At 44.4% G+C, this 282,625-nt stretch overlaps 4 protein-coding genes, 1 long non-coding RNA gene and 1 pseudogene across 15 annotated transcripts in view; 3 read left to right on the top strand and 3 right to left on the bottom strand.

Annotated features, from left to right (window-relative positions):
• TRA2A (transformer 2 alpha homolog) overlaps positions 1-15,437 on the bottom strand; it is a 17,459-nt gene extending 2,022 nt beyond the window's left edge. For all 5 annotated transcript variants that reach the window (XM_040965137.1, XM_040965138.1, XM_040965139.1 and 2 more), the window contains exons 1-4: positions 15,239-15,437; positions 5,087-5,220; positions 3,832-3,997; positions 2,795-2,983 (exon numbers count right to left, since the gene is read on the bottom strand). In XM_040965137.1, coding sequence (XP_040821071.1) covers positions 2,795-2,983; positions 3,832-3,997; positions 5,087-5,220; positions 15,239-15,274 — 525 coding nt within the window. In that variant the 5' untranslated portion in view covers positions 15,275-15,437. The remainder of the gene's footprint in view (positions 1-2,794; positions 2,984-3,831; positions 3,998-5,086; positions 5,221-15,238) is intronic.
• Positions 15,438-43,218: 27,781 nt separating this feature from the next.
• Positions 43,219-67,349, top strand: CCDC126 (coiled-coil domain containing 126). The gene is made up of 3 exons (XM_040964547.1): positions 43,219-43,253; positions 49,967-50,324; positions 65,568-67,349. The coding sequence occupies exons 2-3, from the start codon at positions 50,087-50,089 to the stop codon at positions 65,750-65,752; spliced, it is 423 nt and encodes a 140-aa protein (XP_040820481.1). The 5' UTR covers positions 43,219-43,253; positions 49,967-50,086; the 3' UTR covers positions 65,753-67,349.
• LOC121145621 lies at positions 61,346-62,534 on the bottom strand (annotated as a pseudogene).
• Positions 62,811-74,464, bottom strand: LOC121145623. The gene is made up of 3 exons (XR_005882058.1): positions 74,429-74,464; positions 73,828-73,855; positions 62,811-62,846 (listed from the first exon to the last, which is right to left on the bottom strand). It is a non-coding gene; the product is annotated as an uncharacterized LOC121145623 (long non-coding RNA).
• Positions 74,465-84,365: 9,901 nt separating this feature from the next.
• On the top strand, positions 84,366-102,148 carry FAM221A (family with sequence similarity 221 member A). Of its 6 annotated transcripts, none has more exons than XM_040964924.1 (7): positions 84,366-84,500; positions 86,374-86,547; positions 88,221-88,411; positions 90,437-90,643; positions 95,329-95,436; positions 100,089-100,171; positions 101,631-102,148. In XM_040964924.1, the coding sequence occupies exons 1-7, from the start codon at positions 84,436-84,438 to the stop codon at positions 101,697-101,699; spliced, it is 897 nt and encodes a 298-aa protein (XP_040820858.1). In that variant the 5' UTR covers positions 84,366-84,435; the 3' UTR covers positions 101,700-102,148. The 6 variants fall into 6 exon arrangements, with proteins under 6 accessions (XP_040820858.1, XP_040820860.1, XP_040820862.1 ...); XM_040964926.1 differs by lacking the exon at positions 101,631-102,148 and adding an exon at positions 96,662-96,668 and having other exon boundaries at positions 95,329-95,433; XM_040964927.1 differs by lacking the exon at positions 84,366-84,500 and adding an exon at positions 84,656-85,205.
• A 1,765-nt stretch (positions 102,149-103,913) lies between these two features.
• On the top strand, positions 103,914-162,501 carry STK31 (serine/threonine kinase 31). 2 transcript variants are annotated; one of them, XM_040965001.1, is made up of 24 exons: positions 103,914-103,963; positions 106,254-106,300; positions 106,390-106,442; positions 110,630-110,728; positions 116,072-116,146; positions 118,163-118,321; positions 120,522-120,880; positions 121,964-122,138; positions 123,191-123,306; positions 124,564-124,723; positions 126,221-126,343; positions 131,334-131,513; positions 131,889-132,005; positions 133,740-133,859; positions 136,324-136,455; positions 137,669-137,770; positions 139,960-140,040; positions 145,190-145,315; positions 145,900-146,025; positions 146,195-146,281; positions 151,656-151,805; positions 152,990-153,112; positions 154,447-154,515; positions 161,894-162,501. In XM_040965001.1, the coding sequence occupies exons 1-24, from the start codon at positions 103,914-103,916 to the stop codon at positions 162,119-162,121; spliced, it is 3,057 nt and encodes a 1,018-aa protein (XP_040820935.1). In that variant the 3' UTR covers positions 162,122-162,501. The 2 variants fall into 2 exon arrangements, with proteins under 2 accessions (XP_040820935.1, XP_040820936.1); XM_040965002.1 differs by lacking the exon at positions 154,447-154,515.
• Positions 162,502-282,625: the final 120,124 nt, after the last annotated feature.

Genomic DNA, 282,625 nt, shown 5'->3' with positions numbered 1-282,625 from the left:
ACAGTAATATTGTTTATATAGATGACAACAGACATTTCTAGGCCAAAAATTGGAACATTTTAATTACTTGATTCAAATAACAATTTAAAATCCAGCCCAAATAAAAGATACTGTGTCATTGGGGCAGGTGTAATGATGTCTGCATCCCATTTCAGAGTACCTGTTCTGACACAGGTATGGCTGCTGACTCCAAGTTCCTGAGCAGACAGACCTGGGAGGTGGCTATGCTGGCTCAAGTAATCTGCTTTCTGCTACGCATGTGGGAGACCTGAATAGAAGGCATCTATCTATCTGGGGAGCTAGCAATCTGATTTCTCAGACTCTCAAAAGAAAGGAAGAAAAAAAGCTGTTTTAAATAGATGGGACTGGGCCTGGCACAGTAGCCTAGTGGCTGAAGTCCTTGCCTTGAACACGCCAGGATTCCAAATGGGCACTGATTCTAATCCTGACAGCCCCACTTCCCGTCCAGCTCCCTGCTGCTTGTGGCCTAGTTTGAAAGCAGTAGAGGACAGCCCAAAGCCTTGGGACCCTGCACCCACCCATATAGGAAACCCGGAAGAAGCTCCTGGCTCCTGGCTTTGGATTGGCGCAGCACCAAATGTTGTGGCAGCTTGGGGAGTGAACCATTGGATGGAAGATCCATTTCTCTTTCTCTGCCTTTCCAATAAAAATAAAATCTTTAAAAATAAACGAATAAACCAAAACAAGCAAAAAAACAAAACAATGTACAGATGGGGCCAGAGTTGTAGAACAGCCAGTAAAGGCACCCACACCCTGTCCCAGTTCCACTTCCCATCCAGCTCCCTGGGGAAGCAGTGGAGGCGGCCCACATTTTGGGACCTTGCACCCATATGAAAAACTCAGATTAAGCTTCTGACTTTCGGCTTTGGCCTGGCCCGGCCCAGGTGGGGCAATTTGTGGTGGTGGGGCGGGGGGGGGGGGGGGGGGGGGCCCAATCCTGACATTCAAATATACAAGACCTGTCTACAACTGCATGGGGAATGAAGCAGTGGATGTAATAAATCAAGTTTTGTACTGCAAATAAAATGTCTCCAAGTGCTTCTCAAAAGAGTAAGGAGTTCAAACATCAATCTTCAACACATCTGTCAAGAGCAGTGTTAAGATGCAGACTTTTCAGAAAGCTTGTGTGAAAACCAATGTGCAGCCTCAGACAAGGAAGCACACACCTTAGGCAAAGTCTCTGCCAGTAACTGCCTTCAGCTTGGGCCATTCAAACAGAAACTCCAATTTAGCTGACACTCTAAACCGCTGTCCTGCATTCCTTAAAGAACATATCGCCACCTAGTGAGTTCAAATATAAAGGAACTTTTAACCTGCAAAGCACTCAACTCCAAGGGCACAGGCGTATGTCCTGGTTGTTCCAACAGTCTGTCACTCACATTGGAAACTTGGATGAAGTCCCTGGCTCCAGACTTTGGCCAGCACTGGCTACTGCAGCCTCTGGGCAATGAACTAAACAATGAAGATACATTTCTGTCTCTTCACCTTTTTCTCTTTCAAGTAATAAGCAAATATTAAAAAGAAAATTATTGCAAGTATAATTTTCTTTTAAGTCTTACCAAAAAGATTGCTTTAACAAGTATAATTTTCGAAATATAAATTTATTTTCATTGGAAAAGGAAATTTGGAGATTTTTCATTTGCTGGTTCACTTCCCCCACCCCCAAAATGACAACCAGTGGCTTGAGCTGAACTGATCTGAAGAAACTGCCTTTTCAGGTTCTCCCACATGCGTACAGGGTCCCAAAGCTTTGAAGCCACCCTCCGCTGTCCTCTAGGCCACAAGCAGGGTGACACAATGGATCCTGGCACGTGGAGGTATTAAATTAGCCAGTTGAGCTAATGTACACTCCCAAAAGTGACAATTTTTTTTTTTTTTTAATTTACAGGTTGTAGTAACTATTAGAAACTAAAAAAGGAATTAAAATAGCAAATAATTTTCATTTTTACAAAAGGAATCAAACATTTAAACAAATCAAACCTAACCATTTTGTTCACTATTAGCGTAACTATCAGCCCCACAAAATCTTTTTTAAGAATCAACAAGGAGACAAGTATCCCCATGGAACTGCTAGGGTTTGAGTCCTGGATCTGTTTCTAATCCAGCTCCCTCTTAAAGAGGGAAACCTAGACTGATTTGCGGCCTGACTGGTTTGGCCTGGCTAGCCACAGTTGTTGCAGTCATTCTGGGAATTAACCAATGTTAAGATTTCTGTCTGGTCTCTACTTTAAAAAAAACACACACAAATTTTAAGAAGAGTCGACATGGGCCAGCATAGTGATGGAATAGGTTAGTCCTCCACACTGTGGTGCTGGCATTCTATCTGGTCACTGGCTCATGTCCCAGATGCTCCACTTCCCTTGTAGCTGTCTGCTTATAGCCTGGGAAAGCAGGCTCAAGTCCTTGGGCTGCTGCACCCACATAATAGTCCCAGAAGAAGCTCCTGACTTTTGCTTGGCCCTGCCCCAGCCAATTCTGTCCATTTGTGAATTTAATTATAGGAAGCAAGAGCTCTCCATTTCCCCATTCTCTGTAAAAATCTGCCTTTCAAAAGAAAATTAAAAATTACTTTAGCCATCCCATTAAGTCAGAAACAATTCAATCATACTGCTTTACTAAAAAGTTAAATACAGAAATTATAACATTAAGAATTGAGTTTGAATCAGATAAGAATTAGAACCATGTTAACGAAAATGATCAATCAACTTATTTTATAGCAACTCAATACTATAAGCATTCACATTTTCAAAGTGGAAAAAAATAGCAGATTTACCTCTTTTGAGTCATCTATCCTCTCAAAATAAACAAAGGCAAATCCTCGTGATCTCCCAGTTCGCTGATCATAAACCACATTGACACCACTCAACGGTCCGTACCGAGAAAATACTTCACGAAGATCTCTCTCTGTTGTGTACAAACTGAGGCCAAAAACGCCAAGACAAGTGTTGGGATCTGGATTGGCCTATTGAATGAAGACGTTATTAAATATTAGTTTTGACCAAAAATCAAAAATTAAAAAAAGTATCTTGCTTAGGAAAGAACACCTCTAGATTTCTAGTCCTCTGGAATCAAAATTGAGAGCTAATGCAGATGAACCCTATTTACCTGCACATTCTTCAGAACACACCATGCTTGTAGACTGACAAAGAGCATGTCTGCCCTCCAGCACAGTGACTTTCAAAACAAATCCTACAAAGCCATTCTTAATTTTATTCAAATGTTTTATCGTTCTCACAAATTTGTGCTTAGTCTGTCACTGATAGAACAAGGACACAACCTCGGTCAGTTCAGTGCCGCATGTGGGCAACCTTCTGTACCAATTAAGGGCTAGGTTTCTCTACTTCCAATCTAGCTTTATGCCAATGTGGCTGGCAGAGCACCCACATGTGGGACCTGCGAGGAGCTCCTGGCTTCAACATGGCCCAGAACAGCAAATGAAGCCATTTGGAGAATGGACCAGGATAGAAGATGTCTAATATTTACTTCTATTGGGAGATTTATAGATAGAAAGCTCTTCCATCTGCTGGTACACCCCCTAAATGACAACAGCCACAGCTCAAGTTCCCAAGGCTTTGGGCCATCATCTACTGCTTTACCACAAGCAGGGAGCTGGATTGCAAGTGGAACAGCCAGGACATAAATTGGCACCCATATGGGATTTCCGGCACTTGACAAGGTGAGAACATAGCCAAATTGAGCCATCGCACTGGGCACAACACTCCGCAACAACAGTCTAGCTTATAATAAGCAGAGTATGCCAGGGCCAAACACTCAGAACATACCAAAGTTTAACTTGTATCAGCCACATACCCTGCTTCCTGTATGTCTTCTGCGGTTAGACATTGGAGAATGACTTCGGCTCCTTCGCCGCCGGTACTCTGGCGTATATGATCGACTTCGAGATCGTCTCCTGTGAGAGTGAGAGTGGGATCTGGATCGAGTGTAGCGTCTATGAGAATGCCTCCTGGATCTCGACCTTGGGGGAGGAACACATTTAGGTAAAGATGCTGCAACAAAATATTAATTCATGCATCATCTAAATGCCCAAGTCAACTAAATACAAGCAGGGAGAGAGAACATCATTACTCCATTCCTCAAAGTGCTGTGATGGCAGGAGCTGAGCAGGTCTGAAGCCAGGAGCTTCCTCTAGGTCATCTACACATATGTACAGGGGCCCAATACCTGGCCCACCCTCTGTTGCTTTTCCAGCAACATTAGCAGGAGCTGAATGGAAGTGGGGTGAAACTGACACCCCTCTGGGAAGTGGCCCTACCTGCTCTGCCTCACTGCAGGCAGCCTTGCTGGGGGTGTGCCAGTCACTGCCTGTGGGGTTCCAGATCACCTGGGGATCCCCAGCCCAGCCACACCTAACCAAAGTGCCAAGCTTGACATCAAGTCAAAATCCTCAGGAACAGGATACAGATGAAATCCTAACACTCTTAAAGCTTCTCAAATTATTCAGAATAATAACCAGTACCACAAATACACATCAGCTTTGCCTGCACTAAATTACATTTAAGTCTTCCATGGAGAAAAGGGCCTTACTGTTGTACAATACTGTTGGCATAAAACTAAGCACTAAATCAAAAGTCAGGAATATAGAAATCTGGGCCTGGCACAGTAGCCTAGTGGCTAACCAACATCCTCGCCTTGCAAGTGCCAGGATCCCATATGGGTGCTGGTTCTTATCCCAACTGCTCCACTTCCCTTCCAGCTCCCTGCCTGTGGCCTGGGAGAGCAGATGAGGGCAGCCCCAAGCCTGGGTACCCAGCACCCCTGTGGGAGACCTGCAAGAAGCTGGTCAGGTCAGCTCTGGCTACTGAGGCCACCTGAATTTGTGAACCAGTGGATGTAAGACCTTCCTTTGTAAATCTTTCAAAAAAAAAAAAAATTCAAGTGACAAGAACTTAGTTTGTGATAGTCTAGCATACATCAACTGCATCTAAATTCCAGTATAAGGAAAACTAGTTTATTATTCTGAGTCTAATGAAATGTTAAATGCAGCCAAAAGGATTTGTGCAAAACTCAAGGAGGATATGTTAAGTAGTATTAGCAACACACTTACCTGGATTTTGATCTTGACTGAGAATGGGATTCAGAGTGTTTGGAAACCCGTGACGGACTACGAGATGCAGACCTGCTCTCCGATTTTACACGAGCAGGAGTTCCCGTTGGAGATTTTGACTGAGAGCGAGACTCCTAACAAAGAAGACAGTATTACAAATGGCACTCGTCCCGCAAGTGCCTAACACCTAACATTCAAAGTACCGTAATTATTTATATTGATTGCTCCTGAAAAACAAATGGTTAGGCAATACCCTCCAGAAAAATTTCCGCTCCTTAATAACCCCTTGTTAATACTGCTAACTGTCCTCGACAATTCCCTACTTGAACCAGATCACCAAATCTCTATTAACTAAGTAATCATGCAAATTCATCTACAACTTGATCATACAGACACTGGAACATAAACCATACATTTACTTAACCTAGGACCCATTCATTCTTCCAGATTCTTTTAATTCTACTTCACTCTTGCTTTCTACTTCTCTTCATTCTTCATTGAGTTTTTCATTTTTCATACTTCGTGTATTCTTCCCCAAACAATTCAAAATAGCCTTAAAAAATATTCAAGTGCTTCTATCTGACCAATCTTCTGTTCAATTTTTTCCCCCATTCAATTTTAATTTTCTGATCTTTAATACTTTTCATTAGCCTTCTTTTATCTTGATTTATCTTCCACATTCTTGGAAAATACTCTTCAATTTCTTCACGAACATTAACCTTAATGGAAAAAGAACATTTAGTATATTTAAGCACGTGGGGAATTATAAAACTCTGCTGGAGTTCAGAATGTTATCTACCAAATGGAAAAGCCAGCAGGTAAAGTGCAAATGACTAATTTATTAAAAAACAAAAACAAAAACAATTTTATAGTCTTTAAAATTGTTCAAAAGCCTAGCTTCTAACAAATAATTTACTGAATTTCTCTAATTTTTTAAAACAATATTTTCACCCTCCTCCCCTCTCATGTTTCATTCTACTTCCTAAAATGCAAACAAGTTTAATAGAAATACTTAATTCAAACATAAATCTAACATTAACTGTAACCCCCTCCTCCCACCTAAGTGGTAAGTATCCACTATTTTATAACCTGGATTCTTAGTGATCTTAAGCTATCACCAAGTCATGTTAAACCAAAATGTAGTAAAAGCAAAGGACCCCAGGCTGAAGGATTCGCACATCTACCTGAACTCACGTTACAGCACCCATGCAAGGTTCATCGTAAATCACCAACACCACCTCCCAATTTTGGTTGGCCAATACTTTTGCTCTTTCTGACTTAAGAAAAATAAGCTCTACAGACTAACCACCATACCAAAAGACAAAGGAGAAGAAGATACATACAAGAGATCAGAATAGATCAACTACTATCCCCGACAGGAATTATACTAGACACAGCAAATGCACCAATGGCCAGCCAGATGATAGTGCCTCTCAATGGGCACGGTCGCAGCCTGCTGCTGGGGGAGTGTGCAGGGATTCTTGACAGGATCAGAAGCTCAGCCTGAGGCTGTTGTCAAGCACTGTGGCACAGCACAGCCAGCTCCCACAACAGAGAGGCCTCAAAGCTGTCAGCAAGGTCCTTGTTGATGTCCACCCAGCACTGTGTGCCACCCTGGGCAGGCTGTACCCACAGCCTGTTAAGGACATTTGTGGCATCAAAGCCAGCATATCTTTTTTATTACTTATAAAACTCTGTATTATCAAATGAAATACAATGAGCATGTTACATAAATTGCACTATGATCTTTATGTTCGGTTCTGGCAGATTTTTTTTGGTATCATCTACACTTTTATTCCCTTCAAAGACTATATCTTCTAATATCCTCCATCATCAAACAGTTTCTGAAAAGTTGGATGGAATCAAAGCTCCAAATAAAATAATCTAATGAATACTTTTGCCTTCACATATACTACTTATGACCAAAATAAAGACAGTTTGGTTTCTCTGTCCATTTAAGCTATTATTTAATAATCACACCATCTCAGCAATACCACAAATTTTTATTTACCTTCTAAGACTACGCAAGTTTTTAATAAAAGCTCTTAAAAATTTCTTCAATACCAAAATATTTATCAAGAAATGTATTAAAGTCATTATCTCATTTTTTTCAGATGGAATAAAAATGAGTATACAGCTTTTTTCCCATCAGTACTTTTTCCATTTTGGCTATCTACAATAAGCCTGCCATGCCTCAAATACTTTCTAAATTCCTGGAGAGATGCCCGAAACAAGCAGGCAATTTAGTTCTTTTCATTCACTGAAACTGTAAAAGTAGTCTACCCATTACCTAAAGAAAAAGTAAAAGAAAAGAGGCATCACTTTTGACTTATACCTCACAGGCCTTCAGGAACTAACAGATGGGCCCCTGGTATATTTTACTTCTCGGACAGACTTCATCATGAGAACTCGGATTTGTTAGCCATATGTCTCTGGTCTTTTATTATTAAATATTTTCAACATTTTTTTTTTAATTGGAAAGGCGTATATACAGAGAGGAGAGACAGAGAGGAAGATCTTCCATCCGATGACTCACTCCCCAAGTGACCACAACGGCCGATCCGAAGCCAGGAGCCTCTTCTGGGTCTCCCACGCAGGTGCAGGGTCCCAAAGCTTTGGGCCGTCCTCGACTGCTTTCCCAGGCCACAGGCAGGGAGCTGGATGGGAAGCGGGGCTTCCGGGATAGAACCGGCACCCATATGGGATCCCGGGTGTGCAAGGCGAGGACCTTAACCACTGCGCCACTGCGCCGGGCCCCATTTTCAACATTTTTACCAAAAGAATTCGTGAAATTATCTGGGATTTCAAAATGAACCGAAATTGCCAACAGAAAACAAAAAAAAATCCACTCTGGGAAGGAGTGGTATCTTGAGGTATTAGTTTCTAGTGCTTTCACTAGACTTACACCTAACTTGTTCTTAAAGTTGTCTAGACAAGGATTCTACAAATTCCTCAGGAACTAACTACTATACTCAATAAGCATTAAGGCATGCTGCCTTGGCCAAATGGGCAGACTTTACCACAGATTTTAACAGAAATCTAAAGTAAGCCTCTAGTCTGTACAGAGGCAGACAAAGTTCTCAACAAACCTGCTGAAGCATGATTTTATTCTGTTGTCTCTGACATGCACACACAGTTGTAGAATACAACAGCTCTTACAGCAAGTAAACAGAAGTCTCCTAATTCATAAAGTAACAATACAAATGCTACATTTTGACTCATTCCCATGTTAAGGCCGAGCAATGGTGCCAAACTGACACATATGCCAATTTCAGTTTCTTTTTTTTAAAAAGATTTATTTTTATTAGAGTCAGATATACAGAGAGGACAGACAGAGAGGAAGATCTTCCATCTGATGACTCACAGCCAGGAACCTGGAACCTCTTCGGGGTGTCCCACAAGGGTGCAGGATCCCAAAGCTTTGAGCTGTCCTTGACTGCTTTCCCAGGCCACAAGCAGGGAGCTGGATGGGAAGTGGAGCTGCCGGGATTAGAACCTGCGCCCACATGGTACCTCAGTGTGTTCAAGGCGAGGACTTTAGCCGCTAGGCCACGCTGCTGGGCCCCAATTTAAGTTTCTAAAACAAGATATATTTTCTTACTAGCTTATGAAACAGGAAATGTATTTCCATAGAAACACACAGGTGCATTTTGGTGGTTACACTTCCTAAAAGGGGGGGATAGGCGATTTTTATCTACAGAAGGCTAACTTTTTTTAAAAAGATTTATTTATTTTTATTACAAAGTCAGATATACAAAGAGGAGGAGACAGAGAGGAAGATCTTCCATCCGATGACTCACTCCCCAAGTGACCACAACGGCCGATACTGAGCCAATCCAAAGCCAGAAACCAGGAACCTCTTCTGGGTCTCCCATGTGGGTGCAGGCTCCCAAGGCTTTGGGCTGTCCTCGACTGCTTTCCCAGGCTGGAGAGGAAGTGGGGCTGCCAGGACTAGAACCAGCGCCCATATTGGATCCCAGTGTGTTCAAGGTAAGAACTTTAGCCGTTAGGACACGCCGCCAGGCCCCAGAAGGCTAACTTTTAAGTTGATAATAGTGGCTGCCCATCCTGCTGAGTTATGATAGGATACACGTACACATCTTTAGGCTGATGAAAACTAATACTGCCACGCTCTTCTTAAGTTAGAAACATCAGGATCAATCCCCTAAAAGGAAAAAGCACTGTTGCCCATATTTACAACTTTCAAGGACTAAATTTAAAGCAGCCTTTCTGCTGCATTCAGAGTACCATGGTCTTCCCCTCCCCCTTTGAATCGGAGGGAAACTGTATGAGAGAGAACTATGATTTGCTGCTTCAGTGCCCACATGACCAAGATGGCTTGGGCTGGTGCTTAAGTGATCAGAAACTTAACCAGTTCTCCATATTGGTGGCAGGAACCCAACTGAACCACCTCTTCCAGGATCTGTATTATGCAGCACAAAATGGCTGCCCATAACACGGCCTTTATTACAAAGGTTCACACACGCTGTGTTCATAAAGTCTTTACCTTGGGGAATGCCAAGTCTGAGCCAGGTCCAAAGTTCCACCCTCATCTCCCACTTGGGTATCCATGAACTTCCAGGTACACTAGCAGGAAGTTGGATCAGAAACATGGAATAACAGGACTTAAACAAGCACTTCAACAGGGCTGCCAGGGCTGCAGATGGCTAACTTAACCCTCTGTGCCAGAATGTTGGTGCCATATAATCAATTTTCAGCTCATGCTTTAATTGGGAAATTGGTCATAAAATTTACCTTCTTTTCCACAAATTTTAAATTTCACAATCAAATGCAAAGCTCAAAAAGCTAGTAGTACATAAGCAGCAATTTCAAAGGTACAGAAAAAGTAACACATCAAGAACTAAAAATGGGGCCGGCACGATAGCATAGTGGTTAAAGTCCTCGCCTTGCACGTGCCAGGATCTCATATGGGTGTCGGCAGCCCCGCTTCCTATCCAGCTCCCTGCTTGTGGTCTGCGATAGTAGTCAAAAACAGCCCAAAGCATTAGGACGCTGCACCCCTATGGGAGACCTGGAGGAGGAGCTCCTGGCTCCTGGCTTCAGATTGGCTTAGCTCCAGTCCTTGTGGCCGCTTGCAGAGTGAACCAGGGGAGGGAGGATCTTCCTGTCTCTCCTCCTCTCTTTCCAATAAGAAAGAGAGAAAGGAAAAAAAAAAAAAAAAAAAAAGAAAGAAAAGAAAAAAGGTTTAGTCATACCTAAAAAGCCTGTAAACAACGATGCACCAATGAAAACAAATCATCAAGAACGTGTCACAAGTGACTTAATGTTCTTCTGATGTCATAGAGTATTTATGAATGTTATGCAAGACAAGGATCCAGTTTCAAGGGAAACCCATAATGTACTCCATCCCAAACCAGATCTATTCACCTGCATCTGTTATAGAAAACTGGGCAGATAAATCAGATTATAAATAACTACGTACAGGTGCAGTATGGTAAGGGTTCACATTTCATTATTCTCTCAACTTTCCTAGTGTCTACCCAAGTTTTCCTCATCTGATCCCTACCACTTCGGTCCCGCGAGGCTGGTTAAGCCATATGGACATACCATCAGCATTCTTTCAGTACTTGAGTGGATACTTTTTACAAGGATCTCAGGGATGAGTTGATGCCCAAGCATACTGTCACATGCTTTTGCACAGCCAGTTCTTTGTTATAAAGTACAAGCATTTATGGCAGACCAGTAAAATTAGTTATGTACTATATTGAGATCATTACTTCGTATCTCTCCTTTCCAAAATTTTTATCCACAATGAACAAACTAGGACATTTCAGTGCAAGACTCTCCAACATAAAAATTTAAGTATCAACAAATTTCATTAAGCTTACTCCCTGCTTGTGCTCTGGGAAAGCAGTCAAGGACGGTCCAAAAAAGCCTTAGGACCCTATATCCATGTGGGAGACCTGGAAAAAATCTCCTGGCTTCAGATCAGCTCAGCTTGTGGCCAACAGGGGAGTGAACCAGTGGATAAAAGATCCTTCTCCTCTTCTCTGTACATCTGCCTTTCCAATAAAAATAAATCTCAATTTCCAATTAGTACACAGAAATTAATGCTCCACTGTCCACTTTCACCAATCATCTCATATGAACAAGGGTAATTCTAGCAATCTCAAAAAGAACAAGTCCCAAAAAGGAGGCAGAAATAAGCATTACCTTTGTTCAACTGTACAATATCTGAATTTTAAACAACTGGAATGTTAAGATGGATCTCTACAGCGCCCGGCGCAGAGGACCCAGTTAAGGTCCTCGCCTTGCACGCCTGGGATCCCATATAGGCGCCAGTTCTGGTCCCGGCGTCCCCGCTTCCCATCCAGCTCCCTGCCTGTAGCCCGGGAAAGCAGTAGAGGACGGCCCAAAGCTTTGGGACCCTGCACCTGCGTGGGAGACCCAGAAGAGGCTCCTGGCTTCGGATCAGCATAGTATCGGCCGTTGCACTCACTTGGGGAGTGAGTCATCGGACGGAAGATCTTCCTCTCTGTATATCCGCTTTTCCAATAAAAACATAATAAAAATAAATCTTAAAAAAAAAAAAAGATGGGGCCCGGCGCGGTGGCGCAAGTGGTTAAGGTCCTCGCCTTGCACGCCCGGGATCCCATATGGGCGCCGGTTCTAGTCCCGGCAGCCCCGCTTCCCTTCCGGCTCCCTGCCTGTGGCCTGGGAAAAGCAGTCGAGGACAGCCCAAAGCTTTGGGAACCTGCACCCACGTGGGAGACCCAGAAGAGGCTCCTGGCTTCGGATCGGCATAGTATTGGCCCGTTGCGCTCACTTGGGGAGTGAATCATCGGACGGAAGATCTTCCTCTCTGTCTCTCCTCTCTGTATATCTGCCTTTCCAATGAAAAAATAATAAAAATAAATCTTTAAAAAAAAAAAAAAAAAAGATGGATCTCTACATAATCATTTACCTCTATTATAAACACTGGACCACTGTACCAGAGTGATACAGTCTTCTATGTTTTTTTGCAAGTTAAAAAAAAAAATCTGAGTTGGGGCCTGGTGCAGTACCTAGTGGTTAACTCCTTGCTCTGCATGTGCTTGGCACTGGTTCATGTCCTGGCTACTGCACTTCCCATCCAGCTCCCTGCTTATGCCTGGGAAAGCAACACGGGACAGTTGTAAATCCTGGGCCCCTGCACCCATAAAGGAGACCCATAAGGTGGTCCTGGCTCCTGGCTTCAGATTAGGTTATTTTTTGGGTATTGCAGCCACTCAGGTGGAAAATTTGTCTCTCCTCTATAAATCTAACCTTCCAATAAAAATAAAACTTAGAAAAGTATGGATTAAAGGGGAATAAGGTAAATGAAGACAAATTTAACTTCCGTTTCCCCAAATTCCATAAGTTACTCTTTTGAGATCAAATCTTTATTTTAGCTGAAGGTGTATGAAGCTTATAACTCTTTATGGAAGGACAAAGCCATAGCACAAGTGCTAACCCCTTTCCAATTCCAAAACACATTAACATGATGTACACGTCCCAAGCAATTTGCTTTAAGGCACCTACTTTAAGGCACGATTACTCTCCTACTCCCCTGAATCCTTTTTAAATTGTTTCTCATTGTTTGTATCTACCAGAGTCCCATTGAGTCCAGATTTTCCTTCCTTAAGTATTTTAAGGGTTTCCTTCTATGGCAGTATTTTTGGTCTTTGTCAATATTCTTCATTATTGCCCACCCAGAATTAAGAACTCAGATGAAGCTAAAATTCCTAAATACATAATCTAAAACCCTGCTTTACTGATCGCCTATTTTACGAATCTACCCAGGATTCCAGACAACCTTCACACTGTCACACCCACACAACCAACATTCCTTTCCCCAATCATAAAATGTAGGTACAGCTTTCTATTCCTATAGTTCACAAAATGGATTAGCTCCATTTTCTGACTGTTATATTACTCTCACCACTTAACCATGCTCTTTTGTCCAGATTTGAAAAGTCCTTCTGCCACCTCAAATTAGGCCACAGGTTCTTAATTTCTAAGGTGCATTGAAAATTTGAGGCAGTACGTTCTAAGGCAATACTAGTATCAGTTTTGTTTCTTAAACCCTGGTAGCTTCTAACAACTGATCTTCTGATTCAAAATACCCTTTTACTGAAATGGGGCCATTATATGCTATTTATACTGTAGTTAACGCTTAATAAACCCATTGCTAGGATATAGCCTGAACCTGACCGTCAATATTGTAGCATTTCAACACGTACCATCTCAAGTCTTGTCAACTATGCTTGTTGCATTTAGAGATCTTTTAGAATGAGAACACATTAGCTGTTTATAAGAAACACCCGCTGGCTTATGGTTAGCAAGTGAAGTCACTTTAGTTTAAAAATCAAAAGCACTACCCTGTACTAATTTGCTTTATGAAACAAATTTTGCAGAGCTTCCCAGGAATTTTTATATTTCTTTAACTACAAATAAAGACAATTACCTTAACTTTGAAAGATTAAAAAAAAAAGACAGGTGAGTCTGGAAGGATTTGGCAAATTTACACTAAAACACCTGTGAAAAGTATTTCCTGGAGTAGAAACAGACTTGGGGGTAGTGAAGATTTTTTTTTTCTACTAAATGGTTAAACAACATCCCAGTGCCTTTCCTCACTTTCCCACAAACCAACACAAACAACCCCCACCCCAGGCAGTAATGAAAGAATAAGGAAGGATGGACGGAAGTTCTTCCTGTAGCACTGCCCCCATTTCCCAAAACAAGCAGCAGCTTATACTGCACAAAGACTTGTTTTGTCAATACTGTCCATGTTACCCCCCAATCAATCAATAGGTTCAACAAGCCTAGCATCCACGCTCAGAATCTAATTCTAAAAATCCAATCTTACGGAATTAAAAATAGCATGGCCTCTAACCTACTGCTCTGTATCTGAGGCTGAAAAGCCCGACCTGACCTTCCAGGGGATTCCACGTGTAACCTGTGAAGTCGGGGAAGACTTCCAGAAAGGACACACCTCCCTCTCCAGGGTGGTCTCCTGGAAGCCCATCTCCACCCCACAGCCGTGGCCCGCGCTTTTGTTTCCAGATTTTCTCACTAAATCACTTCCATTATTTTTCACTACTGGGTAAAGTCTGGACATTTCAAACACTGGTAAAGGTTCTAGGACACTGAAGCGGGGATGATGTATTCTTTACCAGGCTTACTTTCGGCCGCCCCCGCCCTCAACCAAAAGCTTTCTCGGAGGGCACTCTGCTGGGGCAGAGAAATAAGACCGAACTCATCATTTTATCAGGGGATCCTTTCTAAGAACAGCTATAAACGGGTGAAAAACAGCTATAAACGGACTGACCATTTCTTTTTAAATACCGAGCCATGAAATATGTTCAGTTACGTAACATTCACTTAAAACGGGAGATGAATTAAAAAAAAAATCGTAAAAACCTGCAAAGGAGTGGTCAACTTAAAAAATAAAGGTCACACGAGGGAAGGCATTAGAAGTTGATAGAAAGCAAAAGGGGGGGGGCGGGGAGAAAAAAAAACCCAACCTCAAGGAAACCGACATATCACGTATTACATATAACATTTATATAGCATTTCCACGTTCGCTGCGTAGTGCGGAGAGGGACAAGGATCCCTCGCACAGCTCTCCCCCCGCCCCCGTCCTAAGGACGCTTTATGGGGTCGGTCGTGGACTAGCTCCTTTAGGTGCGCCCCACCTTTTTTCCGCCTTTCTAGAGGCGTCACGCCGCCGGTTCCGATAGAGACGCGGCCGCTCACCACAGTGGAGAACCCCCAAACACCTAGCGCCTCCCGCGCCCCCGTCGGGCAGACCCCCGGCCGCCCGGCTGCCACCTCACCTCACCAACCACGCTCGGGCCGGGGCACGGAAACCTTCCCGCCCCCCCCACCCCCAAAGCGACTGCGGGAACCCAACTCCTTGTTACGGACAGAGGGGAGAGAGCAGAGGGAGAGCGGGGGAGGCAGCGCCATCCGCCGTGCCCGAGAAGCTGTGGAGCCCCAGAAGCCATCTTGGGAATGACGAGGATCAGGGGAGGGAAAGCGACTGGCGATGGCTCCGGAGGTCGTTCCCACCTCCCCTCCCGCCCGCCCGCCCGCCCGCGCTCGTCCCCGTGAGAAACCCCGAAGCGTCGGGGCCGCCGCCGAAGACGGCTCCCGCGGCTTTGTACTCACTCTGCCCTCGAAGTTGTTCTCCTCAACATCACTCATGTCGACCAGGCGTTCTCCTCAGAACTAAAGAGAGAAAGTCTCGGCTCGAGGGCCGACGGCCAAATGAACCCCGCTGACTGGGACCGCGGGGAGGAGGAGGAGAAAAGAGTCGGCAACAACGGCCGCTCCGCTCCGCTCCCGCTCGGTCACAGGCTTCGGCAAAATGGCGCCCGCACCGCCCGGAACCTCCTGGTTTTCCCCCCGCCAGGGAGCGACGTCAGGGGCGGGGCGGGACGGGCGGCTCTGTGACGTCGCGAAGTCCCGCCCCCCGGCGCGGCTTTGTGTCCGCGCGGCTTGGGCGCGCGTGCGCGTGCGCGGAGCGCGCTTCCCGGGCCGGGCGCCTTGAGGCTCGGGCTGAGGGACCTGCCCTCGCCGCTTCTCCAGGCGCGCGTCGGTCGCCGCGTCCTCCGCGAGTTACTGCCGGCGTTGCTTGGCCTTAATCTGTTTAAATAGTGTCCTACGGGCTTCTGACGTGAGGCAACAGAAACGACTGGAAGTGTTTCCAACATTTGTGTCTGGAGATGTGTGGTGCGACGAATCCACACAACGCACAGGTGGGATAACAATGAAAAGCCACGGCTCTCCTCGCGCCCTCCCCGCAAAGCCAGCTGTGTCCGTATTATTATTATTTCAAAATACTTGGTTCCCCATTCGTCTTTTTGTAAATATTTGGAAGAGGGAAAAGAAATCTAACATCCGTGTGTTCACTCATGAAATGGCGCCCCCAGTGCTGTGTCCAGCGTGCATGCAGGCCCCCCGAGCACCCCACTTGCTCCTTGTTTCTCAGGCACATTAATTGGGAGCTGGTGGAAAGTGGCACAAGCTTATCTCCAACCTTTCTACGCCTTCAAGGCAGCCTTCCCTGCACTTCTACTGTTGACAGAAATAGCTTTTTGAATTGCATTCTTAAGCAGTTTTTAAAAGAAGCTTTCCCTCTCTCTCTTTGCCTGCAGCATGCATTGTGATGTAAAAGCCTACATGAATTTCAACTGCCTAGTCTCTGGAAACTCAGTTCCTTGCGGCTGCAAAGATTGCCACCCCAGGGGCCAGAGTCGAGCTATTGGCAGGGATCGTTACAGAGCGAGCCGCACACAGCTGACAGGCCCCTTGTTGATGAGCCGGCCCAGGTGCTAGCAGTGTGGCCTCGGATCAAATCCCTGGGAACTACCTCAGGATTGCGATCCTATGGCGGGAATCTCGGAGATTCACGGACACCCCCCTCCCTCAGGGATTCCTGATCCTCCAGTTGCTCTGAAATCCAATGCAGGCCTTAGATCTAACCCAAGGTATGCCAGAAATAGAGAATTCCAGAAAAAACACGAGTTTCCATGGAACAAAGAGCCTAATTTCAGCCGCAAGATTCAGTTTGAAATGACAACAGGCATGGACTGGAGCGTCAGGGGCTACGAGCCTCTAAAAGTACGAGGTCAAATATGTACTTCATGGTTTCAATTCAAAAGGCAAACTTTTTTGAGACGAATGAGAAGAATGTGAATAAGGCCTGGGAATACGGTAATGTTCAGAAATCGCTACTTTCATCAGTTATGATAATGGAACATTGGACATGCTGAATTTTCTGTACTGTAAAATGACAAACATGAGGTTGGCTTTAATGTAATCCAAGGGGGAAAATACATGGGAAATTATAACTCTTAAAATTAGAAAATGAATGGGGCCCAGCATGGTGGCCCAGCGGCTAAAATCCTCAACTTGAATGTGCCAGGATCCCATGTGGGCGCCGGTTCTAATCCCGGCATGCTGGGGTCCGTGTGATGGGTGGGGAAGACAGGAAGGTGTGAAGAGTATTGTTCCCATTGCAGGCAGGGCCGCAAGGAACTTCCCACTGTGTGGCAGTGCCCGGCGATTGTCCCTACGACCACCTGAATGCAGCTCCGCCTCCCTTTGCATGGACACCGGACAACCCCGCTGAGAATTCTATAATCTATTTAGGCATTGTCTGCCTCTGTGGAGTTAATGTTTACTACCGCTGTGAGCTTGGAAGTTGATGTTGCTGATACTGTTTTAGCCAATGGGCCTTTTATTATTGCTGTCCCCAGGCGTAGTGGGAACCTGGGCTTAGGGCTTTCCCTCCCCCATTGACTGTATATTACTCAAGGGTGTTCTGTCTCCAGGTATAGTGGGAATCTATTCTTTCCCTCTTTCTTTGTTCTTTAGGTCCCTCCTTCTGTGAAGTCCTCCCCTCCTTGATTAACTCAAGACTAAGCTGTAGAATGAGGATTGTGGTAAGAGTGTGTTACTGACTGATATGCACCATCTATTGAGAACTTTTTCCTAACCACGGAGCCAGGATGAATAACATCCTGGTCTAAGGTGAAACAAATGGCAGTTATCTTTAGAAACACCCACTTGACCATGACTTAAAGAGTCTGAGCCAGAGTTTGACTGATTTTGTATAAATAAAGCGGACAGCTTTCCTGCATGATCCATTATGATCATGAAATCCTATTGGTCTGTCTTTCTTTCCTCTTTGCGCTTCATCCACGCACCGTTTGCAAGTTCTGAACTCAGCTGGAGCTGGACTCCAGCACCAGCAGCTCCACTTCCCATCCAGCTCCCTGCTTGCAGCCTGGGAAGGCAGTCGAGGATGGCCCAAAGCCTTGGGACCCTGCACCTGCATGGGGGACCCAGAGGAGGTTCTGGCTCCTGGCTTCAGATGGCTCAGCTCTGGCCGTTGTGGTCACTTGGGGAGTGAATCATCGGACAGAAGATCTTTCTGTCTCCCCTCCTCTCTGTAGATCTGACTTTCCAATAAATATAAATAAATCTTTTTTAAAAAAAATTAGATAATGGATGAGGGAGTCTGTTTTATTCTGCTTTGTGTTTGAAATGTTTCATAATGAAATTTGCTTTTCTTTAGATTTATTTTTATTGCAATGGCAGATCTGATTTACAGAGAGGAGAGACAGAAAGGTCTTCCTCTACTGGTTCACTCCCCAGTGGCCACAACAGCTGAAGCTGTGCTGATTGGAAACCAGGAGCCAGGAGCTAATTCTGGGTCTTCCCCACAGGTGCAGGGTCCCAAGACCTTAGGTCATCCTATTCTACTTTTCCAGGCCACCAACAGGGAGCTGAGAGAAGTGGAGCAGCCAAGATAAGCTCTGTTGTTTTTTGTTTCTTGTGTTTTTTAAGATTTATTTTATTTTTATTGGAAAGTCAGATATAGAGAGGAAGATCTTCCATCTGCTGATTCACTCCCCAAGTAGCCACAAGGCTGGAGCTAAGCCCATCCCATCAGGAGTCTGGAGCCCCTTCTGGATCTTCCATGCAGGTGCAGGGTCCCGAGACTTTGAGCTATCCTCTGCTGCTTTCTAAGGCCACAAGCAGGGAGCTAGATGGGAAGTAGAGCTGCTGGGATTAGAACAGGTACCCATCTGGGAGCTCGGCGGCATGCAAGGCGACGACTTTAGCCACTAGGCCACCGTGCATTGGCCCCGTTTTTAATTTCTTAACTTATTTAAAGGTTTATTTATTTTTATTGGAAAGGCAGATTTACAGAAAGAAGGAGAGATAGAAAGCTCTTCCATCCTCTGGTTCACTTCCCAGGTGGCCACAATGGTAGAGCTAATGCTGATCCAAAGCCAGGAGCCAGGAGCCTCTTCTGGGTCTCCCATGTGGGCGCAGCATCCCAAGACTTTGGACCATCCTCTACTGCTTTCCAAGGCCACAAGCAGGGAGCTGAATGGGAAGTGGAGCAGCGGGGACACAAACTAGCACCTATATGGGAGCCTGGTAGATTCAAGTCAAGGACTTTAGCCACCAGGCTGCTGTACTAGGTGCTTGTTTTATTTAAAAAAAAAAAACAAACAAACAAACCAGACTGAAGTCAGGAGTCAGGAACTCCCTTGGGTCTTACAACGGTGGCAGTGGCCAAGTGCTGATTTCTCAGGCATATTCACAGATTGAAGATAGAGTAGGTGGGATTCAACCTAGTGCTGTGAATGGGCTGCCAATGTCTCAAGCAGTGGTTCCACTTGCCAAACCACAACACCAGCTCCTAAAATGTGTGTGCATTTTAAATTTTATCTCAGGCCAGTGTTGTAGTATAGGGAGTAAAGCTGCCGCCTGCGATGCTGACATCCCTTATGGTTGCCAATTAGAGTCCAGGTTGCTGTACTTTCAATCCAGCTTCCTGCTGATGCACCTGGGAACACTGGAAGATGGCCCAAGTCCTTGGGCTCCTGCACCCACGAGACTGAGTATTAAAAGGCAATAATGAATCTGGTGCACCTCGCCTGGCATCCATTGGGATCCCATATGGGCACTTGTTTGTGTTCCAGCTGTTCCACTTCCCTTCCAGCTTCTTGCTTGTGTCCTGGGAAAGCAGTCAAGGAAGGCCCAAAGCCTTGGGACCCTGCACCGCATGGGAGACCCAGAAGAATCTCCTGGCTCTTGGCTTTGGATCAGTGCAGCTCCAGGTATTGCAACCACTTGGGTAGTGAACCAGTGGATGGAAGATCTTTCTCTCTCTCTTTGCTTCTCTCTGTAAATCTCCCTCTCCAATAAGAATAAATACATCTTTCAAAAAAAAAAAAGCAATAGTTACTAGAATGGACAAGTTGTATTTTTGTGTTTGTTGTAAAGTTGTTTCAAGCTTATTCCCTGAGTGTTAGTGTGCTCATTCAACACAGTGCACTGACCTCGCTCCCCCACCCACATCTGAGGTTCCGTTCATGTAGTTTCATTTTCTTACAGTCAACTTTGCTCTGAAAATATTCTATGGAAAATTCTAGAAGTAAACATATTTCATCATTCTGAATGGCTCATGATTCTGAGTAGCACAGTGAAATCTCATGACCTCCTCACTCTCCAGCCTTCCCAGGACATGAGTCATCTGCTTTGCCTGGAGTGTCCACTCTGGTAGTCATGCAGGGGACATCCCAGATGGCAGGTCCACTGTGTGGGAATTGCAGTGGGTTTCAAGTGGCCATTATTTTAATTTGTAAGTGCCACAAAGGGTAAACAGAGGCTGTGTGATATGCCTTCTTTACGTTGGAAGGAAGAAGTTCTCTGTAAGAAAGGGAAAAAAACCCCAAAAACCAGCATGCCAAGGTTTCTAAGATGTACTGTAAATACGTGGTCTTCAGTCTTCACAGGTAAGTGTATATAGGGTTTGGCATTACCTGTTTCTTCAGGTATCCACTACAGAGCTTGGAAAGTGTATTTTTATTTTCTTACCAATTTATTTATTTTTCTTGGAAAGGCAGATGTACAGACAAGACATGAGACAGAGAGGAAGATCTTCTGTCCACTGGTTAACTCCCAAAGTAGCTATAACAGCAGAAGCCGAGCTGATCTGAAACCAGGAGCTTCCTCTGCGTCTCTCACGCGGGGCAGGGTCCCAAGGTTTTGGGCCATCCTCAACTGCTTTCCCAGGCCACAAAGAGGAGTTTCACAAAGAGAAGTAGAGTAGCTGGGATACAAACTGGTACCCATATGGGATCCTGGTGCTTGCAAGGTGAGGGCTTTAACCACTAGGCTACCACCGTGGTCCCAGAAAGTGTCTTTCAAGGATAGAAGAGAAGTACAGCCAGCTCTGTGGAACTGTGTTTCTGTATTGGAAACTAGAGAAAAATCAACAGCAATCAAAGAATAGATAGACAAACTAGACCCCCATCAAAATTTCAAAATTGTGTTCATGAAAACATACCATCAACAGACTGAAAAAAAAAATCACCCATGGATTTTTTTTTCTCCCAGAAAATTTGCAAATTTTATCTTATAAGGATCTAGAATCTAGAATATATGAATAACTCTTAGAATACCAAATACAAACACCAATTTGAAAAATCCACAATGAAGTTAGGTAAGCATTGCTCCAAAGAGGAGAACTAGATGACCAATGGACGCATAAACAGGTGTTAGCACTGCGTGTCACACACAGTGCAACCCTGAGATGCCATTCCATGCCCACCAGCATGCCTTAGGGGAATGCCAGGCAGAAGTTGCCTAGAAGGTAAAGAGATCAGGACCCCCCATGTGTTGTGATTACAAATTGATGCAGTTGCTAACAGTCTGGCAGTTCCTCAGAAAGTTAAATCCAGAATTGCCTTTTGATGCAGCATTCCTGGTACATACCAAAAAGAATAAAAACACTGTCGTTTCTTTGGCTGTCCTTTCTCTGCTAACTTTGCCTTTCAAAGAAATAATTTTTTTGAAAGACTCGTTTACTTTTTATTAGAAAGGCACATAAACAGAGAGAAGGAGAGACAGAGAGAAATATCTCCCATCTGCTGGTTCACTCCCCAAATGACCACAACAGCCAGAGCTGAGCTAATTTGAAGCCAGGAGCTTCCCATGTGGGCACAGAGTCCCAAGGCTTTGGGCCGTCCTCTACTGCTTTTCCAGGCCACAAGCAAGGAGCTGAATGGGAAGTGGAGCAGTTAGAGCCAGAACTGATGCCCATATGGAATCCTGGTACATACGAAGCAGGGACTTTGCCACTAGGCTATTGTTCCAGGCCTGAAATAAATTTTTTCAAAAGAAAGAAAACATGCTGATAAAGCTTATAAACAAATATGCATAGCAGCATTCTTTATTATAGCAAAAAAAAAAAAAAAAAGGCAGGGGGCAGAAGAACTAATGATTTTAAAATCATCCTCATGGGGCTAGTGTCATGGCAGAGCAGGTAAAGTCCCCCAACTGCTGGTTCATATTCTTGCTCCTCCATTTCCAATCCAGTTCCCTGCCTGAGAAAAGCAGCAAAGGATGGCTTAGGTGTTTCAGCCTCTGCCATGCACGTCAGAGACCTAGCTGTAGTTCCTGAGCCCTGCTCTGGCTATTGAAGTTATTTGTCTCTCTGTGTAACTGCTTTTCAGATATATAGATAAGTCTTTACAAAGTGGATTATTTTTAGCCATAAAAAGGCACAAAGTAGGGTAATCTGGTACAACATTATGCTAACTGAAAGAAGCCAGATACAAGAAGGCATGGATCATGTGATTCTATTCTTTTCTCTTTTTAAAGATTTGTTTATATTTATTGGAAAGTCAGATATACAGAGAGGAGAACAGATAGAGAGGAAAATCTTCTGTCCGATGATTCACTCTCCAAGTGGCTGCAATGGCCAGAGCTGAGCCAATCCGAAGCCAGGAGCCTGGAGCTTCTTCCAGGTCTCCCATGCAGGTGCAGGGTCCCAAGACTTTGGGCCCATCTGCTGCTGCTTTCCAAGGCCACGAACAGGAAGCTGGATGGGAAGTGGAACTGCTGGGATAGAACCAGCACCAAATGGGATCCCAGTGCATTCAAGGCGAGGAGTTTAGCCGCTGGGCCACCATGCCAGGCCCAATTCTCTTCTATAAATTGTCAGGAACATGGTGCTTCAAGTTAAGTTTTCACCTGCAGTGCTGGTATCCCATGTGGACACCCATTCCTGAGTCCTGGCTGCTATACTTCTAATCTAGTTCCCTACGAATGGTCCTGGGAAAGCATAGGAAGATGACCTAACCCAGGACCTTAGACCCCTGCATCTACATGGGAGACCTGGAAGAAGCTCCTGGCTCCTGGCTTTAGAACAGCCCAGCTGTGGCCATTGCAGCCATTTGGGGCATGAACCAGCAGGTGAAAGATCTCCGTCTCTCCTTTTATCTCTGATAATCTGGAGTTTAAATGGAAATAAATAAATCTTTCAAAAAAAATTGTTAGGAATGGGCAAGTCTACAGAGGAAGAAAGCAGACCTGGGGCCATTGTGGCGGTGCTATGAGTTAAGCTGCCATCTGCAGTAATACATGATGGTACCGTGGAGTCCTGCAGCCAGTTGGAGTGCTGGCTGATCCACTTCTGATCAACTCCTTGTTAACGCTCCTGGGAAGGCAGCAGAACATGGCAGGATTGCCTGGGCCGCTGCACTCGTGTCGGGGAGAGAAGGTTCTAGACTTTCGGTTCCTTGTAGCCATTTGGGGAAAGGCTTATAATTACAAGATGTCTTTTGCCTAAGCCTTTTAAATCCTCGCCCCCCAAACAGAGTGTGACTGGCTTTTCTTTTAAATCTTTTCAGAGATACTCTGTGTTAATAAGCTGATACGGAGAGTTGTCTTCCCCTTTTTTTAAACATTTATTTTTATTGGAAAGGCACACTTACAGAGAGGAGAGACACAAAGATCTTCCATCTGCCGTTTCACTCCCCCAAATGCCCATAAACAGCCAGATCTGAGCAGATCCAAAGTCAGACGCTTCTTCTAGAGCTCACACGCGGGTACAGGGTCCCAAGGCGTTGGGCCATCTTCTGCTGCTTTCCCAGGTTATCGTCAGAAAGCTGGATCGGAAGTGGAGCAGCCAAGACACAAACTGGTTCCCATATAGGATGCCGGCACTTGCAGGTGGAGGATTAGTGTACTATGCTATCACACTGGCTGCTGGGTAGTTTTCTGTAAATGGCGTATTTTAAAATAAAATCATACCACCACTAATGCAACTATAAATCATGTTTTGTATCATAGTTTATAAAAATTTTTAAAGACTTGTTTTTATTGGAAAGCTTTCCAGAGAGGAGAGAAAGAAAGATCTTTTGCCCGCTGATTCACTAACCAAGTGGCCATAATGACTGGAGCTAAGTCGTTCAAAGCTAGGAGCCAGGAGTTTCTTCTGCGTCTCCCACATGGGTGGATGGTCTCAAGGCTTTGGGCCTTCCTCTGTTGCTTTCTGCGGGTGCAGGGTCCCAAGGCTTTGGCCTACCCTTGTCTGCTTTCCTAGGCCAGAAGCATGGAGCTGGATTGGAAGTGGAGCAGCCCAGACACTAATCAGCGCCTATATTTGGATCCCAAAACACTTAAAGGTGGTAAATTAGTCTGTTAAACCACTGTGCTGTCCCCCAGATGTTTATTTTATTTATGTGAAAGGCAGAGAGAAAGAAAGAGAGAGAGAGGAGGAGGAGGAGAAATTTCCCAACAGCTGGTTCACTCTCCAATGCCTGCAACAACTGGGGCTGGTTCAGTGTGAACTTGGCAGCCAAGACCTCAGTCTGGACCTGAGCCCTTGAGCAGTGCACATTGTGAGGAAGCTGCAGTTAGAAGTGGAGCCAGGACTCCTGCACTCCGAATTCAGAGATGGATGTCCTTAGTGGTGCCTTCATTGTGCCAGACACCCAGTAGGAACTCAGGCAGGGATTGCAGCATTGTGCACCACCTGCTTGCTGCCTCTCACAGGTGACACACTGCCGGGAGCCTGGGACAGAAGCAGAGGAGAACACACACTCCAGTGTGGGATGTAGTGCAAGCAATGCCAGGAGATAGTGCCACAACCGAAGGCGGTGCTGCTGGCCTCCCGTGGGGGAGAGATGGGGATGCTGACACACAGCCCCTCCGCCAAGAGGGATCCACTCCCAAGGGTCGGTATCCCTGACTGCTCCCCCCTACCCCCCGCCTGATCCTCTGATAATGGTTGTTGGGGGGAGGAGGCAGAGAGAGCAGCTTTCCTTCTCACTGCCTAAAACCCTGAAGCGAGGCAGTCTCGGTGTGAATTTCTCATCAGATGTCGTCACTTGCCTCTTCTGACTGCTGCGCTCCGCGGGTTTTTAGCTCCTGCTTCACTGTCAGTCGCTCCGCTGTCTTAAATCGTGGTGATTTTGTCAGCCGCACAGATGAGCTTCCCAACACCTGGACCCTCCTGGGAGCTGTAGGCCTCTGCCACCTGTCTGTCACTCCCTTGCCATCGCCACCTGCTTTCTCATTACTCACAACCTCCTGGGGTTTTAGCCCATCCTCACCCCAGCACTGTGAGTTCCTGAAAGCTTTGATCCGATTGGCTTAATCAGTCCAAGATCTTCACAGCTGTCCCCCATTCCTGATAAAATTCAGCTATTCATCCACTCAGAGCTGCACCATGCGATTGAACGCAGCTGAGGAAAACCATCCGATCATGCTGGAAATCGAGCTTTTAAAGGCCATGACTGCTAACGTCAAGGGGGCCCTTAATGCGCCCAGTCATATATTTCCCTCATGTATTTGCTTTCTTTTCCTAGATAACTATTTTATTTCTTCTCTTTAAATCTTAGATCTTGCCTTTCCTTAAGCTCATTCCCAACTGCTGGCCTTGTTTCCTGTTTTACTAGGAAGATAGGAGCCAGTGTCATAGCCTCTCACGATGCATCCAGGACATGAACCGGTGCCCTTATGGGTCCTGGCTGTGCATGCAAGGAAAACATTTAACCATTAGGCTTTCGGACTGGGCCCAAAAGCATTTCCCATAAACTCCTACCTCATGTACTCAAGTTGGTCATTCTACTCAGCTTAGAGTCTGTTCCTTGGAATGGATGAGGGATCCCTGCTCCCAGCCGGGGCTGACTGCTCCCACTGCTGGGCCCACCCACACAGCCTCACAGATGACTGTTCAGTTTCAGGAATGTGGTGAGCTGCTTCTTAAACTGTTGGTAGCCTGAAATTAGCTAGGATAGGAATATTCATATCTTGAAAGCTTGCAAATTGGCATCTTGCTCTCTTGTGGTGAGCCGGTTGCTAAGTGTTTGCTTCTTGCCTATTATGTGGCATACTTTCAGCAATACGTACAATGTTGTTTTATGCATTCAAAAATTCCTGTATAATTGGGTGAATATAGCCAGCTTTCTGATACAACTTTCCCTCCATAACACTGCAATTATGAGATGCGTTCTGGTTGATATGTGTAACTTTGTTACATTCCTGTTTTTAAGATAACAGAGCTTTCCATAAAACAATTTATTAATTTAAAGGCAAAAAGAGGGAGGGCCCGGCACAGTAGCCTAGTGGCTGAGGTCCTTGTCTTGCATATCCAGGATTCCATATGGGCGCTGGTTCTAATCCCAGCATCCCCACTTCCCATCCAGCTCCCTGCTTGTGGCCTGGGAAAGCAGTCGAGGACAGCCCAAAGCTTTGGGAACCTGCACCCACGTGGGAGACCAGGAAGAGGCTCCTGGCTCCTGGCTTCAGATCAGCTCAGCTCTGGCCGTTGAGGCCGCTTGGGGAGTGAATCATAGGACAGAAGATTTCCTCTCTTCTTTCCTGCTCTCTGTATATCTGCCTTTGCAATAAAAATAAAATAAATCTTAAAAAAAAGGAGGGGGTGGAGGGAGATCGAGTTTTCATCCTCTGGGTCACTCCCCAAATGCTCGCCACAGCCCGGGCTCAGCCAGGACTCCAGCCAGGCACGGGTGGCAGGAACACTGGTGCTTGGATGTGTCATTAGCTGCCTCTCTGGGTGTGAGAGTGGGAGGCTGGGATTGACACCAGACACTCGATGCTGGCATCCCACCGTGCAGCTTAACTCCCTGCCACAACACCTGTTCCCTGCTGCAGGAACAAGCTCCACGAAGGCCCGGATGGTTAACGTGTTATGTTTTGTTTTGCTGCTCTCCTATGTTGGTCCTGGTACATGTTTATCTGGTGAACTGTCTGAGGTGTGCCTGAAATTCCACATCTATCACTTCTCTGAGTTAGCTTGTCTGGTTGTTCTAGAGCTGGGTAGACCTCAATACACAGAAGCACTTGGGGCTTCAAACCGGAGAGCTCATTGTCCATATCCTTGCCAACCACAAGAGGGCAGGCTTGCAGCGAAGAGGCTTCAGGTGGGGGGAGACGGAGGTGTTGAAGGACTCTGCCTGGCTTGGAGCCCCACCGCCACCAGGTGGCAGCGTGCTCACGCTGGAAGACCAAAGTTACTCCAGACCTTGGGGCTACTTGAGACTATGCAGGTTGGTGACCCAAACACATGCATTTATTTTCCTTTTGGCCAACTTAACATTATTCTCATATATTTGTTTTTCTTAAATAGATATTTATTTTATTTGAACGGTAGAGTTACTGAGAGAGCTAGAGGGACAGAGATGGTCCATCGCTGTTTGACTCCTCAAATGTTCACAATGGCCATGACTGGGTCAGGATGGAGCGTGGATCTCCATCAGGGTCTTCGGCATGAATATCAGGAGCTCAACACTTGGGCTGTCACCTGCTGCCTTTCAAGCAGAGGGAAACTGGACCTGGCACGGTAGCCTAGCAGCTAAAGTTCTCACAGTGCATGTGCCAGAGTCCCATATGGGTACCAGTTCTAATCCTGGCAGCCCCACTCCCCTTCCAGTTGCTTGTGGCCTGGGAAGGCAGTTAAGGAAGGCCCACAGCCTTGGGACCCTGTGGAAGAGCCGGAAGAAGCTCCTGGATCCTGACTTTGGATCGCTCAGCTCTGGACATTGTGGCCATTTTGAATGGAAGATCTTCCTCTCTGTTTATCTGACTTTCCAATAAAAAAATCTTTAAAAAAAAAAAAAGGGGAAAGGGAAACTAATATGAAAACATTTTGATTCGTGTGTAGCAGTTGTACATTTATGGGCTACCATTCAATATTTCAACGCATGCACACAGTACAAACTCATCAAGCAGTTAACATTCTCTCTTCTTTATGTTAATAGCCTACCAGCCTTTCTGTTCCAACTCTTACTGCAATGGAATAATTGTGGCCTGAAGTCATCCCACAGTGCTGTGGGACACCAGAAACTGTGACTTCCTCCTGTCTCTTGGTATCCAGTATCTAATTGTCCCTAATTGTCCTCCCACTTCCCAGTCTCTGCCAATCTTTTTTTTTTTTTTAAGATCGATTTATTTTTATTTGAAAGGCAGATTTACAGAGAAAGACTTCCACACAACTGGAACCCATATGTGATCATGGTGCTTGCAGGCAGAGGATTAGCCAATAAGCCCATCATGCCTATGAATTACTATTCTAAGTTCAAGCTGACTTTCTAAAACTTCCATATATAGGAGAGAACATGTGGGATTGGGCCTTCTGTATTTGCCTGTTTCCCTTAACAGACGTCATATATTTCACTTAATATCAATCCAGGACCCAGTGTAGTTGCCTAATGGCTAACAGTCCTCACCTTGCACGCACCAGAATGCCATATTGGTGCTGGTTCTTGTCCCAGCTGCTCCGCTTCCCTTCCAGCTCCCTGCCTGTGGCCTGGGAAAGCAGTGGAGGACAGCCCAAAGCCTTAGGACCCTGCATCCATGTGGGAGACCCAGAAGCTCCTGGCTCTTGGTTTTGGATTGGCTCAGCTCTGGCCACTGCAGTCACTTGAGGAGTGAATAAGCAGATGGGAGATCTTTCTCTCTGTCTCGTCTTTCTATAAATCTACCTTTGCAATAAAAATAAATAAATCTTTAAAACAATCTCTGGTTTACATTGAGGGGCCAGTGCTGTTTGCAGAGGGTTAAGCCACTGATTGCAGTGCCGGTATTCCATATGGACGCCGATTCAAATCCTCGCTACTCCACTTCTTCCTCGGGTGCCTACTAATATGCCCGGAAAGTAGTGGAAGTCGCCCTAAATCCCGGGGCCACTGCTACCCATGTGGGAGCTGGCTCCTGTCTTCATCCTGGAGCTGGCTCCTGTCTTCATCCTGGCCCAGTCCCTATTGTTATGGTCATATGGGCAGTGAATGGAAGATCTCTATCTTTCTTTCTCTTTCCTCTCTATATAACTCTGCCTTTCAAAAAAAAAAAAAACCTTAAAATTTATATATTTAGAAGCTAGCAGGGATATAATGTACCAAGAAGTTTCATTCTAAACCGTTGACGTATCTATGCCGCTCTATCATGGAACATCAATGTATGTTGTGACAGAATTACAGTGAAATGCACAGAGAAAAAGTTTAAAATATTTGTATTCAGGGGCAGCTATTTGGAAAGAAGGTTAAGTTGCTGTTTAGGATTCCTCATCATCTATCAGAGTACCTGGCTTGAGACCCAGCTTCTCCACCTAAGCCAGCTTTCTGGAAGCGGCAGATGATGGCTGAAGTGCTTGGCCCCCGCCACCCACGGGAGCGAACTGGCTTGAGTTCCAGACTCCTGGCTCCGGCGTGGCCCAGCCCTGGTATCGCAGGCATTCGGGGATCAACAGGTCAAAGGGCGCTCTCGCTCTCTCTTTCTGCAATTAAGATGAAAATAAATACATGTATATGTTTTTTAAAGTCTGTATTTAGTCAGGTATTGGATTATGGTTGGATTTCTGAGGACTTCTGCTTTCATTAACTCAAACTCTTCCCCCAAATATTGAATTGACCTCTTCAACAGATGCTGAACGCCTAGTCCTGGGTAGGACCTGGGAGACTGCAAGGAAGAAACCGGAAGTGGCCCGTCTCCTGTGGTGGACATCCTGCATTTCATGCCCACCCACAGGAAGAGGGAGGAAAGTGCCCTCTTAGAAAATCCATCCTGTTTCACAAGGCCCAGGAAATGCAGTGAACGTTAGTGCAAGAGGAAAGTATAAGTCAAGATGGGAAGACTGTTCCCAATCCGGCGCTGTCAGCAAGCTGTCTTTTAGGGCGAGTCTTATGTACTATTCTGAGCTATACTTTCCTCGACAAAATAAATAAAAACCCAGAGACAACGGTTTTTCTCCTATGTATTTCTTGGGGCATTATAATAATTAAGTGAGTCAATGTAAAAAAAATACTGCGGAAATTATACACACATCAGCTATTATGTTGTTTCTTTAGATTATGTAGACTATTTTGACTATGCGTTCTTGTATTAGTTTTGTTTTGCTATAACAAAATTCAAGTGTCTGAGGCAAATGACTTTATGAAGAAAAGAGTTTTTTTTCTTTTTCTTAGAGGATTTTATTTATTTGCATTGGAAAGACAGTTTTACAGAGGGAAGAAACAGAGAGAAAGATCTTCCACCTGCTGGTTCATTCCTCAAATGACCACAATGGCCAGGAGCTTCCTTCTAGGTCTCCCACATGGATGCAGGGTCCCAAGGCTTTGGGCCATCCTCGACTGCTTTCCCAGGCCACAGGCAGGGAGCTGGAAGGGAAGTGGAGCTGCCAGACAAAATTAGTACTTGTATGGGATGCCGGTGCTTGCAGGCGGAGGATTAGCCAGGAGAGCCATCACACCAGCCCCTATGTTCTTCTTTTATGAAGTCATTGGATTAGTCATCAGTACTCCACCCACCACCCTCGATATCTTGTTCAAACTTAGTCACCTTCCAAAGACCTCACCTGTAAACACTGGAGTTGGGTGAAGTTTTTCCTCATTAGCATGTCACTATGGCAATGGAACTCATGCCTGAGTTTAGGGAGGTGGGAAACCCCTAGCACTTCTCAAGCATCTGATCAACTCAAGAGCAAGCTTCCAAAGTTAACAGTGCCCTTTTGTGATTGAACTCTATCTGCCTGACATCCAACTTGCTGAAGCATGCTATGACTGTTGAATGACCTTGCATTTCTCTGATGCTGTGCTTGCCCTGGCATTTTCACTCAGTAGGACCTTGACCTGTTCTTTGGTTGCTTTCCTTGTTAGACTTTTTTTTTAGCTTCCTTGTAAAATGCCAGGTGTGGGCCGTTTTTCCCAGGCACCAGGCATAAACCTGGGGCAGACGGAGCTCCATGCATCCTGGCTGATGGAGGGAGTGGATGGAGGAGATTATTTGTGCATCCTCTGTCTTACCGTCAGCTGCATGGAGAGATGGTGGAATTCATACCTGCATGATTCTCCTTCTTTGTCTCCTTGTCACTTTCCGTGGAATCTGAGGGAGATGTTGACAGAATGTGGGTGGCAATAGATGGATCTGACAAGGGCTGGGGGGGGGTTCAAGGGCACAAGCTACCGGCTCTGTGGAAGGAATGTTCTGGTACAGGAGTGAACCGAGTCCTGTAGAGCGGGGAGAGTATTGTGATGTGTGTTTTATAAAATGCGCTTAGGAGGACAAGTGACTGACAAAGCTCTCCAGAGTGTAGTAAACATGCTACAATTAGCTAAGGCTCAGACCAAAGTGTTAACACAACTTTGTACTGTGAACCATCTTTTCTCTAAATTCTCAGTGTCATAAGTCTTCAGTGATTAGAATTTGTAACCCATTTGAGAAAGATTAAAGAAGGTACTGATCAATTTTATAGTGCATAGGACGTGGGGCAGGGGACAGAAATGACCAGGCAATTACAATCACCAGTGTGTGCGCAGGCTGATGCGGGTGACAGACTAAGCCGGACCATGTACTGGCTGGTACATGCAAGAGTCTGATCTGGGTTTCCTCCAAGTGAAATATATTGAGGGATCCCCCCTCACCCCCCAACTGGACCACTGGACTCAAAATTCTGGCCACAGGGAGAATCACAGGGTTTGTGGTCCAACCTTGGGATTGGGCCTCCTTGCTCGCTGATGCCCAGGTCATCTGGGTAGTAAACCGGTGGATGAAATATCTCTCTCCCTTTCTATACATAACTCTGACTTTCAAATAATTTTTTTTTTTTTTTAAAAAAAGAGAGAGATTGGGCCCGGCGCGGTGGCGCAAGTGGTTAAAGGTCCTTGCCTTGCACGCCCGGGATCCCATATGGGCGCCGGTTCTAATCCCAGCAGCCCCGCTTCCCTTCCAGCTCCCTGCCTGTGGCCTGGGAAAGCAGTTGAGGACGGCCCAAAGCTTTGGGACCCTGCACCCGCGTGGGAGACCCGGAAGAGGCTCCTGGCTTCGGATCGGCATAGTATCGGCCCGTTGCGCTCACTTGGGGAGTGAATCATCGGACGGAAGATCTTCCTCTCTGTATCTCCTCTCTGTATATCTGCCTTTCCAATGAAAAAATAATAAAAATAAAAATCTAAAAAAAAAAAAGTGCTGGGCTGTGATGAGCTTTTAAAAAAATTGTTTAATAAAAAAAAATAAAAAAAATAAAAAAGAGAGAGATTTGTGGAGTTACAGACTGAGATATTTTATTTGCTGGTTAATTCCCCAGCTGGCTGTAACAGCCAGGGATGACCAGGTCAAAGCCAGGAGTCTGGAACTCTGTGGGTGCCTGGAGCCCACGCACTTAGGTCATTTTCTACTGCCTCCCAGGCACATTAGCAGGGACTTGGATTGGAAGTGGAGCAGCTGGCACCAGAACTGGGGCTTCACAGAGCGAGGCTTAAACCCTTTGCACCACAGTGCTGTCCATATGGGATGCTGCCTCCACAGGGGAAAATTAGCCCACTATGCCACCACACCAGCCCCTCTTCCATTGTTTTAAAGAAATGATTTTTTAAAAAATTATTTATTTGAAAAGCATGTAGAGACAGACAGATCTTGCCATATTGCCTACTGCGAATTTAATTATGCTGTTCCATGTGGGAGGGTAGGGTGTATTCTCAAGTGCTTGAGCATGACCTGCTGCCTCCCAGGCTGCTCACTAGTATGACACTAACATTGGGACAGGAGTCAGGCCTCAGGCCCCACACACTGACATGGGCTTCAGTCATCCAGAGTAGGCTCATCACCGCTGAGCCAAAAGCCCACCCAGGGTTACCTTGCCTTTGAATGATATTCTGCCTTGCCTTTTTTTTTTAAAGGTTTGTTTATTTATTTTTTTATTTGAAGGGCAGATATGTGGAGAGGAGAGGCACACACAGAAGGAGATCTTCACTCCCCAGTGATCACAGCAGCAGGAGCTGAGCTGATCCGAAGCTGGAAGCCAGGAGTCTCCTCCAAGGATCCCAAGGCTTTGAGCCATCCTCGACTGCTTTCCCAGGCCACAAGCAGGGAGCTGGATGGGAAATGGCACAGCTGGGACGAGTCAGTATCCACTTGAGTTGCTAACATTACAGGTTGAGGATTAGCCTATTATGCCACAGCATCATTCCCCTAGCCTTATTTATTTATTTACAACTGAAAGGCAGATATACAGAGAGGCGGTGAGACAGAGATAAAGATCTTCTGTCCACTGATTCACTCCGCAAGTGTTCGCACAGACTGGAGTTGAGCCACTAGGTTACAGGGCCTGGCCCCCCTAGCCTTGCCTTTTAAAAGTAGATTTCTGGGCCCAGAGCGGTGGCCTAGAGGCTAATGTCCTTGCCTTGAAAGCACCAGGATCCCATATGGGCACAGGTTCTAATCCCAGCAGCTCCATTTCCCATCCAGCTCTCTGCTTGTGGCCTTAGAAAGCAGTGGAGGACAACCCAAAGCCTTGGGGCCCTGCATCCATGTGGGAGACCCAGAAGCTCCTGGCTCCTGGTTTTGGATTGGCTCAGCTCTGGCCATTGCAGTCACTTGGGGAGTGAATCATTGGACAAAAGATCTTCCTCTCTGTCTTTCCTCCTCTCTGTATATCTGACTTCGCAATAAAAATAAATAAATCTTTAAAAAAAAAGTAGATTATTTTCTCTTCTTTTTCTTTTAAGGATTATTTTGTTAAATTAAATTGTTAAATTGAAACATAAAATGAAAGAGAGAAAATGAGAGAGACAGGGAGAAAATGGGAGAGAGCTTATATCCACTGGTTTATACGCTAAGTGTCCATACAGCCTGGCTCCAGCTGCATTGAATCCTGGAGCCAAGAACCCCATCTTGGTCTCCCAGCTGGGTGGCAATGACTCAGTGCTTGGTGCGTCATGCACTGCCTCCCAGGTACTTAGTAGGAAGCTAGATTGAAAGTAAAGCAGCCAGGACTCATACCAGGTTCTCATGTATGGGATATGGGAACTCCAAGAGTGCCCACCCAAGGGCTCCCTTTCCACGTTGCTCAGAAAGATGCCACTCTGCTGTGTGGCTCTGACAGTGCAGGGCTATAGCTTTCCTTGTGGATCCCAGGAAGGAACAGTGTCCACTCTGATTGAAATACGCCTGAGTAGCCGATGGCATTCGCGGATTCTGGCTCTCCCTCTGCTGCACGAGTGGGAGGTGTTGGCAATCCATCTTCTAAGTAAATGGTTTCCAAGTCGAAAGTGCTTTAAAGATCATCCCCATCATTATTATGGTTTTAATCTCTTGAGAACCTTCAAATGAATGGACTGGTTGTCGGCCGAGACATGGGATGGCCTGGAGTGATGTGGAGTGGTCATCAAGGCACAGCGCTAGGGAATGTGTGACGACAGGGCTGTTAGCAAGCCAGCTGTGCTGTGGCTGAGTGACGCCCATCACACGGGTGGGTTGGTTTGTTTTTTATAAGATATATCTATTTGTATTGGAAAGGCAGATTTACAGAGAGAAGGAGAGAGATCTTCCATCTGCTCATTCACTCGCCAAATGGAAGATCGCTCTTCCCTTGCCTTCCCTCTCTGCAAGTAAAAGTAATTTTAAAATGTTTTATATGTATATACATATCCACTGCTATTTTCATTTAAAAATATTTATTTGTTTGATAGGCAGTGTGGCAAAGAGCCAGAGAGAGAGAGAGAGAGAGCCAGAGAGAGAAAGAGCGAGCTTGATCTTCCATCAGCTGTTTCACTCCCCAGATCACCATATCGGCAGGAGCTGGTCCAAAGGTAAAGTCAGGAGCCTGGAACTCTGCGCAGGTCTCCCACGTGAGCAGCAGGGATCCAAGGCCTTGTGCTAGCTTCCTCTGCCTTTAAAGGTACACTAACAGGAAGCTGGAGCAGAGGCAGAGCAGCCAAGACTCAACCATGCACTTCAGCATGGGGTATCTGTTGCAAGCAGAAGCTACAATGCTGCCCCTCCCCGCCATTCTCTTTTTATTTCAGTTTTTAAAGATTTATTTTTTCTTATTTATGTTGGAAAGGCAGGTCAGATGTATGGAGAGCTCACTCCCCAAGTGGCTGCAACGGCTGGAGCTGAGCCAATCCGAAGCCAGGCGCTAGGAGCTTCTTCCAGCTTTCCCAAACCACAAGCAGGGAACTGGATGGGATGGGGAGCGGGGCCACTGGGATTAGAACCAGCGTCCATATGAGATCCTGGCGCGTTCAAGGTGAGGACTTCAAGGTAGCCACCCGGCTACTGCACCGGGTCCTCATTTTTAAGATTGGGAAGCATAGCCGATAATTGTGGGGAAAATATAGAAATAACATATCGTAATGAATACTAGAATTTATCACATCACGTTCAGGGGCAAACATGGACATTCTTGTCTGCAGCACATTAAATCACGACCCAGGAAGGCGGCCTCAAACCTGCAAGCTTCGGGAGGGCTGGCTGGCTTCCCAAGTCCGAGACGGAGAGAACGACATGCACGCCGTCCTCTCGGCAGAGCCGGCCGCGGGATGAGCCTACCCGCACGCTGGTCGAGCACCGGGAAAGAAGCCCGCCGCCGCCGCCGTCGGGCTGGTTGCCAGGCAACGGCGTCGCGCCGACCCCAAGGAGACCTGGTCGCGGGACTACAACCCCCACAATGCCGCGCGCCGCGGGCGGGCGTGCCGGCGGACAGCCGGGCCCCGGGGTGAGGGAAGGGCCGGGCCGGGGAGGCGGAGCGGAAGCGGAGTGCGAGGGACGTGAGGAGTACACATCCCCGCACGCTGGGAACCCACCGCGTCCCCGGCTCGCAGTGCCCGGCCTGGAGGCTGCCTGGCGGGTGCGGGACGTGCAGCTTGCGCCGCCTCGGCTGCAGGAGCTCCGCAGCGGCAGCAGCAGCAGCAGCAGCAGCAGCAGCAGCGGCTACCGCGACCGGGCTAGGTAAGGCGGAGGGGACGCGCGAGGGAGTCGGGGAGAGGGAGGCCGCCGCTTCGCCCCGGGTGGTCGCGCTCCCCCGGCCCCGCCGGCGCCACGCGAGCCTCGGTCGGGAGAGGCGCTGGATCCCCTCCTGCGGGCCTCGCCCCTGCCCCTCCGGGCTCTGACAGCCGCGGCCCGGTCCGCCCCCGGGGGCTCGCGCTGCGGGGTCGGCCGCGCTCGCTGCCCTGGCTGCGGTTGACAGCTCCGTGCTGTCCGCTCCACCCGAAGGCAAAGTCCGCGTCCTCCCATCCACCCGCTGCTGGGGCGCCCTTCGCGGCTCCTCTCTCCGGCCGTGGGGCTGGCGTGAACTTGAACCCCGGCTCAGAGGCCGGAGTTAGGGTTAGGGTGAGCGAAAGCTCGCAGCCGTGGAGATCAGGACGCACACCCCCAAAAGTTGCGCCCGCAACGCCCCTGGATTCCCCCGATTGGAGGAAAGGGTCCCGTTTGCCCGTGTCCTCCTCGGGTTTTGCCCGTCACCCGCGTGGCTCCGGTCTTGCTCAGTGCTTTTCTGTTTTAATCGGCCGCGTCCTCGCTAGTGTGTCCCTTCCCTCGGTTCCCCCGGGGCCCGACGCGAGGAGTCCTGCAGCCTGTGCCCTCGCCGGGCGCGCGGGGTTTAAGATGGCTGAGAAGGTTCTTAGGAGATTGATGACTCTGCGCTTCTCTGGATGAGCCTCGGGGGTTCTCGGCAAGGACGGCCTCACCTCCCGGCCGAGCCCGGGGATCCCTGGAGGAACCCAGGTGACCCATCCGAGGAGCCCCTGGGCCTCCGCATCCTCACCCCCCAGCCACTTCCTTAGCTGCCTCCCGTCTCTGCCAGCTTCTCACCGGGTCATCCTTTTCTCCCTCCTTGGGGTTTGGTCCCAAGTTGTAGTTTTTGTTCCCCCTGACACTTGGGCCGGACTCCATAAACCAGCTGAGGAGTGACTTGGAAAAAACGAAAATCTCTGGTTGGCTCCCGTCCCTGTCTTGGTTGTCAGTGTGTTCCCCTTGATTTTGCTTGTGTGGATGATGCGTTTTTCTTCCAGGAGATCCTTGTGGTCCCTCAGCAGAGATGTGGTTTTTTTTTCACGGAAAACGTCTGCATCGGCCTTCCTTGGGGTGGGATACCTGGTGGTGCAGGGGTGAAGTCGCCTGTCCTTATCAGTGCAGTGGTGGAATTCACAGTGTGGTGTAGCGGGGAGAGCCGCCTCCCGGGAAGAATCGCTTACACCATCCGGCGGGATGGGTGATTTTTTTTTTTTTTTAATACCTGTGAGGCCAAAGGGAGGAATCCGAGAAGGTGTTTTGTAAGGATAACACTTGAACTGGGAGGGAGAGAAAGCACAGGAATGCACTTGAAAGCACGTGGCCGAGACGGTATGTACCTGTTGGTGTTAGGCAGTGAGGTGCACCCCAGTGCGGAAGTGGGAGACCTCTCCTGGCCTCGCCCTGCCCCCTAGTTGCCTGCTCTGACCCAGTGTGTTGGTGTGATTTTCACAACTCTTTCCACCTGACACTTTGAATAACAAGGGTTTTTTTTTTTCTCCAGATTCTTTCTAATGTGGAAAAATAATTGATGTGAACCCCCGGAGTTGGTTTTTTTTTGTGTCTAGACAGTTTTCCTGCTCTGGATCCTGTGGTTCTCTCACACAACCCTGAGGGCCAGGGAGCCCAGCAGAGAGGCACATATCCCCGGGGGAACAGCGGTGCTTTCTCCCTGTTTTAGACATACCTGGTTCTTTCTCCCTACGTCGAGTGGCCTTTCTTTGGCGTAGCCTCTGTTACCTGCGATGGTTCCTTCCTCCTAACTTCCATCATGCGTGACCACTCTTCACTGTTGCTCTTTGTAAATTCTGCTCCAGCTGCTTTTGCCACCCTGCCTGTTTTTGTCTTCCTTTCTAGGAGGTCCCTGGCAAGGGTGCCCAGCGCTAGCCTAGTTGGCCAGGGAAGGGGAGGTGGGGTCATGTGGCACCAAGTGTGATTGGCTGGGGCTGGGGACAGACCAGGCTCTGATTAAAATATCTAGGAATGTGTAGTATGTTTTAGATTAAACACACTGTTTATTTATTACACTTATAGATTATTTGAGAAAGACAAAGAGAGTGCTCCCATCTGCTGGTTCACTCTGCACATGTCTACAACAGCTGGGAGCCAGGATGCAGCCCAGGTCTGTGGCTGGCAGTGCCCTCAGCTGGGAGCTGGAAGTGCTGCTCCCCAGGCCTTCACCGAGTGGAAGCTGGGCCAGGAGCCAAAGCATGGAGCGGAACTCAGGCAGCTTCCCTTTTCCCTCCCTATCCCCACCTGTTCTGGTTCAGATTGATTTGTTTTTATTTGAAAGGCAGAGAGACAGAGACCTTCCATGTACTAGTTCATTCCCAAAGGGCCACCACCACAGCCAGAGCCCAGCTGACATGAAGCCCGGAGGGTCCCAAGGCTTTGGCCCATCCTCTGCTGTTGGCCCAGGCTGTAGGCAGGGACCTGGATGCAAAGTGGAGAGCTGGGGCATGAACCAGCCCCCATAGGGGATGCCAACATTTATTTATTTTGGTAATTTCTATTGCTCATTGTCTTTTCAAATTGCCATGTAAAAATGATCCGGTCTCTTGAGATTCTTATTTCTGTGTCTTATATAGCTGGGGTTTTGATGTGGCTTCCCCCAAAGCAGTCCATTTTAAGTCCCCCGCTTGGTGATGGAGAGGGTAGGGTGGCTGTGTCCAGTGTTAATTTCTCCTCCTAGATATTAGCCTCAGGCAACAGGAGGTACAAAGTCCCCTGAAGTTTCATTCAGGGGCCAGGTCTGCAGAGGGTTCATCTCCAAGTCATTCTTTGGGGAGGAGAATCAGAGCCCCTGGCTCCGGTGAACAGGCTGTTCTCTGGCTTCAGTTCCTTTGGGGCCTGACCCACGGGCAGTAATTCTCGCAGCACTGTCGGCTGCATGGGAGGGTCTCTGTTGGCCAGTTGCTGCCACTGCTGGTACTTTTAGCTGTAAATTGTAACAGCACAGAAAGCAGAGCACTGGCTAAATGTAAAAGTGGGATTTGATGAAAGGATTAACCAGTTATTAATGTTTTCAATGTTTCTCTGTATATGTGAATAAAATTATAAGTACTTGTGATAGGCAGTTGAACTACAATGTTTTTTTCAACTTATTAAATGCAAGAGATTTATATGAAGTTACCACATCTATGTATGTATGTCCGTGCATGTAAAAATAAGTAAATAAACAAAGAAAATTCGAACAAAAGATTTGTAGTGTATATATTTGTTAGTATCTGTTTTATTCTTTTTTATTTTTTAATGTTTATTTTTGTTTATGTGAAAGGCAGAGCTGGGTGAGTGAAGCCAGGAGCCTGGAACTCTGTCCAGGCCTCCCCTGTGGGTGGCGGGGGTCCAAGTTCTTAGGGCATCTGCTGCTTCCCTGATGTGTTAGCAGGGGGCTGGAGCACAGGTGCAGGAGCACAACTTAGAGTCTGACGTGGGATGCGCGCTTGCCAAGTCTGCGTAACCTGCTGTGCCAGGAAGCCTGCCCCGTGTCTTGTTTTCTTCAAAAGTGCTCACTACAAAGTGCTGGATGCAGTTTTGTTTGTTGTTTTGGAGAAACACTGGTGTCCTGGGCCGGAGATGGGATTCCCTGTTTCCCTTATTTGACACTGGAATACATTCACTTTGTTGCACTTTGTGCAATAACCAACCTATTGGAGTTTAAATGTTTGCTGATTCGTTGTCTTTTCTCTGGGGATAGTATTGGGCTCCTCTGTTTGCCTTTTAGGTTTATGGCTAGGAGGCAACCACTGAAACCTTGCTTAAATATCTGGCTGTTTGTATGATAAATTTGGCAAATGGTGTAGCCAAGCTGTGAACAGCACTTATTTTTATTTTCAGCTGCACTTCTGTCCAAAGATCTTGTGCATTGGAGCGGAGACTATAAATGCAGTGAGTAAAAAGGTATAGCAAAGTTTACCCATGTTTTCTTATTTTTTGGGGGGGGGGTTCTTAACAAGAAATGTTTTGAAACCTGGAAAATTGTGTTTAAAATGGTTATTAACAGTTTTAAAAACTTTGACTCACTGGCAGATTGCTACCTAAGCTGTTCTGTTCTGTAATTCCTCCCTTTGCCCATGCCCTTTGTATATTACAAAATGCCAGTAAGAATATGTGTTTCCATGAGAAGACCACTGTGTCCCAGCTTAGTGTTGCTGTATGTTGCCAAGCAGTGCTTCCTAAGATAGGGGTACACAGAGCTTTCTCTGCTTCTGGGCAGCTTGTGCAGACCACGCCTTTCCGTGCTGGAAGTCGTGGAGCCCTTCTTCTTGTTTGTGCTTTGGAGAATAGGGATACGGCATTTCCTGGCTGCTACCAGGGGTCTGGTCAGGAGAGAATTCTGAACTGTTTTAGGTTGGAAGCAAATTGGAACCAGACCTTGCACTTCCTCTTCTTTGTCAACTCAAATACCTCTTCCCCCAAGGACCTTCCTGACTGCACGTGGCCCCCTGCTGCTTTCTTCCGGGCAGTTTATCAGAACCTGAATTTGTCTTGGCTTGCTTGTTTGTTCTCCTGATCATGCTACAGCACAGTTTCTGGAAGAACAAGAATCTGTCTTGCTTCAACTTTCACATGTCTATTTCCTGCACATAGTAGGTGCTTTCATAAATACCATAGATGAGTGAAAGGACGAGCCTAGCGTCCTTGTGACTAGAATCCCAACTGTGCGGTCGTGTTTGAGCCTTTGCTTCCAGAAGTGCTGATCAGCCTGTGCTGGAAGCCTCTCTTGGCAGGGGACCTTGGATGTATCTTTGTTTGGCTTCATTTCTTTTTCTGTTCTAGTTTTTAGCCTGTGTAACAAGATATGACACTTCTGTTGCAACTGTGTAATATTTTGCTTTATGTGATAAAGCATATCTGAAACATTAATAGACCACCTGCATATTTTGGTAAATAACCAACTTTTTAGGATCACTTCCCTAGGCTACCATGGCTGTTTTCTGTTTTATGTATATTTAAAAATTTCATTCTTTAAAACAACGTTTTCATTTTATTTGAAACACAGAAATAAAGAAAGGTGCAGAGAGGCAACATGGAAAAACCTTCCATGTGCTGGTTCACTTCCCAAATGTCTGTGGTGACTGGGGCTGTTGTTCCAGGGGCTTCTTCTGGGTCTCCCCTGTGGGTGCAGGGTCCCAAGGCTTTGGGCCGTCCTCCACTGCTTTCCCAGGCCACAAGCAGGGAGCTGGATGGAAAGTGGACAATTGGGACTGGAACCAGCACCTATAGGGTGTGAGCGTCCCATGGCTTTATCAGTTGTTCCACAGCACTGACCCTCTTTCCCCACTCCCCCTTTTTTTTTAAAGGTTTATTTTGTTTTTGTTGCAAAGTCAGATTATAGAGAGGAGGCAAGAGAGAGAAGATCTTCCATCCACTGATTCACTCCCCAGGTGATTGCAATGGCTGGTGCTGAGCTGATCCAAAACCAGGAGACTGGAACTTCTTCCAAGTCTCCCATGTGGGTGCAGGGTCCCAAGGCTTTGGGTCTATCCTTGACTGCTTTCCCAGGCCACAGGCAGGGAGCTGGATGGGAAGTGGGGCTGCTGGGATAAGAACCAGCACCCATATGGGATCCTGGTGTGTGCAAAGTGAGGATTTCAGCTGCTAGGCTACTGTGCCGGGAGAAAAGAACCAAATGTTGTAGTTCATACTGTATTTACTAATACAGTCTAGTGGAGATAAGGGAACTAGTGTTTTATTTAGAAGAAAATTCATCAGGGCTTGTGTCATGGAGCTATGCAGTTGTTGCTACTAATTGGTTGTCCTCTTTAAGCCATACCTATCTCTCAGCTTTAGTTTCTTCCTCTAAAATGTGAGGGAATTGGATTGAATTTCTTCCTGGGTCGTTGTAGTCCAGGAATAGATAATTGAAGATACTTTAATTTTACCACCATATTTGCATACTCCAACTTCTGTTGGCACAAAATATTATAAGGAGATCCCTTGTCCCTTGAGAGAAGGTGGGATTAGGCTCACTTTAAAGTAGAGACATTTCATGGTGACTGCTGAGTGTCCCAGGCTCCGGGGCATCGTGTGTTTGCTCTGAAGCCACCCGGGATAAGGCTCAGCCACGTGGTTGTCTGAAGTCATCTGGTATGAAGTGTGGTGCTGCGGGAGTTGAAAGGGATCAGAGAGGCTTACAGGAGGAAGTGGGGGTTTGCAGTCCTTCCAGCTGAGCTGACAAGTGAGCGCATTTTCACCTAGTCCCCTTTGAGGCCATTTGGACAGTGAACTGCGTGAACAGTGTGTTAATGTGTTTTCTTTCAGGGCTGGGTAACTCCTCAGTGACTTAATACCCAGGGAATATTTCATGCTTTCTACAAATTCAGAGTAGATATTTGTTCAATTTAGTGTGCTCTTGGAGAGCCGTTAACTGACGGAATGAGACGCATTCAGGAAGCGTGCTGGGTAAATGAAAATACAGAAATGCGAAGTTTGATTGCTACCATAGTGCGAGGCACAAAGAGACTGGATTGATTAGGGGAGGTGTTTTTGGTAACTAATGGAAATGGATTTGGTCTTTGGGGACTGGATTACGGAGGCCCTTTGAGATCTGATCAAAAGAGTTTCGTGTAATTGCGGTGGGGAGGGGGTGGAATCCCAGACCTGATGGAATTGCACCATAAAATTCAAAATTAAAAAAGTTTCTTGTGAGTCTATTAAAACATCTTATATTGGGAAAAAACTCACATTAGAGCTAATGTTATGGCATAGTGGGGTGAGCTGCCACCTGCAGTGCCCACATAAACCTTTAAAATAACAAAACAAAATCTCACATTAACTAGTTACTTGGATTATCAGAAATTAGTATTGTTGCCTAAGTGCCTGACATTTGTATTAAATATTAATATTAAGTAGCATGAGATGTCATTTAATCTTCACTGGTATTAGGCAGGTATGATGGTCTGCATGAAGTGCTTGTGGGGGCATCAGGGCTTAGGGCGATAGGATCACTTGCTCAGGGTTTTAAAGCTAGCATATGTGATTTCATTGGGAATGGTAGATTTTACCTCGAGGCTGCTGGAGTGATCAAAGTGGCACTGCTGCTCTTTGAAGATTGACATTTGGGCAAAATACGCAAGGATGAGAAGGAGGAAGGCTCCGGAAGAGCCATGTATCTAGGGCAGTAGAAGTTGATTTGTAGCCGTAAGTTCAGAAAAAATTCATGTTTTGCCTAGAATGACAGTGAAAAGAGCAAGGGAGAAGAGGTGTGAGATTAGGACATAGGGTAGAAGATGTGGGGCCTTGTGAAAAACAGTTTGAATGCTATTTTAAAGCAATGGATGATTGTTGAGGGGCTTCAAAGCAGAGGAATGAAGAGTATGTGTGTGAGTCTGTTTGTGTGTGTAATAAAAACATAAAATTTAACCATTAACTTGTCATTTTTTTCAAGATTGATTTATGTATCTGAAAGGCGGAATTGCAGAGTGAGAAAGAGGAAGAGACGGAGAGCAGTCTTCCATCCACCGGGTCACTCCACAGATGGCTGCAATTGTGCATGGTGGGCCTAGGTGAAGCCAGGAGCCTGGAGCCCAAGAACCTGGGCCACCTTCTGCTGCCTTCCCAGGTATGTTGGTAAGGAGCTGGAGCAGCCTGACTATCAGTTAGGGCCGCAGGGAATGCTGGAGTGGCAGGTGGAGGCTTAACCTCTTGTACCACAGCACCAGCTCCTGAGCCATCTTCTTGTTCTTGTTTTTATTTTTCACTTGGAAGGCAGAATTAGAGAGGCAGGGAGAGGGAAAGAGAGATCTTCCATTTGCTGGTTCACTCCCCAATAGGCCACAATGACCAGACCTGGGCTGAACTGGAGACAGGAGTTTCTTCTGGGTCTCTCATGTGGGTGTGGAGTCCAAAGCCTTGAGCTATCCTCTGCTGCTTTTCTAGTCCCCAGGCAGGAAGCTGGATCAGAAGTGAAGTAGCTGGGAGTTGACCGGTGCCTATATGGGATGCCAGTGCTGGCAACAGGATTTGCATGCTACGTTGCCTGACTGTCCTGGGCAAGCCCAGAGCAGTCCGAGATCCATCCCTTGCATGGTCGCTATGGATAGAGCAAATTCTTGGACCTCAGGTTTGGACTAGCCCAGGACCCTCCCTGCTCCTAGCAGCTGTAAATGGGTCCCCAGTAGGAAGCCTGGGCCGGCATGGGTACCCCCAGCTGTAGCCATGTGTCTGGGGAATCCAGACACCCATGCTCTGCTCAGACTTACCTAGAATCCACCTACTATCATTACTTTACAACTGTAAAGCTAGTAGCAGCCCTTCCTGTAGTTGGGGTGGCTGCTTCATGAGGCAGCTTGAGATCTGGGCAGTGCTTTTCCAGCTCTGCTGTACCCTGGAGCACCCTGTGCTCTTTATGAAATGTGAGTGCTGCCTCTCCTCTCCTGGGGTTCTGTTGTAGTTGTCATAAGGCCTAGTACTGGATTTTTTTTTTTTTACCCTCTAGGTTTTTGTTTGTTTGTTTTTAAGATTCATTTGTTTTTATTGGAAAGTCAGATTTACAGAGAGAAGGAGAGACCAAGAGAAAGAACTTACATCTGCTGATTCACTCCCCAAGTGGTTACAATGGTTGGAGCTGAGCTGATCTGAAGCCAAGAGCTTCTTCCCTGTCTCCCACGTGGGTGCAGGGTCCTAAGGTCTTCAGCCATCCTTGACTGCTTTCCCAGGCCACAGGCAGGGAGCTGGATAGGCAGTGGAGCAGCCAGGATTAGAACCGGCACCCACATGGGATCCCGGTGCATGCGAGGTGAGGACTTTAGCCTCTACGTTATTGTGTTGTGCGGTTTTAATATAAAACCTTATGTTTCCTGAGAAGAGACTGGAGACAGAGCTGTATCCAAGGCTTGGAATTGATTGTGGAAATGAGCGGTTAGCACACTTTTCAGGCTTCCTTCGGTTATGCCAGGGAATTCTCATGGGCTTTGGGATTGTGTAGCCCTATGTTGGGCGTTGGCTCACTTTGGACCACTGTTTAACTTGGAAAGTGCCAGCCTGTACAGTGTCCCATCCCCATTCTATCTACCCTTGGTTTCCTTTTGGGATTCCCTGCTGTTTAGTGGGATTAAGTCTCACTTCTTTGCTGTTGTTAAAGACAAACCTTTCTCATATGAATGGTTTTACTTCCTGTCACTGCAGGAACACATCTAGCAAACCCCAACAATGCAGAAGGCATTTTCACTGCTTACTGGAGTGTTGCCCGTGGAAGTACCCTACTTCTTGGTGAGATGGGCACTTGCTCTGCATCTACTTGTGGAACACTGCAGTTTTGCTCAGATATAGTGCACGGAGCAAAGGCTGGGCAGGTCTTTCACTCAAGAAGTGAGTGATTCTGTCGAATCTGGTGGTACAAGCAGATCTTAACCATCTGTATGGAGCAATGAGGGGCTCTTTTAAAAAGACTGTGGCTTAGGTCTTTGGACGAATCATGCTGAGAAACGCTAGTTTTCAACCAGCTGTCCCCATTTCCTGGAATGGATGAGAAAGAAGAAAAAGATCTTGGTTCACTCCCCAAGTGGTGATCCGAAGCCAGGAGCCAGGAGCTTCTTCTAGGTCTCCCACGTAGGTGCAGGGTCCCAAGGCTTTGGGCTGTCCTCAACTGCCCTCCCAGGCTACGAGCAGGGAGCTGGATGGAAAGTGAAGCACAAACCGATGCCCATAGTGGATCCTGACACTTACAAGATGAGGATTTAGCCACTGAGCCATCATGCCAGGCCTTCAGCCTGCCGTTTTTAAGCTTGTCCCTGATTGGAAGGACAGTGTAGGTGAAGCTGCCTGTGTTTGCCCCTCCCATTCGCTGCCCCACTAGACCCACCATTGGTGAATAACCATTTCTTTGCCGAATGCCCTTAGTCTTTTGCTGCTTTTGAGAAGTTTTGCTCTCCTAGGACTGAGCTTAAGGAATTCTTGTGAAGGGAAGCACTGGCGCTTTGTGGAAATACAGATTCTGAACTTCGATCTTAAATTTAGTTCTTGCCAAAGGATAGGCCTCGTAAAGTCAGCTGCCTGGGTAACAGTCTCAATCAAGATAAACTGTCTTATTTTGATTATATCTAAAGAGAAGAATATTAATGGCAGTAATGTATCTTTTTTGTGAGGTTATTGCAAATTTTTTTTTTAAAGATTTATTTTTATTATTTTTTCATTGGAAAGGCAGATATACAGAGAGGAGAGACAGAGAGGAAGATCTTCCGTCCGATGATTCACTCCCCAAGTGAGCGCAACGGCCGATACTATGCCGATCCGAAGCCAGGAGCCTCTTCCGGGTCTCCCACACGGGTGCAGGGTCCCAAGGCTTTGGGCTGTCCTCGACTGCCTTCCCAGGCCACAAGCAGGGAGCTGGAAGGGAAGTGGGGCTGCCGGGATTAGAACCGGCGCCCATATGGGATCCCGGGCATGCAAGGCGAGGACCTTAACCACTTGCGCCACCGCGTCGGGCCCGGTTATTGCAAATTTTAAGTGAAATAATCTTGTGAAGCACTTGTCTTAGGTAAGTTAGCCACCTCGTAAGAACTCAGTAATACAGTGCTGGGAGGGAGAAAGAGCTTGGGTTCTGTTGGGTGGAAGTGACAGGTTGTGGTGTTCCACAGTACACAGATGACTTAGAGTTCACAAGAAGGTGTTAACTGCTGTGCAGGTCCTGGGGAGCGGGGCTGGCGGCCCCACACACAGAAGAGGTCATGAATGAGACAGGTTTGCCAGGGTTCACTGGTTTATGCTTCGTGTGTGTGCTGCAGGGGTGTCCCTCGCCCTGCAAAGAAGAAGAGACTCAGTTATTCTCTGCTGCAGTTTCCTTCACTGCCTTTGCTGTGGGCCAGGGGCAGTGGTTTTATTTCTTCCACTATCCAGTTGTGTAATGCTGGGTCAGTTTGTACATTTCCCTTTGTCTCAATTTTCTCACCTTTTAAGAGACAGCATATTATTAGTACTGATTGTCAGGGGAGAATGAGCCCATGTCCGCAGGGCGCTCACCACAGTACCTGCTGTGTAGGAAATGGCTGAGGTGAGAGCTGTTGGCTGCACTATTGCTAAAGTGCCTTCTTTACGTCCAGTTTCAAAACCTCAGAAATACACAAACATGCACAATGTTAAAAATATAAATATATACGGTATTAGAACTTTTTAGGTTGTCATTTAAGCTTCATCTGCCAGAATACTTTGGATTCTGTGATCTCCATACTCCAGTGATGTCATATTGCTGGCTTTGTTGTCATGCCAACCTTACAACCTACCCCTCTGTGACTGCTTCAGCTTAGTCACAGCTGATCTCCCTCTGGGTGCTGGGAGAGGTGGTGTCACACCTACGTCATGCTTGAGGAGGAGAGGTGGGGCCAATAATAAGGAAGAGTAATTTGAATATATGTTTTTTAAAACTTTGCAGGTTTGTGCTTGGAGATCTAGAATTTATACTCTCTGAACTCAAGCCGAGTATACTTCTCATAGTACAGATGTTATGGACTGGGCGTTCAGCGCAGCAGTTAGGATGCCAGCGTGCCGCAGCAGAGCACCTCTGGGGCTGTTCCCTGCTCTCACTCCTCGCTCTGGCTTCCTGCTGATACCAAGGCCAGAGGCAGCTGGTGTTCGGGTCGTTGGGTCCCTGCCTTCCGCATGGGAAACCTGGGCTATCTTCCTGTGGTTTCTGCCCTGGACCAGAGTGGCTGTTAGAGAGACTCTGGGAGGGAGGCTACAGAACCAGCACATAGGAGCTTGCTTTCAATCTCAGTCTCTAAAAGAAATAACTAAAATTGAAAAGAAAAAAGAAAATATATTAGGATATGCTTATCTGATTTTGCTAATAAAGCAAAATGTAGTAATCTAGTATTAATATTATGGATTTTTTTTCCTTAAAGAACTAAAAGGGTTTATTTTGTATATGGTAACTAAGGACAAACAAATTGGAAGGAAATTTGCTAATTAAAAAAATTCTTTTTTTGAAAATCTGATATACAGAGAGGAGGAGAGACAGAGAGGAAGATCTTCCATCCGCTAATTCATTTCCCAAGTGGCTGCAACTGAAGTTGATCCAAAGCTGGGAGCCAGGAGCAGGGTCCCAGGGTCTTAGGCCATCCTCTACTGCCTTTCCAGATCACAAGCAGTGAGCTGAATGGGAAGTGGGGCTGTCGGGACACGAATCAGCATCTGTGGGATCCTGGCACATGCAGGACAAGGATTTTTAGCCACTAGGCTACTGTGCCGGGCCCCAATTGCTAATTTTTAATGCAGTTATTTTTGTTTTAGTAAATAATATGCCCAACTAGTGGTTTGGGCATGCTTACAGCAAAGCTTGGGAGAACGGGTACATTTCAACAGGAGTGCTGGGTATTGTTCAAATCTCAGAGCCCTGTGTTGAGCGGAGGTCCTGGGAAGTAGTTGGGCAGCCAAGTGGGAGTTCTCTGGGAGGTAGAGTGCCCTCCTTCCGCATCTCTCAATGCACTAGCGAGTGGAGAAGACTTGACACGTGTTTTTATATGCTGATATTGTACATAAGACTTAGAATGCCTTCTTATTGTCTTGTTTTCAAAAAAGGTTTAAAGCCACCTGTACCGGAAAGCGAATTTCTGGTATAGAACTGTGGTGCAGCTAAGTGCCCAGCATAGATGTTGGTGTAGTGTGTGCTGAGTAAAAGTAATTAAGCATTTTGCAAAGTTTGTTACCTTTATGCTATGCTATTTTCATTTTCAGTCATATCCTTTGCCTCTCAAAGATTTCGTTTTGTTTGATGTAATCAAAGAACTTTATTAGGCGCTTTGGTGGCTCACATACATGTTCTTTCTCAGGCCTTTCTGGATTCCCTGTCACACCTTTCTCTTTTTAAAATAATTGAAGTATCATTTTTTTTAAAAGATTTATTTATTTTTATTACAAAGTCAGATATATGGAGAGCAGGAGAGACAGAAAGGAAGATCTTCCATCCGATGGTTCACTCCCGAAGTGAGCACAACGGCCAATGCTATGCCGATCCGAAGCCAGGAGCCAGGAACTTCTTCCGGGTCTCCCACACGGGTGCAGGGTCCCAAGGCTTTGGGCCGTCCTCGACTGCTTTCCCGGGCCACAGGCAGGGAGCTGGATGGGAAGCAGGACTGCCGGGATAGAACCAGCGCCCATATGGGATCCCGGGCATGCAAGGCGAGGACCTTAACCACTTGCGCCACCGTGCGGGGCCCGAAGTATCATTTTTTAATCTTCCCCTGAATTATACAGATATATACCTTTGTCACTTAAAGCCTGGAACTTTAAATTTTGGAATATAGAAAAATATTCTGAGCTATTTAATTCTTTGTCATGAAATGATGACTATTCATAAGTATGTGGCGTATTTTTTATAAAATAAAAACTTTGAAGTTATCTTGGATTGGATTTTCCCTAGCGTTACATCATCCCCAGGAGTGATATCTTCTTGTGACATTTTCACATGTTGACATTCTGTATTATTATAGGAGTTCTCTTTTGTTTGTTTGTTTTTTAAAATTTGTTGTGTCTGTTTGACAGAGAGGAGGAACAGGAGAGAGCATCTTTCATCTACTGCTTCTTTCTCCAAAACACCTGGGACAGCTGAGGCTGGTCCAGATCAGAGGAGTCACATGGGTGTCAGGGATCTAAGTGCGTGGGCCGGCCTGCACTGTCTCCCCAGGCTTCCCAGACGCAGCAGCAGGGAGCTGGGTGGGGAGCGGAGCAGCAGAGGCGCTCAGCACTGGCCTTACATGGGATGCTGTTGCCATCAGTGCTGGTTTAATCTGCTACAGCAAATACTGGCCCCTAGAGTAACTATCCCTAAGTAGTCAGGCATTTTAATTTTAAATCTGTTTCATCTTTCCTTGAAGTTTAACTTTTGTTTTGGTACCCAGCATTTATTTTAAAATTTTTTTAATTTTTAAAGATTATTTAAAACCGAGAAAGACTAGCTGCTGGTGATACAAGTTGGTGTTGTGTGTTTGAACAGATCAGATGTACTGTGTCTTACAGATATGCCCATGAGAAGACATCATTTAAAGTTTTGACCATGGTGGAATTTGACTCAGATATTTTTCTTAATGATTCAGATATTTTTTAATGGACATTTATTTCTAGTTTAAATTTTGAAAATATAGATAAATGAAATTATGATAAAAGATCAGAAACTGATAAATAACTAAGTAAATCAGTCAAAGTCTTTCTAGTGGTGGAGAAATTGTCAGTGAAGATGATATAGTTCCAAATAAAAAATACAGAATTTTTTCTTTATTTATTTTCTCTTCTGTCTCTGAAATAGGTTGAGAGTTAATTACCTGTTTCTTCTCACTTTTGCAGAGTTAATAGAGGGGAGACAACCTTGCTGAAGATGAAGAATATACAATATTAGAGGAGAATTTTTTCTTTCTTTGTCTTGTCTTCCGTTCCCACCTTTCAATCGAGTTGGCTTCATCAGAAATGTTTTTTACAGTCTCAAGGAAAAACATGTCCCAGAAATTAAGTTTCCTCTTACTTGTATTTGGACTCATTTGGGGATTGATGTTACTGCACTATACTTTTCAACAGCCAAGACATCAAAGCAGTGTGAAGTTACGTGAACAAATACTAGACTTAAGCAGAAAATATGTGAAAGCTTTGGCAGAGGAAAATAAGAACATGGTGGATGTCGGGAATGGCGCTTCCATGGCGGGATATGGTAAGACGACTGTAGTGTGTTTCTAGTCCCCCCCTCTTGGCCTGTCCCATCGAAACCTGCTCTCGGGTATTAAATTCAGTCCTCTCTGCATACTAGCTTGACAAAGTAGTATTTTTGATTTCTTATTGTGAGACTTTGAAAATAACCTCAAAGGTAAAATAACATAATTAAACACTTCCACATTCGTCACCCTGACTTTATATTTATTGTAGAATTTGTTTTATGTGATCAAAGAATATTTAAGGTAAATTGTGGAAATTGTGACATTTTCTACTATAGAGCCCTTACACGTATTAAAAGCAAATCTTTTTGTATGCATGAGCTTTTTCTGGATAGCACAGTGGTCTGATTGTTGTACCTAGTTTCTGTTTGAATTCTCCTGAGTGGCCCAGAATGATCATCTTCGTGGGCATCTGGTCCTGAGAGGCAGGGTGTGCCTGCATCTCCAGTGCTCCCTTCCAAGTTCCCTCTGCTGCTCTGTTCTCCCTCTGAGGCTCCAAAGGAAAGCAAAAGAACGGATACATTTGGTTCTGTCTGGAACTGTGAGTGTACATGAATTACATGTACATTTTAAAGATGTTACTGTTTGTTCAATTAAAGGTTATACATGCAAGAGTTTAAAGAATCGAGATGTGTTGATTCTTGTCATAAAAAAGGGAAATTTTTCCACTCCCAGTAGTCTTCAGATTTCCTGCTTCTCACAGCTACCCGTTTTAGATTCTTTCATCTCATTTGCTTGATGACTGCATATCTAAATGGCATGCTCCCTGAGCTACTTCTTGATTTTACATTTGGAGACATCTGCTGATTCCCCACTGTGCAGTGAGGTTGGCTTCCTCTCCTGCCCAAAGATGCATTCTTCTCATCCCCAAGCTGCCTTGTCACACACAGGTTCTTGTCCTGCCGATTTTCCTTTCATAACTTGGACGCATTCAGCATTCCATGACTTCCTCTGGTGTGGACTATTTGCTTTTTAGGTTCAGCAGTGAATTGTTGTAGATCACCTTGTACTACATCTTGGAAATTCATTGTGCTTTCTTGTGTTAAGTCTTTAGTTTCCTCGAATTCTGGAGCTTCCTCTTTATTGGTTACCTCCTGAAGTTAGGGGAATGGATCTTCTGGTAGGCTCTTGAGAAAGATGCAGGTGAGACAAAAGCTTTAAGTCCCTGTGAATCTGAAAAGGTCTTTATGATTATTAAAAATTTACTCATTTACTTGAGAGTGAGAGAGAGAGATCTATCCACTGTTTCGTTCCCCAGATGGCCACAAACTGTGAGGGCTGGGCTAGGCCAAAGGCCAAAGCTTGGGATTCCATTTGGGTCTCATACACATTGGTCCGGTGAGGATGTTTCTGTGGATGTGTGCTTCATGTTTACCGTGACTTCTGATATCAACTACTGGGAGTTAGGCGAGACTAGACAAGTTAAGTGCACAGTCTGCTATAAGCCTGGCTTCATTCAGTTCAGGCAGCTGCCTCTATTTGGATATTCCACGCCACCTTCACTTCCAGCTAGCTGGCTACACATTTGGAGGTTCTGAATATCCCTCATGTTTAATAATTTCTTACAACAGATCACAGAATTCACTCAAAATATTGTATTTACCTTGTAGCATCAAGTTGCAAGTCAGAACCGGCCACAGGGAGAGCTTGTGGGGCTCCAAGGACACTCTCCAGTGTCTTCTCATGCAGTCAGAACTCCTAGCCTCCTGGCACGTTGAGGCAGAGGACTGTCGCCCAGAGAAGTACCCTAAAGTTTCAGTGGACAGAGTTTATTGCATTTCATATGTAAGCACGATTGATGGGATCATTGACCACGCTGCCTCTAGTCCCTCCCTTCTCTGGAGGTTAGCTGAAAATCGCCAAGCCTTTGATCACATTGGTGTTTCTGGAATGGCCAACCCCCATCTTTTTTTTTAATTTTAATTTTATTTTTAATATTGCTTACATAGTTGGATACACATCCATGTGGGCCTCCAATTAGGATGGAGAGGGTCGAGGTATGGAGGAAGGTAGGTAGGACAGTTATTTCAGGACTTTTTTTTTCTTTCCTTTTTTAAACTTATTATTATCACTGTCATTTTATGATACATTTCCATAGGTGCTCAGATTTTCCTTAGCTCCTCCCCAAGTTCTCTCCCACTCCCCCACTGAGTTCCCATATATATGTGTGTGTGTGTGTGTGTGTGTATGTGTGTATATATATATATGTATAGTTTTAAAGCAAGATATATTAGAAAAGCTGAGAAAAGGAGGTCCCGTCCTAGTGATGGGAAGGGGTTTTGAAATAGAAAGGACCCCTGCCTCCTGCATAGTAGCAGGAGGAGGAAAGAGGAAATACCCTAGACCCCTGCCATCTGGCAGGAGGAAAGGTGGAAAACAAAGACCCTCCCCCTATATTATTACTATAATATCATTCTTCATAAGCAGTCATATGTCCATCATTGCGGCCATGGACAATGGTAGAAAGTCCAGCATCCTATTGTCAAGATATAGTTAACGGTTCCGTTGGGAGTCCATCTTTGATCTGGAAGTAGAGATACATGCAGCGTTGCATCCTCACATCTGGATATGATAGTCTCCATTACACAGTTACTAAACATTCCCTTAAATGAAAAGCCACAAAACAAAACCAACAACAGGAAAAGAAGAAATTAAAAATGCCATGAAGTTAAATAACATGCTACTGAATGACTAATGTGTCGCTGAAGAAATGAAAAGGGAAATCAAGAACCTTCTTGAAGAAAATGATGTTGCTGTATGATCTATGAGTCAGTGAAGAATTTAATGAGAAAGAGTTTTGAAGAGATGAAACTAAATTAAAAAAGTCAAAATCCATGAGATACAGTTTCCACTGTTCTTTGTTGGTGAGATATGTCTTCTATAGGCAACAAATAGGTGGGTTTTGTTTTTTGAATTCAGTATACTAACCTAAAAAAGTTGATTGATGAGTTTAAGCCACTTACATTCAGGGTTAATATAAATGGGTGATAATTTGGTCGTATCATTTTAGCAATAGGTTGTTCATTGATTTGGTCTTCTTCTATTATTGTACTGGGATGTGCTTCACATTTGCCTTTGGTTTTAGTGGGTGCTATTCCTCTGTCAAGAGAACATGTGTAAGTATCATTTTTAGGGTAGGTTTGGAAGAGGCAAAGTCTTTTAACTTTTCTTTACTGTGGAAGAATTTTATTTCATTTTCAAAGACAAAGGAATGCATTGCTGGGTGTGTTATCCTGGGCTGATGATATTTTGCTTTTAGAATCTGGAATGTGTTACTCCATTCTCTTCTGGTCTGTAGAGTTTCCTGTGAGAGGTCTCCTGTGAATTTAATTGACATTCATTTATATGTCAATTGATTTTTTTTTTCATATGCACATTTAAGGATCTTTTCCTTATGTTCTATTGAAGAGAGCTTGATGATCATTTGTCATGGCGAAGATTGCTTTTGGTCAGGCCTGTTGGGAGTTCTGTGCCCCTCCTGGATGTTGTTTCCCAATTCTTTCTCTAGATTAGGGAAATTTTCCTTTAATATTTCATCGAATACATTTTTAAATGCAACTTCTCTTTCTGGACCTTCTGGGACTCCCATAACTCTTATATTTGGGCTTTTAATAGTGCCTTTCAATTCTTGAATGCCTTTTTTTAGCTTGATCCAGCTCTGCTTCCAGCTTTTTGTTTGTTTCCTGCTGGTGACAAGAAATATCTTCCAATTCTGAAATTCTTTATTCTGCTTCATTCATTTTATTTTGAAGACTCTCCATTGTACTTTAATTGGCTCCACTGTATTCTTCCTTTCTGATATATCAGCTTTCATTTGATTCATTTCCTGTGTGACATGTTCCTTAATTTTTCTTTTTTGTTTGTTTTCACACTAATATTTTTTTTTCCCCTGTATCTGGGGTCAGGGGAGAAAGAAAGGGAAAAGACCCACCCAGCCTCCTGCCCATCCCAGGTCCCTGATGTGAGGCATGCTCCGAGGGTCCTGCTCAAGCAGTTTTGATAGGTTCAGCAGGTCTGAATTGCTACCAGTCTTGCCGTTCCAATCGGGATGAAACCTGTTCAGAATCCACTGGCTGACATAGTTTCTTCATGGTTGGGGTTCTGAGATCAGCAGTTCAGTTGGAGGGATCTCGAAAGAAACTTCATCTGAGATGATCCCAAACCTGATTCTTGTGTGAATTTGCAATACAGGGTCTGGCACAGTCTGTCGCCCCAATCAGCTTATGCACATGCTGGTCATTGCAATTGCTGGGTCAGTTCTGTTTCCAGTGCTGTCATCCACTTGAACCAATGGGTGTTGGAGTCCAGCTTGATCTTACCCATTTCATGCTCGGTCCTCACGCAAACCAGTGGGAGCTGCAGCCTAGTTGGGGTGATTTCCTATAACCCTCACCAGGCCTGCTCCCTACTCTGGTTCCCATGCATGCCAGTACTGCAGACTTGTTCAGTCTGCCCCACATCCCATTTAGCCCTGGTACTTGTCAATAGGCATTGAAGCCTAGTTCAACCCAACCAACCTACTATCCAGCCCACACACATACTGGCAGGTGGCTTTCTGTCTAGCCACCCCTACCCCTGTCCTGGTTTTCGTGCTCTCCAGTGGGAGTGGTTACCCATGAGGGAGGTGCCCACTATCTCCCTTCTAGGCCACTCCAGCTTCTGGATTGTACAATCTCCAAGTGGTTCTGGCATTTAACTTAACAGAATTGCCCCCCATTGCCAGCCTCTGCCATTGCTTGGCCAGGAGAGGTATCCAGCCTGTTCTGCTTTCTGTCCTCTAACAAGGCACTCTGTCCTTTGCTGGCTGAGATTAGCTGGATGTCATGTCTGCTGTGTTCTTCTGGGCATGCTGTCTACTGCATAGGCATCAGCAACAGAAGGCCAGTCTTGATATATTCGCCCCAAGATTGGAGCATGCGTATCGTGATTTTCCCTGTGGCTGGAGTTTGATTCCAGTGATTCAGTTGAGGAGTTCCATAGGAAACCTGACTTAGGGTGATCTCAGACTTTACTCTTATATTAGCCAGCCAGTGCAGGGTCAGGTCCAGTCCGGCCATCTTCACCAGCCAATGCACACGCCAGTGGATGCAGCTGCCTGGTTAGTTTGCCTTCAGCCCCATTTCTCATGTGAACTGATAGGTGCTGTGGCCTAGCCCAACCGATCCTGCTGCAGGCCTGGTCTTTACCTACACTAGCAGGTGCTATGGCCTGGTCAGGGCAGCCCCCAGGAACCCCTCCAGGCCAGCTCCTAGCCCCGGTTTTTGCATATGCTGGCATATGCTGTGACCTCTATCCCATCTAGCTCTTGTGCACACCCATGGGAATTGCAGCTTAGCTCAGTCTGGCCAAACCACTCTGAGATCTGGCCCACATGTATGCCAATGTGTGCTGCCACTTTGACCAGCATGGACCACCCCCAGCCCGGGCTGTTGTGTTCCCTGGTGGGAGCTGCAGCTTAATAGAGAACTGCCCACAGTTCGCCCATCAGGCTCACTCCTAGCCCAAGATCTCTTGCTTGCCAGGGGGCATTGTGGTCCAGCCTGACATGACACACACAGTCCCTGCACTTACCAGTCTGTGCTGCAACCCAGCTTGGCCAGCCTGCACCCATTCTGGCTTTCCTGCACCAGTGGGCATGGCAGCTTAGCTCAGCCTGGTGTACCCCCAGACCCAACATGTGCTGGCTGACAGGTACAGCAGCCTTGTCTGGACTGGCCTGCCCCCAGACCCAGCACACATATATGCCAACAGGTGCTGCAGCGCAGACTGGCTTGGCTTGTTCTCACCCCTAGCTCTTGTGCTTACATAGAAACTGCAGTCTTGCAGGGGAGTTCCCCAAGTTCCCCTACTGGATGTGCTCCCAGCCCCAGATTTTGCTTGTTGCAGTGGTTGCTGCTACCCAGCCAGACATGGCCCACCCCAAGACTTGGCTCTCATGTGACCTGCTAGCTGCTACAGCACTTATTTTGGCCCACTCCCAACCCCAAATCTCATATGCACTGGTAGGTGCTGCCATCCAGCTTGCCCAGTCAGCTCTTTGTCCTGGCACTCACCAGCAGATACTGTGTTCTAGCCTGACTAGCCCACACTTATTCCAGCTCTCACTATGGGTCCTACAGCTTAACCCAGCCAGGTCCACTCCCAGACCCAGCTCTGATGTGACCTAGCAGGTGCCATGGCCTAATCCCACTTGTCTTCACCCATTTTGGCTCTGGCTAGTGCCAGTAGGTGCTAAAGTCTAGCCCCTTCTGGCCTGCCCTAAGACCCTACCCAAATGCATGCTGACAAGTGCTGCAGCCTTGTCCAGCCTGGTTTGCCCATAGTCCTGGTTCTCACACTCACCTGTGAAATCTGTAGCCTGGCAGGGGAGCCCCTAAGTTCCCCTACCAGTCCTGTTCCCAGCCCCAGATCTTATGCCTGGTGGTGGGTGCTGCTTCAACTCAGCTTGGCATGGCCCTTGTACAGTCTCAGCTCTAGCTGGTAGGTGTTGCAGCTTAGCTCAGCTAAGGGAGCAGCACATATCCTGTCCTGGCTCTCATGTTACCATCAGATGCTCTAGCCTAGCCCAATCCAGCCTGCCTCCTGATCCAGCCATAGAAATGCTGATGTGCTTCAGCCTTGCCTGTCCTGCTCCACCCCACCTTCCCCCCCAGTCCTGGCTCTTGTACTCCTCATCAGGAGCTGCAGGCTAGCAGAGGAGTTCCCCAAGTTGCCCTACCAGGCCTGCTCCCAGCCCCAGATCTCACATGTACTGGTAGGTGTTGTGGCCCTTTTTGGCATGGCCTGCCCTCAGCTTCGGCTTTTGCTTGTGCTGGTGAGTGCTGCAGGCTGACCCTGCCTGCTTCCTCCCAGCTCTGGCTCCTGAGAGTGTCATTTGAGTTTTGTGTACCAGCCTGGTTCAGCCCCTCACCATTCTGGCTCTCATGCAAACCAGTAGGTTCTATAGTCCCGCAGAGGTGAACCCAAGGTCCCCTACAGAATCTGTCCCAAGATCCAGTTCTCTTGTGTTCTAGTGGGTACTATGGCCTAGCCTGACATGGTCACCCCCTGCTCTGACACTCATGAGTGGGTACTGTGGCTTAGCTTAGCCAGGCATACTCCCTAGAGCCAGCATTTGCTTGTGCTGGCAGACAGTGGGCAGTGCCACTTAGCCCAGCCCAGGTGTCTGAGTGCCTCCAATTCCCATCTTAAATCGTCTCAGGAGCACAAAATATCTAGGGACCCACTCTGAGCCACTTCATTTATATTAACTAACAGATGTGGTCTTAGGGCTTGCCGGTTTACCACTCTGGAAATACCAAGCACTTAGTGGCCACCTCCCAGGGGCCAGAGACAAAGACTAAGTAAATGGTTATTTCATAATCCAGCATTTTTCCTTTACCCATATTTTACTTTGAGTTACTAGTGGTCAACTGCAAGCTGATTAAATGGAAGATTTCAAAAATAGACAACCCTATGAGGAGAGATATTGGCCATTGGGGACCAAAGAGAGGGTTGCCCACAAGGGGAGAGCCTAAAAAAAAGGCCAAAAGGGCTACCCCTAGTTCAGTGCCACCCAACCCATTAAAGAATAGGGTGTGAAGCCTTAAACATACAAATGAGTAGAGCTTAGTACCCTTGGGGTCTTTCAGGAGTGTGATGGTGTCTCTGTGTGGGACTCAGGTTACATGTGCTCATTATGGCACTTTCTCCTCCCTGGTCCAAGGACAGGAGGCTCCAGTGTATCGCTGGAAGGTGGTGTACTGGATTAGCATGTAAGGGGGTGGAGTGAGGGCGCAGCGCTGGAGACAGAAATTGTGGAGAAATCTTTCCCCTAAGTGCCCCCTGCCTTTTTTCTTCCTCGTATCATGTCCATGCTGTATATGCCATAGTTGCTAGTAGCTGTCTGTGTTGGGAAAGCTACAGTCGACTAGACCTGCTTGTGTTCAGGTCGCATTTACCTTTCTCAGAAGTGCATATATGTAGGACAAAACAGTATCTCTGATGAGATATGTCTAATATCCAGATACTTAGATCTTTCCTTGTGAGCTTGCCAGAGAAGCACTGAAGCACTGTCCATCCTCTGCTGGAAAGCATGCCGTGCCTCCAGGTGTCCTGGGACTGGGCAGGAGGGAGGAAGGGCCACGCCAGGACCATTTTCAGTGTGTGCAGGCCCTCGGGTTCTCCGCAGTGGAGATTTTGGAGTGGCATCTAATTTCATAATAAAATTGGTTAATAGCCTTTTACCCGGTCTTCCAAATATTTTGATGTAATTCATCTTTACTTCCATTTTCAGTAAGTACGTGGTACAATGTTCTAGAGTTTTCTGTGGGGTGTAGTTCTAGGGAGAAAATTAGGTTGCTTTTTGCTTTTTCTTCTTGTGTGAGATTTAGGCCTTTCAAAAATGTGTGATGGAAGTCAGTTGCCATTCATCCATCTGTTTTTCAGCTTCTGAAGTTTTGGTGTAATTATCTCCTTGTTTATTGCCTTTGGACTCACAGATTTGAAAGAGAGAAACAAATTCATTGTTGGGTGGGGTACCAGAGTCATCATGTCCATGCTTAGCTCATCTTTGGGATATAATCTTCACTTATTTATTTTGCTTCTCCATCTTAGAATTTTCATGACGTGACGGGGACTGGGGGACTGAGCTGAAGGATCAGATTTAGATGATGAGATGAAAGAGTGAGTATAAAATGAGATGAAGGCACAGTAAAGATACCAACACAGGAATTCTGTCATTTTGCGTATTGTCTGGTAGATTCTTGGAAGAGAGGTGTTTGAAAGCCCTTCCATTCGAGCGTAGCAGTGGTGGCGTTTAAAAGGCAGCCATCAGTGTTGTGCTGTCCAGTTGTGTAGATGGCCACCTATCCTACAGATGTCTTTATGGATAGATATAAATTACCAAAAAGTGAACCGATAGGAGCTAAGAAAAATCATTTTCCCAGACCGCGGCTCAAATCCCTTCTGTTGACTATAGATGCATCTGGAACTCTTTATTGTGAATTATGCCCATAGGAATGCCAGCTCTTTGAGAAACAGTTTAAATATGCTGTTTGCTCCGTGGCTTGCGGAAACAGGAAACTACACAGTATACATTTGTTAGTATTCTCGCAGGAGTTTGTTTATTTTAGCCGTAACAAAAATAGCTTCATTTAAGGATTTTTTTTTAAAAAAAGATGTTTATTTTATTTATCTGAAAGATAGAGTGTTACTGATAAAGAATCAGAGACCTTCCATCTGCTTGTTTGTTCTCCAGATGGTCTCAGTGACCGAGGTGGGGCTAGGTCAAAGCCAGGAGCCAGGAACTCCATCCTGGTCTCCCCCACGGCTCATCTGCCACTGCTTCCGCAGGTGCATTAGCAGGGAGCTGAACTGGACATGGAGCAGCTCTGACGTAGAATGCTCATGTTGCAGCCACATGCTGACCTCATGTTTTCTGCTGAAAATTCCTTGACAAGTCAAAAGTAAAGAAACAAACAAACAAACAAAAAAACTGCTATAGTCTCATCACATGGACATAATCCTGGTAAAACTGTTTACTGTTGTTTTTTTGCCTTGCACACATGTGTAAATAACCTTAGCCATAGGCTTCTCTGGCCTAAAGTTTTTTTTTTTTTTTAAGATTGATTTTATTTTTATTTTATATTTATAAAATCAGATATACAGAGAGGAAATGAGACAGAGAGGAAGATCTTCCATCTGATGACTCACTCCCCAAATGACCACAACGGCTGGAGCTGCGCCGATCTGAAGCTAGGAGCCAGGAACTTCTTCTGGGTCTCCCACACAGGTGCAGAGCTCCAAAGCTTTGGGCCATCCTCAGCTGCTTTCCCAGGTCATAAGCAGGGAGCTGGATAGGAAGCGGGGCAGCGGGATTAGAACCAGTGTCCATATGGGATCCTGGTGTGTTCAAGGCGAGGACTTTAGTTGGTAGGCCACCGCACTGGGCCCTAGGCTGCTACTTTATATATATTATATACATATAACATCTTGCACCTGCTGGTTCCCCCAGGTGGCCACAGCAGCTGGAACTGAGCTGATCTGAAGCCAGGAGCTTCTTCTGGGTCTCCTATGCAGGTGCAGGGTCTCAAGGCTTTGGCCCATCCTCTACTGCTTTCCCAGGCCACAAGCAGGGAGCTGGACAGGAAGAGAAGCAGCTGGGACACGACCTGGTGCACATATGGATCCCCATGCTCGCACAGGGAGGATTTAGCGATTGAACCATCATGCCAGGCCTGGGTGTTGTTATTTAAGTTATAGTTAAAGGAGCTGACTGTAGGAGTGGAGATCCAATGTATATACTTCAGTCTTACTGTTGAGGATTGAAAAAAAAAAAAAAACATTATCTCTTGTTTACCAAGCACTTTTGCAAGTCTTGAGTGAAAGATGTCTTCTTTTTTTTTGTGGAAATTGAGAAAAATTTTATTTAATTTGGGTTCCCAGACTAAAGTCAAATAACCCCTCTCATGCTGTAGCTATGGAAATACCCATGAACACTTCAATTTGATACTGCTACCATTCTTAAATCTAAGCGAGCAGGAACTATCTAATTCTTACCCATATGTGGACTGACCCACAGAGATGGCAGTCTTAGCCTTCCCTTTAGAAGATTCCAGTGCTTTAGACTTCTTGATATTAGAGTTCCTAGATGCTTACATGCTTGGACAACAAACTCAGCTAGATTGCTTCTCTCTAATGCCTGTGGAATGAGTCAAATGCAAGCATCTTTTTTATTCTCTGGTAATTTTTTCTTAGGATATTTTAACCTTTAAATGTGCAAATTAAAGATGAACATGATTAGAAAATTTATAAAAACTGGATATTAATTTTAGGTGACATTTATTCCTGTATACAGAAGAATTAGGCCTTAAAATTGTTATTACGATGGCGTCTAGAATTTGGTAGTTGGATGTCCAGATAAAATCCCCGCCATAGTTTTAGGTTATACTTAGTAGAGTGTGAGCTACCACTTAATTTACAAATTCTAAGAACAGGTTCTGACTCTTCTATGTATTTAAGAAAAAAATTCATACTGTTTATTTGATCCCAAGTAATTTTTAAAAGGGCCTATCACGCTACTTCCCTAGTCCTGCTGCTGTTTTTTGAGGGGTTGCTATACCAGCCCACTCTTTGAAATGCCATTTATAATCTAGCAAGACCCGTGTCATGAGACTTCTGATGGAAGTCAGGCTTGCAGAGTATTTATCACACAATCTTGTCTCCATCCTTCCAACCTGAGAGGTGGAGCTATTGAGAGTGCAGTGGGAGAAACATGCATTGCGTGGGATGCTGGGCCCGGGAAGAGTTCTATTACTCTCCCATTCTGTGGGAAGAAGGTGTGGGGAGGACGCAGACTTCTGCAGGCAGTTGCTAACCAAGCTAAGGGCTCTGTGCCCCTCCAGTGTGCCGCCTGATGTAAGAGTCTGGCATCCCTGGAGCACTGGGGACCCGGTCTTGCTCAAGGTAGCCACACAAGTCCCTGAAGCTCAGCTGGTCATCACTGGGTGAGGATGCTTCAGGGTCGCTGTAGATCTGAGTCAGGGCTCAGCTCAGGATTTCCTTCTTCTCTTTGTAAAAGCGTAGTTCTTGTTCGGCTTTTCTGGCTTCTTCCAGCTGCCTCAGGGCTATTCATAGCTCCTGGGAAAGAATTCTTGGTGACTTCTGCTCCTTCATGATCCAGTCCAGGACCATGTGGTTGCACATTTTTTCATCCAGGGAATACTGGGAATAGTAGGAGATGACTTCCTGAAACTCCAGCATGGTCTTCCCCGTGTTGGACTCCAACCTGTAGTGGTAGGCCCCGATACTTGTGCTGGGATCGTCTGCGTCATCTAAAGTGCCGCTGGTGGAGGCCACGGATTCCTGAACCCTTTCCACGATGAACTCCTTGGTGATCTTGTGAGAGGGTAGCTCGTTAAAGAGGAAGTTGATCAGGGCCAGTCTGCCTGCACCTCATCTGGCCTCTGCTCTACTTGGGCAACACTGAAAACTGCAAAAGCAACTTCCCCCTGGGAGAGTCACATAACTCACAAAGGGAGGCCCAGAATATGGCAGCGACTCATAGACCACCAAGCCTTCACTTGGGAACACAGCCCCCTCCTGCTGCTTGCTTTCCCCAAATTCCTGTAGCATTGACACAGTATTCAAGTCTTTGAAGACCAGAGCTGGGTTTCTGTGGGCAAGGCCGGGGTAATGATGTGTCTCAGAGATTCCAAGGTTCATTCCATCTCGGGTCTGCCTGTGCGAGACTTTGTGCAAGGCGTCCTCGCAGTCCTGGACTGAATTTTCAGATGTCTTCTTTTATTGTGAAACATCCAACTAGACTCACAATTTGGTAACATTTTAGAGGAAACTGCTTTAAAATCTTTTGAGTGTTAAAAGTTCATCTGAGGTCCCAACTTGGTAGCCTAGTAGCTGAAATCCTCACTTTGTAAGTGCCAGGCTCCCATATGAATACTGGTTTGTGTCCTGGCTTCTCCACTTTCCCATCCAGCTCCCTGCTTTGTGGCCTGGAAAAGCAATCTAGGACGGCCCAAAGCCTTGGTACTCTGCACCCATGTGGGAGACCCAGAAGAGGCTCTTGGCTTTGAATTATCTCAGCTCCGGCTGTTGTGGCCACTTGGGGAGTGAACCAGCAGATGGAAGATGTTTCTCTCTGTAAATCTGACTTTCAAATAAAAATAAATCATCTTTAAAAACAAGCAAAAAGCTCATCTGAGCGAGAGCAATCCCAACTACTGGTTTATTTCCCCAAATGTCTGCAGTGGCTGTGAGTGGACCAGGCTGTAGCCCAGAGCCAAGAACCGAATCCAGGCCTCCATGTGGGTGTCAGGGTTACTTGAGCCAGTTGCTTGAGCCATCACAGCTGCCCTGCAGGGTCTGTGTTATGGCAAACACATACTCCGGGGGAAGGCTTGCTCCTGCTAACACCTTTTTTTTTCCCCCCATAGCAGGTCACTATCCCTTTTCCAGAATACTCAGGAACAGAAAGATTTTGAATTTTGAAATATTTTTAGAGCTGGTGCTATGGTACAGCAGGTTGAGCTATTGTCTGCAGCACTGACATGCTATATGGGCACTAGTTCGAATCCCATCTGCTCCGCTTCCAAGCCAGCTCCATGCTAATAGCCTGGGAAAGAAGCAGAGGGTGGTCCAAGTCCTTGGGCCTCTCCCACCCACTCAGGAGACACAGATGAAATTCTTGGCTTTGGCCTGGCCTAGCCTTGACTGGCCATTTGGGGAGTGAGCCAGCAGATGGAAGCTCTCTGTCTCTCATCTCTCTCTCTCTTTCTCTGTAACTTTGCCTTTTGATTAAAGTAAGTAAATCTTTTTAAAAAATTTCCCTATATGTTGGTGAAATATCTTGGGGGTATAGGACTTACATGAAATTCATTTATGGTTCATATATACTTTTATTTTTAAAAATTATTTCATTTATTTATTTATTTATGATTTATTTTATTTTTATCACTGCTTTCCTTGGCCACAAGCAGGGAGCTTGATGGGAAGTGAAGCGTCTGCGATTAGAACCGGCACCCATATGGGATCCCGGCACGTTCAAGGCGAGGACTTTAGCCACTAGGCTGTTTTATATTTTATTTGATTTGATATTATATACACTTGATATACACACAATCTGACATGCCATTTTTGTACATTCTTAGTGCAGTAGCATTTTGACTGCAACATGGCACATGAAGCAGTGTGTGAAATTCTCCACCTGTGGGTCATGTTAACACTCAGTTTGAGATGTTGGGTTTTGGATTAAGGTGGCTTCGCTTTGCATAATATCTTCAAGCTGCATCCATACCATAGCCTGGATTGGAACATCATTGCTCTTTCTGGCTGACTACTCCTCTGTTGTTGTGTGTGCAGCACATTTTGTTTATCTGCTCATCTTTGTTGATGGGCTCTGTTTTTTTCTACCTTTTGGCAAGTTTGCATAAAGCTGCAGTGAACGCTGGTGTCCAAGTGTCTCTTTGAGTTTTGCTTTCAGTGTCTGGATGTTTGCTTAGGAGTGGAATTCCTGGGTCGTAGAGTCATCCTGCAGTTAACATTTGGAAGAATTGCTCAGCTGTTTTCTGCAACAGTTACTCCACCTTATGTTCCCAACAGCGATATGTGGAATTTTCAATTTCTCCACATCCTTATTATTTTTCCATTTGATTATGAGGTCTTATAATGAGTGGTCTCTCATTTTCCAGCATATTGGGCACCTTCTATCATATTGTTATTTGCATTTGTTCTTTGGAGAAGTATCTCTTGAAGTCCTTTGTCCACTTTAAACTTTGAGATATCCTTATTTAAAAAGATCTTTTTGTTTTGAATTGTAAGAGGTCTCCATATCCTGGATAGTAGATCTTTTGTCTTTATTTTCTTGACATTGTCCATTGATAATCAGAAGCTTAATTTTGATGAAGTCTGATTTACCTTTTCACTCTTTGGTTGTCCATGCCTTGCTGATACATTGGTAACAGGAATGTCATCAAGTTTGTCTGTTAGCTGAATTCTCCTCAGGTGATCCCAGGTTAGGCCCAAGATTGAAAAAAACCAAAACAAAAGCAAAACAAACAAAAAAACCCTGCCTTACAACATTATTCTTATCAAATACCTATTCTGTGTGATCGTGCTTTAGGGAAATGGGAGAAGAGATTGTGTGGAAGAAGAAAATAATTTTGTTCTTGCTAAGCACGTTGTACCAAAATCCCTTAACTTCACAAAGGGGTTTGGAGAGACCGTCCTTTTGATCATTTCCCATACCAGCTGAGTTCCTGGCACGTGCCCTGCGCTGTGTGTTGCCCTGCCCGGCATCCCCCCCACCCCCATTTGATGCTGTGAAGGTGCTGGGCTTCCTGTTTGTTGAGGCATTTCATGAAATCTCTTCTTAGCTCACATTTTGCCTTAACAGCGTAGTGCGCAGTATTCTGCATAAATTGCTTAAGCAACTCAAGCTAAACAGATGGATTATCTCGAGGGATTGATATTTTGGACCAGGGTTTAAATTTATCCTGTTTCACTTTGGAAGGTCAGAATATGTCTCGTGTTTTTACAATTCTGAAGTTTCCTTTTGGAAACCGATTGTGATGCTGTTGATGGTAATAATTAGCCCATTTGTGCTTGTGGTGTGAGTGCATCCTCTCTGGTGTAGTTCCTCTCGGCTGCCCCACTCATTGTTCAGTACCCCTACCATAAAAACACCGAGGTCAAGTGTGCCCTGTCAACATGTGATACGGTTTCTTCTGCCTTCCCCGCTCCCACAGCGGACCTGAGAAGGACGATCGCCGTCCTGCTGGAGGACATCCTGCAGCGCCTGATGAAGCTGGAGAGCAAGGTGGACTACATTGTCGTGAACGGCTCCGCCACCAACACTACGAATGGTGCTGCGGGGCATTTGGTGCCAGTGACCACAAACAAGAGGATCAACGCGTCGGGCAGCGTTAGATAGCACCTGGAGCGCCCTCCTCCCGCCCGGCTCCATCCACTGTAGATTCTGTCCTGCCACAGAAAACCTTTGTAATCACTGGTTAGTACAGAATAAACACTTGACAATTAAAAGCTCTAGGCATTTCTAAGGAATGTGCTGGATTCATGGAACTCTAATTCTGTAATATACAATTTTAAATGCGGTTAGTTTGCTCTCAGACAAGCGTCTTTGCTGCTGTATTATATCCTTAACAGGAATTTGGCAACATGGCTGATGTAGTACACAGATAAGTGATCTTTGTATAAATCTTTTGTGTTTGAGATCAAGCTGAAACAAAACCACCGAAAGTCATAGATGCATTTCTGTAAAATATTTATTTAACATATAACATGTTCTTCAGATGAGTTGAGAATATGGTTATTGGATCATTCTGTCATTTGTCTTCAGTAGCTATAACTTCAGACTGAGGCTTTTAAAAATGAGCTTACTTCTAGTACTATCTCTTTGTTATTTAGATAATGAGTGGAAAAAAGGAAGTATAACGTTGAAAACATTTTGAAATCATGACCCAAAGAATGTCTTCGTTTGCACTGTCCTTCAAAATACTGAAAGTTATTTAATGTATATGTAAAAATATTGCATTTTTACGAGTATTATCTTGAAATGGGTAGCACCTACTGTCCATAACCTGTTCTAAGAGTTGAGGCCATTTAATAAAATTGATACAGCAGTCTCTGCTCTCATACTTATGATTTTCTTACTTACATTCTGAAGAATAAAAGATATTTTTATGATGAGATTATAAATAACTGAAATATTCATGATGTTTCTCATCCATGGATGTCAGCTGGAGAATTTAACCCTTGGGTGTCTGTTTATTAGGAAAGCACTTTTCCGTGGCTGGATAAATTTGGCTTTCATTATATTTGGGGGGGGGACCAAGATTTTAGGTAGATTGGGACTCTTGAGGGCTTTGTCCAGATGTATATAATGAAGTATTTGTACTGCATTAAGTTGCTTGGGAAATGTTAATGTATATAAGAGTGCCCTGCTTTATGAAACTTTGGATTTGTATAACAGATGTGTTGATAACTCATTTTATATAATGACCATTTAAAAGAATTAAGAACATTTAAAGTATAAATTATGAAGATTGACTATCTTTTCAGGAAAACAGCTACTGTACATAGCACAAAAAATTCTAATCTTGGGTAATTCTAGTATAGAACATTTAATTTAAAACTTCCTTGTAGAAAACTAATTGCCATACGGTGACCTATATTTCATACTATTTATTCTCTATAAAAACTGCATCAGTGCAGCTAGCTTATAGATTTTAGACTATGTTGAATTTAGTTTTGGATATTGTATTATTCATTATTATATGCTACCACATGTAGTAGCAATAATTACAATAGTTTATGAAAATAACTGAGAAAATACTATTTCATGAAAGATAGTTTTCTGCAATGGTCTGTGTACCCTACCTTTATGTGAAGAAATTAATTATGTACCATTACCAGATAAAGTTTGGAATAATGTTGAGTCTCTCTTACTAGACATGTATATTTTTGTTTTTGTTTTCAGGGATCAAATAAAAATATATTATTTCTATTTATGAATTGTTGTGTTTTTCACAATAGTTGTACGTTTAATAAGTGGTAAATGATGAGAAGTGATCATTAAGATAACCTGGGGTATGTTTTGTCAGCTCCAAGTTGCAACAGACTTTTGCAGCAGTGGTGTTGAAGGTGCTATGCCGGTTTAGATGTGTGTTGTATGCTCAATTTCTTGTTGAAAGCTGGTTGGGCTTTTAAGAATAGATTAGTAACTGGGTTAATTCTCGTGGGGCTGAATTAATCACTGTGAGAGGTTGAGTGCAGATGAAGTCGAGGCTTCCCTGGGTGCTCTCCATGTCTTGGGACGCACACACAGCCCATGCTGGACGTGGCCTCTCATCTTGGACCGTCCAGCCTTCACCGTGAGCCAAATAGTTGTCCTGTCTTTGCAGACTGCCCAGGTCAGTGTGTGGAGCAGTAGCAGCACTGTGGCTTGCCTTCCCTCATTTCCCCCTCTTTTTCTCTGCTTCATGAATAAAATATGCTTAAAAAAGGAAATAAAGACATGGGAAGTCCAAAATGGAATATTTAGCTTTAGATTTTGTTTAAAATCATGAACTGCGAGCTAGAGCATTTTTCTCAGTAGGAAGAACACTGCTAATAAAGTGTACTGTGGCAATGGAAGAATAGGGGAAAAAAAAAAAACTAAAACAGGAAAGAAAAAAATATGCTGTGGCTTATAATCCATGACTGGGTTATAGATTCGGAAGGTTCAGGTCAGACTTATTCTGACCAGTTGGCTTTAAGTCAGGAGTTCCCATAATCCTTTGTTTAGGTTCTTGTGATGGACCTGCTTAGTTGGCTAGAGCACCTCACAGCACGCAGGTAAACACATTTCTTACATTGACCTGTTTATTACATACAGAGGGTGTTCTAAAAGCTACATGGGAACAGCCCAGTGATGGATTCACAGTGAAAGGTTGGCAGGGGAGGGGAGCGTCTGTGACCCATCACGGGGAACCACCTGCAGGCACTCCCAGGGGTTCTGCAGCCTGGAGGTGCTCCAAATACCGTCCTTTTGGATATTACAGAGAGGCTTTATTAAGCAGGCATGATTGATCACATCCCTGGGAATAACCCCACCTTTAGCCCCTCTTCCCTCTCTGAAGGTGGAGCCTGAAGGTAAAGTCTCAAGCCAGTAATCACAGGGTTGGTTCCCTAGGTAACCAGCACCCCATTCTGCATAATTCAGGCTCCGCAGACATCCTTCATCTCATTGTAGAGACACTTAGCGCATGGGAGATTCCAGGGCTTTCCTAGCTGTGTGCTAGGACACAAGAAACTGATTTTTTTTTTAATTTATATTTTTTAATGGAAAGATTTACAGAGAGAAGAAGAGACAGAAAGGTGTTCAGTCTGTAAGTGGCCACAACAGCCGAAGCTGAGCCAATCCAAAGTCAGGAGCCAGAAGATTCTTTTGGGTCTCTCATGGGTGCAGGTGTTCTAAGGCTACGGCCTATCCTCCATGTTTTCCCAGTTCACAGGTAAGGGACAGGAGGGAAGTGCCAGGAACCGGTACCATATGTGATCCTGGCACATGTAAGGTAAGGACTTTAACCACAGGCTTCTGTTCCAGGCCCAGAAACTAATTTTAAATAGGTTTTTAATGACACTAACTGATTTTTAAAACTATTTTTAATAGAAAGGTAGATATACAGAGAGGAAGATCTGCCTGCTGGTTCACTCCTTTAGTGGCTACAATGAAAGGAACTGAGCCAATTCAAAGCCAGGAGCTTCTTATGGGTCTCCCATGTGGGTACAGGGTCCCAAGGTCTTGAGCTGTCCTCGACTGCTTTCCCAGGCCACAGGCAGGGAACTGGGTGGTAAGTGGAGCTGGCAGGATTAGAACCGGTGCCCATATGGGATCCCAGCGCATGCAAGGGGAGGACTTTTAGCCACTAGACTACCGCACCAAGCCCAACATTATCTGATTTTAAATGACACTATCAGAATCCTTTTCTATGTGTTCATTTGTTAGAACCGGTGCCCTGCAGAGGGGCTGTGTCCCTTTGTGTTTGTGACAGCTGATGCATCCTGTCAGCTCTTGATGTGTGTGGTCCCTTTGAGAAAGTTGCTGTTCAAGTCGCCACGACGCTCACTGAGCTGAAGCCCCAGCCTTTCCTCTTTTCCTTCCTGGCTTTGCTGGGCTTCGCCTTCCTGTGCTAGAGCTGGGAGTGCCTGTGCCACCCCTGGGTACTGGGCGGGGGGGGGGGGGAGGCCCTTTATGTCCTTCCTTTCAGCTACCAATATTGTATGCACCTGGCTGGCCATTTTCTGAAAACTGTTCTAAATATTTCAGCATTTTCCTGCTTAATTTTGAGAACTGAACTTATTAGTTTCCTATGATCGCTGTAACAAATCAATCCACATAGAATAGGTTAATACATTAAAAAAAAACCCTTATACATATATAAGATTTATATAAGATATAAATATAGTAAACAGTTCCCTTATTTCACAGTAGAGATTTAGGAGTATGGTGACACTGACCCACCCACCTCCTCTCTTAGTTTTTTGTTTTTAATTTTTATAATGATAGTTTCATTTCACTGAACACTCCATTGGGTAAAGATTTCAACAGTGGGAAAAAACCGCGACTATACATCAAGAGTGTAAACACAGGCTTTCAACAATAATCATACCTCATAATATCAATCGCCCTTGTATAAATCCCATTTTTGGGGTACTCTGTGTAACCACAGATCAGGGGAAACGTGTATCTTTGGGAGGACAAGTTCTTGCTCACAGAGCTTGGTGGGCAGAAATCTGAGTTTCACTGGCTAAACTCAGGTGCTCGCAGTGCCCATGAGGGTTGGGTAAAAATGGGTTTCCTTGCTCATTTCAGCATCCAGAGCTGCATTCTTTACATTCCTGGCTATTGGGTTGCTTTTTTTTTTGTCCATTTCCAAAAACCAGTATGAAGCATCTTGCTTCAGTGACCCACAAATGCCTCCCTGCTCTGTTCCCTAGGATGCTGTGAGTTACCAACTGCTGGATAATCAGGGGGTTGTCTCACCACTTCAAGATCCTTACTTTAAGAGTAGCTGTTGGGTCCCAAACAGAAAGAAAAGAGAAGGAACTGCCGATTGCCTAATTGGATCAGTTAATGATGCAGCCATGTATCGCAATATTGCACTGTATCCCATGAAAAATGTTAAAAATTTAAAAAAAAATAGAAAAAAGGATTCTTGAATTTGAAAAGCCTCTTTTCCCACATGACAGGGATTTGGATTTGCTTAATTTGGGGGAGGGAATGAGGGAATTCAGCCTACTGTTGAGGGACCTTTATCCCAAGTTATCGCGGTGTGAGTGATGAATTCAAAGCAGAGGCACAGATAAGGTGTGAATGAGAGAGCAGGGGTATTTAACGAGGTATCACACATTCAGAAGTGAATGAGAGAGGAATGATTACCCCTACGCAAATGCAGCTCCCTTTTATTGGGTAGGAGATGGTGTCCTAACAGAAGGGCACTGGGCAGAGTCTGGGTGGGATTCAATGTGTGTGGTGATTTCCGGGACGCGTTCATGGCATCTCCGCTTGGAGCTCGGTATACGCGAGGCCATCGTGATGTCTTGTGCGCCTGAGGAACTGGGTTCAGCTGCACGTTGGGGAAGTGGGTGTGCCGGGCCTGCAGCCTTGTGGGATTGGTCTACAAGGGGGTGGGATTTTAGGGTTGCGGGGCTGCAGCCAGCAGATGGCGAAGCCCTCTCAGTTCCTTTGTTCACCGGTGGGCTCCCCGTCTAGGCAGGATCACTCCCACAGGGCTAAATCCAGCCTGTTTGTTCATGAGGGCTGGGAGTGACAGTTCAATTTTCAACTATGACTGACTTAAAAAAAAAAAATGGAAAGACAGAATGTGTGTGTGCGTGAGCAAGCAAGCTAGATGGAGTCCTTTCAGGGAATGTTCTCGTTTTAGTCCTCCTGTTTGCGGTTCTTATCATTGGTTTGTGATTTCAGATTATGATCTCACATTCAGCATGACTTTTGTAGTGGGAATCCTGCCAGCCCGAGAAACTGAAGTTGTGGCTGAAAATGATTTTGTGTTTGCCTTCCACCTGGTAGCCTGGAGGTGCTGTCAGTCCAGGGCTGAGTTTTATCTCTCTACCTGGGGCAGTTACTGATGGCTGCCTCGGGTGCAGATTGGGGACTGAGCTTATTTCAGACCCAAGAAGTCACTGCGGCCTCAGCCTGGAACCCGAAAGGACTGCAGGAGCCAGACACGGTACCTGACTAGCAGGACTCCAGTCTGCTGAGTCGAGGCCAACATTCCTTACCTTTTATGGCTCAAGCAGAGCCTGTTCCAGCACCCAGGTCAAAAAGGGGGATAAAACCCTCACCCGCACCATTCTGCCGGCCTTCTCGCCTCGCTCCCCTTGATCGGGTGCGAGGAGGGGGGCCAAGAGCGAATCTTAATAAAAGTCTCTATACATCTTTTTTTTGGTATGTGTTTGATGTTTTCTATTCACGGATAGTCTGACAGACAAGACCAGGCAACTCTCAGGGATTCAGATCCCAAACTCTAGAGAGGGCAGGCTCATGGTTATTAATAGTAGGGTAGATTAAGGAAAAGAAAGCCCGACCTTGCATCTGGACAGAGGCTAACCTTACTGCGTCTACTGCTGATGAACGCATTTCCCCCTCATCTTTTTTATTTTCATTTTTTAAAGATTTATTCATTGAAAGTCAGATATACAGAAAGGAGGAGAGACAGAAAAAAACGATCCTCTGTCCACTGATTGACCCCCCCCCCAAGTGGCTGCAAAAGCAGGGAGCAAGCGGATCCAAAGCCAGGAACACCCCCACTCAGGTCCCCAAGCGGTGCAGGGCCCCAAGGCCTTGAGCCATCCTTTACTGCTTTCCCAGACTACTAGCAGGGAGCTGGATGGAAAGCGTGGCTGCTGAGATTAGAACCATTGCCCATATAGGATCCTGGGGGGTGCAAGGTGAGGACTTTAGCCACTAGGCTGCCACATGGGGCCCTTTCCCTCATCTTTCTTTGCTCTAGCCATGGGTATGGTCCCAGTCTTCTGTCCCCTCATGGACTTGTGACTGACACTCCCTGCTCGCTAAGATTGCAGCATAGTGTCACCGCGTTCTGTGGTAGCCCAGCTTCTATCCCTTTTTCTGGCCCTGATTTTTAGTTCCTTCCCTTTTCAGCCTGTAGTTCCTCCTACTGGCTTATGTCCTGTCTTTTTCTCATACAACCCATGTCATAACTTGCTGATGCAAGTGCTCACATGTTGCTGCTACGTCACGACCACACTTTATGAACATTTTCACCTGCAGTGGCTGTATGTTGCTTTGGGGGTGCATGGTCACCCGGAAGCCTTGTCACCAAAAGTCATGTCTTCGGTAATGTTTCAAGCGTCACAACTGCCACTTCCTGCCTCCACAGCACTTTCGTTCTGGGCCCCTGACTTTGCCAGAAAAGTCATGGCTGGCGTCATCTTTCTATCGGGCCTGTCAGGTCCTGTGTGATGGATGTCTTGCCCCTTTCTGCCCTTAGTCTTTTCTCGCTTGGGCAACATTCCAACTATGCTTATCTCTTTCTGAACACAAAGGTTTCTACTTCCGGATGCTCATGCTGACTCATCTGCTCGAGGTTCTCTTTTTCTGTGGCTGCGGCTTACCCTTGCTTCCTCCAGGCTGCTGCTCAAGTTCCCGACTGTGAGGAGTGACCGGATTATGGACCCCCACGATTGGCAAGACCCCGCCATTATAGAACCCGGTGCCCTTTTGAATACCTGCTTCCCCTAGGTCTCAGCATTGGTGTCTACAAACTTCGCGTCTCTTAGGTTCAGATTTGGTTGTCCGCCAATCCGCTGTGACCTCATAACGATGTTCTCACCAATCTGCTGTAACCTAGTAACGCAGTTCGCACCAATCCGCTGTAACCTCATGGTGCCGTAGGTGGCCCCTCCCCCAGCCTATCGCAGCACTTTCCAATGTCCTGCCACTGAGAGTCCCATTCATTAATCCCTCGCGTGCAACTCACGGCCCTATAGGCCAATCCCTCACGCCCCAAGTTTCCAGTACTCCCAATTCCCGTCAATCTGCCTTCTTTCTCTTGCCAGCACTTGTATCACTGGAAAAACACATATATTTGTTAAAAGGCAGCGTGGCACAGAGAGGGAGAGGCAAAAGAGCTTCCTGTGCCATGTGCTGCTTTATTACCAAATGCCTGCAGCAGCTGGGGTTCGGCCAGGCCAAAGGCAGGAGGCAGGACCCCATCTGGGTCTCCAACATAGATGGAGCTACTATGGTGGCCCGAGTACTTTGGCTCCCAGCCGTGTCACCAGGAAGCTGGATCACAAGCCTGGAGTAGGTAGGGGACAGTCCTGTGGTATAGCAGGCTAATCCTCTCATTACTGGCTGGTATCCCACACATGTGGACACTGGTTCAAGTCCTAGCTCTTATATTTCTGATCTAGCTCCCAGTGTGGTTGCCCAGGAAAGCTGAGAAGGATGATCCAAACCTTGGGACCCTGAACCCACGTGGGAGACCTGGAAGAAGCTCCTGGTTCCTGGCCTTATATCAGCCTAGCTCTGGCCATCAAGACCATTTGTGGATGGAAGATCTCTCTCTCTCTCTCTCTTTGTCTTTCCCTCCCTCCCTGTAACTCTTTCAAGCAAAATCTAAAAAAAGAAGAGATGTGTGAAGTACTGGGGACTTGAGCTAGCACTCCATGGGATGCAGATATCCCAAAAGTGGCAGCTTAACCTACAGCTACAATGCCTGCCGAGGTGAATTCATTCCAGTTTCTCTAAGATGAGGGCAGCACCTTCAGTGACCTGGGAATCATCTCCACTCAGCTCGCCAAGGTTCCAGTACCTGTATACACCACACTAAGCCCAGGCTTTAATTATAACTACATACAATTTTTTACAAAGGAAAATACATGTTTTGGCGACCAGCATCATGGCATAGCAAACAAAGCCCTTACCTATGGTGCCAGCATCCCATATGGCTGCCAGTTCAAGTCCTGGCCACTACACTTCTGATCCAGGTTCCTAATGGCTCGGGAAGGCGACAGAGAATGGCCCAAAGCCTTGGGATTTTGTACCCACATGGGAGACCCAGAAGAAGATACTGGCTCCTATCTTCGGAGTGGCACAATTCCAGCTACTGTGGTCATTTGGGAAGTGACCAGCGAGTGAAAAGTCTCTCTGTTTCTCCTTATCTCTCTATAACTCTACCTTTCAAGCAAAATTTAAAAATGAATCTTAAAAAAAATTTATGATGTTTACATAGTTAAGAAGGTTGCATACCCATATGGACCACAGGTTAGAGTTTTGTAAATTTTATAGAAAAGTTATTTTATAAATCTGTTTCATTTTTATTGGAAAGTCAGACATACAGAGAGGAGGAGAAACAGAGAGAAGGATCTTTGCCTGCTGATTCACTTCCCAAGTGGTCGCAAAGGCCGGAGCTGTGCCGATTCGAAGCCAGGAGTCCAGAACTTTTTCTGGGTCTCCATGTGGGTGCAGGATTCTAAGGCTTTGAGTCATCCTCCACTGCTTTCCCAGACCACAGGCAAGGAGCTAGATGGGAAGCAGGGCTGCCGGAATTAGAACTGTGGCCCATATGGGATCCTGGCACATGTAAGATGAGGGTTTTAACTGTGAGGCTACCGTGCCACGCACAGGATAGTTATTTTAAAAAATGATATATTTGGACCTGATGTAGTAGCCTAGTGACTAAAGATCCTTGTACATGCCAGGATCTCATATGGGCACCAGTTGGTATCCCAGATGCTCTACGTCCCAGATGCGGATGGGGGATCTTTCTGTCTCTCCTTCTCTCCCTAAATCTGCTTTTCCAATTTAACATAAATATATTTTAAAAATTATATCTTCTATTTATTGGAAAAGAAGAGTTGCAGAGAGAGAGGGTGAGACATGAAGAGAGAGTTCCCCCAGATTCACTCCCAAGTGGCTGTAAAAGTCAGGGCTGAACCAGGTTGAAGGTAGGAGCCTGCGACTCTGTCTGGGGCTGCCACTTGAGAACAGCAGCCCAAGCACTCAGGCTGTCTTCTGCTGCTTTCCTAGGCGCCTTGGCAGGGAGCTGGAGTGGAGCAGCTAGGGTTCAAATCTGATGGCAGTCACGAGATGCCAGCATCAGTGAAGGTAGCGAAACCTGTGCTACCACTGCAGTAGTGGTCCCTAGAATAGCCATTGCACTCCTTTCAAATTAGTTACTGAAAATAACCCCATAGAATCAACTGTTAGGTATTTGTGTATTTAATAATACAGTTTTAGAGACACTTATTGTATGAATGTAGATAAAACATAAATCAGGACTTAGGAGTCAGAAATGCCATTTATGTAATGAAGTCACATTTTCCCAGGGAATTTTCCAGAGTCTTTTGTTGTTCTAACAGTTTTGTTGTATTAATAGTAATCCAGGGCCCGGTGGCGTGGCTCAGTGGCTAAAGTTCTCGCCTTGAACGCGCCGGGATCCCATATGGGCACCAGTTCTAATCCCGGCAGCCCCAATTCCTTCCAGCTCCCTACTTGTGGCCTGGGAAAGCAGTAGAGCACGGCCCAATGCTTTGGGACCCTGCACCCGTGTGGGATACCCGGAAGAGGTTCCTGGATCCTGGCTTTGGATCGGCATAGCATTAGCCGTTGCGCTCACTTGGGGAGTGAATCATCGGATGGAAGACCTTCTTCTCTGTCTTTCCTCCTCTCTGTATATCTGACTTTCCAATAAATAAATAAATCTTTTTAAAAAAATAATAGTAATCCAGATCATTGGGCCATGATATAGGGCCTAGATATATTTTGAACATACTAAAATAATTTCCTGTATTTGTGATATTAATAGGAGCTCTTATTTAAAAAGTGATTTTTGAACATAGTTATTATTTATTTAAAGTCAAAATTATGAGGCAGGGAACAGAACTAAAAAAGGAAAAATGAAAAAAGACTATTTTTAACTGATCATATTCGTTTTTAAATGTAGGATAACTAAATGTACTCATGAAATAATCTAAAAGCAAAGGGATCTTTTTCTCAGTTGAACATGTTTATGGTTGAAATTTTAATTTCAAACAGCCTCTCGAACACAGCAGTCCTTTCTACTGTAACTGGAAAACTGACACCAGCCTAGTATATGACAATTTGGGCTGTGAAATTTCAATAGACAAAAATAGACACATCAGAGTTATACTCTATTAAATCCCTTCCAGGTTTTACATATATCTTCAATGGCTTTTTTAGATATTATATGGAACCATTTAACAAACATTTTCCAAGTATGTCTTGTAAGTCAACACTATGGCAACCGTGCAAAATCACAAATTATCCTTTTGCAGTGGAGCTTTCCTGAGAGCTAATGAAATAGGCAGCGTGGGCCTCATAGGCTGGAGCCCAGCCAATCCTCTTGAAGATGTCATTTTTATTATCTTTGGCCTAAAGGAGCTTTCCCAGAGTCCACCTCCTAGTCAAAAACACAATACCATGCTAATTGCTGCAAGACACAGCAAGTCCCCAGGAAGAACTGGCTTTTGAAGGTGGTGCTGGAGGAAGGGCTTGCAAAGGACAGCCATTGTATTTGATTTGCAGGATTGAAGAGAAAAGCAGAGATTTGTGGCCAGCGTTGCCACCTGCGGTGTTGACATCCCATATGTATGCTGGTTCAAGCTCTGGTTGCTTTACTTTCCCTTTAGCTCCCTGCTGATGACCTTGGAAAACAGTAGAGGATGACCCAAGTACTTGGGCCCCTGCATCTACGTTGGAGACCCGGAAGAAGTCCCTGGCTCCTGGCTTCAGCTTGACCCAAGTCAGTGGATAGAAGATGTCTCTCTCTGCCTACACCTCTCTGTAACTCTGCATTTCAAAGAACAATAAATCTTAAAAAAAAAAAAAAAGTTGAGACTATTGCCAGCCCATGCAGGCACTGAGATCTGAAATGGAAACTTTCCCATAAGAAGAGAAGGAGATAGAAAGATCTCCTGCTGGTTCACTCCCCAAATGACCTCAATGGCCAGAGCTGAGGTGATCCAAAGCCAGGAGCCAGGAGCGTCTTCCATGTCTCCACATGGGTGCAGGGTCCCAAGGCTTTGGGTCATCCTCTATTGCTTTCCTAGCCACAAGCAGGGAGTTGGATGGGAAGTGGAGCAGCAAGGACACAAACCAGCATCCATATGGGATCTTGGGCATGCAAGGTGAGAATTTTAGGCACTGGGCCATTGCACCAGGTTCTCTTTTTATGTATCCAGCATTTACCATACACTCTACAGCTGTGTATTTAAGCCAAAGTGTGGCTTGGACTTGGAGGAATCATTTGCCTGTTGTATCAGGGGACTGGATTGCTGGCTGGGATTGTTAGGATCAGTGTGTTGACTAGAATGTCACGGTCTAGGCTTCAGCTTGAAATCTGAGGTCTTTCTGGCAGATTTCCCGCTGACCAGCAAAATGGTTAAAAGAACAGATCCTGTGCCAGACACTGGAGTTTTTTTTTTTTTTTTTTTTTTTATTGGAAAGGCAGATATATAGAGAGGAGAGACAAGAGAGGAAGATCTTCCGTCTGATGATTCACTCCCCAGGCGGCCGCAACGGCTGGAGCTGAGCCAATCTGAAGCCAGGAGCCTCTTCCGGGTCTCCCACGCGGGTGCAGGGTACCAAAGCTTTGGGCCGTCCTCGACTGCTTTCCCGGGCCACAAGCAGGGAGCTGGATGGGAAGTGGGGCTGCTGGGATTAGAACTGGTGCCCATATGGGATCCAGGGCGTGCAAGGCGAGGACCTTAAGCACTGCGCCACCGCGCCAGGCCCTTCAACAACAATTTACGACACCGTGAAGTTAATTGACATGGTATTGAGTGACCAGTATGTTAGAAAATGCAAGTTCTTAACCACATCCTGTAACTACTTCATTGACATCTCAATTATAGGTTATACACAACCGACTGCTACACACCTTAAAATAGTTATAGGATACTATTCAGCTGTCTCCTGTCTGTTTTCATTTATATATTTAGGAGCTTAAAGTATTCAAGAGTGATTTCTACTGAACTACTTGAAGTTTAGGATATTCCAAACAGGCTTATGCCTCAAACAAGCCATGTGTTAACAATTGAGGAACAAAATAGTTACAGGAGGGTAGTTACTCTTGATATTTGAGACTGATGTTTAAAAAGAAATGCTCCTTTGCTCATTTAGAATGAACATCCTTTAAACAGACAAATAAAATTGGAACCCAGAGCAGTAGCCTACTGGTTAAAGTCCTTACCTTGAACATGCTGGGATCCCATATGGGCACTTGCTGTAATCCTGGCAGCCCCACTTCCCATCCAGCTTCCTGCTTGTGGCCTGGGAAAGCAGTCAAGGACGGCCCAAAGCCTTGGGAACCTGGACCCACGCAGGAGATCTGGAAGAAGCTCCTGGCTTTGGATCGGCTCAGCTCTGGCCGTTACAGCCACTTGGGGAGTGAGTCATCAGACAGAAGATCTTCCTCTCTGCCTCTCCTCTTTTCTGTATATCTAAGTTTCTAATAAAAATACATGAATCTTAAAAAAAAAAAAAGAGGCCAGAGTCTCTTAGTCTGCTACATTTCAGCTTTAAGATGCCTGAGAAAATACATTTTGAATCAGAATGTCAGTAAGAGATAATAGAAGGTATTTTCCTGGCTACTAGCGGAGGCCAGGGAGCTAGGAGGACACTACAGCCAAGAACTCCCTGTTGCTGAGGTTGCTGCAGTCTTCCAGAATCACTGCTTTAGTCCTGTGCTTCTGCTTGTGCGGCCACGTGCACTGTGTGTGTTCAGGGTGAGGGAATAGATGCTGGGGAGGATCCTGGATGTGCTGGATCTTTTGGATAATAGATCCAGGGTAATGTCTTTGGAGAACTGCTCTCTGGGCTAGTGTGGCAGCACATTGGATTAAGTCCCCATTAGCAATACCTGTATCCCATGTCCAAATGCTCAAAATGGGTTTAAGCCCCCAGCTGCATCACTTCCAATTCAGCTCCCTGCTACTGCACCTGGAAAAGCAGTGGAAGATGACCCACTTGCTTGTGGGGGACGGTCCCTGCTGCCCATGTGGGAGACCTAGCTAAAGCTTCCAGCACCCAGCTTTGGCCTGGCCCATCCCCCACCCTCTCTTGCTACCATCCTGCTTTTCAGGTAGACAATAATAGAAATAAAGCAGTAACAAAGTACTTAAAGGCAACCAGCTCTTCTGAGTAACATATTCTATACCATCTATGAAGTATTCCTGCCAAAGAATGGAACCCCAGGCCCATCAAGGTTCTAGTCTCCCAGGATCTACAGCGGGCACTGCAGCTCATGGATCTACAGCAGTCAAACTGCAGGAACAGGATCATTGAAACCCAGACTGTGGGACAAGAAAAGATGGCACAGTGAGCTCAACAAGGAACGTGCTGTGGGACAGGAAGACAAACTGCAGATACAGGTAGACTTAGGGTTCTCTTGTCGATGTGAACATTTTATACAGGAGTGTGAAGCCAAGGATTAAGGAAAGAAAGCAGAATAAAGGGGCACAGTGGAGCAAGCCTTCTCGGGATGCCTGCATCCCGTACTGTGTGGGTTTGAGTCCCGGCTCTTCCACTTTTGACTTGCCTTCCTGCCCTTCGCTGGATGGAGTTCCTGCCTGAGCATCTGCTGCTATGGCCGCGTGGGAGCAAAGCAGTAGGTGGAAGATTTCTCTCTCTCCACTCTTCCTGTCCCCCTACTATCAAAGTACCTTTCAAATAAGGAAGTAGGTAAATAAATAAATCTTTAACAAAAAAAATAGCCAAAAGCCAGAAGGAAGATAAGTTGATATGAGATCAGAAAAGCTGCTCAGCCCCTGGAAGCTCTCGAGGAGCCGAGCCGTGTTAGATGTGTCTCCCAGTGGACGGAGAATATTCCCTTCTCTCTTTGCTGCGGTCATTTACTCTGCATTTCAAGCAAATCTTTTAAAAAAGGCCAAAGGTAAGACAAGGCTTTGTTATACTGGCCTAGCCCGTGTTAGGACTTATTCTGAAATGGTAATGTTAAGGTAGTGTGAAAGAGGGACAGAATAAGACAATGAGAATCTTTGAAGAAAATGAATTTGTGTGCCATAGGGCTAGGAAAGAAGCCCTGGAAGAGGAGCAGGTAGCCTGCAGGAACTGTGCCTGTTAGCCAGGTCAGGGGCGCCCCAGCCCTCGCCGTGGGCAGCTCAGAGGAATTCCCCCTGCCCTGCACCACAGAAGCTGTTAGGTCCTGCAACACTGTGCTGATGACATCCTGGGAGAATTTTTGGGAACTCCACACCCAGAAAGCCCCTAGTCACAATTTCCCAGAAGAGGGAGGAGGAGAGAGGCCAGTGGGGACCCAAACTGACGCCCATAAAAGCTCCAGTGTGAACGCAGAATGTGTTTCCCCAAGATGTCAGAGTATCAGGTCTTGTGTCCATTATTTCTTGTCATTAAATTTGACTACCTGACTGACCACTGCTCTCTGTCTCGTGGCTGAATTCCTTTTGTGTGGAGACAAGAACCCCTGGGTGGCTGATCTCCAGTAACGGTAAAAATAACGGGTCATTTGGCTCAAGTGTAGACAAACAGATCATGGAATGTAATCAACAGTCTATTATGAGATCTGCTGATCTACTTGTGAAGAACAGAAAGTTCCCAGTAAACAATGCTGAGACAATTGGGTATTCATAACAAGGACAGCAAAATCAGGCCCTTAATTTTGTACCACCCACAAAAGCTAGTTCTACACAGGTTAGCATTTTTAAAAAGGAAAAGTTAGTAGTTGTATTTGTGACCTTTGGTTAGAACGTTATTTCTGAAGGAGGAACCAAAAAGTACAAATCTTAAGAAGATGGAAAAAAACTTGACATTGAATAAATTTCTTCATTTATATTGCCACCTAGACACGCTGTTCCTAGCATGTGTAACCAACAAGTGATTAATGTATAGAACGCTGATGACAATAAAAGCAAAAATAAAAAGGAGAGAAATCTGTCAACAGGCATCTCACGGAGGACACAGAAATGATATCAAAAGGAGGTGGTTCGTGTCACCATCTCTCTCGGGAGACTCAGGAAAGCCACGCTGCTGGCAACCATGAAGGACAACCTGAGCACTTCCTCTGTTGGTGAAAAAGTGTATATCCTGCGGTTAGAAGCACAATCATTTTAGAAAACCATTTAGCATCACTTAGAAAGTACAATCTACACGTGTTGTGTGTCCCAGCAACTGCACGCCTGTGTGGCTTACCTGACAAGAGCTTCTAACCCCACGGTGAAGTGTGAAAAGCAAAAATTCTCAGCCACTCTGCCGACTCCTCAACCTGAGATGGGGGCTGGCGCTAACAGCAACATCCCGTTGTGAAAGTCCCACAGCAGGGCCCAGCAGCATGGCCTAGCGGCTAAAGTCCTCACCTTGAATGCCCCAGGATCCCATATGGGCACCGGTTCCACTTCCCATCCAGCTCCCTGGGAAAGCAGTAGAGCACGGCCCAATAAGAGGTTCCTGGCTCCTGGCTTCGGATCGGCATAGCATCAGCCATTACGCTCACTTGGGGAGTGAAGCATCGGATGGAAGATTTTCCTCTCTGTCTCTCCTTCTCTCTGTATATCTGACTTTCCAATCAATCAATCAATCTTTTTTTTTTTTTAAAAAGAAAGTCCCACAGCAGATTTCAAAGTCCCACCTTCATCGAGGTGTCATTTACATACCATAAAACAGAATGCCATACAGAAATACTTGGACCCTGAGGGATGAGCATGGGACATTCACAGTAATGATATTTATAACAAAACCCCTGCAAATCGCCCCAATGTCCGCTCTAGTAGAATGGACAGAACCATATGATTGCTGGATTTCTCTACAGAAATCATCAACATGGACAGCACCTCTGATGGGCATCAAAAACACAAAGATGAGTCCAATGGCGGTTTTAGAAACCAAATCTTACAGGTGCAAAATCTGGCAAAGATAAACGTGACTTAGGGCTAATTTTCCTATAAATATAAATTTAAGATTACCAGAAAACATAAGTACTGGTTTAATTCTTAAAATGGATAATGACTCCTGAATGTTTATTACTAGAAAACTAAACTGTGGGACTGGCACGGTGTCTCAAAAGGCTAATCCTCAGCCTGCAGTGCTGGCATCCTATATGGGTACTGGTTCTACTCCTGGGTGCTCTACTTTCAATCTGGCTCCCTGCTTGTGCCCTGGAAAAGCAGTGGATGATGGCCCAAGTCCTTGGGATCTGGACACATATGGAAGACCCAGAAGAAGCTCCTGGCCTTGGACTGGCTCAACTCAGGCCAGGAGCTTCTTTGGGGTCTCCCACACTGGTGCATGGTGAGCCTGAGTGACGCAGGGCCTGGCATGGTGGCCTAGTGTCTAAAGTCCTTGCTTTACATGCACCAGGATCCCATATGGGTACTGGTTTGTTTTATGGGTGCTCCACTTCCCATCCAGCTCCCTGCTTGTGGCCTGGGAAAGCAGTAGAAGATGGCGCAAAGCCTTGGGCCCCTGCACCCTGTGGGAGACCCAGAAGAGGCTCCTGGCTCCTGTTCATTTCAGCTCTGGGCATGGAGGTCACTTGGGGAATGAATCAGCAGATGGGATATCTTTGTCTCTCCTTCCCTCTGTGAATCTGATTTTCCAATAAAAATAAATAAATCTTAAAAAAAAAAATAAAGAGAGAGATGTGAAATTTCAGACTGGATGAGATTCTGGGTTGGTCTTTTTCCTTAGCGGTGTGGCGGATGAATGCATCTGTGTAAAATGCCTGCTTGGGGAGAAGGCATGGACATGTGCGTGGGCGCTAAGAACGGGCTGTGGCACACTCTGGGTCCGCCTCAGCAATGCACATGCCCAGCCCTCTCCTTGACCACCCCCATCAGAGAGCCTGCAAATGCAAGAGCTACATCTGCTTTCCCAGACATCTTTATCCCGGGGAAGGGAGGTGTGTACATGACCATCTGACCTAACTCCAGCGAACCACACAAACGTGAGAGCCTTGGCGGGGTGTTTCTAGGGGGATGTTCTTGATTGTGAAAAGGAACAGCTGTGGGGTCGCCTTTCCTCTTCCTTGAATTTGGATGTGGTCTCTGGAGCTGTGGCAGCTCTTCAGTCATGGAGGAAATGCAGTAACAGCTGGGTACAAAGCAGCTACCAAAAGTAGAGAGGAAGCAAGAGTGGGCAGCTGGAGGTGCGTGAACAGCACAGCTCCCATGGGGTGCTCAAACAGTTCTTCTATGGAATACTTTGCTTTTGAAATATACAGAAACAAAAAAAAAGTACAATTACAGTGTTCAAGTTTTTTTTATCCCGGGAATTATTTTCCTTATTGCTTTCCTGGAATGCCTGAATACTCTAGATTTCCTATCTGCTTTTCCAGGACTAATTGCCAATTGTAAAGTAGCTCAACTTTGGGTTTCTCTGAAGGTTTCTGAAACACAAACAAACAAACAAACAAAAAAATCGTTTCTCATTGGTTTTCCCTTAAACCCGTTATTCCAGAACAACGTGTTCCAACTGGACTCAGAGCTCTGGACCACCGATAGTCGACTGCAACCTGAGACGCCCATTATGGGAAAGCGGACCTCAAACCCAACCAGAATCTCTTCACAGATGGTTATGGTCCTTTTTTTTTTTTTTGGATGGATATATTTCAAGAGATGGTTTAAGGGGCGAGAGCGAGTGAAGGAAGAAGCCGTTTTCCTGGCGCTTATGACATGCCAGCTTCTGTACCGCCTGTTCTCACCTTCCTTCACCTTGGAGATCCAGGAAACGGCGAAGTCATCGGAAGGCACTCCTGACGCGACTGCGGACGCAGAGGGTTGGGCCCTTGGGGAAGAGGGGCGGAGCCAGACTGCGAGGGCGGGGCCAACCTGAGGGGCGGGGCCTGCAGACAGGGGCGGAGCAACACGAGGGGCGGGGCCTACAGACGGGGGTGGGATTTGTCCAGGAGGGCGGGGTCTGTCAGTGGGCGACGGGACCTACCAGCGAGGGGCGGGTCCTGCAGGAGGGGCGGGTCCTGCAGGAGGGGCGGGGACGGAAGGCTGCTGTGGCTCCTTCTAGCTGCGGTTCTAGAACGCGGCGCTCGGGCGCCTTTTGCTTCCGCGCCGGCCATGGAGCGCCTAACGTTGCCTCCCGGCGGCGCGGCGGCGGTGGACGAGTACCTGGAGTACCGGAGGTGAGGCTGTGGCTCTGGGACGAGCACTAGGAAGGCTGGAGCAGGGCCGGAACCTTGGGACTTGGCTGCTGGAGGCCTGGCTTCTTGTCAGATTTCGCCTCCTGGCGGCAAATGTTGCTCGCCTTTCCCGAAACCATTTCCGCGCGTCCCGCCAGGAGGTTTCTGAACTCCAGATGGACACGAAGGGGTGGAGGGGTCCTGGTGTGTTTTCCAGATGGCCTTTGGAGAATCAGTTGTGTCGGTGCGTCCGGTGATCGCGTGGAACGTGTGGTTCTCAGTGCATCTCCCTCAGCACTCTCCACCCCCGAGGCTCTGACTTTAGGAGGGAGAGAGAGAGAGACAGGGAGAGACACTACACTGATCGCTGGGCTTTCGTGGAGAGAAAAGGAGAAAACTCGCTCCCTGCTTTGGCCCAGGTCTCGGCGCACTGCCTGGGGTCTGACCGAGACTCAGGCAGGCACCTGCAGCCCCTTTTCAGAGGGCGAGGACCAGAGCCCGTTTGTGTGTGTCAAACAACAGGTGGCTTGAGGGTGGTCGCCCTGATCTCCCAGGTAAACTCGCCCGGGCCGTCTGGGCAGTCTACACTCCTGCCACTGACTGCCCCCGCTGGTGGAGTTTTGGGTAAAGGCTTTGAGGTGCCTGGAAACTGCGCAGGAGAGGCGTGCACGGGGAGCTCGGTGGGGCAGACCTCATTGAGCAGTTCAGGTGAGTCCTGGGCGGGAACAGGTACCACCCAGCCCTTTATCCCGAGCACAGCCAGATGCTGTGGCCTCCAGCTAGCTCTTCAGGCTACTCGGGCCCTTCGGCCATCTGCAGGGTCTTGGTGTTCACCTGTGCCTTAGACGTCTGTGTACGTGTGTGTGGGGGAAGCAGAGCAGCTGGTACACGAACTGACACCTATGGCACTGAAGGTGGAAGATTAGCTTGTTGAACTACCATGCTGGCCCTGAACTTTTTCCTCCCATAGCAATAACAGGGATTTTTTTTTCTCATAAAACTGTGCTTCTGAAATTAAATGGTGATAAACCTGAGTCCCCAACACAGAAATAAGGTTCTGATTGTGTGTGTGAGACTATTTAGGGTCAACAGTCAAACTCCTGGCCAGGGATGAGCATCAGGTATGCATGTTGGCTTCTGCATGGACTTTTTGGGGTCCGATAGTTTTTTTCTTAAAGATTTATTTATCTTTATCTGAAAGGCAGGTTTACAGAGGGAGAGAGGGAGACAACAGAGATCTTTCTTCTGCTGTTTCACTTTCCAAATGGCTGCAGTGGTTGGAGTTGGGCTGGTCTGAAGCCAGGAGCCTGGAACTTCTTTTGGGTGTCCCGTATGGATGCAGGATCCCAAGGAGGTGGGCTGTTTTTGCAGCTTTCCCAGATTCACAGGGAGCTGCATCGGAAATGGAGCAGCTGGGACACGAGCCAGTGTCTATATGGGATCCCAGTGCTTGCATGGGAAGGATTAGTCAATTGAGCCATTGTGCCAGCTCCAGTTTTATAATCTTTTAAATTGGAAAGTCAGATGTACAGAGAGAAGGAAAGACAGAGAGGAAGATCTTCCATCTGATGATTCACTCCCCAGGTGACCACAATGGCTGGTACTGTGCCAATCTGAAGCCAGGAGCCAGGAACTTCTTCCAGGTCTCCCACGTGGGTGCAGGATCCCAAGACATTGGGCCGTCCTCTACTGCTTTCTCAGGCCACAGGCAGGGAGCTGGATGGGAAGCAGGGCTGCCAGGATTAGAACTGACGTCCATATGGGATTCCAGGGTACATGCAAGGCGAGGACTTTAGCCACTAGGCCCAGTTTCATAATTTCAGCCTGGAAAATAAAGACTCAAGGTGTAAGGAAATATTTGCTGTTGTTGTTGCAGAATTGTCGGTGATGATGACGGAGGGAAACTGTTTACTCCTGAAGAATATGAAGAATACAAAAGTAAAGTTTTACCCATGCGCTTACAGAACAGGTTATTCGTAAGCTGGAGGTCACCAAGCGGCATGGATTGTAAACTTGTTGGCCCGGAAACACTGTGTTTTTGTACACACAGGTGAGATATTCTGTTACCGTTTTCTGATGATTGGAAAAGAACTTGGAAAGCACACCTTCCTTCTTTAAAGAGCACTGTGATAATTCAGATACATTTTCAAAAGAAGCCTTTATGTAATGCAGTACCAATTATGTCAGTTTTTTTTTTTTTTTAAATCTGTGATTTCAAAGCTTCTGTTAACTAATCCTGCTTGTTGCTTTAAGCAACTCTTCCCACCAGTGAGAGCAAAATACTGGGGACTGGCAGACCCTCTTCTTCCCCAACTGCCCTTTACCCCTTAACTAGCTGCCATGGTGATGTCTTCATCTCAGCGAAGATGGACTGTTTTTGGTCAGAGTTGCGTTGCCAGGAAAGGGCGCAGAAGAAAGGGAGTGGGTGTGGCCCCAGTCACTGGCTCCTGTTGCCCGCGTCTGAGGGTTGTGTTTTGCCTGGCGCATATTCTACTTGAAGTTTTGCCATGGCCTCACGGTCATACATGTCAAAGTCACTGAACTGAATGCATGATTTCAGGCGATGATTTTAACGTGGTGGTCTAGGGAGTCACCAAAGGGCCAGCGCCCTTTTCTGATGGCAGTTTCTGGGGCCCTTTGTAAGAGATGCTTTGATGGGTGCTGTTGGCTGGAGCACAGTTTGCCAGGGGTTGGCAGGTGGCTGCTGGGATGAGTAATGTTGAGGTAAACTTTACAGTCACCTGGCAGCCTTACTCAGACCTTGCCAGGGAATGGAGGCACCAGGGATAGCTTAGCGTCTTTCAGAACTGAAGAGGGGTTTGGTGAATTTCATGATCCCCATGTAATTCATTCTTGTGAAAATGTAATGCCACTTCCTTCCAGCTAACAAATGGATGTTTCTTTTAGCTCTGTGTTAATTTATCTGAGAGGCAGAATGACAGAGCTCTTCCATCTGCTGTCTCAATCTGCCCATTGCCAGGAACCGGAAGTCCCATGCGGGTTTCCCAGGAATGACAGGATGCGGATACTTGAGCCATTGTCTGCTGCCTTCTTGGGTGCTTTAGCCCAACCTGAATCAGAAGTGGAATAGCCAGGATTTTGACCAGTACTTGGATGTAGCATGTGGGTTTTCAAAATGACAATGTAACCACTGTGACATAACACAAGCACCAAAAGATGGGCCTTTTAGTTTCTCAAGGGGCAGGAGTTGTGATAACAGTGGATTCAACCCCTGCTCGGGATACCTGATTCCCGTATAATATTGGAATACTGGTTTGAGTCCTGTCTGCTGTTTCCATCCAGCTTCCTGCTGATAACTCCTGAGAAGGAAGCAGATGAGGATCTACTTACTTGCGTCCCTGCCACCCATGTGGGAGACCCAAGTAGAGCTCCTGGCTCCTGGTTTTGGTGTGGCCCAGCCCCAGCTGTCTGTTGAGGCCACGTGGGGAATGAACCAGCAGAGGGAAGATCTTTTTCTCTGTCTCTCCTCTTTGTAAATCTTTCTGATAAAAATAATTTACTAAATAAATAAATAAATAAATAAGTCCAAAACAACTTAGCTGACAGAGACACTGCATGTAGCAGTTTATCTCCACCTTAGTAACAAGAACAGTAAAACAAGAAATTAAAGAATCGTTCTTGCATTCAATAGAATAGGAATTGTAATTTTTGCTAACACTTGCATTTTTTTGTGTGTTTATCTCCTTTTTTTTAATCCCCCAGATATAAACAACATAAAACTGACTTTGAAACACTTCCCCAGCAGCGCCCCATTGAACTGCCCTGCCAGGTGACCGGCTGCCGGTGCGGGGCCTACCACTACGTCCCTTTAAACGGTACCCAGCCCGTTCGCTGCAGGTGCAAACACTTTGCCGATCAGCACAGTGCCGCTCCTGGCTTTACCTGCAATGCATGTGAGTGGCTTTATTGTGCACATAAAACATACTTATTACTTTGTTAAGACTGAATATGTCTTTGTGTCAGTTTTCTTTAGCTATAAACAACTAAGAAAAATTCTATGGATAAACATTCTACTCTTTCATTTTTTTTTTGTGGGAAAATTATTAGTATGCTTGATAATCATAAACCCTGAACTCATATGATTAAAATAATTTAGATAACAGCAATAGATTTGTGGCACAGTGGGCTAAGCCACCAGTTGGGACTCCTGCAAAATATGTGAGTACAGAGGATCGAGTTTTACCTCTGCTTTCTGTCCAGCTCTTTGGTAATGTGCCTGGAGGCAGTAACAAATGATGGCTCACCAGAAGCTTCTTCCAGGTCTTCCACATGGGTGCGGGTCCCAAAGCCTTGGACCATCCTCGACTGCTGTCCAGGGCCACAAGCGGGGAGCTGGATGGGAAGTGGAGCAGCTGGGATATGAACTGGTGCCCGTATAGTATCCTGGTGTGTGCAGGGCGAGGCCTTTAGCTGCAGGCTACCGTGCTGGGTCCTAAGATTTCTTTTTTATATAAAGAGAACATAGTTTATGTATTCGATATATACAGTTTTAAGAGCATAAGAAACTTTTAACTTCTTTTCTTTCTTATTTTTCTTTGTTTTTGTGATGGCATACTTTATAATCTCAAGTTTAATCCTCTGTTTATTTGCTAAGAAAGACTGTTCTTTAGGCATGTGGACAAGGGCTATACAGAATCATTCAACCTCAAGATGTCAGTTTCACTCATATTCATTACATATGTGTTATGTATATGTATACATATATGGCAGCTATGTATTAGCTGCCAGAGATCACAACATGATACTTGTCTTTTTGAGATTGGGTTTACTTACTAAGCATAATAGTCTTCAGTTGTATCCATTTTGTTGGAAGAAACCAGGATTTCACTCTTTTTATTGCTAAGTAATTTTACTTATCACATATATATGTATATATCACATTATCTTTATTTACTTGACAGTTGACGGCCACCTGGCTTGATTTCATAACTATTGTGAACCGAGCTGCTATAAACATATGGACACAGACAACTATTATCTTTCTTTTTTTTTTTTTAAGATTTATTTTTTTATTGGGAAGTCAGATATACATAAAGGAAAAGAGGCAGAGAGGAAGATCTTCCATCTGCTGATTCACTCCCTAAGCGGCTGCAACAGCCAGAGCTGTACTAATCCGAGCCAGGAGCTTGGAGCATCTTCCGGGTCACCCACACGGGTGCATGGGCTGTCCTAGACTGCTTTCCCAGGCCACAAGCAGGGAGCTGAATGGGTAGAGGGGCTGCTGGGATTAGAATTGGCACCCTTATGGGAACTCAGCACGTGCAAAGCGAGGGCTTTAACTGCTAGGCTAGCACACTGGGCTCCAGATAACTATTTCATATGCTGATTTCATATCTTTTGGAAAAATTCACACTAGTGTGTAGGCTGGGTCATAGGTTAGATCCATTTTGGGATTTCTGAGGGCTCTCTACACTGTCACACATTGTGACTGTACTCATAGAAGTAGGAACAGTTCCCCGGGGGAGTGTTCAGAAACTGGAAGAAACAGTCAGAGGCCAGACAACATGGATTTAACTGGCTGAGCTAAGTTTTTTGGTGTAGGCAGTTTAGTATCCATGTTCTTAACAGTTGGGGGTTGGTGGTTAGCCTACTCATTCAGGTATTCCTGTGCCACGTAGAAGCTTCTGGACTCCATTTCCAGCTTCGGCCCCATGACTCCAGCCTCCTGCTGGTGCCGGCCCTGGCAGGACGGGTGTCGACTTCAGTGGCTGGGTTACCCCACACACTTGGGTAACCCCAGTTGAGTTACCAGCTCTTGGCTCCTGGCTCTGGGCCCTAGTGTAGCCCCACCCCTTGCCACTGCAAACATTTGTGAACTAGCAAAAAATGGTGCTGCCTATTTATCTCTCAAATAAATAAATACAATTTTAAAGTAGAATAAGGTATGTAAGTTGATCTCTTTCTACATCTTGACTCAGGTTCCAAGTGTTCAGGCTTTCACAGCTGCTTTACTTGTGCTTGTGGCCAGCCCGCATATGCCCATGACACGGTGGTGGAGACTAAACAAGAGAGGCTGGCTCAGGGCAAGCCCGTGGGACGAGACGTTCCTTACGCAGCCATGGGAGGACTGACTGGCTTCAGCTCACTGGCCGAAGGCTACATGCGGCTGGATGACAGTGGGACTGGTAAGTGATGATGGGCGAAATGTCCATGTGTGTTGTTTCATAGTTGTGAAGCCTTCTATCTGTTAGCGCTTTATTTGTTTTTTTTTTAAAGAGTTATTTATTTTTATTGGAAAGGCGGATATACAGAGCTAGGAGGAGAAACAGAGAGGAAGATCTTCCGTCCCATTCTTTACTCCTCAAGTAACCACAGCGGCTGGAGTTGAGCCAATCCAAAGTCAGGAGCCAGGAGCTTCTTCCAGGTCTCCCATGTGGGTGCAGGGTCCCAAGGCTTTGGGCCGTCTTCAACTGCTTTCCTAGACCACGAGCAGGGAGCTGGATGGGAAGCGGGGCTGCCGGGATTAGAACCTGGCGCCCATATGGGATCCCAGCGCGTTCAAGACGAGGACTTTAACCACTTTGCTATTGCGCTGGGCCCAGCACTTTATTTTCATCATGGGTTTTCAGAAAACATTCTCTTACTTGACTTTTATTATTATTTTTTTAAATGCTAATTGCCACTATTATCAATGCAGAAAATTTATAAAGCACAGAGGCAAAGTATTGCTATCCTAATATTGGACCCAAATTCTAGTGTACCTGCCTTGTTTGTAATAGTTCAGTAACATTTCTTTAATTTGATGTAATTTACCTGTCACCCTACTTACTGCAGTGTTTGCTATTATAATCACATTATCTTGAAAAGGAAAATTCACATAAAAATACGTGCACATATATATGTGGACCTTTTAAAAAAGATTTCTCTATTATTTTTACTTGAAGGAGTCATATTTATAGAGGGGAAAGACAGAGAGAGATCTTCCATCCATTGGTTCACTCCCCAAATGGCTGCAACTGCTGGAGCTGAGCTGATCCAAAACCGGGAGCTGGGAGCTTCTTCTGAGTCTTCCACATGGGTACAGGTCCCAAAGGTTTGGGCCATCCTCTGCTACTTTCCCAGGCCATTAGTTGGAAGTAGAATTGTAAGTGGAACAGCTAGTATTCAAACCAGTACCCATATCAGATGCTGGTGCTTTAGGTGGCGGATTAGCTTGCTATGCCACCACACTGGCCCTGTGTATGTATCACTGTAATTGCACTCATAATAAACTGTTTGTATATATGTGTTCACAAATGTATCTTCTTGGATACATTTAAGCTATAGGAAAAAGTTTTAATAGCTTATATTCTCAATCCACTGGAAACAGCTGTACCCTTCTGAGAGTTGACTGGGGATAGGGAGCAAATATTCCTTGTCTACTTTAGACACTGGTTTTGGGGGGAGATTTTTTTTTTTACAACAAACATGTATTTTATTTATTTTTAAAAATTCCATAAAATATGTGGGTAGAAATTTGGCACAGGGGTTAAGATGTCAGTAAAGGGGCTAGTGTTGTGGCATAATAGATAAAGCCACAACTTGCGATGCCAGCATCCTATATGGATGCCAGTTTGAGTCTACGCCGTTTCTGATCCAGCTGCTTGCTAATTGTGATGCCCCAAGTGTTTGCTGCCATCCACGTGGGAGACCTGGATCATTGCTTTGGCTTGACCCAGTGTAGCCTACTACAGCCATCTGGGCAGGGCACCAAAAAGGGGTCTCTCTCACCCCCTCTCACTGTAACTCTGATTTTCAACTAAATAAGTAACTTAAAAAAAATGTCATTCGAGGCACCTGCATCCTGTACTGGAGTGCCACTGCTTAGAGTCGCAGCTACTGTGCTTTTCATCACCGTTTTCTTTTGACATGTACCCTGGGAGGCAGCAGATGATGGCTCAAGTACTCGCACTCCAGTTGTGGCAGGCACCTGGCCAGTGATGGAAGATCTCTTTCCGTTTCTTTGCTAGCGTATGCGTTAGCAGGAAGCTAGACTCGGAAGTGGAGCTAGGGCTTAAACTCAGAAATATGGGCTGGGGAACCCAAGTGGCATCTTTTAAAAAAAAATTATTAATTTGATAAGGAGAGTTAGAGGAAGAGACAAAGATCTTCCATCCACTGGTTCACTTCCCAAATGGCCCCCGGGTCAGGACTGGGCCAGGCTGAAGCCAGGAGCCTGGAACAGTGCCTGGATCTCCCACATGAGTAGCAGGGGCCCAAACACTTGGAACTTCTTACGCTGCTTGGAACCAGAGCCAATACAGGATGCCAGCAATGCAGGTGGCAGGTCAACACATCACACAACATCCCAGCGACATCTCAACTCACATGTAAGTGCCTGTCCCCACTGTAAACAATCTTGCCAAGAATATCTCTGAACTCGCCTCTGACTTTTTAAAAGATTATCTCAATTTCTTGGTCATTTGTGTGACTAAGTGGAATTCTGAACTTACCTTTCTAGAAATCCTTTATTAAGTTTATTTCTATTTAACTTAGTCTCTTACAGATAGGTATACGTGAGGATCTTTTTCTTTCATTGTATTTTCTGATTATTGTTTGTTTATTAAAAAAAACAAGTATTTTCTATTGTTTTTGTTACTAGTTATCTTAGAGTTTTAATGACTTTTTAGTTGATTTAAAAAATAATGGTATTTTTGTCTCTGTGTATTGCTTTTAAAGATTTATTTATTTTTATTTGAAAGGCAGATTTACAGAGAGAAAGACACAGAGAGATCTTCATCTGCTGGTTTACTCCCCAAATGGCTGCAATGGCCGGAGCTGAGCCAATCCAAAGCCAGGAGCCTGGAGGTTTTTCTGGGTGTCCCAAGGCTTTGGGCCATCCTCCACTGCTTTCCCAGGCCACAAGCAGGGAGCGGGATGGGAGGTGGAACATCCGGGACATAAACTGGTGCTTTTATGGGATGCCGGTACCAGCAGGTGGAGGATTAACTTGTTGAGCCACAGTGCAGGTTCCTGTTTATTGTATTTATGATTCTTCTTACTCTTGATCAATGGAAATAGCTAGTATTTTGAAAACATTGCTAAAAGGTAGTGTTTGTAGCTGGCATCTTTGCCTCTTTGTGACTTGGTATCTTAATTAAGTATCTGTAAGGTATAAAGAAATAAGCATTTGACCTCTGAGGGAAGGCGGGGTGAAGACAGGTGAGAGTGAGGAGAAAAAGAAGCTGCTTTTCCCTGATTTCAGGGGAAGGAGGCGGGGCCAAGGGGTTGCTCTGTTGACCCTGGCCTGTCCCAGCAGGAGATTCTGGCTGGCATTTGTTTCCGGCATGGCTCAGGAGTTTGTGATTCCCACTGAGCTCTCAGGAGTGCTTGGGAGGTGGAGGAGCTACGGGGAGGAATGAGCCTGCCTTGACATCTGTCACGGGAGGAGTCAAGGTGACTCCAGAGCTGACCCGAGCTGAGCAAGTGCATAGAGGAAGGGGCAGGCTTTGAGGGAGTTTGGTCCTTCTGGAAGGGCCAGGTGTGAGGCTGTGGGGTCCTGTCAAGCTCATGCCAGCCTTGGATATTGGAGATGAGCAGGACGTATGGTGTCTTGTGCCCGTTTGTTCTGTGCCTCCTGCCCCGTGGACAAGGAGTGGATGGTAGGAGGGATGTGGGACGGGGTAGCAGGGGCAGTTGCCCCTGCACTGTTTCCATCCTAAAGCAGGTGCACCTGCTCGGGGCTGTGGGACATGTGAAGAAGGTGGAGCAGTTTCTCCATAGCATCCCTGTTTAATGTATTTAGCAGTTGGTCTGTGTGGTTTGTGGTTGAGGATGTGTCCTCTTTTCATTGAAGAAGGAAACCATCTTTGTGTTTTGTCGGTTTCCTAGCATGGAACAGCCTCAGAGTGCCTTGACTCCGCCCTCTTCACGGGGAGGGGCCTAGTGGCTTCTGTTCTGCTCTTGACCGTGTTCTGTAGCTAATCAGGCTCTTGCACTTCTTTGCTGAGATATAGTTATGTTATTGCATGATTTTTTTTCTACTTTGATAAAGGTCCCTGAGAAATGTGTTGCCTTTTTTTCATAGGGCATATACAAATTTAAATAAAAATGTCTACTTTACATGAAGGATGTTTTTGCTGGCTTTGCTGAAAGTCTAATTTATTTCACCTTAGAAATAAGATCTTGAGAACCTGGTGTGATTGCCTAGTGGCCAAAGTCCTTGCCTTGCGTGCACTGGGATCCCATATGGGCACTGATTTGTTTCCCGGCTGCTCCCCCTCCCATCCAGTTCCCTGCTTGTGGACTGGGAAAGCAGTGGAGGATGGCACAAAGCTTTGGGACATCGCACCCATGTGGGAAACCCAGAGAAGCTCCTGGCTCCTGGCTTTGAACTAGCTCAGCCCTTGGGGGAGTGAACCAGTGGATGGAAGATCTTTCTTTTTGTGTCTCCTTCTCTCTGTAAATTTGACTGTCCAATAAAAAATAAAATAAACCTTAAAAAAAAAAAGAAGTAAGACCTTGAGGTAGGTACTATGGCATGTGGATAACGCCACTGATGCAGATTGGGGTCCTGCTGCTTCACCTCCCATCCAGCTCCCTGCTTGTGGCCTGGGAAAGCAGCGGAGGACGGCCCAAGTGGCTGGGCCCCTGCACCTGTGTGGGAGACTTGGAAGAAACTCCTGACTCTGGCTTTGTGCTGGCCAAGTTTGGGTCATGGAGATCATTTTGGGGCATAAACCAGTGGATAGAAGATTCCCTCTCTGTGTATTTCTCTCTCTTGAATAAATTTGCCTTTCAAATAAATAAATCCTACAAAAATAAATAAGGCCTAGTTTGTGTCCTTATAAATCAAGATGTGATTTTCACCCTCTATCTATTTTGTCCCCAGGTGCACCCTCAGTTGAATTTTTAGATGCTCCAGTTACGGCTGCAGACCACCCATTTCTAAAATCATTTCAAGCGCCGTCCAGTTCTTCTCCAGAAACGCCGATCAGTGGTAATGAAATTAAACTGTAATGTTTCTGCATGTAGTAAATGTGAATATTGAACCTTGTTTTCTAGGCTTCTATCTTCATTTTAATATCACTATAATTTGACTTTGAGTGAATCCATCATTTTACTTTCTTGTCTAGTGACCAGGCACTAAGAAAAAGCAAGAAGCTTCATTTTGTATTTGAAAGGTTACTAAATCTGAGAATTGTGAGACTTCTGGTAATAGTCTATTTTAAAGTTGTTGTTTAAAGTTTTTTTTGATAGGCAGAGAGACAAAGTGCCTTTCCCTTCACTGATTCACTCCCCCAAAATGCCCACAGTGGGTTGATGGGGTTGAAGCAGGGCAGGGAACTCAAACCAGGTCCCCTGTATAGGTAGCAGGAAGCCAGTTTACCAGGTCACCACTGCTGCCGTTCAGGATCTGCATTAGGAGGAGGCTGGAGTCAGAAACAGGGTGAGAATCAAATGCAGGCACCCCTATTGGAACGTGAGTCCCAACCACTAAGCCAGGCACTGCCCCTCCAATGTGAGGTTTTAAGCATTTTTCTGGCGCATGTGGTTGTTCCAGCATTGGAATGAAAGGGTTCTCTTGTGTGTGGATTGCCTGGATCTTTGGGTACTCTGGAAGGAGATACCATCCAGTAATAAGCATAGCTCAGCAGGCTTTTATCGCTTATAAAGTGAGAACAAATAGAATTTCCCATCTAAGGACGAGTTTGCTCTGTCAGTATCAGCTTGAGTGAAAACACTGAAGCAAGTTGTGTGGTTTACTAGGTGTCTAATATTTGTATATATATTTCTAAATATACATACTTACTATATTTATGTCATTATAGATAGAAATATATAATAAATATTTTATATATTTGTAATAATATAGTTTATATTTATATTATTAATATAGAAATATACAGAAATATTCACATATATATTATATATTATATAGAAATATTTCTAAATATATATTTCTATCTAAAATATATAGTTAAATATATATTTCTGAAGATATAAATCTAACAATATATAAATATATTCATATATTTAATATATATTTATGTTACATATAACTATAAATATAAATATGTAATATGTATTTATATGTTATACTAAATGTATATATTAAATATATATTGTTTATATGATATATTTATCTATATTTCTAAATATATGTATATATTTAAAGATTGATTTATTTTTCTTGGAAAAGCAGATATACAGAGAAAAAAGAGACAGATGGTCTTCCATCCACTGGTTCACTCCCCAAGTGGCTACAATGGCTGGAGCTGAGCTGATCTGAAGCCAGGAGCCAGGAGCTTCTTTGGGGTCTCCCACATGGGGGAAGGTTCCATTGCTTTGGGCCGTCTTCGACTGCTTTCCCAGGCCACAAGCAGGGAGCTGGATGGGAAGTAGAGCTGCTGGGATTATAACCAGTGCCCATATGGGATCCTGGCACATTCAAGGCGAGGACTTTAGCTGCTAGGCCACTGTGCTGGGCCCAGGGTGCCTCTTCTGTTGCACTTTAACTCATATCTAGATTCCTTACAACACCTTACACAGGGTAAAGACTGTGTAAATATCTATTGAACCATATATTTTATGGGAATAATGATGGAAGTAAATCTGTATGTGCTCAAAACAGGCACTTTTTTTTGTCTTTTTACTTATTTTATTTCTTAATAATGATTATAAAATTGATCAGAGTGGGAAGGATCGATGTTTAGGGAAAATTGGGTGAATTCATTGCTTCCAAATTTGCTCTTTCTTCTTGCTGTTCCTGGGGGAAGGGGAGAGACAAAGGGAGAACCACTCATGACTTTAAACATGTCCCAGTACCCAGGGATGAGGGACTGCCACCTTACATCAACCCAGAGTCTCAGTGTGTACGTATTCCAAGGGTTCTGACCAAGCGGTTTGGGTAGTTCTGAAATGCTGCTGATTTCAGCAATCTGAGGATGATGTCACCCTCCCAATGTCCATTGCTTCCATTCACCAAGGGTTTTTGCTGTCATTGTGTGTTTGGAGTAGTTGTCCAGTTTATTCTGTTCTCCTGCTACAGCACCAAATGTGCTGCCATATTCTTTTTTTACAACAGGGCCTGTGTCCACTGCTCCACCTTTTTCATTAAGTAGGACATGTTCTTGCAGGCAAGTCCTAGTACCTGGGCGAGGTGTTCCAAACATTGATGGATTCCTCCCCGCCCCCGGGGGCTGCTCACAAACCTGATGACCACCTAGTAGGCAGCCCCAAGACCCAGGACAGGTGACTCAAGCCCTATCTTTATCCTCTACCTCCAGTTCACGAACCAAGAAGGTGGGCCCCAGAATCTGGGCCAAGCAACCCAAACCCCATCGGTTCCCCTGTCCCCTGGGCTCAGGAAGCCAGTCCTCACCACATGGGTGGGCCCCAGGACTTGAGCTAAGCAACCCAAGCCCTGTCAGATCTCCTGTCCCTGGGATTCATGTACTTGGCTCTCACTGGGCCCAGGCTGGCATGACTTGTCTCACCTCGGTGTCTGCAAATCTTTTTTTTTTTTTTAAAGATTTATTTATTTTTATTGGAAAGGCAGATATACAGAGGAGGAGAAACAGAGAGGAAGATCTTCCGTCCCATGATTCACTCCCCAAGTGAGCGCAATGGTTGGAGCTGAGGCAATCTGAAGCCAGAAGCCAGGAGCTCTTCCGGGTCTCTCATGTGGGTGCAGGGTCCTAAGGCTTTGGGCCATCCTCAACTGCTGTCCCAGGCCACAAGCAGGGAGCTAGGTGGGAAGCAGGACCACCAGGATTAGAATTGGCAACCATATGGGATTCTGGTGTGTCCAAGGCAAGGACTTTAACTACTATGCTATTGTGCTGGACCTTGTGTCTACAATCTTACTGCACAGCTTGGCCTAGTCTGGTCAGCTCCCTGTTCCACGTCTTAGGCTGGTGGTTGCTGCAGCCTATCCCAGTCCAGCTGTCTCGGTCCTAATGTAAACTGGCTGGTGTTGTGGCCTGATCTGGTTCCTCCTGCCCCCTGCCTGGTTCTCAGATCTGGCAGTGAGTATTATGTGCTTACCCGGACTGGTCTGTCCCCAGACCTAACCCACATGTATGCTGGCAGGTACTGTATGGCGTGGTCTGGGCTGCTCCTTGTCTTGCTTCTTGCACTCACCTACAGAGACTGCATCCCAATGAAGGAGTTTCCCAAGCTCCTCCATCAAGTCTCCTCCCAGTGACAGTTCTTGCACACACCAGTGGGTCCCTGGCCCAGGTTGACTTTGTCTACCTCCTGTCCTGACAAGAACAGTGGCCTTGCTCAACCAGCCTCACCCATTCTGGTTCTTTTTGGGTGTTGCAGCCCAGTGCTACCTGGTCTGTGCCAAGGCACAGCTTTCACATAGTTCAGCAGGAGTCAAGACCTAGTCTGGCCTTTTGTGTTTTCCAACAGTCTGCACAAGGGATTTTTAAGGCTGCTCACAAAAGCAGTATAGGATGATGTGATGATAAACTATAGATGGAAGAGAGCAAAATCAAGAAAGAGGACATATTCCGGTACCTCCAGCGCTGACTCACTTGCTGCCTGAAGCTTCAGTTTTAATTGACGGTAGTGGCAGCCAAGATACAGAGAAAGTTACGCTCTTTCCCTCTTTGGAAAGCAGCCAGCGTGAGCCCCTCAGGGCCTAGGGCTCTTGGACCAGCACGGGATTGCAGAGTCATCTGTAGAATGACCATCAGTGATGCAGCAGCTAAGGTCCACAAAAACTTTTCTCTCAGTACTTGTAGCACATGACTGCTTGATTCTGATCACTGTGTTTGATGACTTTGGTAATAATTATTAGTCTTTGTTAGGAGGGAGCTGTCATCAGGAGTGAGTCAGAGAGGATCAAACGTGGGTCCCATCTGATACAAGATGGGGGAGTCTCAACCGGTTTCTTAACCACTATGCTAAATGCCAGCCCCTAAAACAAATCAGTTTTAAAAAATGGTGAGGTGGAGAATATCTCTACAGTTGCCTATACAAAACCAAGCCTTAGCAGTTTCTTCTATATATTAGCTCATAATTGTAACATGGATTTTTAGTTATAAAATGTAAAATGTAGTTGAACCAAATTATGTGAATAGCTATATGATGTTATTTAATCAAACCAGTTAAATATTTTGAGAATGTTTGCCAGTAAAAATTATTTTTGTCCTATGCCATTCTTCCTGAAGAATTATGAAGAAGAACCAATTACCCATTTAGGTCATTTCTGGCTTGAGAAAAATAAAAAACAATATCACCATTTTTAAAAAGATTTATTTCTAGTGGAAAGTCAAATATACAGAGAGGAGGAGAGACAGAGAGGAAGATCTTCTGTCCATTGATTCACTCCCCACGTGGCCACAGTGACTGGAGCTGAGGTGATCCAAAGCCAGGAGCCTCTTCCAGGTCTCCCATGCAGGTGCAGGGTCCCAAGGCTTTGGGCCGACCTCCACTGCTTTCCCAGGCCACAAGCAGGGAGTTAGATGGGAAGCAGGGCCACCAGGGTTAGAACCGGTGCCCATATGGGATCCCAGAGCATGCAAGGTGAGTACTTTAGCCACTAGGCTACCGTGCCAGGCCCATGATTAAAATTATTTTAGGGCACTATGTAACGACATAAAATACATTAATTATATTTGTCTTCCCCCTTGTTAGCAGGTACAAGTAGTCAAGTTTCTGCTTTACGGAGACCCGAAGAAGATGATATGGCTATCTTTGAAAGACGATATCAGGAAAGGGTAGGTTTAAAGAAGTCTGCATTTGCTTGTAACATAACACTGTAGAATAATGATTTATGCAATATGAAACAGCAAAGCTAACTTATGGAGGTCTTATATCTGACATTGAATCTTAAGGCTTAGAATAATTTAGACAAAAATAGCATGAAAAAATAATATATGAAAGCACTCAACAGTTCATACCAAATAGAATTAAAAGATAATTTGAATTTTCCTTGAGCTTTTAAAGTACCCTTGTACATACACTGGTTGATATGTAAAGACCAGCAACACTACAAACATAAATGTTGATCAGTAATCAACATCAGCCATCAGACCTGCGAATTATGTGTATATTGAATTCTTTTAAACATTTTTTCCTTTTTAAATTTGAAAGTACTTAATTGTCAAATAGACTGGATATATTTTGAATTTTTGATATCATGTAATTCTGCTTAAGACTGCAGTTAAAAAAATTCACTCCATAGTCTTAAGAGAAAGAAAACACTAAAGATAAACTTCTTTTAGCTGTTTTCAGGACTTACACCAGCTGTAGTCTTGGTATGTCCACAGCGTTTGGTAATGGTCATTTCCTTCAGCTCTACATCATGGTGTAAATACTGTGGGGATAGACATAGTATTTTATTCACCTTTGGATTTCTTCAGTACTTAGTTCAGCATCTGAACAAAGTAAGTTTCCAGTAAATATTTACGGAAAATTGAAAAAATTAACACTAAATAATTGATATTCTCTTTCATATTTGTCAACCACTTATACTTGTGGTAAATTTTCTGTTTGAGAATTTTGTTCTGCTCATTGCTAAAAGAACAACGTTGGCTTGATGAAGTGTGGGAAGTCCTTTCATGGGGATTGTTTTGTAGTTGCTTCCTGGCATTATTCTAAGTTAGGTAACAACTCCACCAGTGTGAGGACACCTCTGGGACTCTTGGTTATGTCCTCTTCTGATCCTGGTCAGCAGCTCACTGGATGATGCAAAGTGTGAGAAAAACAGAACAGGAAGTAAATGGGCCACACAAAAGCAGAGGACGTGGAGACAAGGAGGTCGCCAATGTGCTGGCTGGGGAGGGCTGCCTTCTGCTCCACATGGTGCCTTCTCCCAGTGGGTGACCACAGCTCTCCTTTGGGCCTCTTGTCTAAGACCACTAGCTCGGAACACTCTGCTTTCTGATCACCTCCCAGAAGCTCCCCCTCCTCCCCCCCAGAAAAAGCACCTAGGTGGCTGAAAGGTTGGTGACTGCTGCTTAGGGGCTGCTGCCCCGTGTTAAATGCAGTGCAGGATATAATTGCGGGCCTCGAACCTGCACACCAGGGTGAGATGCTGGCATTGTGAGTACTGCTTCACCTGCTGCACTGCCACGCCCAGCCCCCTAAGACATGAATTCAGATGAGGGGTGGGCAACTTTCTCTTCCTAACAGTGGTTTACAAGTGAGCATACCAGCGAATGCTTAAACTTACAGATGAAAATGGAAAAGGCTGCTAAGCAGAAAGGAAAAGCTCCACTGCCATCTACTGTGAAACCTTCATGATTCGTGAGGACCACGGGGGAGGCTCCAGCTGACGTCTGAACGGGTTTTTCACATCTCTTTGAATATAAACATATAGCTAATTTTCTCTTGAATTTATTACTTGTTTTTTCTACTGTATAAATATCACTTCGTGTATGTTTAATTTATTTAAATACGTGAAAACATTTTTGTCAAAATGTTATCATTTTTTACTTTGTATATACTTTTTTTCTAACAAATGAGATTGTTTTCCTATGAGTCAGATCCTGAAAGTAGAACAAATATGTTCAGTCTGTCATCATCTAACGGTTTCAGGTTACTTTAAAAAATTAAAGATATTTTTAAAGGTTTTGAAAATATGTCAGGAACACTTTGCTATCCAAAGTAGTAACTGGAATCATTAATTTTTTTATTGCTCCAACATTGTAGTGTTGCTTTTTAATGTATGCTTTTAAATAAAAATCTGTAATTTAAAGTGATACACCCATCTTCTAGTGATACATATTCTTCTTAAAAAAAAAAAATTATTTGAACAGCATAGTTCCAGAGGAGAGACCTTCATCCACTGGTTCACTCCCCAAATGGCTGCAATGGCCAGAGCTGTTCCTGTCAGAAACCAGGAGCCCAAAGCACACAGGTCATTCTTGGCTGCTTTCCCAGGCTATGAGCAGGGAGCTGGATCAGAAATGGAAGTAGTGGACAAAGGCCAGCTCCCCTATGGGATGCTGGCGATGCAGCTCATGGCTTTACTGGCTGTACCATAGTGCTGGCCCCACTACACGCTAATCTGTAAGTGTACTGGATCCATCCTGTGTGCCATTCAGGTCCTTGTGGTCTCACTGCTTACCCCAGTCCTGCTGTGAAACACCTGGAAGCTGCACTTGGAGGCTGCTGATGCCGTCTTGTCCTTGGGCCCTGTCCTGGCTCTCTCACTTTCTTTTGCAAGATATTCAGACACTGTGGCTTGGCATTCTGACTGGATCAAACGTGTGCAGCCCAGTGCTGTGGGGGAACTCGTGTCTCTGGGCCCACCAGCTTGCCAGAAAATCCCGAGATGTTTTTCTTAAACTTCCTCAGAAAATCCTATAGAACTGAGTACCAGTCACCTGTAGCCCAGTGACATGAGGGCACTGCAAAGTGTGTGTGGAAAAATAAAAATAAAAGGTAAGTTTATTTTGATGTGCTTGATTTTTGAAATCTTTGCAGTTTTTTCATAATATGAATTTTTCATTAACTTTTTGAAGACCCCACTCATATGCATGGATTTCAAGAATTTGTTGCATCAAAGTAAACTTAATTTTACCTGAGAGGCAGAGCATGGTGAGGATTATAGGGGATTGATTATCTCTTTCATCCACTGGTTCACTCCCCAAATGGGTCTAACATCCCAGTTCTGGGCCATGTTAAAGCCAGGAACCAAAAATGCCAATTTGAGTCTCTCCTGTGGCTAGCAGGGGCTAAAGTAGTTGGGCCATCCTTCCCTACCCTCCCAGATGTATCAGTAGGAAGCTGACCCATAAGCAGCACAGCTGGATTCGAACAACATTCCAGTATACGCTGTTGATGTTGCAAACGCAAGAATAACCTGCAGCACCACAAAACCTGCCTTGAAACGGATCTTTTACCTTAGTTTTCATGGACATTTTGAAGTATCCAGATACACCGTTACGTGACCTTTTTCTTTTTCCCTTTGCCATTACCCTGCCCGTCCCTCTGGTGCCCTCAGAACACTTTCCAGATAAACGACCTGTGCTAGAGAAAAGACCAGAGTGCTAAATTTAGATGCAGAAATGCCCAGAACCGCTACAAACCTGCAAAAACATTTCCCCCAAATTCTCTTGTCCTTTCATCACCCACTAAAACGACTACGAAGTTTCTTGCCAAATGTAAATCCGCCGGACTAGATGACGTCGAAAGACCGCGAAATGTCACGCCACCACTTACGCTTTTGACGTCCGGAGAAAGGGAGCGGCCATTGGCTGTCAGGTGGCCGGAAGCCCGGGCCTACACGTCTCCACATAAATGCCCGGCGTGAGGCCTTCGCCTGGCCGTGAGCTGCGCGCTGGCCGAGGCCCTCGGTGCTCACGTGACTCGGCCGCGGCTCCCTCCAGGCCCCGATGGCGGCGCAGGGCCGTGTGCGCAGGCTCAGTGTGAGGCCGCCCGCGCGGTAAGGCCTTGCACGTGCGCGGTAGCGGTGGAGCGGCGGGGCGGCGGGCAGAGGGCCGAGGGTCCGGCATGTGGGGCCAGGGTCACTTTTCTCGGGCGTCCGTGGCAGAGAGTGTGAGGTCAGTCATCTTCTATGAGGTGTCCGGGATAAGGCGCCTGTCTGGACGGCTGGTGGTTGCCGCCGGGTGCGTGGGAAGGCCTCCAGCCCTGACCAGGGCCGTTTCCTGGCCTTTGGGGACCGCCGAGGCGGCCATGGGTACCCCTAGTGTGCAAGGAGCAAGGGCTGGAGAGGTTTGGGGGAGAAGACGTTGACCTGGACTTGTGTATCGCACTCCCCTGCCTCCTCGGCGCCATTGGAACCTTCCCACATGTCCGGAGCACACCACGAGCCGGCATGTTCCCCTGTGTCCACATGTCCGGTGAGCCCGGAGTCCCCCTGTGTCCGCGAGTACCCCATGCCCGCCTCACTCAGACTTGGAGGTGTTGCTCGAGACTCCCCCATTCCTTCTGGCGCAGATACAGGGCCCAGCTGGTCTCCGTAGGTGAGGGAGAGGGGGAGGGGACGGAGGCGGGGGCACAACTCTTAAAGGGACGTTTAAGAATCTTCTAGAAATAGTTTAAGATTTCCAAAGTGAACTGTTAGTGAACTGGGTTTTGCTTTCTTGACATCCTTAATTTAAAAACTAGCGTTTGGACCCAATGAAAGAATTCCTGGTTTGTAGACGTTTCACACCCCTTGGTGTAGTGGGGGGTGGGGGTTGGGGGTGGGGAGAAAGAAGCGAAATTCAAGAGTGTTGTAGTTAGGAATGTTATCAAAGTCTTGAGAGGGTTTGAGACTGCTGACAGTGGTGTTCTTAGCTAGCTTTTTTTTTTAAAGACATTTTTAATTGGAAAGGCAGATGTTTGGATATGGAGACAAAGAGAGAAAGAGTGCCATCCACTGGTTCACTCCCCAAATGGCTGCTATGGCCAGAGTTGAGCCAATCTAAAGCCAGGAGCTTCTGGCTCTCCCATGTGGGTGCCAGGGCCCAAGGACCTGGGCCCTCTTCTGCTTTCCCAGGCCACAAGCAGGGAGTTGGGAGGGAAGTGGAGCAGCTGGGATACGAACTGGAGCCTATATGAGATCCCAGCAACGGCAAGGCAAGAATTTAGCTGTTAAGCCATCACACGGGGCCCTTTAGATAGCTTTTGAAAGCTGTTGAAGTCTGATGTTTGTGCTTCTTTGATGAATGTGTGTATAATATTCTGTATTGAAGATAAAGTTACAAGTCTGTAGACTTTTTTGGGGGGAAGTAGTTTGCCTATTATGGATGAAAATTATTAAGCCAGATTTGATTTGTGGGCTTTAATTCCAGTTATGCAACCATGGTGCCTGTTATATACCATTTAAAAGCATTTGTTCTATTTTCTTTATTTTTAAGGTTTATCACAAATCTTAAAAAAAAAAGTGGGGGTGGGCCCAGCACAATTGCTCAATGGCTAAATCCTCACCTTGCAAGCCCTCGGATCCCATATGAGTGCCAGTTGTGTCCTAGCTGCTTCACTTTCCATCTGGTCCCAGCTTATGGCCTGGGAAAACAGTTGAGGTTGGCCCAAAGCACTGGGACCCACGTGGGACACCTGGCTTCTGATCAGCTCAGCTCTCGCTGTTGTGAACCATTGGAGAAGTGAGGCAGTGGACAGAAGATCTTCCTGTCTCTCCTTCGCTCTGTAAATCTGATCTACTTTTCCAATAAAAATAAAATTGTAAACAAATTATTAATGTATTTGAAATGCAGAGCTACACAGAGAGAGGAAGAGATACAGAGAGATTTTCCAAACATAGATTCATGCCCCAAGTGGCCACAAATGTTGGGGCCATGTCAGGTAGGAGCCAGGAGCTTCTTTCCAATCTTCCACTTGGGTGCAGGGGCCCAAGCACTTGAGCTATCCTCTGCTGCTTGCTCAGATGTATAAGCAGCAAGATGGACTGGAATTGGAGCAACCAGGTCTGGAACTAACATATGGGATGCTTGACATCCTATGCAGTGTTTTGACCCACAGCACTAACCCATTGTTTCTCTTGTTTTGTGTTTTATTTTGTTTTGGCAGGGGGAGGAGGAATGTGTTAATTTTTTTAGGAAAGAGTGTCAATATGTATGTGCATTATTCACTTCACTGCAAATTTTTAAGCATTTGGCTAGAGGTAATTTCATAGATTGAGATAATGGAATTGTGAGGTATTGCATATTGGAAATGAAAGAACTAATTATCGAGGAAAACACTTTATAGATCATTTTGCAATGTAGAGTTTGATTTTTGATCGCTTCCTTTAGGACAAAATATGCTTGTAAAAATTTGAATATCATCAGGCTTAGTCTGTATTGCTGTTGATGCAGGACCGTAATCTAATTCAAGGTATAATTTCAGTTTTCCGGGAATTGTCCAGATGGATGAAGACACCCATTACAATAAAGGTACTGACAGTTATAAAAGTATTTCACAATTAAATGCTGGATGATGGTGATTTATTTCTAATTTTCTTTGCACCCTGATTTTGTTTTAGTTGAGGATGTGGTTGGAAGTCATGTAGAAGATGCAGTAACATTTTGGGCCCAGGTAAGTAACCGACCATTTTCATTTGTCCTCTTCCTCTTCCCTGACCCAGGTCCTCCACAGCAAAAACCAAAATGAGAAAACTGGATGAATGAATGTTGCACAAGGCATTTTTAGAAGCTAAATAGCTACAGATGGAGATGAATCAGATCTAAGCAGTATACTCATATCAAGTTAAAAACTTCATAGAAAAATTGTGACACCAGGATTACACTGAATACTAACTTTCCAGGCTGTTTACACTGAGCAGTTGTACTTGTGAAGTGATAGCCCCATCTAGGGGTACTTTTAAAAATTGCTTATTGAAAGATAAAAGTCATGTTTTGTAATGACTTAAATTTGATTCTGAGCTATATTTTTTTCTCATTATAAATTAGGTATTTTCTCCTGGCATGCTGAAAGTCAGATAAGTTTGTTCAGTTTGAAGTACAAGACAAAGCAGCAAAGTGTTTCTGTTGAGAATTTACTTAAAAAAAAACCTCATTTTATCATTTCCCAATAAATCTCTTTTTCTTTTCTTTTTTTTAAGAGATTTATTTTAGTTTTTTTTATTGGAAAGTCAGATATACAGAGAGGAGGAGAGACAGGAAGATTTTCTGTCCAATGATTCACTCCCCAAGTGACCACAACGGCCGATGCTATGCCGATCCGAAGCCAGGATCCAGGAACTTCTTCCAGGTCTCCCACATGGGTGCAGGGTCCCAAAGCATTGGGCCATCCTTGACTGCTTTCCCAGGCCACAAGCAGGGAGCTGGAAGGGAAGTGGAGCAGCTGGGATTAGAACCGGCGCCCATATGGGATCCTGGCGCATTCAAGGCAAGGACTTTAGCCACTAGGCCCTAAATCTTTTTTTCTAAAGGTATTCATTTGAAAGGCAGAATTATGGGAGAGGGGAGAAACAGATCTGCAGTGGTCTCAGCAGCCAGGGCTGGGGTGTGCTGAGACTGAGCATGTCATACTGGTCTTGGGTGTGGATTGTGGATGCAGGGACCCAGGCAGTTGAATCATCTTGCATTGCTTTCTCAGGTGCATTGGCAGGAAGCTGGATCAGAAATAGAATAGCAGGAACCAGCATATGGGATGCTAGCACTGCAGATGGAAGTTTAACTTGCCATGCCACAGCACCTGCCCCTTCCCTGTAATTGTTATAGCATAGGAAGTCCTTTTTGTGAGGGTGGAGGTGATTCAGTAATGTGGGAATTTTATGAGATTTATGAGAAAACAATTTCTATAAGAATATGATTAATTAGTAATTCTAACATGTGAAGGAGCTATACTGTAGGATGCCATAGGTAACTAGTGGCAGATGTTATATGGACCTGGCCATTCTCTGAAGGACAGCACGGACACGTTGCCGTTCTCTGTCCCTGGGGTCTGCTGAGAGCATCTGTGGCATTCAGCAGTGCTCAAGATTTTATGATAAATAACGTGTTTAAGTTCATTATTTAATAACATCATTTATTAGCTTAAATAAGATTTTTAGACCAGTGCTGTCCAGTTACAAGTCTATCAGAAAAGTAGGTTATAAAATTTTTTAGCAGCTCCATTGAACAAATATAATGGAAGAGTGAAATTGACTTAAATGTTTTTATTAAATACCATGTGTTCAGTATGTTTATTTTTAAGAAAGAGTTTGAGCATTTTTTTCCTATGTCTATTAGCCACTTGAATTTGTTCTTTTGAAAAATACCTGCTCATTTCCTTCACCCATTTCTTCACCTGGTGGTTTGTTTTGCTATTGTTGAGTTTCTGAGCCTCTTTATAAATTCTACCATTTATGGCCCCAACTAGAGACCATTATGCTAAGTGAAACAAGCCATTCTCAAAAGGACAAATATTATTATCTTCTCTCTGATATAAGGCAACCTTCATACAAAATGCAAGACCAGTGTATATACAGGTAAACATGCAATCATTTAGAGGAACTGTATAGGGAAAACTGTCATACTGAGAAGGAAGATACAATGCAGGATGCATATCTACTCCTGAATAAAAGATAAACTCCCAATGAAACTGTTCAGTACATCTTGACAATAGGATGCTGGACCTTCAGCTCTACCTCTAATGTCAGGATACATGTAAGCAGAATGATGGCCTTGTAACTGTTGCTGAAGGACTACTTTTTTTTTTTTATTGTTAATCACATTGTGTTATGTGATACAGTTTTATAGGCACTGGGATTCCCCCTACCCCTCCCACAGCCCTACCCCCATGGTGGATTCCTCCACCTTGCTGCATATTCACAGTTGAAGTTCAGTTGGGATTCATTCATTGCATGCATATACCTAGCATAGAGTTCAGCATCTTATTGTCCAGATAAGTGCTGAAGGACTACTATACTAATACAGCAGAAAGAGTGTGGGGATGTGGACTACAGAGAGTGGGAGGGGAAATCCCTGAACCTGTGGAACTGTATCATGGAAAATAACAATTGAAGGGAAAAAAACACTAAGATCAATCTAGAGCAACACTAAACAATACAGTAGTCAATATTCATTTGAAATGGGGCTATTCTGACTTCTCTAAACAGCGGATTTCAAAAACTTTTTATGAGAAAAGGGATATAAAACACATTGTTCACATTTTCATGTGAAATATATTTTTGAAACATATTGTTCAGTCTGTTAAATACGTGGCTCACACCTGTGGAGTGAGCCAGTGGACAGAAAATTTTTCTGTCTCTCCTTCTCTCTAAAAAAATCTGCCTTTCCAATAAAAATAAATACATCTTTGTTAGAAATAATTACATTGCATTATGTGGCACAGTTTTATAGGCACTGGAATTCTCCCCCCACCCCTCCTCAAACCCTCCCCACATGGTGGATTCCTCCACCTTGTTGCATTACCACAGTTCAAGTTCAGTTGAGATTCTTTCATTGCAAGCATATACCAGGCACAGAGTCCAGCATCTTATAGTCCAGATAAGTTCAACAGCTAGTTGGGGAGACCATCTCTGGTCTGAAGGTAGAGCTGGCAGAGTATCATCCCGATCAATTAAAAGTCCCAACATAACATCAGCAACAATTTATAAGGTTATGGAATTAATTGACATAGTATTGAGTAACCAGTATGTTAAAAAATGCAAATTCCTAATCACATCCTGTGACTACTTCATTGACATTTCAATTTTAGTTTATATACAGCCTGGTTCTATACACCTTAAATAGCTATGGATTACTATTCAGCTATGTCCTGTCTATTTTCATTATAGTGTTTAGCAGTTTATAGTGTTGAAGCATAATTTTGTTGAACCTGGCTGTTTTTTGGGTAGTCTAGACTGGCTTATAACTCTAACAAGACCTATGTCAACAGTTTAGGTGCAGAACAGTTTTAAGAGGGTTGTGCAGAGAAATCTTCAATACCCTAGTGAGGAGTAACTAATCTTTGTGTCCCACCTAGTAAGATATAAGTGAATTCCTGTCTGATTCTAAGCTTTCCTTGTTGTTCTCTGTCTATTCTAGGTTGTTTTGTTTGTTTGTTTGTTTTGAGGGGTTTCCTGAGCGATCCTGATAGTCATTGCCAGAGAGGGTGGGGACCCAAAGTTGGAACCAAGCGAGGACCAGAGAGAGCTCCCCTCCCTAGTCCCGAAGGAAGTTAACTGTTCTTCTGTTTCTGTGGGCTGCTCAGGGCTCTTGGCTGTTGTTCTGATGCCCTTGGATCCTGCGAGGAAGAATTTGGACCATGACCTATTTTAAAATGTTTATTTATTTTAATTTTGTGTTGGAAAGTCAGATATACAGAGGTCAAGAGATAGAGAGGGTATTCTGTCTGCTGATTCACTCTCCAAGTGGCCATGATGGCTGGAGCTGGGTCAATCTGAAGCCAAGAGCTGGGAGCTTCTTTCAGTCTTTCATGCCGGTGCTTGGGCTGTCCTCTGCTGCTTTCACAAGCCACAAGCAGGGAGCTGGACGGGGAGCAAGACCGCTGGGACACAAGCCGCTGCCCATATGGGATCCTGGTATGTGCAAGACAAAGATTTTAGCTACTAGGCTGGCATGCCGGGCCTATCCCATTCTTTTTCTAGGCATTTCTTTATGCTACTGACATGTATGCAGAATTGGTTTATTTCTCTGTAAGAGTTTGACTTACTTTTAATACTCCAAAATCTTTTAAGTATAAGAGCACTTTTGATTATGCAACACTGTCAAGTAATACTTTACTGAATTCTGTACTACATCTGTTCTGCCTAGAGTATTGATAGAAACAAAGACATTGTGAAGATTGGTCTCTCGCTCTCTGAAGCGTGCCCGCATGCTGACTCCGTGTTTGGGAGTCTTGACCCCAAGAAGGTGAGTCATATCCTTAGATAGAATCCTGTCATCCCTTCTGGAGGTCTTTGCATCTTTGACATTTTGCAGTTTTTGGAATTTTTGGCCTACTTCAAATTCAAAGAATATATGGTTTTTTAGAGTTGGTGTAAACAACAGTCAAGCTTATTTCCTCAGAAATTCATAGGAATTGAATAGTGTCCTGGTTTGAAAAGGAAAATAATGTTGGCAGACTGTGAAACGGCTGAATCTTGAGGCTATTTTATGCTAAATAAGTTGGTTACTAAAAGGCAAATACTGTGTGATTCCATTTACATTAAATACTATACACCTGTGCAGTGCTGTGTGGTTTTAATCATCGACTATAAAATGGTGAACTAAATACATAGAATCTTTGCCGTGTCACTGATTCACAAAATATGTAAGAGATGCCTTTGGAGAAAATTTGGTTTTCTCTTCTCCCTTTTCATGGAATTATTATTTACCCTCACACTCTTCCCTATGGATGTCTAATGGTACCAATCCCATTTATTGAGATTATTTCTCATTTGCTAACGTTTTTGGTATTTTCATTTTAAATCAACTGACTATAAATTAGTGTTGACTATCTTTTTGAAAAATAACAAATACCTTTTATCATAGGCCCATCCATTCTTTGCCAAGAATTTATCTTTTGAACATACCTATACATACACGTTACACATTGCAGGATTATTTATAAACCTGAGTGGAGGTTACCTAAATGTCCTCAACATCGTGTAATAGTAATGACAATATTTAGTCCCTCCTTCCATGAGGGACCATCGTAAGCTCTCTGCATGTACTGGCTTGATCCTCAAACAATATGAAAAGGCAGATACTGTTACTGTTTTACATTTCTTTTGAAAATTTGAGGAAAAGATGAGGTAATTTTATGAAAGTCACTGACTAGCTTTTGGTGGGTCAGGTATGCAAAATCACAGAACCCACTTCCTTAACCATTACCCTGTGTTGGAAAAAATTTAAATTCTCCCATACTAAGTACTGTAATCATTTTGTGATGCTGGTACTAGGATGAGGCAAATTCAAAATTTAAAGAGGTCTTATTCTGACACGTGAATGAGTACCTCCTTGGGTTTTGTGTCCTGAGAGCCTAACTTGCTTTACTTATTATAGGCCATGATTATTAAAATGAGGGCCCTTGATGTAGTCTGAATGTCTGTTTTCCCCGATAAGGTAACTAGTTGAAATCTCGCCCTGAGGTGGCTGGTGTTAGTGTTGGCAGATGGGGTCTCTGGGAGGTGGTTAGGTTCTGGGAATGCAGATTTCATGATCGTCATCAGAAGATTGTTATTAGAGGTGCAGCAGGATGGCAGCTGAGGAAGATGCTCTGGTCCTGTCCTCACAGAGAAAACAATTTCCATAGGTATTCATGTTTCAAGTCACCTTTTGGATCCAAGGAAGCCAGGTCTGTGCCTGCAGATGGAACCCCTGGATCGGGCCTGGTCCCCAGTGGAGACCTGTGGCCCCAGTCAGTTGGAGTTTTATATGGACCAGCATCAGCCATCATTGGCTGTAGCGCTTTGTGCTGCAAGCACATGTCAGCAGCAGGCATCTCTGCGTGTGATCTGGTTCTGTTGTGGACAAAGCCGGAGCTAATCCATTCCTGTCCCCATTCCAGGAAGCATAACAGAATAATGCCTGGCGGGAGAAAAGGCTGGTGGTTCTAAGACACTGCAGAGGAGCATACTTTTTCAGATAATTAAAAAAAAGGTTTTGTTTTCATTGTATTTGAGATACAGACACAGAGAAATATCCCACTAGTCACTTCCCAAATTTCTGCAAAAGTCAGGAGTAGGCCAGCCTGAAGTCATCCAGGCTTAATGCCTGTCCTGTCCCTTTTCTTTTTTCTCTTTTTTTTAAAAAAAATATTTATTTTTATTTGAAAGGCAGATGTACAGAGAGGAGGAGAGACAGAAAGGAAGATCTTCCGTCTGATGATTCACTCCCCAAGCGGCTGCAATGGCTGGTGCTGTGCTGATCCAAAGCCAGGAGCCAGGAACTTCTTTCCGGGTCTCCCATGTGTGTGCATGGTCCTAATGCTCTGGGCTGTCTTCAGTTGCTTTCTCAGGCCATAAGCAGGGAGCTAGAAGGGAAGTGGAGCTGCGGGATCAGAACCGGTGCCCATATGGGATCCGGGTGCATGCAGGCGAGGACCTTAACTGCTATGTTATCATACTGGGCCCCCCTTTTATCTTTTGAACATAAAGGAAACTTCTGGTTCACATCCCAGATGCCTGTGACAGCAAGAACCAGGAGTTTCATCCAAGTCTCCCACATTAGGTGGCAGAGGGCTTACTCAGCCATTAGCACGAAGCTGGATCAGAACGGGAGCAGCCCAGACAAGAATCAGCCTGTGTTGGGGGTGGCAGCTTAACCAGTTACACCAAAACACTAGCTCCTTACTTCACATTTTAATAAGCAAATAGATTTAGTGGCAAAAATGGCAAGTGATTGGCAGTCCTATTCCAATTTCAAATTCTATAGAAGATCACAGTATCTTTAAATTAGGTGTTTCAAAGATGTACCAGTCATGATTTGGTAAAAGGCAAGTAAGCAGCAGACATGGCATTTTAGGATGGGAGTTGTGCAACAGATGAAGCCACAACTAGGGATGCCAGCGGGCCATAGTGCATTATTCTAAACCCATCTTCTCTGGTTCTGATCCAGCTCCCTGCACATGCGCCTTGGTCCTCTAACATCCAGAAGGAGCTCTTGGCTCTTGGTTCGGTCTGGCCCAGCTGTGCTGCTGTAGCCATTTGGGGAGTGAACCAGTACGCGGAAGATCTCTGTCGCTCTTTCTGTCACTGTACCTTTCAGAAAGTAAAGCTACTTTCAAAAGGAGAAAAAAAAATGGCACATTACTGCCACCTGGCTGAGCAGGGCTGGGTTATTTCTGTTCAGGAAAATAGCTATGTGCCACCCAAGCGGAAGCATCTGAGGTTCCCTCCATCAGTGTGAATAAGCACGACCGTCACGTAACACACACTTCTATCCCAGTCAGACTTGTCTTCAGACAGTAGAGCTGTGTGTTCCCTTCCATTGTGCCTGGGCCCATCTACTCTTCCAATTCTATTACCCTAGCCTCCGTCTGCTTGCATGTGACAAGGAGAAAAACGTGGGCCTCTAAGAAAAATTTACAAAGTGTAATCCATTTATGGATAACTGGAGGTGGCTGAGTAAAAATTTGCAATCAGATGCCTAAGCCAGGAACTAATTTGAGTTTTTAGTAATCTGAGTAGTTTATATGAGATCTTTATGGTAATTTACTTTATGGAAAATCTCTGTGTCTCTCCCTGTCTCTGCTCTCTCTGTGTTATTCTGTTGAATAAGTAGATAAATGTAAAAAAAAAAAAAAGCCAAGTATGATGACTTTGAGAGGTTTATCATGCCATTTGTGCTTTTTCCTTCCTGTTGGTGAATGTTAGCTGGGGGAACAGACTTTAGTCCCAGCTTGATTCACCTATTCTTCTGTAGTACATGATTTGTTAGAAGCCCCTTTGTGTGCTAAATTGATTGAGGGATTTGGGGCCCAGCATGGTAGCCTAGTAGTTAAAGTCCTCCCTGTAAGCAATAGCACGCTATCACAGCAGGTGGAATGCTGAGCCAGGAGCTGGGCTATACAGACCAAGGTGGAAGTCTGAAACTCACTGGAGGGAGTGGCACAAGTGACTACAAACAAAGAACTGTGTACCAACCACAATAAATAAATTTGAACTGCAGACTTGTGGTTGACACAGCTTAGAAACCTGCCCCAAGGAGAAGAATCTGATAACCAGAAGTTCAATGACCAACAGCAAAAAAAGAGACACAGGCACAATGAATATTATTGAAGACTCCCCTGAAAAGGAGCAAAAACCTTTGCTAACCTCAGAGTTAACTGAGGAAGACATCAAGAAAATGGGGGATATAGAATTCAAAACACTTGTTATAAAGCTTCTTATCAATGAGAAGCACTTAAAGCAAGCATTCAAGGAATTCAAGGAATATGTCACACAGAAAATGAGTCAAATGAAAGCTGATATATCAGAAATGAAGAACACAGTAGAGCAAATTAAAAGTACAGTGGAGAGTCTCCAAAGTAGAATGAAGCAAGCAGAAGAAAGAATCTCAGAATTGGAAGATATTTGTTGTCAACAGGGGGAAACAAGCAAAAAGCTGGAAGCAGAGTTGGGTTAAGCTAAAAAAAGTATTCAGGAATTGAAAGACACTATTAAAAGGCCAAATATAAGAGTTATGGGAGTCCCAGAAGGTGCAGAAAGAGAAGCTAGGTTTAATAATGTATTCGATGAAATAATAAGGGAAAATTAATCTAGAGAAAGAATTGGGAAACAAGATCCAGGAGGGGCACAGAACTCCCAATGGAGTTGACCAAAAGTGATCACTATGACACATGATAATCAAGCTTTGCTACATTGTACAAAATGGCACCAGATGTGAAACTTGTGGAGTTCTTGATCTGCTGGCCTTTAGGTTTGGGGGCTGCCTGGATCTAGTTTTGGGTGGAATCTGAAGGATGCAATTCACTGAGCCCTGAATGAGTTCGCTCCTAGAATAGTGCATGTGCTGTCCTGTCCCATAACCATTGCCTCCCTACACAAGATGGCACCTGATTTGGCTCTAGTGGGAGTTTTGGCTCTGAAATCCACCCTGTTCCTGCACCGCCTGTTTGGGACCTGCTGCTCTGTCACTGCTCCTGGTCAAGTCAAGCAAACCAGCAGGACCAGCAGTTCTTTGTCTGGGTTTACCTCCTGAGTTCCTGGTGAACTCCCCTTCCCATGTGGTTGCTGCTGGAGTTCTGGCCACCATGGAGTTTAGATTGCCACTTGTTGAATGCCGCTGGAGTATCGGGTCACTGCAGCATCACACCTTTCTGCTGCTTTCCTGTATCCTTCGGTCTCCAGGTGCCTCTCTGCTGTTGGTCTGTCCTCTGCTATTTCCTGGATTGTGCCCTCTCTGCTTCACCCTGGATAATGTTTCTCTGTTTAAATGGTTCCTCACCGTATTCTGCCATATTGATTCTCTGTGTATATTTCTTTATAAAAAGATGTTCTGTTTTTCGTTATATTCACGCCTCTTTTTGCAGATACAGAATAGCATAATATACTGAAGCCAGAAGTTTGAATCTTGTTTCTCCTGTATAGCTTAGGACTTTGGATGCATAGTGGTGAGAAAGAGTACCTGCCTCAGGGTTAGTGTGACAATCAAACAAGTTATTGTCCTGTGGATACATAGTAAGAGCTTAGTAGATGCTAACTTTTATTCTCAGCTACTTGCCTGCTTTATTTCATTGAAATGCCAAATAACCTTTTTTTTTCTCTGTAGATATATGGTGGATTGTTTTCAGAAGATAAGTGCTGGTACAGATGTAAAGTATTGAAAATCATCAGTGATGAAAAGGCAGGAAATAAGTGTTTGGTTTTTTTTCCTTAAATAATATTTATTGTAGTCCTAAAACTTAATGCTTATTTAGCCCTTCATTGCTTATTCGTTGCAGTAATAAAATTTGGCTCAGTGAATTAATAATTCTGTTAAAACTTACTTTTTCCTGGTGAGCACAAAAGAGATTAATTGCTTAAAAACAGGTTCAATTCAGGAATGTTCTTCTGAATTTTAGTTGTTATATAATCAACACAGATTGTCAAATTAAGCAATTTTTTGTTTAAATGACTATTTGGTACTTCAGTTCTTAATAGTTATGTTTGACTCCTGCTAATGAGTAAGTTTTTGATGAGTAGGGAAAAAACATTTGATTAAAACTGGTTATGCTTTTGCTTAATTATTTTAAAGTTGTTAATATTAAAGATTGACTTGCCATTTTCTCATGTCTATGTTAAATATAATGAGTTTCTTTGTGTTAAGCTCTTTTAATTTGGAGAGTCTGTGGAAGGTGTTTAAGTGGACTTGTAGCAATAGGAGGTGGAATAGCTGTGGCATTTATATCTTAGAGGTGTTTAGAAGTGTAGCCTTAGTCTTTCTTTCAATGCCATCTCTACATCTACTTTTTTTTTATTGGAAAGTCAGATTTACAGAGAGAAGGAGAAACAGAGAAAGGTCTTCTGTCTACTGCTCATTCCCCACATGCTGCAACTGAGCCTGTCTGAAGTCAGGAGCCTCTTCCAGGTCTGCCACACAGGGTCCCAAGGCTTTGAGCCATCCTCGGTTGCTCTCCCAAGCCACCAGCAGGGAGCTGGATGGAATGTGGAGCAGCCAGGTCGCCAATGAGGACACATATGGAATCCCAGTGCATACAGGCAAGGTTTTAGCCATTAATGTGTCACACCAGGCCCTCTACATCTACTTTCTACACTTAAGATACGTTTTCTGGAGTCAGCACGGTGGTGTACCAGCCTAATTCTCCACCTGTTGCACCAGCATCCTGTTGGGCACCAGTTCAAGTCCTGGCTGCTCCACTTCTGGTCAACTCCCTGCTTGTGGCCTGTGAAAGCAGTGGAGGAGTGCACCAAGACCTTGGACTCTGCACTCATATGGGAGACCTGGAAGAAGCTCCTGACTGCCAGCCTCAGATCAGCCTAGTTCTGGCTGTTGTGACTATTTGGGGGGTGAGCCAGTAGATGGAAGATCCCTCTTTCAGTCTCCCTGTCTCTCTCTCTGTAACTCTGAAGTTCTAGAAAAATTAGTAAGTCTTCAAAAAAAAAAAAAAGCATAATATGTATGCTTTAAATTTTTTTTTGGTAGAATAAGATAAAATGATTTGATTACTACTCTAATTAGCTTGATTGAAAATATTCATTTATTTTTGTCACAATGTTTTGTTAGTGAAATGAACCTTTCTAATTAATCTTGGTTCATAATTTGAAAAATAGCAATCATATTTTGTATTTGCTTTGACTTTATAAGGCAATAAATAGACTGTTGGAAGTTACCTTGGTGTTTTACTTTTTAAATAGATACAGCTGAAAATACAGGTGAATTAGATTGGATTAGTTTCAGGATCCAGCTGGATAGGTTTAATTTTATTGAAGAAAATTTTACAATTTTTCTTTTCAGATTTTCTTCTTTAAGAATGTTGATTTATTTGAACATTAGAAAAAACAGAGGAGGGCTTTAAATTTATAGACTTATTTACGATACCAGTTCTTGGAAAAAAAAAAGATGAGAAATATTACTATCTGACATTAGCTAGTGCCAATTGTAGAAATCACTTTGATTTTATGGGTTTTCTGTACTGTGAGTATATTACTAGAATTCTGTTTCTGATTTCATCTACTTTATTTGAGGTAAAATGCTATTTTTTACAGATAATTAGCAGAAAGCTAATGTGATTTAGGGGGCAGAGATATTTGATCTCTGGGTTCAGTGTTAATGTTCTCTTACTCTCCAGGGTGCAGGTCTCCTAATCCTGGGTGGTAATGTCTCCTTTTTTTTTTTTTTTTTTTTTTTAAATTTTTTCAGTGTCTGGTGAGGTACATTGACTATGGCAATACTGAAATACTGAATAGATCTGACATAGTTGAGATTCCTTCAGAACTGCAATTTTCTAGTGTTGCCAAAAAGTACAGACTTTGGGGATTGCAAATTCCTTCTGGCCAGGAAGTTACCCAGTTTGATCAGGCAAGTCTCAGAGTTTAAGTACTTTTGTTAATCTAAGTAAAGCTGTGCTTGAAACAAAAGTGTAGTATAACTTACTAATTTTGTTTGTCTATAAAAATGATGAAAACATGAATTATATAACAATTTAAAATAGATAAGTGATATATATGTGTTTATATTCAATAAATATATAATATATATAAATAACAGATATTGAATAAATGTAAATAGCTTCTGATTTCAAAGTTTAATCTATTGGTAGGTATACAAACACTGCCTTGGGATACTTAGTTTGTTGAAAAAGTCATTGATTAGCATTAAATTAATGGACAGACTGAATGACGAGTATGATGAATACAGTTATTCTGTTTTGGACAGATCCAGGGCTGGAACTGAAGTCCATTGCTATTTTCATAACAAGATGATACACATATTTCTGTTTATTGAAAGAAGCACAGATTAAGGGTATTTTCAAAATACAAGGTTTTTGGGCTTGACACGGTACCCTGGTTGTTAATGTCCTTGCTTTGGATGCACTGGGATCCCAGATGGGTGCTAATTCATGTCCTGGTGGCCCTGCTTTCCATCCAACTTGCTGCTTGCGGCCTGGGAAAGCAGTAGAGGACAACCCAAAGTCTTGGGACCCTGCACCCGTGTGGGAGACCCAGAAGAGGCTCTAGGCTCCTTGGATTGGCTCAGCTCCGTCAATGGACAGAGGATCTTCCTCTCTGTTTGTTCAGTGATACGGACTGACAATCCGAACAGGAACTTTGAGAGTTTTAGGACACGGACAGTAACAAGATTATTTAAAAATAGTGTTAGGTATTATCACTTTTTGGAGGAATAGATGTATGCTAATTTTTTGAAAAGTTTTATTTATTTTTGTTTGAAGTGCAGAGTTACACAGAGAGGAAAGACAGAGAGATCTTCCATCTGCTAGTTTATTCCCCAAATGGCTACAATGGCCGGAGCTGAACTGACCCAGAGCCAGGAGCTTCTTCTGGGTCTCCCACATGGATGCAGGTGTCCAAGGACTTGAGCCATCCTCCACTGCTTTCTTAGTCCATAAGCAGGAGGCTGGATCAGAAGTGGAATAACCAGGTCTTGAACTGGCATCCATGTGGGATGCTGGCATTGCAGGTGGAGGATTAGCTTGCCAGAGCACCATTTTGGTCCCAATATATTCTTATCAAATTAGTCTCCAGAGAGCAATCCACTTTTTTCTTGTTTGTTTTAGTTTTGTTTTTAGGCATATATGTGCCTGGTGCTGTGGATGGTACTCAATATTCAGAAGTCAAAAAGCACCCAGTTAATTTAGTGGCTGATCATGTGTCAGTGTTACCATTGTGCTCTGCTAAAGCTCTGGTTAAGAGTTTTGAATATAGGAATTTCTGACATCTCACATTTCTTAATTTCAGTTTGTTGATTTGTTGAGAAAAACCTGTTGATGTTTTGTATTCTGAATTTGGTTTTTCTGCTGCAGTTCTTGTCTGTCTTTAAACGCAGTGTACCTGTGTCTTTAATATGAGTTTAAGTTTTGTTCATATCAAACATTTTTGGTAAGTAGCACGCATTCATCTTCTAAAATTTTTTAAATTATCTTTATTTTTATTGGAAAATCAGATATACAGAGAGGAGAAGAGACAGAGAGGAAGATCGTCTGTCTACTGATGCACTCCCCAAGTGGCCTCACGGCCGGAACTGAGCCTATCTGAGGCCAGGAGCCAGGAGCTTCTTCCATGTTTCCCACAAGGGTTCAGGGTCCCAAGGCCATGGGCCATCCTTGACTGCTTTCCCAGGTTACAGACAGGGAGCTGGATGGGAAGTGGGGCTATCAGGATTAGAACAGGTGCCCATATAGGATCCTGGTGCATGCAAGGCAAGGACTTTAGCCACTAGGTTATTGTACCAGGTTAGCAGGCATTCATTTTTATGTGTGAAGTCTCCTGGGGGGCACTTTTATAATTATTGGAGACAAAACAGTCAACAATCTGCTAGGTTAAAATGTATTCTAGATATTTACCGATGTTTGGAAGTGGCTGCCTGCCTGTTTAGCCCTCAGCTCTGCCTCTGAGAAGCAGCACATTCATACACATGCAAGGAGGAGGTAAGATTATGGATACAGAGATCTTGTAATTAGGGTGCTTGGGAAAAATGCATAGAAACAAAAGAAACAAAGAGAAGCATATTGTTGTTTATGTGTTCTTTCCTGTTTTCTTAGGGACGAACTTTTTTGGGGAGTTTAATTTTTGAAAAGGAAATTAAAATGAGGATCAAAGCAACCTATCAGGATGGCACCATCATCGCTCAGGCTGAGTACGGCAGTGTGGATATAGGAGAAGAGGTGGTGAAGAAGGGATTTGCAGAAAAATGCAAATTCCCATCCAGCAATAACATCTGCGAAGAAAAAAAGTCAGATCCTGCTCAGCTTGCTCTCAGGAACCTCAAAAATCCCATTCCCTTATGGGGGCATAGGTCAAACCAGACCAACTTGAGCAGGCCCAAGCCACGTTTAAGTGGGAGGCTGGCACTTGACTTGAAGAATGAAAATGATACAGGAAGTCACATGACATTTCCGAAGTAAGATTGTGGTTTTCAGATTTAGGTAATGTTAATTCCTCACAGAGGCTTTGTTAAGGTACAGCGCAAGTTCAGGCCTATGCTTTTGGATCCCTTAATTAGGTCAGCAATTTTGAAAGCTGCTATGGATTTTTTTCCCCCAAATATTTGCAATTTATATACTTGAAAAAAATCTATGTCATAAATGATATATACCTCTTATGTATAAGGTTTACATTCTTTTGGAAAGTTAATTAGGTGTACGTTATATATATGTAGTAATATATCTATTTTAACAGAATATTTTTGTTAAAAACTATTTTAACAAATTTGTTCTTGAATTGTTTGACGTTCACATAGCATTATTTAAAAGATTGATTGATTGGAAAGTCAGATTTATGGAGAGGAGGAAAGCCAGATCTTCCATCTGCTGGTTTACTCCCCAACCGGCCACAGTGGCTGGAGCTGAGCTGTTCTGGAGCTAGGAGCCAGGAGCCTCCTCCAGGTCTCTCCCATGGGTGAAAGTTGCCCAAGTACCTGAGCTTTCACCTGCTGCTTCTTGTATGCATCAGTGGGAAGCTAGAATGGGAAGCTGAAACTCGAACCCATTCACTCCTGGCATGGGATGTGAATGTCACAAGCCACAGTTTAACTGCTGTGCCTAGTGCCTGTCCCTGGATAATTTTGAATTATCAACTTGAAACAGGAAGCCACTTTAGGTCCTTATGTGTATCATAACATTTTCTGTATTGTGATCCAAGCTGTGATGTCTTGGGTGATATAACTGTCTGATGGAATTTGATCAGCATGTTGTGAAATAGAGCGGGGGGGGGGGGCTAATGGGAAGAAGGACTTGGAAAGTGATAAAAAGGCTCTTTACTTTGGTCTCTGGAGTTGATAGTGCCAGGAGGAAGTTGCATTGCTTTCTGAAGGTTGGAGCTGTTTTTGAGGTATGACTTCGCCAATAAAACCTAGCTTATGTGAATTTATCTGTTTAATGTTTAACTAGGTTGACCTTTTCAAACTAATTGTAGAAATGTGATGATTTGGTTTGTTTCTGATCTACTGTTTGCCTTTTAAAATATGTGAATTTGTTTTTAATAGGGAAAGTTTGGCTGTTGGTGACTTTAAGTTAGGGTCTAATGTCAGCCTTGCAAAAATTAAGCAGGATCAGAAATTGATTGAAGAAAATGAAAAACTAAAGACAGAGAAGGAAGTTCTTCTTGAAAGATACAAGGCGCTGGAGTCAAAAGTAGAACAGACCACCCAGGAGCTGCAGGTACGCTTGGTGGCCGCAGGTGAGGGCTGTCTGGCCAGGAAGCCCGCACACTCATCTGCATCGCTCTTTCCTCCTCTATCGCTACACCTCTCTCATCCGCCCCCTTCTCTCTCTTCCTCTTTTTCTTGCTGTCATTTTCTTTCCTCATTCATCCTCTGTTTTTTCTCTTTCCTTACATTTGTTTATAGGTGAACTTTTTCGTATATTCCAAATTGTCTTTGCATTTTACTGCATATCTTGAAGTTTAGTAATTTCTTGTGTATGTCCTCTTATTTTCTTGTAAAAACTTCTAATATGAAAAATTTAAACTTTCCAAAAGTATAGAGAATTAACTAATTAATCCTCATGTATCCATTACTCAGTTGCTTTTTTTTAAAAGAGAAGATTTATTTATTTTCATTGGAAAGGCAGATATATAGAGAGACGGAAATAAATAGAGAAAGATATTCTGTCCACTGGTTTACCTTGCAAATGGGCTCAGTGGCTGGAGCTGAGCTGAACAGGAGCCAGGAACCAGGAGCTTCTTCCAGGTCTCCCATGTGTGTGCAGGGTCCCAAGGCTTTGAGCCATCCTCCACTGCTCCACACATTAGTTGAGATAATAATAGAGACATGCATTTTAAATAGCACTCAAAGTCTGGGAGGTTAATCTGCTGTAGGTGCAGGTACGTTGCTCACTTCTTTAGATTGCAGAATGATGTAAGACTTCATCATGTAACAAATCGTCATTGGTAATCATTTGGAGTCTTTTGTATTTATGAAGACTTTTCATTCTTTTAACATGCTAAGTTTTAAGAAGTACAGTTTGTGAAATTTTGTTTCTCCATGACCTCTTAATAAAAGAACGTGGAATAGTCTAATTTACATCAGTGTAGAGAGCTGGCCATGGACTCTGAGTTAGTAAGGAAGTCAGTTTTTGTTATCTTATGGCCTAATATTTTTTAACCTTTAATGTTAACCTTTGCAATTTTGTTTAATTACAGTGAAAGATAATTAGCAGCAGAAATACAGTTTCTTTGAGTCTTACAGGGATGTGTTTGTTCTTTGTTCCAGCAAGAGAAAGCAAATACCATGGATTTGACAAAACATTTGGAGAGTACTCTGAAGACACGTGTAGGCACTAGAATGAAAAATCTGGCAGCTAAGGTGGAAATACTGAAAGAAATTAGGTAGGTTAAGGTGAATCTTTGAGAAGGATACTATAAAATAGTTGTTGATTAGCTGGTGCTTTGTCTAAATTGTGTGTTTCACCATTACACTTTGAAAAGATATTTATTAGAGAAGAGGAGGTGGAGGGGGGAGTAGGGAGATAGCATCTCATGTCCTGGTTCACTTTTCAAGTGCTCCCTACACCAGGCATGCTGGTGAGAGGAACTTGAGCTGCCAGTACAGGGAGCACTTGGAAAGTGAAGCAGGACACGTTATTGTTGGATAGGGCTACTTTATCAAGGCAATCTAGTTACTTTTTATTTATTTCATGTATTGGAAAGAGAAGAGGAGAGGCAGATAGATGCCTGGATGGATACCTCTCATTCCTTAGTTAGCTCACTCCCTGAACCTCCGAATACCTGCAGCAGTTGGGGCTGCGGCAGACTGAAGCCCTAAGTCTAGAACTCCCAGAACGCCCACGTGGGTGGCAGGAGTCTAGTGACTTGATCCATCGCTGTTGCCTTCTAGGGTCTGCATTGGTAGGAAACTAGAGTCAGGATGCAAAGCTAGGACTTGAACACAGGTACTCTGATAAGGAATGCAGACATCTCAACTCCTAGGCAAGACACCCTCTCCTTGGGTGTCTTAAAATTTTTGATAAAGTATTTATATATCTAGTCGTAGATTAGCAAGTTAAGACTTATTTGATATTTGAAGTTCTGCAGACTTTTGAAGTTGTCTTTTTATATAGAATATTTTCTAGAAAATTATTTTCCCACACATATTTTTTAAAGGATGTATTTATTTATTTATTTGAAAGAATGACAGACACAGAAGGGGAGGGAGGGAGAAATTCCATCTGCTGGTTCACTCCCTAGATGGCAGCTGTGGCCATCATCCAGGAGTCTGAGCCAGGTCTACAAGGTGGTGGCAGGCCCCAGACAGTTGGGTTGTCTTCTGTTACTGTTCTCAGGTTTAGGTCCATTAGCAGAGAGCTGGATCAGAAGTGGAGCCACCAGCACACGAATTGGCATTCGTGTGTGATGTTGATGTTGTGTGGTAGGTGGTGGTTTCACCAGCTACGATACAGGGCTGGCTCCCACAAGTATTTCTTAATTAAAAGTTTAAAGTTGCACATGATTATATATTATTTTACAAAGTTCTTGTTTGTAGCAAGTGCTATAAATAGTAACCTTTAGAGCATTAGTATTTAAGAGTTAGTTATTCCAGCTTGCTAATTTCTTGATCTTTCTCTTTTTACTGCTTTTTTTCCTTAGGCGTGTCAACACTAATGTTCGTTTTGGAGATGACTTGTCAGAAGCTATGCAAGTGTTGGATGAGGGGTGCCTCACTATCCTGTCTTCTTTGAATGAATTAGAGGACATTTGGGCAGAATATAGCCTAGCCCAGGAAAAGATAAAAACTTGTGAAGATGTGGTGAGTTGAGAAAATCTCTCTATTTGTTGGGCATAAGCAAATACTCTCTTTTGAGAAATCAGAGGGTTTGTGATAGTTTATTTACCCAAAAGTCTTTCTATTTAATATCTTTATATTAATAATCCAATTCCTTTATTATGTAAGAAAGATAGGATAGCACACGTGAGACCAGGGAGGCAGGGTGGTGTGAGCCCATTATCACAAAGGCAGCTTAGATTTACAGGGAGGAGAAACAGAGAAAGATCTTCCATTGCTTCCACTGGTGAGCATGAGAGCTGGGACTGGGGGCAGATCAGGCTGGGCAGGGTTAGGGAGAGAGCCTGGCTGGCCTGAGTGAATGTATCTACTAGTGCATTCATGAGCCATAGTAAGTACAAATTGGTTGGGCTTTGCCTCAGCATTAGATGACAAATGCTGGAATTGCAGGCAGATCCTGTTAAGCTAGGCTGCAGAACCACTTAGAGAGTAGAAGATCCAGGATTGGGAGTGGGTCCAGTAGGGAAATTGGGCACCTCCTTAATGGGCTACAACTCCCACTTGTGAGTATTAGAACAAGGGCTGGGGTCGGTCTGGCTGTGGCACCTATTGGCATGCGTGTGGGCTGGATAGTAGGGTCAGTTGGGTTGACATGTACGAGTTCTGAATAGGATATGGGACAGATTGAGCAGTCTGCTGCATACAGTGGCAAGCACAGGAGCCAGGGCTCGGGGTGGGCCTGATGGGAGTTATTGAGGGACACTCTGACTAGGCTGTAGTTCCTGCTGGTGTGTATGAGGGCTGAGTAGTGTATGTTGGACAGGGTCATAGCTAGCACAGCAATTGCAACTATCACTGTGTGCATAGGCTGATGTAGGTGATGGACTGAGCTAGACCCCATACTAACAGGCACACACAAGAGTTAGGTCTGAGATCACTTCAGACGAAGTTCAACAATGGGCATTGGTTTATGTCCCAGCTACTGCACTTCCAGCTTCTTGTTTATGGCCTGGGAAAGCAGTAAAAGATGGCTCAAATCCTTGGGACCTGCACCATATGGGAGACCCTGAAGAAGCTCCTGGCTTCTGTCTTCAAATCAGTTCACCTCTGGCTGTTGTGGCTGTTTGGGGAATGAAAGAGCACATGGAAGATCTTTCTCTGTTTCTCCTTCCTGTAAATCTGAGCTGCCGTTGCAATAAAAATAAATAAATCTTAGAAAAAGAAAAAAGGATGGGAATAGGAAGAAGGCAGAATGTAATAATAGGATCTTTCATAATTCTCTCAAAGAGAAAAAATTTCGTTTTTGCAAAAATAATGGACAATGGATTAGCAGAATAACATTGTTGAACTTCAGTGTTTTAATTAACGGAAAGGAGATCTTTCCTAAAGATCTAAGGAGAAAAGTGTTTGTCTTGAATGTTACTGTGTTTGGAGGATGTAATAACTCAATTTTAGAGGTGTGGGTCAGTATAGATAAATGTATGAAAAATCTGTAGTGATGATTGTTTTATTTTTTTCTAGAATGAAGGAAATATTTTGATTGCTGAAAGGAATGAAGTGCAACAGAAGCTGTATGTGGCAGTAGAAGTTTTCACTCTGGAAGTAGATGAGTTACCTCTTAATAAACGCTTAAAAACATTGAAGGTTGGAATTAAATTAGGCATACTTAAATATCTTTTAAATGATGGTTATTATCTGAGAGGCGAAATTGTATCTGCCTTGAAACTTTAGATAGTGCTGCTAGCCACAAAAGATTTTTCCTTGCTGAATTCTGATTTTTATTGAAACTGAAAGTTTATTCTGATATATTTAGTACTTACATACAAATATGTCTATCCTACAAAAAAGTCAGGAATGGCCAGCTACTCCAGGCTTGCTAGAACAGCATGTTTCGGGGAAACTCAGGGACGCAGGACCCATGATAGGGACATGGGCTGTCTGTTACCCATTGCTGTCTAGCAGAAAGGGCCACACGCCAGTGAGAAAGAGGCGGCCCTGCTCTTGGAGTTGCAGGTCTGTAGGTGTCGTGATCAGTGTGTCTTCACCCTGCACAGCATTGTTAGCAGTGACCTGATTTGGGTATGAATGAGTATGGTAGGATCATATTTCCCTCCAATTATTCAAACTTCTTTTTTTGTATTATTTAGAAGTTTTACCTAAAATGGGCAATTTATCTTAATTTATAAGATATACTTTTGGCAGTTTTTATAAATATTGTATTGTTTTCCATTTCTTCAGGAATGCTACTGGTTTTCATATATCAGCATCTTTCTGACCACTCTACTGAATTAGTTCTCATTTGTCTTGATATTCTTTGAGCTTTCTATGTGGTTATTTAATTTGAAAACAAGCCTTTAACCTCTTGTTCTTCTTTTTTTTGTGTCGGAATTGTTGCTGATTTGGCCAGGATCTCTGGTAATAAGTTGGACAGTGGCTGGTATCTGTCCTATATGGACTTCAGGGAATCTGCTCACTAGAAATGTGGAGATGGAACCTTCTGAGGGACATCTGGACACTGTTTTGATGCCTTGGGATGAAGAAGTGGTTTCGATCATACTATGTGTGGGTCAGGAACCATTGGTATCCTGCTGTGAAACATGTGTTTTTTATTTTTTTCAAGATTTACTCCTTTTTATTTGAAAGGCAGATTTACAGAGATATTCCATCTGTAGACTTGTTTACTTCTCTAATGCATGCAACAGCTGGCTGAGCTGATCTGAAGCCAGGAACCAGGACCCGCTTTCTGGGTTTCCCCCCGTTGATGCAGGAACTCAAGGATTTGAGCCATCTTCCATTGCTTTCTCAGGCCACAAGCAGGAGCTTGATCGGAAGTGGAGCAACTAGAACACACACTGGCACCCATATGGGATGCCAGTGTCTCATTTCAGGCACAGACTTCATCTTCTATGCCATCACTGTCCTATGTAACTCAGCTTAACAATATGTGGAATGATGTGGCTTAGGTTCTTCTAGAATGGCGAAGTAAGCCTTGCATATAAAAATGATAGTGTGGTAAGAATTTACCTTTCTGCAATGCAACTTGTCTTTCACCCTGTAAAGATATATTTCTTTTTATGAATTGCTTGTAAAAATAGGCTGACAAAGTTTAATACAGGTTGGATATCCTAATCTGAACATTTTAAGACTGAAATGCTGCAAAATGAAAACTTTTTTGAGCACCTAATTTGGTGGATTGCATCCAAAACAGAACACAGTTATTTGACATCCCCAAGAGGGAGGTTTCCTCTCAGCCCCCTTCAGGTGCAATGTGTCATTTCTGGGCACAGCCACAACTTCCTGGGAACTCGAGCAACTTACAACGGTAAAACTCCATGTGTCTTCAGGTTTCTGTGGTGCTCCACAGGGGACCAAGACCCTTTGTTCACTGTGTTGTTTGGCTTGTTCTCTGTTCCATCATGACTTGTTGAAAATATTGAAAAGGCCTGAAGATAAGAATAAGCAAAATAAGAATGATAAGAATAAGTAGATATCCCAGCAGTGATAAGAATAAGTAGAAGCACATAGGCGCATTGAATAGGAATTCAAACTGTTGTAAAAGCTAGGCAGTGGTGTGCACGTGGAACATATTACTGAAGAATATGGTGTTAGATTAATGTACGAATATATGACCTGAAGAAACAGTAGGATAAATTGTCTAAGTCCTGTGCTGAAAGTGATGAACGGAAGTTAACAAAAAATGGAAAAACAGGGGCCAGCACTGTGATGTAATCGGCTGAGCTTCAGCTTATGGCACTGGTAACCCACGTGCTCTGCTTCTGATACAACTCCCTGCTTGGGGCTTGGCAAAGCAGTGGAGATGGCTCGATTCCTGAACCCCTTATGGAAGACGCAGAGGAAGCTCTTAGCTTCAGATCATCTCAGTTCTGGCTGTTGCATCCAGTTGAGGAATGAACTAGTGGATAGAAGATTCTATCTTTCTTCTCTGTTACTGTGCCTTTCAAATAACAATAAAAAAATCAAATCCTAAATTATAGGGGATGAATCTACAAAAATATCTTAAAGATGATCAGTAAAATAAAAATCTTTTTTTTGAAAGATTAAAAACAACATAGACCTGGCATGGTAGTGTACGGGTTGAAGTCCATATGGGCGCTGGTTCTAATCCTGGCAGCCCCGCTTCCCACCTAGCTCCCTGCTTGTGGCCTGGGAAAGCAGTCGAGGACAGCCCAAAGCCTTGGGACCCTGCACCTGCATGGGAGACCCAAAAGTTTCTGCCTCCTAGCTTCATATTGCATCAGCTCCAGCCATTGTGGTCACTTGGGGAATGAACCATCGGATGAAAGATCTTCTTCTCTGTCTCTCTTCCTCTGTGTATATCTGCCTTTCCACTAAAAATAAATAAATCTTGGAAAAAAAAACCATAGTCCAATCTTTAGCCAGATTAACAAGGCAGAAAGGGGGGAAAAAAACTAGAAATGAAAAGGGTGAAATTATCACTGGTTTTAGAGAAGCAAAAATAATCATGAGAAACTAATATGAACAACCGTATATGCTGACAGATTGAAAATCTCAAAGAAATGGACATATTCCTGGGTATATACCATGATTAAATCATTAAGATACAGAACATCTAAACAGATCAATAACAATGAGATTGAAGCAGTTACAAGTCTCAAGTGTCTTTACAACTGAACTCTATGAAACAGTTATAGATCAGCTAACTACAATACTTCTTAGCATTCTGAAATATTAAAAAGAATGGAGCTTTGCCAATTTCTTTTTATGAGGCCAGCTCTACTTTGATACCAAAAACAGAGACAAAACAGAAAAAAGAAACGTTAAGCTAATGTTCTTGGAGAACACAGATGCAAAATTCCCAATGTATTAGCAAGTCAAATTCAATAATGACATCAAAAAGATCATACATGATGATTAAGTGGAATTTGTCCCAGGGATAAATATGGTTTAGCACTCACAAACTGAGATATGTAATATTTCAATGAAGAGCAAAATGCAGAGAGCATATATCTTAAAATGGCAAAGATTTTATAGATGACAAACCAGCTAATATTGAATCACAAAAAACTGAAAGCATTTTACAAGCTGTAACAAGAATGTTCACTTTCACCAACCCTACTTAAAGTAATTTTGGAAATACTTGCAAGAGCCATTAAGGAACAAAAAGAGCATAGACATTGGAAAGGAAGGATTCAAAATATTCGGGTTTATGTATACCACAATTTTGCACATGGAAAAACCTACTCAAGAAAGAGATGGAAACTAAAAGGCCAGTTTAGTAAAGTTGCAGAATGCAAATTGGCATACATGGACAGTAGCATTTTTTTACACAGCAATAGTGAGGAGGAAGGGAAATCAGATTTCATTTATGGTAGTTACAGAACATTAAATACTGAACAATGAGTGTAACCAAAGAGGTGAAAGGTTTCTGTGAAAGAAGTTGTAAAATAATCGAGGAATGAAGTCATGAAGGACACAAGAAATAGATTCTCCTCACTCAAGGTTTGGAAGAAATAACCTTATTAAGATGTGAATATTATCTAAAGCAAGCTACTGAATTTCATTGTTGAAACTGCTATCAAAGTGTACACTAAGGATATTCTTCATAGACTTAGAACATGCTGCCTGTGGCACCAGCATCTCCTGTGGGCACCAGTTTGTGTTCTGCCTGCTGCACTTTGAGTCTAACACCCTGATAATGGTCTGGGAGAAGCAGTGGAAGATGCTTGAGCTTTTGGCATGCACACGCATGCACACACAGCTTCTCTCCTCGTCCTCCCCTGCCCTCCCCCAGTCACTGTTCCTCTTCCAAGCCTGCCATCCTGGATGTAAATGGTGCTGGCTGTTCAAGGGAGAAGGGAAAGGAAGAATGTTCAGGGACTGGCCAGCTGTTCTATCCTGGTTATCAGTTTTTGCCTCATCTGCACTTAGATGCACCTCTGGACTGACATTCTCTTGCCATTTCTGCTGCTTTCCTTCCCAGTGTGAGGAAGCCGGAAGGCTCTATTAAGGAAACTCCTTTTACCACAGCGCGTTCTGTGAGCTGATGTAGGCCTTCTCCCGTCTGCGGGATTGTATTCATTCAGTGTTCTGCACCAGCTGTCCTCTGCCTTTCCAAGGGGTTCTCCAGGTTTTGTGACTGGAGCATCTGGGATCTGCTCAGCTTTCCTCCGTTATTTCTAGGCAGTGCTTCCTGGAGAGAGCCATCAGGTTGTGTGGGCTTCCATCTTGGCTCTTGCAGGCCTTTAAAAATTGCTTTGAAGTACATATGTGTGTTTAATGACTACTTCATTGTAATTATTTCTATAATTTGGTGTCTATTTTTACTTAGCAGAAGTTACTGGAAACTTGTGTATCAGGAAAAATGGTGGTGATTCTTATTTAAAGCCAGAAAAAGAGGGCAGTTATTGCTTAAATACCTGAGATTGTAAAGCTTCCTATTCATCTGAGTTGCTTAAAAAGCTTTTAGTATTACAATTCAAACAAGTCACTGTCTATGTGTTTTTTTTTTTTTTTACACATTCTTGTTAAATTCTACTTTATAGGATTTTTCACGAACAGGGATTCAGCATTTGATCTGTCCTTTGGATTCTACCATTGGACTTGAATCCTAATGTGTGGATAAATTTTAATAAACATGGGCGTATCTCCATAGGATTTGTCAGCTGCCTTAGAAGCAGCTTATGGACAGGCCACAGAAGGAGCCAACTCTGAGGATATCCTTAGGAAGTTTTACGACTGGAAGTGTGATAAGCGAGAGGAGTTCAGCAAAGTCAGGACTGAGACCGAGGCCTCTCTGCAGCGGCTGGTTGCATGGTTCCAGAGCAGCTTACAGGTAAGAGAGCCCTTGTTCCTGTCAGCGTGCTTGCTCTCAGAGTCACACCAGCTCCCGCACCATCAATATTCATGGTGAGCTTACACAGTTGCCTTCCTGTTCCCGGAAGATGCCCTCGTGGGCTTCTCCCTGTTCATTTTTCTTCCTCGGGATTGTCCTCTCACAGTTCCACACTGCTACTTGCCCTTAGTCAACATGTGGAAGTGGCCTGTCTCCTCTGGCATAGGAATGCTGTTATGGTGGGTGTGTTAGCCTTTGTGGTTTTATTGCCCCAGTGTTGTCAAGGGGATAGCCTGGCATTCTGTTTCAGGAATAAGGGCACAATCAATACTAGATGACTTAGTGAAATGGAACCCTTTTGTATTTGCAAAAAAGGTTTTTGATCTGTCTGTGGAAGAGCCACTGAGTTCTGACGATGCAGTTGATAATATTGATGAAATCCTAGAAAAGACCGAATCATGTCTCTGCAAAGAGCTGGAGATATCCCTGATCGTGAGTATTGATAGTGCCTATCATTGCTTCCTTTGATGCAGTATGTTTCCCTGGTTAGTTAGAAAGTGCCGTGACTAGCCTTAGCTTTCCTGTTAGAGTTTTTTTTGGAGAGAGTAACACTGTCAAGTTCTAATCCAAATACAATTTGGATTTATTCTTATATAGAGTTGCATTTTATTTTAATAGGATATTTTACCTTTAAAAAGCCGATGTTTAATTCTAGGAATGCTCCCATTTTCAAAAATGAAAATTGTTTATTTGAGAAGGATAGGAGAGACAGAGGATAGAAGAGAGAGAGATTTCAAGTCAGGAGCTGAAGGTGGGTGTTGAATCCAGTGTGAGATGCCTTAAACAGTATTTTTACTACTTCACCAAATATCTTAACAAAGGAAATCCCTTTAAAAAAACTTATTTATACATATAAATATATATGTGTGTATATATATGTATATATCTAAAGAGAGAGAGGAGGAGAGACAGAGAGGAAGATCTTCCATTTGTCCGATGATTCACTTCCCAAGTGACTGCAATGGCTGGAGCTGAGGCAATATGAAGCTAGGAGGCAGAATCTTTTGGGTCTCCCATGCAGGTGCAGGGTCCCAAGGCTTTGGGCCGTCCTCGACTGCTTTCCCAGGCCACAAGCAGGGACCTGGATGGGAAGCAGGGCTGCCGGGATTAGAACCATATGGATTCCCATATGGGATCCTGGTGCATTCAAGGCGAGGAGGACGTCAGCTGCTCAGCCACTCTGCTGGGCCTTGAAAATCCCTTTTAATGTGAGGGATCAGCTTTCTGTATCATTTTATTCTTGAATTCATCATACCCAGGGACTGTAAGAAATGACTCTAGAGCTTGTGAAAACTTGAAATAAAATCTAGGAGAGCTCTAGAAGTGGACACAAAATTGCTTAATAAAAAAAGTAGTCCTCTTTTTTGTTTTTGAAAACTTAATTTATTTAAAAGACAGATACACACAAATCGTACATACATGCATACAGAGAGAGAGAATGAAAGGGGAGGAGAAAAGTATCTCCCTTTCTTGGTTCACTCCCTGAGTGTTCAAGTAGCTGAGCCTTCAGTGCTGCCCCCTAGATGTGTGCTACAGTGGGGCGCTGGAATCGGGAGTGGGCTGTGGATTTGAAGCCACTCGGTGTTGTGGCGAACATCGGCCTCTGTTGTTTACATTCTGTATTGCTGTATCGAATCATAAATGGCTGTAGCTCCTGTAAAGTGTCTTTTCAAAGTTTAGAATTGCTCACTGGGATTCTTTCCAAAGTATTCAGGCTGCTTTCCATGGTTATACTATTAAGTTTATTTGTTTCTTTTTTAGATTTTTCAGTTTTATTTCTATTGTGGTATGAATTGCTGTATTTCCATGTTATTAAGGAGTATTCATCATACTTTTGTCAGCTTTGAATTTGGAATTGGTTATTAGATGATTTCAAGAAACGGCTCTTGCAGTGCTGTGCGCTGCTATATAGGTTACACTGGGCATGCTCATACTCTTCTCCAGGCAGCTCCATGGATCTGTGGGATTGTCAGGGTCAGGTTCTCTACAGGGACATCTTTGATATCCTCCTACCTTCTCTGTAGATTTTTATTTATAAAAAAATACTTTGAAATGGATCTAGAAGTTTATCAGAGGTGTCATTTTGAAGTTTATCCATTGTTATTGAAGATTTTTTTTCTGTTTTGACATTCCTTATGTGTAATCCATGTGTGTAATCTCATTTAGGAGCAAGGTGATGCAGACAAGGAAATAATTTTAAACACGTATGGGCAGGTGCTACAGAAGATCCGTTCAGAGGAAAGGCTCATTGCCTCAGTGCAGGCCAAGTACAAGGACAGCATAGAGGTCAGCTTATACTTTCCCTTACGGGGTTTATAAACTGCTGCTGTGAATTCTTTTTATTTTTTTCAAGATTTATTTATTTTTGTCAGACAGTGTCAGGCAGTCCTTCATCCCATTGTCTAGATATGTTTAGCAGTTTCATTGGGAGTCCATCTTTGATTTGGAAATAGGGATTCCATCAATATACATTTCAATTTGCTTAGTGGTTTCCTTATATTAGAAAAAACATGGTGTTTGTCTTTTTGGGGTTGACTTATTTCACTGAGCATAATGGTCTCTGATTGCAAATGGTATGATTTCATTCTTTTTAATGGCTGAGTAATATTCCACGGAGTAGATATACCACTGTTTCTTTAACCACTTCTCTTTGGATGGACATGTGGACTGTCTGACATTCTCTGTACCAGCAGTGTTGGGGCATACTTAACTAACTCCTTATGAAGGACTATACTGCTGTAATAGTATGGGGGAAAATCATTTGGGGGATGGGAGGTGAGAGGGAGAATCTCAGACTCTACAGAATTGTACTGTAAGATTCAAAATTTAAAATCAAAATTAAAAAAACAAAACAAAAAGGATTTATTTATTTTTATTGGAAAGTCAGGTTTACAAAGAGGAGGAGATAGAGAAAGATCTGTTCACTGGTTCACTCTTCAAGTGGCCACAACAGCTGAAACTGAGCTGATCCAAAGAAAGGTGCCAAGAGCTTCTTCTAGGTCTCCCACACGGGTGCAGGGTCCCAAGGCTTTGGGCCGTCCTCAACTGCTTTCCCAGGCCACAAGCAGGGAGCTGGATGAATAGGAGATCAGCCAGGATTAACCTATATGGATTTCCCAGTGCATGCAAAGCGAGGACTTTAGCCACTATCCTGTCGCTCTGGGCCCAGTATGTTCAGTTTTTAAAATGTAACTCTTTAACTTTGATTTCCTTGTGTCTTGGACAATATACCACTTATTGGTTTTTTTCTAACTTAATGGAAAATTTGCTGTATACAAAAAGTCAAAAAATAAAAATATTGCTTATAATTGTTTTTGGATGGTGATATATATAGAATAATCATTAAAAATTTCATAAAGTGTGTATTACTAAAAAATTACCACAGAAATAAACTTGTCCCCTAATTCTTTTTCCAGGAAATGTATAAAGTATTCTTGTGTGTGTATATACGACATAGCTCTCCTCCGAACTGCCTGCCTGCCTGTCTGTAATGCATTGCATTGCCTTATGTGCTGTTTTGAAAATAGTTTCTTCATTTAATGGTTTATTATCAAGATCTTCCCATATGATTAATGATTCTTTTACATAGTTATTTTGAGTAACTGAATTATCATGCTGCATACATATGCAACAGCATTATGTAACGCTGTGATGCATTAAGGCTTTCAACTTTTACCTGCTGTAAATAGATTTGTACATCATCTTTATACATGATTTTTGCATGTAAATGGTGACATTTCTAAAATTGAAATTGTGGGGCCCGGCGTGGTGGCGCAAGTGGTTAAAGTCCTCGCCTTGCACGCCCGGGATCCCATATGGGCGCCCCACTTCCTTTCCAGCTCCCTGCCTGTGGCCTGGGAAAGCAGCCGAGGACGGCCCAAAGCTTTGGGACCCTGCACCCGCATGGGAGACCCGGAAGAGGCTCCTGGCTTCAGATCAGCATAGTATCGGCCCGTTGCGCTCACTTGGGGAGTGAATCATTGGACGGAAGATCTTCCTCTCTGTCTCTCCTCTCTGTATATCCGCCTTTCCAATAAAAAAAATAATAATAAAAATAAATCTTTAAAAAAAAATTGAAATTGTGTAGTTAAAAGGAACATACTGTTAAACCTCTTGGGAAAGATGATTTCAGTTTATATCCTCAATAAAATCACTAGTTTACTTCAAAATTGACAGTGTGTATCTCAGCTTGAAATACTACTTTTGCCTTTTTTTTGACATTTTGAGTACTGGAACTGGTGCTATTTTAAACAGAAGAGTGAATAATTAGGAAGTAAATAGAATTGTCTTGTTAGAAATTACAGAATTCCTTAGTGTTTCAGTCTGAACTTAAAATACTAGTTGGTTTTTTTTTTTTGCAAAGATTTATTTTTATTGGAAAGGCAGATGCACACAGAGGAGGAGAACAGGGGAAACAACCTTCTATCCGCTGGCTCACTGCCCAAATGGCTGCAGTGACTGGAGCTGAACTGGTCTGAAGCCAGGAGCCAGGAACTTCTTCCAGGTCTCCTGGGTGCAGGGTCCCAAGGCTTTAGACCATCTTCTGCTGCTTTCCCAGGCCACTGGCAGGGAGCTAGATGGGAAGTGGGGCTGCCAGTGCCATATGGGATGCTGGCGGTTTACAGATGGAGAATTAGTCAGTTGAACCATTGTGTTGGCTCTGATAGTTGAACCTTAATAAATGATAAGTCACAAATTAGCGACTAGTATGTAGTATGTGTTGTATTTGAAAATATGTTCTTCCTCTCAGTTTAAAAAGCAGATTGTTGACTGTCTAAACAAGAGTCCCAGTGTGGATCACTTGTTGTCCATAAAGAAGACATTAAAAGGTCTAAAAGCTCGACTAAGATGGAAAATGGTTGAGAGGAATAATTTAGAAGAGGTAAGGGAACAGTCGTTCTTTTCTGAACTCTGTGAAACTTAGTTTACTTGGGTTCTGTTTCATGAATGTAATGTGTTAATATAGTCTCGGATGTAAGAGAGCCATCCATCACACGTACATTTTGCTTTATATTTGTTTTCTTCTCTGCATATCAGAATAAAATTGGGATTGTATTAACAGTGTAAAGATTTTCCATTTTCTTAAATATTCTTTAAAACCATTTTACATGACTGTCATGAATTTTGAAAGTAACACTTTATAATTTCAAACTGTTTTTGTTTGGGCATTGTAATGTTTTTAAAGCTATGAAAGAAACTGCTACATTGAGGTGATAGGTAAGGTATACCTTCAGAGGTAGAAATTGTCAAAAAGGTTTTAAGATCGTGGTATCTTCTGTTAACTCTGCTTTGATGGCTGAACGTATTTCTTCCAAGTGTTTTTGTTTTTCTGTTGTTAGAGCTGGAGAGTTTAGGATGGACTAATCTGTACTAAGCTTTTTCCTTAAGCATGAAGTTTTGTGGCTCTACTGGGAATCTGTTGCGTTCTGTGGGTTTGATTTGTGTGAAGAAGGGATTTGTACTATGCCTTAGTGCATGTGCATCTCTTGTCCTCTGCTGAGTACCTCGTCAGGAGTGGAGTTAACATTTTAGGACTAGTTTCCTCATACAAGAGGCTTCCAGTTTATCTTACTTTACCCCGTGGGGCAAATGGTCTTTTAGTCTAATCTTGGGGAAACATACAACTTTAAAAACACACATGTCTTTTAAGGTGTCTTTAATTAAAACCCCAGCCGAGTTTGCATATCTGTGTCATCTTTGTCTGTGGATTGCTGCACAGTGGGAACTCATCCTGTTTGCTTGCTTTTATCCTTGCACAAGGTGTTATGTAAAGAAGTCCAGGGGATTCAGTTGTATCCTGCTTATTGTTCTTAGCATTTTACTTGGTGTTTGCAGCTAATCACCTTTAGAGAAAACAAATCTGTGGCAAATTAAGAAACAGAATTATGTAATTGATTTCATGTGTATTTCCTGTAATTTCTCTTTTGTAGTTCTGGAAAAGCCAATGCCAGAACCGATTACATTAAAGCAGCAGTGAGACTTGTGAGCATCAGTTATGTGCTAGGTGCTGCCAGATAACGCAGGAGTCACACAGTGATTGATTGGCTCTTATAGGAAGACTTGTTTTTATTGTACTCTTTTTGTTCTGATTAAAGTCTGATGACCATGATGAATCTGAGGTTGAGAAAATAAAACGAGAAATAAGTCAGTTGCGCAACAGTGTCTTTCAGGAAATTTATCATGAGAGAGAAGAATATGTAAGTATTTGATTCTTTGAAGTTTTAAATTATGTGATAGCCTAGAATTTGAATTCAAATATCCATTTTGTGAAGTTGACGCTAATCACATGGCTGGAGGCATTATGCTGGCATAAGGTTTGTTTGAATTTAGAAATTTCTGATAAGAAAATAATTCATGACCATTGTACCAATGTGAAAATTACAGAAAGTTAGAAGAAGCACATTATGCAACTTCCTCATTTAGTGATAACAGTGGTAGTCACTGTTAACTCTTGTTTCCTTTGATCTTTTTTATATTTGTTCTTAAAATTGCCATTTGTTGTATGTATTGATATCATTTTTAAAGATTTATTTGTTTACTTTATTTGAAAGGCAGAATTACAAAGAGGAGAGGCAGAGAGAAAGATCTTCCATCCATTGGTTCACTCCCCAAATGTTCACAATGGCCAGGGCTGAGCTGAGCTGATCTGAAGCTAGGAGCCAGGAACCCACGTGGGAGCATGGGCCCAAGTATTTCAGCTATCCTTGCTGCTTTCACAGGCCATAAGCAGTGAGCTGAATTGGATGTGAAGCAGCCGGGACATGAACCACGCAATGGGATGCTGGCCCCACAGGCAGAAGTGTATTCTGCTATGCCATGGGCGCTGGCCTTAAAGCATGTTTTGTATAAAGCTACAGTGAAAACAGTTGCAGTCGAAACTATAATAAAATCAGCCACATATCTTTTTGAGAAGAAGTTACCTGTTTAAGTTTCCATTCTGCTGATTTTTGTCACTTTGAGTCAGTATTGGTGTCATTTCTTTAAAAGATAAGAATGTTATATTTTATGTCTGAAGGATGTAACGGGGCAGAGGTTAGTTAAGAAATAATGATTCAAAAATAAAAAATATTGTGAAAATGATAGTCCCTTTAAGTGTTATGTTATCTGGCAAACTCGGCTGACTGTAATATCTTATGAATCATTGGATAGGACCTGACAGATGTAGAAATTTCTTTAATAAATGTAATAATTCTCTTTTGTAAGGATGCTCAATATTCACATTTGCTTCTAAATGATTTATATGGAAGTATATATTTTTTGTCTCAAGGTTTTATGTTTTTTCTTCCTAAAATGAAGTATCCATTAGTTAGAGAAATTTTTCTGCTCTTCATTTTGAGCAAGGAGGAGAGTAATCAGAATAGGTTGTGTTTTACTGCCTTTTTCCGCTTTAGATTGGAGTTGAGTGTGGATTTTGACCTTCGCAAGATTGTGCTATTTGTGTAGACAAGGCTTGGAAGTAATTTTTTCTTCCATTTGGATGGTGATAATTTAGATCTAGGTAACTCTTGTTTTTCAGCAGTATTTCTGAAAGTAGAAGGCAAAATCAGTCACTTATATATGTGAATAGTTGAAGAAAATTCATGGAAGGGGCTGGTATCATGGCACTGCAGATTAAGCCATTCTCTGACACTGGAATCCATATTGAAGTACCAGTTAAAGGCTTCTGATCCAGCTTCCTACACATGTGCTTAGGAGAGTTGCAGAGGAGGGTCCAGGCACTGAGACCTCTGCTACTCACATGGGAGAGCTGATGGAGTTCTTGGCTCCTGGCTTTGCCTGACCTTGCCTGGCTGTTGAGGCCATCGGAGAGTGAACCAATGGGTGGACATCTTTTTCTCTCCCTTTTTCTTTCTGCCTTTTGAATGAATGAATGAGTGAAAAGTGGAAGTGAAGTATGTCTGTCTTGGTGCAAAAATTTTTGAAATATGTGTACAGATTTTTCATAATGTTCATTTTCCATGTACTTGAAAGAATTTATTTTAGAAGAGAGAGAGAAGGGGTGGGATGCGGGGGAGAGCGTGCGATCTTCCATTATGGTTTCCTAGCTTAAATCCTTGAGATAATCAGGACTGGTCTGGGGCTGGAGAGGATCCCGCTCAGTCCAGACCCCCCCGTGGGTGGCAGAGCCCAGTCACTAATGCCATTACTGCTGCTTCTCGAGATGTGCATGAACAGGCAGCCTGCATCACAGCAAGTGTTCGATTCTGCACGCAGGGACTTAGGTGTGGGGCTCGGGCATCTCCACTGTTGGTCTTGTTGTCTGGCCTTTTCCTTTTACCTTATTAGATATGTAATAAGGTAGATGCTGTTCCATTTTCCTGCAGGCAACATGCAACGGTTGAATCTGTATTGCTCTGTTTAAAAAAAGTGTATTTTTTAACTTTAGGAGAAACTGAATAGCTTGGCACAGAAATGGTTTCCTGAACTGCCTCTGCTTTATCCTGAAATAGGATTGCTTAAGTACATGGTAAGCTTTGTTTGCTTTGAGTTACTGTTCTGTGGAGAGTGTCAAGAAGTACTGATACTAATTATGTTACTTTTATGATATACTTATTGTAAAAATGTTCCCAAAGAATATTTTTGATAGGACCTTTCTCAGCACTATTTTTAAAAGTTACATAGTATGGCTATTTGTAGTTTAATTTTATGCTAATTAACTTTTTTGTATGCTTTTCTGTTTTCCACATCCTCATTCAATACTTTGTATGACATTTATTTTAATGTCTGTATAACATAGTTTCAACTACTATTTTAAGAATTGGCATAAAAACAGGGTACTCTTGGTCATGAAGAGAGTAAGCAGTGTCTTTCAGGTTAAATCAGGCTTCTAAAACATGCTGGAGAGGTTGGTGAGAGCAGAGCTGTTGAGGTGGGGATGGTATTTGGGGCAGGCAATGTTTAAAGGTGCTACTTTGGGCGCTTTGCCTAGGCTCCTGCATAAAATGCACCTTTACAGGTAGTCTGTTCACACCCTCCCACTTTCTTTCCGTTATCTCTGGATTACGTATAGTACCTAGTACAGTATGAATGCTCCATAAATAATATTGTTTAGGGAATGACGATGAAGAAAAAAGTTTGTACTTGTTCACTACAGAATCAATGAAAAATAGTTTTGATTTGCAGTTTTTTGAGGACACAGGTGCAGAACCCACAGTTAAAGACAGAATTTCCTCATTAAGAATGTCACTAAGCCCATGAGAACAGCTTCAATACAGTGTGGAGTATTCATATAAATATGTGGACTTAACCTCCTAAATATGTAGTATTAAAATTCCTACAATGACTAGAAAGTCTTTACAAACTTGTCTTTAAAATGATGTGAGTTTTTTCTTGCAGTTATTTAAGTCTAGTTTAAAGACTCATGTCATATGGGTAAGTGAATATGTATAGCCTAGTAGACTTTGAAATTAATTTTTAGAAATATGCTAATGGGTTTTATAGAAGAATATAAAAGGCTTATGGAAACATTTGATGACAGCAAGATATTTAACTGTGTTGTATGCTTAAGAACCTTTTGTAGGTTGATTATGTATTGTGCATTACTTAAATGTACTAAAAACACTTTAAATTTCCTGCTAAAATCTTGATTTTAAATGTTTCAAATGTTGGTTATTAGATATTAGGGTAAGAAATTATTACTTTCACCAGTGAGAGAATTGTCTGGCAAAATTAGAATATTTGAAAAACCATTTTCATGTTTTTTAACTAGTGAAGAAGCGCTTTAATTGTTATTGCAAAAAACCTCTATGTGGAGTAGGAGTTTTTATTACCTGTAGTAGAAAATAACATTCTTGAAAGTGGAGGTAAAGTCCTGAGGCAGTGTAAGGAGCAGTTCTAGAAGGTCAGACCGAGGCATGCGCCTCATGATAATGACACTTGGGTCTGTGGGGTTTTAAAATGATACTTGTATAAATATACTGCATCTAAAGTGAATTATATTGTTCTCACAAATATGGTTTCATATAGCAAAAAAGTTTTTTTGGCTTGCACTGTAGTTTCACACTAAGGAATCCTAGAACACTTAAGCCCAGAAGAGAACACTCATGCAAAATGTCTACTCCTTGATAAATAATGCTTGTGGTTCAGAATGATTTGACTGTCCTTAAAGCTCCGGCTTTGCACAGCAACAGACGGTAGTTATGGAAACCATGGCTCCTGGAAAAGTGGTTAGAAATGGCGGCCACCCTCTGCTCTCTTTTTGTTTGTTTCTCCATTCTTCTTAAGGGAGATGTTTCTGTTGTTGCTGCTGCTTAGCAAGACTGGTAAAAGCAATATTTCAGTTATTGACATAGCGCTCTGGTAATCAAGATGCTTAAAACTTTCTATCTTCTGATATGAAGGTGGCACTTAGCAACATTTAGAGCTCCGATGACAAGGTAGTCACAGATTTCCCTGGCCTGAAGACCTTCCCAACTTGCCTGACCAGCTCATTCATTGTAGCAGGGCTGACTTAAGTTTGATTATAAGCTAATACAAGAAAATTCTGGATCTGGAGTGATGGAATAGTCCCCTGAGTTCCAGCTGATTCCATTCAGCAAGTATGCACAAGGATTGAACAGTGCGGTGTCTGTGACAGAAGCTGGGATCCAGGTTTTGTCGAGACAAATGGTACCCTATGCAGTAGCCCCATCTTTCATGTGAACCTGGTTCATAATTGTTGGGTCAAGTTCACTTGTCAGAATCATCAGGGTTTGATCTGGCTGGTTGATTACACAGTTTTCTGGGAGATCTAGAATTTAAAAATACCCACAGAGTTCTTTCATTCCATACAATATCCAGCTTCATTTGGGAAAATTGGCCAAGCAACTCTGTTTCTTCCTATAAATTCTGGTATGGGAGCCTTTGGTGAGAAGGCCTATTGATTTTAAAAAAAGATTTATTTATTTATTTGAAAGGCAGAGTTATGTAAAGAGAGTAGAGATCTTCATCTAGTGATTCAGTCCTCAGATGGCTGCATTGGCTGGAGCTGTGCCAGGCTGAAACCAAGAGCCAGGAGCTTCTTTTGGGTCTGCCCTGTGGGACAGGGACATGAGCACTTGACCCAGTTTCTGCTGCTTTCCTACTCACAGTAGCAGGGAGCTGGATCAGAAGTGGAGCAAACAGGACCCTAACGAGAGCCCCTATGGGATGTCAGCGTTGCAGGCAGTGGCTTTACCTGCCACCCTACGGCACCAGTAGATGAAAGGAGCTTTGAATCGAATCAAGCCCACCATAGTCCCTATCAGCTTCCGCACAAGAATTGGGTGCTTTTAGCAAGAAGGTGGACCATGGCTTGAAAAATGTCTTTTGGAGACGGATTTGCTGCTCTGATGTGTGTAAGCTTCCTGCTTGTCAGTTTTTGTCCAACTTAGTATAGCACATTGCATGTCCTTCAGAGTTGCTGTGCTAAGATCTCTAAATCCTTGATTTGTGTTGAGTTACCTCCAGGAGAAGCTCCTGGATCCCTTTGTAAAATGTGCAGCTTCTGTTACTGTGAGGCTGGCAGACAGCCGGCAACCACAGAAAACCAGCTGTGTGAAACTTCTCCTTCCACCACTGCTCCTGCTGGGGTTCTTCCAGCTGTGTTACTGAAGTTTGGGTTCTGTTTGTTTTGTGAGTGAAAGAGGCAGTTACAGTTCAGTCTCTTGTGTCTAATGCCTCCCCACTAGATGGCTGAGTGAACATTCACTAATGGCCCATTTTCACTTCTGAGTACTTTTAAAGCCGAGACAGAGGTGTTAGAATGATTTCATAGTAGACATAATTTTAGGCTTTTATTCTGATTTTACTACCTTTTATCATTTTCCCCTTTTTACCAGATGTGATTTAAGTTTTAAAAATTTAATTATTTAAAACTAGATTCACTTGTGATATGGAGTGCAGTGTACTACTTCAGTGTATAGACACACAGCGTGAGCCAGTCAGACCATGCTGATAGCTTTCCATTTATTGCCTTGCCATTGGAACCAACCAAGTCTTCTCCATTTATTTTTTCTTTGAAAAGATTTATTCATTTGAAAGGCAGAGTGACACACAGAGGGGGAGAGTTAAAGAGAAAGATACAATGACAGATAGGTAAATAAAAATCTTTCGTGTGCTGGTTACTGCCTCAGATGTCTGGGATAGCTGAAGCCAGGATGCCAGGAACTCTTTTCTGGTCTCCCAGGTGAATGGCAGGGACCCACGTGTTTCGGCAACCATGTGCTGCTTTTCTAAGCAGATTAGCAAGAACCTGGTTCAAAAGTTGAAAGGTGGGCCTGGTCCTATAGCTTAGTGGCTAAATCCTCATCTTGCGTGCAACCAAGATTCCATATGAGCACTGATCCATGTCCTGGCTGCTCCACTTCCCTACCAGCTCTCTGCTTGTGGCTTGGGATAGCAGTGGAGGATGGCCCAAAGCCTTGGGACCCTGCACCACATGGGAGACCTGGAAGAAGCTTTTGGCTTCAGATTGGTTCAACTCTGACTGTTGCAACCACTTTGGGAATGAATCACTGGATGGAGGATCTTTGTCTCTGCTCCTCTCTGAAGATCTGCCTCTTCAATTAAAAAAAGTGTTAAAAAGCTGAAATTTGAAGTGGAATTCTAATACGAGATGCTGGCACTATTAGTGGTGGTTTAATAGGCTGCACACACCACCCCTTCTCTAGTAATTTTTAAACTTTTTTTTAATGATTTATTTATTTTTATTATAAAGTCAGATACACAGAGAGGAGGAGACACAGAGAGGAAGATCTTCCGTCTGCTGATTTACTCCCCAAGTGGATGCAATGGCCGGAGCTTATCCAGTTCGAAACCAAGAACCAGGGGCTTCTTCCAGGTCTCCCATGCAGGTGCAGGATCCCAAGACTTTTGGCCGTCCTCAGCTGCTTTCCCAGGCCACAGACAGGGAGCTGGATGGGTAGCTGGTCTGCCAGGATTAGAACCAGTGCCCATATGGGATCCTGGCTTGTGCAAGGCGAGGAGGACTTTAGCCTCTAGGCTACCATGCTGGGCCATTTAAACCTTTTTGAAATTAACATATTGGGAACAGATTTTGTACTTTTCATAGTTAGGTTTTGAATAAGGTAGACTTCTTCCTACTCCTCATCCAGTTCTTTATACAATACGTTGTTGTGAATTGTAGTCACCCACCTGTGAAACAATGCGACTGGTTACTTCTGTTGGACTCTGTTTTGGTAGCTATTAGCTGACTTCCCTCTGTGCCCCACCACCCCCGCCTCCACTACCCTTCCCAGCCTGTAGGCATCTCTGAGTTCAGATCAACTGTTTTTTTTTTTTTTTTTAATCTTCCATGTGCAAGGGAGAATATATGGTGTTTGTCTTTTGGCATCTGACTTATTTTCCTTAGTGTAGTAACCCATGAGATATCTCAAGTAAACTTGCAGATTGTTTGGAAGTGTTTGTGCCCACCCATCCCTGTGTGTATCGGAACTCTAGCCAGTATTAAATTTGTATGGTAGCTACACTTTGAGTGGGAAGAGTTCAAAATTCAAGAATTGGAAAAAGTACAATATGTCAAAACATTTTTTTTTCTTTACTGTTTTTTCTGATAGCATGCTAACTAACTGTGTTGATTATTCAGAGGTGCTGTAATTGTTTGGGTTACTCAAGTGTAATAAATAACTTGTGCCTAGAGCTCTGGTGGTCTTCTTACTATGAGCTTAGAACGTGACATTCTTGATGCTGAACCAATGAAGGAGCTTAGCCGCAAGCATCCTCTGCTTTGCTCTGAGATGAATGGGCAGATGGTTCTTTTAAAGGTAAGCAGCGGTTCTAATTGGTGGGAAATGCAGAGGGACAGGTGGGAGTTGAGGGTGTTACTTCTCAACACGTTTTCTGAAGTTCGTAAGTTGACAGGTGTAATGCTCCGGTTTTCAGTTTGCTTACCAGAATGGGTTTTGGCTTTAAGTTTCCCTCGCTTTCCTAGATGGTCCTTGCTTTTGATGGAGTGTGCTCACTCTCGCTCTTTGGGCAAACTCACTGCATTCTGTTGAAAAGCCTTATAAAATGATCGCTTGTAGTCGATTGGTGTTGCAAATCTCAGTAGTATTTCCAGCACTCGGCTTTTTGTTGTCATTGATCGGGGAAACTTAATCTTGATTGTAAGATAATTAGTTTGGCCTTAGTTGCTACCCATTCTAGAATCTGTAGTAAGCTACAGGTAGAATATAATTTTTCTTTCCAAGTTACAGCATTCAAGGCAGATGGAAAAGTTATTTACCAAACTTGAAAAATAAAACTAGGTGTCATTTAACTTACATAAAATTATTTGTCATATTTTAATTAAAAAGATGAATTATTGGTGGACATTTGACTGTGCGATTGTCTCTGATTTTGGTAACAGGGTTATTCTGTTGATGTGGACATGGAAGCCAGGGTGATTAAGCGAGCAGCTGCTTACCACAGAGCTTGGAGAGCAGCTAGAGGAGAGCCCGGGCTCCTGCCCCTGAAATTCCTGTTTTTGTGCAAGGTAAGTTCTTACATCTCTGTTTATATCTGTTGAAGGAAGCATTTCAGTTAAAATAGATTTCAGTTTCAAATTTTAGACCAGCAATTGATTCCTTCTTGGTATAAGCAAACACTGCCCTCTAGAATCACTGAGGCGCCTTTGAGTCTCTCATTCTCTGTTTGCCTTCTAGTCGGACCCCATGGCTTATCTGGTGGTTCCTTACTATCCTCGGGCAAGCCTGAGTGCTGTACAGGCCATCATGCCTTTAACTTCAGAGGTGAGTAAACACACTGTTGACAAGGGTGTAGTTAATGAGAAATCAATTCTTGATGTTTAGTAAGGGTGCATGGCATGGCATAGCATGCCCTGGGGCAGCATCTTGACTTGTGCTATTCTGTTGATTTGTCATGTGAGTCTTGTGATAGGAATTATTCCTTTATGTTAAGGAGAAAATGAGACTTGAAGAGATTGATTTACAAGGGGTCCCTTTGTGACAGACAGAATTGAAACTTGGAATTAGTTTGTTTTTTTCAGAATTTTATTTTTGATGATTTTTACGTAATAGGGTGCGAAGGATCAAGGACTAGAGGAAGATGGGTGAGATAATTGTTTCCACATTCTCTTTTTTTCTATTAGTATGTTGGGGGAGGGGAAGAGATAAGGGGAGAAGCCCACCCAGTCTCCTAACCATCCCAGGATCCCTGATATGGAGCATGCTCTGAGGGTCCTGCTCAAGTGCTTTTGGTTGTTCAACAGTTCTGAATTGCTGCTGATCTTGCCACTGCAAGCACAATGAAATCTCTTCAGAATCCACTGGCTGATGTAGTCCATCTTAGAATCTCTGCCAAGATGTTCACTGCCACACTTGGCTGGGGTGGTTGATCAAGTTATTCTGTCCTCTGTCTTCTGTTATGGTACCAGGTGTCCTGTGCAGGCTCCAATATACTGCCATATCCTCCGTGTGCACCTGGATATGCTGTCCACTGCTCCGTCTGAGACACTGAAGAGGCCCAGCTCTGACACATGAACTCCATGGTCAGATCATGGAACCTGCAATTCTCTCCATGGTTGTAGTTCTGAGTCCAGTGGTTCATTTGGGAAAATCTCCAAAGAAAGCTCATCTGAAGTCATCCCAGACCTGATTGTTGTTGTGCTTGCCAGTACAGGGTTTGGAACAGTCCATTGCCTCAGTCAACTTAGGCGCACATTGGTGGTTGCAATTGCTGGGTCATTTCTGTCTCCAGCCCCGTCTTGTATGCAAACCAGTGTGTGTTGCAGCCCAGCTCAATCCTGCCCACCACACACTCAGCCCTCATGCGAACCAGTGGGAGCTGCAGCCTAGTTGGAGTGATCCCCACCAGGCACACCCCCTGGTTCCCATGCTGTCTATATGTACAGCTGACTAGTCCTGTGTGTCCCATATCCCATTAAGCTCTCATACGTGTCAGTCGGCATTGAAGCCTAGTTCAGTCCAACTAGTCGCACTATCCAGCCCACACATGTGCTGGTTGGTGCCATTCTCTGTCTAGCCATGCCTGTCCCAGTTCCTGGTTCTCATGCTTACCAATGGGAGTGGCAACCCAAGAGGGAGGTGCTCGCTGTTTCCCTAATGGGCTCACCCCCTCAGCCCCACTCCCCCAGCCCCACTCCCAGATCTTGCACTCTGTAAGTGGTACTGCAGTGTAGCTTGACAGAATTTGCCCCTCGTGCCAGCATCAGCCAGCTGATGCTGAGATGGACCCCAGCCCACCCACACCCACTCTGGCTTTACATGCACCAGTAGGAACAGTCAAACTCAGCCTGGCCTTCCCCTCAATCCAGCTCACATGAGGGCAACAAGTGTTGTAGCCCTGCCTGGTCTGGTCTGTCCCTGATCCCAGCTCTCATGCTCACCAGTGGGAGTGATGGTCCAGCAGGGGAGCCCCACACAGCACCCTACCGGGATCTCTCCCACAACTCCTGGGTCTCACGTGTGCTGGTTGGGCACTGTGGCCCAGTCTGGCATGGCCCGCCTCACCTTGGCATTTGCCAGTGGGTGCTGTAGCCTGGTCTGGTCTGGCCCACTCCCAATTCTGACTCATGCTGGTGAGGGCTACAGCCTAGTCTAGCTCAGCCCCCGGTCCCAGCACATATGTAAACTGGCTGGTATTGTAGTCCAACCCGGCATGACCCACACACCATTCTGGTTCTTGGATTTGCCAGCAAATGTATGAACTGGCCCAGCTTGGTTCACTCCAGAACAGAAATGTGTGCTGATGGGTACCATTACCTGGCCTCGTCTGCACTGCTCCCCCTCTCGATTCTTGCACTCACCAGCAGGGACTGTGTCTTGACAGAGGAGTTCCCCAAGCTCCTCCATCAGAAGCTCTCTCAATGCCAGATCTTGTGCACATTGGTGGGTTCATGGGCCAGCCCTACTTAGTTTATTTCCCGTCATGGCAAGAACAACGGTCTTTCCTGATCAGCCCTCACTTATTCCAGTTCTTATTGTTGAGTGCTACAGCCCAGCTAAGCCTGGTCCATACTCAGACACAGCTCATGCATGTCTCAGCAGAGGCAGAGACCTAGCCTAGTCCATCCTATGCCTTCCCTGGTTCTCATGAGTGCTAGTGGGTGCTGGAGTCTATCCCAGTCTGGTGCATCCCAGACACGGTCCAAACCTGTGCCAAGGGACACTGCAGCCATGTTCAGGACAGATAGTAGCTCCCTCTCTGACCTCTCTGTTTTATGCTCACCAGTGGGAGCCACAACCCAGCCAGTATGTCCCCTTAGCTCCCCAACCAGGCCTGTTCCCAGTCCCAGCTCTAGCATGTGCCAGTGATTGCTCTGACCCAGCTTGGTGTAGTCCTTCACCTGTCTTGGCCTTTGCCATTGGATACTGCAGCCTGGCCTCACCTGGCCAGGCCCCAGTCCCAACTCTTGCTGGTGGGTACTGTAACCTGGCCCTGCACAGTCTGTTCTTATGCCTGGCTCATGCAATTGGTATGTGTGATAACCTAGCCTGGCATGATCTGCACTTCAGCCTGGTTTCTGCACTTGCCAATGGACTAAGATTGCTCGGCGCTGCCTGGTCTGCCCTTTTATAAAACCAACCCACACACTTGCCAACGGATGGAGCTGCTTTGCCCAGCCTGCCCAACACCCAGGCCTGGATCACATGCTCATCAGCGAGAGTTGTAACCCACTAGGGGAGTTTCTCAGGTTTCCCCACTTGGGTCACTCCCAGACCCAGATCTCACACATGCCAGTGGGTGCTATGTCCTTACGCAGCATAGCCTGCCTCTTCTACCCCGGCCTTTATATAAGCTGGTGGCTGTTGCAGCCCAGCCTGCCCCACACTCTGTTTTAGGGTGCACATGCTGGTGCTGCAGCTTGTTCCTGCCTAGCCTGTTCTCAGCCCCAGTGCCCGTGAGTGTTGGCAGGTTCCATGGCCATGCCTAGCTCAACCCATCACCACCCCAACGCTTAAGTTTACCAGTGAGACTTATATTTTCAAATGGTTAGACTCACATATCCCCCATAGATCTATCCCCAGACTTGGTTCTTTTATGTGCTGTTTAGTGTCATGGCCTAGTCTTAATGTGACCCGTCCCCTGATCTGACACTCACTGTCAGATACTGGGATCTAGCCCTGCCAGAAAGGTCTCCAGCCCTAGCTTTTTTTTTTTTTAAAGATTTATTTTTTTATTATTTTTTCATTGGAAAGGCGGATATACAGAGAGGAGAGACAGAGAGGAAGATCTTCCGTCCGATGATTCACTCCCCAAGTGAGCGCAACGGGTCGATACTATGCCGATCCGAAGCCAGGAGCCTCTTCCGGGTCTCCCACGCGGGTGCAGGTTCCCAAAGCTTTGGGCCGTCCTCGACTGCTTTCCCAGACCACAGGCAGGGAGCTGGAAAGGAAGCGGGGCTGCCGGAATTAGAACCTGCGCCCATATGGGATCCCAGGCGTGCAAGGCGAGGACCTTTAACCACTAGGCCCCAGCCCTAGCTTTTTAAAAAAAGATTTGTATTTATTTTTTATTGGAAAGTGAGATATGCAGAGAGGAGGAGAGACCGAGAGGAAGACCTGCTCTCCGATGATTCACTCCCTAAGTGACAACAGTCATGGAGCTGAGCTGGTCTGAAGCCAGGAATCTGGAGCTTCTTCTGGATCTCCCATGTAGGCGCAAGGTTCCAAAGCTGTATTCGACTGCTTTTCCAGGATACAGGCAGGGAGCTGGGTGGGAAGCGGGGCTGCCAGGACATGAACTGGTGCCCATGTAGGATCGTGGCGTGTACAAGGCAAGGACTTTAGCCGCTAGGTTACTGCACCAGGCCCTAGCCCTAGCTTTTATGTGGGCTGGCATGTGGTGGCCAGCAGTGTTCTGTGCTGACAAGCCCAGCTGAAGACTGCTATGTGGGCTGGCACATTGATCTGACCCATAAAAGTCTTCTGGTCTCTCCCCTCCAAACCACCAGGTCTCAGTCTACTTGCTTACCTGCAAGTACAGTGGCCTTGTTGTTGGGAGTCCCTCGGGAGTCATTCTTCACCTACATATAAGGTGACCTTATCCATGGATGTCTCTCAGCAGTAATTCTTCACCTGGACCTCAATCCACAGGTCACCGCTCCCTCACACCTGCGATCCCCAAGTCCCCAGAGTGTGCTGCCTGACCCAGGTGGGGCCACATTCTCCCTACCTGGTATGGCGGCCGGCAGCTGCCCGAGCAACCTCCTGACCGGGCAGGGCAAGATTCTCCCTCCTGGCATGGCGGCCAGTGACTGCCTGAGGAGCTGCCTGACCTTGGAATTAGTTATTTTCTGCTTGCGTGGCTCAAGCTGGTAGTTGTTGAGCTTGAACTTGTATGTATGTTGCCTAAAACAGCACATGAGGGCTTTCCAAGAAGTTTATGGAAAATGTGCATTATCTTTATTTTGATATTAGCTTTTTGAAGTACTCTTCTAAGTGCTTAAGTGGTGGCTTTAATTTTTAGCACATTTTGACAGTAACTGTTGATTCTCCTGGTAACACGAGTTTAGTCTCTTTTTTTCTGGGTGCTTCACATGGTTATTGCTAATCTGGCTTCTGAGAGACTAAAGAATATGTTTATCTATATGAATCTATTTGTATACCTAAGTATATTTATGTGCACACATTACCAGTTGCATAATCAAGGCTTTACCTGATCTTTAATTCTCTGTTATAGTCTTGCTAGGGGTTCATTTGGAGCAGTTGGTTTAATGGTTGTTCCAAATCTGGAGTAATTTCAAAGTTAAAGATTCATGTATAAAAATGATTTTCCCAAAGCTTGTGCTGTGGTGTAGCAAGCTAAGCCTCCTCCTTTATACCAGCATCATATATGGGCACTGGTTCAAGACCAGGGTGCTCTGTTTCCCATCCAGCTCCCTGTTCTTGACCTGGGAAAGCAGCGGGGGATGGCTCAAGTGTTTGGGTCCCTGCACCCATGCGGCATGATACTTGAAGGAAGCTGTTGGCTCCTGGCTTCAGATCAGTCCAGATTCGGCCATTGCGGCCATTTGGAAAGTGAACCAGCAGATGGAAGATTTCTCTCCTTCTGTATTGTGTAACTTTGTCTTTCAAATAAAAAAAAATCTTTAAAAATGATATGGCCATTTCTTGACTTTTTTTTGTGTGTATTTCTGTACAGGAAGCTTTGAAAGTCATGAAAGGTGTCGCCCATGGCCTGCACACATTGCACAAGGCTGACATAATTCATGGATCGCTGCATCAGAACAATGTGTTTGCTGTAAACCGTGAGCAGGGAATTGTTGGAGATTTTGACTTCACCAAATCTGTGGTAAAATACCATGATTTTACAAATAGGTTTTAGGCTTCAGGTAATTTTCCTAGTGCTTGCCTGTGAAGTGTCTGTGGCTTCAGTTAGGGTGTGTCGTGTGTTGCACAATTACAGGTGTGACTACTTCAGGGGTTGTTCTTCCTCCTTTATATTCAGTTGTTAACTGTTACCATTGCCATTATAACCATTACATGGTTGTAATCTCCAATTAAAATTACTTGCTTTGACATAGTGATTAAACTTACTTTTGCTGCTGTCTTTATACTACTTTCAGATTGAAGTATTAAGCAGGAAAAGAAATTGCAAAAGCAGTTTGTAGTTAAGACATTTGCATTTCAGGTATTACGGAGCATGGGAATTGGCCTGGGGAGCTTGTTAAATGAAAATGATTACATGGGTCTGGTGCGATGGCCTAGCAGCTAGTCCTCACCTTGCATACACTGGGATCCCATATTGACGCCAGTTGTAATCCCGGTGGCCCTGCTTCCCATCCTTCTCCCTGCTTGTGGCCTGGGAAAGCAATAGAGGACAGCCCAAAGCCTTGGGACCCTGCACCCAGGTGGGAGACCCAGAAGAGACTCTTGGCTTCAGATTGGCTCAGCTCTGGCCGTTGCAGCTGCTTGGGGGATGAATCAACAGATGGAAGATCTTCCTCTCTGTCTTTTCTCCTCTCTGTATATCTGACTTTCCATTTAAAAAAATGTAATAAATCTTAAAACAATTATCAGCATTTCTGGGCTGAATATTCTGCATTTCTGACAGTCTCCTAGTTAATGCCATGGTTGCTGTCCTTGGCAGCAAAGAACCAGTTTACAGTTAGTGCTTGTGCTGGGCATTGTGCTGGCTACCTTCATCCAGCAGGGGTGGATGTGGTTTCCGTTTTATAAATCAGCTGATTCAGATTGAAAGAGGTGAGAGCCTGTGGGGGCACAGCAGGTAAGGGAGAGCAGGAAGTAACAGCCGTTGTGTGCCTGTCCTTGTCCCTGGTCCTCCTTGACATGTTAGAATGGAAAGAAAATACTTTGTGCAATTTCAGTTTTTTGGAAACATTATTTAGATGATATATGGGAACAAGAGAATGGAGAATTTCAGATGATTTTTTTCCTATTAAATGAAGGTAATTTCATGGAAGGTAGCCTCCACTGTGTTGCTTGTAAAGCATTTAATGCCTTTTGTTTTCATAGAGCCAGCGTGCTGCAGTGAACATGATGGTTGGTGATTTGAGCTTGATGTCACCTGAACTGAAAATGGGAAAACCTCCTTCTGCAAGTTCTGACTTATATGCGTATGGCTGCCTTTTACTGTGGGTATGTTACTTGTTTTTAAATAGGTTAATCATTTTCATAAATATCTCAGTATATAAAATGATTTTGTAGTGATTCTCCTTTAATGTATTACCATGGATAAAGAGAAGTGGTAGATTTTTAGTTAAAAATATTTTTTGAAATTTTTTCATACACTGTTAATACTTCTTATCACCTATTATGTCCTTTCTGCAAATTGGCTTGAATATATATAATATATTGAATAAATATAATATTCAAGCCAATTTATACACACACACACACATACACATATATAAACATCATGGTGTTTTTAGTTTTGTTTAATATGGAAAGATGGGAAGCTGGAGACAGAGAAAGAGAGAGAGAGAGAGATGGAGATCGATCTTTCTGTCTGCTGGTTTGTTCTCCAACTACCCACAACATCCAGGGCTGGGTCAGGCTGAAGTCAGGAGTGCAGAACTCAGTCTGGGTGCCCTACGTGGGTGTTAGGCCCAACCACTTGATCCTTCATCTGATGCGTTAGCAGGAAGCTGGACTGGAAGAACAGCTGGGATGTGGCATGCAGACATCCCAGGTGATGTCTTAAACACTGTGCCAAGTACCTGCCCACGACGCTCTTCACCAGCAGCAGATGAATGTCACCTTTTCCTGTTATTTTTTTTTTTCAAGAGTGGGTATTGAATGTTGTCAGGTGCTTTTTCTGTACGGATTAGTATTATCATGAAGTTTTTTTTTATGCTACTAATGTGGTAGATTAGATTGATTTATGTTGAAGCATTGAGCCAATCTTTTAATAGAATAAACTATTTGGTCATATATCTTTCTTCTTACAAGTTGCCAAATTTATTTGATGACATTTTATTAAGGATTTTTGTATCTATATGCATAAGGGATAGTAATCTGTAGTTTTAGTTTAGTTTTTTAATTTGGTTGTGGTACTAGGTTAGTGTTTGGTTTTTAAAGAGCCAGGAGCTTCTTTCAGGTCTCTCTGGGTGCAGGACTCCAAGCACTTGGGCCACCATATACTGCTTCCCAGTCGCGTTAACAGGAACCATATGGGATGCTAGTATTGGAGGTGGGTGTTTCATCTGCAATGACACAACACCAGCCCCCATATTTTTCTCATAAGTTGAGAAAGAATGTTTTTAGTGTATACGTCAGCTGTGGTTGATACATTTAGGAACCTCAGGGATGAGCTGGTTGTTTATGAACAAGCAACTATTATGAAAATGATTTTTTGCCAAGCAGGAGTTCATCTGCTTTCCTTAGTCACCAGAATCTGAAGAGTTCCAACTTTGACTTCAAGATCCTGATACTTTGGGGATTCATTTATTATTATTATTATTATTTTACAGCTTTCGGTTCAAAATCAGGAATTTGAGACAAATGAAGATGGAATTCCGAAAGTGGATCAGTTTCACTTGGTATGTGAACTTTCTGTCATATTTCAGTTTAAAATATTTGTGGTTAATGCAAACTTAAATTTTTAAAAATGTCTTCCAGTTTTTATAAGAATCCAAAAATAACATTTATGATGAAGAGTTATTAGAAATAAAAAGCAAGTATGCTGCTTAACACCACTGCCAGAATTTAATGTTGCTGGCTTGTGTGTTTGTTGCACTGAAGGTACAAATTGCTTAATAATTAAGGATAAGTATTGTTTACTGTATATTCTAGGATTATATGACAGTCAGTGTTTTATTATAACTTAGGCTTTTACAAGTACCTGACACCCAATTATGTGTACAAAGGCTGATTGGGAGGTGGGACAGACTGGACCAGTCCACTACACATGCTGGTGGGCACAGAAACCAAGGCTGGGAACCAGCCTAGTGGGAATTATTGGAGGTTGCTCTGACGGCTGCAGCTTCTGAGGGTGTATGTGAGGGTCGACTGGAGGGGCACGGTTGGACTGGGTCGCAGCACCCATTGGTTTGTGTGAAAAATGGGGCTAGAGGTAGATCCATGTGGATATAGGCTGATGTGGGTGAGAGAATGGACTGGACCTCGCACATGCAAAAGATAAGTCTGAGATCACCTCAGACAAGATTTCTTTGATGGTCCCCCCAACTCAACCACTGGTCTCAGAACTCCAGCAGTGGAGGGAGTGGCAGGACCTGTGGTCTTACAATGGAGTCTTTGTGTCAAAAGTGGGCTTCCTCAGTGGGTTTAATGGAGAAGTAGATGGGATACCCAGATGCACATGGAGGATATGTCAGACCATTGGAACCTGCAGAGGACATCTGGCACCATAGCAGAGGAAGGAGAGCAGAACAAATTGGTCAAATGCCCCAGTGAAGTGTGGGAGCAAATTTCTGGGCATAGGCTGACCTGCTCCGCCTCCCCAGTTTCAACTCTCACTGGTGGGTACTGCAACCCAGGCCTGCCCAATCTGCTTCCATCCCTAAGTCATGCAAACCTGTAGGTGTGGTAGGCTAGCCTGGCATAACTCGTACTCCAACATGGCTCCTGTGTTTGTCAGTGGGTTAAGGTTTAGCTAGTGTGTTTTGAGCATATACTCTGTACTGAGAATTGAAGCAGTGTTGGAATTACAAGGGTTGCATCATTGAAAATGAAATTAATAATTTGGATATGTGGACAAGTAAACAACCAAGATGTATAAATAGTTTATTCGAAAGTGCTTTGAGGGAACCTGATTTTTAGCTTTTCAGACAAGTGGCAGGTAGAGTACACTAGGATGTTCTTTGTGTCAGTGGATGGATCTCGGGTGTTGTGGGTCATTCTGTGAAAATCCTCATGCTGTTTTGATAGTTGGGATTGCAATAAAGCATGCAAATTTCTTTAACCAAATATTTAATAGTAGCTACTAATGTACCATGAACTTGTTTTTAAAAAGTACACTTTAGCAATGACATTTGGGAGCTTCTCTCTTTTCTTTGATAGTAGTAAAAATAGTGAAGATAGCTTTTATAAGATTATTCAAGTGTACATCATACATCCAGGCTGTCGAATGAGGTCTACATTCTGTGGTAAGAGTTGTTGGTGTTAGACAGTAACCCACAGTGATCACCTATTTTCTGTCAGTCATTCTGAGATACAGCAGCTAAGACATCTGTTTTTTTTCTTAAGAGCTTTATGAGCCAGGAGTTTGAACTTATTTGGATCCTCAGCATCAGAGTGGCTCATGGGCTGCTGCCTGCAGGTGCTGGGTGGCATTCGGCATCTTAGGGCACAGCTGGGACCAGTAGTTTACAAGTCCACGTGTTTGTGCACAGGATTCGATAGATTCAGTCATTGTGGAGCTTGTTGGATCAAAGTATGTCAGCAGTCAAGGCAGTAGAGTGTCCTGTGGACAGAAGTTAGTGTTCACCAGCCACAGACTTGATGTTCTATTGCTTCTGCTTTAAGAGGGTGCTTCAGAAAGTCTGAGGGAGATGGAATTAAAAGATGTTTATTTTTGTGCACACAATGTATGAAATTTATGTATAATTTTTTTTACAGTATGCATTTACATGGACTTGTGGAAAACCTCTTGTTTTGCTTTTGTTAAAAGTGATTGTGTAGACAGAAGGTCTGAGGAGTGGGAGGTTGGACTCACTGGGGCAGTGTGGCAAGTCCGCCTCCCAGGAAGTGCGCCCTGCCCACTGGTGTGCAGACTGTCTGTTGGGTGTGTGATGAAGATGGGGAGGCACATGGTACCTGCTGACCGTGGGCTTGTGGAGTAGTTGCTTCTGTGTCCCGAGGCAGCCATCAGACTGGGAATGGGGTTGTGTCCGCTTGAGACTGCACATGAAGTCAGGGGACTGATGTCTGCATCCTGCAGCTGGGAAGTGGATTGAGTTGTTAGAGAATAATCATGTCATTCCCATCGCCCAAAAAGTTCCTCCAGTGATATCCACTGATGTCCCTGTGAGCTGAGGGTGACCCCTGTCACTTGCTTAACTTTATGCTTATTCTAAGGTTAGCTTTGGACAAATAGATACATACGTGGGTTACAAGGTTACATTTGCGTTCTCCAGATAGTTTTTAGTATAGTCATAATATATGCAATGATCACTACAGTCAATTGTAGAATCTAAGGTGGGAACCCCAGATTCAATTCTCACCTCCTTTAACTCCAACCCCCAATTGCAACCCTAAGCAACTACAATGTCTTTTCAGTGTCTGTGGATTTACCTATCCTGCATATTTACGTAAATGGAATAGTTTTCTCTCTCTCTCTCTCTTTCTCTCTTTTTTTTTTTTAGCTTTTTAGGTAACATTTTAAATTTATATTACTGTCAAAAAAACTTAATATTTCTTGAAATATGTTTAGTTAGTAAAAAGCAAAGGACCCTGATTAAATCCAGGTGAATACATTATAGGAAAAAATAGAATAAGGTGAAACTAGTAAGTGTGTTGAATGCACAGCACATCATGCTGGTGGTGAGCTGTAGAGTGCTGGCGGTTCCCCTTGTGGTCACATGATGGGGAATGTGGCGGGACTATCATACTGTATGGTGCCATTCCGGCAAAGGATGGGAATTCAGAATGTAAAGTACTTTTCTGCTGGATGAATGTTGCTTGCATATAGTTATAAACAGTGTATGTCAAACCATTGTAAACTCAGGACTGACTGCTTATGTCTGGTCTTGTGCCTGTATCACATTATCTCGATGACTTGCTGTGGAGTAAATTCCACAGTTGAAAAATGCTGTTTCTCTTTGCACCTTCTTCAGGATTGTTCCCTGATCCATGGACATGGGATTTCTCCTCCCCCATTTAGACATTGAATTTATATGTTTTAGTTTTTAGAATATGAATTTTGCAGTTCTTTTATTCAGTTTATCCTCTATGGGAGGGGTTGTGTATTCTAGTGGCTAACATGTGCGCATCACACATAGGGAGTATCTGTGTTTGATTCCTGACTCTGGTTCCAGACCCCAGCTGCCTGCTGATGCAGACTGCGGGAAGCAGTGGTGATGCTCCAGTGAGTGAGTTCCTGCCACCTGTGTGGGGACCTGGATTGTGTTTCCCACTCCCAGTTTCAGCTGGCCCAACCCCAGCTGTTGAGGGGCAAGTGTGTGAATGGGTGGTGTGGGGAGGATCTCTGTTTACGCCTCACAGATAAATGTTTCAGCACATTTATTCCAAAGCACTTTATCTTTCTAATGCTATTGTGAATGAAATTGTTTTCTTGACTTTTTGGTGGTTCATTGCAAGTGTATAAAAATAAGGTTTATTTTTGTATACTAGTCTTAGATCCTGCAACTGTGCTTGACTCATGAATTCTAATTTTTAGTAGATTTTTAAGTATTTTATATAAGTGTTGTCTACAGATAGATATAATGTTGTTCGTTTTCAGTCTGAATTTACTTTTTCTAAGTACAGTCTTCTATACAATGCTGACTAGAAGTGCTAAGAGCAAACATCTTTGCCTTTTCTTACATTTATGGAAAAGCATCTACTCTTTTCCAGTAACTGTGGTAACTGTGGGGTTTTGCTGGAGGCTGTTCATCAGATTGAGAAAGTTTCCTTCTATTCCATTTCATTTAATTTTGTTAAGATCTGTTTTTCCTTAATTATGTAATGGTATTGTATTGTTTTCCTACATTAGTTGAGATGATCATGTGGTATTTTTTTTTTTTTTTTAAAAAACAAAAAACTTCTCTAGGATGTTAAACCAAACATCTATTCCTGGGTAAATCCACATGTCACAGTCTTATAAAAATATTTCTGGGTTCAATTAGGCGAGAAGTTGTGAAACAAATGTATTAGAGAAGAGATACTGGTCTGTAATTTTTCTTTTTGTGATGTGCTTGGTCTTCATTTTTTGGCACTGCTGATCTTACAGAATGGATAGTAATTTTTTGTCTAGTTTTTAGAAGAGTGTATATGAAAAATTGATGTTATTTATTTAGATATTTAGGTGAGCTCACTGTTGAAGTTGTTTAGACTTGGGCTTTTCATTATTATTATTTTTTTATTCCTAGTCCAGTGTTTTAATTTGTTAAAGCTTTATTTGGATTATCTATTTTTTCTGAGGCAGTGTAGGAGTTTTTACATTTTGTGCAAAATATCTATTTAGGTGGCCTATTGTTGTCCATTTCCTTTGTAATTGTTTTAATTTTTATTAGCTCAGTAACAGTTTCCTCTCCTTGGTTTCAGATCCTAGTAAATGGAGCCTTTTTAGTTTTTTCTTGGTCAAACTGTATGATCTTTGTCAATTTTTATGATTTTTCCCAAAGGAACAGCTTTGGTTTGATTTTTCCATTATTTTCTGTTCTCTGTTTAATTACTTTCTGTCTTAGTCTGTATTATTTTTAAGTTTAGTTTGAAACATAAATTACTATGACATTGTCTTGCCTTACACAATCAATAACTTTGTTATATTTCAATTTCCATAGTTATCTCAAATATATATATATATATTTAAAGATTTATTTATTTATTGGAAAGTCAGATATACAGAGAGGAGGAGAGACAGAGAGGAAGATCTTCCGTACGATGATTCACTCCCCAAGTGACCGCTACGGCCGATGCTATGCCGATCCAGAGCCAGGAGCCAGGAACTTCTTCCAGGTATCCCACACGGGTGCAGGATCCCAAAGCTTTGGGCCATCCTTGACTACTTTCCCAGGCTACAAGCAGGGAGCTGGATGAGAAGTGGAGCAGCTGGGATTAGAACTGGCACCCATATGGGATCCTGTTGCGTTCAAGGCAAGGACTTTAGCTGCTAGGCCATGTCGCTGGGCCCCTCAAATATATTTTTAAGTAGCTGTTTTCAATCAAAATCTCAACAAGATCCACATGTATTAAGTTAATAAAATGGCACAAACACTCATAAATCTCTTGATTATAAATTTTCTCCACGTTGTCTTTCTTTTTGTTTTGTAAGATATAATTTTAGTATTTTTTGTTGGAAAAACATATATACAGAGAGAAGGAGATAGAGAAATATCTTCCTTGCACTGGTTCACTCCCCAGTGGTCGTAGCTGCTAGAACTGAGCTGATCTGAAGTCAGGGGCCGGGAACTTCCTCTGGGTTTCCCATGTGGGTGCAGGGTCCTGAGACTCTGGGCTGTCCTCGACTGCCTTCCCAAGGCACAAGCAGGGAGCTGGATGGGAAGTGGAGCAGCTGGAATACAAATCGGGGCCCATATGGGATTCTGGCAGTTGCAAGGCGAGAATTTAGCCAATAGGCCGTTGTGCTGGGCCTGGCTTCCTTTTTCTGTGACATATATTGGCAATGTATTTCATTTCCCACTTTCACAATTGGCTGATTTTATCCTTCTAGTTTTTTATGTTTATCTTCCCTCCAAGTAGAAACACTTTTGTAGATATGAAAGCTTTATTAAATTCAGATTTAATTTTTACAGAAGAACCTTTTATTGATGGTACTGTACACATCTTACTAAGTGCAGGTGTCATTTTGGGTGTGATTGCCACAGTAAGATTGGTGAGGGGAAGGTTCAGGTAAAAAGTTTTACTATTTTTGTTTTTGGAGATACAGCTTTAGTTTTTGTATTCTGTTTAATTAAGACAGGCTTTATATATAATATCCTTGAATCGTTGATGGGGCTAGTGTCGTCTTCAGTGCTATGTTTCTGTCAGAATTTTTGTGGTTCTTCAAGAAATATTTAAAATTATTCTGATTTCAAGGAAAAATATTTTCATGGAGTAACGTGAACTTTACAGGTTAGGGAAAATGGAAGCATTTGTGATGAGAATCCATATTACTCAAGGTGTGATAGGACTTTAGTTTGTTCTGAATCTACTTTTGTGGTTTTCGGAGTGCATGTGTTATTTTTTTCTTGTTTGCATTGTATGATTTTCAGTTAAATTTACTTCAGAGGCAGAGACACAAAGAGAGTAACCTCCTCTGCTGTTCAGCTTCTCAAATGTCCTGAATGAGCAAGGGCACATCGGGCCCAACCCAGGAGCGTAGCAGGAATGCAGTCCAGGCCTCCCATGTAGCTGGCCGGCACAGCTGCCTCCAGGGTCTGTATTAACAGGAAGCTGGAGTCAAGAGCCTCGTGTCGGCCCTAGAATGCTATCATGGACCACAGATGTTTCATCTGGTTCCTTAACTGCTACGGTGAATGTCTCCTCCCCCCACCTCCACACCCCTCATCTTTAGTTTTCTTCTGATGAAGATGCTGTGTTTAAATATGATTAAAAACATTCTGTAGAGTGCAGTGTAGATATTGGCATTCATTCATTTATCAAATGTTTATTGTTTTAGTTTGTGAGAATGAAGTGCTGAGATTTCTGACCTTAAGGATCTTGGGGTCTGATGAGAACACAGTAAAGCAGTGATAGTCCTATTCAGTGTGATGAGTACTGTGGTTGGAGTGATGTCGGGGCGGCCGCGAGGCATGGCACAGAAATCAAGGAACAGTGGTGTCCCAGGGTTGCTTATCTGTAACGACAGTGACTCCTCTGCGGGAATGCTACTAGTAGTGGTGTTAGGAAGAGCTCTAAGACCAGAATAGTTGACTTAGTAAAGTAGCTTATTCTTTGTGACAAACATGCCAGTGTGGAGTTCTCATCATGTCTGACTCAGGTCAGGGCCTGTAAAGAAGGGAAAGGAGAAGTCACTAAGTATCCTTTGCTGGAATTTCTCTTGTTTCTGAGAGAGCTTGCTGTGATTCTGTTTTTCCTATTACTTTATCCCCCCTATAGTTCAGTCTCATTTGTTTCATTACTGGTGCTATCACCAGTAATGGTTGAAGGAATCTTTAAAAATATAGAAAAATTGGAGTTTACCTTTGTATCGGTGACTCAGTTTTCCAGGGTCCTTTGGCTCCTCTGTTAGGGTTTTTTGGGGTGTGTTTTATAGCATGTGTTTTTTTCTTGCAGGATGATAGTGTCAAATCGCTCCTCTGCAGCTTGATTTTTTGTAGAAGTTCAGTGACTGCTGAGCAGGTTTTGAATGCTGAATGTTTCTTGCTACCTAAAGAGAAATCTGTTTCTGACGCAGAGAAAGATACTGAATGTACCCAACATAAAAAGGAGGAAGAATTAAAGATGGAGAACTTGGACAAATTTAAGGAAAAGACAAGAAATGGTGAAGCCACTGTTGATTGATAAATTAATGTGTTGTTACCAGTATTTCATTTAAAAGCTTTGTTTAGTTTTGGTTAATGTCTGAAAAATGTTCTATGAATAGTGGCATTGTGTCTGTTATTCAGATTGTGAAAAAGCTTTTGTTTGTATGCTTTGATATTTTGTTAAACTTGGAGTTTTTAAAGAGTTTGCTGTATGTAATTACTATTTGAAGCTCAATAATCAGACTATGTTACTTACGGTAAGAAAGGTTTTTTAGGTTTCTGGAAAAGTGTTGTGCAGATATTCAGTATGTTGATGGCTAATGATTAAGGTTGATAACTTTTACTCAACAAATGACAGTTGATGTCTGCTTTATGTTCAGTTCTGGAAGTAAAAAATAAAACGTGGTCCTTACATTTGCAAAGCCTACTGTCTGTTGGGAACGTCAGACCTAGGAGCAGACCTTTGTAATTCTACACGGGTTATCCAGTGGTGGTTCCAAGGATTTGTGGGCTCATAGAAGCAGGTGCTTTCTTGGTGGAGGGATGGTATTAGATGAAGCTTTCTGCGGGAAATGATGCCTTAATTAAACCTTAAAGTAAGTTCAGTGAAGAGAGTGAAGAGAGAGTGAAGAGAGAGGAGTATTCTAATTAGCAGAGAAAGCATAATCAAAGCGCTGAGAGGAGAAATAGTTTGTTGCTTTTGGTCATATAAAATAAGGATAGTGAACGGCCAGGTGGATAACTGAAATCATAAAATAATCGTACTAATTATTTTGTAAGAAATGCAGTGTCAAATTATAAGCAGCTTGAGCCCATTGAATTTCATGTTTCTCCTACCATCAGGGAAGGAAGTAGGAGACCAATGAGAAGTGATGCAAGGAAGACCTAGGGACGTGTAGATAGACCTGAGATGTGAGACGAATTGCGAAATATTTATGAGGCAGAGTTGCTTGGACTTGATGGAGGTGTGGGTGGGTTAAGGCAGTGTAGCAGAGTCTCTAGTTGCCTTTTCAATATCCATTAGAAATTCATGAGAAGGAAAATTAGAAAATTCACTTACATGGAAAAACATTTCTTAAGTAAACAAAAGTGATAGAGATGACAGTGTGAATCAGAAAACAATTTATGCTGAATGAAAATGAAACCCTGAAAATCATTTGGATACAGCCCCAACTGAGAGGAAAATTTGTAGCTGTAAATGCCTACATTAAAAGTAACTTACCCAGTAAGTTTCCACCTAAGAAATTAGAAATAGTTGGGATGTGACCCACTTGGAATGCCACATGACGTGTCTGAGTGCTGGGTTGGTTCCTGGCTGCTCTGCTTCATATTCAGATTCCTGCTAATGCGCCTGGAAAGGCGGGGTGTTTTGACTTCAGTACTTGTTCCCGTGCCGCCCATGTGGGAGACCCAAGTGGAGAACCAGGCATTTGGAGAGTGAGTCAGCACATGGAAGATCCATCTTCTGACTACTTCTCTTTTTCCAGTAAGAACAAAAATGAATATTAATGAAAAGAAAAAATACAGTAAATCGACAGGGGCAGAAAGAAGAAAATAAAGGTGAGGTGCAGAATAAAGAAAAATCTCCAAAACAGAAAATCAGCAGAACGAAAAAGTTGCTGCTTTGAAAAATAAACAAGATTTCGACAATTTGAACTAGACTAAGAAAAAAGACTCCAATTGTTAAAATCAGGAATGAAAGCAAAGACTTCAGAAAAACACCTTACAGAGCAGAAATGCATTACAAGGGATTATTATGAACAGTTGATGCTAGGCAGTGAAACCTGTGGACCTCCATGTGAATAAAGGCAGAAAGACCTTTAACAAGGCAAGAGAGAAGTAGTAGTTAGAAAATTGCTGCAAACAGAAAGGCAAGCTAGCATGACTCATGGTGAATATCACCAGACATTGTGAATAATCCCATTCCTTCACAGCTTTAATAAAATTTGCAGAGAAATACTTCCAAGTGGACTCTGAGGCCAGTTACTCTCATACCCAACCCAAAGAATCACACCAAAAAGCATAGGCCAGCGTCTCATAAATATAGATACTAAGGATACTAGCAAACTGGACCTGATAAAAAGTTTGAGTCCCAACTGCTCCTCTTGCAATCCAGCTCCCCACCAATGCCCCTGGGAAAAAATTGGAAGATGGCTCAACTGCTTGGCCTTACCATTTATGTGGGAGACCGGGATGGAGTTCTTTTTTTTTTTTTAATAAAGATTTATTTATTTATTGGAAAGGTCAATCATACAGAGAGGAGGAGAGACAGAAGATCTTCTGTCCGATGATTCACTCCCCAAGTGACCACACAACGGCTGGTGCTGTGCCGATCTGAAGCCAGGATCCAGGAACTTCTTCCCGGTCTCCCACACGGGTGCAGGGTCCCAAAGCATTGGGCCATCCTCGACTGCTTTCCCAGGCCACAAGCAGGGAGCTGGATGGGAAGTGGAACTGCCAGGATTAGAACCGGTGCCCATGTGGGATCCTGGCGCATTCAAGGCAAGGACTTTAGCCGTTAGGCCATGCTGCCGGGCCCTGGGATGGAGTTCTAATCTCCTGGCTTCAGTTTGGTTCAGACCTGGGAGAACCATTTGGGTAGTGAATCCAGTGGGTGTAAAGTCACTCTGCCTGGCAAATATTTTATAAAAATTTGTAATAGGTGATCAGATTTCATGTGTTTCCTATATACAGATTTAAAGTCATGATCCTTCCACATCGCCTTTCTACACCCATGCTCCCGTACGCCCTCCTCCTCCCTGATTTTTCTCCCGATTTTTATGTATGACATAATTGTATGATTGCAGGCTTAATCTTCCACAAATAAATAACAAAGTAGTAAATAAAAAAGCCGCTGTTCCTCAGGAGGAAGACAAGGGCTACAAACAAAAATCAAATCTCAAAATGTTAATTTTGCTCATATACATTACGTTTTTTATACTCACACATCTGGGAAAAATGGTATTGCCTTTTTGGGACTAAGCATGTTGCCTTCCAGTTGCATTATTTTATTGCAAAAGGATTCTGTTATTTTTTACAGCTGACTGATAGGCAGTCCATAGCGTATGTGTATTACATTTTCTTTATCCAGTCATCTGCTGAGGGCACCGGAGTTAATCCCATATCTTAGCTGTTGTGAGTTGAGCTGCAGTGAACCCCAGAATAAAGATAACTGCAACAGCTGATGATTTCATTTGGGTAAATCCCAGGAGTGGGGTGGCTGGGGTCATACGGTAGCTCTATTTTCAGATTTCTGAGGAATCTCCTTTCTTGTCATAAAATTGTACTAGTTGACATTCTCAGCAACAGTGAATCAGGGCGCCCTTCCCCTAGCTGGCGTGAGGTGCCTTCCTGTGTTTTTTATTTGCATTTCCCTGATGGCCAGACCTTGGGACCCTGAACCTGTGTGGGAGACCTAGAAGGAGCTCCTGGCTTCGGACTGGCTCAGCTCCAGCCTTTGTGGCTGCTTGGGGAGTGAACCATTGGACGGAAGATCTTGCTCTCTGTCTCTCCTCCTCTCTGTATATCTGACTTTGCAATAATAAATAAATAAATGAATATTGAAAACCAAGTTCAGCATGGTTGTAACGTATAAGATACACAAAACCAAATTGTATGTCTATATCCTAGAAATAAGTAATCAAAAACTAAGTTGACAAAATAATTTCATTTACTGTAGCATAAAAAAATACTTAGGAGTATAGCAGAAGAATTGTAGGGATTATGCATTAAAACTGCAAACATTATTGGGAGACAGAAATAGAGAGGTCTTCCATGTATTGGTTCATTTCTCAAATGGTCACAATGGCCAGAGCTGAGTTGGTCTGAAGCCAGAAGCCAGGAGCTTATTTCGGGTCTCCCATGTGGGTGCAGGCACCCAAGATTTTAGGCCATCCTCATTTTCCCAGGATATCAATAGGGAGATGAATTGGAAGTAGAACAGCTGGCACCCATATGAGATACCTGCGCCGCAGGTGGAAGATTAGGTTGCTTTGCCACCATGCCAACACCTCATGCATGTCTAGAAAATTTAAACAAATTTTTGTGAATATCCATAATATATCCATAACTTAAAACTCTATCATTAATGTAGTGTTATATCATCCTAATCATTGAGGTTAATACCTTAATATTTGTCTATTTGCGCTTTATTAACGGTTTAATATCTGCCCTCTCCCCCCCTCCCCCATCCAATGCAGTATACTACTAGTGGGCAAATATTAATCTACCATTTGCTGTAGGTTTGTGTGTAGCCACCAGGTGTCGCTCTGGGCCCATAGTATCCTGCGACAGGGATTGTTTTCAGTAAAGGCAACCTCTAAATGAAAGCAGACCTGTTTTATTCATTTGGATGAAGAAGGTGACAATACATTTATATTTAGCATCTAATGTAATTAAGAACATCTTGTTACAGAATCTAAAACTTTTTCCTTGAAGCATTTCAAGGATTTCATTAATATTGATTATGTATTTTCTTTCTTGTTCAAGAAGTCTCTATCCACTGCCACAATTCTCTCATCTGATATGGTTTTCTTTTTCTTTTTAGAAATATTTAATCAGTTTATTTTAAAGGCAGATATATGTGTGCATGTATGTGTCTGTGTTGGTGTGTGTGTGTGTGTGTGTGTGTGTGTGTGTGTGTGTGTGTGAGAGAGAGAGAAAGAGAATCCCATCTTCAGGTTTATTCCCCAGTTTTAGCCAGGGCTGGGACAGGCTGCAGGTGGGAGCCAGGAACTTGCTGTGTGGGTGACAGGTGCCCAACTGCTTGAGTTATCACCAGCCTCACAGAGTGCCCTGGTGTTGGCTGTGGATCCAGGATTCAAACCCTGGTATTTTAATATGGGATAAGGGTTCTTAACCACTTACCTGCCAATGCCTGTCTGTGGAACATGACTTCCTTACTTCATGTAAAAGGAGTTTTGGATTACACAGCAAATGTGTATGTGTTAGCAGCTGTTTGAAATTATTCTAGGAAATTTCAGGAATAACTTCAGCCATAGTTGTATAAATACTTAGTTTTTGGTGCATTGATAACTTACCACAGGTGGCATTTTTTGTGTGTGTGTGTGATTGCCTGGTTGATGCCCACATCTCTAAACAAACTTTGAGGTTTGGTTGGTGCTAGGCACAGTCCCAAATATTTGTTGAATGACTCGATGAGAAGAATGAGTTGAAAGTCTGGCTTCAGGCTGTCTGTCCCTTAAGAATGTGCTTTTCCTGTGGTTTATTGTCTTTTAATCCTAATCGGATCACCGTTAAACAGCCTCCATCATTTCAAAACAACCCCCACGAGAAATGCTGTTGTTTTTAGTTTCAAAAAAAGATATGGCTGTCTTGAAAAATAGAGCCAACCACATTGAAATCCACTTTAAGTAAACGATGTTTTCTCCCTGACTTCCCCTTCAAGAGAAGGGGCAGGATTCAATGGCCAGTTTGTTATTGCCCATCAGAAAATAAAGTCGCGATAGCAAGAATCCAGTGGCAGAGCCATGTCATTTACACTGTGTGCAGGGATGATACTGAGGAAGGAGTTTTCCAAATTAAAACTTCCCTTTTCTTTGAAAGGCAGAATATTTGGTAAGCAGTATATGTTACATGTTCACATTAATTTTTATTAAAATGAAGTTATTTAGGGTAAACTGTATTGGGAATCTTAGTGTAAGTTAAAGAGGTGTCTCAAAGAATTGAGAGTCATACTTTTGATAGGGAAGTGGAAAGACTGATCGGGGAGAAGACAGAGCCAGTACTCCTATTTTACAGAAAGCAGAAATTCCGGAGTTCCTGATCAGACCACATACTTACTTAGCTCAGTAACTCAGTTATTGATTGACATGTTTTCTTTTATCACTGTATTTCGTATTTACATATGATCTTCAAATGGTGCTTTCTGACAAGCAAAAATGTTCATGTGATGCTTCGGAGGGCTGTGACCTTGAAGGTCTTATCTGTCCTTTATCCTTGGAGGGTCACTAAGGTTTATACTGCATTGCTGTCTTTACCAGGAGGGCGCACATGGGGGAGCCAGAATCGGGGGAATGCCCTCTCTCCTCTGTCCTCCTCTCAGCCCATTACTGCCAACTCGAGAGAAAAGACAGACATGACTGGGAGACCTTACAATAGATATTCTGGGAACACAAAGCAGTTTCCTGAAAAAGTTTGTATGAAGGTGTACACTTAACTACCGTCATGTTTCATAACTGCTCAAAATATTAATGTAGATGAATGTCTTGACATTTATTTGCTTTTCCTTGAACGTCATGATTCATTTTTATCTGATATGAGCTCCGTTTATGGCAATCAAGTGCGAACCTCCGAACCACAATTGTTGTGACACACTGCAGCTGAGCCGTGCCAGCATCATTTTGATCCTGGTTATTGGTTTGCCTGAGTCACTGCTTGTAGCATCGTCTGCAGTCCCATTGATGATTCAGAAAATTCTATTTCCATGACACCCTTTTCAGGCCCTACATGAGCATCCAATATGGGAGAAGATAACTATGTGATGACATTTTATTTTTTTGGAGAGGGAAAACTCTAGATCATTTCTCAGAAGCTGCTATAAAAATTTCCAGAAGCCTTGTTCTTTTAACGCAAAAAGGATAAACTTTGTTTTCTGCTCAAGGAGCTCTCACACCCAACCACCATTTTTTAGCGGGGTTAAAGTGCTAACTTCTAGAAACTCTACTCCATACGGTTGTTGATTAGTAGCTCATGAACCTGATTAAAAGTAGTCTCATTGTGTTTTTGCCTGTGGTTTGTTACAAAGGAGAACATTCAGGGGGAACGTCTGAGTCCTGGTAGAACAGATAAACGTGATGAAGAGGACTGATAAGGCTTGTGATTTAAGCAAGCTCTCTCTGCTCTGGGGTAGCAAGCAGTTAGCCCAGCAGATGAGATGCCGTGGATTCAGTTCCTGGCACTGACTTCCTGGCTGCCAGCTGTGTGGCGATGCAAACCCCAGAGGCTGTAGGGATGAATGGCTCAAGCAGCAAATCTCCTACCAACTAGTGGGAGACCTGGGTTGAGTTCCTGTCTCCAGCCCAGCCCTGGCTGTTTGTGGACATTGAAGGGAATGAACGAGTGCTTGGCAATTCTAATAAAAGGTACAGTTGCTGTCAGTTGGATCTGTGGCTTTTAGGTAGCACTTCCTTTGTAATGAAAATTCCATGATGGTTTCCTACAGGAAAAGGTGGTGGAGAGGAGCCCAAGGCAGGAGGGACGTCAGCTGCCAGCGTGTGCGCCCTCCTCCACCCGGCAGGAGGGGGCGGGTTGTGAGTGGGCTTTGGGGTAGATGGTGAGGACAAGAGGAGGCCCCCGAGTCTTAGTTCTGGAAAGTCTTGGGCAGAATTGCGCAGGTGAGGGAGGCAAAAATGCGACAACGAAACCACAGATAAGCAGGACGAGACCTGCTGTCCCACGCCCTACCTCAGTGATTCCAACTACGGTTTACAGGTTCATGGGCAGGAACAGACGCACCCCAAGTGGGCGCTGCGTCTCCTCTCCAGGAGGATGCCCAGCTCGACGCCAGCAGCCCGTGTTTTCAAGGGTGCGGATAGGCACACTATCTCCCCCGTTTTCCCATGGGAAGATAGCACAGTGTGGGAAGTAAAATGCCTTGCATGATGTGACTGGTGGCTGGATTAGAAGCTTGCTGTTTTCTTTTTGTTTTTTAGGTTTATTTTTAATTTTTTTTTATTGGAAACTCAGATATACAAAGAGGAGGAGAGACAGAGAGGAAGATCTTCCATCTGTTGATTCACTCCCTAAGTGATCTCAATGGCCGGAGCTGCACTAAACCAAAGCCAGGAGCCTGTTCTGGGTTTCCCACATGGGTGCAGGGTCCCAAGGCTGTGGGCTGTGCATGACCACTTTTCCAAGACACAAGTAAGGAGCTGGATGGGAAGTGGGACTGCAGGGGTTAGAACTGGTGCCCATATGGGATTCTGGCACATGCAAGGCAAGGACTTTAGCCACTAGGCTACCGTGCTGGGCTCAGAAGACTGCTATTTTCAGGTGTAAAGATAATTTTTGTTGGATGGCTGAAGGATTCACTGTATAGGTAAAAAGTGTAAAGGAATTATTTCAATTTTTGGGCATGTCCATTTTTTAAAAATCAAATAGATTCTTTTGATAAAATATGGTTTCTTTAATAGAAAGGGTTTGTACATGAAGGTGATTTTGCAGGTAAAAGCTAGGGACAGTTTGTGGTGACTAATAAGTGACTGTTTTCAAGATTTATTCATTTGAAAGGCAGAGTGAGGGATGCATAACTTCATCCACTGGTTTACTCCCCAAATGGCAGCGATATGTGGGACTTGGCCAGGTTGAAGCCAGGACCCAGGAGTTTCATCCAGGTTTCCTGTCTGGATGCAGGGGGCCCAAGCACTTGGGCCATCTTCCACTGTGTCAGAGAGCTACAGCTTGGACTGGGTCCAGCAATCCAGTATGGGATGATCGTGTGGTAGGTAGTGGCTTAACCCACTGTGCCTCAATCAGTAATTGTAATCTGGGATGGACAAGTGACCAGTTTCAGCTTGAGTCAGAGATTCAGATACCTAATTAGCCCTTCCAGTGGCTTGAGGGGAACCAGACAGAGTAGGTGAGCTGGACAGCATTCCCTTGCCCTCAAGCTTCTCAGAATCTAAGAGACGGACAGGTGCTGTCACAGGCTGGTACGTTGCTATGTGGGCTGAGATTCCTAGAAGGCGCTGTCCCAGGGTCCCCAAGCTGGTAGTGCCAGTTACACACTGCGGAAGGGCAGAAGTTGTGGCGAATGCCTCAACAAGAGAGTTGTAATCTGTTTCCTTTTAAATAAAGCTCTTGCAAAAAAAAATGTGGGAACTAGTGCTTGCTGTGTTATAGTTTCTGTAGTCTTACTGCTTGACACTGCAGACTGGTCTGCCTGTACCCTTCCTGTCGGAGGCATCTAGCATGTCGCCAAGGCTTGGCTGCTGCTGGGACTCTGAAACACGTCCTCACCACAAATGCTGTGTTCTCTGGTCTAAGCAATCGCAAAACTTCCAACTCTGACCTAACCGGAGGTCTCCTTTTATCCTTACTCTTAGCAAGTCACTTCTGCAGGTGCAGTGGTTTACATGGGAAGGCTGCTGGTGCACTCAGGGCCTGTCTGTGACAACCCACGCAGCAAGGAGGGAGACCCTGGTGCTGAGGCAGGGGCCTGATGGAGGCGCTGTAATTAACAAGCTGGGCCTTGGGGAGGCCAGGGCAGCCTGGAAGTGGACTGTCAGCATCTGAGTAGAATATGGTGTAGTAAAAAGAATTCAGCTAATAATAATTTCTAAGACAAATTATATTTCAGTACAAGGAATATTTCCAGAAATAAACAGTAACATCTCATGCTGTTGTATAAAGTGAAACTGAAGGGGGAGAAATGATTGTTGTACACACTGAATTGCTGTGATTGGTCTCATTTGAGATAATTGGTGTAAGAATCTTGACTTTTTAAGTATATATTTAGAAACCTCAAATAAAAATGGAGATGGTAAAAAAAAATACAAACAGAGATAAAAAGATACTTCAGAAATGAAGGTACATAAACTGGAAACAGCCTCATGAAAAATGCTCAATATGATCTTTAATCAGGGAAATGCAAATTAAAACCACGATGAAGGGCTGGTACAGTGGCGTATCAGGCTAATCCTCTTCCTGTAGTGCTAGCATTCTGTATGAGCTCTGATTCGAGTCCCAGCTGCTCCACTTCCCATCTACCTCCATGCTTGTGGCCTGCGAAAGCAGCAGAGGAGGCCCCACTCTGCCATCCTCCTCTGCCACTCACGTGAGAGACACAAAAGAAACTCCTGGCTCCTGGCTTTGGGTTGGTTTCAGCTCCAGCCTTTCCAGCCATTTTGGGGACAGAACCAACAGATGGAAGATCTTTCTCTGTCTCTCCTTCTCTCTGTAAATCTGTATTCCAAATGAAAAGAAAAACATCTTTTTTTTTTTTTAAATTGGTGAAATGCCATTTTATATCATTTAGAAAGAATGCTAATTGCATTTAAAAAAATGGAATCTGACTCAGTGGTAAGGAGGCAGAGCTCCTGGGAAAGTAGGGGTTGTAACCACTTTGGAAAATGGAGTGATACTTTCTTAGTAAGGTCTATGTCCTCTTACCAAACAAACCATAAACTCATTTTACAAGTGAGAACATAAAACTCCAAAAAGTCATCTCCTATGGCTATATAACTATGAATTGATTCACCATTTTAGCGTTTAAAAACCAGTGTGTTCAGCTGAAGAGAGCTTTGTCACTGAGCTATGGAAAGAATGCTGGTTGGCCTGTGGGCTTGGAAGACAGCTGGCAACACAGAGAACACACTGCTCCTTCCTTGTGCACTTCTGCTGAGCCCCTCATTCTCCACGGCTTCAGGCTGTCCCCTCCAGTGGGTGTATGTATTCAAAACACGCCCTTTATAACTTGGAAGTCAGTTTTCTCCCATGGGCCCAGCATTGTGACTGATAAAATATGTGGAGGAGAACGGCTGATGTGCAATAGAGGCCACTTCCTGCCTTCCTTTCCCATCTCAGTGGCCACTCAAAAGATACGATGGACTTGGCCTCATGGAGTGGTCATGTACATGTACATCCCTAAGAAGGAAAGAATCTTACCTGTTGGAGTTACAGAAGGGACATCTGTCTTATTGGAAATTACCACCGAGTTTCTTGAACCATCTCTCTTTCCTAGACTCTGCTTTTAGGAGATGTAAGGTTATTTCATAGTTGGGGGTTGAATGGAGATAACTGCAAATAGTGAGCTTGAAAAGCAATTCATAATGCCACACTCAGACTTTTATTATTGTTATTGTTTTCTGATACAATTTAGTTGGCACTGGGCTTTCCCTTCGCTTTCCCCAAATTCCTTCCCCTTCCCTCTGTTCCCCCCTGCCACACTCAGTTTTACAAGAAGGTTATTTTCTTGTTCAAGACATTTTAAAAAAATGATCTTTCTCTTTCTCTCTCAGTATCTATATAAACTACCAGAATAATATAAATAAATAAATAATATAAACTACCGGAAAACTCAGTTGACTAGAATATCCATTGTAGAAGAAGCATAACAGGAAGGACACATACATTTAACATTTTGTGCCTGGGGCTGTGGACCTGCCAGGAATGATGGAGGAGGGAGGAGAAAAGGAGTTTTCAAGATGGGAGAAACAGCTGGGGGCCTGGAAGGCCACAGAAAGGGAAGGAACACCGAAGTCGGGAGAGGTGGGCTTAGATGGATGACTTTGACTCAGACCCGGTCAGGGGCCCTGGCTGCAGGGGCACACAGGCTGGGTGCTGTCTGTGAGAAACACACCTCTGTTAGAGCTCAGGAAGTGCTTTAAGAAAACGATTTTTCAGGTGACTAATTTACCTAATCACTACTTTGCCAACATCAATTTGCCAGATGATTAGTTTGTCAGACGATCAATTCACCGATTTGTTTCTGTTGCACTGTAACTTGAGAAATTGCTCATTCGGGAAATTGATTTTTGCCACATTGGTCTCCTTCCAGGTTCTGATCTTCAGCCAAACCAGTTTGCCAAAGTTCAGTTGCCTTTTTATTAAATCACTGTCTGTATTCATTCATTTCTGCATTTCTGCATTCATTCACGGGCAACATTGTAAGCTCCTACTATGTTTGGCACTATTCAAGGAGAGGAGATGCCCACAGAGCTAAGGAAGAAAATTGCTTCTTTTTTAAAAAAGATTTATTTATTGATTTGAAAGGCAGAGTTACAGATATATATATACACATATATGTATGTATATATAGAGAAATATTTGAATATATAAATATGTCTGAAATATTTGAAAAAATACACTGGTCTGTACAACCTATGTACACATGGTGCAGTCCTATTTACACAATCAATTTGTTTACTGGAGTGTAACTAAGTAACAGCAAGACCCGATGGAAGGACTATACTACTGTAACAGTATGGGGAAAATCAGTTGGGAGGTGGGCTGTATCTCCATCTCCATCTCTATCGTCTCCTCTATATCTGTATCTGTATATATAGAGAGAGAGAGAAAGAGGAGAGAAAGAGATTCCATCCATTGTTTCACTCCCCAAATGGCCACAACAGCTGGAGCTGGGCTGATGCAGAGCCAGGAGCTTTAGCCAGGTCTCTCATGCAAGTGCAAGGGCACAGATGCTTGGACCATTCTCTGTTGTTTTCCCAAGCACATCAGTAGGGACCTGGGTTGTAAGTGGAGCAGCTGGGACTCTAGCCAGTGCCCATATGAGATGCTGGCGTCGCAGGCAGCAGCTTTACCCACTCTACCAGAGTGCCAGCCCTAGGAAATCCACTGAGTATACATAATTGTAAATACGTAATTGGAAAAGATGTACTTTTGAATACAAAAGAACATCTTCACCAAACATTGGAAATTTTAGGGACTCTAAATGTGCAATAACATGGTAGTAAATAGTAAAATGAATGATAAGATATGGGAATATGGCTAGAAGTCTGATAAATGTTTATGGAGTCTTTTCTCTTACCTGTATTGTGCTGAGCAGGGTGTTTATTTGAGAGGCAGAGGGAAAGATGGGTAGAGAACATGCTGTCATGTTGGGAGCTGGTTGACTTCTCGAATGCCTGAGGGGCCAGCACCTGGCCCCGCTGACGCTGGGAGCAGGGGTTGCAATCCAGGTCTCCAGTGTGAGTTGCAGGAACCCAACAACATAAGCCCTGATCACTGCTTCGTAGGCACTGCATGAGCAGAAGCTGCATATGGGAGCATTTCCCCACAAAAATGTTACGGACAGGGGTTAGGCTCTCATGTCAGCTCAGAGCAGTGTGGCCCACAACACAGTAAAGTGCCTGGAAGGGAGGCTGTATATTATAGTGCAAAGTGTAAGGTGTACTCTCTGAGTAGTTGGGTAAGTCTGGGCAGATGATAACTTAAGTTTTCTGAATCTCATGTATGCAATATGAGAAGGATAATGTGTACGCCAGGGTGATTATAACTAACTGATGGGATACTGTCATAGGAAAGCCCCTCTCAGAGTATTCCCTGTATTTTGAAGTGTGGACAAAATGCCTCTGAAAACATCAGCATAGTTTAGTATTTTCATGCCTGTGTTTCCTCAATTTACCTGTGCCATAATCTGGCAGGTGGCACCCTCAGGAACATTTTGCTTAAATAAGGCTGCTTCATCAACATGAAATGGCTTTAGCATTATTTTATCTTTTGTAGTTGCAGCGCTTCACCTACTTGGTCAAGCATCACTCTGGCATTGCTCATGCCTGCTGGTGTCTGCTCCCAGCTTTCTAAGGTGCTGTGCATGGTCTTGGGGGCAAGAACCTGCAGTGTTGTGCATGGTTTGTGTGCATGCTTTCCATGCCTATAAACCCATCCTAGACAAACACTGAGAACTGATGCACTCTACCATGAAGACGGAGAGGATTTTAGTCACAGATGTACCCACACCTGCTACATCAGGTGTCAGGTGACATTCTGGAGCTGTTGTGTGTCCCCTCTGCCCTTTGAGCAGATATGGGATGGGATGGCAGGTGTGGGCAGCCGCTGCCTTCCTTGTCAGTCCCCGGCAGGGAACAATATGAATTTTATCATATTCCTCAAGTGCAGAACTGTGCTTGGGGTAAGAGATACACAGGTAAAATGGACAGGCAAGCAGAGATGAAGATCACGGAGTGGCCAAAAAACAAGCACAGAAAGAGGGAATGGCCCAGCAACAGCATTTCTAAAACTCACTTATTAAAAACAGTTAATAGACGATTAAAAGTTGTACATAGTTTTGGAATGCTATGTAATATTTTGGTACATGTATATGGTGTGTAGTATCTAATTTAAGTAAATATGTTTTTTCAAAGCTTTCTTTATGTTGAAGACACTTTCAAAATGTTAACTTCTAGTTTGTTTTCTTTTTTAAAAAAGATTTATTTATTTTTATTACAAAGTCAGATATACAGAGAGGAGGAGAGATAGAGAGAAAGATCTTCCGTCTGATGATTCACTCCCAAAGTGAGTGCAACGGCCAGTGCTATGCTGATCCAGAGTCAGGAGCCAGGAACTTCCTCCAGGTCTCCCACACGGGTGCAGGGATTCCAAAGCATTGGGCCGTCCTCGACTGCTTTCCCAGGCCACAGGCAGGGAGCTGGATGAGAAGTGGAGCTGCCGGGATTAGAACCGGTGCCTGTATGGGATCACGGTGTGTTCAAGACGAGGACTTTAGCCACTAGGCCACGCCGCTGGGCCTCTAGTTTGTCTTCTAATAGGGAAATATATAACACACCAGCATCATCTATAGTCATCTCACTGTATATAAAACCCCAGAACTTCTTACTCCTGTATGTCCATAGTCTAGTACCTGTTGGTCAAGCTCTCCCCACCTCTCCTTCTTCCTTTATTTCCCAACCTCTGGTAACCACTGTATTTTAGTTGCCTTGAGATTACTTGATCTTCATATTCCACTTTTGAATGAACTCGGTCTTTGTGTGTTTGGCTTATCTCATTTAACATAATGACCTCCAGTTCCATCCATGTGCAAATTACATGATTTCTGGCCTAGCACAGTAACCTAGTGGATAAATCCTTGCCTTGCATTGGCCAGGATCCCATCTGCCAGTTCAAGTTCAAGCTCAGTTTAAGCGCCACTTCCCATCCAGCTCCCTGCTTGTGGCCTGGGAAAGCAGTAGAGGACGTCCTAAAGCCTTGGGACCCTGCACCCATGTGGGAGACCTGGACAGAAGATGGCTACTTAGGTTGTTTCCATTTGCCAGATATTGTGAATAGTGCTGCAGTTAACATGGTGCTATAGATGTTTCTCTGATAGGCAGGTTTCATTTTTTTTATATGTATACCCAGGAGTGGGATGTTTGTATCCTAGGGAGTTCTCTGCGTGTATGTATGTGGTGTGCAGTCGGAGAGGAGCAGCTGAGGACTGAATCGGCAGGCATGAGGGAGAAGGGCAGGATTACAGCAACTCTGCTCAGCTTCAGTGTGCCTGTTCGTTACTTGGGAACCTCACTGAGATGCATATTCCGACTCCTTGGATCTGGACTGGGACCTGTGATTCTGTCCTGCTCATCTATTCCTTGGTAGTGCCGCTCTGGCATTTGCCATACCTTTAGTAGCAATATGTCAGATGACATGATGCCCATGATGATGACAGGGAGTTTTAGTCTCATGCACAGTGTGATTGGAGGATATCGGAAGCTTTCAAGTAGAGGAGTGATATAATATTATCTCTGGCTTGGGAAGATTGCTCGGGCTGTTCTGAGCAGAACAGGCTATTGATTTCAAAAGCAGCAGTAGGAGGCACTGAGTAATTTAGATGAAAGACAAAGTGGTTTGAACTAGAACTGTAGCAGTGATGGAAGTGGTGCTGGAAAAGATACGGATTTTTTAAATTAAGGAAATTTGTTTAAGAGGCAAAGAGATAGCATTGCCATCTCGATTCACTCTTCAAGCCAGGATCTGGGAACTCAGTCTGTTTCCCATGTGGGTTACAGGGAGCCAGTGCTTGGGGCATCACTCATTGCCGCTCGTGGCCTGTGTTAGCAGGAAGCTGGAATCAGGAGTTGGAGCCAGGAATTGAACCCAGATAGTTTGATATGGAACAAGGGAATCTAAACTGCTAGATCAAATGTCCAATGCTACACTTGGGATATATTTTGAAGGTAGGGTTGATATAAGCTTCTGACGATTAGGCATGGAGGAAAAGGAAAGACATCAAAGATGACTCCTACATTTTGGTCTGAGTAGCAATCAGCTGGGTGAGTGGAGCTGTCATATCTAAGACAGCAAAGCTGTGGTGCAGGGCAAACATCTCCTGTTCAGTGGGAAATGCTGAGGAGTACACAATGAAAACTTCCTTCTCACTGTGCTGTGTTTTGAGGAGTGGGCAGAAGCTCAGAGGTTTCTAGAAGGAGATCAGGTGTGTCTTGAGAGGTGAAGAGCAAGTATCGGGGTGGAGGAGGAGACTATGAGGCGAAGAAAAAGTGAATTTCTTAAGGGAGAGAATATTTCCGGATATGTGTGTTTAACTAGGGTATGTGGTATGGAGAGTGGCAGAGACAGCCCTGGCAAAGCTGACTGAGCTCAGGGAAGAGCCTCATGGTGGGAAGTGTCCTCACCTCTCCAAAGGATGTGTTTGGACTGGCAAGGACAGCAACAATGAGACTTTGTTAACCATCTTACAAGAGCTGGTATTTGGTGGAGAGGCACATTTGAGGCAGTTTCAACAAACAATTTATTCTCTAGCATACAGGTCCATCACTCGGTTCCTCATTAGTTGAGTACTATGTGGTTACGGTCTTCCCATTGTTTATATTTTCTTTTTCTTCTTCTTGTTCTTTAAAAAAAACCCAAACATTTATTTATTTTTATTGGGAAGCCACATTTACAGAGAGGAGAAATGGAGAGAAACACCTTCCATCTGCTGGTTCACTCTCCAAATGGCTGTAATAGCTGGAGCTGAGCTGATCTGAAGCAAGGAGCCAGGAGCTTCTTCTGGGTCTTCCATGCAGGTGCCGGGTCTCAAGGCTTTGGGTCATCTTCTCCTGCTTTCCCAGGCCACAAGCAGGGAACTGGATGGCAATTGAAGCAGCTGGGATACAAACCAGCATCCATATGGGATCCCAGTGCTTGGAGGTGGAGCATTAGTTAATTGAGCCATCATGATGGCCCTGTCTAGGTTTTATTATCTACCTGTTTTAGTCCTGCTATATTCACCATCACTGATACTCTGTTTCTAGACTTTGCTGTGGGACTTTGTCGGTGCATGTACTTTGCAGTTTGTAAGCTAGAAGTTGTGCTAGCTTGTTGTTAATCATTTCCACGTACAGCTGACAATGAATGAAACCTTAGAAAATGAACGAAATTTCTCTACACCTCCCATCATTAACTTAGATTTGGATTTATGCACATATTTGATTCCTTTTCTGATCACCCAAATTCCATGAGAAGCCCCATAGAAGTGTTCCATGGAGAATAAAGGCCAGATTTGTCTTCCACAAAAATAAAGCTGGTGGCAGAATAAAGGGCACGGTGGGACAGGTGAAGAAAGAAGTAATGAGGTTAGCAAGAGAGCACTTTGGACTTTAAAATATTTGTTTTTTTTTTTTCATCTGAAAGGCAGAGTTAGAGAAGAAAAGAAAGAAAAATCTTCCATCCATAGTTCACTCCCTAAATGGCATAACAGCTGGAGCTGGGCTGATCTGAAGTCAGGAGCCAGGAACTTCCTTCAGGTTTCCCACATGGATGTGGGGACACCAGGTCATGGGCTGTCTCTTACTGCTTTCTCAGGCTATAAGTAGAGAGCTGAACTGGAAATGGAGCAGCTGGGACACAAGCAAGCACTCATACGGGATGCTCACAGTGCCTTAGCTTAGCATACCATGGCGCTGGTCCCCAGGTGTCTCTTCTCATGAAGACCTTAACCCTGTTGGATCAGAGCTCCACCTTATAACCATATTTAACCTTAATTAGCTCCTTAGGGGTAAGCATTTGCGCAGTGATTAAGTTGCTGCCTGGGAAGCCTGCATCCCATGATGGAGGGCCTGGTTCGAATCTTAGCTCCTCTACTTCCAATCCAGCTTCCTGCTAATAGGCAATTTTGGAAACAATGGAGGATGGCTCAAGTGGTTGGACCCCTGCCTCCATTTGGGTGGATCAGATTGAGTTCCAGGGATCTTATCTCTGTCCTGGTCCTGCCATGGCTATTATAGAAACTTGGAGAAAAGCTCTCTTTGTATATCTTTTCCTGTGTCTCTCTGCCTTTCAAATAAAATGAACATATAAACAAAAATGATAACCTCCAAAATGCCCAAAGTCGGATCGCATTGGAGTTTGAAGCCTCCAGATGTGTGTGAACTTTGGGTTCATATACTAGCATTCATGGCCTAAGTATCTACTCATCCCTCAGACATCTGACAGCCTCTGTGCTCCCCAGGTACAGTAGGAACCACAAAACTTAGAAATGTTCCAGAATCCTGTCACCTGCTGACTGAGTGGCCCTGAGGAGGTTGCCTAGTTTGTATTACTTCTCTTCCCTGTTCATGGAGAGAATGTTGCCTTTCCAACTACTGCCAGAATGAATGAGAACAGTGTGTGTGGCGGCTTCTGGCCCTGGTCTGCCGGCAGTGGGAACTTAGGAACAGGCAGAGTTGTTGGTATACACTTTGCAAGGCAATTTGTAATTTTGTCATGGAGTTGACAGTTGCTTGTCCATTGTGATAGATTCACCATCTACCAGCACAAAGGAAGTGATGGTAAGGGTCAGTGCAAAAAGAAAATAAATTTGGGATGGGTATTTGGTAGTGCCATCAAGACACAACTCGGAATGACCACGTAGCATGGTGGGAAGTCTGTCTTGGTGGTCTGGTTCTGCTGTGGGTTCCAGCTCCCTGATGATGCACACCTTCGGAGGCAACAGGTACTTGGAACCCTGATACTCACCCGAGAGACCCAGGCTGAGTTCCAGGCTCCTGGCTTTGTCCTGACTTAGCCCTGTTTGTTGCAGGCATTTGGAGAGTAAACCAGAATATTAGATCTCTGGCTGGCTGGCTCTCTGTCTTCCTGTCTTTGCCTTTCAAATAAATACAAATGAAAAAGAAGGACGTCTGCTTTTTCTTTCTCACGTGATTTCACAGTATGCACTGCCCAGCCTCGGAGAGGGGCTGTTTCAATGCACATGAGTGCGGCTTATGTAAACTTTCCAGTTCAGATGTCTAATTGTTAGCTGTTCTTAATTTTGTGATCACCGTTCTTCCTTGCTTAGGTCTCTGTCTAGAATTCATGAGCTTTTTTAAGTAAACAAGGGAAAACCAATACAACAAGATTCACTGCTAATGGGAAACTGCAGGGGGTGGTGAGGAGATGAGTCCTTTTAATTTCTATTAACAACCTGCTTCTATTAAAATCCCCTATTGAGATTAGGGCTATCTGGGAGAAACACATGGAGGAAGCCTGAACTAGCCCAGGAGTATGCTGTCCAGTATGTCTTCAATGAGATGCTTTTTTTTGTTGCTGTTTTTGAAACATTTCTGACTGAAGACACACGTTGGCAGAATTCACAACAGAAACCATAGTTCATGTCAAGGACAGCACCATGTTGGCTTGGGTCTTTCTAAATGCTGAGAGGGTGTAGCGTTTAGATATTTTTTTTTTCCTGCCTTCAATATTCTAGGCTTGGAAAAGTGTCTCCAGTTCCCAAAGAACATCCCCTACCTAAGGGGAATGAGGTGTAGTTAGGGATCCTGTGCCCTGCTTGCCATTTCAAGGCTGCTGTCTTTGTCTTCCCACCAACTCAGGAGTGCGCCCAGGGTTGCCGGGAGAACGCCGAGTGCTGGCATCAGTGACCTGGCGGCTCAGGTTGGGAAGAGAGTGTAGGGACAGGCAGTGGGGTGGTGTTGTTTCCCTGATGGGTGGGACGCTGTGAGTGCGAACACGATGGGTGGTGCTGGTGTGTCAGTGCCTGGTGGGCAGAGGTGCCAGGGGAAGCCTCCAGTCAGTGCCTCATGTTAAAGGGTGCTCCTAGCAGGGGCATCCTGGCTGGACAGGCCTGGAGAGAAGGCTGAAGATCGTTGAGTCTGACTCCTTCCCTTCTAGGAGCAAAAAGCCGAAGTACCTGGACCGAAGCCATGCAGGGCTGTCGTTAGGACCCACCACTCTGGCTCTGAGTTTCCTGCAAGGCCGTATTTCTGCCCCCTCCCCCCCAAAACCTTTTGTTTTCCAACTTACTTTAAATAAGCAAATCCTTTTAAAGAAACACCTTTTCTGGTAATTTCTATTTTACCTTCTATTGGGTAATGAGAAGTTGCAGCTTTTACATACTGAACAAATTCTTACCCTGACATTCTAACTTGCAACACGATGACATGGGGGTTCCAGGAAGGTAGTTCAACTCAGATGTCACAAGGATGGGATCCCCACGAGGTGGGGATTATGCTGTTGTGTGTGCTGGTCGATCTCTTTCTCTGTCTGTCTGTCTCTCAAATGGGATGGCTGTTCCTCAAATCAGATGAAAGTCCTCACTGAGGAACCAAATGAGCTGGCATCCCGAGTTTGGGAATACTGCTGCATGAGCCTGAGCAGACAAAGGGAGTAGCCCATCAACCAGAGACAAATAAACACAGTAATTGGGCCAGCGGTAGCCAAGCTAATTCTTCCCCTGCAGTGTTGGCACCCCATCTGGGCGCTAGCTCATGTCTTGGCTGCTCCACTTCTGATCCAGCTCCCTGCTTATGAGCTGGGAAGGCAGTGGAGGATGGCCCAAGCCTGTAGGCCTCTGCACCCATGTGGGAGACCCAGAAGATGCTTCTGGTTCCTAGGTTTGGATCAGCTCAGCTCTGGCTATTGGGGCCATTTGGGGAAAACAACAATAACAACTCAACAAAAACCAGAAACTGAAATACCTCTCTATCTTACTCTCCTTCTTGCACTGTAAAATTTGCCTTTCAAATAAATCTTTAACAAACACAATTTTAAAAGTAAACAAAACTTAGCTAAAACTGGTCCTGATTTTTCCTTCCCAGAAAAACATAACTTCCATAAAGTGTTGCAGTCCACTCATCATTCATTTACTGAGACTTCTTGTTTGATCATCTGTCTGCTGAGCTTTTATTGAAGAGACTCGGCTGAGTGTGGAGTCTGAAGGGAGAGGTGTCCCTGTCACCACATGACCGCTCTGAAGGGCTGGACTCGTGGTGGTTCTGCTCATTATTTCACTCACAGGGTCTCCTGGGGATGCAGGGCAACCACAGACTCCTCGAAGAAGTGAATCTGTGGGATGATGGATCATGCCGCTTCACAGAGGGGGTGATTTTTAGTCAATATCCATCACTCCTGCAGACATTTACAGAAATAAACACAGAGGGGCCAGTATTGTGGTGCAGTGGATTATGCTATTGTGATTCTAGCATCCCATGCTAGAGTGTTTATTTAGTCCTGAATACTCTAATTCCTGGCTGCTTCCAGCTTCTGGCTAATGATCCTGGGAAGGCAGTGGATGATGGTCCAAATGCTTTGGGACCCTGCCATTCTTGAGGGAGACCTGGTTGAAATTCCAAGTTTTCAGCCTGGCCCCGCCAGGATTGTTGCTGCATTTTGGGATAATAAATTAGCAGGTAGAAGTCAGGAAGTTCCTAGAGCTTATTATCTGCCAGATTTCCAGATTTTAAAATTCACACTTTAATGAGCTTAGTAGAAATATCAGAAATGTTATCCACAAGTTTTCCTGAACTTTTTGAATATCCATTTGGGGTAAAGCTTCATGTGGTATGTTTGACAAAACAGATGTTTGGAGAGTGAGTAGTAGAAGAAAGGAAAAGAGAAAGAGGAGAAGAGAGTGAGAGAGCAAAAGCTTGCTGTTCTGTGACTGGAGGAGAAAGTTTTCTGGGACCTGGCAGCAGGAGCTTTAGATGGGAGTCAGCCAGGAGCTAATGGCCTGTGACAAGTGTCAGCAGACACACAAAATGAGCTTTGTGAAGCTTACACACACCTGATCTTGTCCTGGCCTTTTCTCTGCTTAGTCCCCACACAGCCAACCAGCATGGCTAGAGACGTCTCTGGCCTTAAGTAATTACTTCAAGCATTCTCTATTTGTGAAATTTTATTATTAAAAAAATTTTTTACTGGCATCTTTAATCATCTCATATGCTCGAAATCAACACTAGGCAGAGATGAAGACTCCATAATAGAATTTGTGTTAATGGGATATTAAATAATGATCTTATAAGCATATCACCTAAGCATCACATGCTACTCTGGGACAAAGCTAACCCTGTGTGGGTCCTTGTTGGGGAACTGTAGGAGGACATTGTGACCCTAGAAGGTCAATGAGCACAGGATTGCAGTTCATTGGACAGTATTTGCATGAGAACAACCAAATGGCTACCTTTTGTATAAACAGCATGTAAATGAGAACACCTGGTGGAATATACAAAACAAAAGGAATTCCAATCAAGAGTAGGGAAACAGTACGGACTCTCAGTGTATAAAGTCTGATGCCCCTAATAAACTTCGGCTTTGACCATCAGTCAGGGTCCACACGTGTTATTATCGGCTCGGTGCACCAAGTCCATCGCTGCGGTACAGTGACAGGGGACATGCTGGCAAGCTTTGTTTTGTGCTACTGGCCTCCTGTAGGAACCCCCCACCAGCAACACCACCACTGTGAGAGGCAAGAACATGAGCCCGATAGACATACATAGACTGGGGAGTGGCCATTGAGTTGGAGGAATCACTGGCAAGTGAGGAAAGGAGAACAGGCCATGCGCGGGACCCTCAGAAGAGCTGTCCCTGTAAGTGCATGCCAGTGTGGGGGAAACCTGCCAATGGGGGCTCGTTTCCCCAGGGCCAGGGCTAGGAGAAGGCTGCATTTCACCTTGTGTATGACAAAGCATTCCTAGAAACAGGAGTATGTTGCTTGCCACCATAGGCGTGTACAGCAGGCCTGTTTTCAGTTGCTCTACATTGCACCTGTGGCCTGTGCCCTCTCTGAAGCTGCCGGATGTAGAGACCCAGTTTCATGAACAATGACAGGCTCCCCATAGTCTGGGTGGGGAACAATGCAGTGTTGTGGGGGCTGTGGTGCAGGCATTCACTGCACTGGGGAGCTCTGTATCTGCTTCTACAGCAGGACTTAACCCTTGGCGGCCATACATGTGATTATGCAATACATACTCTGCATTACCTCGTGCTTGTATATACACACATATTACATATACACACATGGAGGGGAGGACTCCAAAAAGTGTGTGGGAAAAATGGTGGTGCAAGAAACTTTTTAGAAATGCATGCATATTTTATTTTTTTTAGTGGGAAGACAAGTTTACTCTACGCAGCGGACTCTCCCCGCAGGCTCCCTGAATTCTAACAGGCATGCTCTGAGGGTTCACAGACATACCTCCTTCCCTGATGACACTCAACAGCCTTCAGTTCTGTATTGTGAAAGAAATCAGCCGCATCGTGCATACGTTTTTCATGATGCATATTTTCTGCGTGTTTTTAAAAATCAGATTTATTTATTTTTATTACAAAGTCAGATATGCAGAGAGGAAGAGAGACAGAGAGAAAGATCATCTGTCCGATGATTCACTCCTCAAATAACCACAGTAGCTGGTGCAGTGCCGATCTGAAGCCAGGAGCCCTGAACCTCTTCCAGGTCTCCCACGTGGTACAGGATCCCAAGGCTTTGGGCCGTCCTTGACTGCGTTCCCAGGCCACAAGCAGGGAGCTGGATGGGAAGTGGGGCTGCTGGGATTATAACCGGTGCCCATGTGGATCCTGGTGCATTCAAGGCGAGGACTTCAGCTGCTAGGCTACTGCTACTGTGCCGGGCCTTGCCTACTTTTTGAAGATCCTGCTATGGGGACACAGAGCTCTCTGATTGTTTCCCAGAATGCTGCTGATCCTCTCTCAGCTGGGATTTTTTTTTTTGAAGGGGGGGCTCTCAGTAGATCCTTCTCCCTGTTTACGAAGACATGCAGCTAAGGTTTTCTTTCCAGGTGATTTGTTATCAATGGGGGCAATATTAGAACTGGACTACAGGATAGGCTATTCTTGCTACACTGCTACACTTCTCGTTTCTAATAATCTTCTCTTGCACCCAGCCTCCAGCATCCTCTGCTTCCCAGGAATATAAATTGTCTATTTGTTGGCCCTTGTCATTTGCCTTTGATAAAACTCTTTTCCTCCGTGGTAACTGGCTCCTGGTGGTGAGATGACCACCCCAGGGATGGTGAAAATCCCTGAAGGCTTTGATGTAGGGAGGCTTGAAGAAAGGAATGGTGTGGCCTGTTGGGGTCACTAGCTCTTACTCTTCAGCTTCTTACAGTTCTGTGAATCACATGGGAATCATTTTCATAAACCCACATCGGTTTTGAAAAGGACCTCAGAGAAATGGAGTGGGAGTCAGAGTGGAGATGAAAATGTCAGATTTACAGGCTCCCATTGACGGCCTTCCACGTGGCATGGCGTCCAGCCCTGTTGGGTCTGAGCAGGAGGACCATGGAGTCTCGGGGTCTGACCTCTAGCTGGAGGATTTATTCAGAATTCTCTCATGCATGGCTGGCATGTTTTAGGATGTTTGGAGAATTTGAGAAAAAAGTGAAATGCTGCTGAACTTTAAAGGGAGCTAAATAAAGAACCAAGCTGCCGGATGTGCCGTGTGCTGAGTAAGGCTGAGCTACTGCTTTCCTGGAGGGTGCCAGGCTTGAAAAGCGACCAACTGGCAATTTATTTTCTCTGTATACAGTTTCCCCTGAAATCTTTGTCCATCAAGGCTGTCAAAAGCAGATGCAGTTAGAAAACCGGTGACTAACTTCATTTGCGGAGCGAAAGCGTCTTTCTTATCTCGGCCCCTGTGACTCAGCACAGCTGTTTCCTGCGGGAGTGAGAGAATGAGGGCAGAAGGTTTTGGCACGTGAGATACCTTACTCTAAGCTTATCAGAGGAGACCCTGAAAAGCATGTGTTCTGAAAACCAACATCTCAGCTCTGTCTTCTCTAGCATGGTTTGGAAAGTGGAGATGACCTTGTAGCCAATACTCAAATCACAGTCAGGACCCATATGTCTGTGGTTATTCACATTCTGTGCCTGCGGGTTGCATGTGATCTTAATGAACAGATAAACACATTGAAAGCATGTCTAGGAAATGATTGTAGGGAAGGCTTTTATCACTAAAATAACTTTAAAAAATTTTTAAAACAATTTCTCTACTTTTTACTCTTTATTTTTTAGGTAGAGTTACAGAGAGAGGGAGAGACAGAGGGAGACCTTACATCTATAGATTCCTTTCCCAAAAAGTCCCAATAGATGGGACTCGGGGCCAGGCCAAACCAGGAGGCAGAAACTCCATCCAGGTCTCTCATGTGGGTGCAGGGATGCAAGCACTTGGGCCATCTTCTACTGCCTTTTCAGGCACGTGATCATGCAGCTGGTTAGAAGTGAGGCAGCTGGGACCAGATCGGCTCTCACATGGGATGCTGGTGTCACTGACTGCGTTGGTCCTGGGGAAAGACCTTCTTTGGGTATGACCATACTTCATTTTACAACGGAAGTCCATACCTTCATATATGCAAAAATGGACATTTCAAGTACATGGTTTGAAAATACTATGGGAACTTTCTAGTAAAGGAGTTCACTAGATCAGCTGTTTTGTAAAGTGAGTTTGCATTCATTTTTCCTCTTGATCTTGTGATGGTCGTCTCATGGCCTTGGCGATGGAAGAAAGGCTGCGAATCCAAATCAAAGAAGCGATGGTACTCCATTTTCAGGACACCTCAAGCAAGAAGAGTGTGGGAGCCCGAGATCACTCTTCTGACACAGTGCTTCTCTTTACAGATGAGAAATTCAGTTCTGAGCCACATTAGGCTCCTCTGGGCGGTCCTTGTTGAGCCATAGACTCGTGGGTCAGAGGACAAAGGAATATGAAAGTAGACATGAACATGACCCAGGGACTTGGAATTTTGGAGGAGTGGTTAAGTTTGACTTCTATGTGTGAATCAATTGAATCATGAAGCAAAAATAGTAGATGAGTTAGGGCCTGCAAAGAATTGACTGTTGATCCAAGGGGGTAAGTTGAAGGTGGACAGTGCAGGGCATGCTATGGCCTCAGCGTCCTTCCAGAGTGCGTGGGTTGAAAGTTAATGTCTGAGGCAGTAATCCTGAGAGCCAGGGCTTGTAGGAAGTGATGGCGTTGTGAGGGTTAGGTCCCTGTGAATGGTACAGAAGAGGCCAACAGTGTATGCATTGCGGAAGCTGAACCCACCGGCTTGGATCCCTTCAGGATGGCTGGGTCCTGATTGTCCCCCCTGCCTCCATGTCTTGTAGAGCAGTTGTGTGAGCTGTTTTTAGCACTGGTGGGGACGAGTGGGGAGACAGAGGCAAAGACACAGCGGTTAGCTTTTGGACTTCTACACTCCCGGGAACTTCCCAAGTTTTTAGAGCCAACATTTTCTTATCTCCTTTTTTATCCTCTACATTCTTTTAACTGACTTCACTATCCCTTAGAAACCTGATTTCTTGCTATGTTACCAGCATGTCCTGCAGGAGAACTACTTTTGAAAAAGATTTATTTATTTATTTTTATTGGAAAGTCAGATTTACAGAGAGAAGGAGATTCAGAGAGAAAGATCTTCCATCCACTGGTTCACTCCTCAAGTGGTCACAGTGGCTGGAGCTGAGCCAATCTGAAGCCAGGAGCCAGGAGTTTCTTCTGGATCTCCCATGTGGGTGCAGAGTTCCAAAGCTTTGGGCTGTCCTTGACTGCTTTCCCAGGCCACAATCAGGGAGCTAGATGGCAAGTGGCACAACCAGGATATGAACCAATGCCTGCATGGTGCGTGCAAAGCAAGGACTTTGGTCACTAGGCTAACGCACCAAGGCTTGAGAGCTTGTTCTTTACCCACATTCAGGTCAGTTTCCGCGTCACTTGTCTGCACCCTCCCACCACCTGGGGACACATTAAAGGTGCTTCATTGCATCTGTCAGCACCTTGACCTTCCCAGCCATTGAAACTGTGAGAAATGAACTTCTGCCATTTAGAAATTGTCCAGTCCAAGGTGTTTTGTCCTGTCAGTTCAAATGGACCAAGACAAGTGCTATTAGAGCTACTTCTTTAACTTCTCCAAGACTACTTCATTTCTATTGTGTTTGTGCCTTTCAGACCATATGTAGTCCAAAAATGAGAGTCGCAGCTGGAGGTGCTGTTACTAATAGGATGTATAGTCTGCCTTGGGTGTGTTGAAGCACAACACACTGTGGACCGACCTGTCAGGGTGTGAAGATTCTGTGAAGGTCAAGGGGGAGCAGGAAAGTGTCTGTTCTTTCTGCTTACATTGAGATAGGACCTGGATTTGTGTTGTAGACTTGATGAAACTCCCACTATGTTGTGAAAAAACTTTTGGAGCTAGAAGGCAGTGGTTGGCGTGGAAGTGAGCCATGGCCATTAAAAAGAAAAATTGCCAGCCCCTTTCTGTTTTCTTAGAGACAAGAGTCTGAGTTGACTTTTGAGAATAGATTGCTCTTTAAGTCACAAAAGCAGCACTTCCGTCAGCAGTCTGGCTATAGAAAGATAAAGGAAAGGAGCTCTCTGGGAGCAGGAAGGTTGAATGCAACTGGAAGCCGAGTTGCTTCTGTTTAAAGCAGATGTCTGCAGTAAGCTGGGACGATTGTCTTTAACTGGGTGAAATAGCAGAAAGTTTCATGTGGGAGGGGGACGTGAGACAGCCAGCCCTTTCCCCAGCAGGAGAAGGGAGCCTTGTAGAAGGAGATTTGCCATTGTAAGGGAGCTCTTAGCGGGCTGCAGTCACCGGCTAGGGAGAGAAAGGAGAGGTATTGCATGGCAGAAGGTTTGGGCTGATGGGGTGTGCTCAGTGGTTAGGGGGGCTTTGTGGAGCTCACCTACCAGGGGATTGTGTTTGCTGTTTCTGCCTGGTGGGGGGTGGGCAGTGGGACAGCAATGACAGATGTGAAGTCAGGTGACATGGACCAAGGAGAAAACAGGAGACCCAAGTCTAAAGAGAGAGCAGCGTGGATGCTCCTGAGATGTCAGTCTGGAGACAGGACCTTCTGCTCCAATCCTTCCTCTACTCCTAGACAAAGGAGATTTTTGTCTTCGTCTTTATCCAGGGCTTGTCTGCCTGAGGCCAAATTTCCTGTCTGGGTTAACATCTATTAGTTTGCTCAAGACCCAGGTAGAAAAAGTGGAAAGTTATTGTTCTGGATTTCCCAAAACCTCACCCAAGATCTGCCAATGCCTTATTCTCAAGAATCATGGCAAGCGATGTTCCATCTTTATTTATGCATCTATAAGGCAGAGCTGCCAGTTAAGAATTTATAAAGTGCTAGTGAGGAATGATGAGAGGATGTTAACTGCAGGCTCCATCCACCCCGCTGGTAATACCAGGATCACTGCTTGGCAGCACCTTTTAGATCTCCCATGAAAACCTTGCCACTGGGACACAATGATTCATCCTGCCTGGTGCCATGTGCTTCCATCTGCCATAAGCAGTGTAAATGCTCTTGGTCAGCAACACAGAGCTCCTGGAGCTAGTTCAGAATGAAAGGATCCCTTGCTGTAGACCAAAGCCCTACCTGTCTGGCTCCTGTGGAAGGAGGCTAGGCATGCGGCATGCTTCTCCCTCCCACCTTGGTCCCCATCAGGGTTGACATTCAGCACCAGCTTTTACAGCCACCAGTCAGAGTGAGCTTTGTATTTCTGTGGTGAGACCTGCTTGCAGGACCTTTGTTGTACAACACCTTTTGACATGCTGATTTCTCTTCCAGTTGATTTGGGTTCAGCTCTGAGCTCATCTCCACTTCCCTCCACTGTGTTATCTCAGACCAGTGATTTCTTTTATCACTGTACTGCAAGACCTGACACAGCCCCAGTAGGCAGGGGAGAGGTTTGTTTTGGTTTATGGTTCTGGAGAAAGACGCCATTGTCTTAGCCTCTTTCTGGTGTTCTTTCTGGCAGAGTCGGAAGGTGGGGTGGAGCATCACATACAAGAGCCAGGGAACATACATGGCTGTCTGTGGGCATGGGCCCGCTTAAGGCCACCAGGATTCAGGCAGGAGGGGTCCATCCGCATGACAGACCAGAAATGCCCCACCTCTAAACATCATAATCAGATTAAGTAGCCACCTTTATAGCATCATTGAGATAGACTTTGAGGTTTAACATCCTGTATGACTTTGGGAGCCAAATCATACTCAAACTACAGTGAACAGATTCCCCTCTGCCAATGTACGATGAGGCAGGTACCCAACTCATGGGGTATCGTGCAAGTTTAACTCATCCAGGGGAGGTGAAACATTTAGCACAGCATCTGTTTGATCGCCCGTGTTCGATAGGTGATAGTGATCTTTTCCATCAGCATGCCTATTCTCTGCTCATGGAGCAATTATAAAGAACTCACATTTCTAGCTCTCTGAAGCTCGCTCCTAAAGGCTGGTCCTTGGAGCAACAGCTGTTTGTCATTGGCAGAAAAAGCACGAGTTGCTCTTAAAGCATCCTGCATGCTAAAGCATTCAGGTGTCGGAGATGCGTTTATTCTCGCCAGGGTAAGTTTAGCTGCTGGTGGAGTTGCTAAAGGTAGTGTCCTTGTGGAAGGCATTTCAGCCAAGTCAGCCTCAGTGGACATCGATGTATTGAAAGTGAATTTGTAAATCTGAGGGAACTTGGTCCACTGTGAAAGAATCTGTAAAGAGGCAAATGACTATCTCAGTAAGTTGGATAAGTTGGCAGTTTGCTTTTGCATGTGTATGTCTCTGTGTGAGTATACGCATAAGTTCTGTAAAAAATTCATGGAAAATAGAGTTAAAAGGCAAAGTTATTGTGATGCATGGACCTTCCAATCCAATCATGTCATGCGTGCATAGGTTTTTTTTTTTTCACACTTTACATTTTGCATGAATGTTTGGATGACCCTTCATATACATTGGGTCAGGTTCTAGAAAAACAATGGCTCTTCTTCAACAGCTGGAGGCTCATGGTTGGGGACAAGAGTGATAGCGCAAAGGTATTCTGGGTTCTTGATCTCTGTGAATTAATGAGCAGGTAAAGAATGAGCTCAGAGCAGCTGGAGAGTTAATGCAGCAGCTAGTGTACCAGCAGTGGCCTAGCATGCAGCCTAAATGGGCTGTCCAGACAGTGAACACAGTTGGGATTCTAAGCAGGGGCTGCCATTGCTCAGTGGCTGCTCATGGCCACAGTGGCCCTCCTGCTGGGCCAAGCATGTGCCAGCCATGCTTTTACACCAGGACTCTTTGCTGTTGTCATTCTTGTTGCCTGGACAGCTCACTCTGTTTGGAGGGGCAATTCATTATGTGTGTGATTCCATCCCTCCAAAGCCCTCTTCTCCAGGAATGCCATTCTGTTTACAGTGACAGCATTCCTACTCCCACCCTTGCCACCTCAACTCCTTGCCTTCTCTGCTGCATTTATCTCTATAGTAGTTACCACTGACTGAATAGTACATGTTTTTCTCATGTATTTGTTGCCTGCCTTCTCCAGTGGCATGCGGACTTATGAGGGATGACTTTTTTGTCTGTTTTGTTCCAGACTCTATTTCTAGTCCTAAGACCTGGCATATAGCAAAGGGAAATTAAGGATTTGGGGCAAATCAAAGGAGAAGAGCAGAGGAGCTGGCTGGATCTGGAAACGGAAATAGGGGAGAAGCTTCAGAGTGTCTACTGCAGTGAAAGAGGCATCCAGTAGAACTGAGGAGGTCAGACACAGCCCAGCAGAGCAGCAGTTCCCTGTGGGTGCTCAGCCCCCAAGGAGGCATGAGGATCTGCATCCAGCAGAGTGGCCATGCAAGGCCAGTGACAAGAGGAGAGGCCAGGTATGGCCTTGGAGTCAAGTTGAAGATTTGGTGGCAGTTGAGCAGCCTTTGCAATTTACAATGTTCTTTGGTTGAATATGGGCTGCTCTGTGGGCCAAACCCCAAAGCTTCTTAACTTCCCTGCTGTTCGTGGCTCCTTAAACATAACCCCTGCAGGGCCTGCCACTCTGATTTCTGGATCCAACCCCAGACCAGCCAAATTGGAGTCCCCAGACAGGGGCCTGTAGATTTACATTTTTAAAAGGTATTGATCACCTCTCTCCCACCTTTCTTTGCATAGTGCCATTAGGCATTTGGCACAGCTGTGAAGTAAACTGCTTGGGATGTCCACATCCCATAATTGGAATGTCCAGATTCACATCCTGATTCTACTTAAAATTCCAGCTTCCTGCTACTGAATACCCCAGGAGGCAACAGGTGATGGCACAAAGTAACTGGGTTCCTGCCGGCCATGTGGAGACCCAGGTGGAGTCCTGAGCTCCTGACTTGGGACCGTTCTGAGCATTCGGAGAGTGAGCCATGGATGAATGATCTCTTTCTCTGTTTCTTTGCCTTTCAAATCAATACAAACCATCAAAGGAAAAAAGGGCACAGAAAAGGCAATAAGAGACTGGCTGTGGGACCCCAGCAACCATCAGGAGCTGCAACAAGCAGGGACACGTCCTTGTTGGAAACCCTAGGGAGAGGTGGCTCTATGGGCCCGCGGATACCTGGATTTCTACCCTGGGGAGCAGGTTCCAGACACCTGGTGCTCTGCCCTGAGGGAGGTTGGATTTCTGTTGGTTTTGGCTATGCAGATTCTTGGCACCCTGTTTTCAATAACCATAGGCGATGAACGCATGCCAATTATTGAAACCAGGAATAGGTGTAGGTGTTCTTACCCAGTGGCTTGGGAGATGGTCTCAGGCTGCCACCACGGGCCACACCTTGAAGAAAAAAAGTTTGAGGAAGCAGGGTGACAGGGAAGGCACAAAATGCTTCCTGAGCCGAACCAGGTGGACTGATGGAAGCTCCCTGTTTGTGTCATATCTCACTGCTCCAAGCAGTCACATTTTCATAGACAAAAGGGAGAGTGGCTGTCAAGCAGCTGCTCAGACAATTGAGATAAAAATTAATGAGGTGATGGCCTCATTTCCCCATCCACAGTGGCAGTAAGACCTGTCTAAAAAATGCTGCTGCATGTAAAGGTGACTAAGGAATGGTCGCCTCTGCTGTGGCATCTGTGCCATGTTGTTATTTTCAGAGTGCCAGGACAGTGTCTGTGTCTGCTGAGGAGCAATGTGGGTGCAGAGGCCTCGGTTCATGCTCACATGCGAGCTGGGAACTCAGAAGACTCTTCTGCCCATGGCACCTCCTGGGGCTGGGTGTGTCTGGGACTGCGTGGGCAGTGAGGTGTGCCTTAGCGTCGGCCTGAGGTGGTTTGTAATTTGGTGTCCGTCTTTTGAGAGGGAACAGTTGACTTATGGATATCGTTTTGCTTGTTTGTCATTCTCTTCCAGAAACCCTTGGGGTGCTATGTGACATTTTATCTTTTTCTAAAAACAAAACAAAACGATGTCAACATATAACATTATAACATGGTACCTGCCATTTTAACCATTGAAGTATATACTGCTGGGACATCTAGCAAGTTCCATTACTATGCTATCAACACAGCCACCCATTGCTAGAATTTTTTCGTCATCCCAAGCAGAGACTTTGGTATCCGTGAGATAGAAACTCAATGTTCTCCTCTCTTCCCAGTCTGGTAGCCACTGTTGTACTTTCTGTCTCCGTGAATTTGCCTGTTCTGAGTGGTTGCCATTAGTGGAATCACACCCTCCTTTTGTCACATGTCTGGACTGCTTGGCTTGGTGTGATGTTTGATCCATGCTGTAGCCTGTCACAGGAGTCTCTTCCTTACATGTCTGAACAGACCATTGCATGTTTTCTGCACCGCTTGGAGTTTACCCATTCATCTTGTGATGGGTATTTGGGTTATTTTCACCTTGGTGGCTGTTGTGAATGAACATTTATCTTTTAAATGAATTTAAATGATCTTTCAAGAAAATGGATGACACTCCAACAAGAGCAGGTGGGGAGTCATTACTCTAGGATCCAGGGCCTTCTTCATTGTTATCTGTGTTGCACATGAAGTCTGAATGGATGGGCTTTGCCAGCCACGAGCACTGAGAGGGTATAGACCTTGCAGGGAGAGAAAGGCGAATGGGTAAAACGGGCTGTGCTGCTCAGGGCTGAGCCCAGGAGAGGCCTTGGCCGGCTCATTGTGACAGGGCTGCCCTGAGAAGTGGGCACCCCTCTCCTTGACCTCCTGGTTTCTTAAGTCCACTAGGGGTCCTGAGTCCACATCCAGGGTCTCTTCTCATCTATGCTGCTGGGATCAGTGTGCATAGACCTAGCCCGGTAGGTGCCTAGGGGCTCCTTGTGTGCTCTTTGGGGGTAAGGGGCCCCGGGGCCTCGGGGTTAGAGCCCTGATTGCCAGCAGGAGGAAGGTGGGCTTCATGGGTTTCTAGTGATGTTGCCTGTGTCTGAGATTGTTTTGGGTCTTTCAGGGACCTGAGCCTGAGATGAGCTGGTTCAGTGGGGCCAATGGGTTGAAGTAGATGCTCAACGGGGAAGAATGTGTTTATCCTGTGCCCTTTCTGCTGGTTTTCCCTCCTTCTGTCCATCTCTCTTTCTCTCTCTCTCTCTCTCTCTCTCTCTCTCTCTCTCTCACACACACACACACACACACACACACACACACACACATGCACACTTCACTGTCCACACCCAGCTCTCTTGGCAGATAACATGCATCAAGGACCCTAAGGCCAAGGTGTTGAGACTCCTCCTGACAGTCTCAGAAAGTCAAACATCATAAGTTTTCTTCGATGTGTGGCGGCTCCATATAGAACCCTCCAAAAGTGCAGGACTGGAGTGCTTCCCTTGGGGTACAACTTTCAGTGGAAGTGCCATCTTGTGGTCATTCTGCTTTTTACTTATTGAATATTATAATTACTTGGCAAACCAAGCCTGTGACTCTGGAATGAATTAAAAGCATGCATCTGTGTGAAAACTGATGATGAGACGATTGGAGGGAGGGACCCGGGGACTAGCAGGGGAGGGAGGGAGGGAAATGTGAATATCTTCTTGAAACTACAGCTATGGAACACACAAAATCTCTTCATATTAATTAGAAAAAAAAAAAAGACTCTCTGGGGCTGGGAACGGGGACAGTTCCTTTGTTCTGGCCCCCAGCCTCCTGAAGGGCAGATTTCTGCTCGACTGCAGAGGGATGAAAAGCCTGACTCTCACCCCACTCAGGCCCTGAGAGGAGGAGTCGAGATGCGCCCCACCAAGACGTGGTAGGAGGGGACCACATGGCCTGGCTCCTTGGCAGTTTGGGAAGAGGCCTGCCTTTCCAGGCCGCAGAATCCTTAGCATTTGAAACTGGGGGCACAGTCTCCTCAGCTTTGCTTACACAGAGTATGCAGCTGTCATTTACTGTTAGATGATTGGCAAACACAGACCATCACCCACAAGGAGGAGGAGGAGAAGGAGGATACGAGCTCACTTGGGGCTGGTGAGGAATATGGTGCCAACTGGTCGGAAGGGAGGGAGGAAAGTTGGGTGGGGTGTCTGGCTGGCCATGGCCCACTTTGACCTGTAGCCATCACTCTCTGGCCTTCTCCCCACTTTTTTTCACCCCCTTGTGTCATCTCTGTGAAGGACTGGCAAGGGTTTTGTGAATGAGGGGCAAATGATACCAGGCAGCAGAAAGAGCCTGTTGGAAGGCAGAACCAGTGTGAGGTGAGCAGAGTGTCTGACAAATGCATATTGATGTATCAATCCACGGCTGGTGTGCCAGGGGCAGGTGGCTGATCGCCAGCCGTGTTCCAGCTGCCACCAGAGCCTTGGGCACTGTGACAAAGTGGGACACACATGTGCATCACAATCCCCCAGTTCCACCTGCAGGATCCTGATCCTTCCTCCGTCTTCTCTTTTGTTTCTCTTTCTGCCAGCTGGGCCTAACTTCCAGTCACCTAGAAGTGTTCCTTCTTGAAATAAATTTTTTGAAGAAAATATTTATTTTTTCATTAGAAAGACAAAGTTACAGAGAGAAGGAGAGTTGCAGAGAGAGAGAGAGAGAGAGAGAGAGATCTTCTGTCTGCTGGTTCATTCCCCAAAAGGCTGTACTTGCTCGAGCTGAGATCATCTGAAGCCAGGAGCTTCCTCTGAGACCCAAGGGACCCAAGGAGTTAAGCCATCCCCTACTACTTTCCCAGGACATAGGCAGGGAGCTGGTTCCAAAGTATAGTAGATGAGGCACAAACCAGTGTCTCTATGGGATGCCAGCACTTGCAGGTGGAGGATTAGCCAATTGTGCCATTGCGCTGGCCCCAGAGTAAATTTTTAAAAGGTTAGACATCTGTGCATTGGAGTTGTGCTGACATACCTCAATTTCTTTTTTTAAAGATTTATTTGTTTTTTATTGGAAAATGAGATTTACAGAGAAAAGGAAAGACAGAAAGATCTGTCCACTGGTTCACTCCTCAAATGGCCGCAATGACTGGAGCTGAGCCCATCTGAAGCCAGGAGCAAGAAACTTCTTCTGGGTCTTCCATGTTTCTGTGATCTAGCCCTGAGTGCTCCTCTGGCTTCTGTTCTTCTGGCCCGGTATGGTGGGCTGTCTCATCCTGGCTTTGCGTGGCTGATGCTTCAGCTTCCTGCCCCCTTTTCCTGGCTATTCCATGTCAGCACGTAACATTTAAAATATGTCTTTCAAGGGGATGCAACTGAAATCTCTACCCTAGGTCAAATCCAGTAGCAGCTTCTGAGCCTGGGGAGAACTACCTTTCTTTTCTTTCTTTTTTTTTTTTTTAAATTTATTTATTTATTGGAAAGGTAGATATACAGAGAGGAGGAGAGACAGAGAGACAGAGAGGAAGAGGAAGATCTTCTGTCTGATGGTTCACTCCCCAAGTGGCCACAATGGCTGGAACTGAGCCAATCCGAAGCCAGGAACCAGGAGCTTCTTCCAGTCTCCCACGCAGGTGCAGGGTCCCAAATCTTTAGGCCATCATGGACTGCTTTCTCAGGCCACAGGCAGGGAGCTGGATGGGAAGCGGGACCTCTGAGATGCGAGCCAGCACCTAAATGGGATCCTGGTGTGTTCAAGGCGAGGACTTTAACCACTACATTATCACGCTGGCCCAGAGCTTCCTTTCCTATGGGGAGCTGGTCCTGAAGGATATAGTGTTTGTCTTATGGCAACAACCCTTTTCTCCCTGCTTCAAAATAGACACGAACCCTCAGAGAACAATCTGTATGTGCCTGTGTGTGTGTTTAAAGATATGTTTATTTGAAAAGTTGAGCATTGAAGAGGGAAGGAGAGACAGAGAAAGAGATCTTTCGTTTCCTGGTTTATTTCCCAAATGACTGCAACAGCCAAGCCAGGTTGAGGTTGTAGCCAGGAGCCAGGATCTCTATCTTTGTCTTCCATGTGGGTGATAAATATGTGGGGTCATCATCCACTATCGCCACTGCCTTCTCAGGTTCTTATCAGGGAGCTGGATCAGAAACTGAGCAGGCAGGGCTTGTCTCAGTGCTCTGCTGTGGGGTGCTGGTGTCACAGGCTATGGTTAAGTCCACCGTACCACAGTGTCAGACCTGGGTGATCTGCCCTTAATAAAATGGCTGAGGCTGAACATCAGACTGGATGAATGCTGACTCCTTTTCCAGTGCTCACCCTCAATGTCCATTATGATAGCTCTTTGACAGGTGGCTGGGTGTCCCAGTCACCTCTCAACCTTTAGTCTGAGTGGCCAAGTCCCTCCCCTGGTGGCCACACAGCCATTCTTCAGCTGCTTATACTTTTAAAATGTGTTATTTGAAAGGCCAAGTTACAGAAAGATGGAGATGCAGACACAGATTTTTCACCCACAGGTTCATTCCCCTGATGGTTGCTAGATTGTAAGTAGAGCAACTGGGGTCTGAACCTGCCCTCAATAGGATACCAGCATTGCAGGATGCAGCTTAAGATGCTGTGCCACAGCACCTGCCTGCAAGTCTGCAGATCTGTCTTGCTAAGGGACTGGGTGCAGGGATTGCCCAGCCACTGGCCATGAGAAACCCTTATCTTCCTGCTTCCTTCCGTGCCACTGCTGATTCTAGGAGATACCCCATTTGGTTTCTGGAGCAGATCGGTGGTCTCATGTCCTGCCCCACCAAAGCCAGGACTCTGATGTTACCCATGAGCAAAGACAGTGCAGGGCTGAGGGTCAGAGCTTGGTGGCAGCCTCAGGGAGTGGAAGGTGCTTAGGCTGTGGCCTGCGACCTCTGGACCCTGCTCTCAGGGGCACCTTGGAGACCCCACAGAGGGGAGCAGGTGTTGATAGCTGACAGGGTGGGCATTTGCTGCCCGTGCCTGGTGGGTGACTGTTGGGGCGGTCTGGATTGGATGGCAGAGAACAGTGGGTGGGTGGCATTTTCAGGCTCTCCAATGAAGCCAAGTAAATGCCCACATCCACTGTGATAGCATGCTTGTCAGAGCATAACTGTGTGAGTCTCTTATTTCCAAGCCCCAAAGTTCAGCCATCACCTCAGGGGTACAGCCAAATGGTCATGCCTTGCCAGGTTTCTGGGGCTCAGCTTGTCAGAGTCACTCCTGTGTTTTGACAAATGACGAGAGTGGTCACAGGTTCCAGACACGGAATGTGCAGGCAGCGCAGCCCCACTCCTTGGCTCCTGCACAGAAGAGGTGTGACAGAATGACATTGGAGCTTGTATACAAATCACAGCACAGTGGTCTGGCCCTTTAGGGTCCCCTCATGCTGTCCATCCTGGCTGCAAAGTGTTACAAAGTGACAGGAGCAGCACCTCAACTTGCATCCTGCTTTCCTCAATGACAAAGCAAGGGCTCAGAGAGCCCAAGATGTGACCTGGAGCATGCAGCTAACCAAGAGGCAGAACAGGCACTGAAACTCGTTAACTCTGGTGCCCCTCACCGCTGGCCCCAGCAGTAGCTTTCCATCTCCATTCCACTGTTTGATTCCTGCCCAGCCACACTCCTTTGGACCCCTCGGGTGGATGTTGTGTTGGCCTTTGGAGAGTCTTGAACTTCTATAGGTAGTTGTTAATCCAGTGGATCAAACGTCCCTGGCCTCCCCAGACATGGTGTTCAAGCTGGAAGCTAAGAATGCAGGTTTGACAACCATGGCCTGGATTTGAGCTCTGACTTTGTAGCCCAGGAGAAGAAATTCCTCTTTTCTGAGCACCAAATTGTTTTATATAAAATGATCATAATAGGGGCTGCCATTGTGGTGTAGCAAGCAAACCTTCTGCCTACATTATCAGTGTCTAATGTGGGTGCTGGTTTTCAAGTCCTAGCTGCTCCACTTCCAATCCAGCTCTCTGCTAATGGTCTGGCAAAGCAGCAGAAGATGGCCCAAGTGCTTGGGCCCTTGCACTCATGAGGGAGACCCAGAAGAAGCTCCTGACATCTGGCTTCAGCCTGGCCTGGCCTGGGCTGTTGCTGCCATTTGGGGAATGAACCAGCAGACAGATCTTTTTCTTTCTGTAACTCTGTCTCTCAAAAAAAAAAAAAAAAAGCATAATGATGCTCTCCTACTTTTGCTTTTGTTTAGCCATACACAGTGCAATAATGTTGCTACACAAAGCCATCACAACAGGGAAATGTGTAGGGAAAAGAGAAAGAAGACTTTGTGCATCTCAAAGTAATATGGTGGCTGTCCTCATTAAGGTGACCAGGTCAAGAACATTCTAAAACATGCCTATGTTCAAAGACCTGCTTAAGTGACCTACATCTGTGATAGATGAAGCAGTTTGGTTTGCAGACAACAAATGGGTTATGGAAGGGATATAGGACAGAGGGTATCAGAGACCGAGGACAGATGGACTGAGACAAGCCATCCGACTCCAACAAGGATTTGTCAGGATCCTGGTGAGGTGGAAAAGGAATCAACCTGATGGAAGGAGAGACTGTGTAACCACTGGCTGGCATCTTTCTCCCTTGACCACCAGACCCTCTGCCAGTAAGAATGAAACCAGAAAGCGATGGGGAATTAGGGAACTGAAGGCAGAAAGAAATTCTAAAGCATCAAAAAGTTGTTCCAGGAGTGTAGCCACCCACAGCCCTGAGTGTTCTCAGAGCTGGTTTCCTGGGAGGAAGAAGGGCCCCACTGCTGGAAACCTGGCATTCACCAGCCTTTGATGCCTGGAGCCTTCTCTGTGTGTGAACAGTCATAGCCATGCAGCATGCCTGAGGTGGTCTGTGAGGACCCCTCCAGAAGGTCCCATCTGCTGTGTCCAGAAAACCCCCTTTGTGCTCCTCTCAGGGCCATACAGCGTGGTGGAGTCCAGAAACAGAAATAAAAAATTTAGAAGTAATAGAACATTGAAGGTTGGCCAAAGCTAAAACAGTAATACTACTTATAAGAATGCAAAGGAAAATGAGGAGAGAAGTTAACTGAAGGTAATGAACCCGGGGAGGGGGCCAGTGTTGTAGTGTTGCAGATTACAGGCACTGTCTTATTTTCTTGGCTGCTCCACTTCTGATCCAGCTGCCTGCTAATGCATGAGGGAAAGCAGTGGAGGATGGCATATGTACTTGGGCTCCTGGACCCATGTGGGAGACCCAGATAAAGCTCCTGGCTTCTAGTTTCGGCTTGGCCATAAACAGGGAGCTCCCTGGGAAGTAGAACAACCAGGACACAAACCTGTGCCCATATAAGATGCCAGCACTGCAGGTGAAGGATTAGCCTGATATGACATTGTGCCATCCTCTAAAGATGGAATATTTAAATCAGTGGTAAGCAGAATTAAACAAAATGTTGGAAAATTCTCTGCCTATTCATGTTGAAAGCAGTGAGAAAGTGTGCTTGGGGAGAGATGAAAGTATGACCAAGTGACAGATGGGTAAAATTAGTATAGGTTGACCATTATAATGGAATCTTGGACACTTTATCCAAGTCAATGAAATAATGGTCTCAAAGGCATTGGGGGAAATTGCTGGAGGCCGTTCTGTGTGTCACAGGCCAGAAGTTCCATGACCATAGGTCTGGGCTGGATGGAGGAGTTGCCATCTTGCATCCCAAGCACTGCTCCTGCATACTGGCTTCGTCCTGGTACTTTGTGCACTGCACCCTGCAAAGCTGTGGTTGCATGGCTGTTTATAATTTTGAAAAGCGACCTAGAGGGCTCTGGGAGCCAGGCAAAGAACGGATGCAGAGAGCACCCCTCTAGGGTGGGACTCAGCAGAGCCCCAGGGGCCAGCTTGGGCCCAAGACCCCATGATGATAGAGCAACTGGGGTGTGATTCTAGCTTGGGAGAGTTGCAGGCTCGAAACTGCAACCTATGGCAGGTGTAGTGTGGCCTGTGTGTAGAAGAGTCATGAGGTGGGTGGAGGAGGTAATAAGAAGCCACCATCTGGGCCCTCTCCCCACCCTGAATCTGCTGGTATCCTGACCTGGGACTTTACAGACTGCTGAATTGGAGAAGTGGATTCCTGGCATTTGTAAATTACCTGGGCTATGATCTAAATATTCCATCTTTAGAGGATGGCACAATGTGATAGCAAGCTAATCCTTCACCTGGTGGTATAGCAGCCCAAACAGGCTTAGACAGAAAGGATACTGGCCCAGTTATGAACCTGGTGAATTCCAGGTCTCATGACTTCTAGCACTGGAGATGGTCATTCCAGGAAGCCAGGGAGTATGTGTGAATGTGGTGAAATAGCAGCATAGTAATGACACCTGGAAAGCTGGTATAGGATCCCCACCCCTACTTTGTCCCACCTTCTGTCACTATTCGGGTGCTGGGGCAAAGGCCTCTAGGATTTACCCTTTATTTGACAGATATTTTCTGCAGGCCAATGTGGATGTGTGCGAGAGGTGGCACCTTCTGTCACTCATGGCTTTGCAGAAGTGCCTTTCAGGTCCATGCTGAGGAAACTCCCTGGAGGCAGGCTCGGGAGGGGTTTGGTACTTCTGGTCTCTGACAGCATCTCCCCTCTGTGCTCTGGGGTTCAGTCCTCACAGTGTCTGGGCTGCAGCTGTCCAGTTCCTGGGATGACAGCAGGCTCTTTGGAGAGGACTTTGTCTTAAATGTCTCAACCGTGAAATGCTATCCCTCATCTCATTTTCTTTTTCTTTTGCAACTTTTATTGACTTAATTTGTTGACGTGAGAAAGTGACAAAGTCAGGAACTGGGAACTCAGTTCAGATCTCTTATTTGGGTAGCTGCGACCCAACTGCCTGAGCCATTATTGTTGGCTCCCAAGGTGCACATTGGTTAGCAGGAAGATGGAGTCAGTTGCTGGAGTTGGAGCCTGGTTTCGAACTAGGCATTCTGATGTGCAGTGTGGATGCCCTAGTGGTGCCTTAGCCGCTGCACCACATGGTTGCCTCTCTTCCACTTTTAGCCATAACTGAAGGGAGGATTATAAGGCACCTCCTTGGCCCTCCAACTCAGCCTTGGTCTGTGGAGCAGCTGTCCTGTTCAAGATGAACCTTGGCTGTTTCAACACCTGGCAGTATGTAAGAGTACCTGCCGAGAGCAGCTGAGCTTCCCTCATGTGTTTGAGAGCAGGTGGTCTCATGAGGAGATGGAGGGCCAGGACTTTGGGAAGTTTCTGCTCGGTTTAGCTGCTGACATTCTGTTTCCTGTGCATCATGCACAGGGACCTGATGGACAGTGTTCACTCAGTCCTCCTCAGCAACAAAAATATCAGGATCCTAATAATACGGAAGTCACTTTGTTAGTTTCCTAGGACTGCCTAGCCAAGTTTCACGAGCCAGGCGGCTTAAGGGGGCCAAGTCCAAAAGACACTAACTAATAGCACTGGCTTCTGCCAAAACCTTCACCATCTTTGGTGTCTTTCTTTTAGATTTTTAATTTAGTTGTTTATTTCTTCAGGAGGCAGGTAGGTAGAGTAATAGACGGATGTTCTCCCCACTGGTACACTCTGCATATAGCTGCAACAGCGAGTGCTGAACCAGACTGCAACTGGGAGCCTGGAATGAGTCTCGCGTGTGGGTGTGGCAGGGACCCAATGCCTTCCAGCAGGAAGCAGAGCAGCCAGGACTTGAACTCAGACATTCTGATGAGGACTTAAGCACTGCACCATATGCTCACCTATAATGACTTTATTTTAACGCCTTCTATCTCCAAATACTGTGGATTCCGAGGTATTGGAGGCAAGGACTTTCAGACACAGCTCTTGGAAGTACCTGATTCAGCCCATCACAGTTGCACCACTGAGTTTTACTCAGGCTGAAGATCAGACTCATATTCTTGAGGCTGAAAACACACAAGGTCAGTCCTAAGTCAGCCTGAGTCGGAAAGAATTCCCTGATGGGTCTGGGAGCAGGTGGCTAGAACCAGAGGCAGGAGCTCCGTCTGGGGAAGACCCTTTCATCCTCCTCTTTGAAAGGAGAGACAGCACTCTAAATCAAACGCCGGTTTTGTACGTGTCTTGAAACTATTGAATTTAACACTGTGCTTTGTAGTCAGCCTGGGTCCCAGGTGTGGTGGTGGCGAAGTCTCACATTGCCAGGGGCTCCGTCTCACACTGAGCACCTGCCTCTGGCAACACACACTTCCTTGGCAGCCGAGCTGTCTGTCAGACGCTCCCCAGGCACCCCCTCACCCCCACCCCAGCACATGTATCTTAATTACAGCACAGGGCTCCCAGACAGGTACCTGAGTTCTGGCAGCCGATCCCACAGGATGCGTCTCTGGGGGAAAAAGTTGTGTGTAATCTGTTGTGCTGACCTTGACGACTTCCACTTTGAAAAAGAAAAACAGAATAAATGGCATGTGATTCTTCTAGAATTTACTGCCCGAGCCTCATCACCTTCTGCTTTTCCTGGTAGTTTTGCTTGACAGCTAAAACCTGGGATGAGGGTCGGGGGTGGGGAGGTGGTGGGCAGACGGCGGTTGCCTAGAAATTCTTGCACATTCTGTCTCTTTGCTGGCCAGGGTGTGATTCAGGGAGAGGAGGCGTGGTGATTGTCCTGGATGTTCATGGGGTGTCATTACCATTCCTTCCAGGGCTCCAGTCAATCTAGCAGCAGGGGAAAGTGATACTTAATTGGATTTTTTTCCTTTCAATCTTAACGGGTGACATTCTTTTTTAGAAGCTCTGTGTGGAGTCCAGAGTTGAACCCCACTCAACTCCACTGTTGCATCTACCTATTAACTTCACAGGCAACTAAATAGAAAAAATATTAAAACCGCATGGCTGACTGTGATCCAAATGGCTAAAGCCAGATGAAGCGATCTTAAAATCCTTTTTCGTTCAGAGCATCATGGGTTTATCGTTGATAAACAGTGATACAGAATTTCCCTCTTGCCCAGGGCCTTCTCTCTCACTGCCCTCATTCCCTGGGACAGAGCTCATAGTTGCTAATTGGATAGTGGAAGGCCTTTGTAAGGAATGAATGTCAAAAGGATACAGAGAGGCCCATGAGAGACACGGAAGAAAGAGCAACATTCCTGACAGTGGTGGTCACAAATCAATATATACTATGACTCAGCCTAATCCTACCCACCACACACTTGGCCCTCTTGCATACCAGTGGGAACTGCAGCCCAGTCGAAACTATCCTCAGTAACTCCCCCCAGGCCCACCCTCAGCCCTGGTTCCTGTGTGCGCTGATTTGTGCAGAAGACTGGTTCAATCTGTCCCGTATCCTATTTGGCTCTTGTATGTATCAATAGACCTTGGATCCTAGCTCAGCCCAATTGATCCCACTATCCAGTCTGCACTCATGCTGGTGGGTGCCACTGTCTGTGTAGCCAGATTTGCACCCAGCCCTGGCTCTCATGCCCTGGCTCTCAGTGGGAGTTGTAGTGCATCAGAGGGATGCCCACAATTTCCCTTCTAGGCCCATTCCCAGCCTTGGATCTTGCACTTTCCATGTTGTTCTACAGTTTGACTTGCCAGGATGTCTCTCAATTCCCGGTACCTGCTAACTGATGCTGTGGCAAAGCCAAACCACCATGTGCTTATTCTGGCTCATGTGTGCCCCACTGTGAATTCAGTCACTTAATCAAGTTTGACTCTCCACCTAACTTATCAGCTTACATGCAGGCCAATGGGCTTTGTAGCCCTGCCCTGTCTGGCCTGCCACCAGCCCTAGCTCTCATCTCTCATGCTAACCAGTGGGAGCAGTAGTCCAGCAAGGAAATGTCCACAACTCTCCTACTGGACTCAACCCCCATCCTGAGTCTTATGTGTACTAGTGGGAGCTGTGGCCCAGACTGGAATGGCTTACCTTACCTCGACAAATCACCAGCGGGTATTGCAGCCTGGCTTGGCCCAGCCATCCCCCATTCCTGGCCCTAATGTGAACTGGCTGGTGTTGTGGTCCAACCTGGCCTGTCCTGAACCCCACCCTGGTTCTCATATCTGCCATTGGGTATTGTAAACTGTTCCAGTCTGGCCTGCCCCTAGACCTGACCCACACATATGCTTACAGGTACTGTAACCTGGCTTGGTCTGGGATGTTTCCAGCCTTGGTTCTTGTACTTACCAGCAGGGACTGCATCCTGACAGAGGATTCTCCAAGCTCCCCTATCAGATCACCTCCCAGTGGCAGGTCTCACACACACCGGTGAGTTCTTGGCCCAGTGTGACTTACCCACTTTCTGTGCTGGTAGGTACAGTAGTCTTATCCAACCATAGTACGCACACTCTGGTTCTTATTGGTGGGTGCCACAGCCTACCACTGCTTAGTTCACCCTAAGACCCAGCTCTGACATGGTTCAGCGGGTGCTATAGCCTAGCCCAGTCTGGTACACCCCAGACCCAGTCCACACCCCATGCTGGGGGATACTACAGCCATGTCCAATCCAGATCATCAAACCCATTCTAGCTCTCATGCTCACCAGTGGGAACCACAGCCCAGCAGGGGCATGCCCTTAGCTCCCTAACCAGGTTCTCTCCCAGTGCAGGTCTTGCACATGCTGGTGGTTGCTCTGACCCAACCCAGCATAACCTGTCACCTAGCTTGGCCTTGGCATGAGATGCTGCAGTCTGGTCTAGCCTGGCCTGGCGATAGCCCACTCTTGCTGGTGGGTGCTAGAACCTAGCCCTGCACAGCCTGCCCCCATCCCTGGATTTCATGCAAACTGGTAAGGGTGGTAGCCTAGTTTAGCCTGGCATGGCCCACACCCCATCCTGGCTTCCATGCATGCCAATGTGCTCTGGTTTGGCTTGGCCCTGCTCAGTAAGCCCTCTCTCTCCCTGTCCCCTCCCCGCCAGAGCCAACCCACATACCTACTGACAAGTGAAGCACCCCTACTTAGCTGACCAATACCCAGCCCTGAGTGATGGCCCACCGGGGGGGGGGGTTTCCACAAATTCCCCCACCAGGCCCACTCCCAGACCCAGATCTTACCAGTGTTTGCTAGGCCCCTATCTGGCACAGGCTGCTACCCCATTATTGGTTTTTGTGTGTGTTGGTGAATGTTACAGCCCCGTCTGCCTTACACCTAATTCTCGTGTGTGCCTATGGGTACTACAGCTTGTTCCCACCTCAGTACCTATGAGTGTTGGTGAGTTCCATGGCCATGCCTAGCTCAGCACATTACCACCTCCAGGCCTCGAGCAAATCAGCTAGTATGGCAGTTCCACTGGGGTGAGCCCACAATTCCCCACAGAATCAGTCCCAGCACCTGTATGCTTAGTGTCATGGCGCATCCTAACATGGTTCACTCCCTGCCCTGACTCTCACTGGTGGGTACTGTGCTTGAGTTCCTGCCAGGCAGGCCCACCAGCCATGGCTTTTGTGTGCACCATTAGGTAGTGCTCGATACCAACAACCCCAGTCTCCCACAGGGATGGGTGCATTGGTTTAACCCCAAACGGTCCTCTGGTTTCTCTCCTCTAAATCAGCCAGTCTCAGCCCCCTTGTTTACTTGAAATTGAGATTCTGAATGTGGGGCAATCTTTGCTTCTCTTGGTTTATGGTGTCTGCTCAGGGTCCAGGTCTTTTGAAACACAATTTCTAGAGATTTTTGCCAAGATGAGTTCTGGGTGATGAAGGGCCCCATTGGGGATTTCTAATGATGTAATTAGTCTTTTCCATGAAATTGAGCTAGACAGGAACAATTAGAAAGACACAGAAAGCTGTTCACAAAGCACCACAAATAACCAAAAAGAAAGTGCCGGCAGCTTATGGCACACCTTGGCCTGAGAACAGACTGGTTGTGTGTGACCCAAGATAGCTTATCTGGTGTGTTGCAGGGAGGTGAGGGGGATTCATAATGCTTTTATGATCTTCTTGTCTTCCTTTCTTCTCTCTTTGCTCCCCACCCTCCCTTCTCTATTCCTGAAACTCATCTAACCCACTTACTTTTTTTTTTAAAGATTTATTTTTATTATTATTTTTTTTTTATTGGAAAGGCAGATATACAGAGAGGAGAGACAGAGAGGAAGATCTTCCGTCCGATGATTCACGCCCCAAGTGAGCGCAACGGCCGATACTATGCCGATCCGAAGCCAGGAGCCTCTTCCGGGTCTCCCACGCGGGTGCAGGGTCCCAAAGCTTTGGGCCGTCCTCAACTGCTTTCCTGGGCCACAGGCAGGGAGCTGGAAGGGAAGCGGGGCTGCCGGGATAGAACCGGCACCCATATGGGATCCCGGGTGTGCAAGCGAGGACCTTAACCACTGAGCCACTTCGCTGGGCCCTAACCCACTTACTTTAAGATCCATAGTATTTCAATGAATCAAGAGACGTAAACTTTTTTTTTTTTTCTAAAGCAGGTGTCTACTAAGATCCTGGTGGCTAAGCACTGAGCAAAATCACTTTCCCAAATGGGCTTCTGAGATGTATGGGACATCCAGGAAAGGTGTGGCCCCCAGGGTTCTTCTATAAACAACCAACTCCTTTGCTTGTCATTGGAATTTCTCGCATTATTTGAAATGAATTAGATCCTCAGAAAGAGAGACCATAGGGTTGGGCAATTTCCTCATTGAGAAAGGAGACTGGCTATAGAGAAAAACTGGAATGCATTAATCAGAAGTAAGTCAATTAATTACCTCACTCGTTCGCTCCTTCCTCCCTGGGGTCAGTGCCAGCTATAGTAGGCCCCTAGTTATTTAAGGAATTTAACACCAAAAAATGCCCCTTAGTAGAGCCAATTACTTGGAAATAAATTACTCTTCCAGATGACAATATGCTATCTCTTGCAACTGTCGGGAGAGGTGTCTTTTTTTCCCAGAATAGCCCACACACGTACATGGGCTATTCTCACCATCTGAGGAAGCTGAGATTTTTTTTTCTTGCTTTGGGTCTTTGTAGATAAAGACACTGCTGGCTTAGAGGAGGCTGTGGGGGTCTGCTGTGCCAAGTGCCATGTTGACATTTGAGAAGGTTTCTGGGAGGAGTGACACAAACTCCCAGCAGCCTTCCAGAGAGGCGAAGATGGCAGGCACATGACAGCAGTCACACTCTGAGCGTGTGGGGCGGAGGGGATGGGTCATCAAGTTCCTCGTAGCATCAACTGTGATGGTAGAGAGCTGTAAAAGCATCCATCTGTTCTCCCAAAGGGAGGTCTCTACGGGAGAAAGGAGAGGAGGTATTCAGTACTGGAAGCCCAAAGCTTGTTGTACTGTAGAAAACCTGCATGGGAGAGGCCCAGGTCTTTCGCTGCTGTTTCTCGAGTTTAGAAAGTAGAATGGCGGCTGGACATGTGGTTTTGGCTTGTCTTCTGATTGTAGTCTCATTGCAGAAAATGAAGTTAGTTGTGAGCTGGGCCGTGGAACAGTGGAGAAGGCCCAGAGTGTTTCAACAGAAAATCAGGGTAGCTGGGGAGGCTTCCCTTGAGTCCTCCAGAAGAAACTGGGAATTTGATAATAACACAGATGTACTGTGAGGCTTGAGACTTGAGAGACACAAATTGTCATGAGAGTGGAGTGTCAACCTGGTCTCGAGCCTGCAATTCTCGAGGACTGCCTGATTAGGGAAGGTTGTTTGTAAGTGGAGCTGGGACTGGGACTCTACATAATTGGCTTAACTTCTGTGATGGTTGACTTTATACATCAACCTGTCTGGGTGAGGGGGTGCCCAGATATTGGGTCCAGCATTCTTTTGGGTCTGGCACTGAGGGTGTTTTGGGCTGGTATTAGTCTCTGATGACTTGACCAGAGTAGGTGGCTCCTTTTTATGGGGGTGACCCTTCTTGAACCTGCTGTTGGCTCCAGGCAAACTAAGGCTGCTGTCCTAGGCCTGGCATGATAGCTTAATGGCTAAATCTTCTCCTTGCAAGTCAAGGATCCCATATGGTCACCGGTTTGTGTCCTGCCAGCTCCATTGCCCATTCAGCTCACTGCTGGCCTACGAAAGCGGTAGAGATGGCCCAGATTCTTGGAACCCTGTACCCGTATTGGAACCCTGAAGAAGGCTTCTGGCTCCTGGTTTTAGATCGACTCATCTCTGGCTGTTGCAGTCATTTGGGGAATGGAGCAGCAGATGGAAGATTTTTCTCTCTGTCTCCTTCTCTCTGTAAAATCTAGTCTGCCTTTCTAATAAAAATAAAGAAATCTTTAAAGAAAAAAAAAGAAGAAAAGTCTGCTGTCCTTCCAAGAGAGAGAGGGAGGGTACCATGTGCCTGATCTCCCTGAGCCAGGACAACTGACTTTTCTTGTCTCTGGACTTGGATGGAAATGCTGGTTTTTGTGGGTCTGATATCTTCTGGCTTTTGGGTTGCAACTCCAGCATCAACTTTCTCTTGAGTCTGCAGCTGGCTGTAGTTACATAGCCAATTCCTTATTACAACTCTCTCTCTCTCTCGATGCTTGTGTACATAAGGACTTTTGGTTCTGTTTCTCTGGAGAGCTCTGATCCCGCCTGCCATTTGTAGGTGGTCCACCTGAAGAATTGGCTGAAGCAAGTAGCGTGAGGGTTTAGAGGGAGCATAAAGAGGGGAGCTCCATGTGCTCCCTGGCTGTCTCTAGGGTTAGAATCCACATATTGTGATACCTGGAGGTGGGAACTTGGTGCAGCAGTAAAGACACTTGAGTTGCCTGCATCTGTAGCTCCCTTCTCTGTTTCCAACTTCCTGGTAAGGTACCTTCCTAACCTTGGAAGGCAGTGGTGATGGCTGAACTTCCCACGTGGGAGACCCAGAGCGAGGTACTGGCTCCTGGCTCCAGCCCCCAGTGTTGCAGCCATTTGGAGACTGACCTAAGAGATGAATTTCTTTTTCTCTCCCTTTCAAATAAGCAAAGCAATTTTTAAAATATCAAAAGATTCCACGAATATTAAACATAAATATTGGCTCAAAAGAGAAACTAACATGAGCTAACTCTAGTAAGAAAAGTTGAGACTGAATTTAGTCTACAATGAGAAAGGCACCATTTGGAGCTATTCTAATAAACACAAGATCCTGCATCCAACTATGCAGCATGCATTCATAAGCTCTTAACAATTGCCAGTCATACACAAGACACAAAACAGTTTTTGATTTGGGTGATTCCACACTCATAGTGAAAGCTTGCCTAATTGTGATAGATTAACCTCTGTCAGACTGATGTTTTTGTGTAAGGGTAGCAGCAAAGACATCTGGCCTTTTCTTTATTGGAAATAACTGATTAGTAGTCAAGAATTACTGCCAAAGCCCTGGAGTTTATGGCTGGATTATGTCTTAATGCCAAGAATAAAGACAACAGTAACAAAATCACCCGTGTGTTTATTTCTAGTTTTGAGTGATTCCTGAGAATTTCATCAAAGATTTGATGAAAGATTTCAAATGGCTTTACTGAAAGCAATGACTGTGTGCCTCTGCTGATGTGAGCCTTCCATCTGAATGAGTTTGTTTTTCCATTTATGTGTGTGTGTGTGTGTGTGAAAGAGAGAGAGAGAGACTCCTTCATCTTTTAATTCACTCCCCCAAATGCCCATCATGGCTGAAGCTGGATTGTCCAGAAACTGGGAAGCAGAAACTCAATCTAGATCTCCCATGTAGGTAGCAGAAGCTTGAGCCATCACTGGCTGCCTCCACAAGTGTGTTAGCAAGTGGCTAGAATTGGGAGTGGAGACAGGACTTGAACTCAGATGTTTCATTATGGGAGAGTAATGTCTTAACAAGGATCTTTTTTTTTTCAGGAATTATTTTTAAAGATTTATTTTATTGGAAAGTCAGATATACAGAGAGGAGGAGAGACAGAGAGAAAGATCTTCTGTCTACTGATTCATTCCGCAAGTGGCCGCAATAGCTGGAGCTGCACTGATGTAAAGCCAGAAGCCTGGAGCCTCCTATGGGTCTCCCATGAAGGTTCAGGGTCCCAAGGCTTTGAGCCGTCCTCAACTACCTCCCCAGGCTACAAGCAGGGAGCTAGAGCTGGATGGGAAGTAGGGCCACTGGAATTAGAGAAGGCACCCATAAGGGATCCCGATGCATGTAAGGTGAGGACTTTAGCCACCAGACTACTACCATACCTTGCCTGCCTCTGGAATGCAGTTTACTATTATTTTTTTATGGTTGCAATTTGAATAATTATGACTTTTGTTATATACTGAGTAAAACCTATAAAAACATGTGGCTGATATGATTATTGAATTTAGTGGGTATCTATACTTCTATGTAGAGCAGAGCCTCATTCTGGTTTTTAAGAGATGCGCACGTTCAGCAATTGCTCTAAAAATTCAGGCTGAGAATTGAGCACATTATATTATCCAGGAGGTAGACCTGGGTTAGACAACTCCAGCTGTGTTGTCTCTGGCATGATCTCCTGCATTACTGTGTGGGAGGGCTCATTCCCCAGCAGAGAGAGCTGAAAAAGAAGGAGCAGTACTTCTGAACCATCACAGGTGTCCATTGTGCAAGTGGGCATGCCAAGGGCCACCTACTCATGCTTTTCCCAGTGGGCAAAGTCCCTCTTGGTTGTGGAGAGAGCAGTAGATGCCATGTGTTTATAAGGCCATGGTGTTCCATGCACTGCACTGGGCCGAGAACAGGGGGTACAGCCCACAAACAGCTCTTTCTTGCTTTCTTCAATGTGTATTTTTCTACTAAAATCAGGCACTGTGGCTGCCTCACTTTGCTTTCCCAGCTCTTTAAAAGTTGATTAGTGCATGAATAGCTCCTCCCATCAGTTGTCTCTGTTGAGACTGGTGTGGGAGATCTTGTTGTCTGCACTCTCTCATTCATCCTGGCTTATTGCAATTATTTAGCGTGATGTCCTAGGGTTCATCTATGTTGTCACATTTTGCAAGTGAGTCAAGCAAAGGGAGGGAAGGGGTGAGACAACTGGGATGTTTGTAAGGAATTGGTCACAGTACTGAACTGTGGCGGTTGACAATGCACAATAAATTGCTAATAAAATTATCATCAGCAGATCTGATTGGCAGGAAATGTAAATGAAGAAATGAGAAGCAGTACATGACAAATAGATGTTGAGGGCATTGTTACTCCTGCAGCTGTCTGGGTAACTAGATGTTTAGTCATTTAGCTAGTTCAGAACCTGTACTTAGGAGAGAATTGCCACAAAGGTTTTCATTTGTAGGTGACTGCCATCCGTTGAGCTATCTCTCCCTTTGCTGTCATTTCCAACTCAGAGTGCCTCATTCATCTTGACTTGTCCTTGGGAGATGAGTGGCTTGCCAGGCCAGCCTTCAGTTTACAGAAGGGTACGTTCAGAGGTTACACCCTCCAGCCATCCATTACCTGGAATGTCAGCCACAGGATGCCTGGACAGATGGTCTAAGGTTAGACTGGTGGCTTTGAGAATGGACTTCGATATCTCCACCAATCGAGTGCTATGTGGCTTGTTCTTTTGTCTTCTCAGAGTGAAGTTTAGCTGTTTGCGATTTCCAGCACTGCAATCCGACTGTCCTGAATGTCCTCTCCATCAGTGGGTATCCTTGCTTTGCAAAGGAGACAGCTGTTCTCAAGGAGACTGGAAGGAGCAGTGCCTGAGCAGAAGCCACACAAAGGTCTGTGGCTGGTGATCAGAGCTGGTGCTGTGTCCCAAGGGTGGTGAGGGGAAGCACTAAGCAGGATGACACCTGGCAGAATGACAGGCTTGGGGGCAGCAGCATTCCTTTGGGCTGCATTTCTGTGTAGTTTTAATTTTATTTATCTATTTTTTTGTAGCTAGCAGGACTCATTTTTTCCTTCAGACTCATAAAAGTGTATGCCGATGCCTATGGCCTTTAAGGTGTTCTTGGAGAGAGAGAGAGAGAGAGAAAGAGAAAGCATGAGGTTGAAATTGCTCAGTGGATGCATAACTATTTTTATGGGCCACATAGACAGTGTTCAGTTATAGGAGTCAGGCAGCATCCTGGACTGACTTTCTCAGACACGAGTTTTGTAGGAAGAACTCACGTCTCTACACAATAGCACAGCACCTCAGTGTCCTCCCTTTTGATTCCATTGCGTCTCAAACACATCAGCTTTATTGTCCCATGTGTCTCCCTGAGAGACAGGAGGAAGGGGCAGGTTGATTTCCTTTGCTTTCAGGAGACCACACAAATAGGGGACTACAAGTGCCATGCAATAGCATTGGAGCCCTTAGTCACCATTTCGCAGATCGGTTTTTGCTCCCCAGCTCAGTTGGTCAGATGGCACTTGCTTTGTTGCATTGTTGTGGGAGTGAAACGAACTTTCCCATGTAAAGCACTCAGTGCACAGCGATGGAGGCATTTAAGGTGAGTTCAATAATTAGTGATTTTAAAAAATGAGTTTTACACTTTTAAGGCTAAATGCATTTTATACTAAACAAGGATTGAGTGCACTCTGCTCCCTGCTTCTGAGCTCTTAACCCATCAGGACCAGATGTCTGTACTGCCCACAGGTGCAATGAGCAAAGATGGAGCTGGGCTGTGACAGCGCTGCACTGACAGCAGCCTTGAGAAAGTCGGACCAAAAGGCTCTTGATGCTTTGGGTGACAGGAGCACAGAGCAGAGGAGGCCACACTGTTGAGGGCAGGCAAATTTATCCTAAAAGAGATGGTCTCTCACCAGGCAAAATTTTCAGGCACTGGGTACAGTGTTTGGTTCTCAAGGAAATGAAGAACTAGTCAGGGGGATGAAACCTGTACACCTGGATAAAACAAACAAACAAACAAACAAAACCTATTATGGCTGAATGTGAAACACACCAAATCAGTGTGAGCTGAGAGGTGATGCAACAGAACACAGTCTCTGGCTGAGGTTGCCCATGCGCCTTCCCAGCATTGGATTCAGGACTGGATTCAGATGGAGGGGAAGGAAAAATAGAGCTCCTCTAGGCAGGAGTGAGCATACAGCAGTGTGAGCAGCCCAGCTCCATGATATTCATGGGAGCAGGTGAAAAATAAGCACACAGATATAATCCGAACTTGAAGAACGTGGAAGTATGCATGAGGGTGAGGAGTCTGTCCAGTGCCCCTAGGGAAACTGTGGAAAGGTTTCTAGACAAAGGAGTGGCTGGAGGATGTGCACAACAGCTTAGAGAAGGTAGATCATTTAGTGAATAACTGTTCATCTAGGGATGCTTTGAAACAGGGTGAAGTACGTGCAAGCACATGTGTACACACACACACACACACAAACACACACATGAAGGATGACATTAACAGCCTGCAAGTGTGTTCCTGGAAGAACTTTTGATGTCATCATTTACTTTGGGGCACTCAGGGGCAAAGCTGAAATCTAGTATCAGGATGGCGTTGACGTTGTGGAGTAGTGGCCAGTTAAACTACTACTTGTAGTTTTTACCTCTCATATGGGCAGCAATTTGAGACCTGGCTGCTCCAACTTCCAATCCAGCTCCTTGCTAATGTGCCTGGAAAGCAGTGGAGGATGGCTCAGGCCCTTGCACCCACATGGGAGACCTAGAGGGAGCTCTTCGTTTCCTTCTGTGGAATACAACCTGCACAAAGGCAAGTGCTTCATCTGCTTCTTCATACCCATCCCTTGCCATTGAATTGTTGATATTTAATACTGCTGAATGAATAACTAACTATTCTTACAGAATTTCATTTTTAAGAGTGTTTCTCTTTTGGTTTTAGAACTGAGGAACAATTGATCTGGATCTAACTTTCTATTCTTGATTGATACTCTGGGGCAGGCATTTGGCCTGATGGTTAAGAGACTAATTGGCAGGTCTGGGATGTGGTGGTGGCTGTCACTTGCAGATTTCCTGAGTCCTCGAGCCAATAACAAACAAAGGTGGCAGCCAACAAGATCGCTTCTCAATGTGCCTAGGCAGATGGGAGTGGCTTTAAAAGTCCTCTGCTGTTGGAATTGCAATCCCAGCATGCACTGCTAAGAGCAGCAACTTGCACCTCAACTGTGAGTGCAAGCAAAGAGACCATGAAGCACCTCCTTTCTTCCCCAGAGACCATCATCTGGGGAGGTGCCAGGACAAGCATGACTGATGGAGACATCCCCCAGTAAAAACCCTGGGCACCAGGGGCTGTGACAAGCTTCTCTGGTGGGTCCATTTCACCCACATTGTGGCAACTTGTTGCTGGGGCAAGAAAGTATCTTCTGTGTGGTCCACTGAGAGGAGACCCTGCTGAGTTTCCCACCCACTGTCTTTCCCCATGCACTGTTTGTGCTTGGAACCCTTTTGCTGAGATCAATCACAGCCCCCAGACTACAAGTAAGGCCAAAGTATTGCGGATCCTCCTAGTGAGACATTGAACCTGGGCGTGGTCTCTCCTAATAAGTCATTGAACCTGGACATGGTCTTAGCCCATCCTGGCTATTCTGGCCAACTGCTTCTTGCAGACCGACAGGGTCTTCATTTCAGAGGAGCAAGGTATCGATAAGAAAGCATCAGTTTATTTTCTCGAGTAAGTCCCATAAGCTTAGCTACTGATAGACAGCCATCTGCTCAGATTCTGGCAAATGCTGGCTGACTCGTTCTCAGTCTCTGGTGTTGTAGGCTTTTTCCCAACTTCTTTGTGTTTCTGCTCTCTCCATGTGTGTATTTTTTGCTGGAAAGATAGGCCAGATCAAGCACTGGGATCAAAACCTTATTTTTGGGTATCTAAAAATTTCAGGAGGTGAGTTTGGTTCACACTTGTTTAGTTTTGATGTCTTGTTATTGGATTGAACAGTGGCTTCCCAATGGTTGGTTCCAGTCTTAACCTTCCTTGGGCCTGAAGGTGACCTTGTCTGAAAACAGGGTCTCTGCAGGTGTAGGTTAGGAGATGACATTGACCAGTGATGGGCAGAGACTGGATGGATGTCTCTGAGCCACAGAAGACTAAGAATGACCCAGAGCCATCAGCAGCCAGGAAAGACCCATGCGTGGTTCTCTCACAGCAACCCAAAGAAACCTAGCCTGACAACCTTGACTTTGGATGTCTGATCTTCTGAACCATAGGAGCTAGCTCTATCACCTGCTAGAGCAGATATCAGCAGGAATCTGGAATCCAGAGTGGAGCTGGAATCTCCTACCCCCTCATTCAGACACTCGGCTATGAGATGCAGTCATTTTAATTAGTAGGCTACATGTCCACCCTCATGAGCATGATTCTTAGGATAATTGTCTCCAGTTACATTTGGCATTTTTACTTTCCCCTTTTGGAAGTTTTATTAAGGTTTATGATGCTGGAATGCTACCTGTGTCGCCATCTGGCTCCCCAGAGCTACCTGTCAGTACTGAAAGTTCAAAGTGGAGCCATATGGGCCATTTCTAAAAGAAGCCTTTGCCTTTGAGACAAAATCATCGCTCAGCTTGGAGGCTCTTCCTGGGCTTCTGCCTGCTGCCTGTTAGATTTTGCAGTTCAGGGGATGGGAGATGAATTACTGCCTATAAACTTTCCACCCGCATATATGAAGATCATCATTGCCAGTCTTTGTGACTTCCAAATTGAAATGGGAAGATTTGGGGACCTGAAAGATGGAGTCTTTGAGTTAAATCTCTTGTACTTCCTTTTAAGCTTCTGTTTTAAGGTGATTCTTGCTATTTCAATTGGAAATTAAAAGTTGGAGCAGGGTTTTCTGCTTTCACTTTTCACCCATCTGTGTTCCCCAACAGATGAGTCCTCTGTGGTGAGTCACTCCACATAAAAGCCACCCTCCATAATTTACCATGTGCTTTGCACAGTGATTTCTGTCACGTCAGTGGAAATTATGGGGCCAGCCAGCAATTGCTTATCCATAAGAGTGTTTCTTTTTAAAATATATTTATTTATCTGAAAGGCAGAAAGACAAGGAGGGAGAAACAGAGCGATCTTCCAACTGCTGGTTCACTCCCCCAGATGCCTGCAGCAGCCAGGGTTTGACCGAGTTGTAGCTAAGAGGTTGGAACTCTAGCCTTGTCGTCCACATGGGTGGCAGGGCCTAAACACCTAAGCCATTGTTCTCAGTTGCATTAGCAGGAAGCTGGGATCAGAAGCAGCGTAGCAAAGGCCCAAGTGGGCACCCTGGTAGGAAGTGCAGGCATTCCCAGTGGTGTTTTAACTTGCTGCACCGCAATGCCTGCTGCGCAAGAGGGGATTTCAAAGTTACTATTCTTGAGTTTTTGTTTGCAAAATAAAAAATGAAGAAAATTATCCCCCAGAAATTACAGGGAAAAAAATGAGATGACAGTCTTTAATTTCCTGGCCTTAGATGATTTCTAAAATAAATTACTTCACACCAAGTGTAACCAAATAAAAGTTAAACTGCTGATATGCTCCCAAATGCAAAGAAAACTTGGAGGGAGCATTTTGCTCTCTTTAGTTGCAAGGTGATACGCTAGATGGGGAACAGTTTAGTGAATAAAGGCAGCCAGTGGCCTCCTTGCAAAGTGGCCATGTATTGTCAAAGTCCCACCCTCTTCCTTGTGGATTTGGCACATCCGCATTCCCATGGTGCACCTGGGCCTCCTCTGTCATGCACCATGAAGTCACGCATGTGCTGGATGCCACGCAGAGAGCACCAGGTGCACTGAGCTCTGCCTGTTCAAACAGACATGCCCCCTGCCCAGTAAAGGCATGACCAGATTTGGGCAGGCATGAGGTTGCCCACAGCCATCTGAGTGTGTACTGTTTCTTCGGTTTCTTCAAACCTCCTCCCATTCTTGCACCTCATCAATCTCTCTGCCTCCAGTTTATCTCTCTTGCTGACAGGAACCTGGAATGATTCTACCTGTTGAGGGTGGAGGGTGTTCCCACCCCATAGGAAAGAGGGTGTCATGTTTCAGATTTCCCCTTTGAATCAGAGGTGGCAGCTGTTGGAAAGCTGGTGGTCACCATGTGGCCAGGGTCCCCATGAGCCTGTCAACCTACTAAGCGTGCAGACATTTCCCACACTCCTTTCCTCTCTGGATCCACACAGATGCCAAGTGCAAATTAGGCAGAAGCAAAAGTGGAGGCTCCCCAGTTTGAGATGCGTTGGGCCTCAGAATAACGGGTGTTCACCTATGGGACACTGCTTTGCTTCTCTGAAGTGAGGCAAGCTTCAAAGTGGCCCTGCTATCATTTCAAGAAAGCAGTGCCTCTGACATTCATACAGAATACTCCTTTTTTCAGAGTCTGAGAGGCTAGCGTGTCTTGCAGTCCCTGCCATATTTCCCCCATGTCCCAGTTGTTCAGTGCTTGTAAAGCCTTCAGCAGGTGCCCAGTGCCAGGTGTCACACTGGCGATGTTGGATTTGTGGCTCCGTCACCCTTCATGTCTTCTCCCCCTGGGCAAGGTGCATCAGGGCCTGGGCCCTTGGCATGATCCCTGTGTGGTCTGGCCTAGCTTCTGTTGTGGCTGCCCTGTTCTTTCACAGCACACTTCTGGCTAGAAGACCGTGTCTGCTTTTGTCGTACACAGCTGGTGGCTTTCAAGGGTGTTCTTCAGGAATTCGCATCTTCGAGCTGTGGCTGGACTGAGAGCCAGGTGCCTGAACCAGGCGTTGAGAGTGTGATGAATAGCTGCTCCCAGACCTGACCTTGAAACCACCGGTGAGTGGCGGCATGATAGGCCTTGGCACCCTACGAAGCTGCCAAACTCTGCTCTGTGTTTTGAAGATGATTCATCTGTTGTAGCACTTGGGGTTAAGTGATGTTTCAAGTACTCTCCCCGGGAGGGCGGCAGGATCATCCCTGAATAGTTTTCACTTTGAACTCAAACTGAAGGGCAATGTTTTTGCTTTTCAGCATGTGTCTGGTGGGAGAGAATAAAGAAGGCCACAAGAACAGAATGTGTTGGAAGCTCTTAGCCTTGTCGTTGCAGGTATAAAATAGATACCTGAAGCAATTTGGACCAAATCAATATGCCTCAAATATCAGCAAAGAATATTGGTTCTTCCTGGCCAAAGTTCTCTCCAGCTCCCAGGCATATGGCAAGGCATGGGGCATGGTTATTTCCTGGCCCCTTTCTAGCTGGGGAGACTGTGTGAGTGATTCTGCCTGGGAGTGGTGAGCTGATGTGTCACTCTGTGTTGCCATCTTTTTTTTCCTGTGGCCATTGCAAAATACCTGAGATTGGGGTCATTTATTAAGGGATAGAAGTTGATTTGGGGCTCCCACCTATGGAGGGCCCAAACCATGGCACCAGCACCCACTTGGCCTCTGTGGAAGGCCTCCTGGGCGAAGGACATTGGGCGTGGGAGGCAGAAGAGACGGGTCTGGCAAGAGAGACAAGGTGGGAGGTTGGCTTTGTATCCACCTGGACACAAACTGATTCTTCTGGGAGCTACATGAATTCTTGCATGATACTGGGACCCCATAATTCAATGACTTCTTATGGGCCTGGCACTTCCCACCACTGTTCTGAGGGTGCTGTGGTCTGAATCTGGCATGTTTCCTACAGGCTCACACAGGAGTTGAGTTGAGATTAGAATCAACCCTGGCACTCCTCTAGGCAGGAAGACTCTCCTTCCTGTCCCGCCCCATGTTACCCCCACCCCTCATCCCCCGTGTGCCCTTTTGCTCTGCCTGGGTGACTATGTGGCCCTAGGTTTGGCTGATGCAGCACCTTTAGGTCCCGCAGAGGGGAGACATGGAGTGGCTCTCCTGCCCAACCTGTAACAGACATGAGAAATGAATCTTTGCTGTTGTGTGTTACTGGGATGGTCATTTTTAAAAAAATTAAGATTTATTTGTTTTTATTTGAAAGGCAGATTTACAGAGAGGAGAGGCGGTGAGAAAGATGTTTCCATCTGCTGGTTCACTCCCCAGATGGCTGCAACGCTGTAGTTGAGCTGTTCCAAAGCCAGCAGCCAAGAGTTTCCTCTGAGTCTCCCACATGGGTGCAGGGTCTCAGGGCTTTGGGCCATCCTCTCCTGCTTTCCCAAGTCATAAGCAGGGAGCTGGATGGGAAGCGGGATAGCTAGGACTAGATCTGGTGCCATTATGGGATGCCAGCACTGCACAGTGGAGGATTAGCTTGTTGTACCACTGTACCAGCCCCTGCAATAGTTTTTATAATTTACTTATGTATCTGAGAGATATGCAGATGCACTTTGCCCTTCATTGATTCACCCCCCTCCCCAGATGCACCATATGGCTGGGGATAAGCTGTGCTGGGCTGCCCTGGGGACCAGGACATCAATCCAGCTGTCCCGTGTAGGTGGCAAGAGCCTGATGACTTGAAGTGTCAGCATTACCTCTCAGGGTCTGCCTGGGCAGGAAGCTGGGGCCAGGAGCCAGGTCTGGGCATTGAACCCAGGCCCTGGGATGTGGGACATGGGCATCTCAACCAGCAGGCTCTAGGGTCTGCTCCTGGAATGATCGTGCATTCTGGCAGAATTGACCTTAAGCTGACTGGCATGACAGGTGTGAGGTAGGGGCAGCCCAGGCAGGAAAAGGGAGGCTGAGATGTGGGAAGCAAGAAGAAAAGTTCAAGAAGAGTTTTATAGGAGGCACCTGCCTATGTGGGGATTCCTGTGGTTTGCAGATAATACATTTAGAATTTTTTCCTTAAAAAAAAAGCTCCCAATCAGATTTTAAAACTAAGGCATACTGATCCAAAGGAGGACTGGTGTTGTGATATAGTGGATTAAGCTACCATCTCCAACTCTGGAATCCCATATGGGTGCTGGTTTGTGTCGCAGCTGCTCCACTTCAGATCCCCAAAATTGCACCTCGGAAAGCAGTAGAAAATGGTACAAGTATTTGGGCCTCTGCTGCACATCTGGGAGACCTGGAAGAAGCTCCTGGTTTCTGGCATCAGTCTGGCCCAGCCCTGGCCACTGTGGCCATTTAAGGAATGAAGTAATGGCTGGAAGATCTCTGTTTCCATCTCTCCCTCTCTCTGTAGCTGTTCTTTGTTGTTGTTGTTGTTAAGATTCATTTTATTTCTTTTTATTGGAAAGGCAGACATACAGAGAGGCGGAGAGACAGAGAGGAAGACCTTCCTTCCCAAGTAGCTAGCCCCAACGGCTGGAGCTTACCCAATCCGAAGCCAGGAGCTAGGAGCCAGGAACTTCTTCTGGGTCCCCCATGTGGGTGCAGAGTCCAAAAACTTTTGGCCATCCTCGACTGCTTTCCCAGGCCACAGGCATGGAGCTGGATGGTAAGTAAGGCCTTTGGGATTAGAACTGGTGCCCATATGGGATCCCGGCATGCTCAAGGTGAGGATTTTAACCTCTACGTTACTATACGCGATCGTATGGTAGTTAGTACTCCGCATTGTATAGCTGTTATTTTCAAACTTATCAATCAATAAATCAATCAATTGATCAATTAAAAAACTCCAAAGGATACAGAAAACTATAAAGAGAGAATAAAAGATGATGATGATCCTAACACAAGTCTCATAAGCCTCTTTACAATTTGTTCCACATACATGGCTTACATGTGTGTGTCCATATTGAAGTTTAGGAATGTCCTTGGCTATTGGGCAGGCAAGAGGTTAAGAACCAGGGAGGAAATGTCCATGATCGGTCCCTGTCCCACTTCTGAGGGAGCTTTGGACAAGTGGAGAAGCCTCTCATCTCAGAGGGGTTCACTGGGAACCTGGAATCAGAGTTCAGTAGGTGTGGATTCGAGCAGTGACAGCTTGAGGTTAATCCGGGGATTCAAAGGGAGACTCATGGAGGGGAGGGCTGCAATTAAGGAAGTCTGGGTGAAGAGAAGGAGTGAAAATGGCCAGCAAAAGCAGGTAGGGTGATTTTAGGGAAACTGATAACCCTGCAGAGATAGGCTGTGCATCTGGAGGCTGAGAGGAAAAAGTGCTTGGGAGTGAGGGGCTTGTGGGGGAGGGAAGGAGGAGTGCAGGACTCAGGTGGTTGGCCAGGGGGAGCTGAGGTCAGTTGTGGGGGGGTGGTGTCAGTCAGCGCTGCCTGGACTGGATGCCAGGACTCCACTTAAAACTCCAGCCTTGTCACGCTCAGCCACCATTTACAGGGTCAGCCCTGGTTGCCTTCCCTCTTCTGCATGTCCATCCTTGACACTTCTAGCCCTGTGCTTTTCTGCTTAGAATTTTCCTTCCCCTGTGACTTTAGCTTGCAAAAACAAACACAACAAAAGCCTCCTGCTTGCAAAGCAAGTAGGCTCTTCAGGCAAAATGGCTCTTCTGGCACCTGCATCCCCCGAGGTCATAGGTCAAAGAGGTTTGGATGACATCCTTCCTTCGGATGGTTATTTTCTCCTTCCTAAGAAGCTGGGAGTCCTTACAGTTGACCAGTGAGTCAAAGCCGATGCCATGTTTTTGAATGTTAATTTATTCAACTTTATATAAATGGGGAGCTTCATATATATATGAAGTAGTTTTTGTGGCTTTCATTGAAACAGCCACAAGGTTTGATGCCATACATTCATACAGAATAGCAGCTGTCCTGGGCTGAGCAGTGGTGAGCCTTGTAGCTCACCAGTTTTCACTGCTCATCCTATGTGCTCAGGAGTCTGCCTCAACACTTGTGGACTGTGTGTGGTGTGTGGTGTTTGCCTGCTCTTTGGGGTGCTGCTTCCTTGCTCCTGTGAAGTCTCTGCTTTCTTGCAATGTCACTGTCACACCCTGAGCTGCCTGGCTGGCTGGCTTCTACTTTTGAATGTGCAAACACTTTGGCTTCTGATTTGCTGTCAGTTCTTGCCACTTGCAGGCAGTGTTGTAATGGCTTTTCAGATCTTAACTTGTTTAAGTTTTCTGACATTTCTTGGGGGTGAGGTAGGAGCATTGCCATTGTTCTAGAGAGGGAAATGGAGCACAGTGATTAAAATTTATTGAAAAAGCAGAGAGAGAGAGAGAGAGAGAGATATTTTCCATCTACTGGTTCACTACTTCTCAAATGATCACAACAGCCAGAGCTAGGTCAGACTGAAACCAGGAGCCCAGACTCAATCCAGGTCTCCTTTGTGGAGAACATCATTGCTGTTCTCCCAGAATTTGCATCAGCAAGAAGCTGGAAGTGGAAGATACAGGGTACAGGATGCCCTAACTGGTTTCTTTATCATTCTAGGCTCCAACCCCTGTGGAATCCCTGACTTCATGTCAGTTTCTTCCAGGATCTGGAGATGCTTCCGTGTGTACCAGAACTCCCAGTCCCTAGCTCAGCACCATGTTCTCATCTCCTGAGAGTTCCATCTCCATTACTTACCTCGAGACACATTGAATCTTGCGCAGATTGGTAGTGAATATTCGTCTGATAGTTGTGAATATCACTGTGACAGCAGTTTCATGATTTTCTTAGTTTTTAATCCAGTCCCCTACCTTGCAAGCCCTCCATTCCCTACATCACTCAATCCTTGCTTTTCTTCCATGCCTGGACTGGTTCCCATGGTGCCCCTTTGAGTTACTTTATCTATCACTCTCCTTTACTTCCTTCTCCGACATGCTCACCCAGCAGCAGTGCTGATCAATTCCATGATCCACCCTTTCTGCCTCCTTGGATAGATGAGAAAGCACAAGACTGTGAATTAAAGATTTCCAGTGTCAGCTGGGATGTCAACGGATAGTTATTGAATACCTGCTGTGGATCAGACACTTCTAAATGTCATTGAACAAAGCAGGTATGATGTGTACCTAGCTGGAGATAATGTTCAGTGGGGATAATAGTAAAGCAAGCAAAGAAGCAAGATATAAAAACATAAGGTGTTGAACATGACATGGATTAAAATGCAAGGGGATGAGGTTGGCTGGGGAATCAATAGATGTTAGTGATGACTCACTTGGGAAGGCATTGATGAGCAAAGAATTGGCAAGGTGCATGTGCCATGCAGGTAATCTGGGGAATATCCAGTGTGAAGGTCTGCTTTGCCTGGAATGGATGGAGGGAGGTGTCTGGGAGCCGAGCATGTATGAGAGGCAGCAAAGGGAGTTTTATATAGGATGTTGTCAGCTTTTAGAAGCTTTTAGAAGCTTTTAGTTGTCAGCTTTTCGAAAGTCATTGGGAGGGTTTTAAGCTGAACTGTGATGCAACCTGATTTTGAAAAAGGATCTTTGGGGCTGAAAACATAACAGTTTGGGGAAGATGCAAGGGTTGGAGTCAGAGTCCAATTAGGGGTTCCCTGCAGGCACCCAGGAAGATGCTTTGGTCTAGGATGGGTGGGTACGGGTCATGAGAAGGGCCTAACTATGGGTAGATTTGAGAAATGGAGCTGAGAGGATTTTGTTGTGTGGACAATGTTGCAGGGTGTGAGATCATCAGACAAGTCTACAATGTATTAAGGAGCCTTTATTAGCCAAGCTTGGTGACAATGGCAGGGCCTACTAAACATTAGCAAATGAAAAATCACTGTGGCAATCCAGTCTGAATCAAAACCTTGAGAAGAACAAATGCTCACTACCATGAAGTCTGTCTGTTAAACTGAAGACCTATGTTCCAGCTTCCCCAGCAACATAAATTATCCTAAGATACATGCATCAAACAACCTGGACACACTTACAAAGCTGTAAACATTCACCTTTTCTTGGCTTCTCTGTCCACATTCCATTACTGCTAGGCCTCCCCTTTGCTGGAATTCTTGAAAGTGCACAAATTAGAAATACAAAGCATCTTAGCATTTATATCTTCACTGACTTGCCCAAGCGGTGAACAGAGGGTGAAGAATACAGACATACAGGGACCATGCTCAGGGGCTACCTGTACTTGGAGTCTGTCTGTGGGATGCCAGAGAGCAAGCAGGTGACCAAGAGAAAGAACCCCTCCTTATCATGGGCCTTTATGGGAGTTTGTGACGTGAGTGGTTATGCAAGAACACAATATTGCCTCTCAGGTTCCAGGTGATGATAGGTGAGCAGGTGGGCAGAAAGGACCACAAATTGGGGAAAGTGTGGCTTTGCAGCTCATGACCCTGAACTGCCTAAGACCACAGCAGTTAGATAAAAGTACTGGGAATTGGGAACAACTGAGAATTTTGGTTTGAGCAATAGGAAGGGAGGGGTTACACTCAACTGTAACTGGAAAGATGAGAGGAAGAGTAGGGCTTGGTGGGGACTTCTGGAGTTAGGTTGTAGACTTACAGGAGCTGGTGGCCTTAGATATTCAGATGGATATTTCAAGCAGGATCTAAGCCTGGAGCTAAGTGATGAGGTCAATATGAGAAATATGTTTGGGGTCATTCACATGCAGTTCGAAGTTAAAACCATGAGACTGGATATGAGCTCTTGGGGAATGAGAGTAGGTAAGCGCCCAGAAGACAGAATCAAGGAGCACTTAAGCAGTTAGAGCTTAGAAAGAGTTCAGGGGAAACCCTCAGAGGAGACTGAGGAGGAATGATCATGAACAAGAAGGGGAAAAAAAATCAGGAAAATGTGAGGGTCTTGGAAATGAAGTGTGGGACAGAGGCTCAGGAAGAGATACAACATTATTCATGGTAAGGTGAACATCCATTCTCTTCCTTCACTCAAGATTCGGATTCTTGGGAGAATCAAGGAACAGAAAAATAAAGGACACATTGACCTTTTAGGCACATACAAAGGGAGGCAGATGAGTGTCCCCAGAGTGATGCCTTTGAGAAGGTGGGTGGATGTAGAGGTGAACGGAGCAGACTGTGGTGGTGACAAAGTAATGCAGCACAGTGGCTTGGATCAGGGGCTCTGCCACCTGTCATTGTATTTGGTTCCAAACATTTGAACTAAAAGATGTAAGAAACCTACTTTGAAGTTTATCTTTCAGATGGGTAGTAAGATGATGAGATGAGTTTATGTGAAGTGTCAAGAGCCTGTAGAGACAACGTGAGAGTCACCTGGTATAAAATGATGCCCTCCCCACCCTGCCTTTCAGTTTCCATATTGGCCACTCCTACTGTCACTGCCCTTGGCAGTGGCTTCTTTTCATATTTCTTCCTGTTTTTTTTTTTTTGAGGTCAACCACCCACTTCTTCCAAATCCCACATGCAACCTGGCTGGTACATGCTAAAGCCCAAATTCTGGCTAAGGAGAGCAGTTGCTTTCTTTAATCAGGTGGCCGAAGACATCATTCCCTAGGCAACTCTAAATGGGAGGTAGCTGTGATGGCAACATTTAGATCTTAGATTATGAAGTTCTACATTCCAATTCCATCCCTGGTACTTGTCTATTCACTAACTTGGGTACATTAGGAGGGACCTCTATATCAAATGAGGAGATCATTTATCTATCAAACTGCGTGACCTGGGACAAGTCTCTCATCTCTTTAGAAGGAAGCGATGATCTATGTGCTGCTTCTGGTTTCTGAATCCTATCCTTACTCTCTGTGAGGCACATATCAAATCTGTGATTATTTGGTTTACTTCCTTTGTTTAAATTTTAGGCTATCATTCTGCCTTGAATATAAACTCTGTGGAGAGCATGGCTGTTTCGTTCACAGTTCTGTCTGGATAATCTTTAGCACGTAGTAGAGGCTCAGTACTGTTCTAATGAACAATAAGTGTGGTTCTCTGGTCCAGAAAAGTGAAGCTATAGCTTTTCTTGAGGTTGGTGCATTTGTGGTTGTATTTTGCATTCAATATCAAAGTCTTGGTATTTTCTGGTACATGTGGTAGTGCTTAGTGGTTATCTTAACTTGATATTTAAAGACATTCTTATCCCTGAATTAATGAAGATATACCAGAATTCTGTGGTACATTTGCACAATGTCAATTTTAAAAGGAAGAAAATTCAAATATGTGCATCTCCATTAAAAGTGGGTCTGTGCCCACTTCTCTGAACCCTTATCCTTTTGGGGTTTGGCTTCTTTCCCCCTCACCTCCCTGCCCGTGCCCCTGGCCATGCATACTCAAGGATATTGCTTCCATTCTGTTTTTCTATCTGGCATTTGATATATGTATGAGTACTTGAGCTTACACTGTAGTTCAGTCTGTAAAGGGGGAAAATGAAACATAAGTACATTGACTTTGACCTTGAGATCATCAATTAGGTCCAAACAGGTTGACAAAAAAAGCTTTTAGTTTCTTAAAGATATTAAGATTGCTTAGAGTGCTTTAAGAGAGCAGAGATCCAAACCAATTATGTCTCCTTTTATGAGCTCTGGTAAGGATATATATTTGATTCTTGTTGTTTGTCCTCACAGAGTACTTGTTTTTCCATAAATTAAGACCAATCAGTCATAGGAACATGAAATTCCATTTATATTCTCGAATGACTAATGGCTTAGCTTTTGGTCCCTTGGTTCAAATTCTGAGGAAACAGAATAGTAGCTATGTGTAATTAACAAATGGACTCTGTCAGGTCTGGCCATGTGCATGTCCACAATGACTGACCCTGAGCTCCAGCATCCACTTTATTTTTAAAAGGAGCTAATAATAAGCAAGCCTGTGACTGGGGAGAGACAAAAAAGCTGGCCCTGTGTTCCTAAGATCCACCTCTGAATGGGCAAGCTGAGGTGGAGCTTTGTTAACTTATTGTTGGTAGGGTTTACTTTTTCCCCTAAAGCATGTCTATTGAGCACTCTGCCAGTTGTCTTGAAATGTGTGTCCTTCTTCCCAACAACCTGTTATTTCAATGTTAATATTTGCATAATGGTTTTCTTAATATAACTGTGCAGGTTTATGCCAAACCTGGAATATTTCAGATATGCCTTTTGAGCACAGACTAGAAAAGCAGGAACTACATGGTAAGGTGGAAAACCAAGGAGGCTGAAGATCCATGTAAGGTTAACGTTAGAAAATAATGTAGGAACAAATCAATGCATCTTTGTTGCTGAGCATTCAAGACAGTGGGATTTGCATTTTGTTGTTAGCAGGCTTAATAATAACAACCTTCCACACTGGCACAGCCCAGGAACCTCCAATCCTAGCTCTATTTTTTGTGCTACTCCTCAGCAGGATGCTTCCTCTAGGACAGGAATGTAAAGCCTCCAGCTAAAAATTGGTGAACCCGAGATAGTCCATGATAGGAGGTAAGAGGAAGACTTAAAAACATTCCTTCCTGGGCTTTATAAACCCATCAATCCAACTTCTTGGATTCACCTTGGAGTCCTAACTCTAGGTAAGGCCTTTTCACTTGGTGAAAGACAGGCCAAGTTAAGTGTTCATAGTCATTGAACACCTTCTAGGCATCAAGCAATCTGTGGGAGAGAGACAATACCAGCACAGCCCTGGACATGGCTAGTATTGTAGAGCAAACCCAACCTCTATGCATGATAGGGTTTTCCAGCAGCAGAGTACAAGATTGTATCTGCATTCTGAGGGGTTGTTCTAGAATGGAGGTGAGCTCAGAGCGGGCATATTGTGTTGGAAGCAAGAGCTGCTGATGACCTGCATGAAGGCAGCTGCACAAGGGATGGGCGGGTGGAGCAGCCTGATGAGCCTTCATGAAGACACTCTGTGCTTAGGGATTCACTGAGATGGAAGGTGAATGAGAAGGGGAAATCAGCTTGGATTTTTAAACCACAGTACCCTCCTTCAAGACAATGAGTACAAAATGTAGAGCTTGCTCAGAAAGGAGAGATTTTGGTTTTGATGGGACAATAACAATGTCCAGGAGGCCAACAGAAATGGTGATGTAGAGTTCATCCAAAAATATTGGTGAGAAGACTTGGAAATCAACAAGGTGGAAGTAACTAAATCAACAAGATAGTCAAATTCCAGTGCTATCATTGCAGTGTCTTACCAAGATGGTGATTTCATGTGTGCTGCACCCCCCCCTCCCCCCGTTATCTATTTGAACTTCTGTCAGTGTGGTTCCTGAAAAAGAGGGTATGAGCCAAATTTTCCACAGTAGGATTTGGAAGGTGGGTTATGATTCTCTACCTGTGCACTGTGACACCAGAACTAATGAATGAGTGAGCATAGCCCCTGGCGGTGAGGAAGTGGTTCATGAACCTGCTTTGGCTGTGGCATGACTGTCTTGTGAAGTACTGTGTCTTTGGGAAGAGTGTTACAGCCTTTTACCATGGATGGGCCACCGGACCTTCAATGGTGGGAGCTACTTCCCTCCTCTGCTTTGAGTCTGTTACTGTCCATCTTGGGCATGTAGACAGGCCCTGGGAGACAATGTCAATATACTCATGGGCATATGAACATTGGATGCTGTATCATTTCCATGGGCATCAGATTGACATTAGATTTAGACACCATGTAATATTCTTTTCCTAAGTGCTGGTAAAAAGCACTTGCTTTCTCCTCGAGGAATTGACATCCACTGAGTGTTTTCAGAAGACACTACAGGACTACATGGAAGGGAGAGCTTGAGGTCCACAAACTTGCTTCTCATAAGGTTATTGTAAAGGCTTGGGTCTTCCAAGCCTGACAGTAGACAGTACCTGAACACTCGCCTTGAAAACATCTCTCACTGCTGTGACTTCCTCCGAGAAAGACCTGAGATGAATATAGAGGATTCAGGGTTGTATGTCTATTGAAGTCACACACATTGAAGGTTTATTGATGCCATGTAGGATACTGCCTAAAATCCTTCAAGTGGTTCTTCAGTAGCACCAAAGGAAGGTTTCTGAAATGACATGATTCAATAACACAGCATCTCTATGCATCGTAGCAATCCAAAGGCATCTCTAAAACAAAGGCAACCCACTGTGTGGGCACAGGGTTGGAGGAGAGCATGTGAGCTCCATAGAGAGTCCCCAGTGGATTCCTGGGCTGTCTCCCCAGGCTCTGTCTGTAGGAAGCTGACTTGGTGCTAGGAGAATGGGCCCAAGGAGCAAACTTCTGAGATCTTTATTCCAAGGGACCCAAACAGGGCTGCTGTCTCAAGAGTGGCCTTTTTGAGATCACAAAGAATCCAGAGCTGGTGTGATTGTCAGCCTCTGCAAGCTGGGGTGGGGGAAGGGGCACTCGCTTAAAGGTTTGTATAGAAGCAGAAGACCCGAATCAATCTTTATAAAGCCAAGTGTGTCTGATGTCCCCAGGATGGCAGAATCACCTTGCCCTAACCTTTTCATTAACCAGAGAGATGAAGCGACTTGCCTGCCACAGTCTAGACAGTGGCAGATCTGCGCCTGGAAATGCAGGTAGCTCTTTTGTAAGCCTGAGGCTGTCTTGCTTGCCTGAACTCAATTATGGCTGCAGAGTAGAAAGGACCAAGTGCAGGGTCAGGATAAGGAGCTTGCATACTGGTCTTCACTTCAATCACTACTGGGTGGAGGATTCCATAGGAAGAGGAGATGCTGTTGGTCTTCCCAAACTAGCACCTCTTAGATTTACCACATGGGAATACAAAGCTTATGGAGATGTGTCATTTGTGGAATCTCTCTCAAGTCGCTTTGTATCCTTTGCATCATGACAAAGTACTGTAGACAGTGCTAAATTGTGGTGGTCTAACCATTTGTAGAAGAGGACATCATTGACATAGCTCCCCTGAGGGTGGTGTTGGGGCAGGATTATTAGAAGCGACAGGCTTATTTGAATCAAAGGGAACAGACTTTGTCTCCTGATGGGAGACCAAGGCATCCAAAGATGGTTGTTTCACTCCATCTCTTTTAGGAATTAACCCTTGGAAGAGCTCAGAAAGATTCAGGGGGAAAAATGTTTTTCTCTTTCATACTGAGCTTCTTAGAACCAGCTGGAGAGAGGGCATAATTAACTACAAAAATCAGAGTATTTTAACGCAGGGAAATTTGGTGTAGCTTAGCATTCTTTGAGAGCCATATAGAATACCTTTGAAAATTATATCCATGGTTTTCTATCTCCCAGGGCCCTGAATGACCTGGTTTTGCTCTTCGAGCCAGCTTCATATTTAGCCACCATTGGTTGTGGGAGCTGAGTTATTTGCTTCTAAAATGTTATCTTTCCTGTCTTTTTATCTGGCTGATCATGGCTCCACTCACTTGCAAACACCTGTGCCAGGTTCAGACACACAACTTCAGTAACCTACTTAAAAAGCCACCAGTTATCTTCATGTAAGCAGAACCCCTGCAAAGCCTGCAGGCTTGTGCTTCATTTGTGACCAGACAGCTGTCCAGCTTCGTGCTAAACACAATGGTGAGTCATGGATAACACTCAGCAGCATAAAGGAGCTTTACTGTCAGGACATGGGGACCTTGTGTGAAAATGTACCTGGAGTTTTATGAATTTGTGTTTCTAGAATCCCTCAGTTGTTCACATCTCCTGAATGTTGTGTTTGAACTCTGGCCTCATGTGAACAGGCCCTCAGCTGATCTTACTTTAATTTTGAAATGTTTTAAAGTCATCTTTGTTTAAGATTTTATTAGATGTCAGAGCAATCACTTAGGTGCCTGCCACTTGCCAGTCCTCAGTTGGTAAATAGAGGGCATAGTTGCCACCACACTGTTCCTGGATCATGGCCGACATTGCTCATCAATCATGGAGCTCTGTCTCTGAACCCACATCAGGCTCACAATCTTCAGCCTCTTTCTCTTCAACCAATATTCATTTGGACTGAATTGGATATCCAATGCAATCCCTTTATTACTGTACTACTGGACTCCAGCTTTTTCATTTCTTTTGTTTCATTTGATCCTTGCAATTAGGATTCAAGCAGGCCCCATTATTGCTTACAGTTTGGCATATTGAAGCTTTGATTATTTAAGTAAGTTTCCGAACCACATTGAGATAATCTTGGTCCAGGTTTCTGTGGTCGCAAATTCCCCATTGTGTGTGTTGCCTTATACAGACTGTCATCTGAAGACAAGGGCTTGATGTGACTTCTGGATCAAAACACACCATCCAGTGCAGACATCCCCTAACTTTTTTTTTTTAAAGATTTATTTTTATTATTTTCTTTATTGGAAAGGCGGATATACAGAGAGGAGAGACAGAGAGGAAGATCTTCTGTCCGATGATTCACTCCCCAAGTGAGCGCAACGGCCGATGCTATGCCGATCTGAAGCCAGGAGACTCTTCCGGGTCTCCCACGTGGGTGCAGGGTCCCAAAGCCTTGGGCCGTCCTCGATTGCTTTCCCGGGCCACAGGCAGGGAGCTGGAAGGGAAGCGGGGCTGCTGGGATAGAACTGGCGCCCATATGGGATCCAGGGCGTGCAAGGTGAGGACTTTAACCACTAGCGCCACCTCGCCGGGCCCGACATCCCCTAACTTTTGGGGAGACTTTGGTCTCAGAGATCAGAAGAAGTGATAGTAATCCCCACTGGGAACTCCGGAAAGGGGAGAAGTCAGGCACAACCAAGTCTCTTGTTCCTTAGCTTATCTTTTCATTCATTTTGCAAATGTTTAGTGAGTGCTTAGCACTGCAACAGGCAATGGGCAGGCAATTGCAAATTAAATAGACGTGATCCATACTCACACGGGCTATTGGGATACACTGGCATTAAACAAACCCAAATGAATACTTAGGTGCAGGCTGTGATGCATTCTAAGGAGGAAAAGAGCCAAGACTGCTGAAGGAGAAAAACAAAGAGAAACTCAGACTCCATTGAGTAATGGGTGAGTGCCTCTCTGAGTCAGATACCTCAGCTGGTTGCCAGAGGACCCAGAGGGATTGGTGAGGAGGAAAGCTGGGGCAGGCATTCAGAAAGAGGGAACAGTGTAAGGGGTGGGTTACGAGGATGTTGTTTGCATCTCCAGGATTCTTGAACTCACCTTGTTACTCTTTGGTAAAGAAGAAGGTGATGAAATTCTTCAGGGCTATTTTGGTTTATAAATGCTGTCGAATAATAGCAAAAGCAGCTATGTTTAGAAAACACACAGCTTTTTACAACATTTTGCCATTGTGCATTTTACATGTAGGTTTTGTATCCATAGGATCAACCAACTATGGATCAATAATATCTCTTAAAAGTTCTGCCTGTGCTAAATGTATAGACTTCCTTGTTATTATACCCTCAACAACACAGTAAAGCAACTATTTATATAGTGTCTGCATTATGTTAGATAGTACAAAAAGCTCAGAGGTAATTAATCAGAGGTAATTTAAACAATGTGTAAACACTGCTTCATATGTATAAGGAACATGAGCATTTTGGGATTTGGTACCCAGGGAGATCCTGGAATCCACAGCTGGGGATGCTAGGAACTGACTACACCTATAGCCTGTAGATCCTCTAACAGAATCTGTGAACCCACAAATAAGCCCAGAGTGCATCTCACCCTGTGCTTGTGACATAAGAGATATATATTTGGTCTTTGGTCCATTGAGGATGTTGAGCCTGGCAATTGTACATGCCATCCCAAACTCTGAAGTCAATGTGTTGTACCCTGGAAGACAGCACATCATTTTGTCTTTCCTCCAAGAAGTGACGAGCGGTTCCCTGTAACCCAAAGCAGGGCATGAGAGCTAACCTAAGAATAATTGTCTTCCCTCTCTGGGTAGTGCAAAAGATCATAATCAAGGGGCACTATAAGAACAGCATGGGCAGGTGCCTACCCACATTGTGTAAACACGGGTAAGTGGCAACTGAAGGAACAATGGGCAGATATTGGATGACAATACCCATAATACTGTGTTACTGGCAGTCAGCAAGATAGGCGGAAATTTAATGTTTGCAAATGGATGCGATTCAGATACCCAGTGTGATTCGTTCTGAACAGCAAAAATAACAGAACATTGACAATAAATTCCCAGCACAGGAAATCACAAATATGGTTGGGAACACACAGGTTCTGGAGTGTGGGGGTGGTCGTTGGCTAGCAAGCCCTTGATTTACATTCTTATGACTTTGATTTGTGAATTTTTCATGGACATCTTTGGGTGCCAGGCCTTCCTGGAGCACGGTGCTCACTGAGTATTTTTTTTCTCAGGTTTGGATCTTTGGTCAATCAGAAACTTGATCAAATTGGATACAAAGCATTTAAAGAATTATCAGTTTGATTTTTCTAAAGCAGTGTTTCTCTCCCCTCCTAATTTGCGACCCCCTGTAATCATTGCAAACACTGACTTCTCCGTGTGTCTACCTTTTCCAGCATGACAGTTTTATTTATATTATGGCAAGTATTTATTTTTCATTTCCTTTTTTTGTTTTTTATTTTTCATTAAGTCTAGAATTATATAATAATACTGATATACTTAAAAAAAATTTGGTGGGGGTTGGTGGGAAAGAAAAAAGGCATGGGTGAGAGTGAACAACAGTGAGAGAGTGCTGCCATCTGTTGATTCAGTCCCCAAATGCCTGCTGTGGCTGGGCACGGGCTGGGTTAAACCTGGAAGCTAGGAACTCAATCCAGGTCTGCCATCTGAAATGTCAAGGATCCAAGTATTTGAGCAGTTACCAGGTCATATCAGTGGGAAGCCAGAATCAGGAGGCAGAACTGGGAGTTGAACCCAGGCACTTTGATGTGGGATGCAGACATCTTAACTACGAGGTCCAGAGCCTACTCCTGCATTCACTTACTGGACCTTTTCCAAAGACCATGCTTTAGACTCTTGACTGTTGGACTTTGTTTCAGTCCATCCATTACAGGAGCACTAACAGCACTCCAGTGAGAGGGAAGGATTTGGCTTCCACTTGCCTCGCCTGGCCAATGTCAATGGTAACATTGCAACTCAGAAGCATAGTACTTTTCCCAATTGCTCTCTGATCAACAGGCAGCATTCTGATGATGAAGTTTAACATAAAATGTCTGTGCCCATCACCTATCGTGTCAAAGAAAACATAACAGAATCACCATTTACCACTATTTGTATTCATCTCCATCAATACTGTCTTTCTGGTTAACACTAAAGCAAATCAAAAGTCATACTCTCTTCCCTAGTTCTGTATCATCCACACAAATAGATCTGCAGACTCAGAACTTTAAGGGGCCTTAGACACATCAGTTAGTTGACTTTCCGCTTTCAACTGATGAGGAAATGGAGACAGAACCCCTCATGTCTTCCTGATTGCTGATCTACCAACATTTCCAGTTCCTCAAGGACTTGCACATTCACAGTCATGCCTCTGAAACTCTTGCTGCAGTTACTCATGGCCAACTGTGATCTGAAAGTATGAAAAGTTCCAAAGCGAACAATTGATAGGTTTTAAATTTGTCCCATTTGCGTAGCGTGATAAAATCCTGCCCCGTCAGTCCAATGTCTGAGTCATCCTTTTGTCCAAAGTATCCAAGCTGTAGAGGCTTCATGCCTGTTACCCACGTGGTGACCATTTTCATTACACAGAATATACAGAATTTAGCACGGTCCACTGTTTCAGACATCTGTGGACGTCACCGAATGTATCCCTCATGTCACAAGGGTTGATACCATATTTTTTGAGGCTTCCTTTTGCTCATGGATAGCCTCAGTTTAGCTAGATGAATTTAGACAATGTGTCTGTAAGTGCGTGTTCACAGTAATTCTATGAGGTGGATACTGTCATTACCCTCATATTCAAGATGAGAAAATGAAGCTGATGTTGCTTGTGTGAAATTCAGTTCTCCAGAGAGTGGCAGAACTGAGACTGAATTCCGGTGTTCTGATCCTCAACATCCCAGCACCTGCATTATCCTGTACAGTTCCGGATCAGTCAAGCACATTGCTTTAGTCATCTTTGGATGTGATGCCTGTTTACTTTGCAGAGCATTCACCTTCATTAAAGAAATGCAGCAGAAGTTTGCTTGCGATTCTACTTGCTCTTGTCTCAACAGGTGCCATGTTGAGACGGATTTCAGCCACTCACTAGCTCTATGACTTGGTGGCAAGTTCTTTTACCTTTGCAAACCCTTGGTTTTCTCCTTGGAAAATGTGGGACATGAATGAATGCAGGGTGCCTGTTACCAGGTCAACAAGGTGAAAAGGTTGCACATCCCTGACTGCATTGTAGAGCTTAACACATGCCTCTTTCCTCTTGGCATCTAAAGGCAGTAGGGCAAGGGGACAAGGGATGCTCCTGGGGCCTGCAGACTATAATTGCACCTCGGGACACTTTTTCTCCCCTTGGAGGCCATGAATTCTTAGTATGTCTGTTGGTATAAGATCCAAAGGAATTATGCTAGGCATATAAATAGATTGTGCAGCCATTAAGTTAGCAAAAGAAGACTGGATCTGTCCATTAAAAAAAAGCCAGAAAATACAGTACATGGAAAGATACAGTCAATGAAGTATAACAAATGAGAATCGTGATGTGAGATGATAGAGATGTCCTAATACGATGCCAGTTACAGTAAGTCCATAAGGGTCACATGGGCAGGGAGGCTGAAAAAGCTTGCCTGCCCAAAGAGCTTCAACCTCCATTCCTGGATCCTGGGGCTTTTACCTTCTATGGCAAATGCACTAAAATGTTGGCCCCTGGGATACGTAAAGGATTTAGACATGAAGGAATGCCTAAAGGCACCATCCGTGTGCTTGTAGCAGGGAAGAAGAGGGATATTAGTGTGAACGGAAGGAGACCAGTGGGACCTCAGCACAGAGCTGGCAGTGACATGGCTGCAAGCCAAGGATACTACTGGCCACTTGAAGCTGGGAGAGGCAAAGGCAAGTGTGTCTCCAAAGCCTCCACAGGGAGCCTAGTCTTTTCCTCAGTTATTTATGTTTAAATATTTGTTACTTATTTTGTAAGGAAGACACGTAATGCTCTTGAATCTACCAGTTCATTCTCCAAATGTCCTCTACAGCCTCGGTAGGACCAGGCCAAATCTAAGAACCTCAAAGTCCATCTGGGTCTTCCACATGGGTGCCAGATGGGTGCCACAGACATTGGAACCATCTTCATCTGCATTCCCAGGTGCACTAACAGGGAGCTGAATAGAAAGTGAAGCAGATGGGACTTGAACTGATGTTCCTACATGGGATGTTAGCATCTGAAGTGGCTGGTGGCTCAACCCACTGCACCACAGTCCCCAGCTCAGGGAGCTGCTTTGCTGACTCTTTGGCCTTCCGAGTTGTGAGAAAATTAACTTCTGTAGTTTTAAGCCACCAAACCTGTGGTGATCTGTTATAGCAGTCACAGAAAATCCATGCACTCATCCATGAGATGAAAGAATCAGTTATAAACAGGAGCCCCAGGGTGAGCATGTGCCTTAGCAGTTAGGATGCTGGTTAAGATGGCCGTCTCCCATGTCAGAGTCCTTGAGAACTTGTTTGGAGGTTCTAGCAGGGGAGCGCAGTTACTCGTATACCTTTGACCGAAGTCTGGTCCTCCTCTAGTGGGGATGGTCGTCGTCCTCTCCGACTGAGCCCGCAGCTTCGGGAGGGACGCACATGGAACGGTGAGGGTGGAAGGGGACATCCGCCTAGCCAGCCAGATCAGCTGAATCAACCCTGGCGATCAATGGGGGTGACAGATGTTGCAGCCAGATCGCCCTCACATCCCCATGTCACAGTTAGGACTCTGTCGCAGCTAGATCACCCTCACATCCCCATGTCAGAGTCCTAACTGCGCTTCCCAGCTGCAGGTTCCTGCTCAGGCAGATTGTGGGAGGCAACGATGACGTCTCAAGTAACTGGGTTCCTGTCAGCTATGTGGAATGCGTGGATTGGGTCTCCAACTTCTGACTTTGGTTGGAAATAGATTTGGGGCATTTGAAGTTAAAATTGTAGATGGCAACTCTCCCTGTTTCTTCGACTCTCAGAAGAAAAAAAAAATAAACAGATAAAAGCCTAGAGTATGTTTTCTAAAAGAGACTCTGCAGTGATACACAAGAATTCAATAATATAAATAATAAACTTGAGATTATATATAGGAAGTTTACACTGAAAGAAAAATAAAACTGAGAAAATGCATTCTTTTGGAGGTTACAAAATGTTTTTTTTTCTAAATATTGAACATGTACTAGTCCCCAGGGAATCATAAATCTGAAGGGTTATACCATGTAACCTGTATTGATCATAATGCTGTAAGAATAGAAACCAGTAAAAAAAATAAGTTACTAAATTATTTTTTATGTGTGGAAACTAAACTTAGGCCTACTATCAAGTAACTCTTTGGTTCCAAAGGAGTCACAGGAAAATAATAGAAGAGTTATAACTGAATGATTATGAAAATACTATATTTGAAAATTTGTAGATCAGAGTTGAAGTAGTAATTGGACATCTATTGCCTAGGAGAGTCCTAATTTTGAAGAAAAAAAGTGTTGAGTCATTGAAAACTTTAATTGGCTAAATAGTTTGAAAATTCGTTATCTGACCTTCTGTGCCCAGATTCTGATTCCTACTTCTGACATAGTTCATCTCTGACACAAAGGGACCCCAGCTACATTGGTTTTACTTATAAATTTATTTATTTATATAAAAGAGTCACAGAGAGAGAGGGAGAGGCAGAAAGATCTTTCATCCGCTGGTTCACTCCCCAGATGGCAGTAATGGCCAAGGCTGGGCCAGGCTGAAGCCAGGAGTCAGAAGCCTCTCCCATGTCTCCTAATTGGTTGCTTTTTCTAGGCCATTAATAGGGAGCTGGATCAGCAGTGGAGCAGCTGGGACATGAACTGGCCCCCAATAGGATACTAGCATTTGAGGCAGCAGCTTTATCTGCTATGCTGCAACACTGTCCCTTACATTTATTTTTTAACCAAGCAGTTGTCACAGTGTGATTGCACTGAATGCAATTGTGTGCCAGGAAGCCAGTACAAATTCCACCAGCGATTTGTCACTGCCTACCTTGTTCTCACCACATCTCTTCCCAGCATCCATCGTTCTTTTGTTGCCAGGAGTTGGGTTTCATGCTTAAATGTTTCATTCATCACCTCTGATTGCATGGCTTTGTGTGGAGAGGTGGTGACAGCCAGGGAATACACAACCCCTTGGTCATGGACATTTAAGTGGACAGACTGTTAGGAGGATTTGGTAACAGCAGGGCACCTCGCGATTTGGTGACAGATTTCCCTTCACTAGAAGTGTGGTTTCGCTGTGTAAGATCCCTGGCACTGATGAAACACATAGAAGATTTGTCATTTATCACCAGATTGGGAGCTGTTTTCTCAAACAGCAGAGGGGGAGAGCAGTTGAGGAGACTGGGGATTTCTTCAGTGTCAGCCTGACACCCCATGCCTCACTTGGGTGCTGCCCCACTCTGTCATGAGCTATGCTGGCTAGGGACAGAACATTTTGTCTGCTTCTTGATGACACGGCTTTGTGGCAGTGGGGGAGCTATCCAGGGGAGCTACCAGCTGGTCAGTAATGATATAGTTCTGTATCGGAAAGGCGTTTCAAAATTTTCATCTCAATTCCCTTGATAACTAAATGGGGAAAAGGAATAGTATTTTTTTTCTTTCGTTTTATTTTTAATAAAAGTTTGCAGAGACAAAGTTTAGGCCCCTTTGGTGGGATGGTAAGCAAAACAGTTGGGAGAGCAAAGGGTTTTCTGATAGATTGCTGGGGGTTTTGTACTCTTCCCAATTCAATGACAAACTTGGCCATTCTGAAATACTCTTTTTCTCCTAGACTCTTAACTGCTTGGAGATGAGTTAAGGATAGTTCCTAAATGCTGCAGGAGGATTTCTACCATGGTGTGTGAAATGAATGAATTGACCTTGAGGGAATCTGGGGCGCTGTGCTATGAACTGAATCTTTGGTTCACTGGCTTCTTGACATCCAGAACAGCTTTTAAAGAAAACAGATGTACTTCTTGTTGGCATTGGAGAGTGGTTCCTGGACCTAGACTTTGAAGTTAGAGTGCTGTATTTTTCCATTGGCTCCTGCAAGAAATCTCTTAGGTGAGGTCCTGCGAGGATACCTTAAAACTATATGGAAGGATGGAATTAAAAAGATGCATTTATTTTAGTGTAAACTGTACATACAAGGAGTCTTCAAAAATTCATGGAAAATACGTATTATGAAAAAAGAAATAAAAAGATTTCAGCTTTTTTTTTTTTTTGACCCAAATGAACTCATCTGTGAATTCCCTTTTCCTTAAATTTTTAGCTGTGGACAGAATTTTTGGTGTGGACAGAATTGAGGTCACCAGAATGAGGCTGTGAATCATATCTCCCATGTAACATAAAGCATCCATGATGCTGGGGAAACACTAGCTAAGCCCTGGGCGGTTCTGTTTTCTATGACAAGGGTGGGTGACACAGGGACCCATGACTGTCATGGAAACAGGCAGTGTAGGTGTCTTTGCATATGGGTTTTCTCCTGCTGTGAGCTCACCCTCTTTCTGTGCCAGGGCAGAGGTCTGTTTGGGGTTATATTCTTGCTTACTGGCACAGCTGGTGAAGAGTAGAAACTTGATCATTATCTGGGGAATGAGTGAAGGATATGAGGGCATGCTGTGATAATAGATGAGAAAATTACTCTGGAAATGTCAGGTACTGTAATTACAGTCCTTGTTAAGCTCCTTTTGTGAATTCTAAATTTTGTTCTAGGTTGTTACAAGTATTTTTCCCTACCCCCAGCTTTGCCAGAATAATCAGTGTCTCAGAATAAGACTGTGTTAATTTTACATTCTGAAAAGTCTGAACTTTAACCAGGAACCTAAATGCTCAAGCTTGAGAAAAACGCAGTTGAGATCAAAGCACAAGATCTTACTTAAGTGATGATTGACTCCCCGGGAAAAGTGTCTTAGTAATTAGTTCAAGAAACCTTAAGGCCCATGTTATGTTGATATTGAGAATATGACAATCAAAACACATTCCTGACTTCAAGGTTGCATTGTGCCCTAAAAATGCCTATATTGATGCCCTACTGCCTAGTGCCTCAGAGTGTAAGTTTATTTGGAAACTGGGTATTTGCAGAGCTAATTAAATTGAGTTTATTAGGGTGGAAGAAGGGTTCAAGAGTAGATGAGAAGGCACCTCTGTGTGTAGCTCCACGGCTTTATTCCACCCTGCAGAGGAATAGTGCACACAAAGGATCTGTGTGAAGACTGGGGTTGACCTACCTGAGGAAGAGAGTAGGGGAAAGGGAAGGCCAGTGTGACTGAAGCCGTGTGGGCATTGCAAACGAGGGTATAAGATGAAGTTGGAGGGAGAGGGAATTTGGTCTTGCAATTAAGATACACTTGGTCCATATTGGAGTGCCTGTGTGGAGTTTCTGGCAGTAGTTTCTGATTCCAGCTTCGTGCTATGTACATCCTGGGAGGTAGCAGATGATGGCTCAATCAGATCAGTATTCCTCTTACGAAAGTTCTGGATGTTTCCAGTTTCTGGCTTTGACTTCAGCCCAGCCATAGCTGTTAGGCCGTTTGAAGATTGAATCATTTGAAGGGAACCTTCTCTGTGTGTCTTTAAAATCAATAAATAACATTAAAAAAGAGAGAAGAAAATAAAGAGATACGAAGGTCATGGGTTGGCCTCTTACTAACAAACAAATGTCCCAACATATTTTGACATATTTGTTAAGGGCTTTTTTCTTTCTTATTATAAGTAATTGCAGTTTGTCCATGGGTGAGAAAGTGTCTCCTCTCTTTGCTCTGTTATTTTTCATTGTGTATTCTACTTCCTTGCTTTGTTCAGATGATTGAAGACTACAGCCATGCTGAGACTTACCAGCTGAGTTGCATTGTCTGGGGAACCTGCTTGCGATGACTCACTTCTGCTAAGAGGAAGGGACACCCTGGCCAGTGGCTGCACAGGGAGGAAGTGGAGTGGATTGACGTCATTCAGTCTGCTTCACTGAGTCTTCACATGCTACTGTGGCCATGTTGGCTTGATGCTCCGGGCAACCCAGGGTGCATCTGATCAGCAGGGACCATAAATTGCTAATGACTCCTGGCTTTTCCCAGTCCTGAGTTATCTGCTAACACATAGAGACAGATTCATTCAATTTGGCAAATGTTAATAAGATGCTCAAAATGAGTTCAGGGCGAGCCAAGGAAAAGCTTTCTCAAATGGCCGTATCATTCTGTTCAGAATTGAACAGCCATCTCTGTTTGTGCAGGTGAATTAAAAGACTATCAGAACTGTAGATGTTTCTGTTAACCTAATTAGACAGTGTCTGAACAGTGACATGGTCCTTCACGCTCTGTCGAATGAACTTCTTGGGCAAAGATCAACAGACACCTGCTCCTGCTTCCAGAAAATTCATCCCTACTTCTCTGACTCTGCAGCTTGGCTCATGGTGAGGCTAGTCTTGTAGGACTAGCAAGTTCCAGTCTGGATATGTGTCTCCTCTCTGACTTTTGAGCTGGGTTTTGGTATTGACAATTCTGCAAGTGTTAGCACTGTGGCAGTCCCTCTCACCTTTTCCGCCTCACTTTGTGAGCTACTTTGCTGCATGCTGGGATGTTGCGTGAAAAGACAGGCAGAATTGGGTGGGAGATGGGAAGTCAATTATTTTTGAAACCCATAAGCAGTTTACATTGTTGCAAAAAGAAAAAACCTTGACCTAATTATCAAGACTGAGGTTGGGGATTATAAATATTTTTGTACGTTGTTTTGTGCCCAAGTAATCATGAGTGTTCTGCTAGGTGCTCACTCTAGCTGTTAGAGAGATGCTGAAGATGTTAGCTTGCTCTATGCCCTGTATGTGAAGACTATGATGTCAATTTCTTAGAATTTTAGATAAGGATCATGGTCTTCCCTCCTGGGGAACTTATATGATTTGTTCTATTATTTCATGATCTTTTTGGCATTAGGAAATGAATAATTTATAAGCCAGTTAAATTCTCTTTCCTCTGCTGCCAGTCCCCTACTTAATGCTTAGAAGATTTGTTAAATAATTGCTTACTTAGTTAATATTTTAGTTGTTTTTACACTCCGTGTGTGTGTGTGTGTATGTAAAATCCTTACAAAATTCTTTTTTTTTTATTACATTGCATCATGTGACACAGTTTTATAGGCACTGGGATTCCCCCCTCCCCTCCCCAAAACCTGCCCCCCCCCCCCCCCCGGCGGATTCTTCCATCTTGTTGCATTACCACAGATCAAATTCAGTTGAGATTTTTTTTTCCTTGTAAGCATCTACAAAGCATAGAGTCCAGCATCTTATTGTGCAGATAAGTTCAACAGTTTCATGGGGAGACAGTCTCTGGTCTGAAGGCACAGCCGAAAGAGAATTATCCCAATCAATTGAAAGCCCTGACATTACATCAGTAACAATTTATAACGTAATGGAATTAGTTGACATGATATTGTGTAACCAGCATGTTCAAAGAGAGAAAGAGAAAACAACAACAACAACAAAAAAAAAGAGTACAAGTTCTGAACCACATCCTATGTCTTCTACATTGACATTACAATTATTAGTTTGTATACAGCTGGGTTCTATACACCTTAAAATGGCTATAGATTACTATTCAGCTTACAAAATTCTTGACTCAGTTTTTGGGGAGTTGATCTAACACAAGTAGCCCAAAGAAATACATCCCATTGTGCTCAAAATTTTTTCTACTGGAAAACTTTGACTTGTTTGTTAGGTCGCACTCCTGTCTCAATTTGCTATATTTACTGCAATTTTCTCTCCAAGTTCTCTGGGAGGCAGTATGACTCCTAGTGAATGGGGTGGAGGGGAGGGTTGGGTGAAGGGAAGAAACGTTTGTGAGAGGGACATTATCTGATGCAGACATCAGCTATTGGGGTTCAATAATCCTCTCATTTTCTTTTTGATGTATCCTGTACATTACAGAAAATACTATTAAGGATGTTCTTGTACACGTGTCAGGCATCAATGTTGCAGCAGACTGAACCAAACAACTGGGCCATAATTAAAGCTGACTAGTTCTGACTGAGAGCAGGTGAGACCCGGTTAAACAGGGCAATACCTTCCTATTGTAAACGTCGTAGGGTTGCTTTTCTGAATACTTTCCTTTTAACTTGAGAGAGAGAGAAAGAGAGAGAGAAAACTGTCAACTGTTGGCTCACTCTAGATGTCTTCAATGAGTAGGCCTGGGCTAGACTGAAGCTTGGAACTCAGCACAAGCCTGTGCGGGTTTCAGGAACTCTACAACTTGACCTGTCAGCTGCTGTCCCTCAGATGCCACATTGGCAGGATGTTGGAATTGGGAGTTGGCACTTGGGAATGTGGGTGTCTTAACTGCTAGACCAAATGCTTGCCCTGATATTGAATTGTTTTTTTAATGGATCTCTCTTGTACTATCAGACAGTTAATTCAGTTCTTGCAGCTTAAGTGTTTGATGAATCAAATAGGACCTCCTCAGCCTCTCCTACCACCCCACCCCTCACCCCCAAACTACAGGAAGTGAGTTAAAGACAGGAGCCTCTTGCAGAGTGTCAGCTGCCTACCCCACCGATGACTCACAGACTAAATTGCGATTTTGTAATTTTGGTGAGATGAGCTGACAAACCAGGCAGTCAGTTGCCTCAAGGGTCTGGGTGAGAACAGCAGAGAATCCTAATCACCTTCTCACTGAATCAGGTCTCTCACTGAGTGACTTCTACTGTCTTGATACCAGGTTGTGCGTGGTGAGCCAGTGAAAGAGGTAGGTCATGGGTCTTGGTGGCCTTCGTGGCCCACCTCTTTGGGCTAATATTCCTGTAAAATGAAAGCACCTGTTCTAGACATCCTGGCATATTCTCACTCAGGTTTTACCTAGAGGTGTCACTGTTTCTCTCCCTGTCTCTGTAAGCTTCAGTGAATGCAAAGTGTAATTGTAAAGACTGGAGGAAATGAGGGTTGTGGAGCAGTGGAATTTTGTCATGCTAGAACATCCCTATATTTCTTCTTTATCCATCTCTGTCTTTCCCCACTGCTTCTCTTCCTAGAACAGCAACATTCCCTCCTTTACAGCATCCTGTGATCTGGGCACTTCCTCTGAATCTGTCTTTCTAGATCTTTGCATCTAACATCTTTTTCATGAAATGAAGTCACCATCCTGGGCTTCTCCCAAAATGCATCTCATGTCCCTTCAGCCTCCCATCCCCAAACGTGGTCCACAATATCCACCTCCTTCAGACTAAGAGGAGGGAGGCAGATACATAACTAGATATTTAGTTGAATTCTTTCTTCTGAAGGCTCTTCCTTTACATTTTTTCTTTTTTTTTTTTCTTTACATTTTTTTGGTGACTATTTTGAAAGTTCCTTAGCTTTTCATCCTGTCCGTAACACACATCTTTTAAAACCATCTATCTATACTCAAAGGAGTTATCGGTTATTCAGGAAAATACTGAAAGCCAAAATACAAAATCATGAACTCATTTTTTTTTCTTTTTCCCCTCTCCCCCTTCCCTTTCCACCCCCACCCTCAGTCTTTCAGCGTCTGTTCCTACTTCCTTTGCTTGTCTTCCCTTCTCTCCCTCTCTCTCCCTGCCTTTCCTTCCCCCTCTCTCTGCTTGGTCTCTCTTATCTTTTAAATGATGGAAATTGCAAGCTTTCCCTTTTTTGGTGCTTATGATGAAAGGGCTGTGCACCTGCTCAGGTACAAGAAGTGAGGAAATGCTGAAGCAGGTATTTATGCAAATGAACAGAGTCTCCTTTCTTTGACTTTCAAAACAAGTCTGCACTCAGGACAAGCTGTCTCTTGGATACTGGCTAAGATGTTTGTGCTCAGTTCTCTGATGCCAGAAGCTGTCCTTGAGTCTTTACCCCAAGAGGGTTGTTGGGCACAGGTACTGTTTCCACAGAGGTGAAAGAAGGTTAGCTCACAGCCACAGCAGGAGAATTTGTCCCTTTTCTCTGTGAGCTGGAATGCAGAGGAAAGGGAAAGGATGAGAATACTTTAGTAGTAAGGTCACTTACTGGGTGGGTGCTGGGCAGAGGGCTTAAGGTGGATACTTCTATAGAGGAGTCCCTGGGTTTGAGCCCAGTCTCCCCTTACTTTCCCACAGTGGTCAGAGTTGAGCTGATCCAGAGCCAGGGGCCAGGAGCTTCCTCCACGTCTCCCACACAGGTGCTGCTCTCAAGGTTTTAGGCTTTCCCAGGCTGCAACCAGGGAACTGAAATGGGAAATGGAGCAACTGGGACAATAACTGGTGTTCATGTGGGATTTCAGCACACCCCCAGTACTGCTTCTGATCCTAGCTTCCTGTTAATGTGCATCTTGGGAGGCAGTGGGTGGTGGCTTAGCAACTTGGATGACCTAGATTGGGTTCTGGGCTGTCAGTTTTGGCTTAGTCCAGTCCCAGCTGTTTCAAGTATTTGGGGGAATGAACCAAGGGAATAGAAGATTTTGCTCTCTGTGCCTTTCACATAAAAATCAATAAAATGTTAGCAATAATGAATAGTTTAGACAGCCTGTCTCCTTCTTTCCTTCCCCGCAAGATTTTTATATAAACTCCAGGAGTTCTCAGCTGAAGTTCAGTAGATTGTAAAAATAGAGCCCGATGCTCTTGAAGCAAACATTCACATTTCCAAAGCTGTCTCCAGTTCTACTCAGGCTTTTCAAGTCTTTTTTTCCCTCTCCAGTGGGAAGACACAGTCTTGCTAAACAGCCAGGCAATTAGTAGATAAACCGCATCAAATAAACACAGGCTTCTCTTTAAAGGGCAAGCTCCTTGAAAACAGGGGGCCTTTTTTGCCTCTCCCTGCAATTCTCCTCCCTGCCCTTTATCTTCCCATCCCCCTGCTTAGATGGTTCAAAAACCCTTCATCATTATAGCTAGTTAAATATCTCTTAACCGTATGGATTCTTCTTTCCATTTCTTTTTTGTAGGTATCACTGTTAGTAGTAGTAGTAGTAGTAATGGCAGAAGGAAAAATCGATTGCTTGTTCAGTTAAGTTCTCCCAGTTTGGATTTGGCTAATTGTCTCTTCCAAGTGAGGTTTATTGTTTTTCCTTTGTTATTCCTATTTTCTATAATAAATTGGTAGGGAGGCTAAGAGGTTTGATCAGCTTCAGTATTGAATTCTGGAGGACCAGACTCCACCCCCGATTGGGCCACGCAATTTCAAAAAATATGATGTTCAGTCATCTCTTTGTTTCCATAATTATTGCCTAGATTCAGTAATTCTCTAGTAGCTAATAATATTTTCATTCCATTCCCTCTACTAGTTAGAAGACTTCTACAAAAGCTGTTTCTTCTTGGCAAATAGTCATTAGGACAATTTCACGGTATGTGGCTGGGCAGGAATAATACTTGTTTGAAGATTTTTTTTAAAACTCTGCAAATTTTTATAGCAATGAGCTGGGGGAATGTGCGGTTATTGCAGTTGGAATGCCTATGTCAGGTATATGAATCCTGAGTTCAATTCCTGCCTCCAGCTTCCTGCCTAGGCAGACCCTGAGAGGCAGTGGTGCTGGCTCAAAGGATGGAGTCCCTCCTGTCCACAAGGAAGACCTGGATGGAGTTCCCTGCTCTCAGCCCCAGCCACAGACCCATCCTGCTATTGTGAGCATTTGTAGTAAACAGGAACTCTCCCTGCCTAAAAAAAAAAAAAAGCTGTAGACACCTCTGCAGGTGGCTATCTTAGGTAGGTTTCTGACTAAAACAGATCTGGAAACAGGAATTTGGAAGGTGCAGGATACATCAGCAAGGGACACTGATGGGGCAAGGACACAAGTCCCTAGAATTCCTAAAGGCATTCCATGACTGCTTGGCTGCAGCCCTGCAGAGTTCGTGACCACCTGGTGGTGCCATGCCAGAAGTTTACTCCATTCATTTCACTGATTCACCCAAGTGGCAACTGGTGACAGTTCAGATTTGCAAGATGGGCGCTAGTCAAACCCTGTACACTCCTGGGGGTGTAGCAGGTCCAGAGAACTTAAATTCAGACCTAGTGCTATGAGAGTGTACAGAATGGAATCAGGAGAGAATGAGCCTTGTCTGCCAGCTTTATGAAGATTTCTCTTGTATTTACTCTTCTCATCCTGGATTGTCCTGGGCTCCCTTGGCCAGCTGATGCAGGCTGCATGGCTGGCTGGGGTCACCTAGGCCGCCCCACTGCCGCCCCTTGGTGTGTGCTGGGCTGCATCTTTTGTTGGAAGCAATCCCTGCATGCTCCCAGAGGTGGTCCCTGGATCTGTGGGGCACCTTACTGCACGGTAGCAATCCTGACTCTTCCTGACAGCCAGGCTCCTTGGTCAAGCTCATGCATTGCCCTTGCTTGTTGAACCACTGGTAGAGCAGTTTCCTCCGCCCCCTGCACCGTTCTCCCTTGGTATGTCCTGGGAGCTATAACAGGAGGGTTTGGCTTCTTCACCCACCAATAGCCAAACCTAGGTTACTCCTTCTTGTCCTCTGAAAAGGGTCAGATGGGGCTGAAAGCAGCTCCAGGTAGCCAAAGCCCCAAATCCCCTCTTTACAATACCTCACAGCTACTTGGCATTCAGTTTCACAGTTCGCTCCAGGGATGCCTCAGTTTGCTTCAGGGATGCCGGAAATGTCCAAGTACACTTGGATCACACAGGGCAAGCATGCAGAGTCCTCATCTGAAAATTGCTCTGTAAATCCAAGGTTAGAATTTTTTGGCCTGTGACTCAAACTTTAAAAGCAAATTATTTTAATCCCTGCCTTTCTTGGTGAGCCCTCGCTATAGCAACAGGTGCCTCCTCCTGTCTGCCTCCCAATGGCTTCTGGGCACAGACTTGTAGCTGGAAGGACCCACAGGGTTCTTGCAGCCCCAGCCTCAAGTCTTTCACCTGTAGGAAACATGCTAATGAGCTAGAACATTTCTTTCTGGCAACAAAGAGTTCTCTCCTTTCCTATCAGCTCAGTTTTCTGCCTTGTAGGAAATGATTTGGGGTTCTCTGTTGTTCAGCTTCTAAGTCAAGCCGGGAACTTACCCTGCCAACTTACACAATTATCCCACCACCCTCTCTCTCCCTACACCTAAGCCTGCATGGTTTTGAGGCATGATTTCCCACCATGGAGCCTGTGTCTGCTTCCAGATGCTGACACGTGTGTACTGATTCCCGAGTGTCCCAGGCTGTGTCTTGTTTCAGGTTGGTGCCGCTGTTCCCTCCCTGCCCCCTCCTGTAAGAGCTCCATCGTCCCCATTGCTCTGACTGATTTCTGTCTGTGGAGGCTGGTCCGTTTCCTGAGGCGTGGTGTTCCCAAGGCTGTTACTTGCCGGCTCTTGGTGGTCTCCTTGTCTCTGTGTCCTGGAACGCCTTGGCTCCATCAACTCTTCTGATCTAAACCAAGTCATTAAGCTCCTGTCTCCCTGCTTAGTGAGCAGGAGGTGGCCCAGCTGTTTGGCTTGCCTTTGAGGTTCCTGACTCTTCTCCTAAAGACAAGCTTTCTTGGAGTTTAATGTATATGTATTTTAATTTTTTTCCTTCCTTTCCCACAGCCAGGGTTCTGAATGAAAGACTGAAACTTATGTCTTAAGCTGATCCAATTCTCCCTTGAGTCCTTGAGTAAACCTAATTTGTGGAGACAGCATGTTCCTGCTGAACTCTTTTTAATTCCCTCCTAAGGCTCTGGGTTTGAACTAAATTCCATTTTTTCTAATGGCTTTCATCCTAAGAAGAGGACTACTTCCATCCCATCCCTCACATGCTAGTCCCTCCCTACTCCCCAGTTTTCTGCTCATTGGTAAAATCTGTCACATCTTTTGTTTGGACACACAGTACAGGGTGCTGACATTCATCATCATGGTGGTGGCTTCTTGGGGGTGACTTTTGACACAGGTGCAAGTGACTCTGGTTTCTGGGATGTTCACTCGTCCATAGTTCACATCTAGATCCTGAAGGCCTGAATACAAGGATACCTACAAAGTTCATGGGAACTATAATTAAAGCACACATTAGTTTTAGTGCAAATATTTGAATCCATGCTTATGAGAGGCCAGGCAGTTGGTGCAGTGGTTAATAAGCCACTTGAGATGACTCCTGTAATCCCCATCAGAGTCCTGGGTTTTGAATTCCAGCTCCATTTCTGATCCAGCTTCCTACCAACATATACCCTGTTGGGAAAGAGGTGCAGAAACAGAGAAGACTCAGAGAGCAGATTCACAGCCAGATTGAATCTTGAAGGATGAATAAACTTCAAGAGGACTGGCAGAGGCCCAGTCCTTCCACGGGCTAGGCTTTTTGTAGTTTGGAGAAATGGGGAAGTGGCTAGGGGACCAGAGTAGCTTCTCTAGGACATTGCCATCTTGGGAGCCCTTGCTCCCGGGTGGTTGAAAGAAAAGCAAAAGGTTAGGTTGGTCTTTTGAAATTCAGTGCAAAAATGTTGTTAAGGGGTTGCCAACGTTCACTGTGTTGGGAATTCTAATGGCTATGCAACCAGAAATGTCTCTGTCCTTGCCTTATCACAGCTTGGAAAGCAACAGGTTGAGGGCTCAAGGTCTAGGGCCCTGCCACCTGAACAGGAGACAGACTGATTTCCAACCTCCTGGCTCTGGCTTGGCTTGGTCCCAGCTGTTGCAGGCATTTGGGGAATGAGTCAGCAGATAGAAGCTTTCTCTCTCTGTCTTTCAAATAAATTTACAAATAAAGAATTAAAAAAATAGTTCATGAGACTGTATTATGAAGAAACTTCACACGACTTTCAAAATTTTTTTGCAGCAAAATGAATTTATTCTCTAATTCCATTTTCCATTGAAGGTTGAGAGCCCCCTTTGTAGCGGAACATACTTTGGAGCAGCTGGTCGGCTTCCTTGTGGTGAGTACTAACACTAGGGCTTAAAGACCAGATTCACATTTAACCAATTGTGAACTTCAGTTTGAATTTAACCAGCGGAAACCAGACTCAAGAAGCACATTGGAACAAACTGCTGCATGAACTTTAGGCCACTGCTGGGTGGTCAGTCCCTTTCCCTTCCCAATGGACATTCCTTCTCTTGTTTGATATGGAGCTTGGCAGCTGACAGCAAGAAGCCTAACAGCAGCCCCCAGCATCTGGGAACTGGCCCAGATCCATCTATTTGGCCTTGTTGTTCTGCCATTGAACATGAATGAGAGTCACGAACATCCCATCAGTCAAGACTGTCTACTTCTACCGTGTCTGCCTCTAGACACAGTATACACATAGTCCCCACTACGAACTACCAAACACCTCCTCTTCCATTTTGGGGGAGTGATGGCTGCTCCTTACCAAGCGGTTCCTTGCCTGGGACTAGGCTTTCCTCATTTTAAAGGTCTAAGATACCCAGGGGTAGAATTACTTGTCTCCTTATTCCTCATCTAAGTGTGTGTGTTTGCCATAAAAAAAAAAAAAACAACAACTCAGTCTGTTCAACTCCAAGTGTATTCCTGGTGGCAGTCAGTTGGAGGGTATTGGCAATAAGAACAGATTACAGCAGGGACAAAGGCACTTACTTCTTTAGCTTTGAAGTGAAAAAGAAAAAGCCTTTGTGAATAAAGCTTCAACTGACCTCATGACATGTTGCTTTCAATTCCTGTGGATGCAAACCCAGAAATGGGCTGCCAGATCACACAATGGTTCCATGTTCAGCATCTTTTTTTTTTTTTTAAAGAGCCTCCATATTATTATCTTTAATGGCAATGCTAATTAAGATTCCTACCAGCAATGTATGAGAAGTACCTTTTCTTTTATCCTATGCACTCTCCTTATCACACTTAATAATTATATCACACTTATTAATAATATTAATAATTATGCACGGTGATGGGGCACAGTGTGATAATTTGATGTGTATGTATAATGTGCAAAGGTAAAATCAAGATACTTACCCTCTCTGTGTTGGGTGCCTTCTAGTCCCGTTCTTTAGATTGTTTCAGGATCCACAGTGAGTTATGGTAAGCTGTAGGCACTTTACTGTGCTGCCAAGAACAAGAACTAGAACTCCTTCCACCTACATGACTGTGTTTTAGTACCCTTGGTCCAACCTTCCTTTACCCACTCTCCTCACTCTGCCTCCTAGTCTTAAGCAAGCACTGTTCCACTCTCCATTGGGAAATGGAGGTCTTCAGTTTCCATCTATAAGTGAGAACATGCATTATTTATCATTCTGTGCTTATTCCACTGACTAAACTGTGGTCATTTCTACGTTGAGTTTTGTAGAAAAGCCCAATTTATGTTAGTTTTTATAGAGTCATTAATCTCAGATACTTTTCTGATGATTGTATTACCCTTTATTCTGATTTATTCAGATCTATCCCAGGCGTGGGCATTTTGCTGTAGGCTTAGGATGCAAGTATCCAATCTTGAAATGTATGTATTTGGGTTCTGGCTCTAGTCACTAACTCCAGATTCTGCCTAACGTGCATCCTGGGTGGCAGCGATGATGGCTCAATGGGCTAGGTTTCCTCCCACCAAAGTGAGAAACCCAGACTGGGTTCTCAGCCTTGGGTTTAATGCAACCCTATCCCAGTTTCTCTGAGTATTTAGGGAGTGAATTGGTGGATCTAAGCTATGTCTGTCTCTCTCTGCCTCTCTCTCTCTGTGTCTCTCTCAAACATTGATCTGAGTCTATTCCTTTGCTCCTGGGTAATTAGCTCTTGTTTTGCTGGTCACAGGTTGGTTAGCAGTGTACTATTTGTGAATTGGTCTGCTGCTAGCCTGGGGGGCCTGGTGTTACTAAGCTCATGATAGAGGTTGGCAAACAGGGACAGTGTTAGCTTGCCTGGACAAGCCTGCATGCACCCAGCAGCCTGTACTCTTGTTATCATCGGTCAAAAGAACATGGACTTCAGCTCATTTGGTATTTATTCCAGAAGACTCACATTTCGACCTGCAGCTTGTGGTAGGAACCTGGAGGCAAGTTTGAGGGAAAAGTAGAAAACCAATGTTGATGATAGGATCGAATAGCCTGAGTTAATTGATGACCACAAATAATATTGGAAAGAAGGATGGAGGACTTCTCTCTGGAGTTGGAATACATTATGAAATTTATAAGAAATCAATCAGTGGCTATTCCTATTTTGTGTGCAGGGTAGGCATTGATAAATTTCCAGGGCCTTTGAATTCATATCACAACGTGAGCTTTATAATTGTTTCTCATTAGCAAGGGATTCTATGTCTAGAAACAAAGTTTTAATTAAGAAATGCATTTGTTGGGCACTATTGTGAGTCTGACACAACCATCAATAAGCTCTCTCCAATCTGAGAGATGCTACATTTGAATGCGTTTTCATATTAATAACATTTGGCGCGTGTGTAATTAACTCTGGGGGTTGGTCCTTCCCTTGGATATGCTGGTTCTTTTATGACTGAGGGATTTGAGAGAGGATGTGTAGGTTAGTAAAAATGTGGAGATTTCCAGTCCAGTGCAATTACTTGTGCTCACTTTCCTTGGATGAGGAGTGGTACACAGTCTCTGCTGTTATCCAGTCTGGGAATTGTCAGAGATAAACACTGGATATAAAGGACAAATTATTCTGCTTGTGGGAACTAGGTAGGGAAAGGCAACATTCCAAATATTTTCTAGAGGAAACGAGGGATGAGCTGAAGGTACAGGTGCCTAAAAGGCAAGAAATAGCCCTGGACAAGAGAAAAAATAATTGTAGCCCCAAGGAATGGTCACCATCATATGCAACGGCTTCTCACATGTGAATTCAAGAGCAGACAGAGAAAAGCACAAAGATTTAAGGGCTGCTAAGGCAAGAAAAACCATAAAATGGTCTTTATGGCTTCAACTTGTCATTTTAATGGGAAGAAAAACTAAATTCTGGATTTGCTCTTTTTGTGAGCCATTCACGAACTATTTTTTAAAAGGATTTAGAAGTCTTTTTTTTTCTTCAATTAAAAATTATTTATTTTGGGACTGTTGCCAAGAAGAAGATTAAGCTTCTGTCTGCAGTGCCAGCATCTCATATGTGCATTGGTTTGAGTCCTGACTTCTCCACTTCCAGTTTAGCTCCTTGCTCATGTGTCAGTAACAGAGGATGGCCCAAGTGCTTGGTCCCCTGCACCCACTTGGAAGACCTGGAAGCAATTCTTGACTCCTGGCTTTGGACCAGTCCAACTCAGGCAGTTGAGCTACCTGGGGAATGAACCAGCAAATGGAAGATTTTTTTTTTCTCTTTCTGTTTTTCATTCTCTTTCTGTAAATCTGCCTTTCAAATAAAAATAGATACATCTTTTAAAAATTACTTATTCTGTTGGATTAGCATTGTGGTACAATGGGTTAAGCTACAGTTGGTGATGCCAGCCACCCACAAAGGAGTACTGGTGTTTCGATTCTGCTTCCTGCTAATGTGCTGGGAAGGCAGTGGATATTGGCCCAAGTGCTTGAGTGGGCTCCTGCTCCCCATGTGAGGAACCTAGGTGGAGTTTCAGGCTCCTAGGCTTCAGATGGGCTCAGACCTGTTTGTAGAGGCCATTTGGGTGGGTAGACCGTTGGATGGAATATCTTTTTCTCTCTGTCTCTTCCTTGGATCAGGCATGGGACATGGGACATTTGTGTCTTGGCAGGAGTTTCAATTGCTTGGCCAAGTGCCTGCCCCAGATTGGCTCACATGTATTTTGTTTTTCTATAGGGTCCATGTTTGGCCATATCCATTTGTTTACTCATTGTGTGCACTTTCTTTGGGGCTGCCACCTAGGACTGAAGAGTGATGGTGGCTGGAAATGTTTCCTAGCTGGCCCTAGACAGAAAAAGGGCATCACCTCTGAATTCTACCTAATCAATTAGTCTATCAAGATAAGCTCATTTCATCATAGATTTTAAAACTTGCGCCCACTTCTTTCTAATTCAAGTCAAGGGAGATACAATCCATCTCCTCTCTAATCTCCTACTTGAGCCACTACCAGCCATGTGGGAGGCCAGGGCAGAGTTCTTGGCTCCTGGCTTCAGCCTAGCCCAGACCTGGCTGTTGTAGCCATCTGAGGAGTAAAGCAGCAAATAGACTCTCTCTCCTCTCAGGGCTCAAGTCTCCTTTTCTTTGTATCTCGACTTGGCTCTTTTGAGTATTTCTGTGTGATTGTCTTTTTCCTTATGAGAAAGGAGAGACAAAAAGTATTCCTGTTTTCTCTGAAAGCTATAAAACAGCAGGAGTGGCCTGCAGCAGTGCTGGCCTGCCCCTTTCAGCCCACAGTCTGGTTCATCCACACTGTAGCAGCAAGCGTTGCCCCAGCTGTACAGAGCTCTAGCAGCAGCCAGCCCTTCTTGCACGTTTTCTCCCTCTTGATGGTAAATCTAAGGGTTTGGAACTATGTTCTGTAGGTTTTGTGGCCAATTGATTTCCTCAAATTTTTGAAAGGAAGAAAGCAAACGAGAGCAACAGGGGCTACTGCTGCTGGATGTGGATCTAGAAACAAGTCCAATGTCATAGACAATTTAAAGAGTGAATCACTCTCTTGTGCAAAGAAGATGAGGGTTTTCTCGCTTAAAGATCCATGAAGAGAGCTGGTAGTGTTTATTTCTTAACTATGGCCCAGTCGACACCATGCACTGGCTGTTGGCAGCTGAGCAATGTGAAATTCAGGGATCCAGAAGGAGTCGCCAAGCCACACTGACTGGCCGTTCCTACAATCTCAAGCTACCCTCCTGGAGCTTCAGAGCAAGGTTTTGTTTCTTCTTTGTAAGTGGCTTTTCCTAACAGTGCAGAAAGAAGACAAGCCACAGTGAGACAGCCAGGGGATGTCAAAATCTCCAAGACAAGGAAATATAAAGAGGGAAGCAGATTTCATGTCATGTTCCATAGAACAGAATCCAGGTGCTCTGTCGTCTGCCACCCACAGGAGGCCAGATTATTGAAATACATCATCAAAGCCATGTTTCCAAGGAAAGCCATAAAAACAGCAGCCAATGCAAAATCACCCTGAAACAAAGCATCTGAATAGTGGAGACAGGAACTGGACAAATGACTGGTCTGTGGCTGTTGTAGGAGCTGGGAAAGACTTGTGTGCATCCCATGTGTGATGCACCTGCTTGTTTCCAGCCATGGAGCTTAGTGGGTTCTCCTGAATGAGAGACCAGGCATCTCAGTGGAATCCAAAGTTACTTACATGTGATCTCTTTTCTCATTTGTAAACTTCTCATGGGTCCACCTGGAATAGAGATACATAGAGGTCACTTTCTGAACAAAGAGCACTGTGTGAGAATGATGACTTGGGACACATACAGATCAGAGGGTCCTCTGAATTGGTCTGAAGAACCAGGGGGAAAGGCTTGGGTTTTATAAGGAAGAGAGAAAAAAGTCCCATAGGTTGTTTGGAAAGAAACAGTTCGCAGGTGCTGATGGTGTTTGCTGGGGCAATGATGGTGAACGGTGATAGTTACAGGGAAACTGACAAGTCAGTCAGCCACTGTGCTTTCCAGTTGGGCTTGTACAACAGTTCTTGGAGTAGGTGCTGTGGCCTGAATGTTATTCCCTACAGCTCCCAGACTCCATGTAATTGAGTGTGACCAAAATGACTTGCTATTGCATATAAGAGATTTCTACATTACTCTGGGCTGTGCTTGTGGAAAAATTGCCAGATGAACTTGCTTCTGTCACAGGGCACAATGGTCAAGTCTCTCCTTCAGGAGCAGTCCCCACAACAGCAGTGTCCAGGCTGAGTATGGGAGTAGGAATCCCAAGTCTGCTGTGTGCACTGCATGCAGAGGATGTGAAGGGAGTCAAGGACAGGCCTTACAAAGATGCTCAAGAGCGTTGTGTAAGGATTTGGTGCTGCTGCACCGAATAAAATAGGAGTTCACTTAGAAACATATTGAGTTCATGGTCCCTTGTTTTGATACTGATGGATTTTGACACTAAGTGGGCACTAATGTTGATGAAGCTTGGCAGGGAAGAGGAGCAAATACATGCATTTATAACAGATCTTTGTTTTCTACTGTTTATTACTTGATTGGCATTTTTTCTCCCTCCCTCTCTCTCTTGTGCTCATGTGTGCACAAGCACACACCACCTATATCTACAAACATACACATTTTTTTTTATTCTTCTAGTGATTCACTCCCCCAAATGTCCGTACAACTAGAGCTGGCCAAAACTGAAGCCAGGGTCCTGGAACTAACTCCATCTGATCTCCCACATGGGTACTAGGGGCCCAAGTACTTGAGCCATCACTTCTGTCTCCCAGGGTGCACATTAACAGAGAGCTAGATTGCCAGTGGAGCAGCAGGACTTCTGCACTGTGTGGGCATGCCAAACAGAAGTCTATGTCCCTGTACCACCACACCCACCCTGATGGGGGCATTTCCTACACCCCCCAAGCTGGGGAGACCTCACCGGGAGTGGGAAGCTGCCCTGAACCAACCTGTGCTCCTGTCAGTGTCACAGTACAACCAGGGCCAGGAACTTGCTTGGTACATTTTGAGGATGACTCTTCGGAAAAGGTGGGAACAGGAGGAGGAGCCTTAATTTTAGCTTCTTGGGAAGAGAGAGTGGTTCATGGTGTGGAAGAGGGTAGTTTGTGGAAGAAGGTATTCTTAGGCTGAGAACTTAGGACCTAGTTCTAATTCCACGTGCCTGGACTTTCTCTGCCTGGGTGTTGTAAGCTGGAGGTGTAGTTTCTGGAACTGGGTCCATCTCTGCTGCCCCTGGATGGAGGTCCAGAACCTTGTGGTTAGCTGTGTGGCGGTGTTTATCTTTCCCTAAAGATCTGCTGTGAGAGCATTGTCACTGGAAATGCCATTGGTCGTGGTCTGAAATCCCTTGTTTAAGAAGGGGGAAGAGAAAATAAAAGACTGGGAAAAGCTCATTTGAGAATGACAAGACAAGAAGATGGAATGAGCTTAATTGTACTGAATCAATAATGCAAGCATAGACTCCTAATTTATGAAGATGTATGCTAATGTTCATGCAAAGGAAATTAAAAAACCCAGAGGGATCTCTGCTGATAGGGAGGCTTTCATAGTGCCTTGTTTTCCATCAGTCATTCTCATCGCCCTTTGAGGGAGTTCTCTGTTGATGTTTATAACTTACTTGTGGATCCCAGAAGGTCTTCACGGTCATGATGTCATCCGAATTTAATAGCTTGAACTTACTTATCATCTTCACCAGCTCCCTTTTCAGAGTCAAGTGCACACACACTCCAAGGGAACTGTGGTCTTGGCATGCTTTTCCTCCTGAGTTTTCTGTTAGACTTTATCTATGACGTTTACAGTTCATTAATGCTTCCTGCGTCATCTTGAATGGACTTGAATGCAGGTGAACACGTAGCTCCTGTGATGGGAGGACATTTGAATTTGCGAATGTTTTAACTCACTCTGCACCTCCTTGTAAAAAATGATGTTTTTGCCTGGAACATTTCAACTTCCCGAGGAAGCCTATTTGAATTGTGGACAATTGGTTCAATTAAATTGATAAGTGAAATGCCATTATTTAAATGTATGTGATATTAGAGCAAATTAAGCAGTTGATTGCCATGCACTGTCTTCTCTTCTACAGTAACTGTTAGAAGCTTTAATTTGTCTAACAGTTCTGTGTTTTGCTCGGCCATCTTCGATTAAATTACAGGCATTTAAATTCCAGCCGCTCGCATTAATTTATTTCCTCTAGTGTTATGCTAATGGGATATTTTCATTTAATATGTATATAGGTTAGTCTAAATAAAAATTTATAAGCAAAGAAGAATAAGCCTGCATTGTTCCATAGTCAAAATCTGGAGAAATGGTCTTCAGTGTTTTTTTTTTTTTTTTTGTGAGAAGGAGAGATGGCAGGTACAGGTGGAATTGGAGAGAGATTGGTTTTCATTTTTCTCTCCTATCACTTTCTATTTTGAAATGATAGATTCTCAGGAAGGTACAAAGGAATGAGTGGGGAGACTCTGCGAACTCCTCACATACACTTTCCCTGTGTTAAAGTTTTGTGTTCCTATGGTGTAAATTTATCACCAGATACACCTTCGTGAGGTCTGTAGAACTTGCTGTGATCTCTTCAGGTACACAAGTCCTCATTTGTGGTGTGTGTGTGTGTCTGTAAATGTGTGTCTGTATGTATGTACACGTGTGTATCTATATGTGTGTTGTGTTTATGCATGCATGGGTATAACGTATATATGTGTGTGCATGTGTGTGTCTGTGTATGAGTGTATGTATGTATACATTGTATCTATACATTGTTCGTGTATGTGCATGTGTATATGTATGTATTATTTTCTCATACATGTGTCTATATAGCCAGCACCAGGAACACTGCTGACTCTCCTAGCACTCTAAGTTACAGGTGATATTCCTTTATGGCTACCCTCACACTCTCTGCTGAAACCCTAATGCCTGGCAATGTCCCATGTGTTCTTTCTTTTCTTCATGATTTTCTTCATGATTTCTGAGTTATACGGTAAGTTCATTTTTAGTTTCAAAATAAAATTGCCAGGACTGACAGTGTGGTACCCTGCCTGCAATGCTGGCATCCCGCCTGGGCGGCAGTTAAAACCCTGGCTGTTCCACTTCTGATCCAGCTCCTTACTAATGTGCCTGGGAAGGCAGTAGAATATGGCTCAAGTGAGAAAGATAACCTGGATGAAACTCTTGGCTTCTGCCTGGCCGAGCCCTGGCCATTGCAGTCGTTTGGGCAGTGAAGCAGCTCATTGCAGATTCTCTCTCTTTCCTTCTCTCTTTCTCTCTCTCTCTCTCCCTCACCCTCCTTCAAGAGGCTACAGCATTGTGTCAACACATGAGTGATCCAGTTTCTCCACATACACAGCAGAACTTGGTGGTATCACTGTTTTTATTTTAGCCATCCTGACAGGAGTATAGTGGCAGAGCAGTTCTCCAATGGCTAGTGTGCTTATACATCTTTTCGTATGTTTATTTTTCATATACCTCCTTAGGAGAAGTGTTGTACATATCCTTTGCACATTTTCTAATTAGATTGTACCCCTCACTGTTGAGTTTTTGGAGTTCTTCATATATTATATATATTAATCCTTTGGTAATTATGCGTTTGGCATAGATTGCCTCCAAATTTACGATTGCTTTTTCAGTCTGCCAGCAGCATCTTTTGCAGAGCCAAATATTTTAGTCTTGTTTAAATACAAGTTGTTAATTTCTTATTTGATAAAATGTCAAGTTTTTATTAGAATACTTATAGACTATCAACTTACGTGATTTAAGAAAAGTCTGAAAGGAAGAGTTACAGAGAGAGGGGAAGGCAAAGAGTGTATGAGAGAGCTGGTTCCTTTTCATCCTTGTAAGCCTTTGCTATCACACGATCTTTATAAAACTAATAGCTGTAGTGAGAGATAGTTCATACAGTATAGAATTCACCCTTTTAAAGTGCACAATTGCATGGCTTTTAGTACGTTCACAGAGTTAGGTAGCCATGACTACTCTCAATTTTAGAGCACTTTAATCTTCAAATGAAACTCTTCACCCACCAGCAATCCCTTCCTGGTCTTTATCCCCCTCCCAACCCAAGGCAGCCACTAACATTTCTCTCTCTATGGAGTTCCTGTTTGTGAACACTTCCTATAAATGGAATCCCACAGTATGGTCCGCCTGTCTGGCTTCTTTCACTCAGTATTATATTTTCGGAGTTCATCCATATTGCAGCCTGAATCAGCCAACACTTCATTCCTTTTTAAGGCTGAACCACATCACCACATTCTGTTTATTCATTCATCTGCTAATGGGCCTTTAGGGTGTTTCCACTTTAGGGCGATCAGCAGTAAGGTTGTTGTGAATGTTGATGAGCAAGTTTCTGCGTGGACATCTGTTTTCACGACTCCCAGGCATCTGCTTAGGCGTGGAACTGATAGGTCAGATGGTGCACTATGCCTGGCATTTTGAGGAACTGCCAAACTATCTTCCACTGAGGGTTCCACTTGTATATTTCTACCTGCAGTGTACAAAGGTTCCGGTTTCACTACATTCTTGCCAACATTGCTTATGTCTTATTTTTTTTGTTTTTAATTAAAGCAACCATTGTGGCTATAAAGTGATAGCATTGAAGTTTTTGTTCAATGATCCTAGCAAATAATGATTCTGAGTATTTTTATGTGTTTTTTGCCCATTTATTTATTTATTTATTTATTTTTTTGGGAGAAATGACAACTCAAAATATCTTATACACTTACAAATGGGGTTTTATATATATAAATATATATTTATATATTTATTTAAAGATTTATTTACTTTTGTTTGAAAGACAGAGTTGCAGAGAGAAGGAGAGGCAAAGAGGGAGGCCTTCCATTTGCTAGTTACTCCCCAAATGGCTGCAACTGCTGGAGCTGAGCCAATCCGAAGCTAGGGACCAGCTGATTCTTCTGGCTCATACGCACGTGGTTGCAGGGGCCCAATGGCTTGAGCCATCATCTGTTGCTTTCCTGGCACACAGGCTGGAAGCCGGATCTGAAGTAGAGCAGCCAGACATAAACCAGCCCCCCAAATGGAATGCTAGCACTGCGAGGCAGAGGATTATTCTGTTGAGTCACAATGCTGGTCCCCAGTTATGCATGTTTTTATTTTTTTTTTTTATTATTTTTTTTAAAGATTTATTTTTATTATTTTTTCATTGGAAAGGCGGATATACAGAGAGGAGAGAGAGAGGAAGATCTTCCGTCCGATGATTCACTCCCCAAGTGAGCGCAACGGGCCGATACTATGCCGATCCGAAGTCAGGAGCCTCTTCCGGGTCTCCCACGCGGGTGCAGGGTCCCAAAGCTTTGGGCCGTCCTCGACTACTTTCCCAGGCCACAGGCAGGGAGCTGGAAGGGAAGCGGAGCTGCCGGGATTAGAACCGGCGCCCATATGGGATCCCGGGCGTGCAAGGCGAGGACTTTTAACCACTTGCGCCACCGCGCCGGGCCCTATGCATGTTTTTATTGATGATTTGTAACACTTGCTTTGTCTATTTGGAGTGCAAACTCCTCACCAGAGATGTTATTTGATAATATATACTAGTTCCTATAATTCTGTCAGCTACCTTTTGAAGCATCAAGGGTTTATTTATTTTTTTTAAGTTTTTTTTTTATTGGAAAGTCAGATTTAGAGAGAAGGAAAGACAGAGAGAAAGATTTTCCAACTATTGGTTCACTTTCCAAGTGGTCATAATGGCTGGAGCTGAGCCAATCTGAAGCCAGGAGCCAGGAGACTCTTCGGGATCTCCCACATGAGTACAGGATCCTAAGGCCTTAGGCTGTCCTCTGTTGCTTTCCCAGGCCACTAAGCAGGGAACTGGAAGGGAAGTGGAGCAGCTGGGGTACAAATCAGCGCCCATTTGGGATCCCAGCATATGCAAGGTGAGGACTTTAGCTTCTAGGCTACTGTATCAGGCCCAGCATGAAAGTTACTAATTGTGATGAAGATCAGTTTATTTCTATTCTGTTGGTAATGCTTTTTGTTTCATATCTAAGAAAATACTGCCTACACCTGGGCCATAAAAATATATCCCCATGTATTCTGTATGCTCCCATTCAGAGTCTGACAGCTTTAGTTCATAGATTTTGAGTTAATTTTTCATGTATGATGTGATAGGTAATCTGTTTTCTGTGGTCATCCACTTGTCCTGTACCATCTGTTGAAAAATTTTTCACTCCCCATGGAATTTTCTTGGCAGCTTTGTCAAAGTCAATTGCCCATAGATATGGGAGTTTATTTCTGGTTATCAGATCTTTTCCATTCTGTGTTTAAGTCAGTACCATACTAACTGGACTACTGCAGGCTCGCAGTAACTTTTGAAACCAGTAAATATATGACAATTTTGTTCTTTTATCAGGTGGTCTGGTTGTGTTTCTCCTGTTTTCATAAGAACATTGATGTCAACTTGCTAATTTCTAAAATAAAAATGCAAACAGCATTTGGATAAAATTTTCCTTGAGTCTTTAATTAACAATTATTATAGCTTCTGATTTATAAACACTGGCTGTTTTTCTGTTTGGGTCTTCCTTGATTTTTTTCGATGATATTTCATAGCTTCCAAATATTGCACTTCTTTTGCTTAAAGCTGGTCTTAAATATGCTAGTACTATGGCAAATGGAATAGTTTTTTCGATTTAGTGTTTAATGGTTCATGACTAATGTATAGAAACACAATTGAGTTTTGCCTGATTATCTTATACCTTGAATTTGCTGAACAGTTCCTGAGTGTGTGCCTTAGGATTTTCCATCCAAGATCACGTCAAGAAAGACGTCACTGCTAGGGTAGTGTTTCAGTGAACCATTTCAAGTGGAGACTAGCAAGAGGAAAGAGTAATGACCTTGAAATGAGTCCTACTTGATAGATATTCAAGGCACGGTGAACACAGTGGGGTGCGTGAAGGGGTGATGGTGAGGACTGTGCATTTCACCCCGGGGAAAATGGGAACCTGTTGAATGGTTAACAGCAGAGGAAGGACATGGAACACCCTCTTCACCTTGGCCTTGCCTATTCTTCCACAGCTGCAGTTGACATTTCTACCTGCACTTCCCTGTACATACTTCAATGCGGATTTGTGCCTACACCGAATGTTCTGATCTGCAGCTTCTCCAAACCGTTAACATGGGAGGCGCCCCACACTCACGCGTGGGCATTCAGCCCCATAGAACATGCTGTGGTCACCGGGATTGGAATGCTAAGGCTTCTTCTTCCAAGTAGGCAGCCCTGAGATGTATCAGTGGTGTTTTTCCCAAGATTTCCCCAGCAGAAAGCTCAAGCTGAACTCCCTTGTTGATTCTACTTCCTTCCCAGGTCAGGCCTGTCCCTTTGTTTCTACCCCCTGAACCAAACGTGCACACTGAAGCCGTTGTCTTGTGTTTGGTTTTATGGGACCCCAAGGCACATATGCACAAGTTTGTGGAGGATCTCTCTCTGCTGCCAAAGGAATGACTGGAGAGAAGCAGGAAGAGCTCTGAGCATGAATTCAAGTCACCAGCAAGGGGAGACTGAAGAAACTGGGTGGCATGGCTGCGTTGTGGGCATTTTGCAGATACAACAGGATTTGCTGGTGATCAGATGTGAGACATCAGATAATAGAGCCAAGAGTGGCCCCAGGGATTTTGCTGGGCCTGGGAGAATGGAATGGGCCCTTGACCCTGGTTGAAAAGCATCTGGGAAACATGGCCTAGGATGCTTTGACTTGAGACTACGTTCAGCTGGAGGTTCTCTGTGTCACAGATACTGAAACAAAGGTGAGGGGAAGTAAAACAACTACCTGTTCAAGGTCATGTCAGTAAAATAGACTAGGCTAGACTAGACTAGACTAGAATAGACTAGACTAGAATAGAATAGGATGAAATGAAATAAATACCAAGAAGAGAAGAAGATAACATAAACCCCCATCTGTGTTTCTCTATCAAAGTATATATCCCAGTTGTCTCCCTTCTTCATGCCTTCTTCATTCATCGAAACTCATTTGGTTCCCAGAACAGTTTTTTTTTTTTTTTCAGGAGGAGAAAAGGAATAAATTGGTGCTTTGGATTTGAAGAGACCTTAGGGATGTGGTGGCAAGGGAAAGGAAGGCTGGAAAGCTTCAGAAGCCATCATTTCAGTTCCTCCTAAATGGCCTCTGACATTATCAGTGATTCCTTGGAACAGCTGAGAGGTGAGTTCAGAATGCTTGGTGCTAGCTGGGTGTCAAGAAGGAAGGTCCAGAAAAGCTGAGGCTTGGTGCTCAGGTTTGCTCACACTACAGCCCCTCCCACCACTTAGAGCCATGGCCATTGTCAAAGGCAGCACTTCCCAGCCTGACTGGGAGCCTTGGAGCCTGGCGCTCCTCACGGGGCTCCTCCTTCAGCTCTCCCGGGAGCTGAGCCACCTCCAAACCCCCTATCCCCCCGGACCTGGAGCAGTGTACTGAGAGGGACAAGGTCCTCAGTTGTGTCCCACCTGTGGCCTGCTGTCTAATGTCTTGATGAAAACCTGCAACCAATCTGCCGAAGGATGCTTTCATTACTGTGGCATTAACTGAACAAGTGAGTTGCTCGCTGGCCCAAAGCCAAGTATAGCTGTCAGGTGCATGAAAGCTGTGAAGGGAAGATAATGTATTTTCTTCTCCAGGGAGGAAAGAAAAGATGTTCTCCTCTTTCATCTGTATGAAGTTTACCAAACTAACAGTTGTTTGAGCTTAGACAACGGAGCTTCAACTCCAGCGAACATTTGCTGTCTTTTGAGTATTTTGCACAGTGGTGCATTTTTTTTTAATTTTGTTCTGTAAAATGTTAGATGTCTTTGTTCAGCAACTTGGATGTGTGAATTTCCAGTCCCATATGCATCACAAAATGCTTATACGATGTGACGAGAAATTACGATGAGGTTTAGGTGGTGTAGCTGTGGTGCAGTGTGTAGCTAACAAAGGTGTGAGAATAAGTTCTGTTACCAGCCAGTAAGTACGGAGCCCCCTGGACCACCCTAGAAAGCATCTGTGCATGGACTTCATCCTCACAAGCAAAATCCCCAAAACAGAGAGTAGACAGAACTGTACGAATAAAATGGAATGGGAGGGGTGAAAGATATTTCAAGCACCTTTCTTATTCCATGTAATCTTTAGTAATTGCATGGAAATATGTATTATGAAAAAACTATGCATGCATTTCAATTTTTTCCCACAAAAATTAGCTCATTTTAAATTTCCATTTCCCCACGAAACTCTGGAAGCTCCTGTGTAAAATATTAATGTTTAGTATTCCGTGCAGTGGGTATTGAAGTCACACCTGCTCTGATAAACAGAGCCCAAGGAAGATTGGCACTTGCCAGCCAGCCATCCCCTTCCCCTCATCCATGGTCATCGTGGTCCATGGTACCCTCTTCTTGGAGGTCTTCTTGGGCAATATTCTCATAAGGAGTTGGATGCATGTTATCACTAAGTGTTGATAACTCTGAAAGTTTTATTGTTTTATAGTCCTGCCACTTTCCCCATCCCCTAACTGTGTCGTTAAAAAGGGGAAAGACATTGCTTCTCTTGTTTTATTCATGGAAGACTTCAGTAACACCCCGTGAGTGATCTGCCTCTGTCTGCTCCTTCCATGTTGGTTCTGGGGTGGGACAGCAACACCAGCCCATCTCTTCTCACACTTGCTCTCTTTTCCTAACCACATATACTCTGGACAGTTTTCCCTGAGGACTTTCAAATGTCCAACTGTTGAATCAACTTTTCCTAAGAACTGCCTAACTGCTAGGTGCTGAGGCCTCAGAGGTAAGACCATCTAGTTGCCAAGAGAAGTCTCATCAGTTCTCCTGGGGTGTTCCAGGGTCACATGAAACTCAGCTTGCCCAAAACTGGCTTTTCATCCTTCTCTGCAAATCATTTACTTCACTGCTCCCCTAGTTACCCCAGCCTGCAATAATCTTTGATCTACTGCTCTAGCCAAGCCATGCAGACTTACTAATTCCTTCTCGCAGTCTCCTGGAAACACAAAGCAACGGTTATGTCTTCAGAGAGAGACTTGCCCAAGTGTGAACCTGGCTCTACCTGTTCACTTTCCACCTTGCTCCTCGTGATAGGAATTGGTGTTATGTTGCGGCAGGTTAGGACACCAGCATCCCATGTGGGAGTACAAGTTCATGCCCCAGCTGCTGTGGTTCTGAGCCATCTTCCTGCTAATGTGCCTGGGAAGGCAACAGAACACAGTCTGAATACTTGAGCCCCTGCTGTCCAAGTGGGAGACCTGGATGGAGTTCGGGGTTTTGGCTTCAATTGGGTCCAGCTTCACCATTGTGTCCATTTGGGGAGTGAAGTGGTAGACGAGAGCCCTGTTCATCTGTCTCCTCTCTCTCTGTCACCCTGCCTTTCAAATAAAATTAAATAAATCTTTTTTAAAAATTTAAAAAATTATGTTTTTATTGGCCAGTTAGATATACAGAGAGGAGGAGAGACAGAGAGAAAGATCTTCTGTCTGATGATTCTTCCTCCAAGCTGCCACAATGGCTGGAGCTGAGCTGATACAAAGCCAGGAGCCAGGAACCTTTTCAAGGTCTCCCATGTGGGTGCAGGGTCCCAAGGCTTTGGGCCATCCTCCACTGCTTCCACAGGCCATAAGCAGGGAGCTGGATGGGAAGCAGGGTTGCTGGGACACAAACCGGCACCCAAATGGGAATTAAAAAAAAAAAAATATATATATATATACATATTTTTAAAGACTCTATATTTCAAGTATCTCCTGTAGGAATGGGAACCATGAGCATGCTTGCTACTAAGGGTTGCTGTGTGGTTTAACTGACTTCTACCATTTGCAGTCTTAGAACAATGTCTTGTGCGCAGGAGAAACTCCAGAATATTCATTGCAATTGTAATTATTATTGTCCTTGCCTCCCTCCCTGCGTTAGTTTGAACCATCATCATCTCTCATCTTGGTTCTCATCTGGGCTGTTGCAATCACCTCCTAAATGTTTTCCCATCACAAGGCTTCCTGCTCCCTATCCATTTCTCATACTACCAAGAGAATTAATTTGCAAAAGAAACATGTCACCATTTTCACTTATTTTTTCTTTCGTTTGAGAAGCAGAGAGGAAAGGCAGAGAGAGGGAGTTCTCAACCAGAGGTTCACCCTTTGATGCCCATAACAATCTGTGCCTGGGGTTGAAGCTGGGGGCCAGAACTTGGTCCAGGTGTCTCATGAATGTGGCAGAGACTCGGTTACTTGAGCTATCAACTGATGCTCCATTCAGGGTCTGAATTCGCAGGAATCTTGGACCAGGAGACAGAGGCAGGATTTGAACCCAAATACTCTGATGTGGGTTTACAGATGTCTTAACCCATTGTTTAACTGTACACCAAGTACCTGACCTGCCATTTTACATCTTTACTTGCATCCTTGAATGGCTTCTTAGTAGTTTCAGAGCAAACGCTAAAGTTCTCGCTGTAACCCATAAGACAATGACTCAATTTCTACTCATTTCTCCAACTTCATTTTCTACTTTGCATGCTCTGTTCTGTTTTAATCTTCCCTTACCCCACCTCCTCACCCCACCCGCACCTGTCCACCAGGTGAATCTTTGACTCATTTTCCCATATTCATCTAGGTTTCTCCTTTTCTAGACTCTTCTATGACTCTCTGGGCTCTAGGAGATCCCTGGCATGCCTAGGCCTGTGGTTCACTTGTATCAAGGATTTCTGGATGCAATATCCAGGATTTTTCCCTGGAATCTGTTGTAATGATGAGTAAGAATGTGTTTAGTAAGAATGTGTTTATTGATCATATTACTTTGGACTTTAGTCAGGTGTCCAGGTTACTTTAAAACAGAACAGAGGATTCGTAGAGGTCTGTGTGCTCCATAGGCTTGTGACTGACTCAGGGGGAGAGACTGTCATTGTATCCCTACGGGGCAGTGCCAGAATTGAGTGGGCACTCAATGCCACTCCACCATTGTGTCTTGGGAGGACACAGGGTAGGGCTCATGGTTCTTGAGATTGCCATATGGGAACCCTGTTGCCTGCTTTGTTCATTTCACAAATGTACATGAAGGGGACAGGCTGACTTCTAAAGAGTTAGGGAGTTTAGGGGGGCATTTGTAGTAGTCTTAACAAAGGCCAAGATTGCCTTTTGAGTCCTTCCCAATTGTCAGGCATGGTACTTCACATGATGTCTCATAGTACCTGGCAGTAGACCCATTAAGTGGGCACTGTTGTGAAATGCATTTCCCATGTTAGGAGATTGAGCCCTAAATTCATCCTGGTGGTGATGGGCAGAGCTGGAGCTTGGATGCAGAAGGTCTTGATCCATCCTCCAGGTGAGACCCCCCCCCCCCAGTCTGCACTCCATTGGCACCTCCAACTTCTAGAGATGCTCCCTAGTGGTGATATCTAGGCCCTAGTGGCATGCCAGTGCAGGTCAGCACACCTGATATAAATACCAAAGGCTTCCAGGAGACACACATGCCTGCCAATGCTGTGGGGTGGTGCAGGGGATGCTGGTAGGCTGAGATTGGCTCAAGTGTGGCCTGGAAGGGAACCGGGGGTGGGGGTGGGAACAGTAGGAGTCGGTTGTGCAGGAAAAAAGCAATGGTTTTCTAGTGCTGTGTCAGCAAGCTCTGCTCTTAGTTCCCTCTCTGCCCTTCCTTCTCCCCATCCCTGATTCAACCAAGGGCAGAGGCAGCAGAAAGGCAAAGGCTTCTGGTTTCCAAAACCTAAGTCCCAAAGAGGAGGAGAGGTTTCAGGACAGGGCCTGGTGGCTCAGCCACATTGAAAGGAGCCAGTCCCATCTGCTTGGAGGGCACAGCCTGGGGGAGTCTGTGGGATCACCAAGGAGGACAGAGAAAAAACCTGCAAGAAGGGGCACCAGGAGAAATCAGAAACCCAGATCTGTAGCTTTCCCACTCACTGTTCCCCCAACCCCCACCTTCCCCCCAGACTCTGCAAAGTAGGTTATGTGGGCTGGACTTAACATGGGGGTGTTAAGTCTTGCTTCTTAGGGACAGAGGTTGTCTGGTTTTCCTTCCTGGCTCAGGGATTCCTTCCCACTCAGCAGTGGGTGGAACCACAGTTAACTGCCTCAATTTTTTAATCCATACATTTGGATTCCTCCTCTGAGTATTCTCCATGGTTCCTTAGAGGCTAGAGACTATTAACATCCTTCTTAGTTTCTTTTGTTCATCTTACTTACCGATTCTGCAGGGCCATCTGGAGGTTAAGTTCCAATTTCTCTAATGTGTTAGGTGTTGGGAATTGAGGGGAGAGAGCCTCCTGGGCCCTGGTCTTCCCTGCTGTATATGGGACTTGTTACCAGTTCCTGAACTTGTTAGTGGAGCAAGTTAAAAAAGAGATAACGTAGAAGCTGCCAGAATAATGGGGTTATGGGAATGGTTCCCCTCTTCCCCACTTTTTAGCTTTTTCCTTTAAAAAAAAATTACCTGGATGTTAACAGAAAAGATAACACATACAACTTACTGACACGACATCATACCTTACATATTGTACAAGAAATTGACTTTTTTTTTACTTAGTTCTTTTTGGAATTCATTCTTGTTGATGGCTACATGTGAATCAAGTTATTCAGTTTAACTTCTGTGCAGTTTTCTGGTGTCTGAATTCATTCATTCATATGTACGTGCTTTTCTTGACAGATATGCTAGTGTGTTAGTTTTTCACAACTGTAAGCAGTGCAGGGACCACCTTGTGATGACTACATCGGTAAGTATGAGAAATTCATGAATGGCATACAAGAAGGGACAACTCGGAGCATTTCTCAGTGGTGGGGGGTACAACTAGACATGCACACTTCTGCTTGTAGAGACAGCAACACTTATTAAGCACCTGCTGGGTGTATGGCACTAGTCTAGGAAGTGGGAAAAACTGAGGCAAGACAAGGAAGCAGAGGTCTTGTTTTTCATGGGCACACACGTCATCGAAAGGTGGTAAGTAAAAGAAGAGAGATGCATCTTCAGTGTCGGCTCTGACTCTTGCAATACAAGACTACTCAAAAAGTTTGTGGAGTTAAATGGAGTTAAAAGATTTATTTCTGTACAAAAATGTTTTAAAATCCAAGAATAATTTTTTCATAACATGCATTTCCAATGAGCTTTTTCATAAAAAATAAATTACACATGGATTTCTTTTTTTTTTTTTTAGTACCAGAGAAAAGGTATTCTTTAATTCTGTTTTCTATGAACTTTTTAAAGTCCTTTCATGTCAGCAGTGTGTTTGTGGGCACAAGGATAGGATCATGACTCACTCTGGGGGAAGATCTAGGAAGATTCCAGAAGAAGCAGCTGCTTGGTTTGGAACGGAGGTAGGGGCTGTCCAGAGGAGAGGTGTTGCAGGTAGACACATCAGCATGGACAGCCGGGATGCACAGAAATACAAGCCACACCAGGGAGTAGAAATCAAATTGAAAAGGATCTGAGGAATGTTGAGACACGATTGTCAGGATAAAAAAAAACCATTGTCCAAGTTGTGCCAGCTCATTCCTAGACCCATATGATAGCATTACCTTTTTTTTTTTCAATGTCTCACTTAGGTCCAACTTGTCAACTTTTGTATTCCATGTTTTCTCAATTTCCTCATTAGGGATCCACATTTTTTTTTCTGGAATAAGACGGGGTTTAAAACAGGCATAATAAAAGCTTAGCTATGGAAGAATAAGACTTTTGCTGACCGCATTTTCTTTGAATTTCTCCAGTCTTTGCATTTCTTTTATTTGCAGTTGTCATAGCTTGTAGTCGGTGGCTCTCATCACAGCTATGAAGTGAGGCTCCAAAAGCCCACACCATGCAACTTTGCCTACATTGTTCTTGTCTTTTCACAATTCTGGAGCTTAAATGATTGACTAGTTCTCTTTATTCATTGAGAATGAGTTCAGTTCAAAGTTGGACACCAAAGGCCACCACCCGACTGGTTCAGGAATGGTTACCAGTGAAGATCAGGGATATAGTTAAGCTTGTGGAAATTCATTGGGATTTTACCTGAAAACCTGGCATAGCAGAAATCGCCATCATCTCTCTCCCCAGGATCTCTTGCCTCCCTCTGTCTGCTGGTGCTGCAACCCCCTCCACGGGTTTCAGCAATGCCAATGGAATTGAGCTGAAATGGCGTGTGCAGTTTTGACAACAGGTCGCTCCTCTGCTTTTGGGAAATGGTGTTGGCTAGAACAGTCCCTGAACAGGAAACAGAAGGATGTATGCAGCATGGCTGGGCTCTTCCAGCACTCTGGATACCCAGAGCTGCCCCCATCTCTGGGCTGTCCATGTACTTCTGGTCAATTACAGAAATACATTTATGTCTTACCCGAGGCACTGGATTTTTTTTAAAAGTCTTTTTGCTAGTGGTTTACCCAAGCAAGAAAGATAAACAAAAATACCTAACTAACAGAAACACAACAGACATTGTAGCCAATAAGTCTCTTTAGGGTATAAAGGAAGAAGGCAGGCAGCAGGTCAGCAGAGTTTATTTTATAGGATCTCCTAGTGCAGTTCCTTTTTCTTCAATCGCAATACCTTTTGGAGGAATTTCTCTTTTTTTTTTTTCATAATTTGCACCAAAATTTATTCTCTTACTTTGACAGAATGCACACCTCTTTTAAAATGTATTGATGTATTTGTGAGGCAGAGAGAGAGAGAGAGAGAGATTGATTGATTGATTATCATCTGCTAGTTTGTTCTCCAAATAGCAGAGAGCTGGGGATCTAGTTTAGGGACTCAGCTACTCATGCCATCACCTGCTGCCTTCCAGGGTTTCATCGACAGGGAGCTGGAATCAGGAGCTGAGTTGGGATGGAACCCATGCCCTTTGCTGTGAGAGGCAGGCTTTTCACATATTCTCTAACCACTATGAGAAATACCTGCCTCCTTCATTGGCTTTCACTGGAGAGAAAATACATGGCAATCACATAAATGGCCTCATACCTTAACCTAGTGTTCATGAACTTCATCTTGAATTTAAAAAATTTAAAGGTTTATTCTTGCTGATACATGTGTGTGTGCATTATTAACAACCATACAGTACTCCAGGGTGTGAATGAACTGGTTCATCTTCAAGTGCATCTTAACCATTACAAACCAAAGACCCATGTAATTCCTAGGTGCTTTATTGTTCTGGCTATTGTGGACATTTGACTTTGGTACTTCTGGGAATAAGCCCAATAGAGCATTTTTGCAAGATGCAAATTCTCCTTGGTTACCCCCAGGTGGCCAGTAAGCAGGTTTCATTAGCCATCTCCTACGTGGGACATGGCAGCGTGGCTTGGATCCCGTCTCTTGCTGGCATTCACTGGGGCCTGACAGTAATGGTCCAAAGAATTGCACTCCTGGGACTGTCTTGATATCAGCAAACCACATTTGATCTCACGCACTCATGTTCCCTGGGAAGCAGATAAGAAAACAAATTTAGTGGGGCTCATGAGGGGTGGAAATCAAATGTGCCACAGCCCAGGAAGCAGAAGTGCTCTGGGATTTCTCTTTATTTGACGTGACATTTAATGGGGTGCTGCTTAATGGAGCCCGAGGATTCAGACATTTCAGCCCCTTGAAGTAAAGTCAGGTGAAATACAAAAGTCGATTTTATAACTGAGAAGGAAGTGAGGTTTTCCTCCACATTTCCATTCGTCTTGCCTCTCATTGCGGCATTTGAGGAAGCAGGGTGGATGTGAGGACAAAACTGAGGGAGAAGCCCCTGGGAGCACAGCGTGTCTGGCAGGGCCCAGGAGGTCTGTTGGTTTCATTTTGGGAGATTACACAGGGGCATGCCGAGCTGGGAGTCCCGCATGAGTGACTCGGATATGGGACTGAAAACAGTGGAGTTTAGAAACTGCAAGCCCAAGTGGGCAAGAACTGACTCAGGGCATGAAGTCACCTAAAATGGAGTTCAGCGACATCACTGGGGCCGTGGCCTTTCAGACTGCTGGCACCACCATGTGAAGTCTGCCCAGTCTGGTGTAGGCTACAGAGTGGGGGCCAACCCAGGCTGGAGTGGACACACATGGATTGAAGGTTTATAGGCATCTCGAATCATGTTTCTCAACATTCGTTCCAGAATCACCAGGAATGGTTACTGAAGACACAAACTTGAGGTTGTCCGCTTAAAATGAACCATTGAAAATCTCTTGGGGTTGAGAATTAAGAACATCATTGGAATGAATGCTTCATAACCATACTTGGGAAGAGGTAGACGAGAAACCTCGAATCTGCGTGTAGGCATAGTGCATCAACATTCCAGGGCTGCATTCCTAACCAGCAGATTCTTCTTTTAAAAATATTTTTTATTTTCTTTATGTTGGGAAAAACATTTCTAACTCCTCATAATCTTGCAAGAATAACACAAAGAACATCTTTTCCTGTCCTGAATCATTCGTGAGGGGGTTACAAATCTGATACCATTACCCTGGGATGCCTTAGTATAAATTTGCGACATCCTCATTCTCCCTATCAATGTAATGCGAGCATCAAAATCAGGAAATACATAGTGAGTCCTTCCTGTCATCCAGTCAGACAATTCAGGTTTCGCCAGTTGTAATGACTGTCCATTACAACAAATAATCCAGTCCCAGATTGTGTCTTATATTTATTGTCATGTTTTTAACACCCTTTAGTGAAAAATGGTCCCTTAGTCTTTCCTTAGTTATTGGATTTTGACATTGGGAGGATTATGAGCCAATTTTGAGATTATGTAAAAATCTTATTTCTCATCAAGTATCACCTATTAGTTGTAGCATCCACTGCTGTTCCTGGTTCAGTGACCTATTATTGTGATGACTGTCATATGGTGATTTTCTAATTATATCATTTATCCTATACTTAGCTAATAATTGGCATTATACTGCAAGGAATAGCATTTTCATTCATTTACTTACTTATTTCATAGAACCCTGTTGTACTAGGTAAGTCACATTTGATTGATACCATCATTTATTGTGAAGCCTGAATGATTCCAGGCTTGGCCACTGGGAACTTCTGTGTGTCTTTGATACAAACACACTTTTCTTCGAGCTTTTCCTAACTCTTTTAAAACAATACTCCAGACCTATCTTGACTTTCTCTGCCCCAACCCAGACATTTTCATCAAGGTGCACAGGTCACTCTTAATGCGAATGGCACATAGAAACCAAGATCTGAACAGTGGACATGCTCACTGCAATGCTCACATACTAGTCTCTATATTTATTTCTATGTTTCTTCATACTGAGACTCCTAAGTTCATGTTCATACTTTCAGTTCCAATCCAAAGCTGTATTTTAATCCCTTATCCAATGACGAGAAACTTAGTTCCAATTATCCTTAACCTATTTAGTTATTGGATCAGTGCCACTTATACATAGTCAATCTCCCGTAGCCATCACTCATTCTGACTCTTGCCCCAAGCAGATGTGACCCTGGCCTTTCTCATGTCTGACCTCCCACTCTGGGATGCTGCTACCTTATCCCCACTGCATGGACTCCCTTTCCCAGCTGAAGCTCTGGTGCCTTATCAGACCACCTACCACCCCTCCCCTGTGTGGAATCCTATTTGTCTCCATTTAGGCATCAGCACCGTTGTTGGCCAAGATAGCTCCTATCCTCCACTATGATACCTGTCTTGTTCTGCTCACATAATGGCTTTGAGTCTGAATCAAATGAAAGACAAATGGGTAAGATGCTGATGTGTCCTTCTTGTTGGGGATAATTAGAAAAAGTGCGAAGTAGAAAATGGTTATAGAAAATGTTGATAAAGGCAGGTGGCCTAGAAGGAGTGGATATTTGTTTAACAAAACCTTGAAAGAAATCAGGCAGGAGAGAGGTAGACCTCAGGATGGCTCAGAGGAAATAGAGGCTGAGCCAGACATGATGGGAGTGGTGGGCAGGAGATGCTGAGGTAACTACTTTGATTTGAGGTTGTGATGAACAGAGCTAAATCTATATACTACTGAGAAAGGAACTGCAATGTAGTCAACATGTAGGTTGAATAGAGGTTATCCAAAACCATTTTCTTATGAAATGCCAGGTTATTCTGGGCCTTTGGAAGCAGATTTTAGGAAATGTGAGTCATGAGATTCATTATTGTGCAAATGTCCACAATAAAAGCAAACATGAATTTGTAAATATTCCATTGATGTTCCAGGAAAAGTAAGTGGAACAGATTGAATGAATGAGAAATAGCACATGGAAATTAGGAAGAAATTAGTAAGTAGTAGCTACTGTTCTGGGTTTAGGGTAGGTAAAATATCGGGTTTTTTTTTTTTTAATTGAATGGACCCTCTGTAATGCTGTGTTTCTAGAATAGAAAAAGTATTGACAAAAATATCCACTTTGCCTTTTTTTCTATTTTTAAAATAAATTTCTCAAATGTGAATTCTCCTGCCATGAGATTTTGTAGGAGTCTAACCCACACTTGCTGGGGAGTAAGTGATAAGCAAGGGACTAATTTCATCCATCATGAAAGCTATGGCCTACAATCAAACGAACTTAAGACCCTTGTATCATCTATCATTTTTGTGGTTCGTGTACAAATCTCTTCCTTATCAGTCTTCTCTAGGTTGCCTTGGTGTCTCAGATGAGTCCCTAAATCTTAAGCAATTTCTTTAAAGAGTCGATCTCTAATGGTTTCAAGAAGTGTAATCTGCAAAGTGGATGACTCCAGAAAATCCAATAACACACAACCAGATCCTACCGGAACACAGGATAGAAATAGGGGTGATGAACAGCTTACTTCCAGGGACCTACGTTTGTAAAGAACTCATCACTTCATTTTATCATGCTTAGTGCTGTTTTAACATTTGACATTAAATTTATACATCACAGAGGGCCCGGTGCGATGGCGAAAGTGGTTAAGGTCCTCACCTTGCACGCCCGGGATCCCATATGGGTGCTGGTTCTAATCCCGGCAGCCCCGCTTCCCATCCAACTCCCTGGCTGTGGCGTGGGAAAGCAGTCGAGGACGGCCCAAAGCTTTGGGACCCTGCACCCACGTGGGAGACCCGGAAGAGGCTCCTGGCTTTGGATCGGCATAGCATCGGCCGTTGCGCTTACTTGGGGAGTGAATCATCAGATGGAAGATCTTCCTCTCTGTCTCTCCTCTGTGTATATCCGCCTTTCCAATAAAAATAAATAAATCTTAAAAAAAAATTTATACATCACAGAAAGTCTAATGGTTGAATAGTTTATCATTTTCAAAATAGCATTGCTAAGTAACTGCTTAACTCTGCCCAGGGATTAACAGGAAATCAAGTAGGCTATTCTTAATTAGCAGCCTTTTTTTTTTCGCGATTATTATAGGGAAAGAAAATGGCGAAATGTTCTAGCATTGACAAAGTTATCACTTTAGGTCCCAACTGTGAGCATTCTGTATGTTTTAGGAGCATACCAAAAAGAAATCTTTCTGTCCCAAAGTCACTTCAGTTGGTCTGCCTAAAACTGTCCTACAAATAATGTTTGTTTCAAGATATGTGTCTGAGGGCTCGGCAAGAAAAATGAAGGTGTGATGGCAAAGAAAAATGTCATGATTCCAGAGGAAATGGAGGCAATTGATTCAAAATATACTACCCGAAAAACAGCCAGGTTCAGCAAAATCATGCTTCAACACTATAAACTGCTAAATGCAAAAATTAGAATAGACATGAAACAGCTGAATAGTAATCTATAGCCATTTTAAAGTGTGTAGAACCCGGTTGTATAAAAACTAATAATTGAAATGTCAATGAAGAAGTCTCAGGATGTGGTTAAGAACTTGCATTCTTTTTTTTTTTTTAACATATTGGTTACTCAATACCATGTCAATTAATTTCATAAATTGTTACTGATGTTATGTTGGGGCTTTTAATTGATTGAAATGATACTCTGCCGGCTCTTCCTTCAGACCAGGAAACTGTTGAACTTATCTGGACAATAAGATGCTGGACTTTATGCTTGGTAAATGCTTGCAATGAAAGAATCTCAATGAATTTGAACTGTGGTAATGCAAGAAGGTGGAGGAATCCACCATGGGGGGAGGTTTGGGGAGGGACAGGAGGAATCCCAGTGCCTATAAATCTGTATCACATAATGCAATGCAATCAATGAAAAGAAAAAAATGTGGAAAAAAAAGAAACCTATAAAAATATATATCTATATTATCGATATATATCAAAGCCTCAGGAACGTCAACTAGGATCCACAGGGAGATAATGGGCCTTGAGAGAGAATTGAGGTGCCCTTGATTTGAGTTAGCACTGCCCCACTTGCCAAGAAGGCTTATGAAGGAAGGACTTGAAAAATGGGAATCCAGAGGGCTGCCAGGGAGTTCCTCCGTGTAAGGACTCTGCCGGCTGCCAGGATCCTCCTGGGCCCAGTGGGATGGCAGCCTTCTTTGCTCGGTGCCCTCTGGGTCCTTAATCATGCTGCAGTTCTCTTGGCTACATTGAGTTACTCTTGAGTTTTGCCTTTTGTTAATACTTATGAAGTTCCTTTCCTCCAAAAAGTTCAAGGCATAATCTGAGCACTTTTTTTTTTTTTAACCTTAACATGGCTTCAGTGTAAGCCATAAGCAGAAGTGAATATGGAGGGGAGGATGGGGCAAGGAAGAGATGGAAAAGAGATGCCCTGGATGGGCCAGGCAGTGTGGCCATTCCAGGATCTGGGAGCAAGTGTGTGATGGGAGGGGTCAAGCCAGGAGTGCATCGCTGCATGCCCTTTCTTATCATTGTTTGGCCTTTACTTAATAAAACCATTGTAGCCTTGGTGTATTAAACAGTAATGATTGCAGTCATAATGGCCTGTGACAAACTTCATGTGCATTACATACTAATTAACATGTTTGTACAGTTACAGAAATAAGACACATCTTACTTCTTTATCTTATTATTTTTCTGAGGGGGGGAGTAGAATTTTCTGTAAACCAAAAAGCAATCTTTTTGACAAATGAAGCTAAAAGCTAAGCAGGATGTAGTATTTCTGGATTCCCTTTTGGCCTTTCGGAGGCTACCACCAGAGTGGACATGGATTAGAACCCGCCTGTGTCTCTGCCTCTTCCTTCATGCAGTTTCCAGTGCTGGATGCAGTCCATGAGCTTGCCATATCAGTTATATGCCTAGTGTCACCAACTGACAGTTGGATTGTTTTCAGCTTTTATAATTTATTAACAATTCTGGAAAGAATTTCTTTAAAAACAACAAAAAGATTGACTTACCTATTATTTGAAAGGCAGATTTTTACACAGAGAGAAGGGGAGACAGAGAAACCTGCTGATTCACTCCCCAAGTGGTTCCAATAGCAAGAGCTGAGTTGGTCTGAAATCAGGAGCCAAGAGGGCGCAAAATCCCAAGGCCTTGGGCCAACCTCCACTGCTTTCCCAGGCCCAAAGCAGGGAGCCAGATCAGCAATGCTGCAGCTGGGACATGAGGACGTGGACTGGCACCCGTAAGAAATGCTGGTGCCACAGGGTGGCGGCTTAGGATTAGCCCACTGTGCCACTGCGTTGGCCCCTGGAAGGAACTTCTATTGATGATATATGAGGTCACCCCTTAGGTGTACCCCCAACCCTGAAACTACACAGTACTGCATGCAAATGTTGTCTAGCTCTTCTATTCTTGTGCCCAGATTACTCTCCAGACTGAAGTAATTTACAACATCAACTGTAATAGTTGTATTTCTATGCATAATTATAGACATAGGGGCTTTTCCTTTTTATTTATTTTAATTAGTTTATAATGATACCCTCCCATAAGCTTTTAAAGTCTGCATTTCTTGAACTGTTACTAGGGTAGTGTGTATTTTTCAGTTTGTGTTTTTGCATATATGTACCTTTTCCAAATTACAGAGTCAGACATCATGCAATTGAATCAATTATCTACGCTCAGTGCTAAAGCTGTGGTTATTATATTTCCCCCATTTTGTTCCTTTCCTTCTTATTTAAATACATTTTGCCATACTCTCTTTTTGCTGTTATGCTCACACAAATATCTTTCTTCCGTGACAATCTCAGTATCTTCAGTATTCAGAATAGTTGCTTGTTTCTACAGAAATTCCATCTGCTTTCTCTGATTTCATTAAAAAAAATTTAAATGTGTTTATTTTACTTGAAAGTCAGATTTATGGGGGAAGGGGAAGACAGAGAGAGAGAGAGATCTTGCATTCACTGGTTCACAACCCAAATGGTTGTAATGGCCAGAGATGGGCCACTCCAAAGGCGGTTACCAGTAGTTTCTTCTAGGTATTCCACGTGAGTGCAGGATCCCAAAGATCTGAGCAATCCTCCATTGCTTTCCCAGGCCATAGTTGGGAACTTGATTGAAAGTGGAGCAGCTGGGACATGAACTGGCACCATTTGGAATGCCAGCATTACAGGCAAAGGATTAGCTTGCTATATCACGATGCCCCTGATTTCTTATTTTAAGTGAGAAAATCTTTAAACCCTGGTGAAATTTTACTTCTGTATATTATAATTTTGAGTCCAGATTACATTTTTTTCAACAAACATTTACTGTATTCCTTTCCTTTTTCAGCTCTGGGTAAGGCACTGTTGATATTAAAAAAGGTGACATCGCAAAGACACTTCTCGCTTCAAGAAATCTCAGTTTACTGTGCCATACAGGTGAGTGTGCTCAATTACACAGGTGTGTGTTGTGTTAGGACGTTAGTAAGTTGAGGATAGGAAAGAATACCAGGTAGATTTATATAGTCTAGCGTAAGGAGTCAAAGGGAAGACTTCCTGAACAGATCTATCAGCTAGGAACTGAAAGCCAAGTGGATATAACAAGGAATCGGGGAGGAGTGTTGTTCCAGGCAGGGAACAGCAAACCCTCAGCAGAAGCCTGACCCAGGAAGAACATGATGCTCTCCTGGGACTTGAAAGGAAGAGATCAAGGATTGTCTAAAGGACTGTGCTTCTAGAACTGCTGTAGTTGGTACATGAGATCAGGGAAGCACTGGGCTTCTAGGGTCTGAAGTTAGATTTAGGCAGAAGCAAGGAGCCGGAGGGATGAGACATGGAACCAGGACAACAGCTTTTCCCACTTCCTGGGTGACCCTCTGTCTCTCCAGACTGAGGGTTCTCTAAGGGAGTCGCTTGCTGGTGCTACTGAACTGAGATTTTTTTTTTCTTGCCAGGGATGTACTAGGTCTTTTCTAACAAAGATTGAATCCACATTGATTACCCTTTGATTGGACCCCTAGTGTCCTTCCTTGAGCGCAAAGAAACCATTTCAGCATGAAAGAACACAGAAAGAGGGTAGTTGCTAGTGAAATGCTTGATGCCAGAGAGGAGCCAAAGAAAATGAGAACAGAGGGATGGGTTTATGATGCAATGGTAACACCAACGTGCCACACAGAGGGTTTAGATTTGAGTCTTGCTTTGCTTCTCCTTCAGCCTCAACAACAACAACAAAGTAAATACATTTTTTTTTCAAGTTGAAGGAAGCAAACTGAGAACTCGAGAGGTTAGACACGTGGGACATTCCAAGCTCAGTATGTTAAATTATTAGAAGTCAGGGTTGTTGGAGTTTAATGAGAAAATGGGCCCAGCAGGTATATCCTCAGATTGAAGGTCTTTGGTAGTGAAGATGTTAGCCTTGCACACTGCTTGATTTAGCTTCTCTCTGACTATAGCCCAGCTGTTTTAAGCTCCACGATGTTGTACACACTGTTGGAATTGCCTTTTCGCCTGGAATACGCACACCAGGCACAGTGCTGTGTACATTCCAGCAAGGTTGTTAGTGTACTGCACAATAAATGGGAATGGTGTCCCCCAAAGCTGCACAGTGTACAACCTGCATCAGTGTTCACAGAAACCCTGATTCTAGCACTTCGTTCTTGAGCACAGAAAGGAGTGCAGGCTCCATTGTTTGTGTGATTTTGAATGTCTTCCTTTCTGTCTGCCAAGGATGGGGAAGTGACTCATCTGTTTCTCTCATTTATGGCCAGAGTATAATTATGATTTAAAAAATAGATAACTGCCAATAAAATGATTCTTGTAAGCATAGCCCTGACAGAAATAGTAGCTGTTTTGAGAGGAATATATGGTGATTGGATGACTTTATGATAATGAGCATATAGGGAGGAATTCAATAGAAACTCAAGGTCATAAAATGTAATGATTATCCATTGGATTGCAATACACATTTATTTATTTTTCCAAGTCATATTCCTTGTATGAGTAAACAAGGCTGAATGCATAAAACATCTTGGCGAATCACAGTGTGGTAGAAGCATGAAGCAGGCTTGAATTTGACAGCATTAGAGCTATGGGAGAAAACTTTTACAATTCTTAAAAATCTGTCTTTACACACACACACTAAGTATAGTGTTCAACCATCAGAGAATTAAAAATAGCTTAATCCCAACTTCTTATTTTACTGACGAAGCCACCAAGTTATGGCAGTTGAAGTGGTTTGTTCAGAGTCACACAACTGTTTTGTATCAAAACCGGAGTTAAAGAAGATCATTTAAATTCCCCATTGGGGAAGCCGCTGATGGCTGTGGACAGAATTCCATTTTGACGCATAAAAAGTCTTGCTAAGGGTATTTAAGGAATGGCTTTATCAGGTAGGTCTGGGCGTATTCTAGTTAAAGCACATTAGAGATTTCGACATCCTATAACTTAGAAAAACATTGGGCTTTGTAAAGTGATTGTTCTTGCAGTTACTATATTTCCATCTCAATTCCTTTAGTTCAAAACCATTCCCTTTCTTCTCCATACTTAAAATGAATCTTACTCACAAAAGTCCAGCCTTTTACAAAAGAAATCTACTCTTCAGAGCCAAGTCTATTTGTAAGTTAACATGCAATTCTGAAATCATTTACTTACTTGCTTTACCTAAGCATTTGTTTATTCATTTTCATTTGAAAAACCCCTGAACCTTCCCATCTGACTCTTGGGTGATGGATATAGGCACAGAACGTGGATGTTTGTTGCAGGTGTTCTTGAGATGCGAATGTAGCCTGTAGAGGAAGTACCCTAGTGTAAAGTTTCAGGTCAGAATTCAGCCCCTATCGAAGGGAGTGTTTCTGAGCTGTCCATAAAGAGAAAGAAAGAGGCCACCGAGGATTGGCAGATAGGGCCTTCAAAAATGTAGTGTTTCATAGGCATTCAGTGGGTTTTGGCCATGATACTCAGGAATTGTTCAAGCAGAGAGGGAATTTTTTTTTCTGATGCTTGATCCCTGCTGACCTCACACAGCTGTTGGGAGACCCCAGTACAATGATGGGAAGGAAGGTGCTTATTGAGTGTGAA

Source organism: Ochotona curzoniae, unplaced genomic scaffold (genome assembly GCF_017591425.1).
Source record: "Ochotona curzoniae isolate NIBS_2020 unplaced genomic scaffold, NIBS_Ocur_1.0 scaffold_3835, whole genome shotgun sequence".
NCBI lineage: Eukaryota > Metazoa > Chordata > Mammalia > Lagomorpha > Ochotonidae > Ochotona > Ochotona curzoniae.
Note: the sequence above shows the minus strand (reverse complement) of the source record. Positions and strands in the feature narration are given on the sequence as shown.

What these genes read in the sequence shown, in the direction of transcription:
- CCDC126 (XM_040964547.1), top strand. Translation starts at nt 50,087, where the DNA reads ATGTTTTTTACAGTCTCAAGGAAAAACATGTCCCAGAAATTAAGTTTC. An exon ending in CGCTTCCATGGCGGGATATG is followed by an intron (nt 50,325 to 65,567) that starts GTAAGACGACTG and finishes CCGCTCCCACAG; the next exon opens with CGGACCTGAGAAGGACGATC.
- FAM221A (XM_040964924.1), top strand. Translation starts at nt 84,436, where the DNA reads ATGGAGCGCCTAACGTTGCCTCCCGGCGGCGCGGCGGCGGTGGACGAG. An exon ending in TGGCTTTACCTGCAATGCAT is followed by an intron (nt 88,412 to 90,436) that starts GTGAGTGGCTTT and finishes ATCTTGACTCAG; the next exon opens with GTTCCAAGTGTTCAGGCTTT. An exon ending in AAAGACGATATCAGGAAAGG is followed by an intron (nt 100,172 to 101,630) that starts GTAGGTTTAAAG and finishes TTAAACTTACAG; the next exon opens with ATGAAAATGGAAAAGGCTGC.
- STK31 (XM_040965001.1), top strand. Translation starts at nt 103,914, where the DNA reads ATGTGGGGCCAGGGTCACTTTTCTCGGGCGTCCGTGGCAGAGAGTGTG. An exon ending in GGAGTCTTGACCCCAAGAAG is followed by an intron (nt 110,729 to 116,071) that starts GTGAGTCATATC and finishes TTTTCTCTGTAG; the next exon opens with ATATATGGTGGATTGTTTTC. An exon ending in AAGTTACCCAGTTTGATCAG is followed by an intron (nt 118,322 to 120,521) that starts GCAAGTCTCAGA and finishes CTGTTTTCTTAG; the next exon opens with GGACGAACTTTTTTGGGGAG.